The sequence below is a fragment of the Ovis canadensis genome, chromosome 15 (assembly GCF_042477335.2).
Source record: "Ovis canadensis isolate MfBH-ARS-UI-01 breed Bighorn chromosome 15, ARS-UI_OviCan_v2, whole genome shotgun sequence".
Taxonomy (NCBI): domain Eukaryota; kingdom Metazoa; phylum Chordata; class Mammalia; order Artiodactyla; family Bovidae; genus Ovis; species Ovis canadensis.
Window position 1 is genome coordinate 37592717 of NC_091259.1, and position 279736 is coordinate 37872452.

The window sequence follows — 279736 nt, forward strand, 5'->3', positions numbered from 1 at the left end:
AGAGGATCCCCTGTCTGATGGAATGTGTTCAGAAGGACAGCTGGGTGCTGTGGAGAGAGGGTGAAAGATCACATCCCTTCACTGCCTCTGCTAAGGAGGTAGAATGGAGGGAACTGGGCTCCATAGGGGATGGAAGAGAGTGGTGGTGAGTGTTGGCTGGTAGGGATTGGTGTTTCAACCTCACTGAGGCAGGCCTGTAAGCAGGGCAGGCAAGGCCAGCCTCCTTGACTTATCTTTCCTCTCCACCTCCTTGTCTCGGCAGTTGACTCTGTGGAATCTCTGCCCTCTGCTCCCTGGATTGTATTACATATATGTTGTTATATAGCAGCATTTTCCTCCCAAAGCCTGGAGAGCCTGTGCCTTCCTTTTCCATTTTGAAATGCTGCTCATTCTTCAACACTTAGCTCAAATGCCGCCTCTTCCATGAAGCCATTCCTGATTTTCCCCTTGCCCCTCTACCCTCATCAGTTCTATTTTCTAAATTCTCATCGCACAAGACTTATGCTTGTATGATAACCCTTACTTTATCTTTCTTCAGATCTATAGATGATTTCTTTTTTAAAAAATTACTTGTTATTTATGTGACTGTACTGGGTCTCAGTTGCCACACGTACTATCTGCAGTCTCCATTGTGGCATGTGAGATCTTTAGTTGTGGCACGCAAACTGTTGGTTGGGACATGGGGGATCTAGTTCCCTGACCAGGGATTGAAACTGGGCCCCCTGTATTGGGAGTGTGGAATCTTGGCCACAGGATCACCAGGGAAGTCCCCATAGATGTTTTCTTGTCCATCTCTTTTACCTAGACTATCACTGTCTTGAGTGCAGGAACTGTGTCTCCCTCTTTTTATTTTTTTTTTGGTTGAGTGTCTGATACAGAGTTTGGAATGTAGTGTATATCAGTAAGCATTGTCAAATGGAATTAACATTAAAATGTCACCTGCTTTTAATGCACTCTATGTACCAAGCACTGCATCATAGACTTTACATACATACGTATATATATATTAATTTCTTTCTTTGTGGCTGTGCTGTGTCTTGGTTGCCGTGTGGGCTTTTCTCTAGTTGTGATGAGCAGGGGCTGCTCTCCAGCTGCCATGCGAGGGCCTCTCATTGTGGAAGCCTCTCCTGTTGCAGAGCACAGGCTCCAGGGTGTGCAGCTTCAGTAACTGTGGCGCACGGGCTCAGTAGTTGTGGTGCACAGGCTTAGTTGTTCCGTAGCATGTGGGATCCTCCCAGTACAGGCATCGAACCCATTTCTCCTGCACTGGAGGATTCTTTACCACTAAGCCACCAGGGAAGCCCTGCTTTACATATATTATCTCATTGAACCTTTATAGCAACCCAATGAGACAGATACTACCTATCTTACAAGGAGGCGCCTGGAGCTCAGAGAGGTTAAGCAACTTGCCGCAGGTCACACAGCTAGCTGGTGAGTGTGGAGTCAGAATTTGAATACAGATCCAACTGATTCCAAATGTATACTCTTAATGCGTATGCTGCCTCCCAGCGAGTGAAAGGTGAGATTTTACTGGGCCACAGTAGGGGCTGCTGAGATAAGCCTGGTGGGCTTATCAGACAGAGCACACTGATGAAAGACTTTTAGACGGAGGCCAAGGCTCTGAGAACACACATTCAGAACAAACACTTATTGAGCATCTAGTACATGTCAGCCAATCTGCTAAGGTTACACACACAGACCCTGTCCCCAAGGAGCTCACTGACTAAGAGGCTGGGGGAGGGGGCTGAGGGGCAGGTACCTCAAGTAACAAACATGCTGGCGTATGAGAAGTGCTGTAGGAATAGAGGACAGTTGGCTAGCTCAGCCTGGAAACTGGAAAAGCCTTCCTGGAGCGGGTAAGAGAGTGACCGCCGGGTTTGTAGAAGAGAAGTAGGGTCCTCTGTTGGGTCCCCTTTCCATGCCCATCCATCAGATGCGGGGGTTTTCCCGTGGCTTTCAGAAGAGCGCTGTCACCTCGGGCACACTGACATTAGTGGTGGTTGCTTCTGGGGGGACAGAATGAGAGGGCACAGGTCATCACTGGGGCTCTGAGGGTCACTCTGCCATCCTAACCAAGTCACGGTGAGTAGAGCCTGCCTAGTTCACTGATAGCCATGGCTCCTAAGAGTTTGAGGTGTCTCTGTTCACTGAAGCGCTGATCAAAAGTTCCTCCCTCCCTCCCGCATTGCAGGCTATAAGACCCTCCTTAAGTGCCTATCAGGTAAATTCTGCTGCCGGGAGATGATTGGCATCATGGGCCCTTCAGGGTCTGGCAAGTCCACGCTCATGAACCTCTTGGCAGGATACAGGTAAGGACAAGGCTGGGGTAGAGTGGGGGCAGGGCCCAGGAAGAGAGGTGCCCTGGGGAGCACGGTAGAGGTTCCCTGACCTCCACCCCTAACTGACGGCGTTCCTGCAGGGGGTCTGGAATGAAGGGGCAGATCCTGGTCAACGGGAAGCCGCGGGAACTGAGGACCTTCCGCAAGATGTCCTGTTACATCATGCAGGAAGACATCCTGCTGCCACACCTCACGGTGCTGGAAGCCATGATGGTGAGAGCTGGGCAGCCCTTGCCTCCTCCCAGTCCCCCAGGCGCCTGCTGTCCCCACCCTTTCCATTGGCCAAGGGGTCAAGGCCCTGCTGCCCCCACGCATATCTGATCCGCCCTCTCTCTGGGCTCCAGGTCTCTGCTAACCTGAAACTGAATGAGAAGCAGGAGGTGAAGAAGGAGCTGGTGAGTCAGGGCGGGGTGGGGGGAGCGGAACAAGGCGGCTGCCCTTTCCAGGCCCTGAGATCTGGGGTGCCAGATGGAGGGATTTGGGTGGGAGAAGAGGGGTGGCCAAGGCTGGGATGCTGGATTTAAGGGAGATGCCTATTTAAATTGGGGTGGTGGGGCTTGCCTGGTGGCCAAGTGGTTAAGACTCCACACGTCCCTTGGAGGGGTCCCAGGTTCCATCCCTGGTCAGGGAACTAAGATCCCACATGCTGTGCTGGGTGGCCAAAAAAATAAAACAATTAATAAATATTTTGAATAAATAAATACATCGGGGTGGTGCTGGGGGGAAGCAGAGACTCTGAAGCTGACCTGGGCTGGATCGGGGGCTGGGCCAGGTGACAGAGATCCTGACGGCGCTCGGCCTGCTATCCTGCTCCCACACGAGAACAGCCCTGCTCTCCGGCGGGCAGAAGAAGCGCCTGGCCATTGCCCTGGAGCTGGTCAACAACCCACCTGTCATGTTCTTTGACGAGCCCACCAGGTAGTTCTCCCCTCCTCTCCTACTGGGCTGCCCCCTCCCCTCTGGCCCAGAGCCAGAACTGGAGGCTGCATCTGCTACACTGCTGGAGACCAGAGCACGAATTTGCAGCCTCCTGGGGCCAGAGAAGGGCTCCACCCCTGCCAAGCCTGTTGCCTAGCAGCCCTATCCTTCACCCTCGCAGAAATCCCCATGTCCTCCCCTGGCTGATGCCACCCGCTCCTTCTCTCCCCCACAGCCAATCAATCACAGAGTCCTGCTGAGTCTACCCTCTTTCTCCATCTCTCAGATTCACCCCACCCCCATTCTTAGTGCCAGTGCTTAAATTCAGGACATCATCAACTCTTGCCTGCATTTCTGCAACAGACTCCTCTCTCCTTGTCTCCAGTCTCTCCCAGCCCATCCTTCCTCCAAACTGCAACCAGAGTGAACTTTCTAAAAGACAAGTCTGGCAATACTTACTCCTCTGCTTAAAACCATGCAACGATTCACATTTGCCCTCAAAATAAAGGCAGAGGACTTACAAGGTCTGGGGCTGAACCTACTTCTCTGGCCTCACATCTTGCTTCACGCTGTCTTGTATTTTATGCTCTAATAAGATTGAATCGCTTATTATTCTCTTCGTCAAGCCATGTGTTCCATGCCTTTGAGCCTTGCACATGCTGTGTCTTCTGCCTGGAATGCCCTTCACCACTGCACCTGCCCTTGCCCCCTCACTTGACTTAGCTCTTTCTTCTGCCAGACTCACTCAGGAACCTCCTCTGACTCCTCTCCCAAACCTTTGTACAGTGGAGGTGAATTCTCCCCTACTTTTCACCCCCTGTTTCTACAGCATGGTCCACATTGTCTCAAATGATCTGTGCATTTCTCTCTCTCTCTCCCTTCCAACCAGAGTCTATGTCTTATTTATTTGCCCTTGTAATCCCAGTGGCTGGCATTCAACGAGTGCTTAATAGTTGCTTGTTGCACCTAACCGTAGTCTGGGCTTCTTGGTACCTCTAAACACCTGAATCATACAATGTGGATGGGATATAGGGGTGGCCAGAGTGACCCCCTTCCTGCCATCTCCCTCGCCCTCATAGCAGCTGCCCCATCCAGACACTCCCTTGGCCATACACACCTCACCCTGCCCCCTGGTGGCCTCTCTCTGGACAGTGGCCTGGACAGTGCTTCCTCTTTCCAAGTGGCGTCCCTCATGAAGTCCCTGGCCCAGGGGGGCCGAACCATCATCTGCACCATCCACCAGCCCAGTGCTAGGCTCTTTGAGATGTTTGACAAGGTGAGGGTCTCTGGGACTCAAAGGTGACTGACCAGCGATGGGGAGGGGGCCGGGGGTCCGTCAGGGTGTGGTGGGACCTGCCTGACCCACTTGTGCTGTTTTCTTGGCCTTCTTTTTCCACCTCAGCTCTACATCCTGAGCCAGGGTCAGTGCATCTTCAAGGGCATGGTCACCAACCTGATCCCCTATCTGAAGGGGCTCGGTTTGCACTGCCCCACCTACCACAACCCGGCTGACTTCAGTGAGTAGGGGCCTGGTGGTCCAGGCTGGGATATGGTGGCAGGCCAAATCCAGGGGTCCAGATCATGTACTTGAACCTCCTGGGGGCAGAGATCTCACTGTCGCCTGCCTTCCACACACACTCAAGGAACAGCTGGCTTGCCCTTGGGAAGCAAGGAGATACCTTAGCTGAGTACACCCCCTCTGTGTCCCCCAGTCATCGAGGTGGCCTCTGGCGAGTATGGAGACCTGAACCCCCTGCTGTTCAGGGCTGTGCAGAATGGGCTCTGTGCCATGGCAGAGAAGAACAGCGGCCCTGAGAAGAATGAGGTGCCCACTCTCTGTCCCCCTTGCCCTCTGGTGAGTAGGGGTGGAGGGAGCAGGATGCAGAGTTGGGGAGGGGAGACAGGACCGTGGACATGGCCCAGCCAGAGAGGCTGTGCCCCAGAGGCATGCCAACCACTGGGTACTTGGAATAGACCTACTATTAGCTGTGTGACCTTGGGCACATTACTTAACCTCTCTGAGCTTCGGCTTTCTCGTTCATTTATTTGTTCAACAAATTCTTACCAAGCAGCTGTAGTGCCACCTGGTAAGCAAGGTTGAATCTGTCTCTGGCCTTGTGGCCAGTGTGGTTTACTGTAATCTTTAACTTGGGGGTGATGATACTTATTTCACAGGCTTATTGGGAGGACTAATTAGATTAGTCACACAAAGCTCTTCCTACTCTAGCTGGCTCTTTTCCTTAAATGAGAACCTGTGACCCCAGGGGACCAGGAGGGTTATTGTTGCTGTTGTCATCATTACCACTGTTAAAAATAGTATCATGAAACTGGTTGCATAAAGGTATTATGCCCTTAGGATAAACGTATTCAATGGATTAAAATTTCCCCAGAATGACTGGGAATTCCCTGGCAGTTCAGTGGTTAGGACTCTGTGCTTTCGCTGCCTAGGATGTGGGTTCAATCCCTGGTCAGGGAACTAAGATCCCGCAAGCCATGCAGCTCAGTCAAATAAAGTTTAAGAATAAACAACTGATCTATTTGTAGCCACCACAGGTGTCCTTGACTCCCCTTCTGGCTCCTCCCTCCCCACTTCTGTTTACTTCCTCTTTGTGTCTCTCTGAATCTCACTCTGATTCATACCTCTAAGGCCAGCTTCCAGGTACCCAGCTCAATGGTGGAGAATTGTGGAGGACCCTTGTCCCTGGGGACAGGCTCAGGGGTTTTCCTACCGACTGAGCTGGCTGCGTGGTGGGTGCGTGGGGCAGCCCCTCACCTGATCCAGTTTCCTCTCCCCAGGAAGTGGATGCCATTGAAAGCCACACCTTTGCCACCAGCACTCTCACGCAGTTCTGCATCCTCTTCAAAAGGAACTTCCTGTCCATCCTCAGGGACATGGTGAGACATCAAGTTGGAGGAGGGGGAGGCTGGTGTTGGCCTGGCCTTGTGTGGTGTAGGATCCCAACAGGGAGATGGTGATGGGTCGCCCTCCCAGCAGCCTCCCAGTGCTCCCGTGGGTCTCTGTGCCCGTGAGGGCACACCCACATTCCTATGCAAGTGTGACTCACCCATCCCTAGCCTGTGATCCATCCTCTTTCCCCATGATCACCCCTCACACAGGTCCTGACCCACCTGCGGCTCATATCCCATGTGGTGATTGGCGTGCTTATTGGTCTCCTCTACCTGCAAACTGGCAACGATGCCAACAAGGTCTTAAACAACACCGGCTGCCTCTTCTTCTCCATTCTTTTCCTCATGTTTGCCGCCATGATGCCAACTGTGCTCACCTGTGAGCTGAGATGCCCTGGGTATGGGAGGGCATGGGGAGCATGGGGTAGGGTCAGGGTGCTATGCCTCATCAGCCTGTGTCTTCAGTCCCCTTAGAGATGGCAGTCTTCCTGAGGGAGCATCTCAACTACTGGTACAGCCTCAAAATGTATTTCCTGGCCAAGACCATGGCTGATGTGCCCTTCCAAGTGAGCCTCTTTCTCCTACCTCCCTGCTGCCTCTCTCCTGTCTTGCTCCTTCCATCCTTGCTTCCTGCCCCCGCTTCAACCTTGTTACGTGCCATCCTTCCCTTCACTTCTGCTTACTTAGCAAGAGGTGGTGAGTACCAACCATGCACCAGGCTCTTTGTCAGGCCCTGGGGGTGCAACAACGATAATGACGGAAGTAGTCTTGACCTCATGGAATTTGTGTTCCAGTGGGAATAAGAGAGGGCAAACAACACATGATGAAAATAATAGCCCTACACATGACTCTTACTCAAGGCAACAGAGAGCAGCATGGGCTCTGGAGCCTTGCTCTCCTTGTTAGCTGCGAGACACTGGGCAAGTCACCTAATCTCTCTTGGCTTCAGTGTCTCCATTTGTAACATAGAATGATGATAATATCTACCTTGGATTGTTTATGAGAATGAGATGAGTTAATACAGGTAAAGTACTTAGAATAGTGCTTGGCACATACTGAAGTGCCCAATAATGTTTGCTGGGTTTGATTGTTATGGCCACCATCACCCCCTTCCAAGCACCAGGGTCACCCTGTGAGCAAATTAGAAGAGGTGTTCCTTCCCCAGGGCCAGGGTGCATTGTGCCAGGGTGAGAAGAGTACAAGCGGGGGCTTGGCCTCTGGTTGCCTCTTGGTTGAGGGCCTCGTACAGGGAACAACCCTCACTCCTCCACTTGATAGTCTCGGTCCCTGTTGCCCAGGAACTGATGGGGACAAAGGGCTCCCCAGGTGGCGCTAGTGGTAAAGAACCCACTTGCCAATGCAGGAGACGTGAAAGACACAGGTTCAGTCCCTGGGTTGGGAAGAGCTCCTGAAGGAGGGTATGGCAACCCACCCTGATATTCTTGCCTGGAGAATCCCAAGGACAGGGGAGCCTGGTGGGCTATGGTCCATAGGGTTGCAAAGAGTTGGACACGACTGAAGTGACTTAGCACGTACACTGGGACAAAAGGCTCTCATATGTAAAGGAATTAACAATATAAAGAATACACTGGTCCAGATGGGATGGATCTTCAAAGAAGTCACCAGGCCTGCATGGGTCTGAGTGGGCCTGATGGAAGATGAATGAGGTTCTTAGAGCCGGGGAAGGGGACCCTTGTCAGGCTCATGTGGCAGCATGAGCAGGAGTACAGAGGACCAGGCGTGGACACTCTAGCAATCGCTGTCCTAAAGGCTCCTGCCTGGGTGGAGTGGAGGGTCTTGGCCGCTGCCCAGCCCGGTGCCTGCTCCCCAGGTGATATGCCCAGCTGTGTACTGCAGTATCGTGTACTGGATGACAAGCCAGCCGGCTGAGACCAGCCGCTTCCTGCTCTTCTTAGCCTTGGGTGCCTCCATGGCCTTGGTGGCCCAGTCTTTGGGGATGCTGATTGGAGGTGCCTCCAGCTCCCTACAGGTGAGCGGCTGGCACGTGGGGACCCCCAAGAGAGGGGTCGGAGTCTTGTGGGAGGAAGCAGAGGCTGTTCTAAGGAATGGGATGGATCTCTGGGAAGCCTGGGCAACCCCCCAACCCCGATCCTGAGTCTGTCCTGGTCACCCCTGTGATGGCCCGGTCCCCCTCCCTCCCCTGCAGGTGGCCACCTTTATGGGTCCTGTCACCGCTGTCCCCGTCCTCTTGTTCTCCGGTTTTTTCGTCAGCTTCAAAACCATCCCCAGTTACCTGCAGTGGAGCTCCTACCTGTCCTATGTCAGGTCAGTACCCCTTCCCTTACCATCCGCCCCTGCTCCTCCTTGCAGGAAGTGAGAGATTGCACCTGGCCTCTGGCAGTTTGCCCAGGTGGCAGGGGCCCTGTGCTCTGCGTCCTGCTCTGATGCCTATGATTGCCTAGGTATGGCTTCGAGGGTGTGTTACTGAGCATATATGGCATGGGGCGAGAAGACCTGAGCTGCCTGACGGAACACTGCCCTTTCCAGAAGCCAGAGAACATTCTCCGAGCCATGGACGTCGAAGATGGCAAGCTCTATATGGACTTCCTGGCCTTGGGCATCTTCTTCCTGTTCCTGCGGCTGCTGGCGTACCTTGTGCTCCGCTATCGAATCAAGTCTGAGAGATAGAGCTCTGCTCCGGCCTGGGCCCCAGCCCTTCGGGACTGTTTTAACCTTGTAGACTTGGGCCCTCCCTTCTCTCAGCTCCTTTGCAGGCTGGCTGGCAGACTGTGCTCCCAGCCTTGGCCCTAGGGGTGGGGGTGACAGGCCTCTCTGCCATGCCCAGAAATCTTTCCAAGTTGATGCAGTCTGTAGCTTCCTCCCTCCTCTCTCCAACACCTGCATGCGAAGACCACTAGCAGGCTGTCACCCTCCTTCCTGCCCCGCCCCCAACACCCTCCTCTGTTGTCTGCCTGGGGGCCCCTGGCTCTCCAGGGCCCCTCTTACAATTGACCAAAGTGGCCCCCCTTTTGGGTCCCACCACACAAGTGTTTGTAAACTGGCTGTTATAAGGTTGGGCTTCTAGGGCTGGGTCCCAGTGAAGTCCCCTGGATGTTCTGTTGGAATGGGGCAGGGACAGGCTCTGGAAGTCTCTTCTTCCTTCTCCTCACCTCTCTCCACCCCTAGACCCTGGCTGGTCTGGACAATCTGTTGGGACAGGTGTCTGGATCTGTCTGGGCCATCCCTCGCAGTCCTAGGGGTTGGAGAGGCCTGGTGCCTTGGGCTGTCCCCCGGACCCCTTTGGTGGGGGCTGGGCCTGTGGCTCCACTGCAATAATGTCTCTGTTTCTTTCCCATCTGTTGCTGGAAGTGGAGAATGCACTTTATTCCAGGGTGGCGGTGAGGGTGGGGTGGAGGCGGTGGTGGTGAGTGGGCGAAGACCCAAGCCTCCTTTCTTGCTGTTCACGTGGTCCCGCAGTGGTCCTGAGTTACAGGCACATATACACTACACAAACAGGCAATCTCAACCCTACACACACTCGCCGTCCCCCCGATGGCTCAGAGGAAGGGTGATGGTGGCATGGTGGTGGCAGGTGCTGTGGGGAGGGCAATGCCAACCTCTTCCTGGGGCTCCCACTTTGACTCTAAGGATGAGGCTGATGCTGCCCAGGCCGTCTCCAGGAGCTGCAGGTGTCTACCCCCCGTCTTCCCTCCTTCCCAAGCCTGGGGTGGCCCAGGGCACCAGCTCCCTGGCATCAGGACCCCACACAAGCACAAAGCGCGAGCATAAGTTGGACATGGTCGCTGCCACCCCACGGCTCTTCTTTTGTGTGTCAAGCTGGCAATGTCACTCCTCCACCCCTTCCACGGCCACTTGCTGCTCATTCAAACTCCTGTCCCTGTCCTGCTACCTGCTTCCTATCAGCCAAGGTGGGCCCTGGGGGTCAGAGCGGCATGGCCGGGGCACCGGAGTGACAGATGCACCTAGAACATGTCTGAGTTTCCTGGGATGGCTGGGGTCCAGGCTCATTCTACTGCTGATTCCCTCTTCCCTTAGGGCGCTTGTCAGCCCTTCATCCTGTGCACATACCTCTCTATCTTCCTTACCCTGCAACGGATTCTCCCCATCACACAGAGATGCCCATTGTATTTGTGGGATTTCACTCATTATTAATAAAACCTATATTTATACAGTATGCTGTGTGGAAATGTGTGTGGCTCTGGCACTCGGTACCATGGGCTATGAGGTGGTCTTCAAAGCTCTTGGCAAGAAGTCTATGCGCTTTAGGGAGCTGTGGCAACAATGGACGGGAAGTCCTAGATGGAAATCAAGCTGGTGAGTGTGTAACTTATGAGATATCTGTATTATGCTCCACATCTTACAAATGCTTATGTTCACTGTCTCAAGGGAGTCTCAGATCAAACCCGTATTACCCCTCGTGACAACCCATTTTGCAGATAAGAGAGCTGAGACTTGGGTTAAGTAACTTGCCAAAGGGCCCTGAGTTAATGGAAGTGGGAATCAGCTCTGGCAACCAGGTCTTCTGCCTCCTGCCTCATCCTTGGCATCAGCTGATGATGCTTATTTATGGTGGATCTGCAAGCTGTGAGCTTCAGGTGGCACTAGTGGTAAAGAATCTGCCTGCCAGTGTAGGAGACTCCAGAGACATGGGTTCGATTCCTGGGTGGGAAAGATCCCTTGGAGGAGAAAAGGCAACCCACTCCAGTATTGTTGCCTGGAAAATTCCATGGGCAGAGGAGCCTGGAGGGCTACAGTCCAAGGGGCTGCAGAGTCAGACACAGCAAGCATACACATACATACACACACATGCAAGCTCTGTGCATGGGTTCTGTATCTGTTGCATGGGTGTGTTCGTGCCTGACTGATAGCTGGCTCTCTTTTCAGAACTCACTGAACCCTGGTTCCCCGATTGTGCCTATGGGAGAGAGGGGCCTAAGCCCCAGGATAAGAAGTGGCAGGGACCCCACTGAGCTCAGCACAGCTTTCCCCATTTCTTTTTCACTTCTTTCCTACTGAGCCACACTTCCAGGGCCAACCCATCAGCCATGAGGACTGCTCTGGTTGAAACCATTTGGTGTTGTCTGGGGGCTCCGAAGACCTCTGGTACCATAATTTTTTATGTCTCAGCACAGAGAAGATAGAGAGAAATGATTCATTAGAATAGGAGGCTCGTGAGACTTACAAGCAGGCAGGCAAGGGATGCTTCACCCAGAACTTACTGGGCTACAGTTTTATAATCAAAAGAAAAATGAGGAAGCGGAGAACTTCTTTGTCTTTGACATCGTGCTTCTATCATCAGCTCCTTCTCCAGGTTGAGCAGGGGAGTTTTCTTGTCCCTATATGGTCAAGCTAGGTCCACAAATTATGGACCAGATTTTGTTTATGTGTACAGAGGGCATGTCCTAGGAATCATTAACCATTGTTTTCTTGTTTTGGAGCATGTCTTGTGCTTCTGTTGCATGGTTTCACTGCTAAATAAGCCTGTGTGGTTTTGTGGTTAAGCAAACCTGCTTTCTTGAGTACCCATTAACTTACAGGGGTCTCCCATATTTCTTTACTTACAATTGCCTAGTGGGATTATCTATTTAATCACCTACTTTGTCACCGTACTCTGTCTCTGTCACTGTGGCCTGAGATTTGAAGTAGGCAATTGTCTGGAAGGCCTTAAGGGCTGGTAGCAGGATTACCCAAGAAGGAATACATTGTCTCACCCTCTTCTCTCCTCATCCTGAGCTTGGGGACTGAAGGAAAGGGCAGCATCAGTCCTGCTGGTTGCCCAGAGTACCCTAGTAGTGCCACGGGCAGAGCTAAGTGCCCTGGGCTAGAGCAGGGCCCAATCTATGACTGGCTGGATTCTTGGCTGGAGATGGACAGAGTTTCTTATGGGGGTGGGCATGGGGGTTGGGAAGCAGGAAGTCTGAGTCCTAGCTCCAGGCATTGTAGTTAGCTTTAAGGGCCACTCTGGGTGCCACCTTCTCCCTGGTATAATGCCTATAGATGGCTCCCGTAAGTCAGAAGGCACAAAATCCCACCACTGCATAGTCTTAAGATACTTCATTTTTACTTTCTCTCTCTCTTAATATTTATTTATCTGGCTGTACTGAGTCTTAGTTGCAGCATGTGGGATCTAGCTCCCTGACCAGGAATTGAACCCAGGGGCCCTGCATTGGGAGCGCAGAATCTTAGCCACTGGACAATCAGGGAAGTCCCTTCTTTCTCTTTTAAGATGAAATTTAAAATACTTTCAAAAGAGTAACACTTATAAGTTCACATATTTGTACATTCCCTTAGGAGCTAAAGGAAATGAATAGCCATTCCAGAGCCAGCAAGGGCCCTTCAGGCACAGAGAACATTCGTAGAGTGGCTCACCTAATTGGGAAGAAAGCACTTTTGTTTCTTGCAGCAACCCCCTGTGGCTGAGAGAAGGAGTATGATCATTTCCTCCATTTACAGAGAAGGAAACCAAGGCGTGGAGAAATGCTTTGAGCAAGCTCTCAAGTTGCAATGCTCTGGTCACCGAGAGCCTTCTCAATTTCTACTCCCAGGCCCAGTACCCTGCGGAGGTGCGGGGCGGCTTTCAAACATGTTTTGAAATGGACCCACTCTCCCTGAATGCCAACCTTCCTGGACCCAGAGATCGTTTCCTTCAACACGGCGCCACCTTCTGCATCAGGGTCCGTGCAAGGGGCAGGAGGACAGCGGTGACCAAGTCTCGTCTCCGTACCGTGGCTCCGTGGCACCTGCCGCCTCATCCTGAGGTCAGACGACAGAGCACGTGCCCGCAGCATGACTCACAGTGCTTCTGTCTGCAAGAGGCCAGTGAAATTATATGTCATTAATAGAGCCTGCGTGGCTGCCGTCCCCGCTGAGGGGGCGGGGGAGAGAAATGGTTTGTTCCGTACTGGGTCCAGTAACGCAGCCAGAGGCCTGTCTGCCCCGCGTGGCTAGGGAAGTGGAGGGAAGCTAGAGGGGCCTCCCAGGCCCTACAGCCACGTTCCCAGGGTCACTCTGCCTCCTCTCCCCTCACCCCTTTCCCCTCCCACTCCCTGTTCAGAACTCTGTTGGAATCAAATGTGTTGTTTTCCTGCTGTCTGGAATGCCCTTTCATTCCTTGTTTTTTTAAGAAAAAATTTAATTGACGTATTATTGATTTACAATGTCTCAGGTGTATAGCGATGTGATTCAGTTTTTTATATATATATTAAATTATATATATATTCTTTTTCAGATTCTTTTCCATTATAGGTTATTACAAGATACTGAATATAATTCCCTGTGCTATTTGCTGTTTATCTATTTTATTTTTACTTTTTATTTAAAAAAAAAAGTATTTATTTTTTTGGCTGTGCTGGGTCTTAGTTGTGGCAAGTGGGATCTTCCATCTTCATTGAAGCATGTGGCACCTTTTTAGTTGTGGCATGTTGGATCTAGTTCCCTGACCAGGGATTGAACCCAGGCCCCCTGCAGTGGGAGCGTGGAGTCTTAGCCACTGGACCTCCAGGGAAGTCCCTGCAGATTAGTCCCTGTTTTATATGTAGTAATGTATATCTGTTAATACCAAAGTCCAAATGTATCCCTCCCTTCCCTTTCCCCTTTGGTAACCAAAGTTTGCTTTTTATGTCTGTTTATTTCTGTTTTGTAAATAAGTTCATTTTTAAAATTAATTTATTTTCAATTGGAGGGTAATTGCCTTACAATATTGTGTTGGTTCCTGCCATACATCAGCATGAATCAGCCATAGATATATATATGTCCCCTCCCTCTTGAACCTCCCTCCTTATATCTTTTTTTTTTTTTAGATTCTGCATATAAGTGATATCGTATATTTGTCTTTCTCTGTCTGACTTACTTCACCTAGTATGATCATCTCTAGTTCTATCCATGTTGCTGCAAAGATCATTATTTCCTTGTTTTTTTGGGCTGAGTACCATCTTATTTTTTAAGATCCAGTTTAAATGTCACTTCCAGGTCACAGTCAGTTAGTAACTTCCTCTCCCAGACTTTCCTAAGGCTTCTATCTGCCTCTGAAGCAAGGTCCTTTGGGTCCCCTAGAGGGGAGCTGCTCTGGTCTGGTCCTTGTTCTGAAGAAGGAATTCATAGGGCCTGGACTCCATCTTAGGCCTGTTCATGCTGATCATGCTCAGCCACCTTTCCAATGGGCTCTGAACTCTGTGTTTAGTGCCTATGAAAACAGTAACAGAAAAATAAAACCCCCTCCAGACAGGGGAACCTTGAAGATCATATCTAGGTGACTCATCACCTAAGAGAAAACCTACACTAATCACCCTTCCTCCAGACAGGCCGTAAGTTTTTCTGTGTCTGTCGGAGTGTAACCTCGGGTTTATTGATTATTGGCTAACTGTTTGACTGTTTGAGCACATGAGCACATAGCACATGAATGATGGGTTACTGGGATTGTATTTTCCTGGGTTTGTGTAAGTCTCAAGGAATTTGGAGTGGTGGGTTCAGACACGTATACATGGGGTATAAAAGATTTTCACAAATGCTGGTCAGGGTCCTCGGCTAAGAGGAGACTCTGCCTTGGGCCCACCGGTGTAATAAACTGTACTCCACTATCTGCATTGTCCTTCAGAGTGAGTTTGTTTCCTGGAACGCGTGGCTACAACAGTTCTTCTTGTTCTTGATGTTCAGTCTTAGCCCAATACACATGTTTGGTGAAAGAACAGATGTTTACATGTATAAGTAAACAAGGGAAAAAAATAGTAAACAAGGATGGAGAGTAGAGATTGAGTCAGGAGATAGATGGGCTCCAGCCTAGACATTTACAACTGGGCTCCTGTTTGCATTTCATGGGGCTGGAAGAAGCGGGCTTCAGCCTGGATAGTTAACAACTGTTTGCAATTCCTGATATGAGACAGGTAGGCTCCAGTTGAGGAATTTATAATCAGCCTCCCCCCAGTCTTTGTTAAGGTAATAGTCATGGCAAGGACAAAGATATGCAAAACGCTGTTCGAGTAAAGGATTAAGGGATCTCCATTCCCCCCTTTTTTGGAAAAAGGAGACACTACACATGCGCAGAAAGGCTCCTTGAGGGTCAAAATTCAGGGGATAATTCCAGGCAATAATGAATGAGTCTTGTGCCTCCCAGAAGCCTTCACTTTGAGATAAATCTTGACTGAGGGATGCCTGTGCAACCAGGGGAGGGTCACAGGGTAGGTCAGGTGCAGAAAAAGAAACCAGGTAATTGGCTGAAGGAAGACAAAGACCCAGAAGAACTGACCTATATAAATGACTTCACTGCTATTTTACTGCGCTCTTCCTCTCTAAGGGGTACGCCCCTTCTTTCCGGGTGTACATCTCTGCCTTGCTTCTGCCTTGACTAAACAAACCATTTCTCTATATGCTCTCCCACCTGTTGTGCTATGTCTCTAATGATACTTTGTACCAACATTTACAATTTCTGCCTCTGTGATACATGTATTTTTCACTGGGGGCAAAGATCCAGGGAAAAATGTTTTCTAGCCTCTAGCGCTTGTTGGTCTGGTGGCTAGGATTTCTGTTTATCATCCAGGCTACCCAGGTTCAGTCCCTGGAGAGGGAATTAAGATCTTGCTTCAAGCCACTGCTCACTGCTGCCTCGCTGAAATCAAGATCACAAAGCCCTCTCTTCCCAGCCCTGCCCGGCTGCCTCTCTACCAGTTCCCTACTGCACGCCTCTGTTCAGTGCACACCTGTGTTTGCTTGCGGAGGCATGCCCTGGCTGTGGGTGGCGGGTGACGCCTCCCTCAGCTTCAAGGGTCCTGAGCATGCCAGGTATGGAAGCACAGGGACGAGAGTGAGGGTTTTGAGGACCAGGAAGCCCCAGGGCTAGGCTATGACTGGGTGCCAGACAAGAAGGGCAGTTAGAGGTGGGAGCAGTCCGTCGCCCCATTCTTCTCTCTTCCTTGAGGCAAGTGACCAGAAGCCACAGACAGAGGTTCTGGGCAGAGGTGAAGAGAGCCAGGTACAGAGAGAAGACCCAAGATCCCAAGATCTCTGCCAGGAGGTAGGCTGAAGCAGTGAAGAGGCACAGAGGGAAGAATGTTCTGGGGATGAGGGAGTGAGATCGCCTTGGGAAGGTCCAGGGGTCCGAGGTAGGAAGATCCAGGCCCCAGATTCTTGATCTGGTTCTTCCAAGTTGCGTCAACCGGGGGTGCAAGTCATTTCACCTTTCTGAGCGGCAGTGCCTTCATCTGTACAATGGGCGTTGCAAGAAGCCCTGCCTGAGAGATGGTGACTAATGGGATGAGATCGTCGCTCGGTGACCTGCAGAAGACAGCTCCAGCCGGATGGAGGGGTGTAGCATGGGAGGCGCGGGGAGATGGCCGGACGAATGCGGAAGAAGTCCCCGCCCCGGGCCTGCTCTCCGGGCCCCCAGGCTGTCTCGCTATCTCCCTCGTCCCAGGACCCGGAGGCCCGGAACGCTGAGGCGCGTTCTCGCGCGTGCCCGCTGCCGGGCGGGTAGCCAGAAAGGGCAGGGCTCCGCGCAGGCGGGCGGGGCGGGCAGGAAGCGCGGCGCCGCGCCGAGGCCTCTGCGAGTAAGCGAGAGACTCCGGCGGCGACCGCTCCTGGCCTGGACCGCGGCGGGTAAAGGTCTAAGCAGCGGGGACGGGGCGGGGCTGGGCTGGAGCCGCAAGGAGCTGGCTGCCGGGGTTGCGTAGGACGCAGCGGTGCGCTGAATGGTGACCGTTGTGGCGGGCTCTCCTCTTGGGTCTGAAACCAACTTGAACAAGGAAAGCTGGGGTCCCGGATTAAGGCTCTGGATTTGTGCGAGCACAGACCTGGTACCTTTCCTGCGGTGCCCTCTTCTTTTCTCATTGCTCTGGAGACCAGGGGTGATCCTCCGAAAGTTACCGTCCCCACCCCCGCCCGCACCACGAGTCCCATCTTGAATCAGAGGCCCTGCGTCTGATTTTTTCCCACTGAGCTAGTTTCCCCGAGCTTTTCCAGCTTGCCAGGGCCGCCTCTTAACCCTTCTTCTGCAGCCGGGACTCCAGATCTGAGCCCCAGCCTGCACCTCCACTGGTTGGCCCTGCTGGCAATAGGGCCCAGTGCACCCACTTCTCCCTAAGTGTGTCCTGCCCTTGAAGAGCCACATCCCAGTGGAGACCGGCTGCCAAATAGCTGTGTGCTTCATTTAAGGGAACTCAGGGATGGAGAAAGACTGCCCAGGAGAGAGGGACTTTAAGCAGTTTTTAAAAGCTTGGGTAGGATTCTGGAGAAAGGTCTTTCCAAGCTGATGGAAGAGTATGAACAAAATTAGTAAAGTGCAAGCAAGATTCGGAAAGCCTGGTGGATAAGGCACCGGTCAGGGGCATTATCAGAAAAATAGCAGTTGTAGGTCAGGTGTTTGGACTCCATACAATCAAGGATTTTAGGGAGGTGATTGGTGGCTGGGATGAGAGATGGGAATGGAATGGCACTGAAGGCAGAGAGAAGGTAAAGAGAAGAGGGGTCCCCGGAAGTCTGGGGAGGGTCTGAGTTAGCGCAGGGGTGGGAGGGATGATGCAACAGGAACAGGCTGGCAAAGAATGGGGAGGAGGAATGGCCGGGCTGTTTCCAGTGGCTGAAGGAGGAGGGAAGAATTTGAAGACAAAGTGGTCAGATTTCAAGAAGAAATCATGTGATTGGGAAGATGTGCGGTAAAGTAACTGAACAGGGACGAGGGATGCTGAGTTCAGTTCTGCGAGCATGCATCTTTGAAGCACAGGCAGGATGTCCATATGGAGACACCAAGTAGGAAGTCCTTAATTCATTTATCTATTATTTATGCCAGCCTGAAAAGCAGGTTAGATAAAAGTCACAGAGAAGATAAAACGGTCAAACTATTAAAACCCAGCTAAAAGGACCCGATAGCTACGGAAAAACTTTAGAGGAGAGTGGATGATTGTTTACTGGGAATTGTTGGCTCAGAAAAGCTTCTGAACATGAACACAGAACTCCTATGAGTTTGCTGGAAGCCAAGCAAAAGAAGAAAAGGACAACAAGGGGGACTTCCCTGGTAGTCCAGTGGTTAAGACTCCGTGCTTGCATTGCAGGGGGTACAGGTTCCATCCCTAGTCAAGGAACTAAGATCCCACCCACATGCTTTGCAGTGCAGCCAAAATAAATAACTTTTTTTTTTTTTAAGGACAACTAAATAGTTCATTAGGCTGGAACTCAGGAGAAAGGCGATCATGAAGCCATAGGGTAGAGGCCGTGGGTAGTAGGAGATAAAATGAGATCACTCAGGTGGGGGATGTGGAGGAGGCAGGTCTGAAGGCCAGGCCAGGGCTTTGGTGACACTGACACTTAAGGCAAAGCTAATGTTCTCTTGAGGAGGAAGGCCACCCTTTGGCCTGCTCGGGGAGGTAGGGTGGGAAAGTTGGGGTGTGTGAGGTCCATTCATACCATTTTTCCTGCAGGGAAACAGGCTAGAAGGCGGTGTGCTCAGTCCCGCAGGCTCTGACCTTTTCTCCTGCCATGAGGTGGGGCTGCCATTTGCCCAGGGCCTCTTGGAGCCCTGGTCTAGGAAGAGTACTCCAGCCAGCAGGTGAGCAGGAAGCAGGGGTTTCTCTTTCCAACTCTCCCTTCATCTTCAGAGCCCAGACGGCACCCCCAGGAGGACAGGGATCCAGACACCAGGCGTGCTAGTTCCAGCTCTGTGATTCACTAGCTGTTGACCTTGAACAAGTCACTGCACCTCCCCAGCTTCCTTTCTCCCATCCTAAACTAAGGGAGTTGAACTGGAAGGTCTTTGAGGGTCCCTGTAGCTACATAAGCCCAGGAACACTTGTCTGACTTCATTTTGTGTTAAATAGATATTTATTGAGTGCCTGCTGTGTACCAGACAGACCCTGTGCTTAGTTCTAAGTAGATAATTATGAACAAAACAGATGTAATCCCTGCTCTCATGGAAGAATGGGTGTGTGAATGAATGTTAATGAAATAATTACATAATGAAATATAATAACTGCTGCAAAGGGGCAGTTCGTGATGCTGTGAGAGCAAATGATGACGGGGGTTGACGTAGATGTGGGGGTCTATATATTGTTGAGCTGATGTGGGTGAGTTCTTGATGCTATTTCTTCCTTCTTCTTTCTCTCTGTAGACGAACGTATCCCCTTCTTGATTCACTGGAGTTGGCCTCTTAAAGGGGAGCGCCCTCTTGGGTCCCCGAGGTGAGGCCTTGGTGTCATACTTTAGGACACATCTGGACACAGAAGAGTAGCCTGGGAAGGGTCAGGACTTGCAGAGAGCTTGATGCCCTGGGGAGAGGTTGGTCTTCGGTGGGTAGAGAGCGTGGGGAGTCAGCTACTAGACCTAAAGAGGAAGTTGGCTTATATCATCCATGGTGCAAGTCACAGTGGTCAGCCAGAGGAAGAACTGGTGGGAGGTGGGCGGAGTCCGGCAGAAGCCAGCCTGAGTTTCAGGCAGGCAGGGAGCAGTGGGGAGCTGGAGGGCTAGGGGCGAGACCTCAGGCCCTGGGAAGGGTGTGAGAGAGTCAGACAAGGCTCTGGACTTGGATGTCCATGGTCAGGGCTGGATCTCAGGAAGCCAGAAGTCTATCAGCTGAGGCAGGACTGGACTCTGAGCCTCTGTGGAGCCTGAGCCCAACAGCCAAGCCCCAGCTCACTCCCTCTCTTTGCTCACAGGGCCTTTATACGCCACAACGGAAGCTCAGTGGGCAATGGTCCTTCATGCGGGAGGCACGGACAGTTGTTCCGGGGCATTGCTGCATCTGGTAAAGGGACTGGCTCCTCAGGCAGCCTGAGGAGAGGGGCTGCTGGGATCCCAGGGGGTGTGATGGGGTCGGGGAGGGTGGGCAGAGAAGCAAGCAAGAAGGTGGTATAGAGCACCCGTTACCTTCGGCCATCTGTGGACCCACTCTCCCTGGCCTTATTATCCATCTATCTGTGTACCCTTTCCTGTGACACTCGTGCAGTGCACACTCACGATGTACAAAGCACTGGGAGGGACACATCGTCCCTCTCTTTAACACACTGCCTCTAGCTGTCAGGGTGATCATGCACAGATAATCGTGCAACCGGTCAGCCCAGACTCACCGTCACTCATCCCATGGCTCCCCACTTCCTGTCACAGGGGTCTGAACTTCCTGGACATTCTGAGCAAGTCTTGTATGTCCAGCACCATTTTGGACTCCAGCATCTCTTGACTTGGCAGCTTGACCCTACCATCTCCCTAAGCTCTTGTGTTTCCCTGCCCCTCTTCCTAACACCCCTCTCTCCTCTTGCCTTCCCATTCAGAAGCTCTCCAGCGGCACCGCCACAATCTGGCCGAGTGGTTCAGTCGGCTGCCCAGGGAAGAGCGCCAGTTTGGCCCGACCTTTGCACTAGACACAGTCCATGTAGACCCTGTGATCCGTGAGAGCACCCCTGATGAGCTGCTGCGCCCACTGGCTGAACTGGCCCTGGAGCGTCAGCCACCCTCTGCTGGGCTCCCCCCACTAGCCCTGTCTCAGCTCTTTGACCCAGATGCCTGTGGGCGCCGGGTGCAGACGGTGGTGCTTTACGGGACCGTGGGCACAGGCAAGAGCACGCTGGTGCGCAAGATGGTCTTGGACTGGTGTTATGGACGGCTGCCAGCCTTCGAGCTGCTCATCCCCTTCTCCTGTGAGGACCTGTCATCCCTGGGCCCTGCTCCTGCCTCCTTGTGCCAACTTGTAGCCCAGCGCTACACTGCCCTGAAGGAGGTTCTGCCTCTGATGGCTGCTGCCGGCTCCCGCCTGCTGTTTGTGCTCCACGGCTTGGAGCATCTCAACCTCAATTTCTCATTAGCCAGCACAGGGCTTTGCAGTGACCCTGAGAAGCCAGAGGCGCCAGCTGCCATCATCACCAACCTGCTGCGCAAATACATGTTGCCTGAGGTGAGTGTGCCCTGCCCCGATTTGGTGTCCCTAACTTGCCTCCTAAGGATTTTTGCGTTCGAGGTCCACATATTTAATACATAGGAGCGTAGGCTTTGGGTTAGTTCAAATCCTTCCCCTCCGCTTCTGAGCTGTGGGACTGAGCTGGTCAGTAGCTTCTCCAGGCTTCCACTTCTTTCTCTTCTTGAGTTGCGTTGATCAAATGAGATGCTGCATATGAAGTGCTTAGCACGGTGCCCTGGATCATAGTGGGTCCACAGTAAGTCTGAGTTATTATTACTGAGGTCATCATCATCTTCACCCTTGGACTCTCCTCCCTGGCAAGTGAGGCAGTGAGGACACCAGGGTCTTTCTTAACCCTCCACCATGCCCTTCCCAGGCCAGCATTCTGGTGACCACCCGGCCCTCTGCCATCGGCCGCATCCCTAGCAAGTACGTGGGCCGCTATGGCGAGATCTGTGGCTTCTCCGATACCAACCTCCAGAAGCTCTACTTCCAGCTCCGCTTCAACCAGCCAGACTGCGGGCCCGGAGCCGGGGGTGTGTCGGTCACGCCGGCTCAGCGCGACCACCTGGTGCAGATGCTGACCCGGAACCTGGAAGGGCACCATCAGATCGCCGCTGCCTGCTTCCTGCCCTCCTACTGCTGGCTCGTCTGTGCCACCCTGCACTTCCTGCATGCTCCCACGCCAGCCGGCCAGACCCTCACGAGCATCTACACCAGCTTCCTGCGTCTTAACTTCAGTGGGGAGATGCTGGACAGCACTGACCCCTCCAAGTTGTCCCTGATGGCCTATGCGGCCCGAACTATGGGCAAGCTGGCCTATGAGGGTGTGTCCTCCCGCAAGACCTACTTCTCTGAAGAGGACGTGCGCGGCTGCCTGGAAGCCGGCGTCCAGACAGAAGAGGAGTTTCAGCTGCTGCGCGTTTTCCGCCGAGACGCCCTGCGTTTTTTTCTGGCCCCATGTGTGGAGCCAGGACACGCGGGTACCTTCGTGTTCACCGTGCCCGCCATGCAGGAATACCTGGCTGCCCTCTACATCGTGCTGGGTTTGCGGAAGACGACTCTACAGCGGGTGGGCAAGGAAGTGGCTGAGCTCGTGGGCCGTGTCGGGGAGGATGTCAGCCTGGTCCTGGGCATCATGGCCAAGCTGCTGCCCTTGCGGGCCCTGCCGCTGCTCTTCAACCTGCTCAAGGTAACAGCCCCAGGACCCCTGGCTGCCAGTCCCCATCCTCCCTGTTTACCCCCTGCTCCTCTCCCAGAAGGAACCTGTTTTCCCTGCATAACTGTGAATCTCCTTCTTGGCTCTGTTTCAGATCTGGGCAGTCTGGGTTTTAATGGGATTGGGGTATAAGGAAGAGGGAGAGAGAAGCCATAGGCTGGGGAACGCTTGGAGAGGGATCTGAGGGTGCAGGGACTTTATTAATAACAATCCCATAACTCTAGTCTTCGTTGCTGGGCAGCAGGGGTCACTACAGTCCAGGGTTTATCCTGTGCTTTGCAGGTCCAGAAACCCAACTGTATCTATTCCTCAGAGGTGATTAGACTCTGGGAGTGACGTCTCATCCTAACTTAATCACCAGAGACAGGTTTATAAAGCAGATGCCATTTTATTCATTTATATCAGGAGGATAAATGGCATTGGTAATTGATTTAGGACAATCCGTCCAGGGTGCAGGTCCGCTCCAGAAACCAAATAACAGGCCTGAGGACTGTGCTGTGAGCAGTGCAGATGCACTAAGTTTTTGATGGGAAGAAATATCCACTCTCAGCTGATGTCTGCCGGATGCCTTGTAAATGAAACACTATTATAATCCTTTTTATAGATGAAGAAACTGGGGCTCGCAGAGGCTAAGTAACTTGACCAAGGTCACTCAGTAAGTAGAATAACTGGGATCTGAGTGCAGGTTTCATAGTTCTGAATCCTGTGCTTTTTCTGCTAAACTTTACTGATGTACTATGGATATTTCTGTGAAGCTGTGGTGCTTTGCTGGTAACTCCGGTCCTCTGTAGAAATGTTTCAGTTACCTATCTTGAAGAAGCAGGGCCTTGGTAAGTGGACAAAATTTTAACAAGTTTTCCTTTTTATAGGCAGCAAAACGTCAGGGTTAAGAATAGGGATTCTATAACACAGCTACCTGGGTTCAAATCCAGGCTCTGCCACTTAACTAGCTGTGTGACTTTGTACAAGTTACTTAATCTCCCTGTGTCTCAAGGTCCTTATCTGTTAAATGGGAATAATGTGTGTGTTCATTCACTCGGTCATATCCAACTCTTTACAACCCCATGGACTGTAGCCTGCTCAGGCTCCCATGTCCATAGAATTTTTCAGTCAAGAATAATGGAGTGGGTTGCCATTTCCTACTCCAAACTGGAAAAATAAAGTATCTGTATCATTGGCCCAATATGAGGATTAAATGTCTTCATCTGCAGATCCTGGCACATAGTAAGTGCTATTTAATTGTTTGTTAGGGACTTCCCTGGTGGTCCAGCGGCTAAGACTCCACCCTCCCAATTCAGGGGGTCCAGGTTTGATCCTTAGTCAGGGAACTAGATCCTACATGATGCAACTAAGGTTTTACATGCCGAGAGTAAGACCCAATGCAGCATAATAAAAATAAATAAACAGCTTAAAAATTTTTTTTGCTGTTAAACATAAACAGGCTCAGGCAGCCCATCCCTTCTCACAGCATCAACCCAGGCAGGAAGGTAATGGCCATTGCTGAGGCTGCTCCACCCCTTTGAGGATGTACTTGCTTCATCTGGATCGCAGTGAGGTTGTGGTCTCCTGACGGGATTCAGAAAGCCGCTCAATTACTTGAGGGGGCACCACACCCCCAGCCCTTCTTGGAGGGAGGGTTGCCTAGCAGAGGTTGGGTCCCATCTGTGTCTATATAAGCCTATTGATTCAGCTTCCCAGAGTGACTGTTTTCGTATCTTGTGTTCAGATGATGGTTGGGGGAGGGACACTCTACCTCCATGGTGAGAACCTTGCCTGTAACAAGTGAAAAAACACAAAAGGCAGGCATTAGAGGTTATTGTTCAGTTGTTCAGTTGTGCCTGACTCTCTGCAACCCCATGGACTGCAGCATATCAGTAGAAGAGGTGCCACACAACAACCTTGTGGCTCTGGCTGGAGGTCTGTCCTTCTCAGAACCATTGCAAACATGGGAGGTGATGTCACCAACCTCCCAAACATTCATTTTTTTTGACAGATATTTGAGTGCCTGCTGTGTGCTAGACAACGTGTTAGATTCCAAGGAAGAAACCTAACAGAACCCCAGGTTTTTGTCTTTTTTGATCATGCAGTCTCAACACAAACATGTCAGCATAGCCATATGATTAAAAATCTTGGGAAGTGCCTGGAAAGCCAAGTTCCAGGTGCTGTGGAAGTGTGTAAGGTGGGGACCTGATTTAAGGGGATAAGGAAAGCAGCTCTGTAGGAAGGGCATTTAATCTGATCCCTGGAGGATTAACCAGGAGAAGCACTGGGGGGAAAACACTCCAGGAAGAGGATGTAGCTTTGAGGGAGAAAAAATCTTAGCACTGTCAAAAAGACAGAAAAGAGAGAGAGAGAGAAGCAGAGAGGACAAGAGCAGAGTGAGTGAGAGGCTGTGATGAAGGCGCTGTGGTTGGCAGGGGCCTGTCAATGAAAAATTAATCAATCGTCCATCTGTTGCAGGAGGGAGGACCCTTTCCAGGGCCTGAGAGTGGGCTCTTGTCTAACTCTTGGAAATGAATTGTCTGGGGAGACACATACTGACAAAGCAAGAGGCTTTATTGGGAACGGAGGTCCAGGCAGAGAGCAGTGGGAAAGGGGGTGGAGAGAAGCAGAACTGCTCTGCACTGTGACGCACAGTCGCAGGTGTTATGGTGATGAGATTAATTTCTGGGCTGTCTTTGGTCAATCATCTTGGCCCATATTTAGTCTGACTCAGGGTCCTTCCAAATGGCGTGTGCATCTCTTAGCCAAGATGGATTCCAGTGTGCAGGATTCTGGGAGGTTAGTAGGACAGTATTATGGGGCTGGCATCTCCTCCCTCCTTTTGGCCCCTCCCAGATTTTCCAGGTTAGTTTTTGGCAGCAGCACCATGTTCCTCTTTGGGACCTCCTACCGTGAGATAACTCATGCAAGTGGTCATCATCGCTCTGGTCAAGGAGGGCCGCTTCAGTCAATGGTTCCGTAACATATCTAAGAAAGAAATGGAAATTTTAATTCAAGCCAATCTGAGGATTATAACCTGGGAGACAGTCTCTCAGAGAGTTCTAAGAACTATTTCAGCGGTAAAGAGGGAGACCAGTACATATACTGTTTTGCTGAAGGGAGTGTGTGTGTCTATGTGTGTTTAGTTGCCTCAGTCGTGTTGTGACCTCATGGACTGTAGCCCATCAGGCTTTTCTGTCCATGGTATTCTCCAGACAAGAATAGTGGAGGGGGTTGCCATTTGCTTCTCCAGGAGATCTTTCTAACCTAGGGATTGAACCCACATCTCCTGCTTGGCAGATGGGTTCTTTACCACTGAGCCACTAGGAAGCCCCATCTAGGCATGAGGAACAGACATCTTAGTTAATGGTTTTAGTGCTTTCCTAAGTATGGAAAGATGCAAGAATCCAGGTTCATAAAAACTCCTGAAAATATCTAACGACCAGTTCTGTCAGTTTCAGTCCAGTTCAGTCACCCAGTAGTGTCTGACTCTTTGCGACCCCATGGACTGCAGTACACTAGGCTTCCCTGTCCATCACCAACTCCTGGAGCTTGCTCAAACTCATGTCCACCGAGTAGGTGATGCCATCCGACCATCTGATCCTCTGTCGTCCCCTTCTCCTCCTGCCTTCAGTGTTACCCAGCATCAGGGTCTGTTCCAGTGAGTCAGTTCTTCGCATCAGGTGGCCAAAGTATTGGAGCTTCAGCTTTAGCATCAGTCCTTCCAATGAATATTCAGGACTGATTTCCTTCAGGATGGACTGGTTGGATCTCCTTGCAGTCCAAGGGACTCTCAAGAGTCTTTTCCAACACCACAGTTCAAAACCATCAATTCTTCCATGCTCAGCTTTCTTTATAGTCCAACTCTCACATCCATAGATGACTACTGGAAAAACCATAGCTTTGACTAGACGAACCTTTGTCAGCAAAGGAATGTCTCTGCTTTTTAATATTCTAAGTTGGTCATAGCTTTTCTTCCAAGGAGCAAGCGAATTTTGATTTCATGGCTGCAGTCACCATCTGCAGTAATTTTGGAGCCCAAGAAAATAAACTCTGTCACTGTTTCCACTGTTTCCCCTTCTATTTGCCCAAAGTGATGGGACTGCATGCTATGATCTTCATTTTTTGAATGCTGAGTTTTAAGTCAGCATTTTCACTCTCCTCTTTCACTTTCGCTGTCAGTTTAACCAGAGCACAAATTGCCTCATCCTGATCTTTGCCCTGAATTCCTTTCAAGGTTATTATAGGCCAGCAACTGCAGTGGCTGATGACTTGATTTTGTAGAACTGTGTGGTGGGCAACATTCTTTATTTTACAATCCCTTTCCTTTCACTCTTAATTTTGATCAAGGTTTGGGAGGCAGTTTGTGACCAGTTTGTTCCAGGGAACTAGGACTGCTCATTCCCAGGTCAGGCAAGGATTTCACTGATAGGTCACTCAGTGTGCTGTTACTGGACTAGGCCTTGTTAACAGTAGCCAAAATCTTCTGACCTGCCTGTCTTACTAGTCTGTTATGATCCAGAAAATGATTCCCTCTTGTTGCTTCATCCCATATCTAGAGTTACAACTTACAGTCATTCATCTTATAGAACTATATATTTGATCAGTATTTCAAGTTGCCTGGCCTTCCCTAGTGGCTCAGTTGGTAATGAATCTGCCTGCAATGCAGGAGACTCGGCCAGGTAGGGAAGATCCCCTGAAGAAGGAAAGAGCAACCCACTCCATCACTCTTGCCTGGAGAGTTCCATGGACAGAGGAACCGGGCAGGCTGCAGTCCATGGGACTGCAAAGAGTCAGATGAGACTGTGTGATTAACTTTCACTTTCAAGTTGCCTAATCATGAATTTTATCTGAAGCTTAGTCACATGGTAATTCAGGGAACAACAGTCTTATAAAATAGGCAAATGCCAGCAAATTTGGAAAACTCAGCAGTGGCCACAGGACTGGAAAAGGTCAATTTTCATCCCAATCCCAAGAAAGTCAATCCCAAAGAATGCTCAAACTACCACACAATTGCACTCATCTCACATTCTAGTAAAGTAATGCTCAAAATTCTCCAAGCCAGTCTTCAGCAATACATGAACCATGAACTTTCAGATGTTCAAGCTGCTTTTAGAAAAGGCAGAGGAACCAGAGATCAAATTGCCAACATCCTCTGGATCATGGAAAAAGCAAGAGAGTTCCAGAAAAAAATCTATTTCTGCTTTATTGACTATGCCAAAGCCTTTGACTCTGTGGATCGCAACAAACTGTGGAAAATTCTTCAAGAGATGGGAATACCAGACCACCTGACCTGCCTCTTGAGAAACCTATATGCAGGTCAGGAAGCAACAGTTAGAACTGGACATGGAACAACAGACTGGTTCCAAATAGGAAAAGGAGTACATCAAGGCTGTATATTGTCACCCTGGTTATTTAACTTATATGCAGAGTACATCATGAGAAACGCTGGACTGGAAGAAACACAAGCTGGAATCAAGATTGCTGGGAGAAATATCAATAACCCCAGATATGCAGATGACACCACCCTTATGGCAGAAAGTGAAGAGGAACTAAAGAGCCTCTTGATGAAAGTGAAAGAGGAGAGTGAAAAAGTTGGCTTAAAGCTCAACATTCAGAAAACGAAGATCATGGCATCCAGTCCCATCACTTCATGGGAAATAGATGGGGAAACAGTGGAAACAGTGGCAGACTTTATTTTGGGGGGGGGCTCCTAAATCACTGCAGATGGTGACTGCAGCCATGAAATTAAAAGACGCTATTCCTTGGAAGAAAAGTTATGACCAACCTAGATAGCATATTCAAAAGCAGAGATATTCCTTTGCCAACAAAGGTCTGTCTAGTCAAGGCTATGGTTTTTCCAGTGGTCATATATGGATGTGAGAGTTGGACTGTGAAGAAAGCTGAGCGCTGAAGAATTGATGCTTTTGAACTGTGATGCTGGAGAAGACTCTTGAGAGTCCTTTGGACTGCAAGGAGATCCAACCAGTCCATCCTAAAGGAGATCAGTCTTGGGTTTTCATTGGAAGGACTGATGCTAAAGCTGAAACTCCAATACTTTGGCCATCTCATGCAAAGAGTTGACTCATTGGAAAAGACTCTGATGCTGGGAGGGATTGGGGGCAGGAGGAGAAGTGGATGACAGAGGATGAGATGGCTGGATGGCATCACCGACTCTATGGACATGAGTTTGAGTGGACTCCGGGAGTTGGTGATGGACAGGGAGGCCTGGTGTGCTGCAATTCATGGCGTCGCAGAGAGTCGGACACGACTGAGTGACTGAACTGAGCTGAACTGAATAAGTAATAGACCTAATAGCACTGATAAGATCATAAGTAAGTATTGAAGCTAAGATCTCCCATGAGGTGAGGCCCAGTATCCTCCCAGGTCATCTGAGAAATCTTGTTTTGCATCTATCAATAGCTTCAAGGAAAATGATATATTGGCATTTTACATAAAGTTCACCTAAGATGTTTGCATATACAAGGTGAAGGGTAGATCATCGTGACCCCTTAGAAGATTGAAAAAGGAATGTTATCTTCAAAGAAGCCACATAACTGACACCAGAAAAAGAAACTGATCTTTGTGGCAGGTATTTTTGCCATTGGGGAAGTCTAGTTAAATGTAGAATGGAGATGCACAGTGCGTACCAGAAGGAAGGGAGGAGGCCCAAATGGGCAGAGAAAAAGTTTCTGTTTAAATTTTTCTCGTCTTACCTTAAAATATGAAATTTATTTCATCAGGTCAAGTCATGAAGGGTCTGAAGTAGTAGGAGTGACATCAGTCATTGCTGCTGTGATGACAGTGATGATGTTGAAGATGGTGATATATTTATACCACCTAGCAACCCACTCCAGTGTTCTTTCCTGGAGAATCCCAGGGACGGGGGAGCCTGGTGGGCTGCCGTCTCTGGGGTCGCACAGAGTCGGACACGACTGAAGTGACTTAGCAGCAGCAGCCTGGGACCAGGCTAGATGAATAGTATACGCTAATTTCTTCAAGCTCAATGCATAATATATGCTAATTCTTTTCCACCAACCTTGAACTTTGAAACAGAAGGGGTGTTAGGGAAAAAGAAAGAATTTCCTTATGTCTGGAGTAAGTGAGACAAGTGCTGAGAGATGACTCTGGAAAGGTCCAGTTGGGGCCAAATTATGCAGTTTTCTATTGCACATGGGCAGCGGGGAGCCATGGAAGGTGCTGCAGGAGGGGCGGGTGGCGTGAGCTGACAAAGCACGCTCCGGTTTAGAGGAGACCGTGAGGCTTAGGCAGGAAGGCTGAAAGGCAAGCAGGAGGCTGCACCCGCCCCCCAGTCCTCCGCACTGCTTCCCTTCCAGGTGGTTCCACGAGTGTTTGGGCGTGTGGTGGGTAAGAGCCGCGAGGCAGTGGCCCAGGCCATGGTGCTGGAGATGTTCCGAGAGGAGGACTACTACAACGACGATGTCCTGGACCAGATAGGTGCTAGTATCCTGGGCGTCGAAGGTCCGCGGCGCCACCCAGACGAGCCTCCAGACGATGAAGTCTTTGAGCTTTTTCCCATGTTCATGGGCGGGCTTCTGTCTGCCCACAACCGGGCAGTGCTGGCTCAGCTTGGCTGCCCCATCAAGACTCTGGATGCCCTGGAGAACGCCCAGGCCATCAAGAAGAAGCTGGGCAAGCTGGGCCGGCAGGTGCTGCCCCCCTCGGAGCTCCTGGACCACCTCTTCTTCCACTATGAGTTCCAGAATCAGCGCTTCTCTGCCGAGGTGCTTGGCTCTCTGCGCCAGCTCAACCTGGCAGGCGTGCGCATGACGCCCCTCAAGTGCACGGTGGTGGCAGCTGTCCTGGGCAGTGGAAGGCATGCCCTGGATGAGGTGAACTTGGCCTCCTGCCAGCTGGATCCTGCTGGGTTGCGCACGCTCACGCCTGTCTTCTTGCGTGCCCGGAAGCTGGGGTGAGGCCCTGCCCTCCTGCATGGGCAGAGGAAAAGGTTCTCTGGAGACCAAAGGGAGTGAGGAAGGACCAGGGGTTGGGGTGAGTCTGGTGTGGGTGGAGGTGACAAGAGCCACGGAAGGGGACGCAGCTGTGGGCTACAAGAGGTGCATGATGAGGGAGGGTCCTGGTGGGTGGGCGGGCTCCAGGCTGAACTCCTTCCTTGGTTTCTTACCTCCCCTCTGGCCACCTTCTGCTCTAGGTTGCAACTCAACAGCCTGGGCCCTGAGGCCTGCAGGGACCTCCGCGACCTGCTGCTACATGACCAGTGCCAAGTGACCACCCTGCGGTGAGTGCCTGTGCAGGGGGCTCCATCCTGCTGGCCAGCTATGGTCAAGGGTGGGCTCTCCACTTCCCAAATGCCTGGTGTAATAAACAAGACCCTGACCTACCCTCCTTACTCCCCCACCCTCCTCTCCCCAATCCTCCCTGTCTAGTACAAGCAGCCAGGCAGGGGGAAAGTACCACGGGTCGTAGCCACCTCTCACGTGGCTAAAATCAGCCTGGGGAGGGCCCAGTGGAATAACACCCAGTCCAGTTGCCTGGTAACAGCACCACTGATTCCCTCCCAGGATTTTCCCTGTTGCCTCACGAGTTTGACCCTGATGCTGGGCACTCAATAGATGCTCCCAAAGTGTTGGCTGGTTGACTAGCAACCGAGATGCCTGGGTTCCTGATTTTAGGTTGGAGTAAGGGGAGATGAATAGGGTGGGAAGAAGGAGGGGCAGTTGGGAACAGAGGGCAAAGCAGGGATTGGAAGGGAGTGAAAAAAGGAGGAAGAAGGGGAGGGGGAGAGGGGAAAGGGAAGGGGGGTGTCACAAGGAGAATGGAAGGCAGGAGGAAGGGAGGGAGAAGCCAGCTTCCATCTCACTCTTCCCCCTCTGCAGTGAGCTTACCCTTATTTCTCATTTCCTGGCCTGCATTTCTCTGCATCCAGGCTGGTCTCTGCCCCAGGCGATGCACCCTTTAGGCCCAAGTCCCGGTGCTCAGCACAGGGCATCTGCTAGGAGCTCTCATAACCTTAGACTGCTCGTGGCCCTAGGCTGTCCAACAACCCGCTGATGGCGGCGGGTGTGGCTCTGCTGCTGGAGGGGCTGGCAGGAAATACCTCCCTGAAACACCTCTCTCTACTGCACACGGGCCTTGGGGATGAGGGCCTGGAGCTGCTGGCTGCCCAGCTGGACCGAAACCAACAACTCCAGGAGCTGAACGTGGCCTACAACGGCGCTGGTGACACGGCTGCCCTGGCCTTAGCCAAGGCTGCCTGGAAGCACCCTTCCTTGGAGCTGCTGCAGTGAGTTTTCCTGCCCCTCCCCCACCCTGTCCCATCTTCCCACCCCCCATCCGTGATGGGCCCTTCCCCTGCCCTGATTCTCCACCACTGTTTCTCTTAGGGTCCTGGTGGCCTGGTTCCTATCGACTGTGGTCCCACTGAATTCTAGTGCCATCCCTGCCTCCCAGTGGCCACCGCCCTCTGTCTCTGGCATATTGCAGACACTTTGCCCATCGCATTCCACAGCTAGGGGATGAGTTATGAGACCCTTCGCTTTCTGTCCACCAGCCCTCCGCCTTCCTTCTCGGAGCCCCACTGAGTGGCATCTACTCTGCTCTCTCCCGCTAGTCTCTACTTCAATGAGCTGAGCTCAGAGTGCCGCCAGGCCCTGCGGGACTTGGGGAGCACTGCAGAGGGCGGTGCCCGGGTCGTGGTGTCGCTGACGGAGGGGACAGCAGTGTCCGAGTACTGGTCGGTGATCCTGGGTGAAGTCCAGCGGAACCTCAACAGCTGGGATCGCAGCCGGGTCCGGCGCCACCTGGAGCTGCTGCTGAGGGATCTGGAAGACAACCGGGGAGCCACCCTTAATCCCTGGCGTAAGGCCCAGCTGCTGCGGGTGGAGGGCGAGGTCAGGGCCCTCCTGGAGCAGCTGGGCGGCCCTGGAAGCTGAGACCGTGGCAGCAGTGTGTGTCCCCTGGCCCCAAGTCCTCTCTGTCTGTGACTCCCTAGCTTCCACTACTACTTCTAGAAAGATCCCTTCCGGGGATGGATGGAATGTGCACACAGGTGTGCCAGTTGCTCTCCTAGGGCATGTCCAACCAGTGTTCCGAGTCTGGAGTTTCCAGGATCGTGGAACATGCCTCACCTCCCTTCGGCTAGAAGGGCTGAAAGATGTGGCATTTGGTGGCCACATTGTCCCTTAGCGTGTGTACCTGCATGCTAAGTCTCTTCAGTTGTGTCTGAGTCCTTGCGACCCTTTGGGCTGTAGCCCACCAGGCTCCTCTGTCCATGGGATTCTCCAGGCAAGAATACTGGAGTAGGTTGCCATGCCCTTCTCCAGGGGATCTTCCCAACCCAGGGATTGGACCCATGTCTCCTGTGTCTCCTGCATTGCAGGCAGATTCTTTACCGCTGAGCTATTCAGGGAATACACCTGTCCTGTAGCAGCACCACCAAGCGCCTCTCTGATCATGCCACCAGGGGGCACTCTTCTCATGTCGGACTTGCTGTCCAGATGTGTTGGAGGGTTTCTGCGTCCTGCCTTTATGTTTTCTGGGGACACCCAGGTTGCCAGCAGCCACTTTCCTCTCTCACTGGTGCTGTCTCCTCACCGTCATCCCCCTTTCACCAATGGTACCCAAGCTCGGTGGCCCCTAGGGACGTGGGCACTGACTTGCTTCTATTAAAGACCTGTGTCTTCCAACTACTGTGGCCTCTATTTTGCCTGGTGCTTTCAAGAAAGGGTGCTGTTCTTGGTCATTCTGGTTAAACCACTGGCCACTTTCTATTGCAGATGTTTCTTGGGCACTGAGTTCAGAGGCAGTGAGGGCTGGGGAGGGGGTGTTACATGAACTAGATGGGGGGGGGTGGCCTTATTGGGCCATAGGGCTTCTGTCACCCATGTCATACACTTATCCCAGGCTTGGAATTACAGTGATCAGCAATTATAGTGACCTTTCTCTGCGCAGAGGGGGACCTGGGACAGCAGCAGAGCCTCCTGAGAAAGTCGGGGCTCAGGAATGGGGCGGGAAGGACACACACACTTCCCCAGAAGACAGGGCTCTCCTCCCCTTAACCATTACCCAGCTGCTTCTAAGGCAGTGTCTTGAAGGAGGCGGGACGTGGGGGCGGGGGTAGATGGGAGGATCAGCTGGTTTCGATGGACCTTGTCCTTACACTGGGCGCTGGGTCGCAGATCCAGCCATGGAGGCAGCTGCAGGTAGGAGGCCGGGAGAAACCCTCTGGAGGGGATTTCAGGGCAGAGCGTGGATTGGAAGGGTTTGGGACTAGGACACACTTGGTATTGGGGCTTGGAGCCCTGAAAACAGACTGGAAGTTAGGAGGTGAGAGGTGAGTGGGTGGATGTGTCTGCCTTTCTGGTCCACGCCCTGAAATCTGATATGCTCAGATTTCTGTGTATATCAGGTCTGGGCCAGGGAGTGGAAGGAAGGGGAAGGGAAGACCCTTTGGGAGCAGAACACAGGGCAAGTCCTGAACTTGGGGTTCCCCTAAGTCCTTTCAGTTAACGATCATGGAAGTGGAGTCTCGGTGGGGAGACTGCCGCTCGTCCCCTCACCCCTTCTTTGCCTGGCAGATCTTCAGGACACAGCCTCCTTGGCCCTGTAAGTGCCGTGCTGTGAAAGACTGGGGCAAGGAGAGGAGGGAACTGAAGCTGGGGAGGCTCATCAGCTGCCTTTGGCACCTCAAGGCGAGCCTGGGACCCAAGTCTGGATGTCAGCTTTCTCCTATCTGCGTGACTTGCCTCCTTGCAGGAAGTTTGAGTTTAACCCAAAGCTGGGCATTGATAATCCTGTCCTCTCCCTGGCTGAAGACTACGACCCTTCTGGTAACCTCCCCCAACCCCTTGGGGCAACCACTTCCTTTCCCCAGAGCCACCAGGGCACCATAAAGCATCCTGTCTCCTTGGAAACCACTCACTGTCTCCCTCTGATGACAGCCTTGGTGGGGAGTGACTACCTGGAGGAGGAAGGGGGCTGGGCTTTTTCCTTCTGTCCTAGCCACTCTGCCTGGGCTGTGTTCAGCCCCACTACCCAACACCTAACTGGGCAGAAGCCTGTTCGCTGTTCAATCACATAGGCAGGGGCTACCAGGCACAAGGTGACTTGGGTCATGTCCCCTTTCCTCCGCATTTTCTGCTGCCCACCTCCCCATCCAGATCTCTGGAGCCTGGAACGGCCTCGCTTCTACCTGCTGAATAAAGAGGAGGGCAGGACTTTTGGCTTCCACCTGCAGCAGCAACCAGGCAGGGCTGGGCATGTGGTGTGCAGGGTGGAGCCAGGCTCTTCCGCCCAGCGCCAGGGTCTTCGAGAAGGAGACTGGATCCTGGGGGTGAACAACCACGTCGTGGAACATGAAGATTATTTGATGGTGAGGTTGGGCTGGAATCCCGGTAGTACGAGGGAACATTCTGTAGCACCCGGGGGAGACAGAAGCCTCTTGGTCACCTCCCTGGGTATGTGGGGGTGACGTATCTCCCACATGGGAGGTGGGAGGGTGGGGGGTCACCTCCCCCATCTCCCAGAATTTAGGGATGTCCCAGGTCAGAATGGCTGGGTGAAGGCCTCCAGAGAGCTGGTTCTCATGGTGAAGAGTGTAGCTTCTAGGGAGGGGACCTTCATAAGAGGGGCCGGCTCAAGCCCACCCCGCGTGCCTGCTGTTCAGGTGATACGCCGGATCCGGGCCAGCGGGCCTCGGGTGCTGCTGACAGTTTTGGCGCAGCATGTGCACGAGGTGGCCCGAGCTCAGCGGGGGAACAACGCCACCCGCCTTTGTCCCCCTCTCGGCCAGAGGGTCCGGCCTCGACTGTGCCACGTAGTGAAAGACGAGGGCGGCTTTGGCTTCAGTGTCGCCCAAGGTGAGCTTAGAGCGTGGGAGGGGTCAGAAGGGGGGCTCTGAGCCCTGTTGTGGGTGGACAGCAGGCAGAAAGTCACTCTTTGGGCTTCCAGGACATCGGGGTCCTTTCTGGTTAGTGCTGAGCTCTGGAGGAGCAGCTGAGCGGGCAGGAGTGCCCCCTGGGGCCCGGCTGCTAGAAGTGAATGGGGTCAGTGTGGAAAAGCTCACACATAACCAACTCAGCAGGAAGGTATGGCTGCTTCCTCTTGTCCTCACCCCTCTGGGCTTGTCCCTGTCTCGGGAAGCAGGCTCTCAGTCTCCCAGTCTGATCTTGTACCTCCATCACCATCCTTCCCTTTCCACTCTGTGCTCGCCACCCCCCCTCCCCTCCCGAGGGCTTCATTCTAGGGCCTGGGAAGAAGGGCTGGGAGGGGGTGCCTGCTTCTGCCCTCCCTCCCCAGTTGGTTGATGCTGATGCCCTGCTGGGTCCCCACAGCTTTGGCAGAGTGGCAAGCAGGTGACCCTGCTGGTGGCAGGGCCAGAGGTGGAGGAACAGTGTCGCCAGCTGGGAATGCCCCTGGCTGCTCCTCTGGCAGAGGGGTGGGCACTGCCCACCAAGCCCCGCTGTCTGCATCTCGAGAAAGGGCCCCAGGGCTTCGGGTTCGTGCTCCGGGAGGAGAAGGGCCTTGACGGTCGCCTCGGTGAGTGGGAGCCCTGGGGATAGCGGTGGGAGGGCGGGCCTTGGGGTGGGCACACCAGTGTCTGCATCCACCGCTCAGTGCACACAAGTGGTGGCCCTGGCTGAACCCCAGCCCAGGGCCTCCTCCTCCTCCTGTGTACCCCGGGGTCAGTCCCCCAATGTGCACACAGTGGCCTGGGCTGGCACTGGGGGACAAGGAGGGGAAGGAGCCATGAGGATGTCTGCGTCCCAGGTCAGTTCCTTTGGGAGGTGGACCCAGGACTGCCAGCGGAGAAGGCCGGGATGCAGGCTGGGGACCGGCTGGTGGCTGTGGCTGGGGAGAGCGTGGAGGGGCTGGGCCACGAGGAGACAGTGTCCAAGATCCGGGCGCAGGGCTCCCGAGTCTCCCTCATTGTCGTCGACCCCAAGGCTGACCGCTTCTTCAGTATGGTGCGAGCTGAGGGGCTGGGGCTAGAGATGGGGCTGGAATGGAGCAGGGCTCAGGTTAGGGAGGAGCACGGACTTGTCCTGTTCCTCTTTTTCCAGGTTCGCTTGTCTCCGCTCCTCTTCTTGGAGAGCACAGAGGCTCCTGACTCTCCCCGGGGTAGTGGCTCAGTCTCTGCTGTTGAGACCAACAGCCCACTTGTCGACACAACAGTGGCTCCTGTCCCGTGCAGCTTCCGCCAGTGCTTCCTGTACCCTGGGCCTGGCGGTGGCTATGGCTTCCGACTCAGCCGTGTGGCCAGCAGGCCTGGTCTCTTCATCTCCCAGGTGACGGATGCCCCGGGCACCTTGGATGTTTTCAATCCTTTGCTTCTTGATGAGCCTTCTTCTGCTTCCCTCCCAGAGCCCCAGAATACCCAGCAAACTTTTCTGTGGTGTTCCAGGCTCCTCTAGACCCCACCTATTCCACCAGGTGACCCTAGGAGGCTCCGCTGCCCAGGCAGGGCTGCAAACAGGAGACGTGATTCTGGAGGTGAATGGGTATCCCATGGGTGGAGAGAATGACCAGGAAAGACTTCAGCAGCTGGCTGAGGCGAAGCCACCCCTATGCCTGAAGTTGGCGGCCAGATCTCAGCAGGGCTTGGAAGCCTGGATTCCCCCAGGGTCCAGAGAGGTGAGGAAGTGGAGATGGATGAACTGTGAGCAGCCAGAAGAGGAGAGGGCGTGGTCAGAGAGGAGGGCAGAGCGGGAGGCTACAAGGTGAAGCAGTTTGGGGGACCCTGGTTGGGACTTTAGGCCAGGGTAGGTGGGAACAGAAAGACCCCAGAGAAGAAGCCCTATTCCTGGGCATTCCAGTGCAGGTGGGGACAGGGAAAAGGAACTCTTCTGTTCCCTGAATGACTTCTTGCCTTCTTTCTTTGCTTAGGATGGGGTTCTGGCCTCAGATCTGCTGTAGCACCCCATGCTTGGCAATGATCTGCCCAAGCTTCCCTGTCTTCACCCTCCAGCCTGAGGTGGTGGGAGCTGAGATGCTCTCTTTAAACCAGGAGCTGCAGCTTTAGGACTCCTGATACCTCCAGTCACAGGATTGTTCAAGGTCTCTCTCCCTTCCCATGGCTCCACCTCCTGGAAGAGGGTGTGGCCAGAGCCCTCAGGTGGGCCCATGAGGGAGCTTCCCATTTGATTCTGGAGGTCATGTGGGGTCTTTGGGAGCTGTGCCCCAGAGATGAAGATCTGCTTGAGATGAACAGTATGATTTTGTGGTTTATAACAAGAAATATATATTAGGTTTTCCTATCCTTTCCTGGCAGAGAGCTTCTAAAATCCTTGGGATTTCCTAAGTAATAAGAGTGATAAAGGTGTCTTCTGTTATTCATAATAAGGCTTGTTCAATTACAGCTATCCTTGTTAATGAAGTACCTTTCCGCAAGCACCTAAGAATGGGGCACTGGTTTCCAGGGGAACAGACCATGTGATTAGCAAGCTGGAACTTTCAGTGCCACCCCCACCCTCAGTCTCCTGGGAGGGGACAGGGGCTGGAGGTTGAATTAATCACCAGTGATCAATGGATTGATTAATCATGCCTACATAATGAAGTCTCCATAGAAACCCAGAAGCACAGGTTCAGAGAGCTTTCTTTGTTGATGAACACATGGAGGGGCAGGGGGTTGGCACACCTGGAGAGGGTATGGAGCTTCCATGCTCATACCCCACCCCGTGTATTTCTTGCATCTGGCTGTTCTTGAGTTGTGTCCTTTGTAATAAAATGGTGATCTAGTAAGTAAACCATTTCCCTGAATTCAATCACTCTAGCAAATGATTGAACCCTAGGGAGGGGGTTGTGGCTATCACTGATTGATAGCCAGTTAGTCAAAAGCACAAGTGACAACCTGGACTTAAGATTGGTATTTGAGGTTGAGGGCGGTCTCGTGGGACTGAACCCTTAACCTCTGGGGTCTGATGCTATGGCCAGGTAGATAGTGCCACAATTGAGTTAGACTGTAACACAAAAGTTAAATAATGTCTACAGAGAATTACTTGTTGTGGGAAATCACCCCCTCCTCCCTTTTAAAATGTGTTATATTCATTTCTCTTGGAGAAAGTTTAAGCACCATGGTGGTGTGGTGGTTTAGCTGCTCCGTCGCGTCCAAATCTCTTGGGACTCCGTGGACTGTAACCTGCCAGTCTCCTCTCTGTCCACGGGATTTTCCAGGCAAGAATACTGGAGTGGGTTGTTATTTCCTTCTCCAGGGGATCTTCTTAATCCAGGGATTGAACTCAGGTCTCCTGCATTGCAGGTGAATTCTTTACTAAGCTACCCAGGAAGCCTTTTAAGCTCCATAGCTAAAAGGTGCACAGTTGTGCATAGTGGAAACAACTGTGTGTAGTGAGTAGAGTCCTGATGCTCATTTCTACCTAAACCTCCACCTGTTCTACCTGAAAGATCAGTCTATAAGGATGAAACACAACTTACTGAAAGGAAGAATCTACAGAGGGTAAAAATGAACTGTTTCTGCTGTTTCTATTATGGTGAATATACATTCTGTTATTCCCAAGAGATGGCAAAACAGAATATATTTGGTTATTCCTACTTTATACAAAATTAATTAGACTAAGTAAACTTTTTAAATGATATTATAAATTCAATACAAGGCAATGCTGGGAATTCTTTTCACAATCTCCCCCTTCCATATTTAACCAGAAATGAAGTAGAACTGAGAACGTTGTAGTAAAATAAAGGAGAAGCAGAGAGTATTCCATTTTCAGGTGGGCTGTGGGGCTGGCTAGGATTGAAGCCATCTGGAACTTTCCCTAAGCATGACTCCAGGATGTTGGGTATATTATAAGAATTTGGAGACTAGCTGCACCTTCCTTCTGTGGGCACCTGAGGATTGTGGGGCCTATTTATAGAAATAGCCTTTATCCACAAATCTGGCTGCCTTTGTTGGTGCTGGTGGGGATAGGGTGACCAAAAGGGCTCAAGGCTCAAGGGGTGGGACCCAGACTCCCTAGGAGAGAAGTTGAGACCTTGTCAAATTTCTCTCTTCTTATTCCATCTTCAGGATAATGGGTCAGTCCAGAACTGAGATATTCCCATGAGAGGCACTCCTCTCTGCCAAAAAAACACAGCTCACAGTCCTGCTGAGGTCTACATCAAGACAGCTTTATTGCTGGGGCCTCAGAGGGCCCCAGAGACTAGAGACTCACAGCTTCAAAGATCCAGGGGGTTGAGTCCAAACTGGCGGAGCTGCTCCTTGAGCCTGGCGTGGAGTCTCAGCACAGCCCCGTCCCACTGAGGCTTCACAGATCTCAGCTTGGCCAGGAGCCGGTCCAGGCTGTCCTGAGGACACCGAGCTTCAATCTCAGGAAGGAAGAGGGTAGGGTAAGGGGTGCCCGCAGCCTGGTCTGTAAGCTTTCCCAGGCAGTGTTTTCTTCAAGCTCTTATTCTTAGTGGGTAGGCATGGTTGTATCCCCTTAAGACACAGCAGAATCCCCTGTGAAGATGCTTCTTTCCCTTCCCCCTGGTCTGTCATTGTCATACTCGCTGGGATTTGTGGGGATGGGGAAGGGCTGGGCCCTGGGATGGCTGGTCTTCAGAGGATAGGGCTTACATGTAAGATTTCCTCATACTTGGCCTCCATGTCTGCCACGTGGGCCCGAAGCTGAGCCAGAGTCTGGTCCCGCTCTCCGAGGGCCTGCTTGGCCTCCCTCTGGGCAGCCTCAGCCTCCCTCTGGCACAATTCTGGGGGAGATGGTGCCAGGGAGGAGGATGAAGGAGGACAGGATTGTGACACTCTGCCTCTGAACAGTCTCCCACCCAAAGAGCACAACATGAGCAGGACTGTTCCAGACTTCCCCAGAGCCGTCAACCTCCCCTAGTTCCTATAAAGAGCTGACATATACCGTTAAGGCACAGGAGAGGGGTGGGGGTGCTTGGGACAAGAGATTTGGCTCCCAAATCAGGTTGCCGTTCACTACTTGTGTAACATCTGACACATCTCTAAGACTCAGTTTCTTCCTCTTTATAGAGAAAATGACACGTGCTTCACAGGTGTGCTCTGAGAGTTAAATGTGATAATGTGAGGACATCCCCAGTGCCAGTGGCTAGGACTCTGCGCTCCCAGTGCAGGGGGCTCAGGTTTGAGCTCTAGTCGGGGAACTAGATCCCCCACGCTGCAACTAAGAGTTCACATGCCCCAGCTAAAGACCCCACATGCTCCCAACTAAGACTGGGGGCAGCCAAACAAACAAATAAATAAAAACACATTAAAAAAAATGTGATAACGTGTGGGAAAGCACCTCGTATGTAGGAGGTGCTTAAAAATGCTGATTGCATTTGAGATAAGGCAAAGATTAGGAAAGGAACTCAGGGTCTTCGTGGGAAGATCAGCAACTCTTGGATATCTAAAGCTAAACTAAAGCTACTTTAAGATAAGAAAACTTTGAGGGCAAAATTGTGGAAAATCTGTGCCATGCTAAAATTTTTCAACTCTGTCCTGTTAACCAAGATGGAAGAGAGCAAAAGCTTCCTGTTTGTTTGTTTGTTTTTTGTTTTGTTTTGCTTTGTTGCTTATTTAGAAGCTCATTTATTTATTAGCAAATAGTTATTCAGGACCTACCACACATTAGGTCTTGAAGATACGGAGGTAAGTAATTCAAACAGTTATATTCAAGCTTGCTTTCATTCTAAACATCAGCCAAACTAAGAGAGACTGTGTTTTGCTCGTGAGAGACATGTGGGCAGTGGGGAGTAAGAACTGTCTTTAGAGAGACCATTGAGAGAGGGAGGTGCAGTGAGAAAGTTAGGTCTTCTTCATTTATAACTAAAAGGTTAAGATTGGGTATTTTTTGCTATCCTGAACCTTCTGTTGCAAGTAGTAGAAGAGTCAGTGGGGGAAGACAGTATGAGAGCTTAAATTGCAGTTTTCTAAAGAAAGACCATTCTAACTCCACCCCTTCAGGCTGGACTACATCAGTGTGATCCTCTGAGAGAAAGTGCTGTGAGGGCAGGGTGTGCTGTGTGTGCGTGCTAACTCGGTTAGTGCTTGACTCTTTGTGACCCCATGGAATGGGGCTATCCAGGCTCCTCTGCCCATGGGATTCTTCAGGCAAGATTACAGAGTGAGTTGCCATGCCCTCCTCCAAGGGATCTTCCCGACCCAGGGATGGAGCCCACATCTTTTAAGTCTCCTGCATTGGCGGGCGGGTTCTTTACCACTAGGGCCACCTGGGAAGCCTACCTAACTGCTCCTGCAGGCCCTTCACTTCTTCCTCCAGCTTCCTGGTGCGACTCTGCATCGCCTCCTGCAGGCTCCGGCACTGACGACTCATCTCTGGCAGAGCCGTGGGTGGCCAGGGACCCAGATGGGGAGAGAGCAGTGGAGAAAGGACAGGAAGTTGTGGGTGGGGAGGGCTCTGCTTGGTCCAGTGGACAAGTGCATAAAGGTCTGTTGAGGGCCTTCCCTGGCAGTCCAGTGGTTAAGACTTCACCTACCAATGCAGGGGACGCGGATTTGATCCCTGATCTGGAAGCTAAGATCCCATATTCCTCAGAGCCAAAAAACCAAAGCATAAAACAGAAGCAATATTGTAACAAATCCAATAAAGACTTTAAAAATGGTCCACATTAAAAAAAAAAATCTTAAAAAAAAAAAGTCTTCTGGATTCTTGTGGTGATCTGAGAAGGTAGGGACAGAGCTAGGAAACAAGACACCCATCCGCTATGGTAGCTCAGTATGTGAATTCAGGCCCTCCTTCCCACCCACTCCCACGGGAGGAGTGAGATAAAGGCTAGGGCTGCGTTTCATAGTCCACGGGACATCAAGCACAAAGCACTGCATGTCACGGAAGGTTCCTGCCCAAGACCACAGAAGGCCCCCTCAGGATTCCTGTGGGTGCAGGGAGGGCTGAGGCTAGGTATGGCGGTTCGAAGTCCTCCTTGTCTCCCTTTCTAGCATCCTTGGGCCCTCCCAGTTGTCCTCTTCTGGGCCCCTGTCTCCCGCCCACCTGCTCGATCAACCTCACACCTGCATATATGGCCTTCCCTTCGCTCCGGGCCCCCTCCAGTTCAGCCTCCAGGTCTTTGATCCTCTGCTTCAGCTGGTCTTCCGAAGCCTTGGCTCGGCGGGCTTCATCCCTCTGCAGAGCTGTGAACAGTCCAGAGCAGCCCTCTGCACTGGTTGGGGGCTCCACTCAATCAATCAGCCCCCATGGCCTTGATGGACTCTGTCCACCTTCAGAAACCTGGCGGCAGCCTGCCAGTCTCTCATCGTCATTCTGTTTCCCTTCCCCGCCTCAGAATCCTACAGACTCTGTTACTAAGAGGGAAAAACTCCCTCTGTGTTCCAGCTATAAAAGTTAGCTTTCTTTATCAACCCTCACGGCCCACCCTGTCCTCATGACCCCAGCTCTTGACAATCTTTTCCCATTAGGGGATGGTTAGAGATCAGCTCAGCCCTCCGCCATTGTTCCAAAACTTTAAGCTCCCAGGGATACACAAATGCCCACTGTCTCTGTTGCCGAACTTCTACCCTTCTTACCCAAGCGGTCTTGGAGCACCTCCTTTTCCAGCAGTGCCAGCCTGTGCATGGATTCAGCCTCCACATCTGCCCTGGCAAGACAGCAGACCCTCAGCTTGTCAGGATCTCAGCCTTCCCTACCCTCCTCCCACCCTCCTCCCATACCCTGGACTTCTCTTTTTTTTGTGGGAGATACAAGGACCATTAAATGAGGGATCTCTGATAGCAAAGCCTAATGAGTTCACTACCCAGCTCACAGTAGGTATTTGAAAGATTGTAATGAATATACAAGGAAGGCACACAGCCAGAAGGGATTCATGGGTGCTGATTTTCCCATGTTCCCAGCTCCATGGCACCCGAATATGGATATAAAGGGGGAAGGCCAAGACAGCTCCATCTTGTCACGCAGAGGGATGAATTCTCTCTGGAGGTCTCTGAGCCAGAACAAGGAGAGGCTGGGAGGCACCCACCTCCACCCAGTCTGACTCACCAGCACCTGCATTTCTTTTCTTCTTCTGGGCCCCAGCTTTTGTCCCTTTTTCTTTGGTCTTAGGTGGCATCTCCTTCCTGTCCTGGAGGGAGGGAGGGGGCTCATATTTAGGTCTGGACATGGAGACACTCTCCTGACTCCCTAGACGGAACCAGGAGTCCCAGGAGAATTAGTGCTCTCATCTCCAAGTCTGTCTCTTACACTTTCCAGAAGCTTCAGTTCTTGGTTTCCTTGGAAACTTAGGCAAGGCTGGGGCCAGGGGGAAGGATGAACCCATTTCTCTCTACCAGTCAAGCTCTAAGTACAGAAATCATTCCTCTCAACCCTCTTTCAGAGAAAATAAAGCTCAGTACCTGGCCCCTTCTCTCTTCCCATCATCCTTACCCTGCCTCTTCCTTCCTCCAAGACCCTCACTTGTCTCTGTTGTATCTCCCTGTGGCGTGACCCACTTTCCAGGAGGGGCAGAGAAAAGGCCCAACCAGCTAGGAGCCGGAGGAGGAGATTGTGTTCTGGGACCCAATCCAGAGTGGCAAATTTCATTTGGGGGTGGGACTGAGAACTGGAAGGTTGGGCTTCTGGAGGCTGCACGTTGTCCAGGCAACTGGGAAACATGGAGCTGTTAGGAAGGTACATGCATGCTTGCTCAGTCGTTATAATTGTGTCTGGTAGAAGGGGCTAAATACAATGCTTAAAATACCAAGGTCTCAGAGGGCCAATACTCTTCTTGTCCCCAGATCCTAAGTGTAGTTTGAGGAGAGAGGGCTTTGGAACTGATTAAATATGATTCACTTCTATGTAGCACTGCCTGCAATTTGGACACTTACAAATTATAGATTTACACATCCAAAATAATGCTATTGCGCTGATACAGAGGAAAAGAACTCATGGTAGCCATTTGGGGTGATTTACATTTCCCAAAGTCTCATCAACAAAATGACATTATTAAATAGGCTTAAAATTGAAGATTTCAGGGAGGTATTCTACGGTGAATGAGGGAAAGAAATTCAGGAGATGGTGGTTGAGAGAGTTTCCTATTTCAGATAAATGAGACACAGAGGAGAGTTCGACCTAGGACCTCAAGGTGCTGTGCTAAGTCACCTCAGTCGTGTTCGACTCTTGCAACCTCTTGTGACCCCATGGACTGTAGCCCTCCAGGCTCCTCTGTCCATTGGATTCTCCAGATAAGAATACTGGAGTGGGTTGCGATGCCCTTCTATCCTGACATAGATGCAAATCAAGAAGAAAGGGTACTGGTTAGAGACAGGAGCTTTTGAGTTCTCATCCTTACCCTTCTCCAGATATGTAAATTTGGGTAAGTCATTTTCCTTGCTCAGCCTCAGTTTCCTAAATCTTTAAATCTTTGATTTTGTAAATCTTGAAAGGCTTGGATTTTCACCAGGTATTTACAGGACTATCTTCTTTTATGGTGACTTAATATATTTCCTCTTTCTCCCTATTCCTGTCTGTGGTTGATTTTCAGACAGGTGCTGAGAAAATAACCAGCTTGGTTCCCTGTGGCATTGAGTTGATTTGGGCTCCCTCTAGTGGATTTTCTTGACCTTCTAGTAAGTCTCCTGAATTTTTCTATTTAAATTATTTATGGAGCAATGTTGGGGGCACCCCTCATTTAGGGGTGCTGCCTAGCATCTTGCTGGAGTCACGAATAGTTGGAAAAATAAATCTGGGGAAGGGAGAACGCTGAGTGGCTTGCCCTGGTTAGCTGTTCCCTCCCCGAAACCCCTCTCTCCAGCCTTTTGCTATTGGGAGCCTTTGCTGTCTGTCTGCCACCCAGATTTGTGAACACTAAAGTGGCTAAAATGAAAACAGCAGAAACTTCAGGGCTTTCCCCCTTGTGGATTTAGGGAACTGCAGACTCTTTCTTTAGATATTTCTCTGTCTTCCTCAACAGTTTTGGTCAATTGCCTGTTATCAAGAACAGATCTGAAGAAACAGCCATGAGATCTTGGGGGCCAGGGGTGCGGTGGGGGTCATAAATCCTTCTTCTAGGTGGTAGCAGATTCAGGCAGAGCCTGAGGATATTTATTTGTCACCTTCACAGGTGCAGGATACCTCTCTGACCCCAGGGACATTTTACAGAGTAAAGGGAAGAGCCAGACTTGTTCTTCGTGATGCTTACTGTTCCTCTATTTCAGTGTCAGAAAATCTTGCCCACATGCCCCAAATCAGAAGAAGAGTTTTCTTCTAACCTTGACGCATGTTTTCATTTACTCCTGCCCTCCCCACACCACCCCACCCCACCGACAAGGAAAGCAGTAGAGGTCTCTGTCTGTCTTTCCCCTCATCCAGAATTCTGTGCTGGGGACTTTTCCATAGAATGATTAATGTCTCTGCTAGGCTGAGGCAGGGAGTCACATACTGAGGAAGAGATTACAGAGAATAAACAACATATCGTGTCTCAGAAGAGCATTTACTTTTCAAATACGTTCAGTCAACTGACTTTCAGGTGCAGAATGAGGATGTGGTTTGGGGTGAAGGTGAAATGGAATAAGAAGAGTGCCACGGATCACATGATGCGATACAAACTGAGCCAGCTCTAGAATCATCCAGGAATGAGAATGACATTGTGCTCCACAATTCAATCTCTAGTGCATTTTGAAAACAAGCCAAGTGAAAATTGGGAAAGAAAGGTCAATCTTTCGTTCTTTTTTTTTTTTTTTCATTAACCTCAGTTCAGAAGTGAAAAGAGGAAAGATCATTTCAGCAGAATTCTGCCTTCCTTTAAATAGGATCCCATTTGGGGGTTTTAAAGAGACACAGAGAGAAGGCCACCCTCTCTACTTTATTCAGATGTGAGACACAGGTCATCATGCATTAAAAGAAATATGGCTTGCTGCAGCAGGAGCAAAGTGCAAATTACACCATCCCATTCTATAATATACAGACCATACTGAACGTAATACAAATTGGAAGCCTTAAACCAAGCCAGAGATGGTGTAGATGAGCCACAAGCTCATATGCAACTCCAAGGGTTAATTTCTCACCCTGAGAAATCTGTATGCAGGTCAAGAAGCAACAGAACTGGACGTGGAACAACAGACCAGTTTCAAATTGGGAAAGGAGTACGTCAAGGTTGTATATTGTCACCCCGCTTATTTAACTTATATGCAGAGAATACCATGCGAAATGCCGGGCTGGATGAAGCACAAGCTGGAATCAAGATTGCCAGGAGAAATATCAATAACCTCAGATATGCAGATGATACCACCCTTATGGCAGAAAGTGAAAAAGAACTAAAGAGCCTCCTGATGAAAGTGAAAGAGGAGGGTGAAAAAGTTGGCTTAAAGATCAACATTCAGAAAACTAAGATCATGGCATCCTATCAGTTCATGGCAAATAGATGGGGAAACAATGGAAACAGTGACAGACTTTATTTTTTGGGGCTCCAAAATCACTGCAGATGGTGACTGCAGCCATGAAATTAAAAGACACTTGCTCCTTGGAAGAAAAGCTATGACCAACGTAGACAGTATTTTAAAAAGCAGAGACATTATTTTGCCAACAAAGGTCCATCTAGTCCAAGCTATGGTTTTTCCAGTAGTCATGAATGGATGTGAGAGTTGGACTACAAAGAAAGCTGAGCACTAAAGAATTGATGCTTCTGAATTGTGGTGTTGGAGAAGACTCGAGAGTCCCTTGGACTGCAAGGATATCCAACCAATCCATCCTAAAGGAAATCAGTCCTGATATTCATTGGAAGGACTGATGCTGCAGCTGAAATTCCAATACGTTGGCCATCTGATGTGAAGAACTGACTCACTAGAAAAGACCCTGATGCTGGGAAAGACTGAAGGCCATAGGAAAAGGGGATGACAGAGGATGAGATGGTTGGATGCCATCACTGACTCAATGGACATGAGTTTGAGTAAGCTCCACAAGTTGGTGATGGACAGGGAAGCCTGGTGTGCAGCAGTCCATGGGGTCGCAAAGAGTCAGACACGGCTGAGTGACTGAACTAAACTGAACTATACTCTATTAAATCTAGGATTTGACTATGAGGGGGAAAACGTCCCCTTGCATGTCTACAGTGTGCTAGGTACTGTGGAAGACCAAAGTTGATAGGACAGTGTAGCATAAGTTCATACCCGCATGTGTGCTCCGCTGCTCCAGTCGTGTCTGACTCTGCGACCCCTTGGACTACAGCCAGCCAAGCTCCTCTGTCTATGGGATTTTCCCAGCAAGAATACTGGAGGGGGTTGCGATTTCCTCCTCCAGGGGATCTTCCGGACCCAGGGATCAAACCTGAGTCTCCTGTGTTGAAAATGGATTCTTTACTGCTAAGCCACTGGAGAAGCCCTCAAATTAATGTGTGATAGGTGAGAAATAGATGGTTATGGAAATTTAGAGGAGAGAAGAATTATTCTAGCTGGAGTGTCTGATGAGGAGGACAACATTTAAGTATAAAAAATGGATTGGACTTCACTGCACTCTTTAGGCAGAGGGAATGCTCTGAGTAACGGTGATGAAAAAAGAATTGTGGTATTTCGTGACTTGGTGAGTCACCCAGCATAGAATATATGTACTAGAATAGTATAAAACTGCAAGGTAGTTTGGAGTTAGATCATAACTATTAACTTCATTAAGGAGGCAGTGGGGAGTGCTGAAAGTTATTGCTTTTTGTTGTCAGAAGTATACTTTAGGAACACTGGTCTGGTGACAGAATGGATTTAAAGTGGCAGGGAAATCAGTAAGGAAAAGGTTTCTATGGACGCAGTGGGAGGAAAGGAGGGCCTACAACTAAGGGTGGACACATCAGGGGTGGGAAGTTTTGACAATTATATAAGAGCTTTGCCTGTATTTTTTCTTTAGCCATTCTAACTCTTTCTAGGTAAGTACTGATTAATGGAGATTCTACCGATAGGAAATGATAATTCTGACTCCACAATCAATTGTAGATACAGGCCACTGAGTTACAAACAAGAATGTCTGGCTGAAGAGTCTTTGAGTTCAGAGATCTTTTTTCACCCCTCTCTTCTAGGATCATTTGATAAGCTTAATTCCCTAATCAGTCAAGAGCTCTGTAGAAGAGCTAGGTGGGGAATCTAAGGCGGAACTGAGTACTTATTGACACACCAGGGGCTGCAAACTCCCAAAGCTGAGGCTCAGAATTAGCAAATTAGGGCAGGGCACTTCCTTCTTCAGGAGGGAAGTTCTGTTTTTTCAAAGTTCTTCCAACGGAACTTTGAGACTAGAAAAGTGGAAGTGACTGGGAACTGCATTGCTGTTCCTGGGAGGGGCATGGCCTCCTCAGGCCAGGGCTCAAAGCTCAAGGTTTCTGTGGTCAGGGCCTGATAACTGGCCTACCCACCTGCAGAACAAGGTGCTAAGCAAGGGAATCTTAAGGCAAAAAAAGGGGGAAGTGTTTTTTTTTTTCAAATAGGTCAAAGGGCCTGGAAGAAGAACTCATGGCCTGATGGCGCTAGCCTTTCTGAGGTCTAATCAGGATGCAATGATCTGCAGCATTCCCATTCCTGGTCCTGACTTAACTAGGAGTTTAAAACATGAGGGAGTGGGGGAAAAAACTTCCCTTTTTCTTCCACAATGTTAGGAGAAGCAAACAAAGTTCAGTTTCCTAATTTGTCAGGTGTGGGGTAAAGACAACATCGAGATTCTTTCCATGGCACGTCTTAATTTTTTTTTTTTTTTAACAATTGGGGATTCCCAGGTGGTGTGAGTGGTAAAGAACCCATCTGCCAATGCAGGAGACATGAGAGATGTGGGTTCAGTCCTCAGTTGGGAAGATCCCCTGGAGGAGGGCATCAGGACTGAAGCGACTTAGCATGCATGCAGATGTTTTCTTAAGGCTTCTCAGGTGGTAGTAGTGGTAAAGAATCTGCCTGCCAATGCAGGAGATGTGGGTTTGATCCCTGGATGGGGAAGATCCCCTGGAGGAGGGCATGGCAACCCAGTCCAGTATTCTTGCTTGGAAAATCCATGGGCAGAGGAGCCTGATGGGCTACAGTCCATGGGGCCACAAAGCGTCAGACACAACTGAATGACTGAGCACGCACACTCCCCCCCTAAAACACACACTCTTTTCATAATGTAGAAAGGAGCTTTCACAAAGCCAGAAGTTTAGAAAAAGTTTAAGCTCAGATGCCATTCTAAATTTGACTCTCATCAAATTCCCAAATCTCCTTTCTTCTAAAATCCTTTCCAAGAATCATTATAGGTAAAATAGTGCAGTAGACTCCCTTTTAAGAAGACTCAGTATAAACTAGACAACCAACAAAGACCTACTCTGTATCACAGGGAACTATACTTAATATTTTGTAATAACTGTAAGTGAAAAGAATCTGAAATATATTAATAGGTACATATAAAACTGAATCACTTTGCTGTACACCTGAAACACAACATTGTAAATCAAATATACTTCAATTAAAAATAGAAATAAAAATAAAAAAAGAATTCAAATGACCCCTCACCACAAGCCTGAAATATACATGAAACTGAAGGTTGACTCACAACTCAGGCATCAATTTCTTCTATTAAAGTAGAGGTTCATGTGGGTAACCCTCTGAAAAAAACCACTCAGAATCAGTAACTCAGAAGAGGTTACAATCACTTTGTGGGAGAACTGGTCGAGGCCTTTGTTCTCATTCTGATTAACCAGTGGAACTTCCTAGCTCTACCCGTCTTAACTTAAATAGCCCAACGACCTCCTCCAGGGCTGACAACCCACAACCCAGAAGGAACATGGAGGGCCGGCTTCTGCCTAGTGCGCAGACTCCACGTTAGCCCCGCCCCTCCCTTTCCCCAACTCTTCCAGCAGGGGGCGAAGGGGGACGGTTCGGCCTGGGCCCGCCCCCCGGGGGCAGGGACGGGGGAGGCGGCGCGGAAACTTGGCGGCGGCTTTCCGGGCGCGGTGACTCGGGAAGGGGGAGGCGCAGGAGAGGCCGCTCCTCAGTCCAGACGCGGCCGCTCGCTTCTCCGAGCCCCGCGCGCTCCCCCCGGGCTCGCGCTCTGTGAGGGGGCGCGCCCGCGCGGACTCGCGCGCCCGGCGCCGCCCACTCCCCTCCCCGCGGCCGCCCCTCCCTCCGCCGGACGGCCGGCGGCGGCTGCGGCGGCGGCGGCGGCGGCGGCCGGGAGAGGCCCCTCCTTCACGCCCTCCTTCCCTCACTCGCAGCCGAGCGGAGCCGGCGGACGCGGCTGGGCCCTGACCCTCTCCCGGGCCATGGCCGGCAACGTGAAAAAGAGCTCTGGGGCCGGGGGCGGCGGCGGCTCCGGGGGCTCCGGCGGCCTGATCGGGCTCATGAAGGACGCCTTCCAGCCGCACCACCACCACCACCACCACCTCAGCCCCCACCCGCCGGGGACCGTGGACAAGAAGATGGTGGAGAAGTGCTGGAAGCTCATGGACAAGGTGAAAGGCCCCGCGGAGCACCCGCGGGAGCAGGGGTGGGCGTGGGCGGAGGGGCTGAGGGAGGGGAAGGAAGGGACGGAGGAAGCTGGGGGAGGGGACGGGTCGTGCAAGGCTGGGGAGGCGAGGAGCCGGGGTGACGGGGCCGAGGGCTGGGGGCTGTGGGGGTAGGGAGGAGATCAGGAGGACGGGGGTCGGCGGAGGGGGAAGGGCTGCGGTTGGGAGTCGGGGGGAACGTTGAGGTGGTGTGTTTGGGGTTGCGAGACAAAGATGGGGTGGGGGCTGGGGGAGGTTAACTGGGGAGCCACCGGGGCGGAAGTCTAGTGGGGCTGCAGAGTTTGGGGCTCTGCGCAGGATGTAGGGATGTGGGTCACGGAATTGGCCCCGGGAGATAGGAGGGAGGGGGCGGTGAGGAAGAGCGCTTGATTTACCGGCTGGGACTGAGCTGGACGGGCTCTAATTAGGGAATTCGGTTTTACGGGCTCTCGTGGAGAGACCTGGGGTCCTGACAACTCCGCGGGCAGACTGCTCTGGGTGAGCGTACAATTTTTTTTTTTCCTTCCCTTCTTCTCATTAAGATGTGACAGAGATAAAAGAAATGGGAATATTTAAATGGGCCGAGGAACGAACTTTCCTCCACATCTAGCGCTGGCTCAAGTTTTTCTCTTCCAAAACATTGGATGGGATCCATTGCTGGTGCTGAGATATGCACTGATTAAACCACAAGTTCTGGTTATAACCTTTATCTTCGGAGAGATACGTTGACCGAGTGGGTTAAGCAGCAGATTCTGACTCCTTTCAGAACTTCCTCCTCATACACAGTGCTTTTTGTTGGGTTCTACTTTTTTTGTTAATTATCCCGACTCCTTATTGCAGAACCTGACTTTAAAATTGTTAGATGAGCTGCTTTACTTTTTTTTTTTTTTTAGCAAGTGTAAAAAATAACTTCACTTTAAGCTTGGCATTTAACAGAATTTTACTTCCTTAGAGTATGTCTGTATAATGAAAGATAGTAGTTAGTCCCAAGCCTAACGGTTTGTTCCAGAGCATTCAGTTTTTCCTTTCTGTTTTTCAACATTTATCAATAACTGATTTTTGCAAAATTCATTCTGTAGATGAAAGATGGTTAGAAGGATCAGGCGTATATTGTAAGAGAATGGTGTTATTTCCTCCACAGTAAAATTGGTTTTCTTTGGTTCCTCTCTGAGCCTAGGTTCCTCTTCTGTAAAGTTTTTCATGGATTGCTTTGGACTAGAAACAGCTAATAAAAGTGATTATGAAGCACTTGGCAGATATAAATGTGCTGTAGAAATACTTAATAAGTCCTGTGTGAATTAGCGCTCCTGTAGTGCATACCAGTGGCTTCAGAAGCTACTTTTTCAGGGCTGGTTTTTCTCATGTTAAGTAATTGGTATTGTAATTACTGTTACAATGCTAATTTCATTCTTAGAAATTGCAGTAAAACCATTACAGAAAGGTAGGCAGTTAAGGGAATTTTAAGTGGATTGATACTTTAAAATATCAATTTAAAAATATCAATTGATACTTTGAATATATTCAAAATCTGAAGATTGTAGGTTTGCATTTTGGGGATTTAGAGTTGACTTAAAAAGTTTCTCCTGAAATTTGCATTTCTAATTAGTTTCTCATTTGAGACACAGGTATCAACCTGCAATGTATCAAGATTGTATTGATTAGAGACCTCTCCTTAAAAATAAAACTTTTTGTCAAACTCGAGAGTCTCTGTAATGTAGTCCTTAAAATGGTTGTCCCCACCCCTTAAGCCTTAACTCCCATCTTTTTAAAGAGTGTGTAGTATGATTTCTTCTGCAGAATGTTTAATTATTTGGGAAGAATAAAGACCTCTGTTTTGAGTCAAAGGCTTTTCAGGTTTTGATAGTTGAAGGAAAGTAGGTTTCTACCTTTTCCATTCTAGTGTAGGAAGAGCGGTGGTTTTATTCTTGTGTTGATTGTTTTGAAAGATGATTTTTAGTAGTCTGTGCCCTGTATCACATGTTACTGGTTGTGCTGAAATGAAAGCTTCGTTCTTCTTTCTAATGTGTTAATCCGGTAGATTTATTCTGCTTTCCAGATTTTCTGAATACTCCTGTAATGTTGTTAGAGTGTGCTTTTTTACTCTTGATGTTTTGAGCATAAATGTTCTCTTTTTTCACTTTATTGTTGACAGTCTTAATGTATCACTAACCCTTCTTGACTTCATGTTGTATAATACAAGTGATGAAGAACTTCGTGTTAAATCCACAAATGTCCCACTCATTTATTGAACTTAGCTCTAAGTCACCATCTCTTACCTGTTTTAACCTTGTCATTAAAGCTAGGTGAATATTATTCCAGCCTATTATTAATCAGCTTATTGATTTAGTACTGGAAACTGTCTCCTCTCCTCCGTATTTGATATACATGGATGGAGAAGTTGGCCTAAGTCATGGGTTCTGGTCAGTGTAGGTTCGATTTACTATTCCATTGCAAAACTTGAACTCATTGTTGGAAAAATGCTTGTGCTAGGATGCTTGTTATTAAACAGAAGATGTGGTTCAGTCTCTATAGTTTTTTTTTCTTTTTTTCCTTGCCATCCCAGTATATTGTAATTGATATTTGTGAAGCTACCCGTATGTGAAGAAAGTGGCTAGTAAGGAAGTAGACAGCTGGCTAGGGGGTAGAGAAAGCAATCATATAATTGCCTTAAATGTAAATGTGGAAATATCAAGTATTGAGTTTAGTGAGAGACTCAAAATTCCATTGGGAGATAGAGTGGGAGTTGACGAACTTTCTGTCATGGAACAGGTAGTAAATACTTTAAGCATTGCTGGCCACCTATGCGGTTCTATATTCTTGGCTGCTGTTGTTTTTACAATTCTTTCAAAATGTAAAAGCCATTCTTATCTTGCAGGTGTACAGAAAAATCCATCACGTTTTAGTTTGTCCACCACTGAAGTAGAGCATCATGCCGGCAGTATTTTAGGTCCCTGCTATGTTTTTATTTTAAATTAGCTTATGTTAGTAAAACCTCGAGGTATTGATTTATTTAATGGAATATGATTTATTGGAAAAATGCTTTCCTTTAAATCATGGATTTGAAAAAGCTTTTTAAAAAGATAATCCTCCTACTACTTACCTTTTCTGGCTTGCTGTAAAAAAAATCACCTTAAGTAACTTCTTGTATTTTGGAAGTAAAATGCACGTAACAGAATTTATGAATCCGTATGTTTCATTGGATTGCTTTCTCCCTTCCTTTTTACCTTTCCCCTATGTTTGCATGCTCACTAAATCCCAAGGATAGCACTACGTGTAAATTCTTGCATTCCAGGAGATTCCATTATAGTGATAAGTGACTAAGTAAGGATGTTCAGTGCGATACGGGATCTCTTAAGTTTAAACATCACGTACAGGGACTTCGCTGGTGGTCCAGTGGTTAAGACTCTGCACTGCAAGTGCAGGGGGCATGAGTTCAGTCCCTCGTTGGGGAGCTAAGATCCCACATGCCACGCAGTTTGGCCAAAAGATTAAAAAAAAAATGCACATATTTCTTCTCTATCCTAACCTCTCAAGATGTAAATATCACGAGGACAACAGCTGTAATCTCTTTATCTCCTGCAGTCTCTAATCACGAGGTCTTACACAATAGTAAGTGCATTTGTAAATATTTGTTAAATGAAATTGCTTTGTGTGTCCCCAAAGGAAAACTGAAAGGAAGAGGTATGCAAGTGGTAATCATTATTAATTACATTAATTTCTTTCACTAGTTCTTTGGCAGTATCATTCCTCTTTTTTGGGTACTTAGCTTTGAAGAGGTTATGTTACTTAGTTAATAGGGAGCTTGACTTAGAATCCAGGATTACCCACCTCCTAAGGCTTAGTTGGGGCTTGTACCTTGGAAGGAAAGCTATGACAAAACTAGACAGCCTGTTAAAAAGCAGAGACATCACTTTGCCAACAAATGTCTGTACAGTCAAAGTTTTTCCAGTAGTCAAAGTATGGATGTGAGAGTTGGACCATAAAGAAGGCTGAGCACCAAAGAATTGATGCTTTTTTGAACTGTGGTGTTGGAGAAGAGTCTGGAGAGTCCCTTGGACAGCATGGAGATCAAACCAGTCAATCCTAAAGGAAATCAACCCTGAATATTCATTGGAAGGACTGTTGCTGATGCTGAAACTCCCAATACTTTGGCCACCTGATATGAAGAGCTGACTCATTGGAAAAAAGACTGTGATCCTGGGAAAGATTGAGGGCAGGAGAGGGGGAAGACAGAGGATGAGATGGTTGGATGGTATCACCGACTCAGTGGACATGAGTTTGAGCAGACTCGGGGAGACAGTGATAGACAGGGAGGTCTGGCATGCTGCAGTTCATGGGGTCACAAAGAGTCAGACACGGCTTAGCAACTGAACAAGGCTTAGTTATTTCCTCCATACAGTAAGTTCTCAGGTATACAACAGTCTTGATAATGAAAGTCATTTTTCAGAAAGTGACCTGTGTAGGTATACAACAGCAATCCTCATGCATACTCTCACACCTCCATTCACACACAAAGTAGATATTTTCTTAAATGATATTAACATGATGTTTAACTAGTACCATTAAAAGAAGTATCTACTTTTAAGTTAAAGATTTGTGTCTTTTCAAATTATGTGTACTGGTTACTTTGCATGGTTATTGTGGCGGCTTCTACATGTTATTTTTCTACGATACTTAATTCATGTTATCTGTGGTAGCATTTATCACTTTTTATTTCATCTGTCTCTTCCTCCACTAGATCTCTTCAAGATCAAGGCTTTGTCTTAACTTCAGTTCCTGTGTCTGATATATAGTATTATACTTGCTGAATGAAGTGCAGACATTTTAATAAAGTAAAATGAGATTGAAACATGCTCCCTTATTTTCTGTGTGATTAATTAGGGGGATAAGGTAGGGAATTTTTTATTTTTTGAGTGTTGAATTAAAATAACGTTTGCTAAAAGTAGTTTTTACCTTCTTTTGGTTATAAAAGTGATACATAGTCATTGTAAAAAAAGATGGTGTTGTTTTCAAACCTGTTAAGAATTCCCCCAATGGATGTAATATTCTCTCTTAATTCTTGTGAAATGTGAGCTCACTGAGCATTTCATGTGATTCATGATAGAAATTTTGAAGGGTTCAGTCTGGGGAAGAAGATAATCTGCTCTGTTTATTTTGTGGCTTTGATTGAAGTTTTTGGTGACTCTTGCTATAATGAAACCTGTTTTTCATACGTTGTTAGCTGTATACACATGGGCAAGTTGGTTCCCCAAGTCTACTTTCAGTGGAGTTCATGTTACAGTGAACCATATGAGAATGTCCACTAATGACTAGCCTAGAGCATTCAAAGAAAAATGAACTAAGTATTAAAAGAAAAATGAAAAAAATAAATAAATAAAAAGAAAAATGGTCTAAGTATTTGTTTGAAAACTGGGCCTAAATTTCATTCACATTTCCCAATGAAGTTATTAATTCTGATCTCCATTAGGTTTGTTGGAAGAGGGGAATTATAACAAGCAAGTCATTGTGAAATATTTTCATGATTAGCACATTTTGTGCTGGAAGGAAATAGGTGGGAGTAGTCAACCAGGAGCACTGGAAGCCAGCCTCAGCTCTGTCCCCACAATGTTCCTTCCTGCAGCAGCTTCCAAAAGGAGGAGGGGAAAGGGGTGATGGCATTCATGGTGCACACCCATGGGGAGTCAAGCCCTAGGAGATGGAATGTCACCACTATAGAAGCTCCTTAATCAGCAGTGACTCGGGGTCTCCCCTCTGCAACTTCTGGGACGGGTGGCATGTCTTACTCAGCAGTGTCCACTACCTCGGGCGCCTCCTCACAGCCACCCCTGACCTTCCCTGTGGCTCTGGGATCAGCCATGAGGAAATCTTAAAATGAGGCCAACCCGCTGCTCCTTCAGTGAGGGGGATGGGATCCTAATTCCTGCCTCCTTGCTTAGCCCTGGGCTTCCCTGGTGGCTCAGTCAGTAAAGAGTCTGCCCACGATACGGGAGACCTGGGTTAGATCTGTGCGTTGGAAAGATCCCCTGGAGAAGGAAATGGCAACCAACTCTAGTATTCTTGCCTGGAGAAATCCATGGACAGAGGAACCTGGAGGGCTACAGTCCATGGGTCACAAAGAGTTGGACACGACTGAGTGACTTTCACTTCTTAGACCTATCTGAATAGCAGTATACAAATACAGCACTCTTTATGAGAAACAATTCATGGATCATAAAATATATAGAACAAAATGTAAGTCTCCCTTTAGTCCCCTACCCCTAAACTACTATTCTCTCTAGAGGTAACCACTGTCTACTATTTGGGGTCCATCCCTCCAGTTCCTTTTTCTAAAGGGCTCTGAACAAGTTGTTGCCTTCTTAGCATTTAGTCGCAAAGACTGACAGCTACTAATTCCTTATATTGTGGAGCAGTTTACAATTTCACATCTGCTGATACGGTAAAAATTTCAAAATAATGTGTCTTATGAGATCGAAACAAGATTCAGAGAAATTAAGTAAGATAAGCCACCCAATTCATAGTTTTGTTTTTTAATGTGGATCTTGAGCTGGTGTTCAGACTCTGTTAAGTGAGTTTTATAAACCAGTGCTTCTCAGACTTTAACATAAATTCAGATCTGTGGATCTTGTCTGAATAGGTCTGAGGTGGGGCCTGAAACTGTATTGCTGACATGGATCATACTTCAAGAAGCAAGGCCCCTTCTACAGTTACTTTTATTTTAGATAAGTTTGACAAATTTTATTAAAAAAAAAGTGGAGTATCTTATTTATGTTTAAGATATTATGTTCTTAAATTTGATAAGTGGTATATATAATGTTTTTAATACATATAAAATACATTGTTAAGCAAAAGTGGGATTTTTAAACAAAAGTGCTTCTAGAATGAAAAGATTATCTACGTTGATACAACATGTAGGTCTCCTTGAATTCTTTTTTTAAGTTTTATTTAAGATTTTTTAATATGGATATGTTATAAATCATAGTCTTCTAGGTTGTTTCTGATTTTTAATATTAGAAACGGTGTTACAGTGACAATCTATTAAGCAGTTTCTAGGTGTTCTTCAGGATAAACTTCTAGAAATGAAATGTACTGGGTCAAGGGAATCATACATTAAACTTTGAAAAGTATGTATTGGCACATTGCCTTCCAAAAAATCTGCTTTTATCCGCAATCCTTGTCTAGTTTGTTGATTTAAATATGGTAGCTGATTCCTAGTTTCTTTAGGTGAAAATTGTGTTGGCACCTTTCCACATCACATTTTCATTGAACTTCTTGCTGGGTGCTAGGGAATTAAGAATGAGCCAGTGCTCACATTTACAAACTAGAGATATAACTGAACTTATACCGGCTGAGGAATCCCAGCCCTGCTCCCTATACCCCACACCATGGGAACCATCAGGCACATCTTTACCTAATCCTTGAGACCAGAAAGGGAATTGGAACTGGGGAGGTGCTTTAGACCAAATTGGAAACTCTGCAATACCCTGATTCACAGTTGTGCTCTCATTAGGGTCTGACATCCAAAAATGATGCTAAAATAATTTAATCTCTAGTTCATGCTAAGTATTTGGTTTTGAAGTTGCATTGATAAGTCTGGGAAGAGAATTATTTTTTCCTTTTAAAGACAGAATCCATATATAAAAACTGCACAGTTAAGCTGTAAGCACATGTCAGTTGTTTAATTTCCTATTGACTGTATTTTTGTCCTGTGATTAATGTGATAAATGAAAATAATGAGATTGGTAATTAGTTGTAAGTGGCAGAGTGTTTTTAATAAATAGTGTTGGGTGGTATTTGAGAAGTTCAGTTCAATCGCTCAATCTTGTCCGACTCTTTGAGACCCCATGAATCGTAGCACGCCAGGCCTCCCTGTCCATCACCAACTCCCGGAGTTCACCCAAACTCATGTGCATTGAGTCAGTGATGCCATCCAGCCATCCCATCCTCTGTCGTCCCCTTCTCCTGCCCCCAAGCCCTCCCAGCATCAGGGTCTTTTCCAATGAGTCAGCTCTTTGTATGGGGTGGCCAAAGTATTGGAGTTTCAGCCTTAGCATCAGTCCTTCCAATGAACACCCAGGACTGGTCTCCTTTAAGATGGACTGGTTGGATCTCCTTGCAGTCCAAGGGACTCTCAAGAGTCTTCTCCAACACCACAGTTCAAAAGTATCAATTCTTTGGCATTCAGCTTTCTTCACAGTCCAACTTTCACATCCATACATGACCACTGGAAAAACCATAGCCTTGACTACACAGACCTTTGTTGGCAAAGGAATATCTCTGCTTTTGAATATGCTGTCTAGGTTGGTCATAAGTTTCCTTCCAAGGAGTAAGAGTCTTTTAATTTCATGGCTACAGTCACCATATGCGGTGATTTTGGAGCTGCCCAAAATAAAGTCTGCCACTGTTTCCACTGTTTCCCCATTTATTTGCCATGAAGTGATGGGACCAGATGCCATGATCTTCGTTTTCTGAATGTTGAGCTTTAAGCCAACTTTTCCACTCTCCTCTTTCACTTTCATCAAGAGGCTCTTTAGTTCTTCTTCACTTTCTGCCATAAGGGTGGTATCATCTGCATATTTGGGTTATTGATATTTCTCCCAGCAATCTTGATTCCAGCTTGTGCTTCATCTAACTGGGCATTTTGCATGATGTACTCTGCACATAAGTTAAATAAGCAGAGTGACAGTATACAGCCTTGACATACTCCTTTTCCTATTTGGAACCAGTCTGTTGTTCCATGTCCAGTTCTAACTGTTGCTGCCTGACCTGCATACAGGTTTCTCAAGAGGCAGGTCAGGTGGTTTGGTATTCCCATCTCTTTCAGAATTTTCCACAGTTTATTGTGATCCACACAGTCAAAGGCTTTGGCATAGTCAATAAAGCAGAAATAGATTTGAGAAGTGTTGGGCAGAAAGTGAAGAGGAACTAAAAAGCCTCTTGATGAAAGTGAAAGAGGAGAGTGAAAAAGTTGGCTTAAAGCTCAACATTCAGAAAACTAAGATCATGGCATCTGGTCCCATCACTTCATGGGAAATAAATGGGGAAACAGTGGAAACAGTGGCAGACTTTATTTTTTGGGGGCTCCAAAATCACTGCAGATGGTGATTGCAGCCATGAAATTAAAAGACTCTTACTCCTTGGAAGGAAACTTATGACCAATCTAGATAGCATATTCAAAAGCAGAGACATTACTTTGCCAACAAAGGTCCATCTAGTCAAGGCTATGGTTTTTCCAGTGGTCATGTATGGATGTGAAAATTGGACTGTGAAGAAAGCTGACTGCTGAAGAATTGATGCTTTTGAACTGTGGTGTTGGAGAAGACTCTTGTGAGTCCCTTGGACTGCAAGGAGATCCAACCAGTCCATTCTGAAGGAGATCAGTCCTGGGTGTTCTTTGGAAGGACTGATGCTAAAGCTGAAACTCCAATACTTTGGCCATCTCATGCAAAGAGTTGACTCATTGGAAAAGACTCTGATGCTGGGAGGGCTTGGGGGCAGGAGGAGAAGGGGACGACAGAGGATGAGATGGCTGGATGGCATCACCGACTCGATGGACATGAGTTTGAGTGAACTCCGGGAGTTGGTGATGGACAGGGAGGCCTGGCGTGCTGCGATTCATGCGGTTGCAAAGAGTCGGACACGACTTAACGACTGAACTGAACTGAACTGAACTGGGTAGTAGTTATAGTTCAGGTCCCTGGATGGGTTTTGATAAATCAATAATGGAGAATAGTAATTTGAGTAAAAGCCTTTTTTTCCTTAGGGCTATTACTAGTGATGATATGTTTCTCTTAAAAAATAGGGGTTTCTGATTACTCTTTGAAAAAAGTCAGGAGTTGTTTTCACTTAAATACTTCACTGTGTAGTTACACTTGTAAAACTTAAAATCTCTTTTAAGTTTCTAAGTTGATTAGTTTCTAAAATTTGAAGCTTTAAGAAGACTTTAAGAAATTAATTGATCTAACTTAATTTGTAGAAGGAGAGAGTCCTAGAAAGATGAGTAACCTGCTCAAGGTCACATAGCCAGTTAATGTCAGTCACCAGACTAGGACCCAGGTCTCTTGGCTCCTAGTCCTTTCTGGTGTACTTCCTGTTCTCTTGAGCAACTGATTCTTTAAAACTGAAATCAAATTTTCTGTGTTTTATGTATAGTTCACCATACTGAATACTTGCTTTTGAAGCATAGTGGTTATTTTAATCATGCTTTTTATCATACGAAAAAGTTTGAAGTGAAAAATGCTTCCATGGATAAGGTTACAGAGATAAAAATACTTAATCATTCATAGTCTATAAGTTATACTAAAACTATAAGCTTATAGTTTTCTGCCTAACTAGAAATTTCATTCCTTAGTGTTGTAGAAGATTCTGTGTTCAGAGTAGAATTAGGCAATTTCCAACCATAATTTATTCCTCTTTATTGTAATCATAGCACTTTCCAAATTTTTTTTTGTTGACTGTTGAGCCCTTGGCAGAAGCAAAGGGAGGTGTTAGGCCAGTGAGGAAGCTATTATGAATGGAGTATATGGCAGCTGTACAAGTATATTGTTGGTTTCCCGGAGCTGAGTGCGTTTCTTTTTGACATTGTTCTGAGTGATGCTGTAAATGTACAGGCAGAAGTAAACAAAAGGAAGCCATTTTTGCTATTCTAGGACTTGTAAAGCAAAATAAAATTAGGCAAATGGAGAATAGACAAGGAAAATATCTTTCAGAAATTTTTTTGGTGAAGTTTTAAAGCTCAGAATGCTCATTTGTACTTTAGAGGTTAATGAAAACTAAGTGTTTAAAATTCTTTGCGACCCCATGGACTGTAGCCTACCAGGCTCCTCCGTCTATCCATGGGATTTTCTAGGCAAGAGTACTGGAGTGGGTTGCCATTTCCTTCTCCAGGGGGATCTTCTTGACCCAGGGATTAAACCCAGGTCTTCCACATTGTAGGCAGACGCCTTTAACGTCTGAGCCACCTTGTATCCCTAAGTAGTAAAGGCAGGTTCTTTTGGCTTTTGATGTTTGTTAACTATTGAGTTGAATTATTCACAAAGGCTTTGGGAAACTTTTCCCCTAGAAGCTCTAAATATTTAGGGAATTTTTTTTTCTGGAGATTTTAATACCAAAAAAGTTACTCAACCTATATACTTTCCTTATGGTCTGTGTTAGTGCTAAAGACTCAGAATTGTCAGTGGAGTGCTGATTTTCCTGGTCATGTGATGATTTATCTTTGAAATATCTTGAGAAAAGCAGATATTTAATCTACAAACAATCTTTATGAGGTCACATTCTAAGGAGGGACTGGTAACATTCATGGGATGTACCATGGGATGGTGGTGGTTCAAAAATGTGAACTAATCAAGTGTTTAGGAGACATTTTAGACCTCATGATATTTTAAATCTGTTTGTTGTGAGGGGTAATATGGTTTTTCAGTTCATTGTCATTAACAGCATTTATTGTTTGCTTACTATAGGTTGGGCAGAACAATTTTAGTTTAGTTTTGTTAGTGGAAGGAAGTATACCTTTTTTCCCAGAGGTATTAGGCAAATACTGCATTTTAGCTTGAATTCTTAATACATTTGCTTTGAAATAGGGAGAATATAGGAGAAGACAATGGCAACCCACTCTGGTACTCTTGCCTGGAGAATCCCATGGACAGAGGAGCCTGGTAGGCTACAGTCCATGGGGTCTTGAAAAGTCCGGCACAACTGAGCGACTTCACTTTCACTTTTCACTTTCATGCATTGGAGAAGGAAATGGCAACCCATTCCAGTGTTCTCGCCTGGAGAATCCCAGGGACAGAGGAGCCTGGTGGGCTGCTGTCTATGGGGTCACACAGAGTCGGACAGGACTGAAGTGACTTAGCAGCAGCAGGGAGAATATATGGGTTAGGGGTGTGTGGCCTTGGATATAATAAATTTGGAGGGACCTCTGCTTGATTTGAACCTTTGAAGGAGTGGATACTGTAGCTTTTGCAGGTTGTTGGTCACCCTGTTCTTGGGAGGCTTGCTGCCTTTTCTCTATCTTTTGGTTACGAAGTAGTCTGAGACCATACACGTTTGGAAGGCTACCTGCAGCATGGCCAGGATGGTAGGAATAATGGGGTCAGTTTCTGGGAGTTATCAAAAGGTTATGTGAGGTCTAACCTGTCTTCAATAGATAATTCCTGTGTAACCTGCAGATAACCCTGGTCAGGTTGTATGGAAATGGGGAGGGGACGAGCCTTAAATGTCTGCTTTTTTTTTTGAAATTGTGCAGTCCCTTCATAAACACTTATTATGAGATGGGTATTATTGTCTTACAGGTAAAAACTGAGACTCAGAGGTTAAGAAATTTACTGAAAGTAAAAGACAGAAATAGGACATTCTGATGCGGCTATTTGGTGTAATCTTGTTGTATTAAAACATTTCAATTCAACACATAAACACGTATATTTTAGGCTTTCTCTTACTGTCTGCTTTTTAATTCCCTCATGCTCCACATCTCTCTCTTAATGACCCTCTTTACCTTGCTCTTTACATTTTAGTCTCACTGACCTTTCTGTTCCTCAGATCCAAACCTGTTCCCGCTCTAGGGCTGTTGGATTAGTTGTTCTCTCTGTTTGACCTACTCTTCTGCTGATTCTACGTGACTGGCTCCTTCCTGCAATTTTAACTGAGCCTAAGTTCATCTTAGAGAAGCCTTCCCTACTCACCATGCTACAGTGTCACTCAGTATTTTCTTATTATTCTATTTTAATTATATGCAAAGAAGTTGATATTTTTCTTATTGATTTCCTTTTGTTGTTTATTGCTTGATTCCACTCAGATTCAGGATTATTGTATTTTCACTTCTATGTCCCAGTGCCTGACATATTTGTTGAATGGGTACATTGAGAAAAATCAAAACCAGGTGCAATCTTCTTAAATATTTGTGTCTGTTTCAACCTGTCCTCACTCCCTTTCTTCCTGTTTTAGGGGAAGAAGGTGTCCCTTCTTTCTGTGGTATTAGGTGTTTAGTGTTCCTAGCTGGGTTGTAGACCCCATTTAATTTATCTTCTCTTTTTGGCTCTTTATCCATGTGAAACACATTCCGTAGTCTCTGAAGATAAAACCTTCAGTCTTGGTCTCTTAGTCTCAATGTCACTCTCCCCTAACTCCTTCCGTGCACCAATTTAAGAACCTACCATTTTAATTTTTATTATAAATGTATATTCTCAGTCATAAATACCTGCCTTACAAATGAGATTTTGGAATGTAATACTTATAAATCAAAGACTACTTTTTAAAAATTAGTATGAGTTCATAACTCTGTTGCATTTCAAGTATATTGTCTTCTGAGGTAGAGTCCTGTTTCTTGGCTGTGTTGTTCCCTTTTGGCTTGAAACCCTTAATAGGATGAGCCGCTTCCTAAAACACTGTTAAAATATTCATAAATCAGATATTTTTGTTGATTCAGCTTGTCTTTATTTGCTAGGCTTATATAGGGCTCTGTTTCAAGAGTATAGGAAATGATGTACAGAGGATAAAACATTTAGTTTAAAATTTTTCATATGCTCTTACATCATTTGAAGAACAATTAGCAACTAAATTGGAATTTTGCAATTGTTCTAGATGGACCTAGTGATTCCAAAGTTGTTCATCACAGTCATATTTGTAATAGCGAAGACTTAAAAACAATATTAATGTTAAAGTGGAGGGGATGGTTTAAGATGCAGTATGTCCATAGAGTACAATCATTTAGATGTCTTTAAAAAGTTTATATAAGCTTTTGGTGACACAAGAAAATAGGCATTTTAAAATATGAATTAAAGCATTGGAAGTCAGATTTCTTCTTCTACCAATGTTAGACTAGGTTGTTTGGAACCAAATAATGCTGCTGGCAACTAGAGAAGCTAGAAGAGGTCAAAGAGCTATAAAGGCAATGAGGAATTAGAGGCCAGGATCTGGAAGATAAGGAAGGCTCTGAAAGGTAAGCCTGATTTTTGAGGCTGCCTTGCCCATGAGGTCATTGTTGATTCTAAAAGCAATAGGTGAAGAGGCCAAATAGAATTTTCAAAATGCTCATGTCATGGAGGACAAAAAACTGGAATTAGGGCCTGCCACAGTGGAGGGAAACACTCTGGATTTGGGGGTTGAGTCCCTGAGGGCCTGAATTATAGGAGTTATTTACTTCTGTCTTTACAGGGAACTGAAGACTGAAACCCAGCTTTTTAATCTCAATTTTGGGTTAGATTAAGACAACCTGGAATTCCTCATGTCCCTAGCTAATCTGTTTGCTAGAAGCAAAAGCAAATCCTTTCTGGATAATATCATCCATAGCCTCAGATTATCGCTATAATTTTTTATATATAGTGTTCAGTCCTCAATAAAAATTAGGAAGGCTTATGAAAAGGTAAACTACAATGAACAGGAAAGATTGATAATAGAAACATACAAGGGATACAGATATTTGAGCTGTCAGTCATGGGTTTATATCTATGATAAATGTCTTAGAAGAATTGAAAGTAAAATTGATAATTTTGTCAGAGATCTGAAATGGTAGATAATGAAATAGAAATTCTAGAACTGAAAAACAGAAGAACTCCAGAAAGAAAAACACCAATACAGTATACTAACACATATATATGGAATTTAGAAAGATGGCAATGACGACCCTGTATGCAAGACAGGAAAAAAGACACAGCTGTGTATAACGGACTTTTGGACTCAGAGGGAGAGGGAGAGGGTGGGATGATTTGGGAGAATGGCATTCTAACATGTATACTATCATGTAAGAATTGAATCGCCAGTCTATGTCTGACGCAGGATACAGCATGCTTGGGGCTGGTGCACGGGGATGACCCACAGAGATGTTATGGGGAGGGAGGTGGGAGGGGGGGTTCATGTTTGGGAACACATGTAAGAATTAAAGATTTTAAAATTAAAAAAATAAACTAAAAAAAAAACCAGAAGAACTGATTGTTAAGAACTGATTGTTAAAGAACTCAGTGGTTGGGTTTAACAGCATAAAGCTGAAGGAAAAACTAGTGAAGTGGAAGATAAGTCGGAAAAAAATCTAGACTGAAGCTTTGAGAGACAAAAGGATGGAGAGTGTGAGAGACGTATGGAATACTGAGTAAAGTTCTCATGAACAAGTACTTGAAATTGAGAAAGAGAATAGAGAGAATGAGGCAGAAGCTGTATTTGATGGGAAATTGGTTGAGAATTTTCCAAAACTGGTGAAAATGAAGTCATAAAGTGTTCTCAACACCAGGAAAAATCCAGAGTAAACTGCACTGAGGCACATTATTAGTAAAGCCCGAAGAAAAGAGAAATCTTATAAGCGACCACAGAATAAAAGACATTTTATATTCAAAGGTGCAGCAGTGAGACCGACAGCAAGACTTTTCAACAGGAGCAGTGGTATCCAGAAGGCATGCCTCATTTTATTGCACCTAACAGATAATACATGTTTTATAAATTGAAGGTTCGTGGCAGCTCTGTGTTGTCAGTTGAAGATTAGCAATTTTTTAGTAATATTTTAAAATTAAGGTATGTATATTATTTTAAAAGACACATTACTGTTGGACACTTAATAGACTGCAGTATAATATAAAGATAGCTTATGTGCACTGGGGAACCAGAAATTTTGTGTGAGTTGCTTTATAGCAGTACTCCCTTCATTGCAGTGGTTTGGTCTGGAAATGGTGGTATCTCCGAGGTATGCCTGTAGCTGAGGAGAATTTACAGCCCATAGCCTATACACTAAAGGGCATAGGGTGTTCTTGAGGCTGAAGGAAAATGATTTGAGATGCAATGAAGAGGATGAAGGGTGGTTATGTGGGTAAATATGAATGAATGTTGTCTGTATAAAATAATAAATAGTAATGACTTATGAACTTGATATGCTATTTGGGGTTAAAATGTATGATAGTAATAGCACATGACTTGAAAAGAGTAAATGGAGCGAGTGCTCCATGTCCCTTGCATTGTCTGGGAAGTGTAAAAGTACTACTTGATACAAGTTTTCATGAATCAGTGCATTTTATAATTGCTAAGGTGTTCATTTAAAGAGTAGCAGAAGAATATATATTTGACAAGCTAATGGTGAAAAATGGGACAATAAACGTGTAAACTAAATAAGGGCTAGAGAAAGGGAAGGTAAAGGAATGTGAAACAAGAGAGACACATTGGAAACAGTAAATTATTTTGTTACTTACTATACTGTCAGAACTTATTAAGTGAACCATATGAAATTGGCAGTATTTGACCTGCAATAATAAGTTTCATAATTGAAGTGTAAACAGGTCAAATTAGTTAAAACCAAAGATTGTCAGGATGGATTAAAAGGAAGCCAGTTATATTCTGCACAACAAAATCATGCCTTAAATGTAAGAATCCTTTTCTTTTTTTTGGTGCACAGCTCGGCTTGCAGGATCTCAGTTCCCTGATCAGGGATTGAACCCAGGCCATGCAGTTGAAAGCCCAGAATCCTAACCACTAGCCCCCTATTTGTAAACTTTTTGATGATGGCTAGGAAATCCCGTGGACGGAGGAGCCTGGTAGGCTATAGTCCATGGGGTCTCGAAGAGTGGGACACGACTGAGCGACTTCACTTTCACTTTTCACTTTCATGCATTGGAGAAGGAAATGGCAACCCACCCTAGTGTTCTTGGAGAATCCCAGGGACGGGGGAGCCTGGTGGGCTGTCATCCATGGGGTCGCACAGAGTCGGACACGACTGATGCGTCTTAGCAGCAGAGCAGTCTGACCGATGTAAGGTGACCCCTAACTGTAGGTTTGATTTGCATTTTTCTACTAATTAATGATGTTGAGCATCTTTTCATGTGTTTGGCCATTTCTGTGTCTCCTTTGAAGATGTGTCTATTGAGATCTTCCTTTTATTTTTTGATTAGGTTGTTTGTTTTTTGAAATTGAACTGAATGAGCTGGTTTGTATATTTTGGAGATTAATCCCTTGTCAGTTGCTTTGTTTGAGAACATTTTCTCCCATTCTGTGGGTTGTCTTTTGTTTTGTTTATGGTTATGATTTGTTTTTGTGTCTTAACTAATACTTCCCTTTTGAGATCATAAAGTTCAACAAATATTTTCCAAATTTTTTTCCGAAAATCTTCAAAGCTTTTTCTCTGCACAAAATCTTTAATTCACCGGAAATTTACTTCTTATGCAATGTGTAAGGGATATATTTTTTCCATATGGATAACCAGTTTTCCAGTAGTTTTTCTCTTTAATTGGTTTGTGGGTTTGCTGTTTTTTTCGCCATGCCTCAGGGCATGCAGGATCTTAGTACCCTGACCAGGGAGAGGACCCGCCCCAGAAGTAGAAGTGCAGAGTCCTAACCACTGGATCACCAGGGAACTCCTCTTGGTCTTATTTGTAATGCCGCTTCTGATACTGAATTTCTATACGTGTGTGTCTCTGTTTGGTCTCTCTTCTTATTCATTTGGTCATTTATATGTCTTTGGCCGATATCACATTATTTTAATTGTAAGATATGAAAGAGTCTTGATAGCCCATTGGGTAAATACCTCCTACTTCAAAATAGGCTTGACTGGTTTTCATTTCTTTTTATTCCATGTGAGTTTGGGATCAACTTGTTAAGTTCTGCGAAAAAGCTCTTTGGGGTTTTGATAGGAAGTGCCCTGCATTTATATACTAACTCGGGGGAGAAGTGACATTTCCTTAAACATGATACAATTCTTCCTTAATTTCTGTTTTTACGGTCTTCAGTAAAGGTTAATAATTTTCTTCATAAAAGTCTTGTAAATTGTTAGATGTATTCCTAGGAGCCTTAAAATTTTATTTAAGCCATTTAAAATGACAACAATTAAAATCATGTTTTAAACTTATTTATAAAATATTTATGAATGCTGTTTTGGTTTATTGGTTTTGAATCCAGTAACCTGTTAGACTGTTTGTTTCTAATGCTTTGTCAGTTCTCCTTTATTTTAATCATGGACAGTTATATCAGCTGCAAATAAGATAAATTTTATTTTTTTCTGTTACTTATATTTTTACCACCCATGTATGCATATCTCAACAATTTAATTAGGGATATCTTTGTAATAGTAGTGTAGTCATATATGAGTAATGGTGTTAAGTATATTTTGTTTTCTGGTTTCTTTAGATCTGTTTTGAGAGGAGCATCCATGTGGTAGTGTGGTGGTGGTGGTGTAGTCACTAAGTCGTGTCCAACTCTTGCGACACCATGGACTGTAGCCTGCCAGGCTCTTCTGTCCTTGTCCGGGCAAGAATACTGGAGTGGGTTGCTATCTCCTTCTCCAATGTCGTAGTGTATTATTGCTAATAAATATACTACAGTTTATCCACTCTACTGCTGATGGACATTTGGGTTGTTGGTAGTTGTTAGTTGTTAAATATTTTTGTATGTGTATCCTAGTATACCTTTCCAGGTGGAGATCTGCAGGTTGGTAGAGCATATGAATCTTTTAGCCTGACAATATAGTGCTGAACTGTTTTTCAGGGTGGTTTTATTAGCTTAGATTCCCACCAGTAGTATTTGAAGGTCCTTGCTCCTTTCCAGTGATTTAACATTACCAGTTTGGTGTGTGTAGTGGTAGTTGTGAGCGTATGATTTTCATTTTAATGAAATTAAAATGATTAATAAGATCAAGGACCATTTCATATGTTTAGTGGTTATTTGGATATCTTCTTTTGTTGTGTTCTTGTTCAAGTCTTTTGTTCATTTTGTATTAGGTTGTATCTGCCTTACTGATTTGTAGATGCTCTTTATATATTCTGGATATATATATATATATATATGTCTTAATATATACATATTATAAATATCTTCTCTGTTTCTGTACATGCGTTTTTACTCTTTCATGGTATCTAGAAATTCTTTGAGAGTATAGTAGAGTTTAATATTTTCCTTTATTGCTAGTGTATTTATGGTCCTGTTTCAGAATATTTTCTCCATCATGAGGTAATGAAAGATAGTTTTCCTATCTTCTAAAGCTGCCTTTCACATTTGGGTCTAGAACCCATCTAGGTTTTTGGTTTTGTTTTGTCCTTTTTTTGAAGAGTGGATTCTTTTTATTTTATTCATCTTAATTTTTGGCCATGCTGTATAGCACATGGGATCTTAGTTCCCTGGCCAGGGATCAAACCTGTGTCCCCTACATTGGGAGTATAGAGTCTTAACCACTGGACCACCAGGGAAGTCCTTGATTTGTTTTGTTTATTATATAGTATAAGGTGAGGGTTTAGTTTGACTTTCTTTTTTTCCTATGTGATTGTACCACTACTGTTTTTGGAAAGATCGTCACTCCATTGTGATAAGTCAAGGGTCTATATATGTGTGGGTCTGTTTCTTTACTGAAATAGACGTTATTGTTCCGCTAATTTATGTTTTTTTCAGACACAGAAAAATCTATGTAAATGGAAAGTGCTAAATAAGAATAAGAATGAATACAAATTATTAACCATTATAACAAATATAAAATATACTAAAGTCACCAGTCAAAAAGACAAAGATTGTTACATTGGATTAAAAAAATCTGACTATATGTTTTTTAAAAGAGACCTACTTAAAGCTAAGAACTCAAAAAAGTTTAAAAGAAGGTAAAATAAATTACCAGGCAAACATTCTGAGAGTCTTGCATTTAAATGGGAAGAAACAGTGTCTTGAAAGAGTTGGTTTCAACTCTGCTGGGTCCAAGAGTCTGTGCTCCTGTCCCCCAGTGGCCGTCAAAGCTCTAGGCTCCTACATTTATTTCCAAGGTCTTCCTCCCAGGGCAGCCATGTTCTTTATTTGTGCCCCTGGAAAATTTCTTTGTTCTGTTGTGGGATGAGCCATGCATTTCAAAGAAACTTGCTGTACTTCGTCTAGCATTTTTTAGGCATGTGTGTGGGTGTCTCCCCCACCCCAATTGTTTAGTCTTCTGTGTGTTATCTGAACTGTTAAATACAGTTTTAAGAACCCACCCTTTCGGGGGACTGCTAAAAGTGATTGGGGGGGGTGTTTATGGATCATTATATTCTCGTGCATTTTTCGTATTTTTGCAAAAGAGCACATATTTTATAACTTTTTTAAATTAAAAAAGGAAGTTGCCCGTAAGATCCTCCAAGTAATAGTCCTTCTTTTCCATTTGTTGCAGGTGGTGCGGTTGTGTCAGAACCCAAAGCTGGCGCTAAAGAATAGCCCACCTTATATCTTAGACCTGCTGCCAGATACCTACCAGCATCTCCGCACTATCTTGTCAAGATATGAGGGGAAGATGGAGACACTTGGAGAAAATGAGTATTTTAGGGTGTTCATGGAGAATTTGATGAAGAAAACTAAGCAGACCATAAGCCTCTTCAAGGAGGGGAAAGAAAGAATGTATGAGGAGAATTCTCAGCCTAGGTAATGGAGAATACTACACAAATATTTATCCAGGTCTGTGACTGCCCAAATGGGTAACACATGGAAATAGTTGAGTTGGTTTTAATTTAATGTCAACAGAAATAGAACGCAAAGATTACATTTTGACTTAAAGCTGTGTTTTGTGTTAAAGGTTGCCTTGGAGGGTAGTGATCCATCCCTAGCTCTGATCATTTATTTACCTCTGAAAAGTGAGTGACTTACAGTCAGGAAGATGAGCTGGAGACAGGCGGTTTTTTAGAGATCCGGAAGTTTGTGGATAGGTGAGAGTTTGAAAGAAAGTAGTTGGAGTTGACAGTAAATAGTAAGGGGTCAGATTTGGACCATGAACTGTGGCCTGCCAGGCTCCTCTGTCCATGGGATTCTCCAGGCAAGAATACTGGAGTGGGTTGCCATGCTCTTCTCCAGGGGATCTTCCCCCACCTAGGGATCAAACCCGTGTCTCTTACATACGTCTCCTGCATTGGAAGGCGTGTTCTTTACCACAAGCTCCATTGCCTGAGCCTCATTTGCCTCATTTGCCTGAGCTGGTAGCATATTAAGTAAAGTTATAAGTTGGGGGTAATAGAAAAAAATTAGCTAGTAGTTTGGATAACTTTAAAAAAAACTAAACCTAAGTGAAATGACATTTCCTTTATAGGTAAAGTAGATTTTCAAATAGAGAAGAGTAGAATACTTTTCAAATAGAATTGGCAAAATGCAGTTAGTGCAATAAATATTTGAGGAACCATTAAATATTCTTCTATAGTTATTATATGCTAAAAACTGTATTGGCGGTTCCGTATGTTATTGGCTTGGTTGTTGTAAATTACGTATGGGGAGAGAAATAGTTTGATTGCATGTATGGTATAGTTGTGTTTTGTCCAATCGGAATTAAATATTAACTTACCTGGAACAAGTAATAAGATATAAATTCTGTTAGAACTTTATAGGGAGTAACTTACTCTTGAGGAGTGACTTGAATTGGGAGGGACAGTAATTTCTGAGGGCATTCAGTCAGTGTGCCAAGGAGTAATTTACTAAATGGTATCCTTGTAGCCTTTGATTCTGTTGGCTTAGATTCTGGGAACTTTCATCTCTCACTTAAAATTTTACCCACATCATTACTCATGTTAACTTTACTGTGACAAATGACTCAGGTTTGGTCCAGAGTATTAGAATTTTCTTCTTAAGAAGATTTCTGGTGACTGAATTCTATTTGTAGGAACTTTTATAACATCTAATTTATATGAAAATGACCTTTGTCTACTCAAATTATTTAAATTTTATGGCTTTTGTTAAAACCATGACTACTTAGACATTGACTAATCAGTCATTTTGTATTGCTAAATTAAAATAAAAGTAATTTTGGACTTTATTAAGTACTGTAACTTAAGAGTAATTTTATTTATCATCCACAGTGTACTAGGTTCTAATTCTAGGAGGTGAAAAGAAGAGTTAAGCATTTAATTCTGATGTGATAAATGCTTTAATAAAAATATATACAAAATGTTGTGTGAACAGTTTTGCCTAGTGGCATCACGGAATGTGGCACAGAGAAAGTATTATTTGAGCTAGATTTTGAAGGATCTTTCGAAGGAATTTTCTAGGCAGAGAAGTGAAGCAAAGGCCTTTAACACAGTGGCGTGAAAATGCAGGCTCTGTTTAAAGAACGTGAGCAGTCTGGTTTGGCTAGAACTAGGGGAGATAGATAAGCTGGAAATACAGGTTGGAGTCAGATTGTAAAGAGCTGTTTTTTGACCTCTAGAATTTCTCCTGTTGATAACATGCTGCTATAGAAAAGGTTTTATTTATTTATTTTTTGAATTGTTGTTCAGTTGCTAAGTCATGTGCAACTATTTGTGACCTCATGGACTGCAGCTTTTTTAAAATGATGAAACAAAAATTGTAGATTTTTCAATCTTTTTGGAGCACACTGAACATTGACATTTTATTTTTTTTAATTTTTATGACTGATAGTTCATCACTGATAGTTCATCACTGAGAGGCAGGATAGTCTACTGGTTAAGAAGAGGATTAACTCTGAAGCCAACTGCCTTAGTTTGCATCTTAACTTTTCCGCTTACTTAGTGAGCGACTTCACTTTCACTTTTCACTTTCATGCATTGGAGAAGAAAATGGCAACCCACTCCAGTGTTCTTGCCTGGAGAATCTCGGACGGGGGAGCCTGGTGGGCTGCCGTCTGTGGGGTCGCACAGAGTTGGACACGACTGAGGTGACAGCAGCAGCAGTGTGATTCCTTGGTTTCCTCATCTGTGAAATGAGATAATATAACTTTTCTTGTGGGGAATTTGATAAGTAAATGTTGGTACTTAGAACAGTGAATTTTCTTGTTGGGAATTTGATAAGTAAATGTTTGATACTTAAAACAGTGATTGGCGTATGGAAAATAATGAGTGGGTTAGCTCTTATTATATTAATCATCTTCATTACTTTTATTACTATAAACATAGATTGTTGTGTCAGGCTGTTTGTTATTAGTAAGCATAACCTAATGGGACTTCCCAAATGGTGCTAGTGATAAAGAACTCACCTGCTAGTGAAGGAGATATAAGAAACAAGTGTTCAATCCCTAGATGGGGAAGATCCCCTGGATAAGGGCATGGCAACCCACTCCAATATTCTTGCCTGGAGAATCCCATGGACAGAGGAGCCTGGCGGGCTATAGTTCGTAGGGGTACAAAGAGTCAGACATGACTGAAGCGACCTAGCAGGCACACATACATGCAGTGAAACGCATAAACCAGTTTTCTCTTACTACATGGCTTCACAAGATGCTTGTAAGTTCTTTTGCTTTTTCAAAAAAATCTTACTGTCAATATGTTTGTTGGTATCAATTTCATTTCCCCTAATATAAAGCTTTTAATCCACTATAGGCTTTGTCCATACAACCAGGCTTGTACAAATTATATATAAAGTGGGAATAAATAAATTTTGAGGTGAGAATACAATTTTTTTTAGTAAAGGAAAATATATGGCTTTATGATCTTTGTGATCTGTATTTTGGTTGTTAAGAGGCTTTTTTCCTATGCAATTTTAAAAATTGAGATAGAATTCATATACCATAAAATTCACCCTTTTAAAGTATATAATTTAGTAGTTTTTAGTGTGTTCACAAAGTTGTGCAACCGTCACTACCACTTAATTCCAGAACATTTTTATCTCCCCAGAAAGCAGCCTCATTTTCATTAGCAGTCACTCCCCATTCCCTTCTCCTGCTTCTCCCCAGCCCTTGATGACCAATAATATTTACTTTCTGTCTCTGTGCATTGCCTGTAATAGACATTTCATTTACATATGGCCTTTTTTGTCTAGCGTCTTTGACTTAGCATGTTTTCCCATTCATCCATCTTATAGCATAGATCATTACTTCATTCCTTTTTATGGCAAAATTATTTTTATATTGTATTTGTGTGTGTGTGTGTGTGTGCGCTAAGTCCTGTCCAACTCTGTGCGACTCCATGGGCCATAGTCCTCCAGGCGCCTCTGTCCGTGGGATTTCCTAGGCAAGGTTACTGGAGTGGGTTGCCATTTTCTTCCCCAAGGGTCTTCCTGACCTGGGGATCGAACCCTTGTTTTCTGTGTCTCCTGCATTGGTAGGCGGATTCTTTTCCACTGTGCTACCAGGGTATTTATATTGTATTGTAATTATATTTTATCGATATTGTATTAACATTTTGATTACAGACATTTGGATGCTTTTATTACTAATAATGCTGCTATGAACATTTATGTGCAATTTTTTGCGAGACTATATGTTTTCAGTTCTATTGGATATATATCTAGGAGTGGAATTGCTGAGTCATATGGTAATTCTGTATTTAACATTTTGAGGAACCACCAAATTGTTTTCCACTGCAGCTGCACCATTTTACATTTCCCAAGCAATGTATAAGGGTTCCAACTTCTCACCGATACTTTTATTTTTTTTGTTATAGCCATCTTACTGGGTATGAAGTAGATACTCATTGTTTTGATTTTCGTTTCCCTAATAAGTAATAAAATGAGCAATCTTTTTATGTTTATTCTCTGCTTGTGTATGTTCTCTGGAAAAATGTCTATTTGAATCCTCTGCTTGTTTTTTTGACCTGGGTTACTTGGCATCCGGTTCTATCACTTCATGTCATGTAGAAGGGGAAAAAGTGGAAGCAGTGACAGATTTTATTTCTTGGGCTTTAAAATCACTGCAGATGGTGACTGCAGCCATGAAATTAAAAGACACTTGCTCCTTGGAAGGAACGCTATGACAAACCTAGACAGAATATTAAAAAGCAGACATCACTTTGCCGACAAAGGTCCATTTACTGCTGCTGCTGCTAAGTCACGTCAGTCGTGTCCGACTCTGTGTGACCCCGTGATGGCTGCCCACCAGGCTCCTGTCCCAGGGATTCTCCAGGCAAGCATACTGGAGTGGTTTGCCATTTCCTTCTCCAGTGCATGAAGTGAAAAGTGAAAGTGAAGTTGCTCAGTCGTGTCCGACTCCTTAGCCTACCAGGCTGTAGCCTACCAGGCTCTTCTGTCCATGAGATTTCCCAGATAAGAGCAGTGGAGTGGGTTGCCATTGCCTTCTCCAAGGGTCCATCTAGTCAAAGCTATAGTTTTCCAGTAGTCAGGTAATGATATGAGAGTTGGATCATAAAGAAGGCTTAGTGCCGAAGAATTGATGCTTTTGAACTGTGTTGCTGGAGAAAACTCTCGAGAGTCCCTTGAACAGCAGGGAGATCAAACTAGTCAATCCTAAAGGAAATCAACCCTGAATATTCATTGGAAGGACTGATGCTGAATCTTCAGTACTTTGGCCACCTGATGCAAAGAGCTTACTGTTTGGAAAAGACCCTGATGCTGGGAAAGATTGAAGGCAAAAGAAGAAGGGGGCATCAGAGGATGAGATGGTTAGCTAGCATCACTGACTCAGTGCACATGAATTTGTGAGCAAACTCTGGGAGATAGTGGAGGATAGGGGAGCCTGGTGTGCTGCAGTCAGTGGGATTGCAAAGAGTCAGACACGGCTTAAGGACTGAAGAACAACTTGTCTTTTTATTGTTGAGTTGTAAGAGTTCTTTACATATTCTGGATACTAGATTCTTATCAGATATATGATTTGTAAAACTTTATTCCTATTCTGTGGATCATCTTTTCACTTTCTTGGTAGTATAATTTGGTAGCCTTTCCCTTCTTCAGGGGATCTTCCCAACTCAGGGATTGAACCCAGGTCTCCTGCATTGCAGGCAGATTCTTTACCAGCTGAGCCACAAGAGAAGCCCAAGAATACTGGAGCGGGTAGCCTTTCCCTTCTCCAGGGGATCTTCCTGACCCAGGAATCAAACTGAGGTCTCCTGCATTGCAGGCAAATTCTTTACCAACTGAGCTCTCAGGGAAGCCCAGATTCTTACCAGATACATGATTTATAAAACTTTATTCCCCTTCTGTGGGTCGTCTTCTCTCTTTCTTGATAGTGTCATTTGAAGCAGAGAAGTGTTTTATTTATTTATTCGGTTGCACCGGGTCTTAGTTGCCACACACAGGCTCTTAGCTGTGGCGTGTGGGATCTAGTACTCTGACCCGGGATTGAACCTGGGCCCCCTGGATTGGGAGTGCAGAGTCTTAGCCATTGGACCACCAGGGATGTCCCTGAAGCATCAAAGTTTTTAATTTTGATGAAGTGCAGTAATTTTTTTCTTTGGTTCCTGTGCTTTTGATTTCATAGCTAACAGCGAAAGTGACAGTGTTAGTTGCCCAATTGTGTCCGACTCTTTGTGACCCCATGGACTATACCTCTGTTCATGGAATTCTTCAGGTAAGAATACTGGAGTGGATTGCCATTCCCTTCTCCAGGGGGTCTTCCTAATGTAGGGATCAAACCCAGATCTCCTGCATTGCAGGCAGATTCTTTACTGTCTGAGCCACCAGGGAAGCTTCATAGCAAAGAAACCAGTACCTAATCCAAGATCATGAAGATTACAGTTATGATCATTTTGTGTTAATTTTTGTTTATGGTGTAAGGTAAGGGTCCAACTTAATTCTTTTGATTGTGGTCATCCAGTTTTTCCAGCACTATTTGTTGAAAAGACTGTCCTTTTCTCACTGAATGAAGTTGGCATCCGTGTTGAAAGTTAATTGACCATGTGTGTGAAGTTGTATTTCTGGGCTCTCTATTTTATTTCATTGGTCTATATGTCTATCATTATGCCTTCCCTGGTGGCTCAGACAGTAAAGAATCTGTCTGCGATGTAGGAGACCTGGGTTCAGTCCCTGGGTTGGGAAGATCCCCTGGAGAAGGGCATGCCAACCAACTCCAGTATTCTTGCCTGGAGAATTCCATGGGTAAAGGAGCCTGGTGGGCTCCAGTCTATGGGGTTGCAAAGAGTCAAACACAACTGAGCAGCTGACTTTAGCTTTCTGTATATATATCTTTATGCCAGTACCACCTCATCTTAATTACTGTACCTTTGTAGTAAAGTTTTAAAATCAGAAAGTGTAAATCTTCCAATTTCGTCCTTTTTCTAAATTGTTTTGGCTTTTTGAAGTCCCTTGAGATTCTTATGAATTTTAGGATTAGCCTGCCAATTTCTACCAAAAGGGCAGCTGGAATTTTAATAGAAATTGCACAGGACCTTTAGATCAGTGCAGGAATTACTGCTATCCCAACAATACTAAGTCTTCGCAATCTATGAATGTGGGATGACTTCCCATTTATTTTGGGGTCTTTAATTTCTTTCAGCAGCATTTTGTTTTCTATGTACAAATCATTTACCTCTTTGGTTAAATTTATTCCTAAGTACTTTACTCTTTCAGATGCTATTATATGAAATTGTTTTTTCTTAGTTTCATCTTTGGATTGTTCGTTGCTGCTGTGTAGAAAGAATATGGTTCAGTTTTGTGAAGTTTTGTGTATGATTTTGAATCCTGTAACTTTGCAGAAATCATTTATTGGTTCTGGTAGTAGTAGGTTTTTTTTTTTTTTAATGGATTCTTTAGGATTTTCTACAAACAAGATCATGTCATGTACAAATAGAGATGGTTTACCTCTTCCTTTTCCATGGGGATGTTTTTAATTTCTTTTTCTTGCCGAATCACTTTAGCTAGAACCTCATGTGTTGGATAGAAATTATGCTGAATAGAAGTAGTGAGAATAGACATCCTTGTCTTGTTCCTGATATTAGGAGGAAAGCTTTCAGCCTTTCATCACTGGGTATGATGTTAACTGTGGAATTTTCATAGATGCCCTTTATCAGGTTGAGAAAGTTTCTATTTCTTTAATGTTTTTATTTTTTAATCACAAAAAAATGTTAATAGGCCTTTTATGATTTGCTCCTGGTTTTTCTTCTTGGGAAAGGAAAATTTCTGGGCTCTTGAAATTCTAGAAAAAGTGAGTATCTTGAGTTGTGTTAAGGACAAGAATGCAGGCAAGCCCAAGGAGTAACTGAAATCAGGGTTGAGAATCCTGCCAGGACACTACCTGCATTCTCTCAATGCAGATTAATATCTGAATTGTGGGGAAATCTGGTCTCTGCCAGAGGCTTCCCCGGTGACTCAGTGGTAAAAGAATCCACTGCCGATGCAGGAGATGTGGGTTTGATCCCTGGGCTGGGAGGTCCCCTGGAGAAGAAAATGACAACCCACTCCAGTATTCTTGCCTGGGAAATCCCATGGACAGAAAGCCTGGCACGCTACAGTCCATGGGGTCACAAAGAATGAGACACAACTCAGTGACTGAGCAACAGCTGGCCTCTGCTAAACCCAAGATTTACATCTTACAGGTTTCCACCATAGCAGAGCATCTGTGTCTTGATCCCCCTTTTGTTTTAGGCTTGGTATAGACCAATTGATTATCTATGGACCAATCAACTCTAAAAGAAAAACTTAGTTCTATGATTAATCAAACATGGGCAAAGTGTCACTTCTAAACAAACCTGCTATGGCTTGGGGAACATATCTGTTGCCTCAACCCCTGTACATGAGGGAATTTGTTCCCAGACTGGATGTTAAGGAGCTTATCCCTTAAATATTCTGTAGAAGAGTGTACATAAGTATCTCAGTATACAATACAGTTACTTCCTGTTTTTATTTTAGAGAGGATATTAGATGAATTAACTTCTCTGAAGACAGATTTGCCCTCATTCTTCTTAGACTTTGTAGAAAATGAATTAAGTGAAAACCATAAGCTGCTTTCTTGCCTTTTATCTTTAATTCTGGTTTTTGCACCTGTTTTCCTTAGTGTGCAGGATGTTATAGTAGAAGCTGAGTGGGATTATATGGTGCAGTTAATTTAAAAATTATCCTACAGTATTGTCATTGTCTTATTGTATTCATTTTGGAAGTTAGATTAAACTTTTCTGTTGCATGTATATTATCTTTTTAGAGGTGGTTAAAGCTGAAATTATCAAAATTTGGTTTTGTTATATTCAGCCAGGAAGAATTCAGAAATAGATAAAAGCTTATGTGCTAACCATTCATTAAAGAAAAAATAGTAATGAGTATTTTCTCTGTGGTAGACACTGCTCTAGGAGCACTGATAGAGCAATAAACAGAAGATAGTCCCTTTTCTCACGATGCTTATTGCGAAGAGTTGTACATGACTTAATGATTGAACAACAAAATTATAACCTTATGTTCTGTCTCTTTACATTTGCTTCAAAAATATAACCACTGAACCAGTATTCGTTTGGTTTCCGGGTTATCCTCCAGTGGAAGAGTGGTGATTCACAAAGAAATGGCAGAATTTGTTACTGCTGTGGTTTTTCCCTAGTAGCCTGAAAATAGGTGTCAACAAGTATGGCAAATCCTATTGGTAGATAATGGTGTCTTAGATCTGTGTTGAGGAGTTTGGGCAGAACTTGAGGTGTTTTAAAGCTTGCATAACATGACTTGTAAATGCATTGGATTAGGTTTCTGGTTTGAGCACGTGGATGATGTAATGGGAAGCCATGGAAAGGTATAAATAACAAGGGAAAGTCATGATCTGATTTTTATTTTACAGTGCTAGTATTAGCTGTTGTGTCGGAAATGGATTAGGCTTGTGGAGGTAGCAGTGATGAAAGTAGAGGGAATAGGTTAAAAGGTTACTGCTATAGACCAGATGAGATAACTTAGATTAAGGATGAGAAAGCTGAAAGGAAGGAAAATAGAGTGGAGCTAGACCCAATAAGAATTGCTAATGGATTGGACAAGAGAATGGTGAGAAGAATGGGCAGGGAAGAATCAAGGATGCTTTGTAGGTTTGTGGTCATTAACTCTGCCAACTGGTGGCAGCATTTACTAAAATGGAGAATTCAGAGTAGAGATGGGAAAAGTAAGTTGAGAGTAAGGGAAATTAAGAGTTCCATTTTGGACAACTTTAAGTTTGAAATATTTTCATGAGCCATCTAAGGTGATACATCAAACAGGCAATTGCGTATATTAGAGTTTGGAGTTTAGAAGGAGAGATCTGGAATAGAGAGAGAATTTTGGTAATATTCAGAATAGTATTTAAAGTCAGGACATCTGGTTGGGGAGAGAAATCATCAAAGGAGACTTAAGAGGGGGCACAACTAAGGAAGAAAGTAGAGAATAGATTAAAATAGCCAATACAGTAAAAATCAAAAACAAAAGAATTCTCTCTAAAATGGAACCCTGCTATGCTGTTGGTAGAACTGTAAATTGGTGCAGCCACTGTGGAAAATAGTATGGATATTCCTCAAACAAAAAAAAAGGCAACTAAAAATAGAATTGCCGTATGATCCAGCAATTCTATTCCTGGGTATTTACCCAGAGAAAACAATAATTCAAAAAAATAAATGCACCACTATGTTCATAACAGCACTGTTCACAATAGCCAAGACATAGAAACAACCTGAATATCTTTGAACAGATAAATGGATAGAGAAGATGTGGAATACACACACACACAGATGTACATACACATCATGGAATAGCACTTGGCCATAAAAGAAGGATGAAATAATGCCATTTGCAGCAACACGGATGGACCCAGAGGTTATCATGTTAAGTGAAGTCAGTCAGATAAAGACAAATGCTGTATGATATCACTTACATGTAGAATCTAAAATACGATGCAAGTGAATTTATCTACGAAACAGACACTCACAGGTATAGAGAACATACTTGTGGTTGCCGAAGGAAGGGAGGTGGGTGAGATTTGGGAGTCAGCAGATGCAAACTAGTATATATAGAATGGATAAATAGCAAGGTCCTACTATGTAGCATGGGGAACTATATTTAATATATTTAATATCCTGTGATAAACTGTAATGGAAGAGAATATAAAAAAGAATGTATATATGTGTATAACTGAATCTCTTTGCTATATGGCAGAAATTAATACATTGTAAATAAACTATACTTCAGTTAAAAAAAAAAAGAAATATCCTTCCTTCCCCTCCTCAAATTCTCTCTAAATACAAAACTAGCCAAGGAAATAAGTAATCCATGAAAGAAGTGGATTGCAGGCAGATTCTTTGCTGCCTGAGCTACGAGGGAAGCCCTTCTATCAATTTGTTAGTCGTAAAAAATTTCCTTTTGGCCTATAAAATTGGCAAAAGACAAAAAAAGGAAAATCTACTTATAACTAATGTTTCAAAGGAGGGGGTACAGGAATGTGAGTACTCCTACCTGGTTGTGGTAGAATGAAACTGGTTTAGCCTTTCTGGAGGGTGATTTATCAGAAAGAACAGAGAAGCAGTTTGGGTTAAAATGCAGTTACGAAGCTATTCATTTAGATGCTGTATATAAAAGGGAAGAACTGGAGACAACCTAAATGTCCAACATAAGATAAATTACATACACAAGAGAAGATAAGGTGTGCTATGTAGACATAAAAGTTTCTGTCAATAAAGATTTTTGATAGGCAATATATTAAAGAAATAGTAAAAATGTCAAAAGGTACATATTTCTAATTATAAGGTGAATAAGTCCTGTGGATATAATGTACAACATGATGACTATAATATTTTTATAAAGGAAAAGAGGCTACAGAATTGTATCTGTAACTAATAAGATCACATTTTTGTAAAATGTATTTAAGAAATATAGAAAAAACATGGAAGGAATGATACCAAAATATCAACAGTAGTTATTTCTAGGTATTGGAATTAGAGGTAATTTTAGTTTTCTGTCTATTTATATCTTTTCTCAATTTTCTCCAACTAATATATAATCAACCAAATTATTTTTTGAAAGAAGAAAAAGACGTGATACTTCTTAGGTGACGACTTGGATTTACAAGGACAATCCTGAACTTCCCATTTCTTGTAGTAAGATGATTGGTAGGTTCAGTTGAGTTCAGTGAACCTAGTCAGAGTCCCAAGTTCTCAGCTCGAGAGGCTAGAGAACTGGGCTCAAATGTACAGGGTGAAGTTTATTGAAGGTGAAGAGTCACATTTAGTTAACACCATCCTGTGCAGCTATAATATGACAGCACTTACAGACCAGTTAATCATAAATTACTGTGGTTAATTGTTAATATTGATAATAAGATCTTAAGAAATTCTAGTGTAGGTGTTTGGCTGAATATTAGTGCCTAAAGTACTGTTTGTTTTAAAACAAATATCTGCATTGTCGTATAGAGCTGTTGTTAATTGATATAGTTTTCTCCTCAAAGAACTTTCATGTATGTGGATTATATATCTATCAATATTTATCATATTCACTATTAAAACCAAGAAAATGAAAATATTTAAAATAACGTTTAATAATAAGCCCATTACATATTAACATAAAATAGTTTTTTAAACCTGAAAACGTTTTAATAGAAAAAAAATTTTTTTTCCCTTTTTTGGCCACATCATGTGGCTCGTGGGATCTTAGTGCCCTGAGCAGCTTACTGAACCTGTGCCACAGCAGGGAAAGCCTGGAATTCTAACCAGTAGGCAACCAAGGAAACTGACCACTAGTTCTAAGGGAACTCCTTGGGAAATATTTAAAAAAATAAGTATCTTTCCATTTTCACAAACCCCTTAAACTGCCTCAGACAACATTTTGTACTTGGTTACATCAAAATTCATTGGTCTGTCTTGCATTTGGAATGAATCTTTTACCCGTGCATGGTTTTATAGTGTCATCCCTTAATCACTTGGAAAATATTGGTTCACTAGGTTATGTAGATTTTCCAAGTGTTGACACATGACTGTATAATCACATTCATTAGTTAAACATCATTAGAAAAGTTTCATTTGGAAGCTGTTAAGCTCATAGTGGAGGATGGGCAATCACTTGTTTTCCTTGAAGTGACAAGTCACTTTGCTTATTTTGGAGAAACTGCTAAATAGCCGAGTCTGAGTAACCATACTTTATCTATTAGTCATTCTTTGAAGCAAAAATGGTGTTCTATGCCATATGTGAAAATCCCACAGCTAACATTATACTCAGTGGTGAAAGACTGAAAGCTTTCCACTGACATCAGAAGGGATTTCCCTGGTGGTGCAGTGGCTAAGACTCCATGTTCCCAATGCAGGGGGCCCAAGTTCAATCCCTGGTCAGGGGACTAGATCCCACATACCACAATTAAGACCTGGCACAGCCAAATAAATAATTATTTTTTTCAAACGAAAAATAAGACAAGGACGTCTGGTTTCACTGCTTCTATTCAACATGATTTCTGTTCAGCATATGAAGTTCTAGCCAGAGTGATTAGGCAAAATAAAAGAAATTAAAAGCACCCACATGGAAAAGGAAGAGGTAACACTATCTCTGTTTGCTCGTGACATGATCTTGTTTGTAGAAAATCTTAAGGAATCCATAAAAAAAAACCCACTACTACCAGAATCAATAAATGATATCTGCAAAGTTACAGGATTCAAGATCAAACACAAAACTGAATTATATTCTTTCTACACAGCAGCAATGAACAATCCAAAGATGAAACTAAGAAAAAACAATTTCATATAATAGTATCAGAAAGAGTAAAGTACTTAGGAATAAATTTAACCAAAGAGGTGAAAGATTTGTACACTGAAAACAAAAAAAAATGCTGCTGAAAGAAATTAAAGAAGACCCCAATAAATAGACATGTCATGTTCATAGATTAGGAGTGAGTCAGTATTGCTAAGATGGTAGTACTACCCACATTGATCTAAAGGTCCTGTGCAATTCCTGTTAAAATTCCAGCTGCCATTTTGGTAAAAATTGACAGGCTAATCCTAAAATTCATTAAGAATCTTAAGGAACTTTAAAAAGCCAAAACAATTTAGAAAAAGGGCAAAGGTGGAAGATTCACATTTCTTGATTTCAAAACTTTTACTACAAAGCTACAGTAATCAAGATGATGTGGTACTGGCATAGGGATAGACATATAGACAAATGGAATAAAACAGAGAGCCCAGAAATACACCTTCATACATATGGCCAATTAATTTTCAACAAGGATGCCAAGTCTTTTCAACGAATGGTGTTAGCAAAACTGGATAACCACAATTAAAAGGATGAAGTTAGACTTTCACTTTATATTGCATATAAAAATTAGCTTTAAATGATCAAAGACCAAAATTAAAGCGCTAAATACTAAACCCTTAAGACAGGTGAAGATCTTCATGATGTTGGATTGGGCAGTGATTTCTTGAGTTACAACACCAAAAGCACAGACAAAAAAAAAAATTTGATCGGTTGGATTTTATCAAAATATAAAAATTTTATCCATCAAAGGACACTAACAAGAGAATGAAAAGACAACCACCAACTGGGAGAAAATATTTGCAAAGTCTATATTAGATAAGGGATTTAAATCCAGAGTATGTCAAGAACTCCTGCAACTCAATAGAAACACACACGCACAAACCCAGTTCAAAAATGAGTAAAAGATTTGAATAGACACTTCTCCCAAGAAGTTATGTAGTTGGCCAGTAGGTGCATGAAAAGATCCTCCATGTCATTAAGAAAATGTAAATAAAAACCACAATATAACCACTTCACACTCTTTAGAGTGGCTATTATGAGGAAAGCGAAACTAACAAAAGTTGGTGAAGAGACATTGGAATCCTTTTCCATTTCTGGTGGAGATGTAAAATAGTGCAATCACTTTGTAAAGAATTTGGTGGTTCCTCAGAAAGTTGAAGTGGAATTGCCATATGCTTTACTGATTCCGCTAGGTATCTACCCCCAAAGAATCAAAAGCAGGGACTTAGATATTTGTGCACCTGTGTTCATAGCAGCATTCTTCCTGATAGCCAAAAGGTAGAAACAACACAGGTGTCCCTCAGTAGATGAATGGACAAGCAATAAGTGATGTACTCATGTGATGGAATATTATCCAGCTATAAAAAGAAATGAAATTCTGATACATGCTACAACATGGCTGAAACTTAAAAGCATCGTACTAAGTGAAATAGATACAAAGAGACAAATATTGTAAGATTCTGCTTATATGAGGTATCTAGACTAGGCAAATTCTTAGAGACAGAAAGTTAGAAACGAGGTTACCAGGAGGCTGGGCAGAGGGAGAGTAGGTAGTTATTGCTAACATTTCTGTTTGGAATGATGAAAAATTCTGGACATGGGTAATGGTGATAGTTATACAACATTGTGGATGTACTTAATGCTACAGAATTGTACGTTTAAAAATGGCTTGCAAAAGAAGATAGTCCTCAAAAAAAGCAGCTTCTTCAACTAACTAAACATGGCACGAATGCTTTTTGTGAGGACAATTGTCATTACAGCGAGAATGCTTCTGGGGTACTTCTCATTTGGTCAGACATATTTTTAAAAATATTCTCAATATTCAAAATCTAAAGAAGTTAATGGTGTTTCCTGTTTCATCAAGGATATTCTGACGTACAGTTAGCACTTTTTTTTATTTTACTGCAAATCATGGTGATGAATACGGTGCCTCCGTGTGCAGTTCAGGGCTCCTGCCTTGATTCTGCCAGGACACCAGCAAGACACAACTCACCATTGACTGTGTCTTCGGTGCAAGTGTCAACCCAGTGGAAAAGATGAATCATGTCACGTCTTAAGTAGTAGTATGGAAATAGTTTTGATGTTGCAAACTCTCTGAAAGGGTCTCAAAGACCCCTAGGGATTGCATAGCACACTTTGAGAACTACTATATTGATATACAAGTTTTAAAAGTGCTACAGCCACGTTATAGAGAACTGAAAAGTAGTGCAAGGAAAAAGATAGTGATTCATGCTGCTGTTATTTTGATATAGTTTCTTTTAGTCTCTTAGAGTGACTTGATGTTATACTGTTCCAGTACTGTCTCATAATCCTGGAGCAAGGCAGGCTAATCTTAACCCTCTTTTATGTTTGAACCATTATACATTTCAAGGAAACAGAATATCAAGGCTGGTAAATAGGTTTTAATAATTGCTGGTCCTATAGCTAGGGTGTAGCTGCTTAGATTGTTGTTTTGAGGAGTTCAGTGGGTAAAGGTTGGATTAGAAACGTGGAATAGAAGTGTCTTTCTTGGACTTGGGAAAGAGATATGACATTGTCATAATTTGTTCTTTGTACTATTTTAGTCTAAAATTCATAGTTTTAGAAAATCTTTATCTAATTTCTTCAGAAAAAAAATTTTTTTTCCCCCTTAGGGGGCTCCATTTATATGTATATTTGGCTACTTGATGTCATCCCATAGGCCACTGGTACTCTGTTCTTCATTTTTTCCCAGTGTTTTATTTTGAGGATTTTCTATCACTGTGCTTTTGAGTTAATTAATCTTTTCTTCTGCAGTAGTTAATCTGCTGAGAATCCCTTCCATTTTAGTTTACATGTCCAGAAGGTAGGTTTAGATCTTTTTTATGTCCTTTATCTTCAACATGTACAAGAATTTCTCTGCCTTTTTGTACAAATATAGTTTAAATAATTATTTCGATATTCTTGTCTGTTCTGTCATTGGTGTCACTCATGGATTTAATTCTGTTGATTTGTTCTTATCCTTACTTGCTTATTGCTTCATTTCATGTTTGCTGATTTTTGATTGGATGCTAGACATTGTTAATTTTACTATGGTAGGTGCTCTATACTTCTGTATCCTTATAAATATTCTTGAGCTGTATTTTGGGATATAGCTGAATAGTTTGATCCTTTTAAACCTTGTTGCTGCTGCTGCTGCTAAGTCACTTCAGTCGTGTCCGACTCTGTGGGACCCCATAGATAGCAGCCCGTCAGGCTCCCCCGTCCCTGGGATTCTCCAGGCAAGAACACTGGAGTGGGTTGCCATTTCCTTCTCCAATTTTAAACTTTGTTAGGCAAGGCCAGAATAACTTTAGAAAAAAATATTAACCTTTCAAAAATTGAAGTATAGTTAATTTTGTACAATGTTGTATTAATTTAAGGCATATATCAGGTATAATTATATATATATATATATAGAGAGAGATTTCAGATTCTTTTCCATTTTAGATACTGAGTATAGTTCCTTGTGCTATACCGTAAGTCCTTGTCATTTCTTTTATGTATAGCAGTGTGTGTATGTTAATCCCAGCCTTCTAATTTACCTGTGCTCCTCCATTATCTCCTTTGGTAACCATGAGTTTTTTTCCTATGTCTCTGAGTCTATTTTTGTTTTGTAAATAAATTCATTTGTATCATAAGTGATATATGATATTTGCTTGACTTCACTTAATAGTCTCTAGGTCTATCATATTGCTGCAAATGACATTATTTTGTTCTTTTTTTAGCTGAGTAATATTCCATTTTGTGTGTGTGTATATACACAGATATAAATGTGTTGTTCAGTTGTCCAGTTGTGTCCGACTCTTTGCAGCTCCATGGACTGCAGCATGCCAGGCTTCCTTGTCCCTCACCATCTCCTGAAGTTTGCCCAAGTTCACGTCCGTCGTATCGCTGATGCCACCCAGCCATCTCATCCTCTGACAACCTCTTTTTCTTCTGCCCTCAATCTTTCCTAGCATCAGGGACTTTTTCAGTGTGTTAGCTGTTCACATCAGATGACCAGAATACCTGGAGCTTCAGCTTCAACGTCAGTCCTTCCAATGAGTATTCAGGGTTGATTTGCCTTAAGATTGACTGGGTTGACCTCCTTGCTGTCCAGGGGACTTTCAGGAGTCTTCTCTAGCACCACAGTTTGAAGGCATTAATTCTTTGGCACTCTGCTTTCTTTATGGTCCAGCTCTCTTGGCCATATGTGACCACTGGGAAGAACATAGCCTTGACTATATGGTTGGCAGAGTAATGTCTCTGCTTTTCAACATACTGTGTAGGTTTGTCATAGCTTTCTTGCCAAGAAGCAATCATTGATTTCATGGCTGCAGTCACTATCTGCAGTGATTTTAGAGCTCAAGAAGAGGAAATCTGTCACTACTTCTATTTGCCATGAAGTAATAGGGCCTGGTAGCTCAGCTGGTAAAGAATTTGCCTGCAATGCAGGAGATCCCAGTTCAATTACTGGATCGGGAAGGTCCCCTGGAGGAGGGATAGGCTACCCACTCCAGTATTCTTGGGCTTCCCTGGTGACTCAGATGGTCAAGAATCCGCCTGCAATGCGAGAGACTTGTGTTTGATCTCTGGGTTGGAAAGATCTCCTGGAGGAGGGCTTGGCAACCTACTCCAGTATTCTTGCCTGGAGAAACGCAAGTCACAAAGAGTCGGACACAACTGAGAAACTAAGCATAGCACAGTGGGGCCGGATGCCGTGATCTTAGGTTTTTTTAATATTTAGTTTTAAGCTGGCTCTTGCACTCTCCTCCTTCACCCTCATCAAGAAGCTGTTTAGTTCCTCTTCACTTTCTGCCATTAGAATGGTATCATCTGCATATCTGAGGTTGTTGATGTTTCTGCCACCTATCTTGATTGCAGCTTGTAACTCATTCAGCCCAGCTCGGCTCATGGTGTGCTCAGTGTATATATTCAAACAAACAGGGTGACGGAAGATATATAATAGTCTGTAGGTCCATCATGTTGCTACAAAAGGCATTATTTCATTCTTTTTTTTTGCTGAGTAATATTCCGTTTTTTTGTGTGTGTGTATACACGTATACACACATACACATGCATACCACATCTTCTTCATCCATACACCTGTCAGTGGACGTTTAGATTGCTTCCATGTCTTGGTTATTGTTAACAGTGTTGTTATGAACACTGGGGGCATGTATCTTCAAATTTAAGAGTTTTCTCCAGATAGATGAATAGCTTTTAATCTAGCTGCATGCCAGAACTACATGTGCTCTCTGAATTACAAGATTCCTCCTGCCACCTCCTATGTGAGAACTGGGGCATGTTCCTGTACTCCTTTCATATGGGTCGTCCCTAACCTCAGGTTGCCCTTTGCTTATTGGAGCTCAGCTGTGGATTTCCTGAGCTTGTGCTCTCTATGCATGTCTCTCCTTTCTTGTATTCTGTACTGAGAACTTCAGCTGCCGTGGTTTCCCCAGACTCAGTTCTGTTTTCTTAACTAAAGAGACGGTCAGGTTCTGCCTGGGTCCCCCCTCCCAGTACTGAGACCTGGAAACTCTAGGCAGTAAGTGTAATCAATCATAAGGGTTCACCTCCATTTGTTTCCCCTCTCTTAGGGATCACAGTCCTCTGTTGCATGATGTCCACAGTCTGGAAACCATTATTTTATATATTCTGTCCAGTTTTTTAGTTCTTTCAGAGAGGGCATATCCAGTCTCTGCAAATTCCACCTTGGGTGAAAGTAAGTCTCAGTCTAAAATTTAATTTGGAGTTTGAGTTTTCCAGATTCAAGTATCATTAACATTTATCATGTGATTGCTGTATGCCTGAAAAGTTCAAATGTGGTCTAATCTTTACTGACTCCCTATCTCACCACACTTATCAATTGGGCACTCTCTCTTTTATGTTGAACAAAAAGAGCATGACCTTTGCCTTTTCACTTTATAGATGTGGAAACCAAAGCTCAGAAGGTTAGACTACGTCACCCAAGTGTATGAAGTTATTAAGTGCCAGGGCCTTTTAAATTTAAGCTAGTCTCCCAAGTGTTTATTAACAATTACTTTGGTTTTCTTGGTTTGAATTTAAAGGAATAATGATTGTGTGTTTCATTTCATATTACAGAAACGATCCCTTGGAGGCCATATTTCAAGTAGTATATGAAATGGTAAACTACATAAACTTGGGGAAGTTAAAACGTTTTAATAGACCTGTCTTTTGAACAGGCAAATATTCAATATTGTGATTTACTGCAGGATTAGGTATTCACATAGCAAGAGAATTTCACTCAGAATATTTCTAACAGAACATAGGCTTGATTATGCAGATAGAGAGGGAATATGAAGGTACCCTGGCCTTTGCCTCCCCTCAAAGAATCAGTGATGACTTTATAAGACCAGAGCAGTATAGAGAAGTAGGCAGTGAATGTTGAGTAGAATGTGCGAAAGCCTTTTGTAATCACTTTGCTCTAATAGTGCCAACCAAGACTTGCTCTAAAACCATAATACTTGTGAAGTCTACAACTGCATTTAAATTAGGACATCTTAAAGAACAAGCTCAAAGGCTGGCTGCGAGAATGTCTTTTTCCGGACTATAGTATACAAAGCAGCAAATGCTTGCTAGAGATACCTAGTAGTGTGAAAATGTTAGAAACAGTAAACTTGAATCCTGGGAACATATATATATATATATATATATATATATATATATATATATATATATATAGTTTTACTTGCTGTTTATTGAACCTGAAGTGTATGTTTTGTTCAGAAAGCTTAAAACCCTATATATTAAATTTGTTAAAGAAATGGAATAAAAAACTCCCATTAGCATTTTTCTTTTCTCTTTGTTTAAACCCTTCCCCTACTCCTTTTACATGCAAAACACTCATCCTGCTTAGCATCTAATAAAATATATCTAAATGATTTAAGGGAAATAGATGGGGAAACAGTGGAAACAGGAAACAGTGGCAGACTTTATTTTGGGGGGCTCCAAAATCACTGCAGATGGTGATTGCAGCCATGAAATTAAAAGATGCCTACTCCTTGGAAGAAAAGTTATGACCAACCTAGATAGCATATTCAAAAGCAGAGACATTACTTTGCCGACTAAGGTCCGTCTAGTCAAGGCTATGGTTTTTCCTGTGGTCATATATGGATGTGAGAGTTGCACTGTGAAGAAGGCTGAGCGCTGAAGAATTGATGCTTTTGAACTGTGGTGTTGGAGAAGACTCTTGAGAGTCCCTTGACTGCAAGGAGATCCAACCAGTCCATTCTGAAGATCAGCCCTGGGATTTCTTTGGAAGGAATGATGCTAAAGCTGAAACTCCAGTACTTTGGTCACCTCATGCGAAGAGTTGACTCATTGGCAAAGACTCTGATGCTGGGAGGGATTAGGGGCAGGAGGAGAAGGGGATGACAGAGGATGAGATGGCTGGATGGCATCACCGACTTGATGGACGCGAGTCTGAGTGAACTCCAGGAGTTGGTGATGGACAAGGAGGCCTGGCGTGCTGCGATTCATGGGGTTGCAAAGAGTCGGACACGACTGAGCGATTGAATTGAACTGAAGTATTCAGAGTTACTATTTCTTAACTTGTTTCATTCTTATTCTTATGATATTTTTCTTATTTACATTTAAAATAATTAGTTGAATGTTTTATGTACCCTGTAACATTGAGCCAGATTGTAGCGATCCCTTTTCTTCTATTCTTCTGATCTAGCTTAAAAGGGCATGACTAAAAAGCCGCTTTTTAGTGGCTTTTTAGGAAAGGAAATCTTTCATCATTATTTCTGTTAACAGTGAGTTTGAACTGAGTTCTCTGTTTTCTGAAAAATAATTTTATTTATGTATGTGTTTACGGCTGTGCTGGGTCTTCGTTGCTCCGCGGGCTTTTCTCTAGTTGCAATGAGCGGACGCTGCTCTTAGTTGCAGTGTGTGTGGACTTAATGCAGTGGCTTCACTTATTGCAGAACTCAGGCTCTAGGGCACTCGGGCTTCAGTAGTTATGGCACCCGGTCTCTGAGCATAGGTTCGGTAGTTGTGGCACATGGACTTATTTGTTGCTCTGTGGTGTGTGGGGTCTTGCCAGACCAGGGATTGAACCTGTCTCTCCTGTATTGGCAGGTGGATTCGTTACCACTGAGCCACCAGGGAAGCCCCAAGCTAAGTTCCCTTGACATGAAACATTGTGAAGGGCTCTTTAGGCCTGTATATGACTGAATATTACCTATTTTATTTTTTATTACTAGATTAAGGTTGCATAGATTTGATGAGTGATTAAGGCACTGCTTAATACCACAGGACCTAGGTATTTGGTTTTTTAAAACTTAGAGATATACGCTCATTGAAAAATTATGGGAGGGGGAAAATGTTGAGAGAAATGTCGTACATATACACTTCAAAATAGTAATAATAAATTTTATGTCATGTATAGTATATTTGTCATTACTTTTAAAAAAAGAAATGGCATGATTCAAAGGCTACTAAAATTTTCTTTATGCAAGTATTCATTCAGCAAGTATTTTTTAAAATTAATTTACTTTAATTGGAGGCTAACTACTTTACAGTATTGTGTGGTTTTTGCCATACATCGACATGCATCAGCCACTGGTGCACATGTGTCCCCCAGTCCTGAACCCACCTCCCTCCCCACCCCATTCCTCTGGGTTGTCCCAGAGCACCAGCTTTGGGTGCCCTGCTTCACGCATCAAATTTGCACTGGTCATCTGTTTTACATATGGTAATATACATGTTTCAGTGCTATTCTCTCAAATCTTCCCTCCCACGCCTTCTCCCACATAATCCAAAAGTCTGTTCTTTACATCTGTGTCTCTTTTGCTGTCTTCAGCAAGTATTTTTTTTTTTAATTTAACTTTTGCTTTTTGGCCATGCAGTATGGCATGTGAGATCTTGGTTCCCCAACCAAGGATTGAAACAGTCCCCCCTGCATTGGTGCATAGAGTCTTAACCACTGGGCTGCCCCAGAAGTCCCAGCAAGCATTTTTGAAATCTTGCTCTCAGTGCATTCTAGGTGAACATCAGGCTTGAATTCATAAATGGAAGGATGAGCCTGTATAGAGACATCTATTTTCTTGGTGTCTTGTGGAGAGAAGTGCTCAAGTACAGTTGGCTGTGTCTTGGGAGTGAGCTCCAGGAAAGGGGCTCAACTTCCTGCATTGTATCCCTGCACTCTGTTTATGGGGGTCAATGTGATATGTGAGGTAAAAAGTATGTTTGGTGCCACCTCTTTATAGGAGTTGCTGAGAACCAGTTGCCTGGTAACTAGAGACTTTGGAGGTGGCGGTTCCTTGGGAAGATGTTAGGAGGAGCCCCTGGTCCTAGTTAAGCTCGTTGCCAAGCAATGCAGAAAGAGCAAGATGACCAGTCAGGGGTCAGATGCAGTAATCTGGGAGTGATGGTCGTTGTTTGTACTAAGATAGTAACTGAACTGTGGTGGAAATAAAAAGTCACTGGATCGATAAAATAATTACATATATATACACACATGCACACGTTGCATATGAGTAGCTTATTCCTCTGTTTGCTAAGTAGAATTCTGTTATATGGGTTTACCACAATTTGTTATCTATTGATGTACATTTTAGTTGTCTCCAGTTTTTGGCTACTATAAATGCAGCTAACAGGAACATTCATGTCCAAGTCTTTGTGTGGATATGTATTTTAATTTCTTTGGAGCAAGTATTTAGGGTGATATGTGTGTGTGTGTGTGTGTGTGTATACACACACATACATATATTTTTTTTAATAAGAGAAGCCTGCCACCTCTGTCCTTTTCTGACTCCATCCTACATACCCCCATACTTCCAAAGGGAGAAATTCCAAATCTTTTCAAAACGGTGTTTCAGTTTCTTTTAAACTTTTAGAAGTTTATTGAGATGTGACTGACATACAGCGTTATGTAAGTTTAAGGTGTGCAGTATGTTGATTTGATAAAAGCTCCATTTCATTTTGATTATCCCATGTGAGTGAATTAGCAGATAGGTCATTCTCAACAGCGTCCACAGCCTTATAGAGATATTCACAGATCTATTTCTCTACTTGCTACCTCCTTCCCAAATTACCTGCTAGACAGGCCATAGTAATATCTTTCAGCCATCTCACACTCAACATGTCTGAATACTGAATGTTTCCTCTTCATTAGCAAACCAGCTTCCTCTTCTAAGTTCCCTCGGTTAGGACTATATAGTGTGGTGACAGGCATTAGTTACGAGACTGACTCTTGGATTAATTTCTTTCAACCAAGGTTTCTTTCATCTATAAAATGGGGGTAAGAGCAGAATCTGTCTTAGAGGATTGTGTGTGAAAATTAATTAAGTAATAAAAAATATAAAATGCCTGACACACAGTAAACCCTTTAAAAATATTAGCTTTATTGTATATGTATGGCTGAGGCCCTTTGCAGTTCACATGAATCTACCACAACATTGTTCACTGGCTATGAAAGAAAGTGAAGGTCGCTCAGTCCTCTGACTCTTTGCAACCCAATGGACTTCTCCAGAAGTCCATGGACTTCTCCAGACCTGAATACTGGAATGGGTAGCCGTTCCCTTCTCCAGGAGATCTTTCCAACCCAGGGATCGAACCCAGGTCTCCCGCATTGCAGGGGGATTCTTTACCAGCTGAGCCACAAGGGAAGCCTGTTCATCGGCTATACCCCAATAAAAAAACAAAAAGTTTTTTAAAAAAGTATTAGCTTTATTAACATTATTTTTAAGACCCTACTCTCAGCTGCGCAGGCTCAGTTTCATCATTTCTTCCCTCCTACTAATCATCTCATTTTCTTGATTTTACTTTTGCAGTCTCTCTCAAATCTGTCTTATTTTACTGCCCATTTTTTTGGGCTCCCATTACCTTTCTGCTGCAGTACTATCCTGATTGAGCTTGCTGCTTTTGTCATTTCCTCTCTGTTTCATCTTGCATACTGCTGTCATTTATGGCCTTGAAACAGATTCGATGTCACCCCTCAGTTCCAAACCCTTAATGACTTCCTGCTGCATCTGTAATCTCTCTCATCCTGGTAATTAAATCTCTACATTTTGAGTCCTGCCTGTGTTACTCAGTTTTATCACATGCTGCCATGATTCTACATTCTAGCCCATGCTCAGTCGCTCAGTGGTGTCTTGACTCTTTGCGACCCCATGGACTGTAGCCTACCAGGCTCCTTAGTCCATGGAATTTTCCAGGCAAGATTATGGTGTGGGTTGCCATTTCCTTCTCCAGGGGATCTTCCTGGCCCAGGGATCGAACCTGTGTCTCCTGCCCTGCAGATGGATTCTTTACCCCTGAGCTACTGGGAAGCCCATGTCCATCTATTTGCTGGTCCCTGAACTTTTTTCTGCTGAGCCTTTGCCTTGGTCATTACCTTGACGTGGAATCCCTTGCCCTCCCACATTGTCTTTTGGAATCCCATCTATTCTTTAAGAAGCCTCCTAAAACATACTAGTTTTAATTAATGGTTCTCCCACCCATGCTCTTTTGACACTTCAGTCTACTTTACTTTACTCTAGTCCTCAGCAAAGTCTGCCTAAATGTGTGAGTTTGCTTTGATAACTGGTCAGGGCCAGGAGGACCTTCTTTGCTGTGTTATCTGACATTGTCTTTAACTATAGCTTTTTAATAAAACCATATTAAATTTTGTTTAAAATTTAAACAAAACATATTAAAATGCTGCTAATTAAATACTACTAACTAAAATACTAACACCAGAGTTGTACAGACATAGATTCTTGAACTTGAGGAGAATTATTTTTCATGGAAAATACATTGCAGAAAATGGCAGTGATAAAGATTCTCTGATTTTGATGCCTCCACATAGAGGAGATTCAGTTAGATATAGAAAATTTCTTCTTTCCCAACTTTTGAGCAAAGTTGCTCTGTGTTTGTTCTGGGAAGCCATGTATTTGAAATGGAAATGGATGTCTGATAAATCATATACTCAGGAGTTAAATAATTAATGACAATTTGATATGCTTTTTACGTATTTGATTAGATTCTATTAGAGCTGTCTCTTCCTCAGTATATAATTTGTCTGTGTATTTGTATATTTTAAAGTTTTTTTTTTTTAAGTTCACGGGATAAAACTTCTGAAGGTGCTTGGTAGTTTTTGTCACTTGTTGAGGGGTGTGAGAAGTTTTGGAGATTTCGGTATTATGTTACTGATGTATTTGTATATTCTTTTAAGTCATTGATGTAGAGAAATAGTGGGCTTCCCTGGTGGCTCAGACCGTAAAGAATCCGCCTGCAGTGCAAGAGATGAAAGTTCAATCCTTCGAGGGCATCTTCTCCAGAAAGAGCCCTTGGAGAAGGGAATGGCTCCCCGCTCTAGTATTCTTTCCTAAGAAATCCCATGGATGGGGGACCTGATGGGCTGCAGTCCACGGGATCACAAAAAGTCAGACACAGCTGAGCGACTAAGCATGCACACAGAGAAACAGTAATCAGTTCTCAGGGTTAATTTGCTTTTAGCTGCAGACAGATGCTCCAGTGTATGTAACTTACATAGTTATCTTTCAGAATGTGGGTTGAGTAAATTCAGAGGTTATTTTGAAAGATAGGGAAGTCTGATTATATTCTTGACCTCTTTAGGAAATAATGATGATAGTACCTTAAGTTAATGTAACTTAGTGAACATTTGCTAAATGTTTCAATGAGTTTTAAGCTGTTTTTGTCTTTTCCAAATGCACTAAAAACCAAAGATATTAACTTATAAATACTATGTTTTTATAGTGTGTGCTTTAATGAGAATATCACATTAGTCATTTAAAAATAGTGATGAGTATAAGTGACCTGCTTTACATGAGTTAGGAAAGAAGGAATGTATCTGTGGGAAAAAATAGTAAATCTTTTCCAGTAGTGAGTGGAGAAGCATGGCAAATCCTTAGTGCCTTAACTCAGGTGATCAAAGTTAATATCACCAGTGATGTCCTGGGACTTCATGTACCCTCCAGTATTAGGTGATGAGATAGGCACCTCTGTGGTATTGTGACCATAAGGCTGATAACCCCAGTCAAAGCATGAGAAAAACATCGGCTAAATAGAAACTGAGACACATTCTACAAAATACGTAACTGGTAACTCCTCAAAACAGTTTAAGATCGTGAAAAATAAGGAATGACTGAAGAGCTATTACAGACCAGGGGAGACTAAGGAGATGTGTGGATAAATATAAGGTAGTACCCTAGACTAGATCCCTGGATAGATAAGAACATTAATGGGAAAAGTAACTGGTAAACCCTGGATAAAGTCTAGGGTTTAGTTAATAGCACTGTACTGATAGTTTCTTAGTTTTGACAGATGTACCACAGGAATATAAGATGGTACTATTAAGGGAAACCATTGAATGAGGGGTATATGGGGGAATGCCTTGTACCATCTTTTCTGCTTTTCTGTAAATCTAAAATCCCACAATAAAATGTTTATTTAAAAAATAAGGAATATTTTTCAATCCTATAAATTTATGGACTGTCTAAGTGCAAGGCAGTGTGCTCACCACTGCAGGGGATAGAGTGTATAAGACACCTTCACTGCGCCTGCCCTTAAGGAGTTGTCATCCTGTTGGGGAATAAGACACCTGATACACAGCGGAACATGATGAAGCCAGTGCAAAGTATGAACAAGACGCTGTGAGGCACGGCAGGCGTGTGTCTGAGTTTGAAAGTAGACACTAAATGAAGACTGGGAATACATTTCTGAGAAGATAGCATTTAAAATGAATTTTGAATGGGCAAGATTTCTGTAACCATAGTCCTTGGAAAGGAAATGATACATATCACACCAGCAAGCCTGAGCTCTTGAATCACAGACTTGCTCTGTCACTGGCTCTGTGACCTGGACAGCTTATTTGATGTTACTAAAGTCTTTGTTTCTCCTTGTAAAATAGGATTAGTAATTTCTGTTTCAAAACATTATTATGAGAATTAAATGAGGTATACATATAGCTTAACAAAGTACCTGATGCATGAAAAAAGTGCAAGTGTTGGTTGCTCAGTCGTGTCTGACTCTCCGAGACCCTATAGACTGTAGCCTGCCAGGCTCCTCTGTCCGTGGAATTCTCCAGGCAAAAATACTGGAGTGGGTAGCCATTCCCTTCTCCAGCGGATCTTCCCAACCCAGGGATCGAACATAGGTCCCCCGTGTTGCTGGCAGATTGTTTACTGCCTGAGCCGCCGCAAGAGCGTATCTGATCCATAGTAAACTCTTAATGTTACTATGAGAAAGAGAGACATTGATTATTGATATAACACCATCACCATAGGCCTGGGGCCTGGAAAATATAGAATGTTTTGGGAAATACTGAGTAGTGTATGTCTGGAAAAGTGAATCAGGACCATACTGTGCATGCTTAGACTTATAAGCAGAGTAGCTTGAACATTTTTAGTAGTTACTGGTAAATCATTGAGGATTTTGGTGTAGGGAGATTCAGGAGATTGAGTCTGTGATTTAAGGTTGTAATAGAATTAGAGGGTCATGTTGGAGATTGTTTTGCAGGCTGCTGCCTTCCCCTTTACCTGGTGAATGAGATTAGTGTTTCTTCAGGTTTAAAATTCTATGAAATGGCTCCAAATGCTCTGAATAATACTGTTCTAATATGTTACCATGTAACTTGGGGGGTCTCAAAAGCATGACCATTAGTATATTATCAAATACACTTAATATGTGTTAAGTAAAAAAGGTCATTGATATTTTTAGATATATTGGCTTAGTACTTTCTTCTCAATAGGTGATGGTTTTTGCTTCACCTCCCTCCTTTTTTTTTTTAGCAGCTTAAGCCGATAAGAGTTAAACAGTACTTCATTGACTTCCTGTGAAGCTTTGCTGAAAGAAGTTCCGTTGTATCTATTTTTAAAGCTGATTACTGTGAGCAGAGGATGCTGCTGTTGAGTTATAAATGTCATCTCAGTATGTTCTCACTCAGCGTTCTTTGGATGACACTGGTGTTTGCATATAAAGTTTTGGAGTTTAATGAATAGAAAAAGCAACACAGTTATGCCTGAAATGGTACCAGTAAATGAAATACTTAAAAGCATTGATCATGTCACTGTTGAGCAGTATGATTATTTCTCATCATCTGTGGAGGTTTTACAGCTCACACCATGACTGAGTGGCAGAGGGAGTTATATTGTGACCGTATTTGGGAAATACTTGACTGCTCCAAAACGGTATTGTATAATGGTGTGCAGCTTGTTTGTCAATCATTGTATTAAGTGTTAATCATTCTGAAATTTACTCCCTGGGAAGTACAGGATCATTGGGTTTACAGATACTATTAAAATAGATTATTGGGGTTTTCCCCACCAATGTTTTATTATAAAATTTTTCAGTCATACAGAAAAATTGGGAAAAATTTTTACAATAATTATATACCTATCACCTAGATGCTACAGTTACCTAAATTATTGTTTTCAAGAGGAAAGTTGCACTTCCTTTGCTTTTTACAAATAAAAGTTTTGAGCTTTGAACCATTTTCACATGTGACAATATTTTCACTTAACTGGGATGATTTTTGATGTTATTTTTTCAGAAATGATAAAATTCTTTGAGTAAAATAATTCAGTACATATTCTAGAATTTAGTAGACCCCTAGTACTAGAGTAGACAACAATATTTTAATTTATCTCCATATACGGTTAACTTTTTAAATTCCATAAGATGTAAGTTTATTAAATTTTTGCAGGCAGAAATAAAATGTACTTTTAAAAATTCTTGTTTCTTGACATTATTTCTAGCCCTCTGTCATATAAGGGTAAAGTGCTGCCTTTCTCTCATGACTTCTTCAATCTTATGCAGTTAAACTGCTGAAGTTAAGGTTTCTTTTCCAGTTTCAAATCAATGATAATAACTAACATACATTTATACATTTTTATAAGTGGAAAGATACCTTTGGGAGTAATTGGTTCCAGTTTCCTTATATTACATTTGAGTCAGTGGAGGCTCAGAAAGTTTAAATAACTGTTGCAGGACACAGTAAGTTAATGGGAGACCAGGAAGTGCATTTTAGATTTCGAGTTGTCTTTTCCCCCTGTGTTTTGGCCATGCTACGCAGCATGTGGGATCTTAGCTCCCTGGCCAGAGGCTGAACCTGTGCCTCCTGTAGCGAAACATGGCGTCCTAGCCACTTGACTGCCAGCGAAGTGCCTAGTCGTCTTGACTGTTATCATATATATTTTCAAGTACTCTTTTGCAGAAAGAATAAACAGAGCATGCTTGTCAGTTACACAGTTTAGCCACTGAATGACAGCAGCTGACTATCAAAATGTAGTTTCAGAAAAAGGAACTATGGGAATATCTTTATGAATACATTGGACTGATTGTTTTGTAAGTCATCATTAAACTTTTTTTCTAGAAGATCTCAATCTCTTAATAGTAATTTCTCAAAAGTCTTTTTCTTGAAACTTTTTGGGATGGAACATTCTCATTATAACAAAAAAGAATGTACTGTTCTCTGTGCTTAACTTAAACATTAATAGATACACTTTAATATAGAGGGTTAATACATCTCCCCATACTATGTTCTTTTTTCCATTTCCTTTTTGCAAAGTACTTTGTGGCCAAGAGTAACATGGCAGCTTGTGTTTTAGTATTTTGTGTAATAGAAAATTCATTGGTTGGCCTCCTTTAAGGAGTTTTCTGTTTGTTTCATGTTAATATAAAGGCTACTTTCCAACACTGTCTTGCTTTGATCTATAGAAATGGTGATTGTGGTTTCTGTCAGGTTGTATTTATCTTTTTACTTTTGAAGCTAAAACAGGAACAGTGGTTATTTAATTTTCAATATCCTTATGTATTGGTGACACGTACATCTTAGTCCCTTTTAGCTGAAAGTATACATGGGAAAATGTATACCATTACATTAGGCCTGAGGTACAAAGGTACTTTGGCTTTTAGAGTAGGACCTGAGGTTGGGGAGGAGAACTCACACCAGTTCTGAACCGTTTTAAAAACTGACACTGCATACTGAATCAGCATTGATTCTGGGGAAGTTGTGAGACGACAAGAGAAAAGAAAGATGGAAGCTATAGAGTAGAATTTGCAGTTACTTAGATGTGAAGGTTAGTGTTAAGGGTAGTAAGAATAACTGCCTTCAAATATTGAATTAAAGAAAAGCTTTTGCTACCACTCAAAAGTTAAGAAAGACAGGTTTTGTCTTCAGTGCATTTACAAGAAAAATTGAATAGTTGTATTCCTCTGTGGATCTTTGGAGAAATGTTAGAACACATTGTATAATTGAAGTAACTGCTGACAGAATTTTGAAATGTAATTTCTTACTTGTAATAAGCCCAAATATCCATCTTGCTTCATTGCTCTAAGTTTACAAGTTTAGACAGATTTTGCTGGTTAAATTCTGCCCTGAAGGCACTGAACCATAAGCCTACTGCCTTAAAATGTTTTTGAATAGAATTGCAACTCAGACCACTTATCAAATACTCTGATCCATGCATGGGCTTTTATAGTTTCTTTTTTTTCCTTTTAAGAAGTGTGATGCTTATGGTGCACATCTCTGGTGGTTTTAAGAAATATAAGCTGGCTTTTTGGGGGATGCATCCTTGAATAGGAAAATGTTTTAAATTGATTTTCAGTAACTGTGTCAGCCAGCACTTCAGATTGTTCTTATGCACCTAGTGCCGTTATATCCTTGTGGTCAATAACTTTGTTCTTGTTGTGGCGTACTCCACAAATTAAAATAACTTTTTGGCCCATTATATTTTGGTTCGTGTATTTTATCTCTGATCCAGCATAGTACTGGATACCTGGTAGATTCTTAGTGGAAAATTATTTGAAAACTCAAAGATATCGACATGGCCCAGTCACCCAAACACTGGCTTCCTACCTTCACTTCAGAATTGGCTTGAAAAATCACCACTCAGAGAGGACTGTATACGACCATCCTCTCTAAAGACGGCAACCATACAGGCCTCTCTTCGCATGCCCTGCTTTGTTTTTCTTCAAAACCTTTTTCTCATACAACCCTGATACCAAGGAAATGGGAGTGCTGTAAAACCAGTGCTCTAAAACTGCCTTCAAATACTGAATTAAAGAAAAGCTTTTGCTACCACTCAAATTTTGTCTTGTTCATTGTTGTATCCATCCCTTGTCCCTAGCAAATAGTATGCAGTCACATATTTTCTGGAGGTGTATTAAAGGTTAGAAATGATGCCAGAAGGATATAAATATACATCAGAAATGAATTCAGCCCTCATGTACACAGATAACTGTAGTACAGGATGGGTTCAGATGACATGAAGAACTGCAGTGAAAATCCTCAGGGTATTTTAGAGGTTTGTTACTTCTAGCTAGCCTCCTAGGAAAGTGACATTTAAACTGAGTCTTTTTCAAATTAAGGAACAAATACATAGTGATTCAGAGATGAAAAAGTGAATCAGGGTAGTATGTATAAGAAAAGGTAAAATGAGAAAGAAATGCAGAAAGGCAAAATGGTTGTCTGAGGAAGCCTTACAAATAGCTGAGAAAAGAAGAGAAGCTAAAGGCAAAGGAGAAAAGGAAAGATATACTCATTTGAATGCAGAGTTCCAAAGAATAGCAAGGAGAGATAAGAAAGCCTTCCTCAGTGATCAGTGCAAAGAAATAGAGGAAAACAATAGAATAGGAAAGACTAGAGATCTCTTCAAGAAAGTTAGAGATACCAAGGGAACATTTCAGGCAAAGATGGGCACAGTAGAGGATAGAAATGGTATGGTCCATTTCTGGTCCAGAACAGAAGCAGAAGATATTAAGAAGAGGTGGCAACGATATACAGAAGAACTGTATAAAAAAGATCTTCACGGCCCAGGTAACCACGATGGTGTGATCACTCCCCTAGAGCCAGACATATTGGAATGTAAAGTCAAGTGGGCCTTCGGAAGCATCACTATGAACAAAGCTAGTGGAGGTGATGGAATTCCAGTTGAGCTATTTCAAATCCTAAAAGATGATGCTGTGAAAGTGCTGCACTCAATGTGCCAGCAAATTTGGAAAACTCAGCAGTGGCCACAGGACTGGAAAAGTTCAGTTTTCATTCTAGTTCCAAAGAAAGGCAATGTCAAAGAATGCTCAAACTACTGCACAATCGCACTCATCTCACACGCTAGCGAAGTAATGCTCAAAATTCTTCAAGCCAGGCTTCAACAGAATGTGAACTGTGAACTTCCAGATGTTCAAGCTGGATTTAGAAAAGGCAGAGGAACCAGAGATCCAATTGCCAACATCTGTTGAATCATCGAAAAAGCAAGAGAGTTCCAGAAAAACATCTACTTCTGCTTTATTGACTATGCCAAAGCCTTTGACTCTGTGGATCGCAACAAACTGTGGAAAATTCTTCAAGAGATGAGAATAGCAGACCTCCTGAGAAATCTGTATGCAGGTCAAGAAGCAACAGGTAGAACTGGGACAACAGATTGGTTCAAAATCGGGAAAGGAGTACATTGTATATTGTCACCCTGCTTATATAACTTATATGCAGAGTACATCATGCGAAATGTCGGGCTGGATGAAGCACAGGCTGGAATCAAGATTGCTGGGAGAAATACCAGTAACCTTAGATATGCAGATGATACCACCCTTATGGCTGAAAGCAAAGAAGAACTAAAGAGCCTCTTGATGAAAGTGAAAGAGGAGAGTGAAAAAGCTGGCTTAAAACTCAACATTCAGAAAACTTAAGATAATGGCATCTGGTCCTATCACTTCACGGGAAATGGATGGGGAAACAATGGAAACAGTGACAGACTTTATTTTGGGGGGCTCCAAAATCACTGCAGATGGTGACTACAGCCATGAAATCAAAAGATGCTTGCTCCTTGGAAGTAAAGCTATGACCAACCTAGATAGCATATTAAAAAGCAGAGACGTTACTTTGCCAGCAAGGGTTCGTTTAGTCAAAGCTATGGTTTTTCCAGTAGTCATGTATGGATGTGAGAGTTGGAGTATAAAGAAAGCTGAGCGCTGAAGAATTGATGCTTTTGAACTGTGGTGTTGGAGAAGACTCTTGAGAGTCCCTTGGACTGCAAGGAGATCCAACCAGTCCATCCTAAAGGAGAAAGTCTGAGAATGTTGCTTTGAGTTGCTAGCGTTTGATTGGAGAAATACAGTAGGCAGTTGGAAAGCTACCAAGGCCTAAGATTTGGGAATCTTTTGCAAACTAGTTTTTGAATCCTTGAGTTAGCAAAGGAAGATTCAAGAGAGTGCATGGAGAGAGAAAGGAAATGGAGAGCAGATTCTTCAGTTCCGAGCAGATTCTTGGGAAATAGCTATTTTAGGATAGACAGGAAAACCAAAGGAAGAACAAAAGCAAGTAGGAGAACCAAGAGAGGATGACACCGGAGAAACTAAGGAAAGACATTTTCAGGAAGAAGTAGGATTCAGACTGTTTCTTCCAAAAGGATCTCTGTTGTAACTTTGTAATATGCATATTTTCTGTCATGTATGTTACTCTGCAGTGCTGTTTAGCATAGTTCTTTACAACACATAGTTCTCAGCAATTTAGCATATCTTAAGGGAATCAGGACTCTCTCTTGCTTATCTTTAAGGATTAACATTTGGGAAAATGTTATGTAAATATTAGGGTTTAGTGCATTGTGCAGTCTGGTGTCCTGCTGAAGACTTTGGGAAGTCATTGGGAATAATTTGTGCTTTGCAGATTTTCTATATTATTATCTGTGATATATATATATATATATATATATATATCAATAGTCTCTGTTTTTGTTTCCTGTTTATTAAAACAGTAACTGTCCTAACCAGCAACAATTGAAGGCTCTTAAAATACCAAGAGGAAAACAATTAATGGAGTTTAGGGATTGGATAAGTGATTGTGTTTTTCAACTTACTTACTTGAGCTTTACAACTTACTTGAGCTATTTGGCATATGAATTATTTTAGACTGACTTCAATGAATATTGATTTTATCACTTTTTTGGTGCTTTCAGAAATAGGAAAATTAGAAAGAGTAAAACTTGATTCAAGTGCAAAAGACAGATACCAGAAAACTTAAGCTGATTTGTTGAGAAAAGCTGATTAGAAAGATTTCAGAAATATTTTGCAGAAAAGTTAGGGCTATAGGGACTTGGTGCAGCATTTTATCTAGGAAGGACAAAGATGGGACTAATGGTGAAAAGAAAAATCTGTGTTAAAGAGAATTTTGAGGCAATAAAATTAATCATGGATTGACTTGAAATTTTATTGTCTGCTTGTATGACAAGAATTGACTTTTGAATACATAAATACTAATTGTTGAGGCAAGGGAAACTAAGCAACTGCACAAGTAGCTGGTTTGGTGAATAGCAATATCTAAGACATCTGTATCTTGTTCTGTAGCAGTACCGTTAAAGATTACCGAGATAATCTGATTTAAGTACACACCTGAAAGCAGAGACATCATCTGGTGTATTGAATTGGTACTTTATAACCACAACCATTAAACAGAGGTGGTCAGGCTAAAGTTAACTTGTTAAAATACAGTAGTAGCATGTGCACTTATTTAGAAGTTTTTACATGGTTTGGGTGTTAGCTTATTTATTTTTAATTTAGATGAGTTGCGATAATTTAAACATCCAGATTAGTTTATGCAAAGCAGGAAATAATATATTTTGCTTTTCTAACATCTCTTTTGTGAGTGAATGGTTATAGCAGTGTACAACTTCTTACACTTTTTGGTTGAGTCCTCTTTTATCTATCAGCCTAAAAAAGGTAGATTTGTTCATAGAAGTTTACGCTCAGTTATTAGGCCTGATTAATTTAAGATTAAAAGTCTTGAAATAGATTACTGCTAAAATTTTTTTTTTCTTATTTACCTGTTAATGCCTATTTGCACGGAGGGACAGGAGTGGACTTTAGTGAATGCAGCAGTCTTTCTTGCATTATAATCACACACCTGGTGTAGTGGATTCAGCACATTTAAAGTAAAAGTAATTTTATGTGCTCATTTAACCATTGCACTTCTGATCATTTTTAGGCGAAACCTGACCAAACTGTCCCTGATCTTCAGCCACATGCTGGCAGAACTAAAAGGAATCTTCCCAAGTGGACTCTTTCAAGGAGACACGTTTCGGATTACTAAAGCAGATGCTGCAGAATTTTGGAGAAAAGCTTTTGGGGAAAAGTAAGTGTCAAAATAATGAATTTGAACTGTGAAGAACTGAAGCTTGTGTTTTGGGTTTTTGTTTAGTTTGAAACAGAAAAATAATGAATATATGCATAACTACTTCCCAACTGTGGTATTAGCCTAGTTTTTTTTGTTGTTGTTGTTCTGATCATGTTTGTGTTTTTTTCCTTAGAGAAGTAGATAGACCTTTGCAGTTCTCTTGAAACCCATGCTGTTCTCTTTTTCCTCATCCATTATGCTGTTAATGAACACATACATTTCAAAGTATTTGCTATTGCAAGCAGTGCTACAGAAAAGAAAATTGTTATTTCCCTTCATATGCAGGGGAGAAAACAAAACTGTATTTGCTTTCATATGCAGGAGTTTCTCAATACTTACATACTTAGGAATGGAATTGCTGAGTCAGGGGGTTTCACATCTTCTGCTTTGCCAAACATTGCCTAACTGCTTTCCAGAGTGGTTGTACCAGTTTCTGTTCCTGTGAGTAGCATGCACGTGTTCCAGTAGCTCTGCAATTCGGCTAACTCTGGTAATATGAATTGGTATCATATTTTGCTTTATATTCTTAATGACAAGGGAGCTTGAGCACCTTTTCACATTTGTCACCTGTCTAGATTCTTTTTCTGACTTGGCGGTTTCTATTCCTGACTTGTCTGTTTTCCTATAGACTTGTCTTTTTCCTATTGTAAGATACTAATTCTTTGTTAGTCACTAACATTAGAGATGTCTGTGGCTTGTGTTAGTCACTAACATTAGAGATGTCTGTGGCTTGTGTTTCCACTTTGTTATATTGTCCTTTTTATTTAAAAAAAAATGTCTTTGGCTGTGCTGTGTCTTTGCTGTTGCACAGGCTCTTCTTTAGTTGCTGCAAGCAGGGGCTGCTCTCTGATTGTGGTGCATGGGCTTCTCATCGCAGTGGCTTCCCTTGTGGAGCACAGGCTCTAGGACATGAGGGCTTCAGTAGTTCAGATTCCCGGGTGCAGAGCACAGGCTCAGTAGTTGTGGCACAGGGACTCACTCAGCCGCTCCATGGCATGTGGGATCCTCCTGGAATAGGAACAAGGATTGAACCCATGTCTCCGGCATTAGCAGGCGGATTCCTTACCACTGAGCCACCAGGGAAGCCCATGATTTAAGTATTAACATGAATGTTCTTGAATATACTCTGAAATTTTAAATTAAAGAACTGAAAAAGTAGAAAACAATAAAATTTTTCAGTTGAGTATACAGATCCTAATGTAAGTCTCTCTTTGAATGCTTTTTTTTTTTAATTGCAATATAGTTGATGTACACTGTTAAGTTAGTCTCAGGTATATACTGCATATTGATTTGATGTATGTTAAATGCTTGCTTTATTTTAAAAAGTTGTGTTTAAGCATCAGATATAGAATAATTAGTGATTTAAAAAAACCTAGTTGAAGAGGATAGGCATGAGTTTAACTTTGTTACTTTAACTTAGTAACTATCTACTTTCTAGAGTTTGAATTGCCACTTGATCTCTTACTTTCAGGCAGGTGAATACATAAAGGCAATGAGATTTTACTTTATTTTTTTAATCTTGAGAAGTAGAAATCCCGAAGTACCCTTTGCTAGCCACATCTGGAGTTTAATCATTCTTTTGTTAAATAATTTCTTCTTCATTTGTATCAGAACTCTTTTCTTCCTATACCTTAAGCTTTATATTCCTCAAGTCTAGTCCTTGATAGTGTGGGTTCCTCAAAAGAATCAGAGTGTTTTATGTGCTTTAAAAGGTTAGTTTAAACACAGTGAGTGAAGATCTGGCCGCAGGTTACATCTCTAATACAAAAAGGATAATGTCATCTCTCTTCCTGCTTCTCTAATACAACAAATATCTGAAGGTGAGAAAGGGGATTAACATGTGGCACTCTGCCGAAGAAAAGTGGGAAAAGATGTCTCTATTATTAATTTACTCATCAGGAAGTTAAGACACGTATCATTTATGCCCTTTCTGTTATCAATGCAAAATATAATTCAGTTTCTCTAGGAAAATTAAAGTAGATTTTGAGAATTTAAAGAGACTGTTTTCCTTGACTGTAGTAATGCCTGGAATTATCTGCTATCTTCTTCTGTGCCTTCTCTCTCACCCCCACCCCAATCCTAGGACAATAGTCCCTTGGAAGAGCTTCAGACAGGCCCTTCATGAAGTACATCCCATCAGTTCTGGGCTGGAGGCCATGGCTCTGAAATCCACTATTGATCTGACCTGCAATGATTATATTTCAGTTTTTGAATTCGACATCTTTACAAGACTCTTTCAGGTAGGATGCTAAAATGTTGGCTGAACTAATTATTGCCACTTTTCTGAAGGGGAAGCTTTTAAAAAAATAACATCTGGACATTTGGGAGTTTGCCTATTATAAAAGTATTTATTCTAGAAACTGTAGTTTAAAAAAAGGTTAAAACTACTCTGTATTTTATATTTATATATATATATGTAAAAAGAGTAACTATATAATCTGCTTATTCTCCTCATATTTATAATATTTCTCTGTTGTTAAATATTCTTCTTTACATCATTTTTTTTTCTTTGCATCATTTTAATGGTTGTATTTTACCCTGAAAATGGGTATAATATACTTCCTGAGTTCAGTTACTGGACATTTATGTATGTTTCCAGCTTTTTCTCCTGTGGTATTAAAATTCTTGACTAATACTGAGATGCATTGATGGTTCACAGCTCCTTTCCTTTTCTAAAAATAATGTGTGTATATGCTACCTTGCATAAACCTTTATTTGGAACTTGTTACTTGCACATCAGGCCTTGCCCTGTTTTCTCTGTTTTTGTCTGTTGTTTAACCTCATCATTACTCTAATAGCTCCAGCAGGTTAGAGCTGCCTGAAAATTTTCTGTATTTTGCACAGTTAGGCTTCTCTCTGTGTGTTACTTTCTTCTTAGCTTTTCAAAGTTTTTGTTTCCCAAACATGTTTATCTTCCCTTAAAGTAACAATATGGTTGAAAATTTGTGACACTAAATGGAGAATTTATATTTGAGTGTTGAGATGGTTTTTCCTTTTGTTCTTCATTGCTCTGAGGCTGGTTGTATGTTTGGAGCTGGATGGTCTGATTGGTCTCTTGTTTCCTTAGCCCTGGTCCTCTTTGCTCAGGAACTGGAATAGCCTTGCTGTAACTCATCCTGGTTACATGGCTTTCCTGACATATGATGAAGTGAAAGCACGACTCCAGAAATTCATTCACAAACCTGGCAGGTCAGTGGAATGAAGCAAAGAGGCTTATTCACCTGAATTTTATTCTGTGACCTTTGCTGAAAAGGAGGAAACATGATCTTTCACTAGTTCCCCAGTGGCTACATTTCTGTGGTAGGGTTGATGTCTGTTTATCAGAGGAATTGACTTATTCAGATACTATGATTTGATAAATGCTTTCAAGCCACTTAAGAATTAAGCTTTTGTGCCTTTTCCTTTTGGTGTGGAGTCACTGAAGAATCTATTATTGATGGTCTTTTTGATTTTTGTCTCTGTCTCATCTTCCACCCTAATGCAAACCTATGTAATCAAGGTTTTGTTTCTCTCTGTTTTCAGTTACATTTTCCGGCTGAGCTGTACCCGTCTGGGTCAGTGGGCTATTGGGTATGTCACTGCTGATGGGAACATTCTCCAGACAATCCCTCACAATAAACCTCTCTTCCAAGCGCTGATTGATGGCTTCAGGGAAGGCTTGTGAGTACCTACTGTTGATCCTCTGTTAGAGTCTAGGAACTTAGGGCTGTGAAACTGCATCATTAATGACTTTATTCCAGGTTTTCTCTACAGGTTAAGATTCAGGAAACATATTAACAGCTTATATTGTTTGAATTTTCAACTTCTGTAGGACTTCTGTTTTTATTTAAAAAGGATTCCTTGAGTGAAATTTTTTTTTCCTCTACTATTTCCCTTGTTACCCTGAGTAGATTTTATCTTTCTTTTTTTTCCACACGTTAACTTATTTTCAGGTCTCTATTAGATTTTAAAATATATAGTACTGTCCAAACACAGGGGCCTCCCCTAGAGCTCAACAGGTAGAGAATCTGCTTGCAGTGCAGAAGACACAGGAGACACGAGTTTGATCCTTGGGTTGGGAAGATCCCCTGGAGAAGGAAATGGCAACCCACTTGCCTGGAGAATCCCACGGACTGAGGTGCCTGGTGGGCTAAAGTCCAAAGGGTCACAAAGAGTGACACAAAGACAGGAGTGAGCTACTACAACACTGACAACATGAGCATTGTCCTCCAGACACTGATATTCTTTCTCCAGGGCACAATGCCACAGGCTGTATTTTAATCAAGGGGTTGATAAGCTTTTTTTGTGAAGGGCCAGATAGTAAATATTTCACCAGTCTTTGCAAACCACATAAGTCTGTGTCACTTGGTGGTGCAGTGGTTAAGAATTCACTTTGCAGTGCAAGGGACATAGGTTCGATCCCTAGTTGGGGAACTAAGATCCCACATGCTGCAGAGCTTCTAAGTCCACATGCTGCAGCTAGAGATTTCAGGGCCACAGTGAAAGATCCCTCATGACACAGTGAAGATCTCCCGTGCTGCAATTAAGACCTGACTCAGCCAAATAAATAAATAGATAAATATTTTTTAAATGTATTTCTGTACCAGTTAGCAGAAAATGTTACCAGTTATTTGACTAGGCAAAATTAGGATGACTTAAATGTTCCTGATGGCAGCAGGCTCAGGCCTTCATCCTATGTTCATTTTAATTCAGCAGAATTTCTTCAGGCTATGGGTTTTTGTAATCTCTGCTAATATTTATGACTTAAGTTCCTGTTTATTCTAGAATTCCTATTTCTTTGGGAATTCAAATTGATTATCAGTTGGTAACCACTAAGAATACTAACAGTTGACCAGGTATGAGAAAACTACTTGTGTTTTAAAGTGATTAGGAAAATCCATTTTCCACTACACATCATTTCTACAGTAATGTTAGAACTGAAAGGGGTATTTCACTAGATGTCAGAGCAATTTGATGCTAGAAGCTTCCTGGTGGTTGATCTCAGTGGCTTAATTTGCTTCTTGTTACTTTTCTTTCAAATTGGTGTCTCTTAGTGTTAAATCTGTAAACAAGGGTGTTTTAAGGTCTTTGGTTGAAGCAAATGTCGTTTTTTTAAATTGAGAATTCACACTTATTTTGTGGTCATCCACAGATAAAAATAGGAGTTGGTAAGTTATGGCGCACAGACTAGGTCTTCTAGTCTGTGTCTAAGATAGTTTTTCCTTTTCAGAATGTTGTTTAAAAAAGAAAAAGACTATGTGACACAGACTTATGTGGCTTGCAGAGCCTGAAACATTTACTAACTGGCCCTTTACAGGAAACGCTTGTCAACCCCTTAATTAAAATAGAGCCTGTGACACCCTGGAGAAAGAATGTCAGTGTTTGAAGAGTATCTTCTTAGAACTGATCTGTGTTATTTAATTTTTTTGAAGTACTAATAAAATTTCTGTTTGCACTTCTCCTAAATTGCCCTTTTAGAGTGAGAGAATTCCTAGATAACATTTGTCTGTATTAGTAAGCAGTGATAAATTGGCTTCAGTAGACCCCCAAGATTGGTTACTCTTTTTACAGCTATTTGTTTCCTGATGGACGGAATCAGAATCCCGACCTGACAGGCTTATGTGAACCAACTCCTCAAGACCACATCAAAGTGACCCAGGTGAGTTTTGTTTTCCATTTTAATCATATTTCTAGACCCAACCTTCTGTATATTACTCTGTAGAACTGACAGAATTATACTAAGTGATTGGAACACTTAAAATTTTAAACCATCGACTAGATTAGTGAATTTACATGTGTGTGGTCTCTTTTTAAACCCTGTTTCTTAAAATAGAACCAAGACTAGGTGCTTTCTGTTTTACCTGTTCACTGTTGTGACACTCCGTTTCCAGGCAAAAGATTAGTGTTACAAGTAACCATCTTCAGTTTTCCTATTTTTAGCATTTATAGTTGCAGTCATTCATTCATTCATTCAACAAATATTTGTAGCAGACCGAATAATCTCCTTTTTCTTTTTTAATCAAAGGAGCAATATGAATTATACTGTGAGATGGGCTCCACATTCCAACTGTGTAAAATATGTGCTGAGAATGATAAAGATGTGAAGATTGAGCCCTGTGGCCACCTCATGTGCACATCCTGTCTAACATCCTGGCAGGTATGGATCCAAACCATGCTTTTTCTCAGCTAAATAATCACAGTGAAGAATTGGGGATTGTATATCCTTTATGGATATAAAGAATGGTTTTTGGGTAGGTTCTAAACTTTTGGTGCTTTTTTCATTTTTAAGTACTGTATTTTTAGTGGATGAATATTTTAAGAACTTTCAGATGTGTCTGTTTCCTTTGTAGGAATCAGAAGGCCAGGGCTGTCCTTTCTGCCGATGTGAAATTAAAGGTACTGAGCCCATTGTGGTTGATCCCTTTGATCCTAGAGGAAGTGGCAGCCTGTTGAGGCAAGGAGCAGAGGGAGCTCCTTCCCCAAACTATGATGATGATGATGATGAACGAGCTGATGATTCTCTCTTCATGATGAAGGAATTGGCTGGTGCCAAGGTAAGTCTGCAGTTTAATAGATTGTGGCAAAATCTATCATCAGCTGTGCCCTAAAGCAGTAGATCACTTAACAACATCTAAAATACAAGGAGTAATAATAGCTAATATTTACTGAACATTTACCATGTGAAAGAGAACCATGCTAAATACTTGACTACTTTAACTCATAATCCTATATTTATCCATATTCATGTAACCCTATGAGTAGAAGCTATTATTATTCTCATCCAGCAATTGAAGAAATCAAGGAACAATGCGGTTAAGGAATTTGCTGAAGGTCACACTACTAGTAAGTTGAGCCAGAATCTGTGGCCAGGCATCCCGCCTTCCAGGCCCATGCTCTTACTGTCTGTATCTTAGAACTGGATTCTACTCGGATAGCTTGGTGGAGAAAATGAAGGAGGAGTAAAAGAATTGGACCGTGTCTTGCTACTGTGACTAGAATATTTTCTCCTTGTTTTTCTCTCTAGTGGAGTCTTGGCAATGGAAAGTAAGGTTTAGGCAGGAGAAACAAGGCCTTGTTAACAACTAAATAAATGGCAACTAAAGTGATTAGAGGGTGGTAGGAGGTACCGTACAGAGACTAAACTAACTAGAAAGGCCCTAGTAAAGATAGGAAAGATAAAGGCCAAGAAAGAATGTGACCAGATTCTGTTACATCAGTGGTAGGATAAAACAGATTTATTTGCTAATTCAAAGTAAGGCAGTCACCGAAGATTTTAATAAATATAGGGCAGACAAAGGTTCTAATATGCTATCAGTTCTCTAGTTTAGGCTGTTACAGCTTTCATAGGAGGCAATTTTTGGTGCAGAAGAATCTTTCTTTTGTGTCAGCACCTGGCTACCTGGTGCATGGTTGGTGCTCAGTAAATCCTGAGAAGGTGGGTGGGATTCTCTTCAGTGATTGTGTACCGTTTGTTTCTTCCTCTGTCCTCAATGCCACTTCCTTATTTCAGGCTCTCAGAAGCATAGGTTCTCCCTGTTTCCAGAGTCATTGATCTACAACACACACCTTGATCATCTCATTCCTTTGCCTCGTGCTCTTTAATGACTTCTCATTACTTAATGGGTTAGTCAGTACATTCTCTGTTCTAGGCACTTTGCCCTGATAATCCTTTCCACTTTGTGTTTTATGGAAGCTGAATCATCAAAGATTTCTCCATGCTTTTGTCTTGATAGTTTGTATGTAATTTAGCTCAGTTTTCATATCCTGAGAAATCTTTCCAGACTATACCCTGCTTCTCCTACCCCTAACTCACACATATTTACCCAAATATAATCTAGGTCTGGCTAAGTATTTCTGGGATACTGTGAAATGTCTGCCATAGAATTTACCACCTGGCAATAAAAAGTATTTCTTGGAAATTGCATGGCAGTGGTTACAGTTCCTTGCTTCCACTGCTGGGTTTGATCCCTTGTTGGGTAACTGAGATTCCACACACCATGTTGTGTGACCAAAAAATAATCATTTCCCATTGTAAGTTCCTAGAAGGCTAGAGTCACCTCTCATTTGTAACTGGCTACTCACAAGTGAGCACATAGTAATTGCTTTGGATGTTTGGGAATTAAAAACACATTGAAACAGAAATTCATGAATGTGTCTATGCTATGTGGATAGTTGAGGAAATCTGGACTATTTGAGTACTGCATTTTAAATTTTTTGAAGTTGACCCTTATGGGCGTTCTTTTGCAAGTCTGTCTATAGGGTGAATTTCTAACAGTAGGATTGCTAGATGAGAGTATGTCCATTTAAACTCTTTGAGAGAGGAGAGGGGATATAATTAGTGCTGGGGCATATGGGAATTTCAGAAAGCAATGGTATTTTGTTTTTTTAGCTGAAAGGTAGGTTCTATGTGGGTGTTTCATCTTATTCTTTGTACCTTATAGTTCATTATCTACTTTGTATGGATAAAATATTAGAGTAAAAATATCTCTTAACTCTTTTTGGATAGACATTAAAATTTGTTCCCTGTATTTTTTGTCCTAAGGTCACTCCTAAAGTATATGCGACTATGAGAGGACCAGCTTCGTCACATCCCAGTAGCTTGTTGTTTTGTTGCTTAATTTTGATTTGTTTTTAAAATAGTGAATCTACTTTAAAAAATATCCTTGTGATAAATACACATGGTTTTTTTTTTGTTGTTTAAAGTTGAAAAGAATTGCTAAAAATGTCGGTTATCTGCTTCCATCTCCTCGAGCTCCTATGTCCCATTCAGATTTTTCCATTCCTAAAGCTGTTCCCTAGCCATAGGCTATACTGCTTTCTCCTGATTTTTTGATATTGGTTTTATGTTTAGAAAAGGATTGAAATCTCTTATCTTCCTCCTTCCTACTCCCTAACTTCCGACTGTAGTTAATTGGAATGTTTTTTGGTTCAATCAGTATTCAGTGTTTAAATGATTTTTGCTCCCTGTTGTTTCAAGTATATACTATAATGTGATTACTTTTGCTTTGTTTTACAACCTTCCATTTTTCTGAAATAATTGATTTGTTTTTATTTCCTTAGTTTTCAGTTTGTACCTGTCACTACCAAACATCCTCTTGATATAATTTTCTATGGAGTAAATTCTATGCATGTATTAATAAAGTAGATACTGTATAATGTGGTATACTGATGTATGGGAGCCTGTCATGTTCTGGCTCCAGTGTGGACTGGTTTTCCACTGGGTGTGCTGCCTTCTGTCACCCTGAAGTCTCTCTTCGCCATCATCATGGGACGTCATTGCCTCTCATCTGTGTTGGATTTCGTAACTCCCATGTTTTTCTGTTTCTTGCTTTAACTTCCTTGTTTGAGTAGAGTATTCTCTCAAAATAGCATGCTGTGAAAAGGTGAGAGGTGAAATTTTTGAGACATCTGATATCTTAAAAATGTCTTTATTCAGCCCTCAGACTGTCTAAATATAGACTTACTGGGTTGAAAAAAATTTTCACCTCTGTGAATTGTTACAGCCTCAGTGACTTCTAGTTTCTAGCAAATTTTTACTCTTTGGTGCCTCCTTTCTCTCTGTCCTCAGAAGCCGTAGAATATTTTCTTTATCCTTGATTCCCTGAAAAGGGTGTTGTTGTTTGGCTGGTTATGGGTTTCTTTTCTTTCTTTGGGCTACCTATGTAATGAACACTTTCTATATGGATATTTATATCCCTTAGGTCTTGCAAATACTTTTTTTTTTTTTTTGTAATTTCTTCCTCAGATGCACTTTTATCCTTTTCTAGAGCTTTATGATATGTTGAGATAAAAGAACATTTTAAGGATTGGTTATGATATTGAGGCATGAATTGAAGAATATGATTGATTAGCTCAACCCTCTGCCCTTTAGGGATGAGAAGGAGTGATGATTGAGGAGGGGGATCAAAATAGGCAAAGAGGACTTTCCAAACTGAGAAACAACTTGAAGAAAGTTAAGGAGGTAGGAATTCCAAAATAGAAAATTACAGAAAACGCTATTGGTTAGGGAGACCAAATTAGACTCATGAAAGCCAGGTAGGAAAGTGACATTTTATGACATGGGAAAGTAGGAGTTACTGGTGGATGGTTTTTGAACTAGTGAGGGTTTAAGGATGGTTAAGCTGGTAATGGTGAGCAAAATGATTTGGCGAGATAAGAAACTAGAAAGTTGGGAGAATCGTTAGAAGGTGGTTTTGATAAATTAGGTCTGAGGTTGGTGAGTAGAAAGAAAAGGAAAATACAGATATGCCATTCTTTTGTGGAAAAATAACAAGATACAGTGAAAGAAAGAAAGTGAAGTCACTCAGTCTGATTCTTTGCGGCCCCATGGGCTGTAGCCCGCCAGGCTCCTCTGGAAAACCATGGGGTTTTCCAGGCAAGAATACTGGAGTGGGGTGCCATTTCCTTCTCCAGGGAGTCTTCCTGACCCAGGGATTGCACCCGGGTCTGCCCGCATCGTAGGCAGACGTTTTACCGTCTGAGCCACCGGGAAGGTGCAGTGACTGACTAGATATTGGTGATGGAGGGAGAGTGAGTGTGGCTTTCCACTTTCTTAACCCTTGAGGTGCGGCGCTGCTCATGCTCCGTTGGTGTGGAGGCTGTGTTCTTGTGTGAGTCAGAGCAAGCAGCCTGTAATGCAGGCTTTTCCCCTCATTCCCCGCTTGGCATTAATGATAGGACTTAATATGGAGATGGCTGTTTTTCTGTCATTTTACATAGTGCTTGTAATACATATTTGCCTATTTTCCATCTGTTTTGCTTTCAGGAAATGCAAATGCAAAGTAGTATTTTGTATAAATTCTCGTATATCTCTTGACAGCCTACTTGGACAAGCTTATCAGCTATTCATCACCCTGCTGTGGGCAGGGAAATGGAAAAGGTTATACATTTATTTGTTTCTTTTGATTTGACACAATTTTTGGAATACAAATTGACAAAAAAATCAACCTTTTTAATTACTGAATCAAAATAACATTTCTTTGGAAGATCACAAGATGCTTTTTAATAATACCATCGATCACTTTATCTTATAAATCTCTTTTTTTCTTTGAATCATAATAACCTCTGGAGAGTTTATTTACTTTGATTTTTTTCTTCATTCTGCTCCTTAAGCATTATTTTCTTAGATGATTTGTTGAGAGATTAATGTGTATCCCTTTCTTTTAATACGACTTTCTTTTTTTAATCTTGAAAAGGTTTTTCTTCTTCTGAAGATTAAGAGATGTGAAATCGTAGTTTTTTTTTAAATTGTCAGCTTGGAAGCGTCTTACAGCACAGCAGTTTCTAGATAGAAGCTTTGTAGCTTGTATCCTTATGGTGCTTTTGTGATTGAGAGCGCCCTCTTATGGTAACATATAAATAATTCAGAAAGCACTTCTGTAAGCCAAAGTCAAGCTCATTGGTATATTCACTGTTCATATTATACTTCTTTACATATTTAGGAGTTGAGAGTTACCCCTCCTCCAAACAAGAATAACCTATTAGGAAATTTTCACTTGTATTAGGTGGAACGACCTCCTTCTCCATTCTCCATGGCCCCACAAGCTTCCCTTCCCCCAGTGCCACCACGACTTGACCTTCTACAGCAGCGAATATCTATCCCTTCAAGTGCTTCTGGTCTTGGAACTGCTTCTAAGGTAAAGCGTTATCCATTTCTGCAGTTTTTTCTGATTCTTTTTTGTGGATTAGTGGAATTTGATTACTTCCATCATGCTTCCATAGGCTCCTTCTGGCTCTCTTCATAAGGACAAACCATTACCAATACCTCCCACTCTTCGAGATCTTCCACCACCACCCCCTCCAGACCGGCCGTATTCTGGTGGAGCAGAAACCCGGCCTCAGAGACGCCCCTTGCCTTGTACACCGGGCGACTGTCCTTCCAGAGACAAACTGCCCCCTGTCCCCTCTGGCCGCATTGGAGAAACGTCATGGCTGCATCGGCCAGTCCCCAAAGTACCAGTAGTTGCCCCAAATCCTAGTGACCCCTGGACAGGGAGAGAATTAACCAACCGGCATTCACTTCCGTTTTCATTGCCCTCACAAATGGAACCCAGAACCGATACGCCTAGGCTCGGAAGCACATTCAATCTGGATACCTCCATGGTGAGTCCTGATTATTATTGAAATTATTTATCTTAGTAACAAATATTTGTGGATGACATTGATGGGGAATGTTCTATGGTGTGTTTTATACTGGATTCAGAGATAATATAATTCCTGTTTTCAAGAAATATATCTGTTAATATGTTTGTGAATGCAAGAAGCATATTTCTGCCATGAGTTATATAAATAGAAAACATTTTAATTTTAGAGAAAGAAAAGATTATTTCCAGATAGAGCAATCATGAGGGCTTTACGAGAAGAGTGGCATCTGAATTTTAAGTATCCTTTCCAAAGTAGATACTGTTTTAAGATAGACCTACAATGACAGAAATGCTTAAGATGTATTGTGGAATAAGAAGTGTTTAATTTGAGAGAAGGAGAAGTTTTGTGTATCAGAGTAGGAAAGGGGGCTAGAAAGGAACACTGTTGCTAGACTAGAGGGCACTCTCCCAGAAGAACTGGAATTATTTGGTGTACATGAAGATTAAATTAGTGCAGTAATGTGACCAAAATGATGGCTTAAAGAGCGGAATCTAGGAATAGAATGCAGAATGGATTAGAAAGAGAATGGATTGAAAGAAGACAGGTTAGCAGTCCATTGGATAAGCAGGAGATAAGGGATAGAACTAGGGGTGGGAGCGGGGTATTCCTTCTTTTGTTGGTTCTTTATGCACTCAGCAAAAAATCTTGCCCTTAAAAAATTTACATTCTACTGGAGGAAGGATAGAAAATAAACAGGAAAAACGATAAAATAGAAAAGATACTGGATGCTGATGAATGCTGTGGAGAAAAATAGGGTGAAAATGGTATAGAGAAAGCTGGAGTTGGGACAGGGAGGGACACGAAGGGGCGACATACATTTCTGAGCAAAGACTTGGAGCAACAGGGGATGGAGGGAAAGCAGATGAGTTTGGGAGAGTCTGTGGTTGTAATCACAGAGAGGTTCCACATAGCTGGTACAGGGTAAACGAGAGGGAGACTCCTAGTCCAGGAGCAGAAGGGGGAGCCTGATTATAGGTAGAGACTTTAGGGAGCATGAAACAAAGACCCAGTGAGTCTTGAAAGCAGTTGGTCAGTGGAAAAAAGGATGAGAGGTCGCATATACATATATGCACATATGCACACACCCCAGAGGTTTAAAACCTGGCTAACTAGGGATAGACATGTTGAATTTGACACGAGCCATTAAAGGAAGAATTGGCCAGTGGATAGTTAGAAACCCAAGAAGAAGATCGAATTGAAGGGTAAAGTTGAGAAATGCTGTGGTCCTTAAATGAACTATGTATTTCTTGGTTGAAAGGGAAGGGGGAAGGTAACTTAGCATTTAAGTGGCATTTATGGGATAGGCAGTCTTAATTAGTGAGAATGGATTAGGTTTGACTTTCAGTGGCATCAACATAGAAAAATACGTAGATTTTTAAAGCTAGAGTGCTATTTGTGCAGACAGCCAGTTTCCTCAAATCTTTCTAGAATTAAAACAAACAATTCCCATTTCCTTGCCTCATTTTTAGATCTATCCTCCCTAACCCTTATGTTTGAACCTTCAGCTATACTTTCGTCACATATAGTAAGCCCAAAGCATGGCACTGAGGATGAGGTCTCTGTCTCTATGACTGTTCTTGTTATTTTGAATAGGTTAAATAAGAGGAGATGCTTAGCTATATTAAGAACATTGTTTTTTTTTTTTTTAACTCTTTTCTTTCTAGAATATGAATAGCAGCCCATTAGCAGGTGCAGAGTGTGAGCATCCCAAAATCAAACCCTCCGCATCTGCCAATGCCATTTATTCTCTGGCTGCCAGGTAAGTTTCCTAAAACTGTATTTCATACAATGGAGTTGATACTTTCAAACAACTTGTTTATAGGAAATTTAGAAAACCCAGAGGGTTGTAAAGAAGAAAATAAAAATTGACCTGTATTATTTAAAAATTATCACGTATTGGACTGTTTCTTTCCATTATTTTCTCTGTGTATATGTACATAGTAGAAATGGAAAAGTAGGAAGTCAAGATATATCTGGAGTAACAGGCAAGTTTGGCCTTGGAGTAAATAAAAATGAAGCAGGGCAAAGGCTAAGCGAGTTTTGTCAAGAGAACACACTGGTCATAACAAACATCCTCTTCCAACAACAAAAAATGAGAAGGAACTTTGAGACCAAAAAAGCAAAATAAGGTACAACGTGGAGTGTATTGTGGAAAACTTTCATATAGGCAGGATATTGGGCAGACAGCCATCCAGAGGCATTGTAGCTGCACTGCACGCCACTGAAAGGGGAACAAGGGAGTATAAAGGGGCTAAAGCTAAAGATAGAATCTGACTCCTAAAGGAGAAGTGTGTCTGCAGCAATAGGAACCCGGTGGGGCGAGCTGTGGGGAGAATCTCTTGCCATTATTCCTCACAGACCATTAATCATCTGTGTCAGCCGAAGCTGCTGTTCAGTTTTCATATCAGATGAAACAAAGGTAAAGGTTGATAGGGAACTTACCTGGCTTGGTCATATTCCTTGTGAGCAGGCTAAACCCAGTCACAGAGCAGGGGAGGGCATGGGACTGCAGGTGTAGATGGAGCTCACAGAATGGAGCCAGTATGGTTTCAGCTACACAGTTATTCAGGAGTGTGTCATTTAATTTCCACAGTTTTGTGACTTTTCAGTATTACTTTTTTTTTAAATTGATTTATAACTATCTGCTGTGATTAGAGAAAATGTTTTGTATGATATTTTAAAAAATCTGTTGAGACTTAGTTGTGGCCTAACATGTTGTCCATCTGTAAGGTGTCCTGTTTGTGCATGAGAAGAGCGTGTGTGCTGTTATTGTTGAGTAGAGTTTTTCTGTGTTTGTCTGTTAACGTCTAATTGGTTTATTGTACTACGTCCTTTGTTTCTTTACTTATTTTGCATTTGATTGTTCTGTCCATGATTATGAGTGGGGTGTTGAAATCCCCAGTTGTTGTGGTAGAGCTGTCTGTTTCTCCCTTCAGTTCTGTCAGGTTTTGCTTCACATATTGATATTTGGATGGCCTGTCATTAGGTGTATCAGTTCAGTTCAGTCGCTCAGTCACGTCCCACTCTTTGCAACCCCATGAACCGCAGCACGCCAGGCCTCCCTGTCCATCACCAACTCCCGGGGTCCACCCAAACCCATGTCCATTGAGTCGGTGATGCCATCCAGCCATCTCATCCTCTGTCTCCCCTTCTCCTCTCTTTCCCATCATCGGGGTCTTTTCCAGTGAGTCACCTCTTCGCATCAGGTGGCCAAAGTATTGGAGTTTCAACTTCAACATCAGTCCTTCCAGTGAACACCCAGGACTGATCTCAGGTGTATAAATGTTTATAATTGTTAAAATTTTCAGTTTATATAATTTTCTTTGTCTCTTGTAACCTTTTTTGACTGAAAGTCTATTGTGTCTGAATATTAGCATAGCTCCCTCCTCCCGGCACCCCTTTGGCTACTATTTGCACAGAATAACTTAATCCATCCTTTGGCTTTCAGCCTGTTTGTGTCATGGAGTCTCAAATGAGCCTCTTATGAGCCTCTTATAGATAGCGTATCATTGGATTGTGTGTTTTAATCCAATTTGCCAGTCTCTGACTTTTGATTGGAGAGTTTAGCTCATTTATATTTAAAGCAGTTACTGATATGGAGGGACTTCTATCATTGTGCTGTTTGTTTTTTGTATTCCCTGTAGTTTCTTTGTCCCTCATTTCCTGCATTACTTTCTTTTGTGTTTAGTTTTTCTGTGTGTGTGGTGAAATGTTTTAAGTTCCTTTCTCATTTCCTTTTGTGTATATTCTATAGATTCTTTCTTGATGGTTACCATAGGGATTATACATAACATCCCAAAGCTGTAACAGTATAATTTGAATTTATACCAGCTTAACTTCAGTAGCATGTAAAAAACTCTGCTCCTTTACTGCTCCACCACACCCCTTTGGTTGTTGAGTCAGTAAATTACATCTTGATATATTGTGTGCCCCTAGTTCTTTTAAACTAGATTATGATCTAGTTCTTGTAAGTGCATTAGTTTCCTAAAATTTATACAGAAAGAGATTTAGAGGTACCAACCAAAGTTACAGTAATACTGGCTTTTACACTATTTAATTATGTATTTTTTTCCCTTCAAATGCATTGGTCTGTTAATCATGTAGAAAAAAAAAGGTACTGTTACAAACCATTCTTACAACAATACTAGCTTTTATAACTGTCCGTGTATTTACTTTTATGCACGTCTTTATTTCTCCATACAGCCTGAAATTACTGTCTAATGTTTTCATTTCACCCTGCAGGACTAACTTGGGCATTTCTTGCAGGGCAGGTCTAGTGGTCATGTACTCCCTCAGCTTTTGTTTATTTGGAAATATCTTGATTTCTCCCTCAATTTTGGAAGCAGTTTTACCAGATACAGGCATACCTCAAGAGACATTGTGGTTTGGTTCCAGACCACTGTGTTAAGGTGAATAGTGCAGTAAAGTGAGACACCTGACTTCTCTGGTTTTGGTTTCCCAGTATACATAAATGTTCTGTTTACACTAGGCTGTAGTCTATTAAGTGTGCATTGCATTATGTCCTACACACACACACACACACACACACCCATATCTTAATGTAAAATGTTTCATCGCTAAAAAACTCTAACCATCACTGGAGCCTTCAGCAAGTCATAATCTTTTTACAATAGTAATATCAGAGATCACTGATTACAGATCACTATAACAAACATAATAATGAATAACCTTGAAATATCTTGAGAATTACCAAAATGTGGCACACAGACGTGAAGTGGAAAAATGCTGTTAGAAAAACGGTGCTAGTAGACTTGCTCAATACAGTTGCCACAGGTCTTCAATTTATTAAAAAACCCAACAAAGTGCCGTCTGTGAAGTGCAGTAAAATAAGGTATGCCTGTGTAGGATTCTTGGTTGAGAGCTTCTTTTCTTTTAGCATTTCAAATATATAAGCCGACTGTCTTCTGGCCTTTGAAGTTTCATAATCTCATTGAGGATCCCTCATGTCTGCTGATTTGCTTCTTTGTCTTTGTCTTTTAAGAATGTGAGTCTTTTTGAGTTCCTTTTACTTGGAGTTTGTTGGACTTGCCAGATGTTTGTGTTCATTGAGTTGGGAAGTTTGGGGCCCTTATTTCTTCATCTATTCTCTCTGCCCCTTTTCTCTCTCTCTTCTAGGACCCCCACAGTGTGTCTGTTGGTCCTTTGATGGTGGTATGTCCCGCAGCTCCCTTAGACTCTGGTGTTCTTCAGTCTTTTTTTCTTTCTGTTTATTCCTCAGCCTTGATAATTTCCATTGTTCTCTCAAGGTCACTGATTCTTTCTCCTCGCTGCTCAAGTCTACCTTTGAATGCCTCTAGAGATTTTTTTTTTTTCATTTCACTTGTACTTTTCAGTCTAAAATTTCTTTTTTGTTTCTTAGGTGTTTCTGTTTCTATTGATGCTTTCATTTTGTTCCACAGGGTTTTCTTGATTTTTCTCCATATCTTCCTTTAAGTCTCACGGAAGTCACTTCAGCCAGTGTGGGAGGGACTTAGAACAGTGCAGGGAGGCGCAGCAGCAGTGGCCTTTGTCAGCACCTCTGTGAACAGGAGCAGCAATCCGTGATTAGAACACAGATTCCCAATACTTGAGGGGCTGAGTCCTTTTTGTCCACCTTAACTCCTGAATATTATGTGTGGGCTGCTCCAGGAACGTTTGTAGAGCTGCCTGTCCTGTGACAAGGGCTGGGAATGGATAGCTGCTACTATGCTCAGAACTGAAATTAATAGCAATTTAGCATCCTGACCTTTACCTGGCAGTTACAAGCCTTCAGCAGACTCTGGAGTTCCAAAAGGGTTACATCAGACGACAACTACCATCTTCCCAGAATCCTCATTGGGTATCTGCTTTTTGTTTCATTGCTTTCTCCTCTTATATTTTTTTCTTCCAACTTTCTTTAGGCTTTATTTGTTAGTTTTCTAGCTCCATGAGCTGGGTGCTGTGTTAATAGGCTCAGGCTGCCATAACAAAATACTGCATGCGGACTGGGCAGTTTAAGCAGCAGAATCTAATTTTCTCATAGTTCTGGCGACTGGAAGTCCAAGATCTATCAGGATGTCAGCTATTTGGTTTCTGGTGAGGAATCTCTTACTGGTTTACGTGCTCGCATAACCTTCTCACTATGTTCTCATATGGCTTTTCCTTCATCCATGTGTCGAGGGAGGGGTATAGAGAGCAACAGCAGGCTCTCCGGTGTCTCTTCATATCAGGACACCATCCTGTTGGGTTGGGGCCCATCCTCATGACCTCATCCAACCTTAGTTACTGCCTCAGATGCCCCATGTTCACGTATAGCCACACTGGGGATTCGGGCCTCAGCACAGTAGTTTTGGGAAGGATACACAGTCAGGCCATAGCAGATGCTATAGCTGTAAACTGCAGATTTTGATAAGTCATGTTTTCTTTATCATTCACTTCAAATTATATGATGATTTTCCCTTTGTGATTTCTTCTTTGACTCATCAGTTGTTTATATGTTCCCTGATTTTCAAATATTGAAGATTTTCTAGTTATTTTTCTGTTCCTGCCTTCTAGCTTCCTTCCAGTGTGGTCAGAAACCATACCCTGTGATTTAAAATTATGCTACTTGTGGGACCTTCCTTATTGACTAGTTTATGGTAAATTCCATATGTGTTATGACCACCTTCATTTTATAAAAATGAATATTCTGCAGTTGTTGGACACAACATTCTGTATATGTCAAGTTTGTTAATAATATTCAAATGTACTATTTCCTTGCTGATTTTTTTTAAAAATTTACATGTTCTGCCAAATACTAAGAGGCATTATGTTAATAACTCCACCTATAATTGTGGGTCTCTGTTTTTTCTGCTTATTTCTGTGTACTTGTATGTGTCTTAGTCTATGTAATTAGGGTACATAGAAATTGAGAATTATTGACTAAATAGTCATTGCTCTTGTTAGTCCATTCACTCTCTGATTGTCCTTCTAACTAGCTTTAGTTTGCTTTATTGTTATTGTTCATTTGCTTAAGTCCTGTCCGACTCTTTGTGACCCCATGGAGTTTGACTTATATTAAAATGTCTGTATCATAGTCCTAACCCCTGGACTCAGCTCTGTTTCAGTGTTTGCTTGAACTTTTTCCATCCTTTTACTTTCAACTTTCCTGCTGAGGGGATGTTTGAAGGTATGTTTCTCGTAAGCAGTATATATAGATATACTTTTTGGCCTTTTTCCCCCTTAAATCCTGTCTAGCATTTTTGTTTTAAAATATGTGTTCCCTACTCTTTGCCCCATTTTTCCTGTCTTTGCTCATTTTTTCCCCCTAGTTTCTTTCTTTGGGAGTAAAATAGTTTTTATTATACCATTTCACTCCGTATATTCTTTTAACAGTTATCTTCGGGATTCCAACATATACCCTTGACTCGTGATCATTAGAGTCCACTTGGAATCAGGGCCTCTTAACACTTTAAGGACATTTAAATTTCCACGTATTTATCCTCTAGTATTTTAATTTCTTCCTGCTTTGCCACCATTCCATCCGAAATCTTCTTTCTGCCTAAATAACTTCCTTTAGAGCAACAGAGGGAGAGAAAGAGGAGGCTGCGTTAGTATATCTTCTATTAATGGATTCACTTAAATTTTCTTCGACCTAAAATATCTTTTATCTTTCATTTTTTAAAGATATTTTTTCTAAATATAGTACATTCAACCCTTGAACAATTCAGGAGTTAGGGGCACCAACCCACTATGTATTGGAATATCCAGATATGACTACAATACACCCTCTGTATCCACAGTTATACATCCAAATTCAACCAACTGTATGGATTATGTACTACTATAGTATGCATTTATGGGGAAAATGTGTATAAAAGTGGACCAATACAATTTAAACCCATGTCTTTCAGCACTTTAAAAATATCATCACACCGCCTTTTGATTTTTATTGTTTCTGTTGGAAAATGAGCGTAATGTTGCTCCTTTAAGGGTAATGTTTCTTTTTCTGACTACTTATAACACCTTTTTGTCTTTGGATCCCAGCAGTTTTACTATAATGTGCCCATGTAGTTTTCTTTATATTTATGCTTAAGGTTTTTGAGTTTATGGGTTTTGTCATTTGATGTTTTTAATCAGTTTTAGGAAATCTCAGTCACTGGGAATTCCCTGGTGGCCCAGTGGTTAGGATTCTGTTCTCTCACTGCCAAGTGTCTGGGTTCAGTCCCTGGTTGGGAAACTGAAATCCTATAAGCCGTGCAGTGCAGCCCCCTTCTCTCCAACCCCCCCCCGCCCCCCCCACCAAAAATCAGCATGGGAAATCTCAGCCACTATTTCCTTTTTCTTTTTTAACATTTTTATTGGAGTATAGTTGATTTACAGTGTTGTGTTAGTTTCCAGTGTGTACTGTTTCTTCAGAAGGCTGAAACAGTGCACTCTCTCTTCTGTGACTCCAGTTACCTGAAAAGTCAGTCTTCTCGTCATACCTCGTATAGCTCTTTTGCTCATTTCCATGTTTTCCATTCTTTTTCCTCTCTTTACTTGAATTGGAATAGTTCTTACTCTATTTCACTTGCCTAATCTTTTTCTTTCTTTCTTTTTTTTTTCAGTTTCTAATCTGCCCTGGAATCCATCTAACAAATACTGTGTTTTTAGGTTCTAGACTTTTCATGTATAGCTTTCTTATAAAATTCTTTTTTCTTGCACATATAAACTATAACTATTTTAAAGGCCATATTTCAACTTTGTCTCTCTAGTTTGGCAAGACAGCCAAAGTACTGCTGCTTTTTGCTTGGTTTCTCAGGATCTTGTCCCATGCATATATGGTTTAAGGATTCACAGTAGCTCTAGGGAAAATTGCAGGCAGCATTTCAAACCTGTGTCTGATTTTTGACTCCTTGTGTCTTGGCCATCGGGGTATTCCCAGATTCCAGTCCCTGTCTCCGCAGTCTGTTGAAAACTACACCGAAAGCCCAAGTTCAGAGCTCCTAATGCAGGGCTTATTGCAGCATATTCTCCTTGCCTCTGGAAAGAGAATATGCCTCTGCTTCTTTCTTCTGTGTAGTCTCCTGCTTTTATAGCTGCCTGTTACAGACAGACAGTCAGACGATACTTCCTACTTGGCCATGGCTGCAGGGATGTAAAATGCATTTATGTTTGAGATCAATATAGTGTTATGTTTTCCCTTTTTTTTTTTTTCAAACTTAGCATTATATATTGGGCACTTCTTCCTTCCAGTTAAAAAGTTCTTCAAAATCCTCACTTTTAACAGTTGCATATTATTACGTACCATGACTGTTTTGTTGTCGCTCAGTCCTGTCCGACTCTCGGCGACCCCATGGGCTGCAGCACACCAGGCTTCCCTGTCCTTCACTATCTTCCGCAAGTTTATGACATCGTATATTTAATCATTCCTGTTGTTGGATATTTATTTTGTGTGAAAGCTTTTAATGTAGTGACTTGACTTCAGTGTGTCTTTCTACATAGCCAGAGATGGAGCCAAGGTAGAATTACTGTGACAGAAGAATGTGAATATTTCAACGTATGTATTGCCAAAATGCTTAATGAGTAAATGATGCAATTTTATATTTTATTAACACCAACAAAAAGAATTGTAATTAAAATTTTCCTTTTAATGACCTTTTTCTCTTTATGAAAATAGTATGTTATAAGAATATTTAAAAAACACAGGTGAGCAATGCTAAAGAAAGTTAGCAGAATCTTACCACCTAGAGTCAGACAGTAATTGGCAATAGGTAATATACTCATTGCCATTCTTATGTGTTTAGAATCATGCTTGCTGTTTTTTACTAGGAGTATCTTGAACATCTGAGGATGTTATATATTTCTTCTGCCACAGTGATTTTCGAATTACTTCAGGTAATTGCAAAGCAGTTCATTCTTTCTGTTTTTTTATTCTTCCTCTTCCAGACCTCTTCCTGTGCCAAAGCTGCCCCCTGGGGAGCAGTGTGAAAGTGAAGAGGACACAGAGTATATGACTCCTTCCTCTAGGCCCGTGGGACTTCAAAAGCCAGAAGTGAAGTGGCCTCCGGAGATAGCGCAAAGTTCACGGTAGGTTCACAACAGTCCTGTTTGGGAATTCAGTTGACACCAACTCACTCACCTGCTTGGCTTGCTGCCTGCACATAGCGTTATCCAGCCAGAAATACAGCAGAAAGATGTGTGTAGCCGCTAATGTTTTAAGCTTCTTGCAGCTGCAAGCAGTTCCACTTAATGTTTCTTCAGCATCACAGTTAATTTCAAAAACATTCACAGCTGTTACTCACAATAGGAGTCAATCTTACGATATTTGCTAGTAGTGGCACTGGTGAAGGGAGAGTGTTATCTCGATAGAATCAGGGTCTAGAGCATTTGTGAGTAAGTGACTCCTGCTAAGTCTGCAGATAACAGAGTTCTGTTTCTGAAGATCATTATGCCACTTTCCTTCCGGTCCAGAACGTGTGACTGTGACCAGCAGATGGATAGCTGCACATACGAAGCCATGTATAATATTCAGTCCCAAGTGGCGCCGTCCGTCACAGAGAGTGGTACCTTTGGTGAGTAGTCATTCTGCTACTTTATTTACTTATTTAAATTTATTTACTCATTCGGCTATGCCAGGTCTTAGTTGCAGCACGTGGGATCTTTAGTTGTGGCATGCAGACTCTCAGTTGTGGCATGTGGGATCTTAATTCCCTGACCAGGGATCAGACTTGGGCCCCTTGCATTGGAGACACAGAGTCTTGGCCACTGGACCACCAGGGAAGTCCCCAGTTTTGCTGCTTTAACAATCACTGATGTGCCGGAGGAATGAGCTGGTAATGTCTGGCCAATGAGAGCTTGATCTAAGTGGAATATTCGTAAATAATTTTCTTTGCAAAATATCTTTGATCTATGGCAGTAAAGGCCTTTCTTCTCTTTTACTTCTCATTCACACAGCCAGTTCCATTTGGGTTTTTCATCCTTCCAGGGCCTAGCGGCCCTTGTGTTATATGGCCTGGACCTGCAGTGCTGGCAGCTAGCTCCGTCTTACTCCCATTGCTTTTCAACATTGATGAAATTCTTGTGTGTGTGGGTGGTGAATACTCAATTCCCATATTAACTAGCTTACCAAGTTGAAAGTTCAGGAAGGCAGTACATACAACAGGGCCCTTTGGCTGATCTTCCAAGGTGAAATGCAGATGAAAATGTTGACTGAATGCTGTAAAGTGGTGCTTGAGTCTTGGATTTCAGTGGCTGTTAACCTTGGCCAGGGTAGCTTTTGACATATTTAGAAAAGTAGACCTGCAGGATTGGTGCAGATTTTAGGTTCCTTGTTTCTTTTATTTCTACCCACAGGGCCACACAGTGTTTGGCCCATAATGGATATTCAGTAACTGATGCCATATATGCTCGATGAGTGGATGTCCCTGTCCTGAAATGTTAGAGAAGTACGTTAGAAAAAGAGGATGACTGCACGAACTTTTCTCTAGGTGACGGGAATTTGGCTGCAGCCCATGCCAACACTGGCCCTGAGGAGTCAGAAAATGAAGAGGACGGGTATGATGTCCCCAAGCCACCCGTGCCTGCGGTGCTGGCCCGCCGCACGCTCTCCGACATCTCCAACGCCAGTTCCTCCTTTGGCTGGCTGTCCCTGGAAGGTGATCCCCCAACACGTGAGTCTCCAGGCTCCCTCAGGTTTTCCTAGAAATGCTGTGTGGCTCCCTATTTATATCAAAACAGAGATGGCTGCCAAGTGACAGTAAGTCAGTAGCCGAAAGGAGTGGACCAAAGTGGGAGGAAAGCTGGTCCTGGGGCCCAAATTGGGAAGTTAAAGCTGATTTAGACTCTGGAGAATTTTGCCTGATGTAGAAATAAGGTTATTCCTTACACCCTGGCTCTGCATATGCTGGGGGTAGTAGGCTTTCTGGCTCACCTGAGCATCCGTGATGACAATGGTAATTCAGCTTGATGATTCGGAGCACACATTCCTGACTTTAGGCCCTGTCCCGCTGAAAGGGAGGCGTACTGGCTCTGGAGAGCACACTGAGTGGGCCTGGAGCCAGCCCACATTTGGACCTCGACTGTTAAGGGCTGTCCTTCTTGCACCTGTGGCCGCTTGGGAACGCAGCGGCCAGAGTTTCTGTCACTTTAGTAACGGAAGACAGCCTTTAGGACAGCTGGTGAAAAAAGATACATAGCATCCATTGCCCAAACAGGCAGTGATTCCCTGCCACCCAGCCTTGTTTAATGCTTCTTCACTGTGACCTCGGCTTATTTCTATTCCTTGATTTGTAAAAGGAGAAATCTAGTGTCTGCTCTGGCCCCTCAGAAATGTTTTTTGACTTATTTAGGCAGTAATGCATGTGAAAATTTGGTGCTCAATGTAAAGTGTGTTGCAGATGTGTGTGCAGGGCAGCGTGGTCCCTGTCAGTAGGGCAAGTGCATGGTGTCTTTAGAAAGTTGTCCTGCCATGAGAGGAAGGCTGTACACTAAAACCCTTAAAGCTGTAGAAACCCAGCCTTGTGACTGAAGAACACATGGAGCCGACTGACAGTGGGTCAGTAATATCTCATACTAGCACATCGTTATTAGATGAGGCTTTCTCCCCACCCCCACCCACCTCCAGATTTGCAAATACTCTCTTTCCGATTTCTTCCAGACTTCACTGAGAGTGCCCAGGTTCCTGAGAGGCCACCCAAGCCGTTCCCTCGGAGAATCAACTCTGAACGGAAAGCAGGCAGCTGTCAGCAGAGCAGTGCTGCCGCCTCAGCCGCCGCCTCCCCGCAGCTCTCCAGCGAGATCGAGAGCCTCCTGAGTCAGGGCTACTCCTATCAGGACATTCAGAAAGCCTTGGTCATTGCCCACAACAACATTGAAATGGCCAAAAACATCCTCCGGGAATTCGTTTCTATTTCTTCTCCAGCCCATGTTGCCACCTAGCACACCCCCTCCCTGCTGCAGCTTAGAGGACCGAGGAGCCGGGAGCTCTTGCTCAAGTAGCACCTGAAAGGGCGGCTAGGTTCCTTTGGAAACTTCACAGTGAGATCTTGCCCTGTCTGTGGGGTATCACATCTGTGGTTCCAAGATTTCAAAGCAGTGGACTGAGGACGGAACAGCTAGGAGGCTTGATTCTTTTCTTTGTTTTAAGAGTGCATTTGAAGGTGTCCTTCAGTTCCCACTTGGAAAGAGTGGATTTTTGTGAAATGGTAGCCTACCTGGGGAACAGTCCAGAAAGCAGAAGTACTGTGCTGTAAATCCTAATTGAGGACTTAAGACTTTCTTGGGTTAAGGATATGGTTGTGTGCGTTTTGTCCATCCGTCTGTGGTTGTGTGTGTCCTGTGATTATAAGATTAACCTGCTGTGTGTGTAAATTCCAGGCGGGGAATTAGCACAAGAGGTTTAGGAAGGAATCTTAAAGACTTCCATCTACTGTGGTTTTCTCCCCAACCCCAGCGTGTGTTACAACTCAGACACTCCCCTCTGGCTTAGATTACCATGTGCATAGCTGAAGTCTTGTATTTTTAGAACACCTCCCCTCCACCCCCACCCCGCTCTGTCTTTTCCCTGTCTCCTCTGTCCTCCTTCTCCTTAGTGTCCGTCATTGGCAGTGGGCTTGCTATGATCAGCCTCACTGACGCCAAGCAGCTTATAGGATGTTCTTTATAATGTGTGATGGTGTTGGTTTGTTTGGTAGATAGATGGGGAAAAAGTACTGTTGCTCTGTCATTATGGTCCTGTTTGATACTCGCAGCGAACACTGGTCACTCCGAAGCACTGTTTCTATAGGAACATTGAATCTGTTTTTAAAAAGATGTTTTAATTATCGTAATTACATAATGACTGATATGAGATAGAGGCCTTCAGATACATTCCATGCTCTCCCCAGAAAGTAGTCTGCGGGAGTCAGTTGCCTTGGTGCCAGGTATGTGTTCTAATGTAGGTCATGAGATTTTCTACTTAATGGAAAGGGGAAATCATTTGTTTCCAGCATGGCTTTCTGGCCCAAATACCATGAAGCACTTAGGAAGCTCCGTTCACACGCTCTCTACCTTGTTATACATAAAATGCACACAGCAGACAATAAAGATTTCTCTCTTCAGCTTTTCTTCCCAGTGAATTTCAGCTTATATGGGTGTCTCCCTGTGATAATGAGCCAGGTTATATTTTCAGAGATGAGTTTTTTCTTTCCTCTTTAAGGAGTTGGGGGTATTACTCCAGGGTAGCACAGCATTTTGCTGACAGTTAGCACCAACCCTACACTGGTGCTGCCTGGCGACTCGCTTTTCTCTTTGTGCCTATGGCTTTGGGAATGTAGCATTTCCTTCTTCCTCCCCGTCCCCATTCTTTTTCCCTCTAGCTCTCAGATGCTCTTTAGGGACTGCGTTCCCCGTGGTCTTTAGACATCGCTGGTGTGATCAGTGCCTTTGCTGCACTCAGACAACATGACAAGCCCTGCAGCTTGTGCCCTTGCCAGCTGGTAAAGAAGACTCGGAGTTCGCTCGTCTGTCCTGTGGATGCTGCCAAGGGACCTCTTGATTTCAGTTAGTTCTCCAGCCCGAGCCTTTTAACTGACTTCCCTGGCAGTGGGTGGCCTTCCTCCTGGTCAGAAACAAGCCTGCTCCTTGATAAACCCACCTGCCTCACAATCTAAAACCTGGTTTTGTCTCACAATCCAAACAGAAATGACTTCGCATCTGGTTTCTTTCCCATGTTATCATCTTTGGACTTAAAGCTTTTCCTAACTGTTTTCTTGGCTTTCAGTTACTCTAAGATCTTTTGTTTTTCTCCTCTTGCCTCCGAGCCATTTACATTCCCAGAGTGGATGGTTTGGGGATTCTTGCTGAATTGCCGTGGTTACCCATTGTCTTCTCTTTATGGCAGAAAATGACACAGCCCCCAGCAGGTGCAGGAGGGCCTGAATCTGGGTGGAGGGGCAGAGGAAAGCGCCAGAGAGTAGCAAAGAGGACCGTAGTGTCTCCCACTCGAAGCCAGTGTAGTGTTCCACTTGCGGCAGCATTCATTTTGCACTTTGTTTAGATGTGGAAGGCCTAGGTGAGGAACTAGAAAACCTGGCGGCGGCCTGCCTGCCTCTGCTGCTGGAGTTTTTCCTCGTCTGCAGATACTGCCTGTAGCCTGAAGATCTGTCAGGAGAGCAGAGCAGTGGTCCTGCAAGTCCTTCGTCTTTTCAGAGTGCGTGCAGAATCTTCTTTGAAGATTATGTCCTTACGTATATATGCTAAAGGCAAGCTTATCCTTTTTCTTTCCATAATGGTTCATTGGGTCATTCAGTACTCAACAGTTCATTGAGTACCTGTGTGGTTCATTGGGTCAGCCCTCAAACTTGGTGTTGAACATATGCACCATTGCTTGGCCTGGTTCTTCACTTGTTGGTTGTTTATCTGCAGGCACTCAGGTCTCAGACCTTTCTGTCAGAGGTTCCTTTGGGTGCTCTGAGTTCATGCCTGGGTCTGAGCCTGAGATTGCCAGGTGAGCCTCAGGCAAGTTTTTGCATGGCTCTTGTTTTGAGGATATTTCCAAAACCAAAATTTCTTAAATTTTCCTTTGAGGCACCAGTCACCCATTCTTCATCCTCAGTTTGTGTGGCAATTTTTAATTCTTTGGTTCTGCTATTGCCCTTTCACAAGTGGGCTTTGAATTTTGCCATTTGGAGCAATCACATCCCCTTTCTCCCTCTAAATTACAAATGGTTCCTCCTCTGTTAGCTATCAGGTAAGTAAGGTAAAAACCACTTTGCTGTTTTCCCTTTGCTCAAATGCATTAGGCTCTTCGGTTCAACCCTACTTCCCCGTGTCTCCCTGGACTACTTTCCATAGCCCTCCTTGATGCTGGGTGGCTGTTTCATCCACTGCCTCTGCCATACTCCTTCCATTAAAGTCAGGGGTTCTCAAGGTGGAAAAAACCTGTGGGCTCAGTGATATACCTACCTCCCTTTAGGTAAATAATAGATTTGGCAGTCTGTCGTCTCAGCATTTATCTGTTAATATTTATATCAATATAAATGGCCACCTGCGGGTGGCCATTCGCTCCCCTGACTCTCTGTGCCCCCAGCCCTGCTCTGCGTGTTGTGCCATCCTTCTGTTCTTCTGCTTCTCATGCAGACTCTTAACACCAGGGCCCAGGGCGTGGGATAGTACTGCTAGTATCATTTAGCTGTTTTGTGGATTTAGAAGAAAAATTAGGGGGGTTGCTATTTCTCATACTTAAAATATTTATTTCCTCTATAGAAAAGTAAAATATATTTTATGGTCCAATCAGAAACCTCACACATGAATTTTATATATTTGCTTGCAAAGTAGGGACCAGCTGTATGTTCCCTTTAACAAGATCTAGACCTTTTTTGCATGTGACCAGCAATGGTTTTAGTGCAGAATATTCTCCTACCTCACGTCATGAGAGGCAAAGGGGTACAGGCCCTCTTCCCAAACTGTAAATCTCCTCTCAGGCTGTTGGCCTTTCTGACTCTGCAGTGACCACTGCCCATGGAATAATGATATTCTGACCATTGGCCTGGCTCTCACAGAGTGTGTGTCATTCAGCAGGTGGTTATGAGTGAATACCATGAGCCTGAAGTGCCAGCTCTGTGTTCTCCCCTGCCACCACAGGGCGGTTTACTGATGTTGAGGAACTGTACTTGGACTGTCTAGCATGTCCTTTTGGCCCTAAAATACCCATTCCCGGTTCAGTCGTGCAGTTTATAGTCATAGCTCTGTGCAGACATGCGTTTCCTTATAGCGCTGTCCTGGTTAAGAATCAGTTCAAGATGCTCCCCTTAACCCCTGTTATCTTCCTATAGTTTTGACAGTGTCTGGGAGATTCCTCCATGTAAGTCTCATGGATTACCCACCATTTTTATGTGTTTACAGTCTGTTTGGTGGGTCTGTTCATCGGCTCAGAGTTGCACAGTAGGGCAGTCAAATGTTTAAGGAAAGCATCTGCCTACAGTCCCCTTTCCACTCTAGTGCCTTCCTTGATCTTTTTACTCAGCTGCTTGTATTCCTATTTTCCTTTATTGGGAAGTTTTCTTATGACCCTTTTGGGACCTCTTACCATCTCCCATCCTGTGTGGAATTGGTTTTCAATCATTCCACAACCTTTCTGCTAATCCTGTGTCTCTTTAGAAGGGCCGAAGTTGTGAGAGGAGGATGAGCACCTGTCTCTGGGTCCTGATCGTCCACCAGTTGTTTGGTCTCCCGAGAGCCAGGCAGTGAGGTAGACTGAACTCAGTTCTCAAAAATGTCAGCCTGTATCTCTAGGAGTATGGAGCTGAGAGACCCTGGAACTTAGTGTAAGAGTCAACACGTAATTCTCCTGGATTTTCGTGCCCTAGAAATTCGATCTGAAGTATTCTCAGCATAAAGCATTACTCTTACTTTGATCTCAGTCTACATTAGCAGCCTCATGTTAGAAAGGCATGCTGTCACTTAATGCATGGAGGAGGGCGCATAGTGGAAGAAGGTCAAGGCTGTATGTTTGACCATCCTGTTGAGCAGTCCTTCGGATACAAGAAACAGAAGAATTCAAGCAGAAGGAAGGAGGGAGTCATCAGGATGCAGACTGTCGCCCAGAACCCAGCGAAGCAGTACAGCTGATTCTGCATGGAGCTGAGAAACTTTGCAACTTGACCTTTCTCCTCCAAGGAAATCTGTTTGTCGGTAATATGGGGCCCTGAAATTGGAACCCTAGGCCTCAAGTCCTCATGACCCCCCCAGTTCTAGGGAGCATCACTTTAACAGATACCCAGCTCCTCTTGTTCATATTCTCAAGGAAGACTGTCATCAGCCCAGCATATTGATCAGGTGTGGACACCCAACCAGTCAGCCTTTGCCACACAGGGTGGCAGCCGCATGTTCAGGCGGGAAGAAGGGGCAGTGGGAGGTTCTGACTGGAGGTGAGAGAGACCCTAAATCATTCTGGGTTGTCCAAAAAGTTCAATCAGCTTTTGTGCGTGATGTCATGACGTGAAAACCCAGATGCGCTTCTTGGCCAAACCAATACTTTAGTAGTAAAGTTTACCATACTGCTTTCTCGAGAGGGGAAAGGCAGGCGTGGGACTGTGTCTGGGACATTGAAGAAATGCTTAGGTTAACGTTAACTTGGGTTACTGTCTTCACTGTTTCTTTATGGCCTGTTTTTCTTTCCTTTATGAGTCCTGGCATCCAAGATTTCTTGCCTCTTTCTTCAGGACCCGTTTCTCGTGTTCCAGAGCTAATCTGTTGTTAGGTGACATTTCTTAGCCTTCATTTAATCTCAGGTTTCTGGCTGTCTTTCGGTTTCTTCAGAGAGCAGATCACAAATCCCCTGTCACCCCTGCCCGTGGACTTCTGGGCTCTCTTCAGGTTTTAGTGCTGAGAACATACTCATTCTCCGGGCGCGTGGCCTCAGTCCTTCCATGTCCTCCTCCCCACCCTTTCATCTAGTCTTTCCTCTGCAGTGATGTCCTTAGGCAGGCCTTCTGCGGTACCTCAGAAACTACTTTGCAGTAAGAATTTATGGCATTGGGACAGTTGCCAGGATGTGAATTAGGTATAGATTCCAGTTGAGAGTTGCTACTGAGAGCTCTTTCGACAGGATGCATCTGTCCTCTCTGTCCGGTTGCTTCCTTTGTCGTCCTGTAGTAAAGCCTTTATTTGTTGTTTTTTTAAAGCCATGTTTCTGCTTGCCTGAATCTTCTGATTTTATTTCTCTCATCCCAGAGCCTGTCCCTTGTTATTAATGCATTTCATAATTACTCAAAACTTTTTTAAACTACTGGAGTCATTTGATGTACATCGAAGTCACCTAATAATCCAAAGATACACGCTGAGGCCCGTGGTGAAGGCTGGGGCCTGTGTGTTTGAAATTCCCTTGTAGGCTCCAGAATTCAGGGGCAGAGGGACAGCAGTGCCTCTTGCCTTCACTGAGTCCTAGGAAGTCTGGGTTGGTTTCAGAGAGGGAGCACCAGTGTTTCTTGTTTCCACAAAGTAGCCCAGGAGTGAGTGGGGGAGTCGGGGTGGGGAGAGCCAGGCCTGCCTGGAGGCCCCCTGCCAGTCTTCTGGAGAACACGGTGCCAAAGGGCCAGCTGTTGACTAACAGACTAACAACTGTTTGGACATCTTGCTGCCCCTTCCCTTGTTCATTGCTTGAGAAAAATGTAGCTGACCACTCGCTGTGTGTGTAGAGAGCAGAGGCTGAACGCCAACCTACTGATCTGGCAGTGGAACAAATCAGAGTTCTCATGCCCGGCCCCAGATTCTTATTTGGCCCCCAAAATGTGAGAGGCGCCCTTCACAAATTCTCCTTCTGCTGCTGGATCACTTTGGGAGGCCAGGGGATCCTGCTCGGTACCGGCTGTCTGAGCCTCCCCAGGCCTGGCGCCGCTTTCATGCTGGGTCCCCGCCTGGGGTATGTGTGTGCCTGCACCCAGCGCTCTGACATAGGTGCTAACGTGCCCTGTGTGTCAGTCCCCTCCTCCCCACCTCCCTCTGACCGCGTTTTGTGGCTGAGGAAGCTGCGCTTACGGCTGTCTGGAAGCTGATGAGGCAGGGGACTGCACGCAAGGCTGTAGACCACGTGTATTCTCTTCCTTGGCTTCTTCTGCTGTCGGGGTGAGTGAGCCTGCAGGCGCCAGGCCCACAAGAGTGGATGCCTCCTGACCTGCCTGTCTCAGCCTTGTTTTAGTGTCTTGGCCTTGGCCTCCTGCTGAAATGTGTGGCAGGGGCGTGGCAGCTAGGAGGTACCTCCTCCCTCTGCTTTCTGGCTGTGGTGACTTGGTATTTTTAACCTTATATATCTTTTTCCTTTATTCAAAACAAAACAATTTTTAGCACACTGAAAAAAAAAAAAAACCAAACATTTTGTGCCTTTCTAAGGCAGCACTGTATCCCAGGCTGCATTTTAGGACTTAATATGGAAATACCAGAGTCTTAGCTCCTCTACCTTGAGTGTCATTAGTTCTCCAGTCTAGGGGAGAGGAAGTGTCTCCGTGCGGCCGGGGTGGTGGCACCCAGGTGCAGCGGGTTAGCGGTCCCTTCTCCCAGCCACAGTGCTGAGTTGGAAGAAATGAGCATTGTACCCCAGGATGGTTTGGTTGGCTCCAGTCAGAATCTTAATTGTCAGGTTGGATGTTCTGTACTCAGGAGGAGACAGAACGTTCCATGACTGCCAGGTATCCTCTGGACTGCCTCAAGTGACCCAGCCTCCCAATCCTGTCAATGACCCAACTACATGGAACAGTGTCGGGTGGACTCCCGAGAAGAGGAGGTTGTCTATCTTGTCTTTATGCTGGATCCTGAACTGGCCTAGACCTCCTGCCTCTCTCTTAAGACTCGGCTTTCATTTGACAACTTCAGTCGTAGAGCATTAAGCAGATAGTGCCTCTGCAGGGGTGAGTTTTCCCCTGGGCAGGGTGGCAAGGACCACGTGCCGGAACAGAAGCCTGTCCTCAGTATGGTGGCCACTGTAGATCTCAACAACAAAAGTTTTCTGTATAATGACGTTTTACTTGTCTCTTCCCCTCTTCTCAGTTCTTCCTTGCCTTTAACTTAATAAAGAATTGGGAGATAGAAACAGTTCTTTTCAAAGTCCTTTATTCAGGATTTTGACATTCTTGGCCTGGGTGGGGCTGGAGAGAACTTGATGCTTTCTCCAGAATGAAGAGTCCCATTTGTATATCAGTGTTAAAAATAAAACAAAATGAAACCTTAGATGAGATTTTTGTGGACTATTTTAAAAATGTGTCATTAATATAAAAAAATTATATTAGCAGTATTTAATCATTCTCACCTGTAAAGAATAAAACAGAAGGTAAATATTCTTACAGAGAATAGCAGAGCTTTAAGAGTCATTTTCATTTTAAGTCCATTTTGTTTTGCCAATGTATTAATGTTTAGAGGTTCTGTTATACTAATGTTATTTATTAATTTTTTTCACTTCCATACACAGTTAACTAAAGAGCTTTTTCAGGCACCCATGTCTGTAAAAAATATTTTTAAATAAAGTTTCTTTTGTTGTAGCAGACCAGAGTTCTTGCTCATTCCTGGGTCAAGGAGTAATACCTTGGGAAACTACAGGGTCAGATGTATAACCCCACCAGTTCATCACCAGACGTCTGTTCTGCTACCTGGAGGGCCGTCTAAGCGACAGGAAAGGGGCAAAAACTTGCCGACAGCTCACCAGACTCTGCAAGTTGCCTTGATCAGGGCAGCTCTGTGCTAAGGAGCAAGCTTATCCTCTGTGTTAGAGCTCGAGCCCTCTGCTGAGCAGCAGAGATGACCTCTGGTCCCTGCTCCCAACTGCAAAGGGCTCTGTGTTCCTTTTGGCATGGTTCCAACTGCAGGCCGCAGGCTGCTGTGGTACCCATGATGAATAAAAACAGTGAAGATTAAGGGACAATTAAGCTTTATTTTTCATATATATATATATACACACACACACATATAAAAAGGAAACAATTTGCAAATTTACAACCTAACAAAACTATATATACACACACACGCATACACACATCCACGCAGATACGCATACACACATCCACGCAGATACACATACACGCCCCAAAGCTCTAGCCAGGCCCATTTCTCATCTCCAAGTACCATTCTCCCATTAGAACCCTGGTGCTAATATAACTTTATAGCTTTAACCCTTGTAAAGGACAATCTGGACCTCATCTCCAGCCCCTACCCCCAGCGTTCAGTCATAACGTGATTCCTAGAGAGGGTGGGGGGAGCCAAGTGAATGAGGGTGCTCGGGCCCAACAGCCTTCACTCTGGAAAGCTGTGCCCGGCATCCTTACTGACTATCCTGTAAGGACCACCACCAGGTCCTGGCTTCTGCCCAGGGAAAGAAAGGAGTGTCGCAAAAGGGACTCCAGGAGCAGGCAGGCAGCTGCTTCCATTTACTGTGGTGGGGGGGGTCTCCCCAGAGCTGAAGTGAGCAGCAACCCTCACCCGCGGAGAGAGGCCTGGGCTCACTGCAACCACACTTCAGCGATACAACTGGATTATGAAGCCAGCCCTGGAGCAGGAAGTCAGCTCAAGATGAACAGGCTACCTAATTTGGTTGCTGGTAGAAGACAGGTACTTACATCCATAATGTGTAAAGAGAAAACAAGTTCTGTAAGAAACTCTCCTATGCATTTCTGGGATACTGAGGCCCCTCCTTGGTTTGAACAAATTGAGACCGTGGTGGACAGGTCCCCAAAGAGGGGGCCTCCAGGGCCACATGAGGTCTTTCTCAGGACAGCTCAGGTCCCAGCCCACGTGCCCTCTGAAACAGGGTCTGCAGGTGAGCTGGGGGCGGGTGGGGGGGGGGGTCTTCTCCACTTCAGTAGTCCACTTTAGAGGCTTTGGCGACCATCCTGAGTGCTGGGGAGGAGGCTGAGCAGGGAACAGGGGAGGTTCCAGGCAGGACAGGGAGCGCTGTGTGATTCAGCGGCTAGTGCCTCAGATCGATGTATTTCTCTCCCTAAAGAGGGGTGAAGAGCAGAAGTGAGGCAGGAATTCGGAGACACAGACCAGGGTTTAGGTGTGAGCACTAAAAGAGAGGAGGGACTGAAGCCACAGCTGATGGACTAGGTGCAGCGCCTGGAGGGAAGAAGCCAGGGTGGGGTGGGGGCGGGCGGTGGCAGGGCAGGGAATGAGAGATGAGACCCCAAATCACACTGGGTCGCACGTCACACCTAGTGATGTGAGCCACTAGCGCCGTTCAGGAAGTGGTGACAGACTGGGTCCTGCTCTTGGTCCTGGGGGCTACCTTCTCCGGGGTCCCTCAGCCACCTGCCTGGCCCTACCAGCTGTGAGTAGTGTTAGGGAGACAAGGTGGGAGCTGCTCCCCATTGGAGATGGGGAAGGATGAAGGACAGAGTTAGTGTTCAGCAACCGTCAGCCCCTGCTGCTCCCAATCCCTGAAGACTATCAGGCTCTGGCCACGGGAACTGCCTCCTACCTGGTCTCCTGGAGCCCTCTTGTCACCGCTGCTGCCCTGAAGGAGTCCCATCTCTTCTGGGAGCTTATCTGACTTAACTTCAACTACAAATTCGCTCTTACGAGACGGGGGCAGCGTGCTGGGAGGAGGGAGGGAGGCAAGAGGTTGGCAACTTGAGGGCAAGGGAAGGGGGGCTGTCAGGAGGGATGGGGCACTGGGTGATGACGAGCCCTTGGGTGTTCTGGGCCAGCTGGGGAGGGGCAACAGGGAAGAAGGGAAGCAGTGTGGTGGAAGGAGCTGGGTAGTGGTGGGAAAGCAGGTGTCCCAAGCGAGTGGGCCAGGGGCTGGCGGGGGAACGTCCCTGAGGAGGCAACAAGCTGGCAGCGTGAGATGGGGGGTGGGTGTGCAAGACGCCAGGTACCATGCTTACATCTCTTGTTTGCCTGACCGTCCACATGGCAGCTTGCCCTTCTTGTAGAAGAAATAGAGGACAGCGCCCAGCAAGGCCAGGACCAGGACGCACACGGTCACAGCCACGATGACCACACCCTTGCTTTCCGGCTCTGTCAACTTCTTCTCTGTTCCACAAAGACACTCAGAGTCACTCCCTGCCCCAGGCTGCCACATTACCATCACTGCCCTGCCCAGTCCAGGGCTGATGGAAGGTAGGCAGCTGCCCAGGGCTCCCCTGGGCTGGGCAGGGCAGAATGAGGATGCCCGGTCCAGCCCAGCTCACCTGTTGAGGTGCCGTTGGCTCTGGCAGGGGGGCTGACGGTGGAGGTACTGAGGTTGGTGGTTCTGTTGGAGTCTGGGGTGGAAGACATGAAATGGATTGGGGTCAAGGGTGGGATAGGAATGAGCCCAACCCCGCCCCCTCTGCAGGACCTGGCCCTTACCCAGCTCCAGGAAAATGATGGTGGTGTTTCTGCCCAGGGAGTTGGAGGCCACGCACTCAGCGCCTGTCTCCAACAGCTCTGGGGTCACCAGGACGTTCAGGACACTCAGGACATTCTGTGGCTCCTGGTCTTGCTCACTTGCCTGCAAGGAAAGAGAAGCAGCTCAGGGGTGGGAGGGTGTTGGGCAGTGGCTGCAGAGCCTGCAAGGGGTCGGCCCAGCACCTGGGAGGCTGCCGTGTGCCTGCTCACCATGCCGTGGACACTCCACACGATGCTGGGCCGAGGGTGCCCCGAGGCTTCACAGGACAGATTCAGCACTGAGTTCTCCTTCACCCACATCTTCTTCTCCCTTGATGCCATCCACGGGGGCCCTGCGTGAGGGCAGGGCGGGTTGAGACAGCACACTCTGCCCACCCGCCACCCACTCCCACACCAGAGTGCCCTAGGGCAACAGGTGATTTCTGGCCCCCAAAGAGCTTGAAAACACTGACCAACTCAAGGGCCTCACCAAAGATGGCCACGTTGACCAGCTGGGAGCGGTTCAGGCCGGGAACACTGGGCACAGAGGCCAGGCAGCGGTAGCCTCCCCCTTCCTCCCGTTTCAGGTTGTGTAACTGGAGCACCTGCCCCTTTGCCAGTAACTTGCCTGTCTGGGGTGAAAGATGGGTCAGGGGTCACTCCCAGGCCCACCCATCCCCCCAGAGCCTTGGGCCCACCTGGGTACCTTTTCTCTCAGCCACTGGAACTGAAGGTCCTGGTTGCTCTCGGCCTCACAGTTCAGGGTGAGGCTGCTGCCCTCCTGGCTCTCAGGGGCTGCGGGGCTCACCCGGACATCAGACACATCTGGGGGTGCAGCAGTGGGGTCAGGCAGGACAGGGCGGGTTGGATTCCCTCTTGCCCCAGCCTGGTCCCCCTCTCCTGGGCCCCCAGCCCCTCACAGTTCACCACCAGCTCCTGTTGGTCGCTCTGCAGCGATGTCGTGGTCTCCAAGTCCAGGCCCTGACATTCGTAGCGGCCACTATGCTCCTTCTGTGCAGGATCCAAGACCAGGACCCCGTTGTCATCCGTCCTCTCTTCCTCCATCTCCCTGGTGTTGAGGTTCTGGGGGAGGACGAAGGCGTGATCAGAGCGGACCTCCAGCCACTCCTGCATGCCCGCCTCCACCCAGAACAGAGGGCCCCGCACCTGCTTGATGATGCTGAAGTGGGGCTGGGGGTTGCCATCAGCCAAACACCTGATTTCCACACGGTCCCCCTCCTTCAGCATCCCCTCAGGCTCCACTTCCAACCACACTCTCTCTGCCGGGTCTGCACAGGCAAAGGGGACAGTTCTCAGCCCAAGAGCGGCCTTTGCGCCAGGTGGGCAGATGCTCGCAGGACTCAGCCCCATTGTGAAGAGTCGGTACTCACAGAAAACAGGGACGGTGACCTCCTTAGATTCTTTCATGTGGTTCCCACTGGGCAGCCGGTAGCTGAGCTCACAGTAAAACTGGGCATCTTTGTCCTCCTTGGACACCTGTGCCTGCAGAACACTGCGCAAGGTAAACAGACCACTCGACTCCTCCGTCTGGGATGACTGGATGTGGACCCCTGGGCAGGGAGGAAGGGGAGAACGGTTCGGTGAGTCTCCGCTCCGCCTCCATCCCCACCCTGTGGCATCTTGAGTCGGGGAAGGAATGGCAGGGAGCCCTTGTAGAGGGCCACGGATCATTACGAATGCCACCTGCAACCCTTCAACCCAGCTCTTTACTGCTTGCTACCTACCCCAAACACACGTGGGCACTCATACAAGGGTGTGTGCAAATAATACTGCAGTGATTTAAAAATACAGAGAAAACACTATGGACATCTACTAACCAGAATGAATGGTCAGCTAGATCATATTATAGCTATATTATATATTACATTATAGCTCAGCCCTGTGAAATGCTGGGCAGTAGGTAAACAAACAATCAGGTAGTTCTAAACAGAGCGATCCAGCAAGATTTCCAGGACTTGTTGTCAAAAGGGAAACAAAGTATAGGGCAGGCCGTGCCATTCAGATCGGGGTTTCTCCACCTCAGCACTGAGATCTGGAGTCAGAAGTACTCTGTGCCCTGTGGGATGTTTACAGCATCCTTGGCCTCACTAACCCCCCACCAGATGCCAGTTGCATCTCGCTATTTGCAACAACCAAAAATATTTCCAGACACTGCCAAGTGTCCCAGAGGAGAGCAAGATCAGCCTTAGAAGAGAACCACTGATTTAAGTAATAAAAAACAAAACTCTATATAGTCCTAGATATATTTACATGTGTGAGTAAGGACCTAGAAATAGGCTTGAAAGAATACATACACACTGACAGCAGAGATATTTCTGGGAGGGGGGCCTGGGGCAGGAAGGAAAATTTTCCTTCTAGATTTTCTGTACAGTTTGAACCCTAATGATAATATTTTCATGGATGGCTTGTGTACTTGAAAAAAAAAAATACAATAGTGACTTCCCTGGCAGTCCAGTGATTAAAGACTCCATGCTCCCAACACAGGGGTCATGGGTTTCATTCCTGGTCGGGGAACTAAGATCCGGCATGCCTCACAGTGCAGTCAAAAAAAACAAAGTAAAAGTGCAAAGCGGTCCCCATACAGTGCCACAAGCATGGCTTCTAAGGGCAGAGAGGATGACTTACGGTTCTTCTCCTCCTTCAGGGACTGGCCGTTCTTGTACCAGGTGACTTGAGGAACAGGGTACCCATTCCTTCCGACGCAGGTGGCAACCTAAGGAGGGCAGGGTGTGAGGCTTCCTAACTCTGTGACCTGGCCAAGCTGCCCCCTCTTAGCTCCTGCCTACCCGCCTCCCCCAACCCCGGGCCACCCCAGCAGACCTCACCTCCACAGGCTCCTTACTGTTCACAGAAATGCCCAAGGTATTGACCTGGATGCTTGGCTCCTCCGGAGCTTCTACAAGGGAGAGAGATGGGGAGGCATGTAGGACCACCGCTTCCCATGCCCCTCGCTGCCCACAAGGCACGGACAGGGCACTCACTGTAGACACGGAGCCGGATGCGGTGCTCCTGAGCCCGGCGCTTGCCCTGGCACGTGAAGATGCGGTCATCGTGGGGGGTGATGCCGGTCAGGACCAGAGTAGTCCCTTTGTCCTGGAGGCTGAGCCGGTTTTGGTACTCCCCAGGCTCGCTCTGGCCCTGGCCCTGACGCACACGGAAGATGGGCATCCGCTTCTCCTTGTGGACCTGAGTGGAGGCAGCAGGGCGGGGGTGAGGGTCCTGGGGCTACATGAAGGGCAGGGCCTCCCGCCCCTGCTGCCCTCTTCTGCACTCACAGAAAACCAGTCCACGTGGCTGAGGTTGCCCTGGGCGTGGGAGAGGCCACACTTCAGAAGGGCCGTGTGGCCCACTTCCACCTCCACCAGCTCGGGCTCCGGCTGCTCGGCCTCTCCGGGCACACCTGGGGGGGTCGGGGGGGCACCAGCAGCTGTGTGAGCTCCAGCTGCTCACCATGCCCTTCGCTCACACCCACTTGTAGCAGCTGTTCTCTCTGCCACTTCAGTGAGGGTTCGAAGGGCACGCTGTCCTCTCTAAGCCTCAACCACTCTGTATGACCCCCCAGCCTGGGGACTGGCCCTCTCCTGGCTCAAGGGAGCTGGGGATGGACATTTCTGGTCATTGGAGCAGAGACCCTGAGCACCAGGAACTCCCAGATGAGGCTGGCAGAGGGTGGGCCAAGAGGAAGGCCCCTTTCCTTCCAGGCCCCCTCCTCTCTGGGTGAGCTCAGAGTGAGGGAATGCAAGGCACGTGCCAGGCCCAGGCACACAGGCCCTTTTTGTCCCCACACCCAGGGTAAGACATCACTACTCTACCCTTTGCCCCCCAACGCCCCCCCCCATAAGACCCCAATGGGCAGCCCTGGTCAGGAGACCCCTATCTCCTACTCCATAAGCAGCATCTCTGAATTCCCACACTCTCAGGGGACCCCATCCTGGGAGTCTTGTGAGTACAGGAGGGGTCAGAGTCATGGAGGGGCCAGAACCTCTCCCTGGGGTCAGGGTCAGGGGTCAGGGCAAGGGCCAGGCAGTGGGCAAGAGTGACGTCAGCGGTGCCAGTGTCCTGCCCGCCCCACAAGGAGGTGATGTCACTCCATACCATCTGGTTGGACTTGGGTGCCTGGGTGGTTGCCCTGGGCTGGCTCCCATACAATGAGGGCTGTTGGAGTGGTCTTCAGCCCAGAGCAAAAGCCTCAGCTCCCTGACTCGGTTTCCCCAGCCCTAGAAGAGCCGGGCAGGGGTGGGGCTGGACCTTCTGCAGCACTGGAGCCCCATGCAGCCCTTTCCCCTCCATCCCCCAGAAAGACTTGGAAGGCAGCAACCGAGGGTACCCCAGGGACATTGTTGGCATGGGCACGAAGCCATGGCATTGGGTATTGCCCAGACCTCCCCTTTCCCAGCCAGCCAGCGGCTAGAACCCGGGAAACGGAGCCAAGAGAAACGAGCGACACCACTGCGGCCATACAAGGGTAGGGTGAGCCCGGGAGCGCCCGGCTCCTAGGCAGTTTCAGAGAAAAACTCCGAGGTGCCGGGGCCCTTTTCCCACCTGAATCTGGTCCCATTCCGGGACGTGTAACAAACAAGTCTGGGGCGCTCGCACTCTGGGACTCTGCGATCCCTAGTCCCTGCCACCTGTGACCCCGTCACCCGGGTAGGGGCGAGGGGACCCATACGGCGCTCCAGTCTTTGCCAACGCCCTGGCAGGGCGGGAGCCGCCGTTCCTCCCCCTCGCGCTCACCTCTAGCCTGGCTCGAAGCCCAGGCGGGAGAGGGAGGGGTCGGTGCACCCCTCCAGCTAAGAAAACTGCGTTTTCCAGCAACAGGCGGGCGCGGAATTCAGGATTTGGGGATGCGCTGTAGCTGCCCCTCCCGCCAAGGCTCCAATCACGCTCCCCGCCCCCCGCCCCCGAGAAAGCACCTGAAGAAAAGCTCTCCCCAGAGCCCGAAGGGACTCTGCTCCACCCCTTCCCGCTGCAGGCAGCAGCCCCCTCCCCGTCTCCCGGGTCCTGCTCCCGGGATGGTCTGGAACAGAGGCTGCAAACGGGCCATAAAGAAGAGTTGTACGCGCGCAAGGCGCCGGGTGCCGGGGACCCGGAGAGGAGGAGCGCACGCCGCCGCGCAAAGCCCCGGCCCCCGCCGGGATGCGGGCTCTGCTCCCGGGCACGCTCCGCCGAAGACCGCCCGGCCGGACCGTTCGGGGTGCGAGGCCCCAGCGAGCTCACTCACCCGCGGCGCGGCGAGAGCAGCAGCAGACGGCGAGTAGGAAAGCGCAGATGAGCCCGGACCGTCCCATGCTTCCCGGCCGGAGGGCGAGAGCCAAGTGAGGGAGCTCGCGGCCGCCGGGGGCTGACGTCAGGGGGGCGGGGGAGGGGGCCCGGGCGCCCGGGCCGCCCGCCACGCCCCGCGCAGCCCACCCCCCGCCCGGCGCGCCGTAGCCCTAGGGGGCGGGCCCGGCGCCGAGATGCCCGGAGCTGCAACAGCGCGGCGCGGGGTTAGGCCGGAGCCTTCCTCCCAGCCCCCGGCTAGGGAACGGACAGGGGGCGGTGACAGGTGTCTCCGAGGCGGCTGCAGGGAGAAGCTGGCCCGGATGCTGGAGTCCCGCCGGGTCAGACCCCGCTTAGCCCCAGCCAGCCCTTGTAGCCCTGGGGGACCTCCTGGCCGAGGAGCCACTGGCAGGTCCTTAGTGTCCTTGATGGGGACCTCGCTCCCTTTTAAGCTCTTCTGCCCGCCGCCTCCTCCACTGCCCCGGACCTCTGCCCCAGAGAAATCGGGCTTCCCAGAACGGTTGCACCACTGCGGCGGCCGGCGGCCTGGCACTGCCCCCAAGTCTTGCAGTCCTGGCCGCTGTGAGGGAAGAACCCTGGGCCCAGGGCCCACAGAGCCAGAGGCATCTGTACTGGGGAGTGGAGACGGCGCGCTAAGGGTGGTCCCTTCATCCCCAGCTCCTGAAAGTCTCAGACCAGAGGAAGCAGGGAGGGGCTGAATTCACAGGCCCGAAGTTGTCACACTTGTCCCACTGAGCCTGGATCTTGAGGTTTCTGCTTCTTCTGGCTTCACTCACTGAACCCAACCTGGGACTCAGTTTCCCCTGAATGAAGAAAAGAGGGAGAAAAATGAGTTAATGGGCACAAGCTCTCCAGCTTTCTCCCCCCATACCTGTTGCTGTTGCAGAGGGTTGATGGGACCCCCTGCAGCAGGGCTCTGGCCCCCCAGCAGCTGAGGGTGGGGGGTTTGGAGGAGGAATCAGAACTGACTCCAGGCTGCCCTGCCCAAGTGGAATCTGTCCCAGCGAGGCGAGGGGACCTGCATCTCCCCTTATGTCCAATGCCTGGGTCTTTGGGCCCCTTGAACCTGAACTGAGGCTCTGGAGAGTGAGACTGATTCTTGTCTCATAGAGACAGACCCCCTGCTCCCTAGCCCTGGGAAACGGGTCCACATCAGCTGGGACCCCTCTAACTGGGATGGTCTAAAGGAGGCCTGGATTTGGAATAGAGTCCTGTCCTAGGCAGGGCAGCCTTGCCGCTGGGTGGGGGAGGAGCAGGGTGAGGCAGCAAATGGGCAGGTGACTTAGAGGATGCTCCGGGATGGCGTTTTGATGACGCCGAGATGACTCTTGAGCCACATCAGCCCTCATCTTTCAGATCCTTGCTGCTCCCCTCCTCCGTCTCCATTAATTTTCAGCCAGAGGCCATGCCAGGCAGGCCAAGCCAGGGGCTTGGAGCCCAGGGTGGGGGTGGGGGGTAAGAGAATGATGGTGCTTCCTCCTCCCCCAGAGTGAATGTATGGACTGGCCCAGGGCCCAGAACGGAATGGAAGCGTTTGTTTTTGTCTGCAGGGGCAGGAATGGGAATGGCTGAAGGATGCTGTTTGCCCTGGCAAGCTCAGAGCTGGGCATAGTATTCTGCTTCCCTGCCTCCACCCCCCCTTCCCTTCTCTTAACACCATTAACTAATCATTCTCCTCTCTCCAGCCTGAGAGCAAAGCCAGCTAACCACCAAGGACGGTCAGTTCAGAATCCTTCTTCCGTTGTGAGAAGAGTGAAGCTAGGAGGGGGTGGTGGGGCTGCCTCTGCGGTGAAAGGGAAGTGAGGATAGAGCCCAGGGTGACCTCTGTGTCCCACACGTCCCCACCAAACTAGCAGAGAGACTGTCCTTTAGGGAAGCCAGTAGCTTAGGGTGCTCTGGGCTGCCAGGGAGTGGGTGGTAGAGGTCAGGGGGCAGACAACCTCAAGAAGGCTTCATTGAGTGGGGCCGCACTAGGATTCCAAACCAAAGAGGTCAGGTCCTTGGAGAGGCTTCAGAGGGGACTGGAGGCAGAAGCAAGCAGAACGAGGGCAGCACAGGGTGAAGGAGCGGGAGGTGGACGGTGTCTGAGATGGGCATCTGCAGGAAAGAGAGGAAGCAGACGGGGAAGAACTTTCAGCGAGAGAGGATGGAGGTCCAGCAGAAGGGGAGCGCCAAGGAGGCCACTGTGGGCTTTCCATCTGCAGACCCTGGTGTGCCTGGACTCGGTGGAGGTAGCCTTGCCCAGATGCAGGCCAGGATCAGCAGAGCCCCTGACCAGAGCCCTAACTTCCCTGCCTCATTTCTCTCCAGAAGGAATGGGTAGGAAGGCTGCCTTCTTCACTCCCACGGCAGACCCAGGGGGTGCAGAGGCCCTTGGTGTGTCTCTTGGGCATAAGTCTGACCACAGGTAGAGAAACTGAGGCTGCGAGGGGTGGTGGCCACTGTCTGAGTCCCTCAACTCCTGTCTCTGGTGTGAGTGGGGGCTTTCATTTCATTGTACAATGTGGGACCACCCCCATCCCCCATGTGGAGGTGGAGGTAAAAAGACAAGGCTAGTCCTGCCCCGGGGGGTTAGCCCTGCTGGGGTGAGATTAAACCCAGGAGTCCTCTCTCATACTGGGTACAGTGGTCTCCCACCAGCCCCGTCCGGTGGAGGGGCCTTAACCAGGAGGATATGAGAAGGTCAGGCTGAGCAGAGGAAGGAAGCTGATAAAGACAAGTTTACATCTGCAGTAAGAGAAGGCACTATGGGGTGGAGGGGGTGGACCAGCAATATTGGCGATGACTGAGGCTGGGGAATCCCCCCCTCTCCCTGGCCTGGCCTAAAAATAGGGTTCAGTCTGAGTCTTTGGAGGGGAGGTAAGAGAATTTTTTCCAGTGTCGGGGGCTCTGAGCTGGGAGGAGACTGTGCTAAGGGAGTGAATAAACGGGGTAGGAGGAGGGTGGGGGGCAGTTGCTGCTGAGGCAGCCTCGGGCCAGGAAACCGGATATTGGGGGGCTGGGTGGAAAATGTTGGGGAAGAGATTGAATAGGGGGAAGCGGCCCCTGTCTTGGCCGGACGTGGTCTCACCCATGTCCTTCGCACCTGACTCCAGGCAGGAAGGAGATGTGGCCTGGACTGAGCTGCGCCCCAGAAACACCATGGGAGAGGAGGAGGGTGACTTGTGCTGCTGGTGGTGGGTGGGGCGGGGGGGAGATGGGAGGGGCTATTTTTAAACTTGGAGAAACCGTCAGTGAGTTCATCTCCACCCTGAGTGCTGGAGGAGGCAAAGGCCTCATTGTACAGGGGTCCAGAGAAGGGGCGGGGGAGGGGAGGTGGCACAATGACCGGGATTATATCAGAGCCGGGTGGGGAGAGGAGGGCGCGGGAGGGGGCGTCTCCATCACAGCTGGCCTACTGAACTCCGGGGTCGAGCCAGGCTGGGGCTGGGACAGGGGGGTTTTCCCACTCTCACAGAAGCCCCCTCTTGCGGAGGTGGGATCTGTCTCTGGCATCCGGTGTCGCATCCTGGGGAGGGGGCTGTGGGTGGGATTCCCACAGCCTGGCTTTCCCAGGGACACTGCAGGGTCCGTTCCCAGGCTCCCAGCATTCCAGCGACTCCCCTGGGAGCTGCCGGCCTCTCCTCTCAGCCCCTTCCCTGCTAAGTGGGTGGGGGGAGAGAGGGAAAAGAGGATGTGGCCGCATGGGGACTCTTCCTGGGGATTAGGGACCCATAAACTAGAGGGAGGGTTCGCAGTGAGTGTGGTGTGCAGAGGGGGACCCATCCCTCCCATCCTAGGCCCCAGCCCTGCTGAGCCGTCCCTCGAGCCTGGACTGTCCCCTCTAGTCCTCTCCGACCCCAGGTCCCTCTCCCTCTCCACGTGGGCCGCCCTCCAGCACCCAAGGCCTCAGCCCAGGGGATCCCAGGTCCTGCCCGGGGAGGGCGGGGCATCCGGCTGAGCTTGCCCCAATCCAAACATTACCATAAATGCTCAGGCTGCTGCGGGCCGGGGAGGGGCTCAGGCTGGGGACCTTGGGGGCTCTCCGGAAGCCCCAGATCCGGTCTCCAGGCCTTTCCCAGCGAGGGCCGGTAGAGGTGATTCAGTCTCTGCTTTGGGAAAAGAAGGGGGAGCTGAGTTGAGGGTGGGAGTCGGGTGGAGTTTGGAGAGAGAGCCACATGACATGGGGAGTCCCTGAGCACTGCCTCTGGGGGTTGGGGGGGTGCGCAGAGACCTCTGATGGAGGGGAGGGAAGGATGATCCAGCCAGGATTTCAGCCTCGGACAGGGCTGGGGGCTCCTGTCAGCTGTGATAAAGGATTGTCTTGCTTCTGGTCCTGGGTCTCTGCTCTCTGGCCTCTGAGGACCCAAACGTCTTCCCACTTCTTCCTCCCATCCTAAATTTGGAGAACAGAGCAAGCTGGGGGCAGGGAGGAGGGCAAAGGGCCGGAAGCTGGAGCCTACATCTCTCCCCCTCGGGGAAGTTCACATCCGCTCCCCAAAATACCATCACCCAGGAGGAGGAGTGTCCCCAGAGAGCTGTTTAAATTTTGACTTTGAGTTGTCCCTGAGGAAGGGCCAGCTAGTCTACTGAGAGGAGCCTATAGGAAGCCTAGTGATCCCAGATTCTGCTACACCCCTGGAGACACCTAGAGCTATGAACAACCCAGGGAGAGCCCCGGAGCAGGGGAGCCTTGTTCCACTGCACTCTGGCAGGGCCTGTGACCCCTTCTGTTGTTGCCACAGCTGGCCTTGGAGGTTGCCAGAGAGGTGGGGGGAAGGGAACAGCAAGCTGGGAGGAGAGGGACACTGAACCCTGTCTCCAGGGTCCGCGGCCTCAAGGGAACTTGAAAAGTAGAGAGAACACAGGATTTGGAGTCAGAGAAAATCCCCAGACCAGGTCAGACTGGGCCTGCGTTCTCCCTGGCACCTTCCTTCTATGTCCCAATCACACTGTAAGGAGCTAGTTCAGCTCTGGTCTCCAGTGTGCGAGCACGCACATGTGCCCAGGCCCTTCAGTCGTGTCTGACTCTTTGTGACCCCGTGGGCTGTAGCCCGCCAGGCTCCTCAGTCCGTGGGATTCTCCAGGCAAGAGTACTGGAGTGGGTTGCCATGCCCACCTCCAGGGGATTCCTGACCCAGGGATCGAACCCACATCTCCTGCATTGTAGGTGGATTCTTTTACCAACCGAGCCATCTCAGAAGCGCTTGTCTCCAATACCCGGCTGTAAACTCCATGAAGGAATTGGTGGCTTTGAGATCTCCCTGCCACTTAATTAATCTTGGGTGAGTGGCCAAACCAGTGACTGTTGAGAAGGGACATGGCAGTGCTCAGAATGAGAGAAGCAGCTACTCATAGCTAAGATTTTCACAGGGCTGTACAACTCAGCCCATGACTTAAGGGTCATTTTCATTGCTAATGTTTATCTTGATCTTTGCAACAAAAAATGAGGAAACTGAAGTGAAAAGAGTTACATGACCTAAAGTCGCACAGCCTGTGAGTAATGGAGCTACATTTTCTTCAGTGGGGTAAAATACGCATAACCTAAAACTTACCCTTTTAACCACTTTAAGTGTACAAGTCAGTGGCATCAAACATGCTCACAGTGTTATGCAGTCATCACCTTTGTCTAGCTCCAGAACTTTTTTGATCACTCCAAGGAACTAAAAGTTGAACCAAGATTGATCCAGCTCTCAAATATGGGCCCCCTACCTGTGATAATTTGCAGCTGGATTAAGTAAACACATCATGGAAAAAGAAAGCAACAGATTGAATACCAACAAATTATGTGGTATAAACAGGAAATGCAACAGGGATTCATAAGAGGGAACATCTATGGACGGTGCCTGCACTGGTCAGGAAAGCCTTTCTGAACGTGTGGAGGCTCCAGCGAAAAGTCAGGTTTAGATAGGGGAGGAATGAGGCTAGATCATTCCAAGCAGAGCAAATGGCACAAGGAGAGGAAGGGGGAGACTGAAGAAAGGGACACACACGGTAACAACTGCTTCTTTGGTATTAAAGAGTTTCAGCATCAGCATCTGGCTAGAAGGTCAGGCTGACGCCCGGAGGCCGGCAGACATGAATTGCTGTTTGCACAGCCAGCTCACCGCTTTCACTTTCATTGTATGTTTACTTAGAGTGTCTTGAGGAGCTTCAGCCACCGCTACCACCTATTGGCACCACCCTCATACAAACAGCTGGTGCTAAAATAAAGTGTTACATGGCGAACTAGAGAATCAAGAGGGTAGAGGGTGCATCCACGGGAGAGGTTGGGCACATGAGGTGGGGTAAAGTCATGGGGGGAGGAACTTGGATCTTAAGATAGAAAAGGCAGTGGGGACCCACTGCAAGTTCTTGAGCAATGATGTAACGAAATTGGAATTGAGCTTTATAAGGCTTTCTCCATCCTAAAGGGAATCATCCCAAAGGAAGTCAGTCCAGCCTAAAGGAAATCAGCCCTGAATATTCAGTTGAAGGACTGATGCTGAAGCTAAAACTCCAATACTTTGGCCACCTGATGTGAAGAAATGACTCACTGGGAGAGACCCTGATGCTGGGAAAGATTGAAGGCAGGAGGGCAAAGGGACGACAGAGGGTGAGATAGTTGGATGGCATCATGGACAGGATGGACATGAGTTTGAGTAGGCTCCGGGAGTTGGGATGGGCAGGGAGGCCTGGCGTGCTACAGTCTATGGGGTTGCAGAGTCAGACGACTGAGCCATTGAACTGGAGGGTTTCTCTATTTCTTCTTGCCTGAGAGCGCCCCCTGGTGCCCCTAGTTTAAATTGTTCTCTCATCTCAAGGAAAGCAGGTAGGATGGGAGGATGGAAAAACAGAACTGATCAGTTGGAGAAGCCAGAGTCTTAGGCTTCATTTCAATTCATCCTAAGTGATGCCAACACTGCGGTACAAACAGAGGTGACGTGTGCACAGAGAGGGTTTGCTTTGAAGGAAAAGGGCATTGTGGCAGCTCCTTTCTCTGTCTCATCATTGAATTAGGATGTCGTGTGTCAGATACTAAGCTTGGGGGCGGAGGATGGGATCATAATTTAGACAAGGTTCATGGGCTTAAGAGATTTGTACTCTAGTGAGGCAATGCGTGCTTGGTTGCTTCAGTCGTGTCCGACTCTTTGTGACCCCATGAACTGTAGCCTGCCAAGCTCCTCTGTTCACAGGATTTTACCAAGCAAGAATACTGGAGTGGGTTGCCATGCCCTCCTCCAGGGGATCTTCCTGACCCAGGCGTTAGACCTGCCTCTCTTGCACTGCAGGCAGATTTGTGAACGCTGGGCCACTGAGGAAGTGACGGGGGTAGTGAGGGGGACTGACAAGTAAACAATTAGAATATAATGTGCAAGTACTAGGGTGCACAAATGCAAACAGTTACTTAACTCAGCCTTAAGTGGCCAAGGAAGGCTTCCTGGAAGAGTTGACGCCTACCTTCATTTTAAGGGATAATGGCAGGTAACCGGGTAAATAGGGTATGGTAGCATCCTCTGTGCAGGAGACGGCTAGTGGTTGGTTCATATCCTGCAGGGGAGGAATGAATTTAGTGAGGTATGAGGCCAGATTACACCGGATTTGTAGACCCTGATAAATGGTTTAGCACAGCAGGGTGTGTATAAACGGTTCCAAGCAGGGGATCTCCTGCCTATCAGTTTACCTCCATCTGAGTTCAGGCACAGAGGGACAGAACCAAAGGTCTCATTTTTCTTCTCTTTTTTTAAACTAATGAATTAGGCTGTGCCAGGTCTTAGTTGCCTCATGGGAGATCTTTGTTGCCAAATGCGGGATCTTCTTTTTTAGCTGCAGCATGCAGGATCTTTTTAAAACTGCAGCTTCTGGGATCTAGCTCCTTGACTAGGGATCAGCCCAGGCCTCCTGCATTGGAAGCGTGGATGGAGTCTTAGCCACTGGACCACCAGGAAAGTCCCCCCAAAAGTTCCACTTTCTAAGGTCCTGTCTCCCCTCCCAGATCTGTCCAGTCTCTTGGTGACTGAGGTTGGAAGCATCCAGCCGCTTCTGGGGAGGCTGCTGCTTACCTGGGTTATACCTGCTCTACCTGGGGTATGGCCTTATTTTAACTTTGAACACGCCAATCCATCTGATCATAAAAGCTTCACACTAGAATAAAACATAAGCTTGGGAGGAATCTGGTCCCTTATGTCACCCACCATGACTGAGATTCTCTTGGCAGCTTTCTCCCTGTACCACGTCTGACTTGAGATGGGACACAACACTTCTGAGTCCCCTATCCGCAGTCCTTGAAGTAACTCTACTCAGTGGAGTACTGCACAGCTGTTAAAGGGATAAGGACACTCCCTATATGTTGATATGGAATGATCACTGGAATATAATTTTATTTATTTATTTGAGGCTCATTGACATTTTTATTAAGGTATGGTTGGTGTGGAATATAGTTCTAAATTTAAAAGCTTGATATATAGTGCTATATGTGGAATGCTACCATTTGTATAAAAATAAATAAATATTTTTATATGATCAACATCTATCTGTACTTTCAAATAGAAGTAATTAAAGGAGCAAAACCTCCAATACTTGTGTGGCCAGGTCAGATATAAATGAAGGTTCACATATTGTATGTCAAGCTGTTTGAATTATTTGAAGGATGCTGCTGCTGCTAAGTCACATCAGTTGTGTCTGACTCTGTGTGACCCCACAGACGGCAGCCCACCAGGCTCCTCTGTCCCTGAGATTCTCCAGGCAAGAACAATTTGAAGGCTAGCTAACTCTTAAACATGCTGTACCCTCTTACCTTGACAAATAAGCTTTCTAATGACAAAATTAAAAGATATGTAATGGCACAGTTTTTGTATGACTTAAAGTCAGCAAAATATTCAAGATAATTTAACTTAATTTTCATTATGCATGCCTGGGTGTCCTCAAGAAGGGCCAGCAACGTTGGGATGGATAATAAAGTCACGTGCAACTCATAAGTTATTATATAATATTCCATTAAATAAAATGTTCTTATCTTCATTTTGGCAAAATCCCTAATTACTTGGTGTAATAAAAATCTCATAATGCATATTCTATTGCTAGGAATGCCAAGTTAATTTACTTTTCTTGAGTTATTGTTTTTAGCTGTTTTAAAAAATAAATTTCAATTTAGAGAAGTGTTGCTCCAAACTGAAATTATTACTAACAATTTTAAAGCAATACTTGGATTCATAACTGAATCATAAATTTTGCACCTCACATTTAAACATTATAAAGTAGTCACAGATAATAAATATTTTACCCCTGAAAATATTTTTCATCATGTAAGTCTTTATCATAATAATTTTCAACAGCCTTTGGAGCAATATCTAGATCCATTTGCTGTTTAAATTTTACTACTTGCAAATTATTCAATGCTGAGCTCTTATTTTAAAAAAATACCAGAGTACTGTTTTGTTACGTTTCTTAAAATCTCTCTGCAATTGAAGCTGTAATTTGAACTTGGCCAGAAGTTAGTCTCAAGAGAAATTAGTTTGGGGATTATTTGCATGTAAGTCTTTTCCTTTATGCCCTTGCAAACATTTTTATTTCCTTGTTTTAGCTTCTCTTTTTATATATTTAATTTTATTTTGAAATAATTTCAAACATTCAGAAAGTTTGCAGAGATAGTGCAGACTCCCTGTATACTCTTATTTATTTTTTTTTACGTTTTTATTTTTACTTTATTTTACTTTACAATACTGTATTGGTTTTGCCATACATTGACATGAATCCACCACGGGTGTACATGCGCTCCCAAACATGTACCCCTCTCCCACCTCCCTCCCCATAACATCTCTCTGGGTCATCACGGTGCACCAGCCCCAAGCATGCTGTATCCTGCATCGGACATAGACTGGTGATTCGATTCTTACATGATAGTATACATGTTATAGTGCCATTCTCCCAAATCATCCCACCCTCTCCCTCTCCCTCTGAGTCCAAAAGTCTGTTATACACCTCTGCGTCTTTTTTGCTGTCTTGCATACAGGGTCGTCATTGCCATCTTTCTAAATTCCATATCTGTATACACTTTAGTTAGAATCAAAGATGACTATTAATGTTTTGCACAGATTTTGCTTTTTTCTTTTTTGGCCAAGCTACCTGGCTTGTGGGATCTTAGTCCCTCCACCAAAGATTTGAACCCACACTCTCAGCAGTGAAAACTCAGAGTCCTAACCACTGCACCACCAGGGAGTTCCCCAGATTTTGCTTTTTTATTCTCTCTAAATTAAAATTTATATTAAATTTTAACTAAAATGTTTTATTTGATGTGTGTACATATGTATAATTATTCTAAATCATGAAAGTAGATTGCATACAGTGTGCTCGTAGGTCCCTTTATACTTCAATATTTCCTGAGAAGAAGGATATTGTCCCATATAATCACAATACAGTTATCCAATTTAGAAGATTTAAACTGATACAAAACATTAGTCTATAATCCATATCCAGTTTGACAAGAGTCCCAGACGTCCACTGTGGTGCTGGTCTTTTCCCTCTAGGATAGGATGCAGTCCAGTTTTCTCTACTATCTTTAGTCTTCAGGTCTCGTTATTTCCCTATAATCTGCAACGGTTCCTCAGACGTTGCGTTCATATTTGTCAATCCGGGTTTGTCTGTTGTAATCTTGTGCATGAAGTAGGGTTATGCAACCCAGGCTGAAATATATAAGTAATACATACGTTAGCATCCCGTAATGGTTCTGGTCTGAACCAATTTTTACCATGATGGCTTTATTTATTATGATTTTTAAACTTTTTGGCTACACCCCATAGCATGCAGGACCTTAGTTCCCCAACCAGGGATTGAACCTGCATCCCCTGCATTAGACCTGCAGCATCTTCACCACTGGACCCCTCGGGAAGTCACTCTGATGGTTTGAAATGACAATTTTCGCCCATCAGCCTCCCTCCTTCTGTATCAGTCAGTGTTCCATTGTAAACAAGAGCCCTCCTTTCTAGTTTTTTGTTTATTTATATTCTTTGTAATACATTTGGACTCATGGACTCCTATTTTATTCAGTGGGTTTATTCCATTATGGTCCTTATTCATTTTGATGCTGAAATCAACCCAGATGTGGCCACCTTTGATCTGGCTTCTGCGTTCTCTGACATAGCCACCCCCACCCCCAATCTGCTGGCCCCTGCCCCATAATTTTTGGTGCTACTTAATTTCTGGCAGAATTTTCAACCTTCTACCTTCTCTGTCTATAATCAGCCACTATAATCAACTCTTTTCCCCAGGAACCCTGTTTCTTTTAGTGGGGAATGGTAGAAACCAACATCTGAGTATTAGGTATGCTTCTTGCTTCTAGGGTTTTATTGCTTCTAGGTTCTTTCAATGGACACACATAATTGCATATACTATGTATATAATACACCTAAGCTAATATATAGTATATCTAATATATATATTATTATTATAGAAAGCATGAGTTTATACTGGTAGCTTACAATTTTGATCCAGTTTCATGTGGTTCTCTACCTTCCTGTATTTCATATTCATGTCTCCCTTTATCCAAACGAAGAACTCTGGCTCCCAACAACATTTCAAAATTGTCATACACCATAAAAAGTAAGCCTAGTAAAGTGAGTCCAGGAGGCCTTTACTTCCCCCAGGCTGAGGGTGTGTGGTGTGCTGTTGTCCAGTCATGGCCGACTCTTTGTGACCCCACGGACGGTAGCCCACCAGGCTCTTCAGCCATGGGATTCTCCAGGCAAGAACACCGGCGTGGATTGCCATTCCCTCCTCCAGAGGATCTTCCTGACCCACGGACGGAACCCGGTCTCCTGCATTGCAGGCAGATTCTTTACCGTCTGAGACACAGGGTATACTTCCCTCCTTGCTATGTGGCTATATCACTCATATGAAATTCAGCTGGGTTCATCTGTTTCTGTTTGCATTCAGTTTCTTTTTTTCTCATATTTTGATTTAGTTTAATATTTTAAGTGTGTAGGAGATTAACATGCTTCCAAAAGTCAAAATGACGCAAGAGGATTCCCTGGTGGCCCAGTGGTTAGGACGTGGCGCTCTCACTGCTGTGGTCCAAGAACTAAGACTCTATAATCCATACAGGCGGGACCAAAAACAATTTCCAGTATTTTGCAATTATAAATAATGTGACAATAAATTTTCATTTTGTTGAAAGTGTCTTAACGGTACATTCCTAGAGGTGGATTTCTGGGTCAAAGGGTAAAAGCATAAGTAGAGTTTTTTGTTTGTTTCTTTAATTGTGATTTAAAAAAAAGGTAAAATTTAACTCCTTTGCCATTTTTAAACATACAGTTCAGTAGTGGTGAGTGCTTTGCTGTACCCAGTCTTTTCAGTTGTGTCTGACTCTTTGCGACCCCGTGGACTGTAGCCCACCAGCTCCTCTGTCCAGGGCATTTTCCAGGCAAGAATACTGGAGAGGGTTGCCATGCCCTCCTCTAAGGGATTTTCACGACGCAGGGATCGAACCCGTGTCTCCTATATCTCCTGCATTGCAGGCAGATTCTTTACAGTCTGAGCCACCAGGGAAGCCTGGAGAATTGCAAATTAAAACAGTGAGATGCAATGCACACCTATTGGAATAGCTAAGTTCAAAAACGTGGGCAACACCAAGTGCTGGAGAGCACGTGGAGCGATAGGAACTCTCATTCATTTCTTATGGGAATGCAAAATGGCACAGCCACTTTGGAAAACAGTTTGGAAGTTTATTATAAAGTGAAACATACCTTTACTATAAGATCCATTAATCACGCTCCTTGGTATTCACCCAAATGAATTGAAAACTTAGTTCTACACAAAACCTCCACATGGGTGTTTGTAGCAGATTTATTCATAATTGTCAAAACTTGGAAGCAATCGCGATGTCCTTTAATAGGAGAATGGATAAACAAACTGGTAGCTGCATCCATACAATGGAATTACGCAGGGATTAAAAAGAAGTGGGCTATCAAGTCACAAAAAGACATGGAGGAAGCCCGAATGTTTATTGCTAAGAAGATAATTTGAAAAAACTACATACTGCATGATTCCAGCGATATGACATTCTGGAAAAGGCAAAATGAAGAAGATGGCAGAAAGATCAGTGATGGCCACGAAGTGGGGCTGGAGGGGAGGCAAGAAAGGGTCATCCTTGTGGAGCACAGGGGATTTCTAGGGCAGGGAAAATACTTTGCATGATATTGTAATGGTAGGCCATGGTATAATACATCTGTCAAAACCCATAGGATCTACAGCAGATTTCAGGGTTTTTCAAAATATTTATTTTTATTTATGTATTTGGCTGTGCTGGATCTTCACTGCGGCATGTGGGAATCTTTAGCTGTGGCATTTGGAATCTAGTTCCCTGACCAGGTATAAAACTCCACCCCTCCTGCATTGGGAACTTGGAGTCTTAGCCACTGGACTACCAGGGAAGTCCCTATAGGATGCACCACATTAAAAGTGAGCACTAATGTAAACTATGGACTTCAGTTAGTAATAATAATGTATTAGTATTAGCTCATCAATTGTGAAAAAACAAAGAAACTAAACAATCAAACTTAGGTTTAGATTTGTTAAACTTTTCTCAATATTATTAAGAAACAGTCCCTCTCAAACATCTGTGGGTAGCACACATTCAAGAATAATTTCATTTTCCACTTGGGACCACGTGGAAACTATTTGAGAGCTTTCTGTTGTTTTGCTTAACTCTTCAAGTTCTTTTAGTATCATGTGTTAATTAAATCTACTTGTTTTAATAGCATTTAGCCAATATTCTCATCATGTGTCCTAGAGTGTTGTAAAGTCAAATGTGATATGTGTTTTCCTAAGATATTTCATCTTTGGGAAGATCCAGAAAATTCTGTATATAATCTTTTTAATGTTCCAAAGAAAGCCATGATGACCACAATTGAGGTTAGGTCATAGTAACAAATAACTATGTGCCATACATGGCATACGGCACAAAAAAAGGTTTCTGGATTTTCGTGAAAAAATGACCTTGTTCATTTTATTTTTACTAATTGTGTCCATCTTTATTTTTACTAACCGTGTCAATCGCATTATCAACTTACCTTCAACATTCTTTTAAATCAATGCCTAAAATCGTAAGTTGCTTTTCTTCAGTCCTTCCTGTAAATCAGAATAGGACTAAAGCCAATAAAATCATGAGCATGTTTCATTTAGACTCATATATAGACAAATTTTAAAAAATATGAATTAATATTACAAATGTTCCTCAGCCACTATTGCATATACCACATTAATTTCGGAGTACTTCTGGAACCACAAATTGGAACAGGAGGAAAAGCAAGAGGATTTGACTAGTTAATTAACGTATTTCTTTTCTTCCCTAAGTGCTTCAGTGGCTGAAATCCTCCCGTGGCACAAACCATAGAACTTTGTGTCATTTGGATACAGTCACCTCATGTTTCCAGGACATGGGTTATGAGATGTGAAGTGCTTCTCTGGGCCTGAACAGTGTTATTACTAGAGCCAATGTTTAGGGTTTGGGTTCTCCTGTACCAGTGCCAAGCCTCAGATGCCGATTGAGGAAAACAGTTTTCAGTGTGTTTGCGATTTGTGGGGCTTAGGGTGTTACTCGAAGGGAATGGGGTGGAGGGGCCAGGGTGAGAGCAAACTGTGGAGCCCTATACCCAGGTCACAGGACAGCAATCTCTGCCACTAACGGAGCCCTGTATCTACCACTGCCATAAGCCTTCGGATCTAAACTAGCCAGTTCCCTGACCCCATATTAGGTAAAATACCCACCCAATGCATCCTAAAAAGTGAAGTGTTAGTTGCTCAGTGATGTCTGACTCTTTGTGATCTCATGAACTGTAAGCCCGCTAGGCTCCTCTGTCCCTGGAATTCTCCAGGCAAGAATACCGGAGTGGTTGGGTAGCCATTCCCTTCTCCAGGGGATAGATCAAACCTGCATCTCCTGCAGGTAGATTCTGTACCATCTAAGCCACCAGGGAAATGGCCATAGTATCTTAACCAATCACTAATGCCACGCTAGTAAAGAAATGCTCGAAATTCTCCAAGCCAGGCTTCAGCAGTACATGAACTGTGAACTTCCTGATGTTCAAGCTGGTTTTAGAAAAGGCAGAGGAACCAGAGATCAAATTGCCAACATCTGATGGATCATCGAAAAAACAAGAGAGTTCCAGAAAAACATCTATTTCTGCTTTATTGACTATGCCAAAGCTTTTGACTGTGTGGATCACAATAAACTGTGGTAAATTCTGAAAGAGATGGGAATACCAGACCACTTGACCTGCCCCTTGAGAAACTTATATGCAGGTCAGGAAGCAACAGTTAGAACTGGACATGGAACAACAGACTGGTTCCAAATAGGAAAAGGAGTACGTCAAGGCTGTATATTGTCACCTTGCTTATTTAACTTATATGCATAGTACATCATGAGAAACGTGGGGCTGGAAGAAGCACAAGCTGGAATCAAGATTGCCGGGAGAAATATCAACAACCTTAGATATGCAGATGACACCACCCTTATGGCAGAAAGTGAAGAGGAACTAAAGAGCCTCTTGATGAAAGTGGAAGAGGAGAGTGAAAAAAGTTGGCTTAAAGCTCAACATTCAGAAAACTAAAATCATGACCTCTGGTCCCATCACTTCATGGGAAATAGATGGGGAAACAGTGGCTGACTTTATTTTGGGGGGCTCCTAAATCACTGCAGATGGTGATTGCAGCCATGAAATTAAAAGACGCTTACTCCTTGGAAGAAAAGTTATGACCAACCTAGATAGCATATTGAAAAGCAGAGACATTACTTTGCCAACAAAGGTCCGTCTAGTCAAGGATACGGTTTTTCCAGTGGTCATGTATGGATGTGAGAGTTGGACTGTGAAGAAAGCTGAGCGCTGAAGAATTGATGCTTTTGAACTGTGGTGTTGGAGAAGACTCTTGAGAGTCCCTTGGACTGCAAGGCGATCCAACCAGTCCATTCTGAAGGAGATCAAACCTGGGATTTCTTTAGAAGGACTGATGCTAAAGCTGAAACTCTAGTACTTTGGCCACCTCATGAGAAGAGTTGACTCATTGGCAAAGACTCTGATGCTGGGAGGGATTAGGGGCAGGAGGAGAAGGGGATGACAGAGGATGAGATGGCTGGATGGCATCACCAACTTGATGGACGTGAGTTTGAGTGAACTACGGGAGCTGGTGATGGACAGGGAGGCCTGGCATGCTGCGATTCATGGGGTCGCAAAGAATCGGACATGACTGAGCGACTGAACTGAACTGAACTGAACTGAACTGAATGCCACCCTTCCAGTAGGAATTTTCTCAGTCTTGAGGCTATAAAAATTGCCTACTAGCCCTTGAAAGGGGTTGGATTTCTCTTGAGCCAGCTCTCTGTTCTGTGTCTCCCACTCTAATAAACTTCAGTCTCTTCTCATTCTGCCTCATATCTGGAAACTTTTCCAATCCACACACAGACCAAGACACAAACCTTTTAGGAATATACCGTTTCATATAGTTTGACTTTGGGGATCTGGTAAATGATCTGCATAATTAAAAGGCCAAATTAAATCAAAAAGGAAAAAAAATATCAAACTCTTAAGACCATGGCAGTGATATGGATTTTACTGAACACATGATGGGAAGATAAAAGGGAGGGTTATAGGAGACACAGCGCCACAAAGCAAAACTCCTAAATTAGACAGTCTTTCTGGTTTCACCCCATCTCTTCAAGCCTGAACAACCTCTAAAAACCCCCTCTGTTGTCCCAGCTCGTATCTCTCACCTAGCAGCACAAAAGCCCTGCGCTTGGCACAACAGCAGAAACCAGCTGTTGTTGTAGCAGGCCCCTGGGCAGATGCCTGAGCATTTTAGATCATACCACTGTATCTTCCATGACACAATTCTGCAAGGATAGCGCCTCCAGGCATTAAGTTTTCTCCAGATCTGGTTTCTTTTTTCTCAATCACTACAACTCACACTCATAAGCAATTTGAACTTCCTACCTAAAGTCAGTTGCTGTTGGTTCTTTCTTTTTCAAATTTAATTTTATTCATCGACTTAATTAATTATGTATTTATGTATTTCTGGCTGGGTCTTCGTTACCGCGCAGACTTTTCTCTAGTTTCGGCAAGTGGGAGCTAGTCTCTAGCTGCAGTGCGTGGCCTTCTCGTTGCAGCGACTTCTCATATTGCAGAGCACAGGCTCTAGGGCACATGAGCTTCAGTAGTTGCGGCTCCCAGACTCTACAGCTCAGGCTCGATAGTTGTGGCGCATGGGCTTAGCTGCTCCGTGGCATGTGGGATCTTCCCGGATCAGGGATTGAACCCACGTCTCTTGTATCAGCAGGTAGATTATCACTGGACTACCAGGGGAGCCTGGTGTTAGCTCTTTTGACCAATACTCTCGAGTCTTCCAGCCTCCAAAGAGAAGATGGGGATTTCCCTGGTGGTCCAGTGGCTAAGACTCCATTCTCCCAATGCAGGGGACCTGGGTTTGATCCCTGGTCAGGGAACTAGTTCCCACATGCTGCTACTAAGGCCCAGAGCAGCCAAATAAATAAAAATAAACATTAAAAAATATTTTCAAATAGAGATGACCCCTGCTTTGGCAACAGTGGGTTTGAACTAGCTGTTATCTGAAACACAGTCCTGGAAGAGAAAGAAATATTATCAAGTCAGTAGAGATAGTGCTTAAGTCCAAACCACAACAATCACCTCAAAGGGAATGTTTACAACCTCTCAGAATCAAGAAGTGCCTTGGTTTTCCCAAGCAGTAGGGAGGAGGGGGGTGTCGTCCCAGCACTTCATTTGCTCTGTGGTCACATGGTACTTTATATTTCTAGCATAGGGATGGAGAGCATTTTGCAGTAATTCACCCATAGTAATTTACCCAAAGAATGTTGACCACAGGTAACCTCTGGCTGTCTACTGCTGGAATGCCAACAGAGTCAAAGGCTGTGTCTTGTTTAAGGATGTCTCAGATCACAAAGGTAAGGCCTTGGTCCCAGGCTAATGGAAATACTGTCTTAGAGGATCCTGCCAGCTTCAGGGTCTTTCTCGGTGCAGAAAGCTGGCTGGTTAAGTACACACAGTGTAGGCACAGCAAATTTGCTGAGTTTGATTTTGGACACATTGAGTTTGAAGCACCAGTAGGCTATTCAGCAGCTGTTCAGGAAGCAGCTGGAACCTGAACTTTGAAGGACAAATTCAGGCTGAAGACACAGATTTGGGAATCACTGGTAGAGAGGAGAGGGGGCCATGGTGAGCACAGAAAGAAGACAGGAGAGGGTAATGTCCAGAGGCCAACGGTGGAGGAAGTCACTGGTGTCAAGTGCTTCAGGAAGATAGATTAAAAACACAATAGTATTCATTGGACAAGCAAAATTTTTGAAGAGGACAGGTTATGGGTGGTGGGATCAAGTATCTTGAAGAGGAGATGGGCATTTTCGCTAAGATTTCAGATTAGGGGAAAATGAAAAAAAACACACACACAAAAAAAACCCACCAGCAACAATAACCACAACAGACTGTGATATGGACAGAAGGTTAAACAAATCTTTATATTATTCTCCTTTGTGTAGAGAAATGAGGATTTTGTGGCTACAGTTTAGAGGGAATTGGGGGTAGAAACAGACTATTCTGTATATCAAACAACAATGGAGGACTTCCCTGGGGGTCCAGTGGTTAAGAATCTGCCTACCAATGTAGGGGACATGGGTTCGATCCCTAGTCCCAGAAGATCCACATGACAAGGGGCAACTAACCCTGTGAGCTGCAATTACTAAGCCCGGGCTCCACAACTACTGAAGCCCACATGCCCTAGAGCCCGTAGTGGGCAACAAGAGAAGCTGCCTCAGTGAGAAGACCGAGCACTACAACTAGAGAGAGCCTGCATGTAGGAATGACGATCCAGTGCAGTAGAAATAAACAAACAAATAATAACAGTGGAAAGTTGGAGTCTGGTGGTTCGAGAAAGGGAAATCTCAAAAGGAAGAGGAAGACAAAGGGAAAACATGTCTCAGAGAAAACATGAAGTTGGGGCCTGACAGATGTGAGAGAGAAGCTAGAGAAAAGCGCGGGGAGTTTAGAAACTGCACTATGTTCTAACCTGTACTGGGAGCCACCTGTCTCGAAAAGGTGTGCAGAATATTTCAGCCTTGAATCAGTGGTGCTTTGGGAAAGAAAGGATTCAGGCAGTGTCCAGGGTGGGGTGATGGAGACACTTTAAGAAGAAGTCTTAAAGACAGTTTAAGAAGAGTTTACTGTGCCAACTAAAAACTGTCACTAGCCACCAGTCACTGAACTTTGACATACCCTGAAGGGAATTCAGAACCAAGAGCAGGAATGAGGCACTCTGTGCTCTGGGGAAAACAGGCAGAACAGGCCTTCAGATAGTTATTTTCAGGAGATTTTATGAACACAAATTCTTGCACCTTCTTATATCTAAAAAAGCACTACAATCGTTAATGGAGATATCTGTTTCTCATGACTAGCAGCAAACCTCCTGTGACCAGCAGCAGCCTTCTGTAAAAACATGTGTGAAAAGATTGCACACAATGGAGTATTACTCAGCCGTTAAAAAGAATTCATTTGAATCAGTTCTGATGAGATGGATGAAACTGGAGCCGATTATACAGAGTGAAGTAAGCCAGAAAGAAAAACACCAATACAGTATACTAACACATATATATGGAATTTAGAAAGATGGCAATGACGACCCTGTATGCAAGACAGGAAAAAAGACACAGATGTGTATAACGGACTTTTGGACTCAGAGGGAGAGGGAGAGGGTGGGATGATTTGGGAGAATGGCATTCTAACATGTATACTATCATGTAAGAATTGAATCGCCAGTCTATGTCTGACGCAGGATATAGCATGCTTGGGGCTGGTGCATGGGGATGACCCACAGAGATGTTATGGGGAGGGAGGTGGGAGGGGGGTTCATGTTTGGGAATGCATGTAAGAATTAAAGATTTTAAAATTAAAAAAATAAAAAACTAAAAAAAAAAAAAGACTGCATGTCTGCCCAATTACCTACCAAAATTACGTATATATATTCAGCTCCCCTCTTACCTCTTCTGAGCAGTTCCTCAGAACTATCCGAGAGACTGTCTGCTGGCCTATAGTCCTCGTTTTACCCTAAGTAAAACTTAACTCCCAACTTTCTTGTTGTGCATTGTTTTCAGGGAACAAATGCAAGCAGGAAATTAAAGCAATAGAGGCCAGGGGGAGGCTCAGACCCCCAAGTATCCTTGGCTTTAGTAGAGAAGACCAGGCTCTCAATGTATTTGGGATAGGATCTTAGATATTTTGAATATTATTTGAATATTTTAAAAAGGGATACAATTTTGAGGCCACTACTAAGGCTGCCCAGGTGTTTAAGTAAACAAATGAATAGGGCCTGGGCTAGGAGTGTGAGCTATTTCCACCCTGTGACCTCTTTTTCTTACTGACAATGAGGTAATCTCCTGAGGATGCTGAGAAAACGTGACAGAGCTTGAGGAAACAGTTTGGAAATAGCAGCTTGGGAATCCCCTATCACAATCTGTTTCCCTTTAAACTGCTTGTGGGCAGGCAGGTCTTAAACATTTTTTGCATCCCCAGTGCATGTGTAGCAGCTCAATACACGACGGAGAAAATGGATGAATGGAAGACAAGTGACTGAGTCTGGCTGTGGAGGTGGTGCAATCCTAAAGCCTGGTTCAGAACAGTGACCACCAATCCGGACTTTAAAAAAAATCAAGGCTGGAGGCGAAGAGAAAGAACAGCGCCCGTAACAGCGCCCGTAATAGCGCCCGTAATAGTTCCTTTAGAATCCACCTACCAATGCAGGTGACTCAAGAGACGCGGGTTCGATCCCTGGGTCAGGAAGATCCCTTGGAGTAGGAAACGGCAACCCACTCCAGCATTCTTGCTTAGGAAATCCCATGGACAGAGAAATTTGGCAGACCACAGTCCGTGGGGTCGCAGTCTGACACGACTGAGCCATGGAACACACACACACACACACAAAGTCCTGCTCCTTTACGGGGCGGGGCTGGGGCGATTCGCCTCTGCCCTTCAATTGACCAATCCCCGCCTCAACGGGGAGGGGATTTCAATCTGTTTCCGCCTCACCTCTGTAAAGCACTGAATATGTTTGGGCGCCGTTCAAACGGACCAATGAACGCTCGATGTTTCCTGTGGTTGAGTCTCACCGATTGGCCAGAGTTCGTCGCCCCTCCCTCCTTGACATGCCTCTTGCCCCACCCTTTTTCACACAAGATGGCAGCGCCCAGCGGAGTAGAGGCAGCGCTTGGGGTTTGCTGAGGCTCGCTCCCTTCCCTCCTGCTCCCTTGGGCGCAAAGCGCCGCGAGCCCAGAGAACGGGGGCCGGGAGGGGACAGGGGCACCTGCGTAGCTGGACCGCGAGCCTGCGCCCAGCCTGCGCCGCCCCCACCCGGCCCCGGCCTGGCCCGATCCCTTCCGTTCCCGGTCTTCTCTCGATCTGACCCATTGCCCGGCCGTGGTAGGCCACCAGCAGGCCTCCAAAGCTGAGATTTTTACTCCAGCCCGGGATCACTTCCACTTTAGAGATGTTTGGCTTCTTTCTTCCCAAACAGACCGCCTTCAAAACCGGGAGTCCTGGATCGGCACCTGGCCCTTTTTCCCTCCCCTGAGACTCCACTTCTAATCCAATTCTTCCTCAGTTTCTCTCTGATTGGAGAGACCGTTCACTTCCCTTCCAGATTAATCCTTGAGCCCCCTTCCGCCCAAATATTGACAACCCTGACACCCCTCTCAGCCGGGAGCCAGACTTCCCTGGGACCAACCCCATAGCCCTATCATGGAGGCTGTGTACTTGGTAGTGAATGGGGTGGGCCTGTTGCTGGATGTGCTGACCTTGGTGTTGGACCTCAACTTCCTGCTGGTGTCCTCCCTCCTGGCTTCCTTGGCCTGGCTCCTGGCCTTCATCTACAACCTGCCACACACGGTACTGACTAGTCTTCTGCACTTGGGCCGTGGAGTCTTACTTTCACTGCTGGCCTTGATTGAAGCTATGGTCCGCTTCACCTGTGGGGGCTTGCAGGCCTTGTCTACGGTACTGTACAGCTGCTGTTCTGGCCTGGAGAGCCTAAAGCTCCTGGGGCACTTGGCCTCCCATGGGGCGCTTAGGAGCCGGGAGATCCTCCACCGGGGTGTCCTCAATATGGTCTCCAATGGCCATGCTTTGCTGCGTCAGATCTGTGACGTCTGTGCCATCACCATGAGCCTAGTGGCCTACGTGATCAATAGCCTGGTCAACATCTGCCTCATTGGCACTCAGAACTTCTTCTCCCTTGTGCTGGCCCTGTGGGATGCAGTGATGGGGCCGCTGTGGAGGATGACAGATATAGTGGCTGCCTTCCTAGCCCACATTTCCAGCAGTGCCGTGGCCATGTCCATCCTTCTCTGGACCCCCTGCCAGCTAGTGCTGGAGCTCTTGGCCTCAGCTGCCCGCCTCCTGGCCAGCTCTGTGCTTGTCAATCTCACTGGCCTGGTGCTGCTGGCTTGCGTGCTGGCAGTGACAGTGACTCTGTTACACCCAGACCTCACCCTGAGGCTGGCCACCCAGGCGCTCAGTCAGCTCCGTGCCCGGCCATCCTACCACCGGCTCAGAGAGGATGTTGTGCGGCTCTCTCGGCTAGTTCTGGGCTTGGAGGCCTGGCGCCGAGTCTGGAGCCGTAGCCTGCAGCTGGCGAGCTGGCCAAACCGGGGAGGGGCCCCTGGAGCCCCCCAGGGTGGCCCTAGGAGGCTGCCCTCAGCCAGAACATGGCGACAGGATGCTCTTCCTGAAGCTGGGCCCCGATCAGAGGCAGAAGAAGAGGAGGTCAGGATGGCCAGACTGACGGCTGCCCGGGGCCGGGAGAGGCTCAACGAGGAGGAGTCTGTAGCTGGGCAGGACCCGTGGGAATTGCTGAAGGAGCAGGAGGAGCGGAAGAAGTGTGTCATCTGCCAGGACCAGAGCAAGACGGTGCTGCTGCTGCCTTGCCGGCACCTGTGCCTGTGCCAGGCCTGCACTGAGATCCTGATGCGCCACCCCGTCTACCACCGCAACTGCCCACTGTGCCGTCGGGGCATCCTGCAGACCCTCAACGTCTACCTCTGAAGGTTTCCTCCTCCCTCCTGCCACTCCTCCATGTCCCACGCAGCCAGCTGTGCTCAGGCCGTGTTCACACCTGATCTCTGGGTCCCGGCCTGCATCCCCTGCTGCCCCCACAGTCATCGTGCTGAGTCTCTAAGCTGCATCTCCAGGACACTGAAGTGGGAAACCCTGAAAGACTGTGACTTGGGTAGGGGCAGGGTAACAGCTTTTCCTTACCCTGTGTGTCCCTGTGATGCCAAGGGTGGTGAGGGTGTCACTCTGCAAGGCCCTGGAGACTGTTCACTGTGGACTCCCCTCCAGCCAGGGCCCACCCTGATGCCAGCGTTGGGGACTCCCCCCGCTTCGCTTCTGGTTTTTCTGTTGCAGATTTGTAGGTTCTATCCTTGCATCCTCCCCACTTCCTTCCCAGCTTCTTCAGCCATGCACATCAATGTCATTTGGGTATTTTGGCAATTCAAGGGCCTTAGAATTACCTTGAAAATTTGCTTTCAGCTGGAGCTGCTATGCTCTGGCAGGCTTTGGGGGTAGTATCTCTCAGGTGCCCTTTGAGCTGCTTCTACCTGTTGTGATCTTACAAGGCTCCCTCCTTACCTGACCCGACAGCTGGGGTCAAGAATTACCCCCCAGGTGTGTGTGTATATGTGTATGTTTGCACCTGGCTTTGGGACCATGTACCCTCTGATACCCGGCATCACTGGGAACCTCAGGAGGGATAACCAGATTGTTCCTCTTCCTTTCACTCCCCACATCACAGAGAAAAAAATGACATTCCCCTTCTGTCCATCTCTCCCTGCCACTGGGGAGGGAAGACTGTGCACATTTCACTAGAGTCCAAATACAGAAGGAGCCAGGGCTGAGGGGCATGCAGCTCCCTGAGGGGTCCGTCTGGCCCCAGGATCCAATGAATAAAGTGTTACAGCTCTGATGGCCTCTGTGTGCATCTTCGCAAGGGTGAATGGTTGGTTATGGTAACGGATGCTGCAGCAGGGTCTTTCAGTCCCAAGTGTAGTTGATGGGGGAACTGGCAGGGGAAGAGCTGAGATAGGGTGCTTTGGGGAGAGCCCGTGCCCTGTGTGGCTAGATTTGCTTTTACCTTCTCCAGTTTGTGCCCTCTCATATGCATGACTTTTGGAAAGCTCTCCCTATCTTTTCCAGGCTTCCCTGGTGGCTCAGTCAATCAAGAATCTGCCTGCAGTGTGAGAGACCTGTAGGGTTTGATCCTTGGGTTGGGGAGATCCCCTGGAAAAGGGCATGGCAACCCACTCCAGTATTCTGTCCTGAATCCCCATGGACAGAGGAGCCTGGCGGGCTGCAGTCCATGGGGTTGCAAAGAGTCGGACACGACTGAGGGACTAAGCATAGCCCTATCTTTTCCATTTTGTCAGAATTGAGCCCTCAGAAAGAGGAATGTGAACTTACCCATTGAGCAAGTTTTCCCTCTAGTGCCATTCTTTCCAGGAGAGAACTTGGGGCTTCTGCTGCCTGGAGTCCAATCTATCCTGAGATTGCTGAAGGAGTTGGTGTCTTTGTGTCTCTTGGCAGAGAGGCGCTATGATGGGCTGGAGTATAGCTGCAGGGCCTCCTCTTGGAGAGCTGGGAGGCCTGTCTCTAGCTCCTATAATGGGCCCAGTCCCCATTGGTCATATCAATCCTCACATGACCTGCAAAGGGATGGAGGTGGGGGGCGGGACACTACCCCATAATTGTATGTTATATGTAGGAGCATAATGCCAGAGACAGCCTTCTGGAAGGAGGGGAGGGGGGAAAGGGGTAGTTCAGGAGGAAACGCTGAGGAGAGGCCCCTCCACTTTTGTGTTGAGAGCCTGAGCTGATGTGGGCCTGGCAAGCCTGGGTTTGTTAGTCATTGGGTTAGGGGCGGGACAAGGCAGAGAGATTGAAGGGGCTCTGAGGCTAACCTCAGACTTAGTGGCGCGGCCTAGCACAGTGAGGGAGCGTTCCCCACATCCACCTTGGAGTGGAGAGGCCTGAGGAAGGGCTTTTCTGCCCCCCTTCCCCCAACCCTGGAAGGGGAGATGACCAAGGGGAGGCTTAGTTCCTTCCAGTCTCTGTTTAATGTGAGGATAAACATTTTATGAGAGAAGATAAACTTCCTGAGCTGGGAGCAAATGACCCCATTATCCCCCACCCCATCTGGAATCCTACTGGGAGACCTCAAAACCCTTCCTCTACCTAATCGCCCTAGTAGCCAGGAGCTCAAGCTATCTAGGGTCACTGCTGCATTCTGGAACTAGGGCGCCCCCTTGTGGCCATCTCCAAAATAACATCTCTAGACAGCCAGGGACACTTCACTCCCCTGGCATCAGGGACAGAGAAATAGTGTTCCAGTCATCCAGGAAACAGGCACAGAGCCAGAGCAGCCATGGGTGAAAATCCCAAGTTCCTTTTTGTTGGTCAGGGCAGGAATGTGTGTGTTGAAGCTCCAGCCAGTTCTTATGACATCTTTGAGTTAGAAAAAGGTGTGCCTTCTTGGGTGGCCAGAGTCCCCCACCAGGACACCATCCCTAGCAGGGCGCTCCTGTTCACAACCTGCACCACTTGGGTGGCAGCTCCGCGGACCGGCCTCTTCATCACCTGGGCCTGTTTTCTGTATCTCCTGGCCCAGGCTCCATCTAGCCTAAGAGCCCTCCCTTCTGCCTGAACACCCTCTCCCTCCACCCTGCTCCCTCCTCTCCCCATTCTCAAAATCAAAGCATCTCCATCAGTAAAGAGAGACAGAAGCCAGTAGGAGGGTTTTATTAGATTTATTGAATGATCTCTGAGAAAAAGGGCCCAGGAGCAGGAGGGATAAGGGAAGACCCAGAGAGACAGGGGACCAGAAAGCAAGCACCACACCTAGGGGTCCCGGGCCAGAGCAACTGGGGGGAACTACCAAACTCCTTTGATCTAGGGCAGAAATCCAGCCACTGCCCCATGCTGCCAGCCCTGATCTCAGCCTTGATCCCCATTCCCTGCCGGCAGCAGAACGGAGAGGCCCCCACCCCACCTCTGCAGTCATTCAGGACATTCCAGGGGGGCCAGCCCTCCCGGGTGATGAGGCCTTCGGTGTCACCCCCTCCTCCCCTTGGAGTGAGACAGCATGAGCTCACTTTCCAGTGGGCATCAAGCGAAGACAGGGGAGTTGTGCCAGTCAGAATACACTAGAAATCCAGAGAAGGTGCTGTCTGTCTTGATGCTGGCGTAGATGCCAATATAATCCCCCACGCCCACCTGTACCCACACCTGGTCTTCAGGCTCTAGCCTCACCATGGCGCCCCCGGAGAGCGAGGCTGGCTTGGGCCACCCCCCAAAGAACTGGAAGAAAGAGGCGATAGACTCGCCATTCTTGACCAGATCAAACTGCAGGCTAGCCCGGTAGACAGTAGCGTGGACGGCGAAGTAGTAGACCCCGGGCACCTGGCAGGTGAACTTGCCGGTGACGGCGTCGTAATGTCCCTGCTCGTTCACCAGCACGCGGTCGAAGGGTAGGGGCGAGTCCGACGGCGGGGGCACCCGGCTCTCAGAGCGCTTAGCGCTAAAGGCGGAGCGCGGAGGCACCGAGCACTCACCCGCCGGCCCGGTGGCCCCCATGGGTCCCGCCTCTCCTCGCGGCCCGGGCTCCCCACGCGGCCCCGGGAGGCCTGCGGGTGGAAGGGGGAGGGAAGCAGAGCGGTTAGGGTGCGCCCGCGGGATCCTCCCACACCCTCCCTCAGCCTCCCAGCCGCCCCTGCCCGGCTGGGGCCGCCCTGCGCCCCAGGGCCCGGTCCCCACTTCCTGCAGGGCTCGGGGCGGATCTGAGGGTCCCAGGGGTTCCGGCTCCCGCCGCCGAGTCACTCCTCTGCGGCTCCCCGATGTGACGGGGTCGGGCGGGGACGGGAGCGGCGCCCCCTGGCGTGAACCCCTAGCTCGGGACCCCGCGGGCAAGAGCCGGGCGGCGCTCACTGGAACGTCCCCACCGATTGCCGCCGAGGCGCCGCTTACCTGGCCTCCCGCCCTCGCCTTTCTCTCCCGGAGCCCCGGGCGCGCCATCGCGGCCGTCGCGGCCGTCGCGGCCCGGCAGGCCCTGGCTGCCATGGTGGCCCGGCGTGCCGGGAAGGCCCGGGTGCCCCGGACACAGGCTGGGGATCTTGTTGTCGTCCAGAGGGGCCGAGCCGGTCGCCAGGCCCAGGAGCAGCAGGGCGAGGAGCGGCCTCATGGCGCTGGCACGCGGAGCCCGGACGCCGCGGGCCTCTGGTCGTCTGTGGGCCGGGCAGGACAGGAGTCGGGACCAAGAATCCTGGGACCTGTCTCGGTCCCCACTCCCAGCGCGGCCGGCTCGGTCCCCACCCCACTGCCGTGTCCCTGAGCGAGGCTGAGTGGCCGCGTGGGGAAGAAGAAGTGGGGTCCCTAGACCCGGGAACCTCTAAAGCCCCGCGCCGAGGGAAGGACAGACCGGACCTCCCTCCTCCTCCGGCCGGCGCCCAGTCTTTCCCACAGTCCCCTCCCCCGGCCCCATCTCCCCGCCCCACTCACGCCCCTCCCGGCGCCGGGGGCTGCTCGCTCTCTCCGTGGCCTTCGGGGCTCTGGCTAATTCAGACCCTCCAGGTGACCCCAGCGCTGCGTTCCCTGCGCTTCTCTCCAGCCAGTCTCCCCCTGCTGCCGGTGTCTCCCTGGTCCTGGTTCGTTCCTTGCCGGCTCCGCTGTGCTCCTCCCAGACTCCAAGAGGAAACCAGTTGCTCGGGGGCCAAGAGCCCGGGCCGGGAAATAGCAGGGAAATAACTCGTGGTGTCGCGCGGCGGCCGGCCAAAGTTTGGCGGAGAAAGGAGGGAGAGGTTTGAAGCGGGCACAGAGAGGCAGAACTATTGACAGACGCTCAGGGCATCCATAGCTCCAGGGAGCTGGAAGCAGAGATGATGCCGCTACAGAGACCAAGGATAACAGAGTCCAAGGATAAATCCAGGAGAACAGAAGCTGAGAACTGAGGGTGGAGGGTTCTAGAACAGTAGACAGCTGGATGGCCAGGGCTCAGAACAGGCCCTGCCACACGACTAGACTCTAGATGACATATTCTGTTGAATAAATGAAAATGTCAGAAGGCGGGGTGATAGAGAGCCTGAAAAACTAGATGGGAGATGAGGAAGGCAGAAGACAGGAAGTCAAGATCAGAGACTTGGGTGGGAAGGGGTCCAGATTGTCAGTGGTACAGCGTGGAGTCGGGCCAGCTGTTTGCAGCAGCTGGGGAAAGTAAAGGGATAGGGGAGGATATGGGAAGTTGGGAGGGCCCCACTAGCTCCACTGAGGACTCCTCTTCCCCTCCCTGGGAGGACCCTGAAGTGGGGGGGATGGGCAGAGTTCCATGCTGGGCCCCTTCCCTTGCTCCCCTGCCTGCCCACCCAGATGGGCAAAGGAGGGTGTATAGCAGAGGGCAAGGGCCCCGCCGCAGGGTCAGGGCTGGGCACAAGCCTCCAGGCCAGCTGCCTCAGGCAGCCTGTTGCAGTTGAAGGGCCAGGGGGTGCCCAGTAGCACCAGGCCAGACTGGCACTGGCGCTCTGCCTCCTGGCAGACAGAGCGGCAAGGGGGAAGGACGCTGCCTAGTGGGGTGCAGTGGGGCACCAACAGCCCGCAAAGGAGCCTCCGGAATTTCTGGTAGCAGGGCAGGCTCGTCAGGCTCTGTGGAAGGAAGAGAGGAGCCCTCAGGCACCCGGCTCCCCAGGTTCCCTCCCTTCCTGGGGGCTCCTCCTTATCTTTGCCTGGAGCACCTTGTAACCTCTGAGGACCTCCACCACCTCTTCCTGGGTGGTCATGCCCACCCAGATGTTAGGGAAGGCCGTGGTGTTGTAGCTCAGACCGACGCACATCTCCACCTGGACAGGCTCACAGGCCAGCTCTGCAGGGAGGGGAGGGGAGGGTCACCCTGGGGAGCACTCACTGGCTGTGTGACTGGGGACAAGTCACCTAATTACCCTTTATGAGTCAGATGGGGCTTGTTGTGAGAACCAAAGGAAATAATATGGAAAGAAAGTGAAAGTGTCAGTTGCTCAGTCATGTCCGACTCTGCGACCCCATGGACTGTAGCCTGCCAGCCTCCTATGTCCATGGAATTCTCCAGGCAAGATCCTGGAGTGGGTTGCCATTGTGAGAATCAAAGGAGTTAACACAGAGAGATGCCTTATATACATGTCGAGGGTTCCTGTTCTCAGGACCCTGCTCCAAGCATCTTTCGCCAGCCCCGGGCATCATGCAGGCACCTCTGTGATCTCAGGGAGCAAGGGTCACCGACATTGGCAGAATCACTAGCCATCTGGAAGGAATTCCCCAGGGCTCACCCACATCTCTGAGGTGGGCCCTGGAGAGAGCCTCTGTGTGGCAAAGGCCGGACTGGTTCTTGAAGCCCGAACCATCGTCTCCCAGATTCCCATTTGTCTTGGGGGTAACTCTAAATGTTGTTGCCACGGCTAGGGGAGAATCTCTTCAGGATTTGGTAAAGTGGTCTAGAGTCTGAACAGGGGGCCCTCAGTCCCCATCAGGAAGGATAGGGATAACTGTTAAGATGTGTGCCCATGGGTTTCTCTGGATGGGCACCCAGCCTTCCCAGGCCTGCCAGCCCTGCCCGCAGTGCAGGGCAGGCTCCTTACCTGGGGGTGGGAACAAGGGGCTGCTGCAGTTGTCATTGGCGCAGTCTCGCCACGTGCTGCACATCCACTGCAGACTCTTACACCCTCCATCCTGGCAGGAGAACTCTCCGGGCCTACAGGGGCCTGCAGGCATGGGGGGACATGTCTGAATCCCCATGGCCTTCACTGTGCCTAGACCAGGGTCTAGAACCCTTCCCCATTCTTCTGGAGGCGCCCCTACTGCCCACACCCAAGCGCCCAGGGCCACCTACTCTCTGTGGCGTTGAGGGCCCGGTATGTGGCTGAGAAGCCCCCAACGCTGAAACCATGGTCTGTCCTAAAGAGCACTGCCAGCTGGTGGTGCGAGGAGATGAGACGTGGGGGCGGCTCTGCTCCACAGAACCTGTCCAGAGCAGGCAGGAATCCTGGCATCAGGCCCCCCTGGCTGGGTGAGCATGCATGAGGCCTCTTGCAGGCCTGGCGGGGAGCTGGGTGTTCTGGACAATGCCAGAGGGGATGGGAGGCATAGTAATTGACTCATGGGAGGAAGACACACATGTTCAGTAGACAAAGTACTAGACACACTGCTTGAACTTGAGCCACTTCCACCTAGGGAAAATCAGTGAGGGTTCTGGGGGAACTGGAAATGGACCCAGGAGAACTGGGAGTGGGAGAGGCCTGGGGAGGGCTTCCTGGAGGAGGCAATGCAAGGACTCGAGGCAAGAGGGACAGGCACAAAGGACAGGTGCGGAAGGACAAGCCTCTTTTTAAAAAGTGTGGCAGCGAGGAGACCTTCAGCTTGGTGCAAGAGAGGACAATGAGGCTACTGAATGGGGGTGGTAATTTGTGGGCAGCCTTGACGTCAGGCTGTGGAGGCGGGGTGTATCCTTGGCTCCTCCCGTGGTTCTGCCCTGTACCTGTCCAGGAGGCTGAGGGCCCCAGAGTTGTGGGCCTCGTACACCTCCACGTAGTCAGACTTGCACTCGTCCTGAGCTTCCAGGCTGAAGTTGTGGAAGAGCAGTTCAACGCCATGTCCAGCAGGCACTGAGATATGCCAGGTGCAAAGCTGGGGGAGGGCACAGGTGGGGTAATTTATGGGTTCCTTCTCCTGTTCCAATCGGGGTCCCCAGGCTGAACTCCAGATGGGCTTTCCCTGGTTGCAAGTTGGGTAGGAAGTGGGCGGGCTTGGCCTACACCACTCTCATCACCATTGGTGGAAGGGCCTTTAACTTGTCTGGTCTCAGAGATAAGCTTACCCAGCACAGGAGCTGGGTACCTAGTAAGCACTTAATAATGTCCCCTTCCTATTTGCTTGATTTCTGGTCTTTCCAGGTACAAGGAGTATCTGCCATGCCGTTCTCAATCGCACTAACCCCGCTGCTCAGGTGTGCCCACACGTGCCCCACTGCCCTCCCTGTGGAGCACTGGCTGGCTTACCTGTTGGTGAGGGTACTGCTGCAGGTAGCTGGGAGCAGAGAAAGTGCCCTCAAGCCCAGTCAGGTTCCCCCCACACCCTGTAGAGAGGAGGGGGGGAGGCTCATGAGTTTGCTAGGCTCTGTGCCTTTAGCCAGTAGGCCTGGCAGTGACGGCAGTGAAGAATCTTGTCTGTGCCCATGGGAAACAAGTTCTGGGTCAGAAGGATGACCAGGCAGGTTTGGAGCTGGGCCAGGCCGGGAGGGGTCCAGCCTGCACCTGGATCAGACAGTACCCGTCCCGAGGCTGATCGGACCTGTACCTGAAAACTTGGCACTGCAGTTGGTCTCATCACTGCCATCAGCACAGTTGGCAAAACCGTCACACACTGAGTCACGCAGCAAGCAGACGAACTGGTCACAGGGGAACTCCTCGTGGGCACAGCTCCCTGGGGGTAGGCATCTGGATTCAGAACCCTCTAGAATCTCTGCCGCTTTTTTAGGGCTGGGAGCAGCTGGAGTTGGCCAGTTGATGGGTAGCTGGGCATTTGGTGGGAGAACACTCACCGTGTCCAGGGGCCACAGCCTGGTACCAGGCATGGAAGCCAGATCCTTCCACACTGCTGTCAGAGACGAAGGCCAGCCGGAGGCGGCTGGCGTTGGTATTGAATGTGGGGGGAGGCACCCTCCCACATACTCTGCAAGAAGCCAGATTGGGGGTGATGGCGGCTCAGAGCTCAGGGCAAGCGGGAGTGGAGCCTGCCTGGGCTCTGTGGTCCTCTTTCCTGAAGCCCCATCCTGGGGACAATGTGTCAAAAAAGGTTCTGTTCCTTTCCAGCAGAGCTGTGACCTCCCTGGCACCTGCTTGTCCATCCTTGAACCACTGATTCATGGGAAAGACATGTGGGAGTTCCAGCTTCCAGATTTGGAAGCCAAGGTCAGAGAAGGGAAGTGACCTCCCCAAGGTCATGTAGTAAGATGGTGGCAGAGCTGGGCGCAGAGGCCAAGTCTCTCCGTTTCTTCCTCCCGGTCAAGAGTTTCCCTCTGCACCTCCCTGGTTCTGCCCTCCGGACAGTTGTTCAGGACAGGGATGAGAGAGTGGGGGTTGGGATCTCCGGGGACAGAGGAACCTACCTGAGGAGGGGGCCTTCAGGCTCGGGAGAGATTTCCAAGCGATCGAAAAGACAAGAGGCCACGCTCTCCATGCTGAGAGTTTCGATCTTGAGCTGTATTGCGTGGTCTGTGGCCACCTGGATATGCCACACGCAGTGGGCGTTGGGTGGGTAAGGGTCTGGGTAGTTGGGGCTGCTGAAAAAGCCCCTTGGGCCGGGAAGGAGGCCCCCACAGGCTGCAGAGATGGAGGTGAGCAATCAGAGGTCAAAAGAAGAGAGAGTTTTTTTTTTTTTTTCCTCTCAAGGTGCCTTTTCCTGCATGTCCCCCTCCTGCCATCTTGGGCCCTTCTCCAGGAAGATCAGCCCTGAGTACTCACCGGACTGAGGTGCGAGGCTCACTCCTGCCTCCGGTTGCCTTTTAGGGGTTCCAGTTGCCTGGGAGGTGGTGGTGGAGGTGGCAGGGGTAGTGCCAGTGGTGGCGAGGCCTCGGGAAGGCAGTGGACGGTAGGTGGCCCCCGGTGGGGCTGTAGCCTGCAATTCTGGAGGTGACAAGATGGGGGAGGGGCCTCAGAGGCTCTGGATCCCTCCGGGGCATGGGCAGAAGAGCTCATGGGGTCTCATCCTAAAGCCCTTTTTCCAGCAGGCCCTGGGGACTTACGGGCCAGGATGATGGCCACCAGCAGCCCGAGCAGCAGGAGCAGCAGGCCGGCCAGCAGGAGGACACACAGCCAGGAGAAGTGGCAGTCTGGCTGCAGCCGTCGGGGATGCCGACCTGCGGACAGGCAGGGCGGGGTTTTGAGAGCCCTCTCCCTAGGGCATCCCTCACCTACCACCCTGAGCTGCCAGGCCTTTATTGTCCTACCCCCGGGTCACCCCCTGAGATGGTTACCTTGCCAGGGAGCTCGGGCGCTGCAGTTGGTGTCCTCCCGGAGGGCGGGGAGGGGGCAAGATGGCCCTGATTCAGGCTCGAAAGCAGGATTGCAGAACTCAGTCTGAGGGAGAGATCTGAGGGCTGAGGGCCGGTGGCCGTGCTGCCTGGCAGGTGTGCTCACGGGGCACAGCAGCCCTAGGCAGGCGTCTGGGGCTTGTGGGAGCTGCCCTGGTGGCCCTTACCTTGCTCAGCTCTGTCGTTTCCACACAGACGACGATATCTGAGCAGTCCTTCATGGCTCTAGGCTCTGCATGGCTTTCTGGTGTCCCTGTGACAGCAGCGCAAGGCCCCAAAGAGCCCACTTCCTGCCCCAGTCCCCCTCTCGACGGGCAGCCTCTGCTCCCTGAGGCCGGGGGGCAGTCGGGCTAGAGCAGCTCTCCTGCTGCCCTAGGCAGACTGGCTCAGGTCGCTGGCTATTCAGTCTCCGTGTGGGGGAAGGGACAACAGCCAGAAGGAATTCGCAAAGGCATGGAATGGTCGCTTAATCCAACTCAGCTGAGGATGCTGAAGTCGAGGCCCTGCCACACAGCAGTGGTCCTTAAAGGCACAGGCCATGGCTGAGGACACCCTGCACAGGAAGCTGGGTGCTCTGTGTGGGCTGTGGCGGGGAGCTGGTCACCCCCTTTCTTAATCTCACTGAGGTGTTGAGTGAGTGCTGGGAGGGAAGGGGGGCAGTGGGGCAGTCTTGCAAGCATGAAGGAGCCTTCAAAGCCAGGTGTGAGGACTTGGCAGCTTCAGAGCCCGAGTCCTGAGGGCCCTGGACAAAAACAGCGGCCTTCTGCTCCTTCCAGGCTTCCCAGGTGGCTCAGGGGTAAAGAATCTGCCTGCCAATGCAGGAGACAGGGGTTCAATCCCTGGGTGGGGAAGATACCCTGGTGAAGGAAATGGTAATCCACTCCAGTATTCTTGCCTGGGAAATACCATGGACAGAGGAGCCTGGTGGGCTACAGTCCATGGGGTCGCAAAGAGTCAGACAACAGTTTAGCGGCTAAACAACAACTGCTCCTTGGCATCTGGGTGACTGAGGCATTACCCAAGCTGGGTCTTTGAAAGTCCCCCTAAAGCACCCGGGTGCTCAGGGACAAGAACAGTGTGGGTGGGACATGGTGTGTAGGGGCTGCTTGTGAACTCGAGGGGTTGGCTGCTGCTTCCTGGGTTGCTTCAGGCTGCAGGAGAAAGGACAGAGGAGGAGAAGGTGCCTGAGGCCTTGGGCAGGGTCAGGGCAGGCCCTTCAGATGGGCTGTGAATTCTGGTGGGTGGTGCCATCTGCTGTTGCAGGATAGAAAATCTGCCCTCTGCAAACTACATCACTCTGTGCCTCTCTCTCCAGGAGCGAAGTTCTCCTGGAAAATCCCCGCCTGGCTCAGCTGTCCACAGGGAGACTGGAAAGGGATTGTCATCTGTTTTGACTAGGCCATGCTCCGGCTGAGTTGGGCAGGGCAGGAGGTGGGGAAGCGGCGTATTTTTTTTCTATGGTTTGTAGAATGTCTGTTCCATACTAGCCCTGGGTGAAAGGTCCTAAGTGCAATTTCTCTCCTTGAATCACTGTGAGGCCGCATAATCCTGTTACAAATGATGGCCTACGGCTCCCCGGGAGGTTCAGTAACTTCCTCAGGGTCACACAGCCGGTGAGATACTGAGACAGGAGTTGAACCCGGGACTGGGAAAATCCAAAATGCACATTTTCTCAGACACACCTCTGCGCCTCTACACTGGCCTGAGGCAGGCTGGTGATGGGGCGGGACTAAGTGAGGAGCCTGGCAGGGAGAGAAGCAGGGAGGCTGAGTCTGTGGCCCTGAGGCAGCTCTCCTCACACACACACATCCAGCCCTTCTCTCTCTCTTTATTTATTTATTTTAATTTTTTTAAACACCAAAAACATTTCTGTATTGGAGTATATAGCCAATTAACAGTGTGATAGTTCCCAGTGAACAGCAAAGGGACTCATACACACATATATATGTATCCACTCTCCTCCCAACCCCTCTCCCATGCAGGCTGGCACTTAACGTTGAGCAGAATTCCCTGTGCTATACAGGAGGTCCTCATAGGTTATCCATTTTAAATATAGCAGTGTGCATCAGTCCATCCCAAACTCCCTAACTACCCCTTCCCCCTGGCAAACATAAGTTTGTTTTCTTATGTCTGTGTCTCTCTTTTTATTTTTTAAAAAATATTTATTTGGCTGCGCCAGGTCTTAGTTGTTCTATATCTTTGATCTTTGTTGACACATGCAGTCACTTTAGCCGAGGCATGTAGGATCCCATTCCCTGACCAGGGATCCAACCTGGACCCCTGCACTGGGAGCTCAGAATTTAGCCTCTGGACTACCAGGGAAGTTTCCAGTTCCTCTCCATTCACCCACTGGAGAGCCCTGGGGCACTTTTGTCTAGAGGAGAAAGCTTTCCTGGGTCCTAAGGCTGGACTGTTTTTAGAGGGTTTTAAAGGTCAAAAGTATTGTCCATAAATAACACAGGCATTATTTGTCCTCCCTTTCATTCCTGAGCACCCAGCATGGTTTCATGAGGCTGCCTGATGTGAAGCAGGTGAGAATCCAGCCAGGTGTTAATGAGATTTGCAAAAATGTAAATACTATCCTTCTTCCTCAGTTCTTTTTGTTTTGGAAAATGTAGTTTTATTACTCAGCCATTAAAAAGAATCCATTTGAATCAGTTCTAATGTGGTGGATGAAACTGGAGCCTATTATACAGAGTGAAGTAAGCCAGAAAGAAAAAACACCAATACAGTATACAAACGCATATATATGGAATTTAGAAAGATGGTAATGATAACCCTGTGTGCAAAAGAGACACAGATGTATTGAACAGTCTTTTGGACTCTGGGAGAGGGCGAGGGTGGGATGATATGGGAGAATGGCATTGAAACCTGTATATTATCATATGTGAAACGAATCGCCAGTCCAGGTTCGATGCATGATACAGGGTGCTCGGGGCTGGTGCACTGGGATGATCCAGAGGGATGGGATGGGCAGGGCGGTGGGAGGGGGGTTCAGAATGGGGAACACATGTACACCCATGGAGGATTCATGTCAACGTATGGCAAAACCACTACAATATTGCAATGTAAAAAAATTAAAAAATAAAACAGATTAAAAAATAAATAAAGAATCTAAGCATGACTAAAAAAAAAAAAATTTAAGGGCATTCCCTGGCAGCCCAGAGGTTAGGACTCTGTGCTTCCACTGCAGGGGGTCACTGGTTTGATCAGGTGGTTTAAATCCCTGATCACAGAACTAAGATTCCACAAACTGTGTGGTGCAGCCAAAAAAAGAAAGAAAAGAAAGAAAATGTTACTTATGTTAGCATATAGAAGGTTTACTGTTATTTTAAAATTTTATTTAAAAATTAATAAGTATTTGGATTCCTTTCAAATTTTAACATGGTAAATACTGATAGCTATAACGGGCAGGGAGACTTCTTGGAAGAGGTGGACATGTGGTCTAAAGTTGAGAGTTGAGGGACTTCCCTGGTGGTTCAGTGGATAAGACTCTGTGTTCCCTATGCAGGGGGCCTGGGTTCTATCCCAGGTCAGGGAACTAGATCCCACGTGTTGCAACTAGGACCTGGCATAGCCAAATAAAATTTCTTTTTAATTAAAAAAAAGTGAGAGAATTGAAAAAGATTTTAGTAGGTAAAACTTGGGGGTTGGGTAGGGATTCCAGAAAAGAGGGGCTGCTTAGCACTGTGGGCCTCAGAAGCCTGGGTTGTAACCCATTTAAGCAGGGAGTGGCTTGGTCAGAACCGGGTCTCAGAACAGCCCCTGTTTGTGAGAAAGTGGTAGAAAGGAGGCAAGGGGGAGGCAGGCAGGGCTGGAAGCTTCTCTCTGGTTTTGCCCTTGCCCATGGCCATCCTCCACGACACCCTTTGCAGTTGGTTGCTTCGTGAACGTATTCCTATGAGAGAGCGTAGGCTGAGCGAGGCACCAGGGCAGGGCCGGATGAGGGCTCGGCTAAACGGACAACGAGAGAAACAGAACTTAGACCCTTCACTCATTGGCTCATTTGACCCTCATAACAGTCCTGGGAGGCAAGGACAGGGGGGCGTTTTTGTTCCCATTTTCCAGATGTCACTGAGGCACCAGAGTAGCACAGCTGGCAAGGAGCAGTGCTGGGTTTCAGAGCTGGGTCTATTGGATTCTGATTTTTTAGCTTTTATTCCTTTTCTTCCTTTCCTTTTTTATTTTTTTCTTTCCTTCCAAGTTTTTTTCTGCAAACTGTGTAGAATAGCAGGGGCGAGAAGGCCTATGGGCAAGGACCCTGTAGGCAGCCTTTGCTGGAGCCCAGGTGTGTGGAGGAGGCCTGGGCTTTGAGGCCCTGGAGAGGTTTTCTGCTGGCGGCCATCGGGTCCCAGGTTCTTGCTGCATTCTTGGCTGCCTCTTGGGCTTCCTTTTCTCCTTTGCAGGCCCCAGGCCTTGGCCTTCTTGCCTCTTCCTTCTCAGGGGTGTCCCCACCTCCTCGCTGCCTGCAGGGACTTTGTGTCTCCAGCCCTCCCTTTCCTTGCCCCTACAGGCCTGCATGGGCTTTCCTGCCAGCCACTCTGGATAAAACTAACAAGCTAAGGGAAGTGACCCCTTTTCTTGCTCAGGCGATTTCCAGACTCCCAGAAGCTCCACTGGGCTTTCGCTTTGGTTCCTGCAAAAGCTTGGCCTGCCTGGCTCTCTGTGGCCCCTCCGTAACCAGGAAGGGCAAGGCCAGCTGAAGTTAGCTGTCACCTTCTACACTCTGGCTCACTAGCTCTCCCTCCTACTGGGCCTGTGGCCCCTGACCTCCACTCCCGCCAGATTGGCCTCTCTCTGGTCCCTGGCACACACTGTACCCACCCTGTCTTTGTCTAGGCTTGTCCTCTGATCGGAACACTTTCCTTTTGCTCGCTCCCAGGGCCAGCATTCTAGGCATGCATTTGGACATAATTCTCCTTTACTAAGGAGAAGGCGATGGCATCTCACTCCAGTACTCTTGCCTGGAAAATCCCATGGACAGAGGAGCCTGGTGGGCTGCAGTCCACAGGGTCGGGAAGAGTCGGACACGACTGAGTGACTTCCCTTTCACTTTTCACTTTCATGCATTGGAGAAGGAAATGACAACCCACTCTAGTATTCTTGCCTGGAGAATCCCAGGGACCGGGGAGCCTTGTGGGCTGCCGTTTGTGGGGTCACACAGAGTCGGACACGACTGAAGTGACTTAGCAGCTCCTTTACTAAGTCTGTCAAAAACTCTCTCCTCTCGTTATTCACTGCCATCTGTACCCTTGACTCTCTGGTTCCTGGATCTTTAGTCTCTAGGAGCCAGGACGACTGCAGCTCTATCCCAGCCCACCCTCTGCGGTCTCCAAGAGGAAGGTCACACCAAGTACCAGGAAATCAGAAGAGCTCAGCCCTTGGCTTTGGAATGCCCAGACAGTGCTCTGCGTCACTAACTCTGTGTGGTTTGGGCGATGCTGTACTATACTTATTGCATTCCTGAAAAGTCAGAAACACTCTGAGTGGCCAGGGTATCTTGGCATTTGCCAAGGATCACTCGCTATGAGAATCTTAGCGGAATGTTGATGGCACAATCCTGGAAATGGAGGTGAGGCTGGGGGAAATGGACATCCATTGAGTACCTACTATGTGCCAGACTCTCACAGTCACAATTCTGAGTAGCTCTTGTGCACAGATTACAGAGGTGGAAACAAGCCCAGAGAAATGAAGTACTTTGCTTGGACTATGAATGCTGTTCTCTCTGCTGCCCCGTCTCCTGCCCAGGTGCTCATTTGTGCCTCTAGAGCGGTGAAGGACGGGACCCTCAGAGGTGCGTGGGCCCAGGTATGCAACAGATCATGCTGGTTTGCTCTTGGCTGTATGAACGTGTAAGAATCCCATGGACAGAAGGGCCTGGTAGACTATAGTCCACAGGGTCACAAGTTGGACACGACTGAAGTGACTTAGCACGTACGAATGTGTAAAGTGAGTGAGTGCCCAGGTTACTGTTCCACTCAGCTGAACACAGGGTTGGGTAGTTTGCTGCGGAAAGCTCTGAAAAATGCTGTCAGTTATTTGACCAAAAGAGCACTCAGACGGAAAGAGAGCTGGTGGGGAGTCAAGATCCCCGAGTTGCGTCCTGTCCCTGCCACCGACCAGCTGGTAGACTTGAGGTGTCTCTAGAGCGTGTGTTCTCCCTGGCAAGATGAGAACATGGACAAGGTGACCCCAACGGAAAGCAGGATGCATTTTCTGAGCACTGGCTCCTTTAAAACAGATAGACTCTAGGAAATGGAATCAGGGAACCATTGGACTTGCGTTTAGGGAAAAAATGACTTAGAGTGAGAACATTTGAGTTGAGACCTTGGAGAAACTCTAGTCTAATCTCCTTAATTGAGAGATGAGATACCAAGGCCCAGAAAGAGGGAGGTTCTTGCTCAAGGTCACACAAGAACAGGAGCAAGGGGAGCTTCTCCTCTAGGGAGAGGCCTGCTGGGATGCCAGCAAAGAATGGGGACCACAATCCCAGTTGCTAGGAGGCAAAGCTGACAGGTGAGGAAACATGGCGATAGGCTGTTTGGCGAATTGTGCAGCACTAGGACCTGTTGCCACGGGGATGAGAAAGCACCACAGGTTAAGTATAGAAGGAAGGGCTGGGAGCAAGGATGGGCTGAGCCCTCGTCCTTGAGGGGGCCCTTACCTGTAGTCTGTCTGCTCCCCAGCAGAAGGAAACACACAGGTGACTTCTACATCTTGTGAAAAATTGGTCACAGAAGAGGCAGAGCACCTTACGTGGATTAGGGGCTCAGCCATCCACTTTGCTCAAGCCTAATGTTTCCATTTGGAAGGTCATCCTGTTCACTTGTGGTTTGGGAGAAATTATCTTTCCTAGGTCAGGCCCCTGCCAGCGCATGTTTGGGAGAAATTTCTACCTTGAGTCACTGTTGTTTTTGATCCTACTCAGGAAATGCCCAGGAGGTGTGACAGCAGGTACCACTGTCTCAGAGAGGGAGAGGGAGGGAGGCCTTGATTTCTCAGTGTCTGGATCATGGGTGGCAGTTGTTACTGGGAAAAATCCCACTAAGATACTCTAAGTTCAACTGGTGGAGACTTAAGTTTCCCAAGTTCTAGATCGGTGATAGAAATGGAAAATCTGAACAGAAAAAAGAGAAAACCCAAGGAACCAAGTCCCTAGGGGTGCCAAGGAGGTCCTTCCTCCAAGAAGTTCAATCTGGTGATGTCTTGACAACAGTAGAGAACAATTTTAATGTAAACGCAGCTGTTTCCAGGTATTAGTGGGGCACGTTGAGATGTTTCATATGAGGACCAGGCCTTGATCACTCCACATCCAGGCATAGGCCACTCTGCTCTCAGAGCAAACCATGCTGTCTGTATTCAGCCTCTGCTGGAGACCTGTCTTGGCTCGTCATGGGTCTGTAAAGGGACCCGAGTTGTCAATAGAGAACCACCAGGGTGCCCATACCAGCAGTTAAAAACCAGACAGACCATTTAGAGAGAGGTCTGTTAGAGATTTCCTCGGTGTGAAGCCAGGGTTGTGGTTACATGGGAGAAACACGCTGAGGTGTTCAGAAGTGGTAATAGGATGCCTCATCCCCTAAATGTTTTGCCCCAAAGAATAAAGTGTATATACATAAACAAATGTGGCAAAAAGTTAAAATATCGGTGAATCCAGATGAGGAATATTGTGTTCAAAATATGTACTACTCTGGCTTTTTTAAAAAACAGAATTGAGAAGTTTAAGCTAAAAAGTAGGTAGTTTACTTTTTCTAGAACTTGGAATTTACAACCTGGTTGAAGCAGTAAGATATCTGGCCACTGATAGGCTAGGAGCGCTTCCTGGGTTCGGACCCCTCCCAAATCAAGAGTCCATCACTTACCAGCTTATTTCTCAAAGCTATGATTTATTCTGTACAAGGTTCCACTGTACACCACACATTCATCTCCTCTTGCTTACACGGTAAACAAGTGTATACACCAGCCCTTTGGCTCAGGTTCACAGGTCTTCCCTGGAGAAGGATGTCAGGCCAGTTAGACTCAGGGTGTCTTATTCTGCGGCCTCCTGGAAGCACTGGAGAGTTCTGCCCTCGAGGGGCACAGGCAGGGCCCAGCTGTGTGGGTGTGCAGGGTACGCCACCCACAGAGCTCTGGGCCTTGGTGCTGAACAGCTTTTCTCTCTGGGACAACAGAGTTTTGCCCGATGACTTAAGAGCAAAATCAAGCCCATGGGGAAGAACCATACAACTGAGGCAAGATGTCCCCAGACACCCAGGCTCCAGCTCCCAGGCTGAACTCCAGACTGATGCCAAGGGGAGCTGGGGGTGGCATGGGCATCCCTGAGAAACTCGGTCCAAAGGGCCTATGTCAGGAGGCTCTGAGAAGGGGGGTGGGGCAGGGAGGCTGGGGAGAAGGAGCAAGTTAAGGGGGAATAAATTAAAGGTGAGAGCAGCTCAAGGATCAGGGGCTCATGCTATCCTTCCAACAGCTGGGGAGTAGACCAGGGCTGGGTTAGAGGAAGCTGCGGGAAGAACTTGATACACTATCAGAAGAATTTCCTCTTACCTACTCTCCTCTTCACCTCTGCAGTGCGAAACGAGCCAGGGGCTGTGGATGTGACCCCAAGCTCCCTGGCAGCTCTGGACATGGCACTGGGGAAGAGGGAAGAGGCTGAGGGATATTTCAGGGAGGGGCAGTTACCCCCTGGTCCCCAAACACTATAAGGCACAATTCTTGGAGGCAACTAGATTCCATCCAAAACATTAAAAAAAAAGAAACAACAACCTGTCAGATCCCAGGTCTACTGTGGCTGTGCTTGGGCCTGGCCAACTCCCACCTAGCACCACTGGGGGCTAGCACTAGAAAAGTTGTACTTGTAGAATTAAAAAAAAAAAAAAATGACCATCACAACATCCCAGCTGTGAAGAGGTGTGAAAGAGAGCATCTCCAGTCTGAAAACTTTAGTTACGGTAATTAAAAAAAAAAGTTGGGCTTTTAAAAATCAAAAACAGCTTTTTTCAAAGACGTCCCCTCATCTGTCCCCCTGGAGTTAGCAGCCTTAAGAGGGCTCTTGGCTCATGGGTGTTTTTCTTGCTCCTGGAAGGGTGAAGTGGGGTCCAGGTAAAGACGGGCAGCGTTCCAGGAAGCAATCCTCCCAGCAGGCTCCAGAGGGTGCTGTGTTCTCAGGAGGCCGGGGCTGGGCCAAGGCCAGTGGGCCCGAGGACAAGGATCTTCTCCCCACAGAGGGCTGAGGTTTATCACACATGGGAAAAGAACCACACGCTTACAAATGCAGACATGAGAAGTCGAGGGCACCGTGCTGGCTCGGTCTGCGTCCTGCCAATCTTCCCTACCAGGCGGGGCTCGGGGGCACCGGGCTCCCCGCTCCAGGCTCTGGCCAGGCTGCAGCAACTCCTGCTCTGCAGCTTCACTTTCCTTTATTTTCCTCTTATTTGTCAGGACTTTTTTTTTTTTGCCTTTTTTGGTCTTTTTAAAAAAGCTTAGGTTGTGGGGCCACCACGGGGAAGGGAGGATGGGATGTAGCTCCTCGTTGCTACATGCGGGAGGGCGGACTGGCCAACTCGTAGAAGAGCAGGTAGGCGTCGCTGGTGCGCACTTGGCTGGAGGACATGGGGGAGACGCTGCGGAGAGAGCAGGACAGGTCAGCCTGGCAGCCTGGGGGGCCCGGGACGCGCAGCCGGGGCAGCATGAGGGCCCGTCTTTGACCTATCGGACGCCCGGGGCCATCTCCTTCTGGAGAGCCTTCTGCTGGGCAGTGCCACACCTCTGGGCCCTGGCCGCTACTGCGTGAGGGGCGGGTGCCCGACGGCCGGGAGCCCCGCCCGAGGCCCGTCTCACCTGGAGTCGTTGAACGTGTGCCACTCGCCCGTCACCGGACTCCGGCAGTAGGCTGTGTAATGGCCGCCCATGGTGGTTCCGGAGTGATTGGACACAGCGTACAGGTTGTAAACAGCGTGGTCTAAAGAGGAAGCCTGAGGTGTCAAGCCCCAGGGTGCCCCTTGGGCCCTCTCCTCCTGCCCTCCCAGTCCTGCATCTCCTCCCAGTTTCCACCTCTCTCTCCTCAGCCGCTTCCCGCCACCTTGGGGCCTCCCATCTGCAGCTCAGACACCCGTGCCTTGGTTCTGTGCTTCCAGCTCAGAAACGCTTACTGGTGTTTTCTGAGGCAAATTCCCTCAAGTCCAGGTCTCTTAGTGGGAAATTCACAAATGCTGTGAGCTTGCTGGTTCGTATCCTGGATTCTGAGAACCGCTTCAGATCTGGTGTTGGCGTGAGTCAAGGACAGAGTCAGAACAGGAGACACAGCCCCTGAGGGTGACTACACGTCTCAGGAAGTCAAGGAGGGGAGAGCCCAGCGAGTTTTCCCGTCCTACCCTGCTGGCCCTCAGCCGGCCCCCAGTCCTCACTCTCTAACGTCAGCTCTTGCCCTGACCATCTGAAGGATACGGAGCACCAAGATCTTTGGGAACCTCTGGATGGAGAACTTCTTTATACACCGTTTTCTGGCTCGGCAGTGACAGCACGTCTGAAAGATATAACAGGACAGAGCTGGGAAGGACTCATGTGTGAGGCCAACGGCCAAATGCAGCAATTCCTAGGCTGCTGTACCCCCAAGAGGGCTCCGGGAGATGCGCCCTCACTGCCACAGAGGGTGACGTACCGGCTTTTCATCGCCATCAAGCACGTCCTCTTTGGTGAAGAGCCTCATGCAGTCCATTAACGTCACCTCAGGATAACCTCGCTAGGAGAGAGAAGGGAGGGGTCAGAGGTCAACGAAGTGAAAGCGTAAGAGCAAGAGTTTCAGAACTGGGGCGACAGGGGTGCCTACCTTAGTAATGGGCAGAGAGAGGTCCCAAAAGGGATCAAAGACCGTAGAACAGTAGCCACAATCAGTGCACGTCAGGGAGCTCTTCAGCTGCCCAACAAAGAGATCTGGGGAAGAGACGGACACACGGTGCCTAAAGGCCATGGCTCCTTTCTCACTGCGCCCACCTCAGTCCCCTGGGGGCTGGGCGCTGGGAAGCTGGAGGGGTCCTGGGAGAACGGGCTTCTCACGCTCTGCTCAGGCCAAGCAAGCAGGGAAGGCAGGCAACCCACACCCACCCCCCTTGCTTGCACTCACCCCCGATCCGACTGTCCTCCCGTTCTAGATACTTTCTCCACATCTGGCGCCCCTTCTCATCGTCACTAGGACCCAGAGAGAAGAACGGAATTGGGTCAGACCTCAACCCCTGGTAAGTGTCAAGGCCTAGCCATCTAAATCCTTAATATCCAAAATTCTCCTGAAATCATTATCCCCAAACAAGTTCCCATAGTTCGGGCCCCAGCCCTCTCCTCCTACTTACGGCAGATGGTCGAGGTTTTCAGTGTTGGACTTGGGCCTCGCTGTGACCCGGTTCACCTCATTGTGCAGCCCGTCCAGAAGGAAGCGAAGAAACTCCTGAGCATCCTGCTGACTGAATGTGAAGAAAAGGGAGTTAAGCGACACCTCTGGTCCCTCAAGTCTGCTACTGCTGCCACCCACTCTGGGGGGTGGGGGGGACACGTCCCCAAGGCCCTTACTTATAGCCGACGAAGCGCGGTGCGTATCTCTGGATCTGGGTTTTGAACTCAGAGGGGCTCACCACGTCATTGGGGGATGAGGTCCATATGGTCTGGATTAGTTTTGCAAACTCTATAGGAAGAAGAAAAGGGTAGAGGGGGGCGTGGAGGATAGCTGAGCCATTTTCTCTATTCTGTAGAGTCCCAACAAAAAGAAGCCAGAGGAAGAGAAATGGGAGAGAAGCATGTAACCCTCGACTCCTACAGTAGCGTGGAAAGGTGTCCAGGGCCGGGCCCTCACCTTCCATGAGGGCCGTGTGTGCACGGCTGCTGTGGCTGAGGTCCCGCAGGTAGAGCCGCTGCAGGCAGTAGTCTCTCAGCTCCCGCGTGTTGCTCAGGCACTGTAGAATGGAGTTCATGAAGCACTGTGGGAGACCACTAGACGTCAGCAGTGGAACAAAGACCCCTGGCTGGCATGTCTAGTTACCTAACACTCAGAGCCCTCTGGTATACCTGGCCGACAAGTGAGCCTCAAGCCTCCCATAGCCTCAAGTTCCTCTTTCTGTAAGTCACAGTGTTGAAGTGAGGCAAATCCCCACTGCTGGCATGGGTGAAGTAACTGGTTATTTACTACAGAGGTGTACAAAAGAGTATCGGGCAGCTGGACAGAGTGGGTGGGAAGTGATGGATGTCCTGGGGGAGAAGGATCCAGGAAAGTGACTGAGGTATCAGTTAAAAGGGCGACTGCCCTTTAGCAGTGCTTCCTGCTTGGGTGGGGGTGAGGCAGAGCCCAGCAACTCTGTAAAACATCAGCCAGGAAGGACAGGTACCAACTGGCCTAGGGGGTAGGGAGTTAGCTGTAGCCAGCATCATCTCGTTAGACAGTCCCAGTTGAGATGGGACTGAGTCCCACCTTGGGAAAGAAGTTGGCTGGGGAGAACTCACCGTGTTCCCAAGGTTTCGAAGACCAGCCAGACCCTGGGCGCTCTTAGAATTCTATAAGCAAAGAACATGAGGCATATTCAGGCTGAAGGAAGAGGCCTGGCCTACGTTAGGTTCTCTCTGCAACGTTCTGCCAGTTGTAGCCACTAGCCTCAGGCTGCACACATGACCCTCTCTTCAACTTAAATCTACTTTACATTGTAGGCAAGAGGGGTATGGAATGCCTGTCATTTTCAACACATGACAAAAACATTCCTCAAGATTTTGCTTTCTTTTCTTATGTGGTTTTGCTTTCTTTAACTGACATGTAATTACCCCCCCATCCTTTATGTTAATACTTTTCATTTTCTGCCATATTGGAGACTGGACATTAGAAGCCAGAGACTAGGAATTCATATACCTGATTCTGACAGATTTCAGGTCCCAGATCCAGGCACTCTCTCAAATGACCTACATTTGTATTCTGAGATGTCTGATATCTAAAGCAGCTGTCATAATGAGCACTTCATGGAGCTCTTCAAAAGTTCAATGACAAAACATCTAAACTGAGTTTAGATCTTCAGCTGGGGAAAAGCTCCAGTTGGCCTGCCATTCTGAACTGCCAGAGACAGGTGGAATTCCTTCCAACTGAGCTCAGCTCCTGAGGGCTGTTTAGAGCCTGGGAGAATCCTCCCTGCCTGGTTCAGGTTTCAACATCCTGATCGGCCACTGGCTGGGAATCCTTCTGATGGCAGCTTGCGGCCAAGCAGAGGTCAGCACCTGGCTGAAGGTGCTACTCTTGCTCCTGTACTTCTAGTGGAGGCTGGTGAGGGGGTGGGAGAGTGAACAGGACTCCGAGCATTGTTTGTCCAGGTCTCTTGGCTAATCCTGGCCCAACCTCCAAGAAGTCAAATAACCTTTCGGCTCAAAGGGTTAAAGCATCAGCATACAGATGAGCCTGCTACTCTCTTTCTTGGGGAGGGGACCGGGAGCAGGCAACTCTGGAGCAACACTGGCTGGGGCATGCGTGGGGCCAGCTCAACCCTGATCAGAACAGGAGCCTGAAATAACTCAGCTAAAATTACTCATGCCGTGTGCTGTTAGCAGCTCAAAGCCCATGAGGTTGTCAGCATAAGGGGGTGGGGTGGGGAGAGGAAGGCTGAAGGAGGGCTTTTCTCAGGAATTGCCCTGCTGATCCCCCCTCAAGTAAGACGATCCCTCCTTGCCAGTTATTAGGTCTAACACTCACAGGTAGGGAGGGAAATACCTAAACCAGCAGGCAGACCTGCTGTCCACCTGCAGCTAGAAAGAAAAGCCTATTGGCAGCAGGTGGGGTACAAGCATCACTGAAGATCAGCAGTGTATGGTCCCAAACATGACATTTAAATCTTATTTTTATGACAATCTAAACCCTGATGTTCCAGTCAGTGGGCCACAGCAGAGATAATTCCCTGGACAAAGACCTTATCAGCGTTTGGAAGTAGACCTGGGGCTCAACAGAAACACTGAAGTCTGTGTTGCTCATTTGGAACTAAATATTAAAGCCTGCCCACACCTGCATACCTGCTCTTCCTCTCCCAGAATACCCACTCGAACACCTCTCTCCAGCACTGCTTTATCAGTTCTACCTCGCACCCCTCCCCCACCTGCCCCTCATGCCTCAGACCACATCTGTCTAAACAGACCACAGAAGCAAAGCATTCTACTGCTGGTGACTGTCACTGTCCACCAAGGTGGGCCCTCGACTGAGACAGCAGTCACGCAGCGCCAGTTGGGGGTGCGGCAATGGGAGGCTGGAGGCGTCTTTCTAATGAAGCATTCCTGTGGTGTTGACACTTCTCTCTCTGAACCAGGGGAGGGCAGGTCAGGAAGAACAGGTCATGATCGGGGTTACTATCCTTAAGAATCTAACCCTATGTCTGGCCTGGCTGGTGGAGGGATGCAGGAGGCTCCTTTAAGCCTTCTTCGCCAGGACCCTCTTAATTCTGGGGGTGGGGGCTGTGCCTTTGTCTAAAATTTCCTGAGCTTGAACGTGCCTGCCAATTTCCAAGCACTCTGTGTAGAAGGCGGATGGGTATAAGGAGTCAGGGGGTGGGAGTGGAGGGGAGAGCAGGGTTGTTCTCTGCCCAGCCAGATATTCTTCTGCCATGAATAGGAAATCAGGAGCTCCAGGGAAAGTCAGCAGTTTCCATTCCAGAGGGGAACAAAATGTCCCAGGAGTGACCTTTCTTACGGGGAAAACAATCCTACCTCAGGGCTGACAGGGAGAGGCCCAAACTGGAGAAGCTGGGAGAGACCCTGCACACCAGCCTCTCAGCAGAAGAAGGAAATGACTCCAGCTGGGCTGCTGGAGCTTAAGTTGCAAAGAGCTGAGAAAAGTTCGGGGCAAAAAGTTCCTTAAAATTAGCCATCAGAAAACCTAATTCGACTCAGGAGCAGCCATTGTTCTAGAAGGCAGGTGCCACCTCTATGGCCAGTAAACAGACAGTATTCACTGCCCACTGAAGGAGCGAGAGCCCCACTGCTATGCGAACATGGAGGAAACATCTGGGAACACGGGCCACAGAAGAAAGGCTGATGGAGGTTTGTGTCCTCACACTTGAGACCCCAGGAAAGGGCTTTTCCGGCTTACTTCACCTGTGCCATGAGGGTCAGCCATGAGTCCTGGCTGCAGCCAAGGAGCCTGGTGTGGCCCTGGCACGGGGCAGTGCACGCACTGCCAACACGGGAGCTTGTGCTGTTACGTAAGATCTGTCAAGCTCTGGCCCCTTCTCCCTTCCCCGAGGGGGCAGTGCCCAGCTTTTAGCCCCAGCATCACTCTGGGGCGGCTACATCACTGAAGGGATCCAGTGCCCACCGAGCTGAACTGGGGAGGGGAGGGAAGGGAAGTGAAGGGAAGGGAAGGGACGTTGACCTCTTTCCCTGTCTGCAACTCCTTTGCCCTTCGCGGGGTCAAAGGACCCCTGTTGTCCACCCTCAGGGAGAGGGCGTTTTGCGATGAGTGACGGGGAGGCGGTCCCTTTCCCACCGGCCTTTCTTGCTGGCTTTGGGCCTTGGAGGAGTCACACCCGCAGAGTCCAGCGGGCTGCCCGTTCCCTCACACCCCGAGAACTAGTCAAGGTTACGCTTTTCTGCACCTGTCGGGATAGGTGCCAGGAATTTCGAGCCCAAGAGCCACCTGGTGCTGGGGTCGAGGAGAGGGAGGGGCCAGGGGGACTTGGGGTGGGGGGGCAGGGACCTCAGCAAGGGGGATGGGGCCGCGAGTAAGCGTGAGATCACCTGGGGAGGGGGCATTCCTTGTCGGGAGACCCTGGGAAAGGAGGGGAGGGGGCTGGGAAGAATCTGTGCCTCGGCCGGGCGGGCGCGCGGTGGAAGGGGGCGGGAGGGGAGCACCCCGGTAAGGAGGCAGAACCCCAGCCCTCGGCGTGAGGGTCCCGGAAAAGGGCCCCGCGTACCTTGGCTTTGTTGAGCAGGAGCCCCACGAAGGTGGAGAGCAGCAGGGAAGGGGAGAGCGGGGAGCGCGGCCGCAGCTCCTTGGCGAGGGCGGGAAAGGGGGCGGCGGGGGGCTCCTCGGGCAGGGTTACGGTGTACGAGGTGCGCATGCTGGGGGGCGGGCGGCGGGCTCGGCCCCTCGCCTAACGTTGGCCAATAGGGCGCGGGGGAGTACCGCGAGGTCCCACGGCCCGGACGCCCAGGCCAGCGAGGCCGCCACAGCACGCCGTCCGCGGCGCCCGGCGGTAACCGCTCCGGCGGGCCGACCGCGCGCTCCCGCACCTCAACCTCCCCAGCACGAGCAGCCAACCGACCCGGCGCCGGCTCTCGCGCTCCGGCCGACTGGGGCCCCGCCGCCGCCTCGGGCCGCGCGACGTCATCGCCGGGGCGGGGCGAGGGCCCGGCCCCGCCTCACTCGGCCCCGCCCCCGGGCCCCGGCACGCGGACCGGAGTGAGGCCGCGCCCCCGCGCCTCTACCCCCGGCGCGGCTGACCCCAGCCCCCATCCGGGACCAGGCGGGCCTGCCCGCGATCGAGACTTGCAGTTCCGGGGGCAGGCCAGACCCGGGCGGGCAGGACCGGAGCGCGGAGCCCGGGAACCACCTCGGGGTTGGGACTCGGGAGAAACTGCTTTTGAGGCCCAAAGAGGACACGTCTCCAAGGCCGAGTATCAGCGGGTGAGCTTCCCCGAGGGCAGCGAAAGATTCCTAACTTTTGGAGGGCTGCAGATCATTTTGAGAACCCGATGAAAGCCCTGTACTCATTTTTTTCAGGAAAAAATGCACCCACGCGCAAACTTTTGCACAACATTCTGGGCGTGTGGGTGGGAGAGGACGACTCACGCCTTCTTGAAGCCCAATATCCACCCAGTCCGTGAGGGTAAGAGGACCCAAAGGTAGATTTCCACGGCTTCCGGACGAACTCCCCTCCTCCCTCCAGTCCTAGTTTGGCCCACTATCAAGAAAGGCAATGCCTAGATTTTTTACATGATGACAACAGGTCAGTGTTCCTTTTGGCCTCAGGAAGAAACCTTTTTCTGGCCTCATCTACCCAATTACCCAACTCCATCTCTCTGAGAATCTCAGATTTTGATTTGTTTTTGGGAGGTGGGAAGAAAGTCACAGCACGTGGGGAAACTGGTGCTCAGTTGGTGTGTTGGAGGGAGTGTCCTTCTCTGACCCTAAGGGCAGCCATGCTCGGAGATCAGAGGTCTCTGGGTTTTATTCCTGCTGCTCCACCCGTCTCACCTATCAGGGACCCACACAGAATCTGCCTGGAGAAAGTATCTTGTTTGGAGCTTGACGGCTATTTTTAGCCAGTATTTTTAGCATTTAAAAATACTCTGAGAGGCAGCAGTGTGTGCTGTTACTCATCTGTGGCCTCCTTCTGTTCCTCTTGGCCTGCTCATCCCCACATGTACACGCGCACTGCACACAGAACCACAGCCACATGGGGAATATGTCCAGGACACATGTGTGGCTGTACCCCAGGCCTCCCACAGAACAGCACTTCTGTGCTGTGGAGAGAGGAGCACAGTCGCCCCCGTGTTCCCGCCTCGGTGGTGGGAGGAGTGGGCAGGAGGCAGGGGTTTCAGGGCATCCTACTAGGTGGTAAGTGACATTAGAAGAGCAGATCTCCAGTCACTGTCCTTGCTGGGATCAAAGCTGGGCCCTGGACAAGATGCATGCTTTCCCTCCATGCTTCCTTCTTCCTAACCACACCCCTCTGAGCCAGTCCCACACTGTCTGCAGCAAGGCTTGCATTTCATCACATCACTCCCGTGCCCTGACATACCTGACTCTTCCAGCCAGTCCGGAAGCCTTAGGTAGACTTGTCTCTGAGGCTGTGGTCCATAGGCTGGATAGCACCATGGTTACCACCCTCACTCTTCTCTAATCCCCGCTGCCAATCAACCTGCTTTAGCACATGCCTTCTCTCCTTTAACAAAACTGTCACCAGTGAAGTACTTACTAAATGCCAGGCACTGCTGAGTGCTTTATATACATTATGCCAGTTAACTTGCATAACAACTCAGGGACAGTGACGCAGTAACTGTTACCTCTGTTTTCTAAATGAAGGATCTTAAGCCCTGAGAGGTCAAACAACTTGCCAGGACTGCAAAGCTGGTACATGGCGGTGTAGGGCTTTGAACCCAAATGGGTCCTACAGCAAAACCCATGCTAGTAACAACTACCAGGAGATTCTGGAATGCCCTTCCTGTTCTCTGTCAATTACCTCCTTGTAAATTCTGCTCAAAACTCATGTTTTCCACAAAGCCTTTTCTAATAAACTCCAAGTTCTAAACATTCCATTATTGCGTACTCTCGGTTTTCTAGCATTGTTTCCACCGTACCAGTTTGTCTTGGTATGTTTATGTTTGTCTTATACATATTTCTAAGACTTCTGTAAATGGTCTGAGCTTGGGTGTTGATTGTACCATTACATTGATACCTCAAGGGTAGGACTGTGAGCTCATCACGAAAGGGTGCTGGAAGACCAAGCGGTGCTGGAAGTCCCATTGAGCCTCAGAAGGTGGGGTCAGTCTGGGTTTGCGTGTTGAGTAAGTGATTTGCAGGAAGTGCTGTCAGGCGGCCACCCACTGGTGCGTTCGGCCTGTTTCCCCATGACGTAGGCCAGCTACCCTGGGGACATCATGGCATTCTGCCAGCCTGCTCTCTCCCTCTTTCCTGGGATGTAGGAGGTCAGGGGCATTGCTGGGATCAGGGAGGCCCAGCTGGGGAAGGCTCTTGCATGGGTGCCCTTTGAGAAGTTTGGTTGGAGAGATACAAATGGGGCCCAGTCTCATCAGGCAGGTGTGATGGCTGTTGGACACGGCCATGAAGAACTGTGGTGATTTCTCAACTAACCAGGACCCCGAGAGACCCTTTCTCCTCAGTGCCGTTTCCTGAAGTGGCATGGGCAAAGCAGACAGTCTTTGGGGATCTGAATCTGGCTCTGGCTCTGTGACTTTTTGCCTCAAACACACTGAGCTAATCTGAGCAGAACTCCTTGCTGGAGCCCAAGACTGCCATTTCTCAGACCCCGTGCTTGGCCTGCCTCCCCTGGCGGTATTTTCTCCCCTCAAATCCCCCCTGGCACGGATGGAGTATTTAAATAAAGTCAGGTTTGGTTGTGTGAAGACAAGGCTACAAATATCTTGCTTTCTCAGCTGTTAGTGGGCAGCCCAGTCCTAGGTTTAGAAACACGGCTTAAACCCTGCTCCTGCATGCACCTGCAGTTACCCACGCAAGATGGGACAGACTGGCGGCCTGACTGAACTGGTGGGGGCTCAGGGTCCTTGTTAGGGGTGCGGCTTTCAGCCCTCCAGTGCCCTTGGGGAGGGAGGGCCAGCCAGCTGGACCGAGGAAGGAAGGAAGCTCCTCCTTCCTGCATCACGCAGACCCCAGGAGGCCTAAAGCTCTGTGCTCCCTGGAGCCCCTGGGCAGTCTGGTCTGGACCAGCTGGATTCCAGAGGCCCACACACTTCCCTCTCTCGTTTATGTCTCTGTGTGGGGCGCCAGTTTTACGTCTCCATTGAGGTGAGAAGGTGCAGGGAACCACGTGGGCAGCTCTGGGCCCTGAACATGATGTTCATTTCTGCAGCAGGATGGTCAGTGGAGCGGCTCTCCCACAGGCAGGAACATTTTGCCAGGCTCGGATTAACTCCTGCCTTGCTGAGCCCACCCCCATACCACTTGAACTCACTCGCAGAGACATCCATCCAAGAGTGGGGGTGGAGGAAGAAGCAGGGAGCCTGGTGCTGGGCACCGATTGAGAAAATGAGCCTGGGTAAGGCGGCTCCACGGCCACCAGCCAGGTCGCAGTCCACAGCCGGTCTTCAAGGCCTGGAGACATTAGCGTCTTGCTGATTCTGACCACAAACTACAAACCGACTGCTCTTTCTTTCTCAGCAGCTAGGATCAGTCCTGCCATGGGACCCCTCTGTGTGACCTTCCTAGGCCGTGAGCACAGCTTCAGGCCTTCAGGAAGTTTGCCCTCCTCCAGGTGGCCGTGTGGGTGAGGACAAGCCCCAGGGTCTCAGGCTGCCAAGCTGGACAAACAGGACAGCAGGGATGCAGTTCAGTGTGGCCGAGTAAACAGTGAGAAGGTCAGGGACAGAGGGAAAGGTCACACTTCTCACCCAGGAGTCCTAGGACAGCCGTCGCTGTCCTCCACTTCAGATTAAAACTCCTCCCTTCCCCTCACTGCTTCACAGCAGTCAAGTCCAAAGTCCCACCCAAGAGGAGAATCACATGACCTCATCTTATATAATCTCCCTGTCACTGAACAGCTGGAACCTGAGGCTTTGTGAGATGAGTCAGCAGCCCCCCCAGGGGCAAATAGGATCTAGGTAGTCCAGGTGCCCAGGCCGACTGCTCCTAGCAACAGGTCCCAGGGCAGAGGGCAAGGGTGTGGGAGAGGTCGTGTGAGGGCAAGAGGCTGGGCCGGGCTTCGCATCTGAGTAGTAGGTGCCCAGCCCGTGACTTGTGCTCTGAAGGGCCCTGGGCCAGCTCCCAGCTCTTCTCAGGGAGAGGAGAGGGTGCCCTGGGCAGGGTGAGCGCAGGGCTGAAGCTGGCAGGCAGAACTACCAGGGCTCAGGGGAGAGAGCAGCTGGAGTGGGTGGAGCTGAGGATTAGCATGGATTGTAGGGGTTAAAGCGCAGCCCTGGCAGGGCTCAGTGGGAACAGCTTGTCCTTCCATAGGCCCAGGGGAGCAAGAGAGGTGGGGCGGAGGGGGATGTGAGCAAGTTGGGGGCTTGGACCCCTGGCTCTCTGCAGGGCCAACGCACCTGGCCTGGCTTGAAGCCCCCACTGTGGGTAGTGAAAGTTTTTTTTTTTTTTAAAAAAAAAAAACAACAACAACAATTCCGAACCAACATACAACTCCTCTGCAGTCTATCTGAAGAGGGAGTCTAGGGCACCCTCACTGCCCTAGGCTGACAGCGCACACTCCGTGGACTGGCATCTTGTTGGTGCTTAAGCAAGCCAGCCATGGATGGGAGGTGTTCAGAATTCTTGTCCCCCTCCACCAGTTCTTCACTCATGCTCAGCTGAGTCTGTGATATTCCAAGTTCATGTGGGCTGTTACTATTAACAGGAGGATTGAGTCTGGTTAGATCTGTTCTATTCCCCGTTGGTCCTGCTTCTTTTGACCTGTCAGCTGTCCAGAGAGCCCCGGGCCAGGGCTGCCTAGAGGAGTCAGATCTCACCCGGGGCCCTGCCCTAGGATGCACTCTCTCACCTTTGCTCCTCCCGGTGGTGGTCCCCTCCCCCCACTCCAGTCAGCTGCCAAAGGCCCCTTCTTTTCCCACAGCACCTTTTCCCCCTTGAGTTGAAGGCAGCTCTCCCATTGCATTTTACTGGTTGCAAATTCCTCTGCATCCATGATTTGCTTTGAACCTCATGACATCCCTGGGAAGTGGGCAGGGCAGGCATGACCATTCCCTTTTATGGGTGAGGCAACAGTTCAGATGAGAGGTATCCAAGGTTAAAGAGGCAAAGTGTTCTTCCAGCGGCCAAACTGTTCATCCCAGCCTCGGATGACCTTCTCCCTTTCCCATCACCTATGACACTGAAAAAACACCTAGGGCGGCCTCCTGGTGCAACTATTTTTAGAACTTACTTCCCCAAGCTTCCCAGAGGGCAGGGACCACAGCTCACACCTCTCCTGCACCAACCCCCCCCCCACCCCACCCCCACCACCAAGCACCTAGAAGGCAGAAAGGAGGACTGATATTGACCAAGCACCTACTAAGTGCCAAACCCTTTCACACCACAACCTTTGATTCCACACCAGGATCTCTGAAGTGGGAACTATGATTGCTTTCATTTTACAGAGCAAACAGGTTCAAAAGTTCACGTATTTCTCTAAGGTTACGCTGCTAGTAAGCTGAACACCATAAAATGAATGAATGAGATGGGAAGAGCCGTTGACGGAGGTCAGAAAAGAAACTGGACCTGGTTCTAGAAAGAAGTGGTCCAGGCCCCATGGACAGGGTGGTTCTCACCCCAGCAGATGTGATCAGCACCAGAAGCGAGGGTGAGGGTGGTGAGGGGAGAGGAGTGAGGTTAAATCAAGGTCTTACACCGCTGAGCCCAAGAGAAGTCTTTCCCAGTTGGTAGTATTGAGCTGACCAGGAAATTTGTTTGGGTTTTTCTGTTACAGAAAAACTCAGACGACCTTTTTCTTGAGGAAGAGCTCAGAGTGAAACACTAGCTCAGTTGTAGGGCTGCTGGTTACTCCTGTGTGTTGTGAGTTGTTTCTGGACAGGAAAAAAGGGATGTTACAGTGGCTGAGTTTGCCCTGGGTCAACCTGCCCAGTTCTCTGAGGTCCTCTTGCAAAACTCCCCTCAGGCTGGCCCTAGGGGAGGAGGTTGGGGCCAGGGTGTCTGCTGTGGAGACTCTAGGGAGGTTTGGGATCTGCCTGTGTGGGAAGGAGGCGGGCCTGCTTTCAGGGGATTGGGGCTGAGAATGGCTCTGTGGTTTAGTCTGTGGAGGGGAGGTTTTCACACCTCAGTGTGCTTGAAGATTACCTGAAAAGCTTGTGAAAAAGGGCCGGAGTCTCAGGCCCTATGTCCCTAGAGAGTTTGCCTCCAGGGGGTCTGGATGGGGCCCCCAGACAATTCAGCGCACAGATGATTCTGAAGTAGTCAGTCTCCAGACCCCACTTTTTAGGAACACTGAGCCCCATAAAGAGTCCTTCTGAACAAAGGGAGGGAGCCCCTCAGAAGCCTCGAACACCCAGGCCCCTCCATTGAGAGCCACTTTCTGATTGATTGCCCCTGAGATGAGCAACACCAGACCTGTGCCAGCCAATCACGCTTCAACCCAAGTATGTGTCCCCTGAGAGCGTGTCTCTCTCTGAGGCCGCTCTGTTGTTTGCCATCCCTGGTCCACTCTAGCCCTCCACCGTAGCCAGCCCTGCCTTCTCAGGGTCCGAATGTTCTGGGAGGCACCAGCTTTTGGATCTCCCTTGGCACTTCACAGGGGGTCCAGCAAGGCTGAGATTCTCCAAGCAATGGTATCAATTTGTCCTCTCAGGACCTTTAGTTTTGACAAGCTTCAAGGTCTGTGTCCCAAAGTGCCGCCCCTATCCTGTACCCCTGTTTCGTTTTTCTGGACAAGTCCCCTAAACAGCATTTCTCGCTATGGCACAGCTATTGTTTCTAAAAGACACGTGTCCTAAGAGTAGAAGGGTACATAAAGTAATGAAGATGACAACACCCAGTTCTCCTGCCCAGATGCTTGCCTGTCCTTCTGAATACCCACTCACATCCATCCATCCATCTACCCGCTCACTCCCCCGTCTATCCATTCATCCCCCCATATATCTATTCAACTCCCCCGTCCATCCACCCATTCAACCATCCATGTGATACGCAGGTGAGCCGAATGCTACACTGAGCTAGGTACACAGTGAGGGATCTGGAGATTTGATTTCTTTCTCCTCCTCTGAAAGCTCACCACCTAATGGGTAAACTGATGACTATACAAAAGGAAGATTTGTAGTCAGTGCCCCAGGAGAGGTGTGTCAGGGATCAGATGTGGGTGGGTCATGCCAGCCCTCACTCAGGTCTCCAGCAGAGCCTCTTCCCTTATTTGATCCCAGGCACATTGGAGTAGAAAGAGACTAAAGCCCTAGACAAGAAGTTCTGCACCATTTTCTCCAAAGACACACGAGAACTACTCCTGTCTAGACCCCTGGTCCGCAGCCAGGCAGCATCCGTCAGAGGAGAGATCCTCTTCTCCTGATGTCTTACGTTCCAATGTTAAGCCATGTCTCTGGACTCAGAGATAAAAGCCTGAGCAGGAGGAGAGATGCAGTCAGGGCCAGGGGGTCTCTCTTACCACAGGGCACACTGGTGGTCTGGGGGTCTCAGCATGCAGTCCAGGATGGGGCAGGGCCTGCAGGGGCCCCAGGCATGTTGGGTGGGAAAGCAGAGGATAAGAGTCGCAGTGTATGTGAGGGTAGCTGGGCATTTCCAAGAGCACTGCAGGGCCATCGTCGAGTGCACAGGTCGTGAAGTGCATTTCCTGGGGAGAGTGGGAGAGCCCCTGAGCAAAGACATCAAGCCACGAGGGCACCAGGTGTGCTGAGATGACTTCCCTGGTTCGTCCCCACCTGGGCTATAGGAACAGCCACTGTGAGGCCTGGGAAGGAAAACCTCTGTCTGCGATTGTCAAGGTGGAAGCCCTTTCCTCATCAGTGGCTTCCTCCCCAGCCCATCACCAGGTCCCCAAGGGGCAAACTCACCATGGTGTCTCGCCCTGGGGAGCTGGAGCGGCTGGACACAAGGGCCTGGCCCTTGCCCTTCTCCCACAGACTGTAACGGCCACTGGGTCGGTAGGTGGGGCTGAGGACTTCGGGGGCTCGTGAGGGAGGGGTCGGGGTGGGCACCTGAGGTGCGCTGGCCTTGCGCCCATAATTCTCCAGGTAGTCGGCCAGGTACTCGGAGCGGCTGGCTGCCTGGTACAGGCCCTGCAGGGCGCACAGCTCCTTGCGAGTTCGGGCCAGCATGGGGCTGCGGCCCAGGTTCCCAGAGTCCAGCCGGTAGCTATCTGAGGTCCGGAGGCTGGAGAAATCCCGGGCCAGGTCTGATTGACTGTTTGACTTCTTCTGGGTCAGGGTCACCCCCTGGTCGCGGGCACTGACAGGCAGGTAGCTGAGGGAGCTGGTGGTCACTCCATAAGGGAATCCACTGCCCCCACTGAGTCCACTCCCTGAAGGCCGCTCGCTGCCCCGAGTCTGGCTCTCGGCCCGTTTACCACCCCCGATGACGTCAGGTCTCAGCAGGGGGCGGCCTCTGTCATAGTCCAGGATGGAGGGGGGGCCATAGGTACGGGGACGGGTGAGATAGCTGGTAGGGGGGCTGGGCTTGAAACCCAGCTTCTCCTTCTCCAGGAAGGAGGCAGCCAGGTTGGTTCCATAGGAAGAGGGAGTGTAGGTGCCATAGCTCGGTTTGGTGAAAGGCGCATCTGTATAACGGGCCGATTCTGTGTAGCGCTTCAGAGTGGAGGAGAGCTGGGACATCCTTCAGGGCGGCACTCGGTGGGGACTGGGAGCCTCATGGGCTGAAAGACAAGGAAAGCAGTTGTCAGAAGGCCCTGCCGGGGGTCAGGCTGCTCCCACTGTGCCTGCTCTCCATTCCCCAGTGGCTTGACCTCAACCAGGGGCCACACTTGTCTGTTTCCAGGAAAGCCACTGGCCCACCACTGGGACACACCTCTGCATGTGCGTGTGCACCAGTGTGCAGGTCTCCACGCACCCAGGCATTCACACCTCAGGGAGAGCCCCAGAGCTGAGAGGCTTTCATAAACCACACGGGCAATCAGTCTCAGCACTGCTTGGACTAGACGCTCCCCTCAAAGCCCCCAGCCTGAGAGCGGGGACCGCGCCACTGCAGCCCTTCAAGCAACAAATAGTACTCCAGGGACTTCCCCGGTGGTACAGTGGCTAGGACTCCACACCCCCAATGCAAGGGCCCTGGGCTCGATCTCTGGTCTGGGATCTCCCGTGCCCCAACTAACACCTGATGCAGCTGAATAAACAAAAACAAAAAAGCCCCCAAGAGTATTCCAGCCCAAACCCCATCTGCTTCCTCTCCTTGGCTTCTTTCTGCAGGCACCCCTGAGATGAGGGATGCCACCGCCCTCACCCCCTGGATTAAAAACTGCTGGATATTCCAAGAGTTCAGATTGCTCCCCTCTTTGGGAGCAATCTTTTGGGAATCTTACACTGTTTAGACAGCATGACGTGAGGATCATTTAGTCAGATCCCTGATGAGGAACAGGAGGCCCATGAGACGAGGAAAGGGGCCTAGGTGTGGGTGGTGGTGGTGATGGGTGGCTGAGAGGAACAGTTGATCTCAGTCTCCAGACCCAATCCCAGAGTGCTTCCCTGGACATGGCCACCTGCTGCGGTGGGGGATCCTCGTGTGGTAGAGCCCTCCCTCTGCACTGACCTAAGCCTTCGTTTCTAAGTGGAGTTAGGGCCCTGTGGCCTCCCAGGGCTTCCCCTATTAGTACCCACAGCAAACCGATGGTGATAATGACTTGTGCAAAGGGGGCCCCCTAGAGGCTAAAATCCTGCACTGCAGGCAGCGCTCCTATTTCCACCCGCAGTCCTTGCAGCTGGGGTGGATCTGCTGAAGGAACACAGAACCTCTGAATTGAGTTTTCAAAGGCCGAATGGGTCGACTTTTTTTTTTTTTTAGTTTCACGTCATATATATTTTACCACAAGTGAAAGGGGACATTTCCACATCCATCATCCAATTGAACCTTCCCTCGGGCCTAGGGAGTGGACAGCCATGACCACGCTTTACATAGAGGACACCAAAGTGACCAACGTGAAACAGCTACAGCCAGGCCTCACCAAGGGGACATCAGATTTGGGAATCTAGCCCAGATTTCCCCTCTGCTGAAACAAGGGTGATCATCAGTTAGGTGCACTGCACCTGTCACCAGCCCGCACTGTCAAGCTCGCCTTAATTGTCGCTACAAAGGACTTGTAGCAACATCCTCCAACTGTTACTCAGACTAAATAGTAAGAGGTCTGCCCAAGCTGTTTTTCAGGAACTTGGAGTCAGCTGTGTCCAAGTGCATGCTCTAGCCAATTAAGACTGGTTAGGACATCCACCACCCCCGCCGGGGGCGTATGAGAGTGTCCCCTCGATGAAGGGTCATCCATCTCATGTTCTCCGTTGTACAAGTGGAAAAGTGCCACTGACTCGCCCAGGGCCACATGCTAGCAGAGCGAGGACTCGTGTCCATGTCTCTCAGATTTCCAGCCCAGTGCCCTTCCCGCTTTACCTCAACTCACCACCCCCATCAAGTTTAGGCTCATGTGGTGGCCCCCAGAGTCCCTCCACCACTGTAAACCTGCAGGCTTTATCTCTGAAGGAGCTGGAGGGCAAAGGAGGGGTAGGTAAGATCTCTCATTTTCCTTGAGGGTCAACAGGGGCTCTTGGGTGCTCCTGGGGTGGTGGGGTTGCAGAGCCATGCAGGACTCTCAGAGGAGTCTTGCTCCGTGGCTGACTAGCTTGGTGATTCTGCCCTAGTCACTGAATCTCTCTGAGCCCCAATTTCCTCAGCTGCAAAATCAGTATAGTAATCATCATTATGATTCCTACCTCACAGGGTTGTTGCGAGGAATAAATGAGATAATAACATGTGAAAGCTCTCAACAAAGACAGTGGTTATTATCTCCTCTCCCAGCCCTGCCAGGCAGCCCGGCTCCTCCCTTTGTAGGCCTATAATAATGTCGGGGCTGACTGTCTCCTGGCCGGGCCAGCCTCTGACCGCAGTCCTGGGCATCGGGGTTCTCCCTGCAGCTCCTAGTGAGATGAGTGGGTCGTGGGCAGAATCTAGCTGTTTGGCAGTCAGTGGCTCAGGAAGCCTACGGCCTGCCCTAGGCCGTAGCCCAGCTCATTAGGGCAGATGGGACCTGGTGCCAAGCCCCAAGTGCTGAGTGCCTGGCAGAGAGCTCTAGATACTCAGTCCATGTAAGGTATGGGATAGGTTGCAGAGGTGGGAGGTGAGCAGGTGGCACTTTTCATATAGGCCCCAGGACAGAACTTCCAGACTCTGCCAGAGACCTCCAGCCATTTTCAGTCCAGGCTGATGTCAGAAAGGCCTGGCCTATAAATGACCATCCACCCTTATTCCCATCTGGCCTGGCTGGGGGCTCCCTCAACCAGCCGTGTTCCCACAGCCAGCACAACTTTTACCCCTTTCTAGGAAAAGAGAATGGGAGGAGGGCCTGGTGCAGGGCTGGGGGAACCACAAGCTTCCCTCCCATCTGCTTAGCTTCCTGGGGTCCAGGGGAGGAAGGGGATGAAGGCTGAGGAGGCTAGGGGCGGAGACAGGCAGAGGCTCGGGGTGGGGGTGTGGGACCAGCCCTGCTCTATTTCACTTTGGAGAGCTCCATCAATAATTCAAAGTCACAGAGACTCCAGGTCCCAGGAGCTGGGCTCTGGGACACCGAGCAGCCGATCAGATATGCTCCCCACCCCCACAAGGGCCTGAACTCCTGCCTCCTCCCCACGGGTCTCTCTACCCCTCCCCCCACACGGGGGAATTGGTATTCTGCAGGCAGAGCCCCAAGCTTGCGATATCTCCCAGCCCTGCTGACGCAGAAGTGCTGGGGCCAGACAGGTACGGCGGACAGGGACAGATGGCCCTGGGATGGCCCACAGGTCGCCCTGGGCAGGATCGGGGCCACAAGCGGAGCCGCACCACCCGTGGGAGGGCTCCTAAACCCTGCTCTCTTGTCTGCTTCAACCTGCCAGACAACTGACGGGCCTCCCTACCGCTAACAGCCCCCTGGAAGCTGTCTTGTCAGTGCTGCCAACTGGCAGAGAGTTCCTCTGTCTGGGGAGAGGGTCCTCACTGCGGCTGAGGCCTGGAGCATGCCTGTCTTCTCCCCCAACCCCCAGTTTCGCTCTTGAGGACAGTGCCAGCACCTTGCAGGTGAGCAGACAGCTTGGGTTGGTGACCCTTGAGTTACCTGGCGTGGCTGTCCCTGGAGGCTGTAGGAGGCACCCTGGGCGGGGAAGCAGACCGGGGCCCTGGCTATAGCTCTGCGGCACAAGACAGGGACAGGACGGGCACTCACATGGCCGCGAGTCTCCTCGTTGCCAAAGGAACGGCCTGAACTGAATGGCTCTTTCATGGGGCAGTGGGAGGCCAGCTGATTGGCTGTGATCCCCCGTGCCCCTCCCTGCCCAGCGTGGGGCCCCTGCTGCCCGACTCCTTTCACTGTTTACCCAGAGCTGGCAAGTACAGGCATGCGGTTCCAGGCAGCACCTCCCCAGGTGCCCGCCACCTCGGACAGTGGGGCAGCCTTCCTGCCAGCCTCCTTGTCTGTGCAGGCTCGCCAGGGCTCTTGGCTCTTCCCTGTTCTGCCACGCTTCCCTTTCTTCCCTCTTGCTTTACTCAGTTTTCCCTTCTTGGGAGGTGTGGAGGGACTTCTCCTCCTGAAAGGACGAGGGAACCAGTTGGCCATCGCCCCGCCAGCAGGTACAGAGCACCCCTGGACCAGGCATCCCACTGGGTACTTCTTAGGTAGCTTGTCATTTTTTCAGCAGCCCAAAGTCCAACACTGAGACAGCCTTCCCAACGCCCCTGGCTTACAAACATCATTTGAAGTTTTAATTTTTTTAAACATTAAATTGAAATTCAAAATACTTTCATTCAAATAGACAAGAAATTTAAATAGTGAAACAGTCAAGTGAAGCGTTTAGCATTCATATTTCTGAAGTTATTAAAGCTTAAATCAGCACTAAGACTTCTGGGACACCGCATATTAATCACTCAGTTAATCCTCACGACTGCCCTAAGCAACAGGTGCTATTATTATGCCCGTGTGCAGATGAGGAAGCTAGGGTTTGGAGAGGTGGTGTGGCTCCCCCAGGGTCACACTGGGACTGGGACCTACCTGGGCTCTGTCTGCTAACGCCTACCTTGAAGCCAACCCATCGCCCCCTTCTCTCTTCCCTGGCCTTTCCCTGAGCTGGCACAGGCTGGGGTTCCTGCAGCATGGGGTGAGGGGGTCCAGGTGTCCGTCTAGGCAAAACAGCGTGGCGGGTACAGACTCCCAAAGGAGCTGCCTTTTGAGTTTCCACTGCAGGCAGATGAAAGCGAAGCCAGGCGCAACCTGAGCCCCGGAACAATGCTGATCTGCCGAGAGATGGTCCAGGAGGCCTCCATTTCACCCGTGATGCCAAGCTCCTGCATGTCCCCCGCCTCCTACCCTTGCGGCAGCTTGGCCCACTCCCCAGGGTACCCAGACTAGGTGAGTCAGGGCTTAAAATGAACCCTATCTTCCTGGGGCCACTAGCGCATTACATCAGCCACTGTCATTTCCTGCCGCTCACGTGAAGGGCTCCCTAACCTGCCCAGCCAGGGGAGGGACTTGCTCCCCAGGAATGCCAGGCACTCTTGGCCCCCAGGGTATGGGATGGGTGATGCCCAACATCCCAGGAGCCTTCATGGCCCCTCTCTGCCTAGATCCACTCTGCTGTCTGGGGTGAAGGCACGCCAGCTTCTGTGGCCTTGCCACTGCCTGGATAGAAAGCCCCCAGCTGGGCTTCAGACATAGACCTCAGCGGGGTTCAGTCCCTTTCCTCCTATCTGTGTCTGAGGTAGGTGAGTAGGGAATCCCAGGCAGTCCCACAGGTGCTTGGGAACCGTCATAGGGGTGACCTCAGAGCTTCCCAAAGCTGCTTGCTAACAACATCGGAATGAGGCACTGACTGAGACGGCTGACCTTGAAGGGTAAAGTGGGCTGACAGAGGGGCCCTGTCTCCATCTACACTTTCCCACCCACAAGCCCGGCTGCTGGGACACTGCCTAGACACAAGCGTCATCCCCTAGGTCGCGGGATGTCCTGGCAGGAGTGGAACATGTAGGCGGAGGGGGAGGTTGGGGTGGGGGATATTTGTGCTCTCACAGTTCAGGAGTTCTGTTTACTGCTCTCAGATGCCCAGGAGCCTCAGCCTGGAGCTAGCGGCTCTACCTCTTGGGCTGGCACCCTCTGACCCACCAGTTTAGTGCCTGATAGGCCTTGGCCGGGGGTCATCAAGGGGATTGGGTCCCTCTCAGTTTCTCTAGATCGCAACAGTTACTCAAGGGCTGGGACGGGCAAAAGAGGTAAAATAAAGAGACTGGAGATTAAAACCAGAATTCCGCCTGGAGGAGAAGAGGTGGGTGGGCTTAACGCAGTGTCTCTTCAGGGTTCTCCTTCATTTGGGTTGGGAGGGGGTTGGCATCTCTATACCTCCAAGAAAAGGCAAAGATATGGGGCCCCCAGGCAGTATTGGAATTCTTAAATTCTGTTTTCTAACCACGACTGTCCCAGGCACTCTCCTGGAACCCCTACCCCAGGGGAGAGCCCCAGGCTCCTTCCCTCTCCTCCAGGGCTTCAGCTTCCTCCTCCTGGCCTCCCAGCCCTTGGTTCTGCCCCTGGGTCTTGCCCACAGCACCTCCCAGGCCTGGTGGGGTGGCCTCTCACATGCTCCCCCAAACAGACAGGGATCCCTCAAACAGACAGTCCAGGGCCCTAGGGACAACGGCCCTGTGAATTTCGGATACCAAAGGAGCAGTTACCGACCTGTGTCCGGGGACACTGGGCAGGATCTGGGGGCTTCTTCCCCGGCAGGGCAGGGAGTGCAGTGGCGAGCCCAGAAGCAGGAGTCTGACTTGGGCCGGGTAATCCGGGGCTCAGGTTACTGACTCGATATATATAGTATCTTATCTGACCTCATGGAGATGGCTAGCTCCACTCGCTGGCATTCTGAGCCCAGGGAGAATTAAAGGGGCAGTGGCAGGCCCTCCCTCTCGAGGTGGGTGCCAGGCAAGGAGATCCTGGGAGACTGTTTGCAGGGAGCATTTTGAAATGGAACAGAAGGGGGATTCAAGGGGAAGCAGAACTGGAAAGAGGGTAGAGGGATGGGGGTGGAATTAGGCAAAAATATGGAGAAGGAGGTGTCAGTCACAGAACTAGAGAAGAGAAAGAAGCCCCAGTCCACCTCCTTTAGCTCTGAGATGGAGGAGACCTGGAGGCAGACAGCAGCTCCCTCAAGGACACAGAAGCAGGGAGAGGCAGAAGGGACCTCTCTCAGGTTTCCAGTTCAAGCTCTTTTATAATGGACTTCTAGGCTTGGGCTTGTATTCCAAGTCTTTCCTTTTTATTGCCTCAGAGACATTTAAGCGGTCATTTAAGTGGTCCAAACCTTATTTAGTCTTAAAACAGGAGTAATAATAATGATATACCTCATGGAGGTGAGGATTAAATAATGCTTGTTAATTTCCTGGCACATAGTAAGAGTTCAATAAATGATAATCACTACTAGATCGAATACTTCCACTTCTAATTAGTGGTAGCATTTGTCAGGTGAACCTTGCTAGTGAGAAAAGGTTCCTCCAGGCCACCCCGTGGGAGTGCCCTGTTCTCATGTCAGAAAACTGCCATAGTTTTCCGAGCTGATCCGTGTCCCATAGCTGGCAAGGCAAATGAGGCTTACCCTATTCCCAGATGTGCAGTCCACCCATCAGAGGAGGGCCAGGCCCACTTGGGCTCTTTCCTTCTCTACCTAGAAAAATATATAGCAAGTGTAGCTTCCCCCAGGCTACCAGGAGCAAGCCTGGCTGCTCTGGAGTGGTTCCACTCTACCTGGAGGAGTGTTCAGGATCCCGAGCCTACAGAGCCAGGCTGGCTGGGCAGGGTCACAGGAGGAAGGTGCAGGATTCTGAACCTCTCGGACCTTGGTGCTCTTGTCAGCTCCCAGCTGTTCCTCCTGTTTCTCGATGGCTCTCCCTGAGGACTGGGAGTACCCGGGATGGTGCCTCCACCCTGTCTCAGCAGAGACTACTGACTCAGCTCAGGTCCTGACGATGCACTTCAGAGGACGCCCTCGTCCCTAGCCCTCATTCCAGTCCTCATTCCGACTCCAGTCTGGCATCATCTACAGCATCAAAGGAATGGTGGCTGCTCCAACCCCAGCCCAACCAGCTCTCCTTTCCTCCACTGTACATGTCGGACTCTGGGGACCTATTCCTGCCTGTGCCTGGGGAGATGAGCATGGGCAGGATCTCCAGCTCAGTTCCATTCTAAGAGCGGCCAGGTCAGGAGGTAGATGCTCCTCCTTAGAGGACAGCCAGAATGGGCTTCCTTAGGCTGTTGAGTATAAGTTACTTGCCTTGGAGCATCGCGTGCCTGATTCTGGTTTGGGATTGGTGAGAATTTCAAAGATGCCTCTTTCTTGTTTGGGATTGGTGGAAAATCTACCCCTTTTCCACTTAACTACTACCCTCCCCCCCACCCCTACCCCTCTTTGGCAAACTGATCAGAGACAAGCCCCCAGGAGCTTTGAGAGGAGGGAGTAAGAAGGCTGCCACGCACACGTGGGGAGGGGTTTGCCAGGGCCCAGGCGTCACTCTCCGCCACATCCCACACAGGGCTCGGAGATGCGGTCCTGCCCAAGCAGCGTTTCCTGAGAACACACTGATCAGCACACAGATGGCTCTCCCTGGCACCCTGAGCTGTCGGCTCACACACACAACTGGCACCCACAGCTGGAGATCCTCAGCGCAGCTGGCACTTGCCCTACATTTCTAGTGCCCATTTTGCCCAGGCGGTCGTTGACACCTCACTCTCAGAGCCTCACACGGCACTGCCCTCCGTATCCCCTCTTCCCCAGTCTCCGACAGGTGGCACGTACCTGCCTATTCTCTGAGGATGGATGAGTCGAGCCGGGCACAAGCATGGAGCTACCGATGAGTCCCGGCTGGTACTGGAGCGGCGCAGTAAACAGCCGCTGACGCAGAGGGCTCCCTGGCCTCGGCTCTTGCCCGCCTCTACCCCACCTCCGCCGGGGGCCCAGAGAGGACCTCCCCGGGAAATCGGCGCCACCCAGCGGGCTGCCGCCTCATTGCGCCCGGGGCCGGCAAAGCCACACCTCGCGTCTAGCGTCACTGAGACGCGTCACGGCGATTGGCTTGTTCCTATTATGACGTCATCAGAGCCCCGCCCGACCAGGATCTCCCAGGCGACCGACATATACAGAGAACCACGTGGAGAAAAGGCACGCGAGCTTGGAAGGGGTGGTTGGAGTACCTGAAGTGGACCTGAATATGACACGACGGGACAGCTGGAAGGTATTGGGAAAGAGGAAGGGTCACGGGGAGAAGGCTCAGCGTTGAACCCCAGGGCGTACATATCAGCTTTCAGATTTTAGGGAAGGCTAAATGTTCCAGCTCCTTCCCACCCAACTGGGAGAGGGCCAGTTCTTCTGGCTCTTCCCTTCTCTACTCTTTAAGACACTCTCTGCTTATTTTACTAACATGAGACGAGTGACTGGTGGTGTTTTCTGAAGTGGGTAAAACGGTGGCACTGGGTCAGTAGAAGAGATTCTCTTTTTGTCTTTCAAGAAAAAGCCAAAGGAAACTTGATTTTTTGGGTCACTTCCATTCTTTGTATATAACTTTCCCCCCTTTCCTCTACTGTGAAGAAAACCACACGGCCAGGTAGATTGGTGCCAAGGCAAGTCCAAGGTTTTCAGTTTCACCTGGACCGTCAGTCCTTCCAAGTGTCCTTAGCTGCTTCTCTTGTTCTCTGCAGCTGGCATTTGTCCATTACCACTCTCCTAAGTCCCTCCTTGTCTTCTATTTCCCTGAGGAACTGGAGGCAATCAGGGGGGAAATCCTTAAAGTTCTGCCTACAAACATAGCTGAATTCATTCTTACCTCTGCTCCAGGAGCGGTGAGAGCTGTGTCCCTCTTGTGCAAGACAAATACCTTCCAGATCGCAGCTCTTGTGTTTCCTATTGTTACCCTCAAACCGGGTTCCCCTTTTGGTGGGTGTCAAGCCAAAAGACAACCAAGTCAAAAGATCTGGAGAAGGAAGAATTTATTACTTGCAGCAAGGGAGGAGAGTAGATGGGATCTTTCCCCAAGCAGTGTCTCCCTGAATAGCAAAATTGGGGAAGTTTTAAGCTAAGGGTACATGCATATTCATGAGGGATTGAGCAGTGTATGCATATTCATGAAGGGGCTTAAACGGAATTCCACATAGAATTGGATCAAAGGTTAACAGCCTTCAGTTTGGTTCAGTCCCTCAGTCACTGACTCTGCAACCCCATGGACTGCAGCACACCAGACTTCCCTGTCATTCACCAACTCCTGGAGCTTGCTCAAACTCATGTCCATTGAGTCGGGGATGCCATCCAACCATCTCATCTGTCATCCCTTTCTCCTCCTGCCTTCATTCTTTCCTAGCATCAGGCTCTTTTTCAGTGAGTCAGTTCTTCGCATTAGGTGGACTAAGTATTGGAGTTCCAGCTTCAGCATCAGTCCTTCCAATGAATAGTCAGGACTGATTTCCTTTAGGATTGACTGCTTTGATCTCCTTGCAGTCCAAGGGACTCAAGAGTCTTCTCCAACACCACAGTTCAAAATCATCAATTTGTTGGCCCTCAGCTTTCTTTATAGTCCAACTCTCACATCCATATATGACTACTGGAAAAACCATAGCCTTGACTAGATGGAATTTGTCAGCAAAGTGATGTCTCTGCTTTTTAACAGAGGGCTTTAGTTGATTGAAGGAAATGGCAACCCACTCCAGTACTGTTGCCTGGAGAATCCCACGGACAGAGGAGCTTGGTGGGCTACAGTCCACGGGGTTGCAAAGAGTCAGACACGACTGAGTGACTTCACCTTAGTTGATTGAAGTCAGAGTGTTGGAAAAGGTCAGCATCATTCCCTAGATTCAGACCTGTCTAGGGTCTCAGCAGATAGTTATCATCCTCCACCTTGGTGAGGCTCTTAGATCCAGCTGAACGAAAAGACTGACATCAGATTCTTATGTGTATCCCTTGAGGAAGAACTAGGACTCTTTTTATTAAACTATTGTTTACTATTACTTAACTGAGCAATTGTTTCTTGACTGGTTTTCCTTTATTTCTGCATTCTTTCCCTTCACTTAAGGTCGTTGGTCACTGAGACCTGTTCAAGATCTGCCACTGAGGCCAGGCTTAGATGACAAAACAGCTTCAGCCAAAAATGGCTTCTCCTCTGTCAAGAAAGCAATACCTAGTTCTCTTTCTCCAGGGACCGCCTACTCTGTTTACCTTAGGACCCTCATTCCATTGCATTTTAGGGATAGCTACTGGACATGCTGGGTAATCTTCTTGGAAGTGGGGATACAGCAGTGAACAAAACAGGCGAAGTCTTTGCCTTTAAGGAGCTTACATTTTGTAGAAGTAGAAGACAATAAGGAAATAAGTAAACTATATAGTATTGGATGGCATTCAGAGTGATAGAGGCAAATAAAACAGGGAGGATGATACAGTGTGTCAAGTGATATCAGAGATGGTCCCAATGATAAAGTGACTTTGGATAACCCAAAGGAGCTAAGGGAGTGAGCCATCTGGATGTCTGGGCAGAGAGTATTCGAAACAGAGGGAACAGTAATGCAGATGTCCTGAGGTAGGCCACCTTTGAGGAAGAGAATGAAGATCAGTGCGGTTGGAGTGAAAGAGGACAAGCTAGAGACAGGAAGACAAAGTCAAAGAGATAAGGGAACACCCTTGTTGGATCCTAAGAGCATTTCAGTGACTTTAACTTTTACTGGAAAGATTTCTAGTAGTCATGTATGGATGTGAGAGTTGGACTATAAAGAAAGCTGAGTGCCAAAGATTTGATACTTTTGAACTGTGATGTTGAAAAAGACTCTTGAGAGTCCCTTGGACTGCAAGGAGATCAAAGCAGTCAATCCTAAAGGAAATCAGTCCTGAATATTCATTGGGAGGACTGACGCTGAAGCTGGAACTCCAATACTTTGGCCACCTAATGCGAAGAACTGACTCACTGGAAAAGAGCCTGATGCTGGGAAAGAATGAAGGCAGGAGGAGAAAGGGATGACAGAGGATGAGATGGTTGGATGGCATCCCCGACTTGATAGATATGAGTTTGAGTAAGCGCCGGGAGTTGGTGATGGACAGGGAAGCCTGATGTGCTGCAGTCCATAGTGTCGCAAAGAATCGGACACGAACTGAACTGAACTGAACTTTTACTTTGAGATAGGAGCCACTGAACAGAGGAGGGACGTAGATCTGATTTTTGCTTTAACAGAGTCCCCAAAACCACTGTATGTCATGGCAGTCTGAGCCTGGGTTGGAAAAGAATTTCCAGACACAGAGTATTTCAGAAGGGAGTGAGTTTAGGGTGCTTCAAGTGAAGTGGGCTGACCTTCTGACAGGTCAGGGAGAGTCAACAGTTTTTGTGGGTTAGTAGCCAATTTTTATCGGAGAAAGCAATGGCAACCCACTCCAGTCTCTTTCCTGGAAAATCCCATGGACAGAGGAGCCTGGTAGGCTGCAGTCCATGGGGTCGCTGAGGGTCGGACATGACTGAGTGACTTCACTTTCACTTTTCACTTTCATGTATTGGAGAAGGAAATGGCAACCCACTCCAGTGTTCTTGCCTGGAGAATCCCAGGGACAGGGGAGCCTGGTGGGCTGCCATCTATGGGGTCGCACAGAGTCAGACAGGACTGAAGCGACTTAGCAGCAGCAGCAGCAGCCAATTTTTATAGCCTCAAGAAAAAAAATTCCTGCTGGAAAGGTGGCATTAGGTGATTGGCTAGGGTGAGTATTTTGCCTAATTTGGGGTCAGGAAGCTGTCTGTAAGTACTGGGGGGCTTTTGGCAATGGTTACAGCTGGGTTCAGTTAGTTCCATAGATGGCCTTGGTTCAAGGTCTCGCATCTGTGACCTTGGTATGGGACCCCACAGTGAATGGAGGACAGATCTGAAGAGAGCCTGAGTAGAAGCAGGAGACCAAGTATGTCACTACAGTCATCCTCTGAGAGGTGATGGTGGCTCTGGTTAGTGTGGTAACAGGAGAGGAGGTGAGAGGCAGTTGGATTCTGGATGTTTTGAATGTAGAGCCAGTAGGGTTTCCTGATGGATTGGGTGGCATAAGAAAAAGGGAGGAATTTTTGGCCTGACCATTAACTGAGGATGTATAGGTTGTGAAAGTTTTACCGAGTCCTAGGTCTTTGTGCTTCATGCACAACAGGCCAGTAAATTGGGAGACAAGGTGCTGAGGCGAGGAATAGAGACATTATTCGGAAAGTTGGCAGAGAAGATGGCAGACTAGGGTCTCAAAAAAGCCATCTTATCAGGGTCTGGATGTCTTCTATAGAACAGAGATGGGGAGGAGGTGAGGAAGTAAAGTATTTAAAAAGGCCATGTGTGTATGCTCAGTCATGTCCAACTCTTTTGTGACCCCATGGACAGTAGCCCACCAGTCTCCTCTGTCCATGGGATTTCCTAGACAAGAATACTGGAGTGGATGCCATTTCCTCCTCCAAGAAGTGAAGTGAAGTGCAATTGCTCAGTAGTGTCCGCCTCTTTGTGACCCCATGGACTGTAGCTAGTCCAGGGATCAAACCCAAGTCCCCTGCATTGGCAGCCAGATCCTTTACCACTGAGCCACCTAGAAAGCCCCAAAAGGCCATAAGTCTTGCAAATATCTCCTGGAATGGCCAGTCTTGTGTAATAGAGGGAAGGAAGTGTGTTAATGTCTTTTTTCGTATAGCCATTCACAGGTGGACAAGATCAGGATGTCTCCCTAAACAAAGGCACTTTGGTTTAATCTTCAGGCAGAAGGGAGGGTTCCCTGTGGCAGGCCATTATGTATAGACAGTATCCTGTTAGTGAACAAAAGCAACAGGAAGCAAAGATTAGAGTAAAAGACAGATCCAACATGTAGTCAGATTTTGCTCTAGGTGGCTCAGTGGTAAAGAATCTGCCTACCAATACAGGAGACACGGGTTTTAATTCCTGGATTGGGAAGATCCCTGGAGTAGGAAATGGCAACCCACTCTAGTATTCTTGCACGGAAAGTTCCTTGGACAGAGGAGCCTGGCAGGCTACAGTCCATGGGGTCGCAGAGAGTCGACAAGACTGAGCAGCTGAGTGCGCACGTACGTGCGTGCACACACACATCACAGAAGGAGTAGATTTGGGAGTGAGGGGAAGATCAGGAACTTGATTTAACGTGTATTAAGTTTGAGATGTCTATTAGGCGTGTCAAGACACCAAGAAAGAAGTTGGATTTACATGTTTGGCAAGATCTGGGTTGGAGATTACAATTGAGAGTCGTCAAGCATATGGATGTTATTTAAAGCTATGAGATTAAAAGAAATCACCAAGGGAGCAAATATAAACAGGAAAGAAAAGATGTGCAAGGACTGAACCCTGGCGCTCTCTGTCGACTTAAAAAAGATATACAATGTGAGAGTTACGATTTATTGGGGACAAAATAGTTTTATTTGGGGGCAAAATGAGAACTGCAGCCCGAGATGCTGCACCTCAGATAGCTCTGAGAAACTGCTCCAATGAGGTGAGGTGGTGGGGAGGATATGTGGTTTTGGTGAAGGGGGAGTTCATACAAGCAAGCATTTTCTTTGCAGAAGTTTTCTGCTAGCCATGAGGGGCTGATGTCACCGTGAGGGGATTTAGTGCTTTTCTAGATAGGAGGAGATGCAAGGATTGGGCTCATAAAATCAGTTCCTGAAAATATCTAGCTATCTAAGGACCCATTCTGCCAGTTTTCCTGGAACACAAAGTATCCCGCTCCTGGTTTCCACCCTGAACTTCCTTCGGGGCACGTGGAAGATCAACAGTTGCAACAGCATGGGCTTCAATCCCTGCAGAGGCAGGTGGCAAATGCCTTTGGCAAGTGCCAGTTTGTCCTTGGCATCTCTGACATTAAATGGTTGTAGAGAATTTCTGTTTAGTTGCTAAGTCGTGTCCAACTCTTTTGCGACCCCGTGGACTGTAGCCTGCCAGGCTCCTCTGTCCATGGGATTTCCCAGGCAAGAATGTTGGAGTGGGTTGCCATTTCCTTCTCCAGGGGATCTTCCCAACCCAGGGACTGAACCTATGTCTCCTTCTTTGGCAGGCAGATTCTTTATCACTGAGCCACCATGACAAACTGGTTAGAAACATCTAGGTCCAAGATGGCAGGAGATTAGACTTCCAGTGGACCTTGAGCCTCATTCAGTTCAGCTCAGTTCAGTTGCTCAGTCGTGTACGACACTTTGCGACTTCATGGACTGCAGCGCGCCAGGCTTCCCTGTCCATCACCAACTTCTGGAACTTACTCAAACTCATGTCCATCAAGTCGGTGATGCCATCCAACATCTCATCCTGTGTCACCCCCTCTCCTCCTGCCTTCAATCTTTCCCAGCATCAGGATCTTTTTCAGTGAGTCAGTTCTTCACATTAGGTGGACAAAGTATTAGAGTTTCAGTTTCAGCATCAGTCCTTCCAATGAATATTTAGGACTGATTTTCTTTAGGATGGACTGGTTGGATCTCCTTGCAGTCAAGGGACTCAAGAGCCTTCTCCAACACCATAGGTCAAAAGCATCAAATCTTTGGCACTTAGCTTTCTTTATAGTCCAACTATCACATCCATACATGACTACTGGAAAAGCCATAGTTTTAACTAGACAGACCTTTGTTGGCAAAGTAACGTCTCTGTTTTTTAATATGCTGTCTAGGTTGGTCATAGCTTCCAAGGAGCAAGCATCTTTTAATTTCATGGCTGCAGTCACCATCTGCAGTGATTTTGGAGCCCAAGAAAATAAAGTTTCTCACTGTTTTCATTGTTTCCCCATCTGGTTTGCCATGAAGTGATGGCAAATGAGTTTCATTATATGCTCAGTATAATACCTTAGCATCTAAATGACACACCGTCCAGCACCTTGACCATTCAGAGCTAACCCTAAAGGTCAAAGTGGGTGGTGGCCTAATTCCTGGAAATTCCCACCTCTTCCTCCAGATAGTTAGAACACTTCTCCCACTCATTAGCTTATGAAATTACCCACCCTTGTAAAAACTGACAACTCCATACACTGGGGCCGCTCTCACCTTCTGAGATGGCCTACACTCTGTCTGTGGAGTGTGTTCTAAGTCCACTTTTTAGCTATCACTTTGTCTCTCACTGAATTCTTTTTGTGATGAGACATCAATAAGCTGAGTTTCATTAAGTCCTGAGACCAGGTGTGTGATCCCAGTTAAAAGACTGTGGGTTCAAGTCCCAGTCTGAGTTGCACAGTTTCAGTTCCAACTGTCTGGGGTCTAAGTGTTGGTGGTCAGCATGTAGTTAACTTCTTCCACCTGGTGAGGGTTTCAGTATCTGCAGAATATAGTGCAAAGGATACGGCTCAGAATATTATCCATGGCCCTTGAGGAGGAACTAAAGTTCGTGAGTTGGTTTATTTATTTATTTGTTTTTGAAAAATGTATTTGGCTATGCCAGGTCTTAGTTTTGGCTTGTGGGGGTCTTTGTTGCCATGTGTGGGATCTAGTTCCCTGACCAGGGACCAACCCAGGGCCCCTGCATTGGGAGCACAGAGTCTTAACCGCTGGGCCACCAGGGCAGTCCCCCTTGACTTGGTTTAATAGATAAACTCTTATTGTCTTGCTTGACTGTTTTCCTTTCATTCTGCATTTTCTCACTTCTCTGATTAAATTTGTTCTTTGGGAAGGCCTAGGAGGCTAAAGTCTTTCTACACATAAGAGAAAGGCAGAGGATATAGGCGGCTCTGTGCTTTGAGGGCCCCACAGGGTCCTGTTCAGTTACAAAGACAATTTTTTAAGTGGGAAAAATAGTTGTACGTTTATATGTTGATGGGAAAAAGCCAGAGTCAGATGATGCAGGAGAGAGATTAGTGGAGCAACCTTGTTGACAAGGTAAGAGCGGATGGGATCTCATACAGAATGAGAGCTTGGCCTTGGTCAGGGCACTAAGGTGCATCCAGAGTGAGAAATGAGCACCACAGTATGGGCACCACGGCACAGAGATGGATGGATGTGGTGGAATCTGGTGGAGATTCTCTCGGATGGCCTCTTTCCCTCAGTGAATTAGGCAGCAAGGTCAGCTGAGAGGATAGAGAAAGGGTTGGAAATTAAGAGAGGTCGGGGCGGGGTTGGTGCACTAGTCATCTCGGGGCACTTAACCTTGAGTGTGTATCAGAATCACCTAGAGTCTGTTCAAGCCGCATCCAGAGTGTCTGGCTCTGGAGGGCTGGGTGGGCCTGAGAATCTGAGTTTCTAAGGAGTTTCTGGGTGGTGCTGAAGCTGCTGGTCTGATGACCCTTTGAGAACTAGCTGGTACGGGCCAGTGGCTGGCAGAGCAAATGTATGAACTGGGCACAGACAGGGTTGTCAAGCAGCTTCAAGGACTGGTTCGAGGTTGGAAATCAGGGATTGAACATGTTTCCATTCCGTATTCTTCCTTGCCACATTCACTGCCACTGTCCCCGGGTGGAATCCTGTCTTTTTCTTTTTTTAACTTTTTATTTTGTATTGGGGTATAGCCAGTTAACGATGTGGTAGTTTCAGGAGGACAGCAAAGGGACAGCATACATACACATGTATCCATTTTACCCCCAAATTCCCCTCCCATCCAGGCTGCCGCATGACACTGAGCAGAGTTCCCTGTGCTATATAGTAGGTGCTTGTTGGTTATCCATTTTAAATATAGCAGTGTGTACCTGTCCGTCCCAAATCCCCTAACTTCCCCTTCGCTTCATTCTCCCCCTACCATCCAGCCAGTTCATGTCTGTGAGTCTCTTTCTGTTTTGCAAGTGAGTTCATTTCACATATAAGGGACTTTATATGATATCTGCCGACTTTCCCTTTGACATATAAGTCTCCCAATTCTTTCCCTTAAAAAAGCCCATAAATCTTGAAATCTCTTAGCTCTCTTCTCTTCACAGTTCTCTTGGAAGAGTTGTGCACACTGTCTCCCCACCTCCCCATCTATTCTGCAGAGAGCCGGAAACCGCCCGCACCCACTCAGCATCCTCTCCTGCTTGGTTGCTCCAGTGGGCCTTTTTAGTCATACTCGATTACTTGACCTCTTACAAAATTAATACCTCCCACAGATTGTGTGATTATGCTTTTCTCCTTTACTCCCTGCTGCCTCCTTCTCATTCCCCCTCTCCTCTGGGGTCCCTTCAGTCTCAGTTTTCAGAGAGCTTATAGCACCGTGGCTGTTATACTTGCAGATTGTATGCTGTAGATTTCCTGAGAGAACTTCTGATTCCTCTGGTTACTAGTGGCGAGCCCTGCAACTTTTACATCTGTATCTTCATATGTTAACAAAAAATGGGGGACTTCCCTGGTGGCGTAGCGGATAAGAATCTGCCTGACAATACAGGGGACAGCAAGTTTGATCCCTGGTCTGGGAAGATCCCATATACTGCAGAGCAACTAAGCCCGTAGGCCACAACTACTGAGTCCATGTGCCCTCAAGCCCACAAGTCACAACTGCTGAGCCCATGTCCTGCAGCTGTTGAAGTGCCTGCCCCTGGAGCCTGGACTCCACAACAAGAGAAGCCTCTGCACCACAACTAGGTGTAGCCCCTGCTCACCACAGCTAGAGAAAGCCTGTGTGTAGCCACGAAGACCCGGCGCAGCCAAAAATAAAGAAGGAAACATAGCAGTGTGCATGTAAAAAAGATATCCCCCAAAATGGGGATAGTAGTACCTGCTTTCTCACGGAGTTGATTTGAGGACTAAATGGGTTCGTTTAGGAAATTCTGGGGCAGTCCAGTGGTCAGGACTCCATGCTTTCACTGCCGAGGGTGCAGGTTCAATCCCTCATCGGGGAACTAAGGTCCCGTAAGCCATGTGGCACGGTGAAAAAAGAAAAGTTCATATAAACAAAAGTGCTTGGCATGTAGTGAGTGCCTGAGCTCATCTGATCTCTCGCTCATCCATCAGCTAGCTGTTACTTGTCGGGGCTGATGATGCCCAAATGTGTACTCACTCCTGAGTACCAATCATAGTTATCCAACTGCCTCCTGACATACCCTTGGACATCACATCAGTACCTCAATCTGAGCGTGTCTATATCTTTAAACTTACCATTTTCCATTCCATTTGCTCCCCTTCCTTTAATCCCCACATCTATGAATGGTGGCATCATCTATCTAGTTTACTACCAAAAATTTGCTAGTTTTCAACTTCTCTCCTCCCATAGTTCTCAAACAGAGGTATTCTCTTAGTCTTCCAACTCAGATATACAGGAAACTAACTTTTTTTTTTTTTTGCAATACGCTACATTTCTGTGTGGCTGCTGTTTAGTTGCTTAGTTGTGTCTGACTCTGCGACTCCATGGACTGTAGCCTACCAGGTGGCTCTGTCCATGTGCTTTCCCAGGCAAGAATATAGTGGAGTGGGTTGCCATTTCCTTCTCCAGGAGATTTTCCTGACCCAGGGATTGAACCTGCGTCTCCTCCTTGGCAGGTGAATTCTTTCCTACTGAACTACCTGGGAAACCTTTCTATGTGGAGCCAGCCCCTATTTAACTGGAGTGGTGGACACTGAGTTTTGGTCCGTTGATGGAGTTGCCTTTCCTTTCTGCAAGGATTGCCTGAACTCTGAGGGGTGTCCCATACATATTTACTGAAGCCCTGGAGGAAGTGGCCCTTATTATTGGGTTGGCCAAAAAGTTCATTTGGGTTTTTTCTGTAAGATGTTCTGTAAGAAGAACCCAAATGAACCTTTTGGCCAACCCAATATTAAATGGCCACTGGAATGTATGTTGCCTGGTTCCTGCTTGTGTGACCTCGTTAGGTCTGATGTGTCTCTGCTACCTGTTGGTCACTCCTGGACACGTGGGAATTATTCTGCCTGTTCCAGGCCCCAGAATAGCATGAGGAAGCATGACGCTGTCCAAGGTTTCAGCTGTCTCCAAAATAGGCTGCTCTCTGCAGTCACTTCCTCTATCTGGGGCCCTGTCCTCTATCTTAGGATCTACCCCTGGTTGGGTGGTAGGGCCTTCTTGTAGTCAGATCTCAAAACCTTCTCTGGTTTTTTTTCTGTCTCCTGGCGGCTTCGCCTCTGGCTTGTGTCTGCAGGTGTTGCTGGTGGTTGTGCCAATGGGAGGCCTGGCTTTACCCAAGACATCTTTTCCACAACTTCTCTCCAGCCCGTGAGTCCCTTCTGTCTTGTGAAGGGTCTAGGCTAATGGAGCATAAAGGCCAGAACTGGCTTCCCATTTTTCCCCTTTCTTTTTTTTTAACTGTGCTGGGTCTTTGTTGTCCCATGGGCCTTTTTCTAGTTGCAGAGCCCAGTCTTCCCTTTGCGGTGGCTTCTCTTGTTGCAAAGCACGGGCTCTAGGGCACGTGGGCTTCAGAAGTTGTGTTTCCGGGGCTCTAGAGGACAGGCTCAGTAGCTGTAGCGCACAGACTCAGCTGCTCCGCAGCTTGTGGGATCTTCCGGATTCTCCACCACTGAGCTACAAGGGAAGCCCTGCCCCCTGGTGTTTGCTGTCACATCCTTTTCCTGAGGCACGAGCACAAAACCTTGGCTGGACTCCAGTATTCTTGCCTGGAGAATCCCAGGGACGGGGGAGCCTGGTGGGCTGCCGTCTATGGGGTTGCACAGAGTCGGACACAACTGAAGCTACTTAGCAGCAGCAGCAGCAGCATAGGGGTAAAGGGAAGCCAACAAAAGTAATATTTTAAAACCTCATCGTACTGTATGTAGTGCATCTTGTGGGGACGATTCTCTTCCTTTTGTTCCCCTCAGGTTCCCCTCTTACCACCTCCATTGCGTCTTAGTTCCAAGTTTGTTTTTTTTTTTTTAAGATTTTTTTGGTGTTGACCATTTTTAATGTTTTTATTGAATTTGCTATAGTATTTCTGTTTTCAGTTTTGGTTTTTTGGCTTCGAGGCATGCGGTATTTTGGCATCCCCAACCCTGCATTGGAAGGCAAAGTCTTAACCCCTGGGCTGCCAGGGAAGCTCCCCGAGTTTCTTTCTCATATTTCTCTTGGTTTGGCAAAATTGTCTTCCCAATCCTGAGGGTCAGGTTTCTGGAAAACAGTGTGAGGTTTTTATGGTTGAAAACCTTTAATTAAAAAAAAAAAAAAGTTTAGGAAGACTGAGTGACATACCCAATGCCTGATAACTGTTTTATCTTGACTAAAATCAATGCCGACATTTAACACTCACACTAAAGGAAGTATCAGTAACATTTTACAGACCTGAAGTTAGCAGTAATATGTATATTTTAATTTATGTTTGTCGTCCCTGGGTGACTTCACCTTTTTGGGATTTCCCTGCAGTTTCAACAGTCTAGTTTGGTTCAGTGCAGGCGCCATGTGGTTAGGGGTTTCCTCACGTTAGGTGCCTTCTGCCCGAACTTTAGGATTTCCAGATGGCATGGCCCTGCTGTCTCATTCCCTCATGGTCTCCAAGCTGACTTTGCAGAATCCTTTATAAAGGGTGCCTTTATAAAGGCACCTGAGATCAGATCCTGATTTTTGACACCTTGGTAAGGAGAAGCAGGAAAAACCATCCTTCAAAAGTTGCCAGCACAGGGCCTTTCCAGGCAGTCCAGTGGCTAAGACTCCACGCTCCCAATGCCTCCCAGGGCTTGGGTTTGGTCCCTGGTCAGGGAACTAGATTCCATATGCTCCGACTAAAGACCTGGCGAAGCCAAATAGGAATAATAAATATATTTTTGAAAAAGTTGCAAGCACATTTTCAGTTTATAGCGAGCGAAAGACTTCCCACGGGGGCTGACTGATTCTTGGCTTTGGGAAAATAACCACAAAGAGGTTTTAGTTTCCCAGACGTGGAGCAAGTATCCATCACTGAACTGAGAGGGTAGTTAGATCCGGTGGATGGGAATTGTTTTCTGGCCTTCTAGCTTTTTTAGAAGGCACTAAGGAGAAAGTATGTCCTGGCTCTGAGTTTTGAGTCTCTGCCCAGCGTATGTGTGCAGGATCGGAGGTGTGAGACAGGGACGCGGGCCGGAGGGTGGGGTGGGGCTGGAGGTGATAGAAGGTGAGAGGGAGCTGGTGGGTGGCGGACTTCCTTCAGGCCTACTCAGGGCCCAGATGGCTGGCTAACACAGACATTTTCGAATGAGCTGAGTTGGCGTGTGCCATGAGTCTGGGTGTGAGTGGCCTCTTAGGGTTAGAGGCGTACCCCAGCCCACGCCTCTGAAGGAAGTGGACTTTCGCTGTTAGTTGTGCTGACAGGAAGTAACGAATGGGGGGTGATAGATCTTAGACTCTAAGGGTGAAGAAGCTTTCTCCTTTCTGAGCCTCCTGACACTGTGTTCTGGGCTCTGAGGGGTTGATGTGCTCAGAGCATTGCTGGAGCTGACCCTCACTTGAGGGAGTGAGGCGAGGGGTGTTCCTATTAAAGGTCCTCCTCCTCTTCACAAGTTTGGCTGAGGTGAACAGCTCTGCTTCATAAGGACCGTGGTGCAAACCACCATGGTTCCTGCCCTTGGTCTGGTCCAGCTCTGTCCAATAGAGCTTTCTGTGAGGAGGGAACATCACCAGCCACGTGTGCTGTTGAGCACTTGAAGTGTGGCTGTTGTGGCTGAGGAACTGAAAATTTAATTCACTTAAGTGTTACTTGTTTATGTCTAAATGCCCACATGTGGCCACTGGCTACCATACTGGACAGCTAGGGTCTAGATGGCAGAAAGCCGCGAAGCGTTGAAGCCCGAAGCCTGAACCCAGAGCTGTGATGCCGGCTTCATCAGAAGACACGGAGGCTCCAAGAGGCTGTGTCACCCTGTGTGGGGGATGGAGTTGCCCCAGGAGGCCCCACAGCTGGAGGTGCCAGTGTCCTAAATGTGCCAAGGCTGCAGCTGACACCCCAAGAGCCTGGGACAGTGGGACCAAGTGTCAGGCCATAATTAAACTGACTGCCCACTGTCCCATAGTGACTGCCTCAGGCCCGCTCCTCCCTGTCCAGCTCCGTCACCAGTGGTCCAGAGAATTCAGCATTTCTCTTCTGTAGAATCTCCTTACCTGAGCCAGTTCCCGTCCCCACCTCTCCAAAACCCTCTCACGCCTGGACACTCCTCTGGGATAGACAAGCTCTGCTTTGTTCTCCGCCTCTTCTCCGGAGAGTCTGAGTGCTGGCCTTCAGTGAAACTCATTGTCCCCTGAGGACATTGTTTCCCTTGAAGCCTCTTTCAGTGGAGTCTGCTTTTTTTTAAACTGGAAGATAATTGCTTTGCGATGTTGTGTTGGCCTCTGCCACACAACAGTGTGAATCAGCCATAATTATATATATGTGTGTGTGTGTGTGTGTGTGTGTGTGTGTATGTATCTCCCTTCCTTCCCGAGCTTCCCTCCCCCCTTCCAGTGGAGTCTGCTTTTACTCCATCCCTCACACACCTCAGGGTCGGGAGGTGGGATTTGGGTGTCCTAGGGCTGCCGGGACAAATGACCATCTCTTAAAGCAACAGAAATGTTTTTCTTAGACTTACACTTTTGGCCAGAAGTCCAAAATCAAGGTGTTGCCAGGGCCATGCTCCCTCTGAGGCTTCTGGGGGAGGGTCCTTCCTGGCCTCTTCCAGCTTCTGGTGGTCCCCAGTGATCCTAGGCTGGTGGCAGCACCACTCCAATCTTTCCTCCATCGTCACATGGTGGTCTTCTCTGTGTGTCTCCTGTTTCTCAGTGTTCAAATTGCCCTTTCTCATAAGGACACCAATCTTTGGATTAGGGTCCACTCTAATCCTATGGGCTTCCCTGGTTGCCCAGAAAGTAAAGAATCTGTTTGCAATGCAGGATCCCTGGGTAGGGAAGATCCCCTGGGGAAGGGAATGGCAACCCACTTAGTATCCTTGCCTGGAGAATTCCATGGACAGAGGAACCTGGTGGACTACAGTCCATGGGGTCACAGAGTTGGACATGATTGAGCAACTAACCCTGATCCTATGACTTCATTTTAGCTTGATTACATCTGCAAAGACCCAGTTTCCCAATAAGGCTTCATTCATAGGTCATGAGGATTAGGGCCTGACTGTACGTTTTTTTGGGGAGGCTACACTTCAACCCATAGCAGGTGGGGGGCGTGTCCTTGCCGCCTCCCTCCCTTGTGGAGGAGTCTACAGGCAGCTGGGTACCCTATTGCCGCCCTTCCTCACTGCTGCCACCTGCTGGCTCCAGGTCACTGCTGGCTCCTGGCTCAATGGCTTCCTTTCCACTGTGTCTCTTTTATCCTTCTCCAAGATTTCAATAACCACGTGGATGCTCCCTCCAGCCCTCTGGCCTGTCAACTTTTGGCCCCCTGTACCTCCTCTTTCCATCTATGTGTAATCTGCCCACTGTCTGACCTTTTTACTTCCTGACACAGTTAAGACTCTAAAATGCATTTTACAAATGTAAGTGCTCACATAAACACAGCAAAAATTTCCCCTGTTTCCTTTTTTAATAAAAAAAAACAACATTGTGTTAAAATAGATAAAACCGTTTGGTGCACATTGTTGTGAAACTTCCATCATCCATCTCCAGAATGCTTTTCATCTTGCAGAACTGAAACTCTGTACCCATTAAATAATGACTCCCTATCCCTCCTCCCCTCTCCCCTCAACCTCTGACAACCACCATTTTACTTTCTGTCTCTCTGAATTTGATTTTTGGCTTTTTTTTTTTTTTGGTGGTAAAATATATATATATATAAATAAAATTTACTGTCTTAGCCATTTTTAAGCATATAGTTAAGTTGTGTTAAATAGCAACTTCTTTTTAAAGGTACATTTTGGTTCAGTTGTGAGTGCAGAAATTCCAAGTAACAGTCGTTGTAACGCAGTATTCCATGGCTTCTCTAATAACTCTGCCATCACTAGGAATCCCAGCTGCTGCCTTGTACTTTGTCATGTGTAGCATTCAACTTCTGTCTTATAGCCCAGGATGGCTGCTCCAGCTCCAGCCATCGACTCCACATTCCAGCCAGCATGAAGATGAAAAGGGCTGAAAAGCACATGTTCTCTCTTTAAGAGCACTTCTCTGCTTGCAACACAGGAGACAGAGTGTGATTCCTGGGTCAAGACGATCCCCTGGAGAAGAATATTGGAGCTCACTCCTGTATTCTTGCCTGGAAAATTCCATGGACAAAGGAGTTTGGCAGACTATAGTCCATGGGGTCATAGAGTCAGGCATGACTGAGTGACTGAACACACATACATAGAAATTATACTGATTATTTTGTGTTAATGTTCCATTGGACAGAACTTAGCCGTATGTGCACATCTTGCTACAAGGGAGCTGGGAAATGTAGTCTTTATTCTAGTTCAAATTTGTGGGTTCTACTGAGAAAGAAGAGGAGGATGCATGTTGGGAAACCACTACGCAGTCTGCCACAGTTTTGCTGCCCCCTAGCAACAATCACTGCATTGAAATCAATTCCTGACTTCTTACTGGGCTATAGATTCCTTCAGCCAGGGGCTGTGTCTTTTACCTCTTAGCACAGCTAGGTACTTAACATTTGTTGTACAAATAAACGTTCCAGTGCTACCATCTGATTTTATTTTTTATTTTGTCTTTGGCTGCGCTGCGAAGCTTGCAGGATCTTAGTTCCCTGCAGTGAGGGGTGTGGAGTCCACTGGACCACCAGGGAGTTTCCCCCATCTTATTTTGGAAATCAGAGGAGTGAGGCATTGAAGGGTGACGTGACTAGGATCTTGTAGCCCAGGTTTCCACTAAGTACCAGAAGCTATTTGAATGACCTCCTCTGACTATGCCCACTGCCAGCCACTCCCACCTCTGTGCTGGGCCAGGCCAGCCACCAGTGGCCCTTCCAGGGTGGAGCCACACTTGGCCTCTGCAGAACTCTCCCGTTGGTCCTACTGTGCCCTCTCCAGCATGTGCCCATTTCCATACCTTCCCTGTCCCCAGGTCTTCCCCTTTGTCTGGGCAAAGATGCCTCCCAAGAGTCTTTTTTTTTTTTTTTTGGGCTGTGCTGGGTTTTTGCTGCTGTATGCAGTGGGCTTTTTCTAGTTGCGGTGAGCAAGGGCTACTCTGTAGTTGCTATGGGTGAACTTCTCATCTGGGTGGCCTCTTGTTGCAGAACACGGGCTCTAGGCCGCAGCAGTTGCAGCTCCAGGGCTCTAGAGCACAGGCTTAGTTGCCCCTCGTCATGTGGAATCTTCCCAGACCAGGGATTGAGTCCCAGTCCCCTGCATTGGCAGGCAGATTCTCTTACCACTGAGCCACCAGGGAAATCCTTCTGGGAGTCTTCACAGGACACGATCCTCCTGAGGGGTGGGCAGTCCCACCTTTGTCCTGAATCCTTGCTGGATTAGCAGGAGGGAGGACCTTTGTCACGCTTTGCCAGAACTCAGGACTCCAGCCCCACAGACTCCTTAATGATAGATGAGAAAGCGGTTGACTCCTAACCTGGGACTTGCTCCCTTCACATGTAAAGAGAAACCTGCTCATGACAACATGGGAGTTGCAGACACAGGACAGGAGCATCACGCTGGTGGCGGTGGGCAGAGGGGTGGGGTGGCTGGAGGACGCATGTCACAGGTCCCCTGGATGTCGGGTACATTTGTTGGTTGGCCAGAGAGAGTCCCTGCGTCTCCCCATGGTGATGCCCTTGCCCTTCCCGAGGTAGCCCCTGGGTGTTGGGAAGACCCTCACGCCGGTTGTTCAGGTGTTCCTCTGTCTCAGTGATGGAGGTGTGGAGAGGAGCTTCTCTCTGTTTCCACCGAGCAAGCATTCTGTGCCCTAACGGAGGGAACGAGATGGCCGAGGGGGGTGTGGGGGAGGGGTGAGGAGTGGGAGGGGCTTGGTGGGGTGAGTTCTGGGCATCAGCGCAGGAACCAGGGATGGCTGGGGCCCAGGCCTCTTTTTTTGTTTTCCCAAATTTAAAATTTTTAATTTTGTATTGGGGTATAGCCTGTTAAAAATGTTGTGGTAGTTCCAGGTGAACAGTGAAGGGACTTAGCCGTACATATGCCTGTACCTATTCTCCCCCAAACCCCCCTCCCATCCAGGCTGCCACATAACACTGAGCTGAGTTCCATATAACAGGTCCTAGTGGGTTATCCATTTAAAACACAGCAGTGTGTACACGACCTTCCCAAAGTCCCTAACTACCCCAATTTGTTATTAGCCAAGTCCCTGTGGATGTGTTGCAGTGCTTCAGGCTCTCCTGCCTTGACCGAGAGGAGCTGACTGCCATCGTGGCCTGCCTCTGAGAGCCCGCCGCAGCCCCGGCCCACAGTCTTTCCTGGTCAGCTTGTGCTGTGAGGCCTGACGGCTCTGACTTTTGTCATTGAGCCCCTTCTCAGGCCCAGGCCTGTGCCTCTCTTCTCCGTCTCTGCCTTCCGGGAGTCCCTGGACCTCAGATGGCCTCTGTATCTTCTGAAGCTAACCCCACTCACTGTGGGCCTTGGGCTCGCCTCCTCCCCCTCCACACCACAGCGGTAGGGGGACCCTTGAGGGGGTGGGGCACTAAACTCTTGAGGGGTACAGTGCCAGGGTGACAAAGACCCCACAGGGGGCTCATGCAGGTGCCAGGGTCTCATGGCTTCTCACAGTCGAGGTTGCACGCCTGGCTTCCCAGTTCCTTCCGACTTGAACTCTCACTACCCCGAGTGTAGCATTTTTTTTTTTTCCCCGAGTGTAGCATTTTAATTCCCTTCCCCTGCTAAAGGCTCTTTTTGCTCAGTGGTAAAGACTCTGCTTGCCAAGGCAGGAGACCTGGGTTCGATCCCTGGGTTGAGAAGATCCCCTGGAGAAGGAAATGGCAACCCACTCCAGTATTCTTGCCGGGGGAATCCCATGGATGGAAGAGGCTGGCAGGCTACAGTCCATGGGGTTGTAAGAGTCAGACACGACTTAGGGACGAAACCACCACCAAGCAAACCAAAAGGGAACTGTGCGCAGGCTGGGTGCCCCGTACTGAATGTCTGACAGCCCACGTGGGTGGGCCCCTGTTGTTGGTGACACAGTTTCTTTTCCTTGGGGACTTCTCTTGCTCTCTTCTAGCCTGGCCACCAGGGGCTTGGGAGTCACTGGTGTGACTTTAGATCCTAGGCCTTTAAGCAAAAGCTCAGAAAAATCATCCTACCCAGCACCAAATATCAGATGAGTCAGATTCTGGGTAGTCACCACTCTCCTCCCCCAGATCCCCTGGCAAAGCCTGGAAGGATGTCTGGGAGCTGTGTCACTCCGCCAGCCACTGGGACCCAGAGCCACCCTGTGGTGCTGTTCTAGCCCCTGGTGCCAGGGGGCACTGTTGGCGTTCTGCTCAGTGATTTTAGGAGAGGGAGCCCAGGATGGGCCTGTGTTGTCTCCCCACCCCAATGCTCTCTATGGCCAAGCTGGACTTAAGAGATGCTTGTCCTCACACCTTGATGGATGTGGGCAGCTCCCACGTAGCAGATGTAACCTCATCTGAGAACAACCCCATCTGAGAAGGTAGACTCCACACCTTGATGCTTGTTAGCCTATCCTGGAACCAGCACCATGTGGCTTGGCCCAAACCGTGTTGTGGGCAGGTGAGTCTGGAGAGAGGGAATATTCCTTTATTTGGGCAAACATGTGGTGGTAAAATGGTTGAGAAGCCAGGCGTGTAGTGGTCCACCCATGGAGGCAGAGGGGAGAGGAAGGGCTGCTGAAGGCAGGGAGCAGGGGGACAGGAGGCAGGGGGTTGGACCTCTTGGCTAAGGGAGTGGTGGACAGGCCTGGAGAGAGGAGCAAAGCAGAGAGCCACAGGAGGGCAGATTCCAGAGGCTTGGTTTTATTGTACAGTATTCTTTTTCCTCAACGAGATGCCATAAGCTACGCTGGCACTAGACACGGTCACAAGACTTGGCAGAGCCGCCGGGTGGGGAGCTGGGTGCTGGGAAAAGCCATCGCTCAAGACAGGTCCCACTCGTGGGTCTCAACCCGTGGCCTGCCTCAGCGCCCCCCGGAGGTCCCTGAGAAGGCAGGCCTAAGGGGCAGGGGGCTGCCAGAAGGCTCAGGCACTGCTGGGGGAGAAGGGAAGAGCCTCCCGGAGAAACACTGGGGCCAAACTCCGTGGGTCTCCATCAGGGCCTCTACCAGGCCTGACTTTACTGCCTCCAGGTCCGAGTTCTGGAAGCTCATATTGGGATAAGCCGGGGAGCGGGCTTGTCCTCCTCTGCCGCCTTCCCAGCTGCTGGTTGGCCAGTGAGAGACACTGGACTCCCAGCTGTAACTTCCTCTGTGGTGCCCCCTCCACCTGCCCCCAACCCATCAGCACTGCTTCCCACACAATCGGCATCGTCACTGGACCAGACCCCGGGCCCAGGGCCCCTCGGCAGGGTGAGAAGATGGCATTCTTCTGTGGCAGAGAGTGCTCGTGGCGACGCTCGGCGTTCCCCTCACATGATGGGCCACGCTTGGCGGTGCCCCCACATCCGGGGCCTTCAGACACCACCCCGCCTGCTCGGGCCAGACACACCCTCCTCGTGCAGGGCTCTCCCAGGGCTCAGGTCCCCGTGGGCAAGGATGACGGCCTCTAGAGACTGATACCCCTCCATGCTTCCACCCCTCCCATCCCCTCACTCTCCATCAGGTCTCTAACCCTGGCTTCCCCGTTCACAAACTCCCCAAGAAAAGGAAGGATAAGCCCTAAATATAAACCAGACGGAAGCAGCTCTGGAACAAAGAGTACAAGTAGCCAGTGGCGGGCACAGGGGGTGTGAGGTGGCATTGGCGGAGGGAGGGAATGGCATGCAGCACTGGAATTCCCTAGGAGGGGAGGGGTCCCCATTGCCCCCCAAGGTGTGTGAGGGGTTGTGGGGAAGGGGGTTAGCCGACTCAGAGAAGCAGGCTCTCTGGACTGGGCCTTGTGGCTTCCTGTGTCCTCCGTGGGCCTGACCTGTCACAGGGAGATGAAGTCCATGGCCTGCAGCAGAGGCAGGGAGAGCAGCAGCAGCAGCAGCCACGAGGTGTTCTGGATCAGCAGGCTTATGCCCCCACACCTGACCAGTTTATCTGTGGCGAGAGAATGGGGCAGACAGGAAAGGTGGGAATGGAGAGGGGCCAGGCCCAGGGCAAGGGTGCTTTCCCTTGGGGAGGCTGGTGCTGTGATGTCTTGGCTGCAACCAGGGCCAACCTAGTTGAACCAACCATCTTTCCCATTTGCAGGTTCCTGAGCCCTTGAAGCGCTTCCCTGGTGGCTCAGACGGTAAAGAATCTGCCTGCAATGCAGGAGACCCAGGTTGGATCCCTGGGTCGGGTAGATCCCCTGAAGAAGGGAATGGCAACTCACTCCAGTATTCTTGCCTGGAGAATTTCATGGACAGAGGAGCCCAATGGGCTACAGTCCATGAGGTCACAAAGAGTTGGACACGACTGAGTGACTACACTTTCATCTGTTTTTTCCTTTCCTGAGCCCTTGAACACGTATCCTCACAAGAAAACTGTGGGTGAGGTAGCTAGAGCCATCCTGTTTTCCAAGTGGGGAGAAGGAGGTTTGGGGAGGCCTAGTGATTTGCCCACAGTCATAGGGGAAGCATCTACCACACTACTCCACCTGTCTGACTGTCCCCTTAGCCCTTCCCCCATTCAGGCTGGGGGTAGTGATTCCTCTGGGCACAGGGGGCAGTAGGGGACAAGGGGAGAGAGGTTACGGGGCCACTCTCCTCTGTGGCCCAGCCAAGAGGCTTGCCTGGTGTCCCAGCTGGCCCGTTCCTCCCCAGCTTGCCTCTGCCCGCTTACTTGATCTTGCAGGGGGCTTGCCTCACCTCTGAACACAGAGACATCCTTGTTGGAGACGGTGGGATTCGGGCCAGAGAGGCGGAGTTCACATGTGTAGGTCCCCTCATCCTTGGTGGTGAAATTGGACAGGTAGAGGACCTTGAGGTTGTACTTGCTGAAGAATTTGGTTCGGGAGCTGTATTCTGGCCTAGTGACCCCATTGGAGCCAGAGAGCACCCACTTCTTTGTATCACGGGTCAGGCTGAACTCATACTGCATGGGCGTGGTGGTGGTATTCTCATGATGGCAGTCTAGACGAAGGCTCTGGTTCACCAGGCAGGCTGTCAGGCTGGTCACCTTCTGCCCACGGGCCACCTGTAAGACTGGCACCAGCAGTGCCCCCCTCCAAGTTGGGGAAGGACCTCTAGAGCAGGGGGCTTCCCACCCACATTCACAGCAGAGGAAGGCCTGACCAGGGAGGGCACAAGGGTCTGCTGTCGAGCACCTCTCCCTGCCCACATGGTCCCTGAGAGCCAGTGTACCTTCCCTTCTGCAGACTCCAGCCCATTTCCCTCTGTTCTAGTCCTGGGGTCCTGCCAGTGTGTTTCGGGGCAGGAGATCTTGGGGGAGTTGATGCTATATCTTGGTCCGCATTTGCAGATTCCAACTCAGTATGGGACAAGCTTAGTGAACTGTGTTTCCAGAAATGGTCCCAGGTAGTCAGAAAACCAACTAGGTTGCTCAGCTGTCTTAGGGATAAAAGAAGCCCTCTCTCCCTTAGTCACCTCCACCTTCTGAGTTCTTGAGGAAGAAGCTAGCTTTTCTGAAAAGAAAGCAGCCAGGGAGCTTGGAATCCCAGCCCTACCCCTTGCCGCATACCTGTCAGCAGGAGGGCGATGCCGATGGTAGGGTTCATGGTGCCGAGAGCTCAGTCCTGGATCTGGGGTGGAACAAGATGGGAATCAGCCAGGAGGTAGGGCAGGTGTCCCCAGACTTATTGCCAGGGTTGGGGGCCCTCAGGAGACCTCCCATAATGGCCATCCAAGCCCCTCTCTACAGCCCTCTCCCCTCCCCTCCTCTCAGTGAATGTGACACTGCCACTCAGCTCTTCCCCGTCAGGGAAGCAAGGGGGTGGGAGAAAACAGCTTTCTGTGGTGTGTGTGTATATGTGACCATTTACTAGATGGATGGCTTTGAATAAGTGGCTTTAACTTGATCATTTCCAAGGCAGGGCCCTCCTACTTTTTTTGTCGGAAAATTTGCAAAAACACAATTTATCTTAACCATATATATTAAAAAAAAATTGGCTGCATCAGGCAGCATGGAGTCTTAACTGCTGGACCACCAGGGAAGTCCCTGCTAATCATTTTTAAGTGTACAATTCAGAAATGTTAAGTTCATCCACACTGTAGTGCAGCCAATCTCTGGAACCCTTTTGTTGAGGAAATTAAAATGGAGGAGGTCTTGTTCAGGCTTCAGAAGCAGGCAAGCAGGCCTCTGACCTGCCTGGACACTGCCCGGATTCTGTGCCTGCCTGCAAGCACAGCTAGTCAGGTGGCGCTTTAGTCAAGAAAAAAGAAAAAAGAGCGGGTCTTGGAATTCTTGAACTCCTGAAGGTCTGGCCAATCTCCCAGGGTCTAATGAAATCCTATGACTCATAAGGTGAAACAAACAGCATTGTCAAAGGGTTAAATAAGTAAAAAATGCAGAAGAGCATTTCTGCATGCAAACAAATGATGCTATCACTGTAAGGCCTGGGATTATCAGCAGGAACCCCCAAAACTGCAATCTGAAGTCTCACCCGCTAAGTGGACGCACAGCCTGGGACATTTTTCCAGCTGGGACTCCAGACTGCTGTTATTTGGGACTTCCCAGTGCTGTTTAAGTCTGGATGTTGGTCAGCCCAATTTGGTGATGTATATGCTGTTACTTTACTTTTCCTATTTCTCTTGTCTTTTAATGATTATATATAAATAAGCCTCTATTAAATATTGAAATTGTATATTTATTTGTGGTTTCTTTTGTTAAGGATCCTTCCAACCTGAAATGAAAGTTCAGCAAAACACCTTTTCATCTTGCAAAAACCACAACTCTCTACCCATGAAACAAAACCTTCTCATTCAGGGACTTCCTATTTCTTGTTCTGAAGAAACTCCCCAATACCTAAACAGCTATAACAGATGGCATATAACAGATGTCTGAAAGATACTGAATGAACCTGGCTTTAGATACGCACCGGGTTGTGATGGGCTTAAGGAAAATGACAAACATCTGGCACTGTTCAAGAGTAAGTGATCCACAAGCGTCCATCTCTGACCGACTGTGTGGCTGGGGATGATGGCTGGGTGGTCGGTCATGTGTGTGTGGGGCCCCACGTGGCACACATCTAAACGTGTCTCTGGTTGTGTGTGAGGAAGGTGACAGTGGCCTCCTATTGCATGTGTTCTCAGCGTCGGAACCAAGACGTTTTCTATTGCTCAGCTCTCTGGGCGGGGTTCCTGGACCTGCAATTTTCCAGTCCGGCTGCTGGTAGCCTCTCTGACTCGGCTCTCTGCCCCATCTTTTTTTGCAGCCTGGGCTCAATCAGTATCCTGGCGAGGCAACAGAGCGGGTAGCCTAGCCTGTCCGCAGCAGCGCTCGCCTGGGAGAGGCCACAGGAGGGCCGTGCCCCGGTGCTAGCGCTCCCGCGCGCAGGGCGCGCCGCTAGCGGCGTCCAGGTCCCCGGCGCTCTGCCCAGTGCGGGGAGGGAGGGGCGAGGCTGGGGTCCCCGGGCGCCTGCGCTGCAGTCAGTTCCCTTTCAGACCCCCGCCGAAAGGGACCCGGAGGTGCTGTTGGGGAAGAAAGGGGGGTGGCAACATCTGGTTTTGATTAGCAGACACCGAGTTACAGAGGCGGGTGGCGAGCTTGGGATCTAGAGAGGAAGCGGGGAGGCGGCTAGAACTAGAAAGGAAGAAATGGGGCTGGAGCTGGAAGGGGATGCAGAGCGGAAGGGTGGGGTGGACGCTATAGGGGAGGCACCGTCTGTTAGCGTTTCCCTGGCCTTGTTTCCCCGCAGCTCAGAACCCGGAGAAGCTTCGCGCTCCCGCCCACTCTAGCCCGCATTCGACTAACCCCATCCTTATTCCGTTTCCCTATTTCAAGCCTCTCCTTTTCCAATTGAGGTCCCCCTTCCCCCTCGCTGATCCTTCTCCGGTTCTCGCCTCCGCCGTCTGCAGGCCTTTCTCCCGGTGGCCCGCCCCCCCCGCACTCCTCCCCCCGGCCTCGCGGCACTGCGGTTTCCCGTTCCTTGGAGGCCCCGCACCAAGCCCGCCGCGAGGTCGCAGGGCAGAGACTGCCTTCGGTTTTCGGTCCTCCGTTCCCTTAGTCTCACCCAGTCTCACCGCCCCGCCCCCGCGCCTTTACGATCTGGGTTTGGGTACTTCTGGGTGGAGAGCAGAACCCAAGCCTGTCCTTGCCGCTCTCCTCCCGGTTCTCCTCCAGCACTCCAGTCCCAGGTAAACGTCTCCCAGCGGGCGAAAGGTGCGCCGCTGCTCCCGCCCCTGCCTTGCAAGCAGGCCCCTCCCCAAGCACTGCGCAGCTCCTTCCCAGGGCGCCCTCGGTCCGTTTTCCAAAGCCTCGGGTTGGGAGGGCTTGCTTGGGCACCGGAGACCTATCTATCCCTGCGCCCCGGGTCCCGCCCTGGCTCCAGCTCCCACCTGGCCTCGGTCCTCCGCCGCTGCAGCCGCCCGCAGACGCGCCGCCGCCTCCAGTTGCTGCACCGTACCCCGCGCCCGCAGTTTTCACCAGGGGTGGGAGAGGGGGAGCGGGGAGGGCCCGGGGGCTCGGCCAATCAGAGGCTGAGCGGCAGAGAAAAAGGGTGGTGGAGGGAGGAGGCGGCGGCCCGAGATAGAAAGAGGGGACTTCTGCAGCAAAAGGGGGCCGCCATCCTGTGGCCGGCTGGCCTGGCCTGGGAGGCCAGGGTTCTGGACCCTGGAGATCGGGCTGGGGTCGCTCAGGGAACGCTAGCCGCCTCCCAGAGCCCCGCCAAGACCGCTCCCCTTTTAAGCTTTAACCCTTTCCTTTGACCTAGGTTTTGGAAGCCTGCGCGAAAACCGAGGGGGTAAGGAATGGTGGATGGAAGCCAGTTGCTGGGCCCCCGTAGGCAACGCCCACGCCTCGTTTCCGTTTCACCTAGAACTCATCTCCGCGGGAGCAGTCAGTGAGAGGTTTTTGGTGTTGGAATATTCCAGGTTTTCTCCAAAGGAGGATAGCGGGGTGTATTTCCACATGGCAACAGCCCTTAAGGGCAGCACTTGGTCTTTCCTGGTCCCCAGCCCTGCCCCAACTCCTCACCCAGCCTAGAACACCCATCTCTTAAGAGGCTTTCTGCTCTTGGGCACTGTGTCCCTCAGCTCCGGGGCTGGCACTTCCTGTTGAAGACAGCTAGAAGGTTCTTCTCGATTTCATGTTCTCCTCTTACCCCTCACAGCCACCCAAGTCCCTGAGCGCTGTGTGCTTGGTCTTCAGACAAGAGGCAGGGTGCTGCTGCCCTCTAGAAAACACTCTGCTTGGCCTGTTCCATCCATGGCCACAGTCTGCTGGGATCATCTCATCCCATTTCATGGCTAAGAGGTGGAGAGATGGCCAGTTGACCTGGGCTATGGAGCCCCAAGTCTTTGGAGTCCCAAGTCTTTGGTGCTGAGCTATATTCCACTGCTGCATTTCAGTCCAGGGGAAAGGGAAATTCTGCAACTGTGGGAAGGGAGAGGAGGCAGGACCACTAGCAAGAATAGCAGATACCACGCTTTGATCTTCTGGGGCATCTGTCCTTGCTCCGTTAATTTGAAGTCACCAGAAGCCCTTGGAACGTTTTTTTTTTTTTAATAGCCAGTGCTGATGACTTGTGCCTCCAATTTTTTTTTTTTTGAACAAAGGTTTATTTGATTAATTTGCCTCCTTGTGGCCTCTTTGTGAATTCTGGTTGAGACATCCTGTGGGCTGACCCTGCCCCACCCCCCGCACCCCCAGCCATTCTCCTATTTCTTTGCAGAGATGGTGTTGGCACCTTCTCTGCAGTTTCCATTACTGTAATGGTACTGTTGGAAGCCATCCCTGGGCTAGCAAATGGGGGATTCTCCCTCCCACTCCTTCTCCCTCCTTTGGAGGTTAGGTGGCCTCCCAGCACTTAGAGTGATGGAACTTTCTAACTGGAACAAGCCTCACAGATGGTCCAATCCACAGAGCCTTGGCTCTGGTAAACAGCAGGAGCTCCTTGAGCACTTTATGAGAAATGTAGCTGCTCTTGCCCACCTGGGATTTTCCTAGCCTAGTAGTAGGGCTCCCGGAGTCTACATTTCACAGGCTCCCAGGACCTGGGAACTGCAGACCATCCCTTTTCATAGATGAGGTGACCTGGCTTCTTATTGTCTGGAGGGTAATTTTTAAAAAAAGTATTTATGGATTTAATTTTGGCTGCTCTTTGTTGCTGGGCATAGGCTTTCTCTGGTTGTGGTATGTGGGCTTCTCATTGCGATGGCCTCTTGTTTTGGAGCACTGGCTCTAGAGACTGAGAGCTTCAGTAGTTCCAGCACACGAGCTCAGAAGTTGCAGCTTGTGGGCTTCGGAGTGCAGGCTCAGTATTTGTGGCGCGTAGGGTTAGTTGCTCCGTGGCATGTGGAACCTGGAATCTTCCCGGACCAGGGGTTGAGCCAGTGTCCTCTGCATTGCAAGGCAAATTCTTAACCGTTGGACCACCAGGAGGGTAATTTTTAAGTGCCTGGATGTCCTGCCCCTGGTGGCTGACCTCCACCACCGCCTCATCTTTCCCATTCTTCTTCCTGCTGCATTCTGGACACGCTAGCCTCCTCCTTGGCACTCCACTCTGTCTTCTTTCCTGCTCACCAGCTTTCTGGTTCTCAATCCAAGGATCTTTCCTATCAAAACACAGTTGCTTTAGTTGCTTTTGCTTCAGCCTAATCCTGCCTCCTACCCCCATGGGGTTGGAGATGGTTTTTTTTTTTCCTTTGGGCAAGACATGAGGATACCCACAGGCCCCTTAACAACAGAAAATATCTGAGCTCTGTCTGGATAAGACTCTGGATGCTCTGTTTCCCACTCTATGGCCCAGTCGCTGAGTGTTGCTGGCTGGAAGGCCAGGCTGTGCTATTTTGATAAGGTTTCAAGGACCTGGCCTATTTTTTGGGTCCCCAAGCACTTTGCTTCAGGAAGGGGAGGGGAGTGTGGCAACAGTGTGTCTGCTAAACCAAGGTGTCTGACTGGATGGAGTGAATGGCTCAAATGATCAATTTAGGGGCTGGGATGGAACACAGGGTCCTGAGGGGGAGGAGATTTAAAAACTCCCATTTTCTAATGGCACAGGATAGGAGTGCTGAAAGCAGGAAGAAAGGGTTTATCCACCCAAGGCAAGATTTCCCGACTTACTGTGGCTGCCCTGCGGGTCCCTTAGGTCTTTCCCATCACCTCTGGGCGCCCCATCTGGAGATGCATGGAGTAATGCTCCTCTCAAAATGCACCTTCCTTTAGGCTAACAAAGGGTCTACCAGCCATTCACTCTATTTCCTGATTTCATCTGATTGTCTTTATAAAATCACAGAGGTGGCAGAAGCCATCTCATCATTTTGTAGCTGAAAAATGAGGCCCCCAAAGGATAATGATCTGTCAAAGGTCAGACAAATATTATGAAACACAGCCAAGACAAGCTAGACTGCAGATCTTCTGATTCCAGGTACAGCGTGCTCCACTCCTTCCAGGGCGGGTCTTCAGCCTTCTGCTGGACTGACTTCACTGGTCTGGATGAAATGGGAAAAACAAGGACGTTGTGGAGTACTCTGAACATACCTGTCAGGCTGCTACACGGTTTTGATCGCCTCCCCTTCACTCTGTTGATAAGGGAGAATTCCCAGATTCCCATCCTAGGGTTTTGGAGATGGTCAAACACATAAAACCTGTTGACTTAACAAAATAGTCACAACCTAAAAGTTAAGAGTTCTGTTTTATTTGGTGGGAATTTTTAGGACTTCAAGCACGGGAGACTGCATCACAAGTGACCCTGAGAGAACTGCTCAGAGGAGGCGAGGGGAGGAGCCAGGTTATAGAGAAGTTTGGCAGGCAGTCTGAACATCAAAAGATTATTGTTAATTAAAGAAAATCAGAATCCCCAAGTTAAGGAATTTAGCGCTTTTCTGTGTATGGGAAGGCGCAAGAGTCTGGGCTCACTCATTGAAATTATTGCTTTCAGGTGCATCTCAGCTATCTGGGGCCAGCAGCCTGTGTTTTCACGTCCTGAGCGTCAGGGCCCACCATAGGGAGTGGCTGTAGTCTGACGGCTGCTAGATGGCAGGTATTCTTTTCCTTCCTGAGTGCCCTTAGGGCTCACTAGCTCACCTTGGAGGGCTGTGATGGCTGATGACTGAGGGGCTTCCCGGGTAAAGAAGTGGTAGTGGAAAAGAAGCCACCTGCCAGTGCAGGAGCTGCAGGAGATGCAGGAGACTCAGCCCCTGGTTGGGAAGATCCCCTGGAGGAGGAAATGGCAACCCACTCCAGTATTCTGGACTGGATAATCCCATGAACCGAGAAATATAATTCATGGGGTGGTAAAGAGTCAGACGTGACTGAGCATGTATGAACTTGATATCCTTGTTTAACTGATATGGCAAAAAGTAGTCCCTGTCTGACCCTGACACTGTACAGATGTGATTGACTAATAAACAGCAGTTTATTAGTCACCTGTACTTAGAGCCCAGAGAAAGACACCACATGCCAGGCCCTGCCACTCAGGAGCTGCACTCGAATAGTAAACAAACAGGAGCTCTGGGAGGCTTTGTGGTATCCAAAGGGTGGAATGCTCATTTCCCGCAGGAGGATATGATTGGCTGGTTTGAATAATTCTGTGGACTGGTAGGGAACTGAAGGCTGATTCTCAGGGATAAGAAGGAAAAAAGAAGGTTAATTGACTAGAGGAACTTATCAACAGAAGCTAATAACTGGGAAATAGAATTTGTGGTTAAGCCACTTGAGCCCCCCACAATTTGATCAGATATCAAGACAATACATACTGTTGAGTCCTAATTTTGGTCTAATTGAGGCTACACACTGGCCCTTCCTTGGGATGGTCTGTACTCTTGTTCTAAGCTTATACCTTTCTACTTTTTTGAACCAATGGTGGTAGATGGTATGTTTTTTTAATGTCCCTTCTAGGCACAAAAATAAAAGTGGTAATTTTCTGTTGCTCCTCAAACTTCTTTGGAAATATGACTAGTCTATGAAATTAAAAAGTCTTGAAACTGCTTGACACTCTTCTGCCTCTCCTAATCTCTAGTTGAGGTCAACTCCCAGAGTGAGGTCACGCCCTGAAAAACTGCATGTTTGGTTGAAGTTTCTCTTAGAATGCAGGGCAGAGGTCCAAGCACCAATGAAGATCACATTCTCAACATTTAAGAACCTTTATTCATGAATGTTTTATCAAATAATTAATAGTAATGTGTATCTTTTTGCCAGTTTTTCTAAATGTCCTTTGGACATCTAATAACAATGTATAAGATACAAAATTTTAAATATATTTGAGTAGGATATAAAATAATATAAATTAATATAAATATAAATCTATTATATCTAAATTATTAATGACATCATTCAGGATGCTCCTATTCTTATTTTTTCTGCACTTGATAAAATATTCTCAGAGAAATGTTAATATGTCTCACTATGATTATATATTTTTTCTTTTCCCTTCTGTTTCTTCTGATTTTTACTTTATGTATCTTTGTTTCTTTGTTGTTAGGTATCCAATAGTGTATGATATCTATCTTCTTTGTGAATTGTACCCTTTATCATTAAAAATACTCATATTTATTTCATTAAAAAAAACGTATTCAAATGTTAATAGCAATATTCATAGTTTCCAAAAAGTGGAAACAACAGAAAAGTCCATGAACTGATGAATGAATAAACAAAATGTGTGAAATTAATCAAATAATTAAAAGACGTTATTGCTCTAAGCACAATGTTTAAGGCACAGGGCTGGACACTGGGAACACAAAGATCAATAGAGCACAGTCTCTGCCTTGGAAGGGCTGTCCAAGTGGGGATATGGAAATGGTTAATAGATAATTAGAAAGCAATAGGGGAAAAGCATGGTAGATTCTTACATCACTGACCTTCAATGAATCATCCATCCTGATTTCCATGCCTCCTTGTGATCCCCTTCTGCATTGACTCTGGACTTGGCCATATGTCTTGCTTTGGCCAATGGGCTATCAGCAAATGTGATACAAGCAGAAGCTTCATAAGTGTTTGTATGTTGGGACTTGCCTTCTTGGAATTCAGTTGCCACAAGAGAAAGTTTGAGCAAACACGTGGAGAACCGAGGTGCCTCAGTTTATATCAACAACCGTTTGGGATAAGCTAGCCCCAAGTTGACCTGCCACATGCTCACAAACACATGTGTAATCCTAACTGGTGCCACCTAGAACATCATTCGTAGTAGAGGACAGACTGTGGTACATTGCTCAGTTGATGGCTCCCCAGGGAGTCATACCTCTTCCATATTGATTCTGAGCTTAGCCACATGACAGGTTTTGGCCAATGGGGTCTGAACAGATGTGATTCAGGCAGAGACTTCATGAGGGCTTGCCTCTTGGAAGTTAGCTGCCATGTGAAGAAGCCCAGGCTAGCCACATGGAGAGACCTGAACTCAAATGCTCTAGCTAACAGCTCCCCTGAATTGCTGGGCACTGAGTGGGTCATTCTAGATCATCCAACTCCTAGGCCACCTGTAAACCGGCTGCAAATGCATGTGTGAGCCCTGCAAGTCTGTATGGAGCACAGATGAGCTGCCCTGCTGACCCCTGACCAAGCCGCTGATGCCCAGAATTGTTATTGCCTTTAGTTCCTGCTCTGAGTGGTTTGTTACACAGCCACATATAACAAATACACCGGGTGAAGAGAAGAAAGGGCATTTAAGATCAAGGAGAGAGGATAAACAAAGGCAGAGACTCAAAGCAAAGTGGATGTGGGAAGATACAGATAGTGTGGGGTTGCTTGTGCCAGGCAACTGGAGGAAAGGTGGCAGTCAACATGGATTGCTCTAAAAATGGCTAAACTAAAAAAAATAGTCACAACCTGAAAGTTGAGAGTTGTGTTTAAGCGGTGGGAAGTTTTAGGACTTCAAGCCCTGGAGGCAGCATCTCAGGTAGCCCTGAGAAACTGCTTCAAGGACGTGGGGAAGGAGTCAGGTTTTAAAGAAGTTTACAGCAAAGGGGACAGATAGTCTGAACATCAAAGATTACTGTAAATTAAGGAAAACCAGATATCTCCAGGAATTAGCACTCTTCTCTCCAGTAGTCATGTATGGATGTGAGAATTGGACCATAAAGAAGGCTGAGCACCAAAGAATTGATGCTTTCGACTTGTGGTGCTGGAGAAGACACTTGAGAGTCCCTTGGACAGCAAGGAGATCAAACCAGTCAATCCTAAAAGAAATCCACACTGAGTATTCATTGGAAGGACTGATACTGAAGCTCTAATATTTTAGCCACCTGATGTGAAGAGCCGACTCATTGGAAAAGACCCTGATGCTGGAAAAGATTGAGCGGAGGAGGAGAAGGGAGTGACAGAGGGTGAGATGGTCGGATGGTATCACTGACTCAATGGACATGAGTTTGAGCAAACTCTGGGAGACAGTGAAGGACAGGGAAGCCTGGCGTGCTGCAGTCCATGGGGTCACAAAGAGTCAGACATGACTTAGCAACTGAACAACAAGGAAAATCAGTTATCTCTAGGAATTTAGTGCTCGTCTGTGTATGGGAAGATGCAAGTGTCTGAGCTCACTAAACTCATTTGTTTCACATGGATCTCAGATGGCTCTGACATTTTTGTTTATAGATATGGCAGGAGATATTCCATCTCACCAGAAGGTGGGATGGGTGTTTAGAGAAGTAGAAGGGATCTTACTGCTGGTGCAGGTGATGAGGGAAATGGTCTGTAAAAAGAAAGAATTTCCCTGTCTGGGTTGCTTTGGGCCACGTTCAGGTCTTGCATGAAACATAAAAAGGCAGTGAAATGGCTATGCTTGTGCATATCCAACAGCACGCCTGGGGAAAACCAGCCACTACTGTGGTGCCAGAGCTCTTTGAAGCCCTGAAACGGCACCAGATGGTTTTAGTGTGATAGACACTTCCTTGAGGGCCCATCTGTGTCGTATTTACTGCTGTATCTCGAGGGCCCCCAGGTCCTAGCACAAAATAGATCTCAGTACATATTTTTGAGTGAATATGAAAAGAAATAAAAGGGACTTCCCTGGTGGTCCAGTGGTTTAAGATCCAGCCCACCAGCGCAGTGTACATGAGTTTGATCGCTGATCTGGGAAGATCCCACATGCCATGGGGCAGCTAAGCCTACTAGTCACAGCTGCTGAAGCCCGCGTGCCTAGAACTCATGCTGTGAAACAAGAGAAACCACCACAATGAGAAGCCTGGTCACTGCAACCAGGGAATAGCCCCAGCTCTTCGCAGCTACTGAAAAGCCCACATGCAGCAGCAAAGACCCAGCACAGCCAGCCAAAAATTAAATACAGTTAAAAGAAAAAGAAATAAGAGCAATCAAGTATTGTTGGTGCTGTTTATCGGACAAAAAAGGAGGAAAGTCCCAGGAGGGTATGGGAGAAAGTAGTGGTTGTTTCTCTGGAAAGGAGGGTGTTTCTGACAGAAATAAAGGCACGGAGGCCTTAACAGTGTCTGGGAAACTGCACATTGTGAAGTTCCGTGGAGTTGGAGCATGGAGTGGGCGGAGTGATGGTGCCTGAGTTGTGGCGGGGGAGAGAGAAGAAGCCAGATGACAGAGACTGGATTTATAAGGCTAAAGGTTTTAGCCTTTATCCTGTTAGCAGTGGCAGGCTCTGAGGCCAGGGAGAAGTTTGATGAGACTTGCATTCTGGAGAGAGGAGTGGAAACTGAAGTGATGGTGTGGGCCTGGAAGGATGCATGCTAATGGATGCAGCTCACATGGGAGCATAGGAGTCGGGCTGAGGGGGACGAGGGCAGGAGCTGTGGGGATGGACGGGCAAGGTAGGGCAGATGAAGGAGACGTGCTTGGGAGAAGTCACAGGACCTGGGCACTTCGTAGATGTGTTTGAGGTCTGACAAGAACTACCAGTGCTGTGGTTGCTCTGAAAGAAGAGATGAAGCAACTTTGGGGCAAAAGGTCCTTTAAAAAATGATTTATTTTTAATTGGAGGATAATTGCTTTACAGCACTGTGTTGGTTTGTGCCATACATCAACATGAATCAGCCACGAGGTGTGCCTATGTCCCCTCCTTCTCAAACCTCTCTCCCACCTCCCACCCCTCTAGATTTTTATAGAGTACCAGGTTGGGCTGCCTGCATCAGACAGCATATCCCCACTGGCTATTTATTTGACATAGTTTGAGTGAACTCCGGGAGTTGGTGATGGACAGGGAGGCCTGGCGTGCTGCAGTTCATGGGGTCGCAAAGAGTCGGGCACGACTGAGCGACTGAACTGAGCTGAATGTGTATGTTTCACTGTTACTCCGTCAATTCATCCTTCCTTCTCCTTCCCCAGTTGCGTGCAGAAGTCTGTTCTCCCTGTCTGCGTCTCTGTTGCTGCCCTGCAAATAGTTTCATTGGTACCATTTTTTTTTTTAAGCTTCCATATGTATGTGTTAATATGTGATATTTGTTTTTCTCTTTTGAGGCAAAAGATCCTGAGTTCAGTGTCAGCCCTGCTGGGTCTGAGATCCTGTGGATAAGCAGCGGAGAGGTCCAGGCTAGGGCTGAGGAGCACGGTCTGAGTAGAGGGCAGATATTTGGTAGGTGTTGGCAAATAGGGGGTGATGAGTGCCCAGGGGGCATTGCAGGCCTAGCAGAATACAGAACTCAGGATAGGACCTGAAGGAGCACTGGTGTTTAAGTCACAGAGCAATGTGAGAAGGAGTGTCAGAAGGATGGGAGAGCCACAAGAGGGCCATACCCCAGAAATGGGGAAGTGGTCAGTGGTGCATGTAAAGACTGAAAGGTATTCAAGAGATTTAGCAACAGGAAGGTCGCCTGGGGAGGACAGTTCTAAAAGCTGGTGGGAGCTGACGTCTGAGGTCGTTGTTTAAAAATATAGGTTTTATTGTTAGGTGTGGAAGGCCAGCCGTGAGGGAATGACTACCACTGAAAAGGCAGTTGGCTATAGTTATAGATTGCAAGAGGACTACACACCACTCACAGAGGCAGCGGTGGTGGGGAGCCCACTGGGAAATACTGGCACTAGTCAGGAAGCAGAGGAAAAGGGGAAACTGTGGGCAAGAGTTTTTCTTGTGATTTCTGTGGGAAGGACTAGATGAGGCAAGATTAACAGGTTTAAAGTTGGCTAGTTTGAATCATCTCAGTGGGCACTCTGGGGCATGAGGGTGTTTCTAGTTGGCTCGTACCTGGCTATGAGATGATGAAGCCAGGTGGAGTGTGAGAGCCTGATATAGCAGATAGTTGAGGGTGTGGGCACCCTCAAATCTGATTGGTTAATTGAATTAGCTTGGTTGATTGAAGTGGTTGTTTTATATTTGAAAGGTGCACTGGTGCGTAAATAGTTTACCACCTCCAGGAATTGGCAGACCATGGGAGGAGCGGTCACCCCAGATATCTAAGCATCAGAAGACAGAAAGTAAAATACATGGTTAATATAGTCATGGGTTGGGCAGTGAATCAGAAAGACTGACGATGTAAACCTTGTATGTGAGGGGCTACCGGGGGCTCCCTCTTCTCTCAACAGTGGTTGGGAGTGGTGAGGTGGGTTGCTGGTTTCCAAAGCAGAGGGCTGGAGTTCCCCAGGAAGGTCAGGACCTGCCCACTGGTGGGATCCTGCTCATGCCCATCTCCTGGGCAGCAGCGCCTGGCAGAGATGTTTGAGAGCATGGGATGTGGGGTTACCTGGACTTTCAGGCTGAGTCTGGGGGTTTTGTCTTGGCTGAGCTCAGTTTACTCAAAGTTGGGGCAGGCCCAGAAGGGGCTGAGAGGTGAGAATAGCCCCTGCTGAGTCCTGACTCAGTCTCTCCAGTAAAGGGAAATCGAATTAGCAGTTTTTTGGCAGGTACTGCTGTGCCTAGGGATAAACAAGACTCATCTTTGTGGAATGTGAGCAGTTAGCATTTTTCTTTTTTTTATTGGCTTTTGGGGAAAACAAATAAAAAGAATACAGTCATAGGTCCCATAGCTCTCTGAGGTCGCCTCCATGTTAACTTTCCGCAGCCAGGACACATCTTGGGCAAAGCTGCCTCGTAAGCAAACTGTTGTTTCCTGCTTTGCAAGCTCACTCCTTCTGAAGAAGCTGACAATTATCCAACATCCCATTGCCAGCTGGCTTCAGCCAATAGAATTGCGGCATGCAAATAGAGCATCTGCTGCTGCTCTGGGTCAGGCTATACTGCAAAGTAGGAGGGGTTTCCTCTAAGAGGGGGAAATTCAGCTCTTAGATGGGGGAAAATGAAAAAAAAATCAGAAATATATATATATATTTTATGTTGGAGGCATTTCTGCTGCTCCTTGGCAGGAAAGAAAGAAGGAGAATGTTGACGGGTATTCTTTCTTGCAAAGTGCACTGTGTATAGGAAGGTATGTATTAATATTTCAGCTTCTCTGATGAGAGTATGAGGTGCAGTCCTGGAGTCCATGTAATGGTGAGAGTGTGTATGTGTGTGTAGGGGGGTGGTGGGGAGGCGGTGGTGGTAGCTGGAGCTCAGTTCACCTAGGCATGCCCTGAGCCTCTCTCTTCAGCTTGCCTAGGAAGATCTCTGTCCATCCACCCTTCCAGGAGCTATTGGAGGAATAGATAGACCTGAGTGGAGTAACTCTGGGTACAAAATCCTTCTTAGCCCAGATCCTGGGAGTTATTCTTTCTTGTTTTCACCCCCATAACCAGACTTTGAATTATACCTGTAAAATGTTCTTGGAGCCAACTCTTCCTTCCCATCCTCATTGACACAGCTCTAGTCTTGGGACTCATCTTCTCTCGCTTGGATTATTCCAGTAGCCAGTTAATGGGTCTCTTGCTTCCAGTTGTTGCTCCGTACTGCTACCCGAGTGATTTTTTCCCCCCAAACCACATTTTAAAAAATTTACATACTTAAAATGTTTGTGATGCCTGTTGTTGTTGTTTAGTTGCTAAGTTGTGTCTGACTCTTTTGTGACTCCATGAACTGTAGCCCTCCAGGCTTCTCTGTCCATGGGATTTCCCAGGCAAGAATACTGGCATGGGTTGCTATTTTCTTCTCCAGGGGATCTTCCTGACCCAGAGATCGAACCACATCTCCTGCGTTTTAGGTGGATTCTTTATCACTGAGACACCAGGGAAGCCCTATTGCAATGCATGTATATTGTTCTAAATTCAGTTATATGGAAGAACATGGAGTAGAAAGTAAATCTTTTTCAACTTCTGTCCCCTAGTCATTGCTACCAGTTGTTATCAATAGTGTGATGTATGTGTGCTAAGTTGCTTTAGTTGTGTCTGACTCTTTGTGACCCTATGGACTGTAGCCTGCCAGGCTCCTCTGTCCCTGGGATTCTCCAGGCAAGATACTGCAGTGGGTTGCCATGCCCTTCTCCAGCAGATCCTTCTGATCCAGGGATCAAACCTAGGTCTCTTGCAGCTCCTGCAGTGCTGGTGGATTCTTTACCACTGAGCCAGTGGGCAGGCCCCAGCAGTTATGTATCTTTTCAGAAATAACCCATGAATATAACATAGCAAACCTGTTTTTTGAAGAAGCATGGAGAACACACAAATGTAGCCTTCTATATACATTTTGCTGTGGATCTTAACTTTTTAACTGAATGATATCTCTTGAAGGTCATCCTATATTAGGACATATAAAGTTGACTTATTCTCTTATCAATTATTTTGTAGTTCATTTTTGGTCATATTACAGTCTATTTAACCAGCTCTGTGTGTGTGTGTGTGTGTGTGCGCGCGCACGCGCATGTCCAACTCTTTGTGACCTCGTGGACTGTAGCCCACTATGCTCCCCTGTCCATGGGATTTCCCAGGCAAGAATATTGGAGTGGGTTGTCATTTCTTCCTCCGGGGGACCTTCCAGACCCAGGGATCAAACCTGCATCTCTTGCATTTTCAGGTGGATTCTTTACCACTAGTCCCAAAATGGCAACCCACTCCAGTGTTCTTGCCTGGAGAATCCCAGGGACGGGGGAGCCTGGTGGGCTGCCATCTATGGGGTCGCACAGAGTTGGACACGACTGAAGCGACTTAGCAGCAGCAGCAGCAGTGCCACCTGGGAAGCCAACCAGTCCCATATCAGTGACTGTTTAGGTGATTTACAAACAATGCTTCAATGAGTGATTTATACAAATGTCATTTTACATGTGTTTGATCAATCAAATTTCTTAGGATTTGAGTGCCTTTAAATATTATTACTAAATGTCTAATTCAAATTATATTGTTAAATGTTTCCCTCTTGCAAAAATGAAAAACATGTTTGTAACTTCAGTCAAGACTGTTTCCTGAGCTCCAACCCACTGATCAACTATTACTTTGTGTAGCCACTTGGAGATCTCAAATCTGATATATTCTAAATTGACCTCTAGTCTTTCCCATTGGATAAATGGGACCCCCATCAGCACAATCACTTAAGCCAAAATTCCTGAAGTCGTCCATGATTACTTCATTTCCCATACTGCTACCCTGGATCATCAGGGAAGTCCCAGTACCACTCTGTTTTGATTACTGTTGCTTTGCGTATGATTTGAAATTGGGAAATGTGAGTCTCCTAGCCTGACTTTTATTACATGGATTTTTTTTTTTTTGCAATGTATATAGGTGGAATCATATGAAATGTATTCTGTTGTGTTTGTTTTCTTCTACTTAATATTATCTTTGGGAGCTACCTTTTAAAATTAACTTAAAAATATAAAACTTTAGGGCTTCCCTGGTGGCTCAGTGGTAAAGAATCCACCTGCCATTGCAAGGGACACAGGTTCAATCCCTGGTCTGGGAAGATCCCACGTGCTGTGGAAAAACTAAGCCCGTGCACAACTACTGAGCCTGTTCTCTACAGCGCTTGTGCTGCAACTACGGAAGCCTGTGTGCCCTAGGGCCCATGCTCTGCAACAAGAGAGGACACCACAATGAGAAGCCCATGCATTACAACTAGAGCATAGCCCCCTACTCGCTGCAACTAGAGAAAGCCAGGGCAGCAACAAAGAGCCAGCGCAGCCAAAAATAAGCAAATAAATAAGATGATTAAACAAATAACATACTTAAATCATTTTAAAAACTCAAGTAGGATGAAAAGGTTATAGTGAAAAACATGCTGTCTCCAAATCCAATTCTCCACCTCCCTCCTCCAGAGAGAACCAATGTTATCAGTTTCTTGAGCATTTCTGCAGAGAAAATTTAGGCATAAACAGGTCTCTAATTGTGTACCTTTCTCTCGCACCCCCGCAGAGGTCATAGTGAACGCTACATACAGTAGAGAACACTCTGTTAGTTTTATTTTCTAATTATTTTGTGAACTGGCCTACTTTTCCTCCATCCCTACTGGTATTATTCAATTCATTTTTTAAAGAGTACAGGGGCTATTACTTTGTCGCTGTCATATAATCTGGTGTTTCTTCATAATTAGATTCAATTTGTGCACTTCAGGCAGTAACACTACAGACTGGTGTTTTGTCCCTCTCAGTCCATCGCTTCAGGATGCACCTTATGTCAGGTTGTGCCATTACCGGGGAGCTGAATTTCATTCACTTGGTTAGGATAGAATCTGTCAGCTTTCTCCACTGCAACAATATCAATTTTTCTTTTCAATTTTTTATTTATTTTATTGAAGTGTCGTTGATTTACAATGTTGTGTTAATTTTTGCTGCATAGCAAAGGGATTCAGTTATACATACACATACCTTCTTTTTCATATTCTTTTCCATTATGGTTTATCATAGGATATTGAATATATGTACTGTACTGTAGGATTTGTTGTTTATCCATTCGATATATTACAGTTTGCTTCTGCTGATTCCAAACCCAAACTCCTAATCCATCCCCCAACCCTTGGCAACCTCCATTCTCTATGTCTGTGAACCTGTTTCTGTTTTGTAGGTAAGCTCATTTGTGTCATATTTTATATTCCACATATAATTGATATCATATGATACTTGTCTTTCTCTTCCTGACTTACTTCACTCAGTATGATGATTTCTAGGTCCATCCCTGTTGCTGAAAATGGCATTATTTCATTCTTTTGTATGCCTGAGTATTATACCATTGCATATATGTACCCCGTCTTCTTTATCCATTCATCGATTGATGGGCATTTAGGTTGTTCCCAAGTCTTGACTACTGAGAATAGTGCTGCCATGAACACAGGGCTGCGTGTATCGTTCTGAATTATAGTTTTGTCTGGATATACGGCCGGGAGTAAGACTCCTGGATTATGGTAACTCTAGTTTTAGAGTTTTGAGGAACCTCCAAACTCTTGTCATAGTGACTGCACCAATTTACATTCCCACCAACAGGGTAGGAGGGTTCCCTTTTCTCCACACCTCCTTCAGGGTTTATTATTTGTAGACTTTCTAAAGATGGCTATTCTGACCAGGGGGCTTCCCTGGTGGCTCAGTGGTAAAGAATCCACCTTCCAATGCAGGAGACATGGGTTCAATCCCTGGATTGGAAAGATACCCTGCAGAAAGAAATGGCAACCCACTCTAGTCGTCTTGCCTGAAAAATCCCATGGACAGAGGAGCCTGGAGGGCTATCGTCCGTGAGGTGGCAAAAGAGTCAGATACCACTTAGTGACTAAACAACAGTTCTGACCAGTGTGAGGTGGTATCTCATTGTAGTTTGGATCGGCATTTCTATAATAATTAAGACGTTGAGCATCTTTTCATGCCATTTTCAGATCCGGTTGTTTGTTTTTTTGTTGTTGTGTTGTATGAGCTGTTTGTATATTTTGGAAATTAGGCCCTTGTTGGTTGTATCATTTGCATCTTCTCTCAGTCCGAGGTAGTCTTTTCATTTTGTTGATGGTTTCCTTTGCTGTACAAAAGCTCGTAAGTTTGATTAGGTCTCATTTGTTTATTTTTGCTTTTATTTCTATTGCCTTGGGAGGCTGACCTAAGAAAACATTGCTACAATTTATGTCAGAGAATGTTTTTGCCTATGTCCTCTTCTAGGAGTTTTCTGGCGTCATATCTTGTATTTAAGTCTTTAATCCATTTTGAGTTTATTTTTGTGTATGGTGTGAGGGAGGTTCTAACTTCACTGATTTACACGTGGCTGTCCACCTTACCCAACATCCCTTACTGAAGAGACCATCTTTTATCCATAGTATATTTTTGCCTTTGTCAAAGATTACTTGACTGTAGGTGTGTGGTCCCCTCTTTTTACGAAGCCTTTATAAGAAAACACATGAGCTTACTTCCTCTCTCAACTCTCTCTGCCAGGTGATGATACAGTGAGAAGACAGCTATCTGTGAATCAGGAAGAGGATTCTTGCCAGACAGGGGATCTGTCAGTGTTGTGATCTCGAACTTCCAGCCTCCAGAAATGTGAGAGATAAATGTCTATTGTTTAAGCACCTTCCCCTACTCTATGTTAGTTCTTCACAGCAGCCTGAGTTGAATGAAGTGGCGGTGCTGGGCGGGTAGCGAGTAGCCATGGATTAGGACGGGAAGGTCCGCATGGCTTGACGTGAGGCAAGGGTGAAGGTCCCCAAACTCCAAAAGCCCAGAACGCTCACATCTGTGTCCTGCTCTGTTTCCCAGGCAACATCACATTTGGTCCTTCCAGCAGCCCTTTTAGTAGATAAGATGTTTCCATTTTACAGATGAGGAAACCGAGCCTCCAGTAGTTCCACAGCCTTTGCCCAAGTCACGTAGGGTGAGGCAGGGATTCAAACCTAGGTCTTCTGATCTCTTCTGACCCCCAGACCAGGATATCATCTTGACTGTGGAGCAGAAACACAGCTGAGCTATTATCGCCTTGCCTTAAGAGATGGGGGCACGGAAGCACAGATGGTCAAGCTTTGCTTCCTGGCTCTGGAGTGTAAGGACAGAACCTCAGAGGTCTGGCTCCTGCATGACTTTCTTCTGTTTCATCCAACTGCTTCCTTCTAGCCAGGCCCGGATTTCCTTACCTAGCGGTTGGCATGCCCTCAGGTGGGGGCTTAAACCATGGCAACACACACGCCCCACTCAGACTGGGGACAAACGCGGTCGTTCCTTTTGGGCCATGTTGTCTCCTTCTTTTGTCCCCCAGCAGCTCTCGGCCCTGGGAAATCCTGGGCAAAGTGTATCATCTCTCTGGCCTCAGTGCGGTCCTCTGTGAAATGGGCTGATGGCTGACCCTCATGCCCCCATCCTAGCATCCTGTGTAGCTCAGGTCTGTATCCAAAGGCTGTGCTCAGGCTCCATCCACACGCTACGTCCTCAGAGAGGAAACCAGCTGCCTGGAATATTGTCAGTCACAGCTGCAGTTGAATAAATCCTGACCAGGAGGAGGCCAGCACTCCTGATGTCGCGCTCCTGAGAGGGCAGGGGTGCTGCTTGTCTCCTGGGCCTTCCCCATCACTCCTACCACTCTGCTCCAAACCACATCTTCCTCCTCTCCCTGGAGCCAGCCCAGCGCCCGCCTTCAGGAAGCTTCCTCCAGGTGATTCCACTCTGAGCGACTGTGTGTTTCTTGTTTTTGTGTCTTGACCCAGGGCCCATTTCATTCAGTTAGAAAAACACCAAAAATGTATAAAAAGGACAAAAACAAAAAGAAAAAAGTAAACAAAAAGGAAGAAAGAGAGAAAGGAAAATGTCAGCGGAGTCCCTGTCTGGGCTGCAGGATGTTGTTGGGCTTTTTCAGGCAAGAGCACAAGCATGCCAAGGAAACCAGTGTTCTTCTGAGGGGATGAATGCCCGCTGGAGTTCAGGAGCAGGGACGCATCCAGGGCCCATCCAGGTGGGAAGGCTGCGGGGGGTAAAGACGGAAGAGGGGCTGTGTGTGCGCGTGCTTTTGGTCCCATTCCAAATCCCCCACGGATCCTCGGGTATGCTTTTCTGTATGGATTCTTTGTCAGGCCCCAGTACATACGATGCACTGATTTTATTTAATTAATTAGAGATAACAAGAGATAAAATCCATGGCATTTTCCAGGCCAGAATACTGGAGTGGGTTGCCAGGCCCTCTTCCAGGGGATCTTCCCAACCCAGGGACTGAACCCACATCTGTTATATCTGCTGCATTGCAGGTGGATTCTTTACCATTTGAGCCACCAGGGAAACTCACACACAAGAGATAATGCATTTCTTTATTTTCTCTAAAACAACTTCAATTAGACTCCAAACCCGGTTTCTGCCTGGTTGGTGGGAGCTGAAACTTTGTCATCTTGGTGTCTTGAGACCCAAGGCAGTACAAAGATTCCAGGTCACATATGGAGCCCAGGCACCAGGAGGCAGGCCTCCTGGCAGCCATGTTTGCCCTCCACACTGCCGAGGCTCCCTTGAGCTGCTCTGCTGCCGGCCTCCCCCCTGGAGCTCAGGTTTGAGGTACAGGAATCCTGTACCTGGCCATTGGCTGGGGAGCTAGTAGGGGGCAGGACATGTTCCCCACTGCTGGCAGTTCCTCCTCTGTACCTCTCTGGCTAAGGAAAATCTCTTTTTAGTCCAGGAGACGCTCTTTCTATGCTCCCCAGCATCTCTCTTCTCCATCAAGGACACCTAGCATATCCACTTGGGAAAACAGAAGCCAGGAATACAGGAAGAGTACTGTATTCATTGGTGTTATGGACTGAATTGTATCCCCACAGAATTCCTATGTTAAAGTCCTCAGGCCTGGTATCTCACAATGTAACAGATAAGGACCTCAAAGAGATAATTATGTTAAAAATAAGGTCTTCCCGATGAGCTGTAACCCAATAGGACTGGTGTCCTCATGACAAGAGATTTTGAACACAGACATGCACAGGAGGGAAACCATGTGAAAATTCCAGAAGAAAGAGGCCATCTGCAAGTCAAAGGAGAGAGACCTTAGAGGAAACCAACCATGCTGACGCCTTGACCACAGACTTCCAGCCCCTAGAACTGCGAGAAAGTAAATCTCTGTTGTCTGAGCCACTTGGTCTCTGGCATTTTGTTATGGCAATCCTAAAAAGTTAATATTGTTAAGAATTTGTGTTTGGTTTCTCTAAAATACGGGTTTTCCAGGTGGCACTCGTGGTAAAGAATCCACCTGCCAATGCAGGAGATATAAGAGACGAAGATTCCATCCCTGGGTTGGGAAGGTCCCCGGAGGAGGAAATGTCAACCCACTCCAGTATTCTTACCTGGAGAGTCCCCATGGACAGAGGGGCCTGGAGGGCTACAATCCATAGGGTTGCAAAGAGTTGGACACGACTGAAGCGACTGAGCAAGCATGCACGTTATAACAGTTCAGTCAGTTCAGTCGCTCAGTTGTGTCCGACTTTTGCCACCCCATGGACTGCAGCACGCCAGGCCTTCCTGTCCATCACCAACTCCCGGAGTTTACTCAGACTCTTGCTCATTGAGTCGGTGATGCCATCCAACTATCTCATCCTCTGTTGTCCCCTTCTCCTCCTGTCTTCAATCTTTCCCAGCATCAGGGTTTTTTCAAATGAGTCAGCTCTTCACATCAGGTGGCCAAAGTATTGGAGTTTCAACTTCAACATCAGTCCTTCCAATGAATATTCAGGACTGATTTCCTTTAGGATGGACTTTTTGGATCTCCTTGCAGTCCAAGGGACTCTCAAGGGTGGAACCCAAAATACAGTGGCTTAAATATGATGGAAGTTAATTTTTATCTCATGAATGAACGTGAACATGGGCATCAGGGCTGATGTGGGGCTGGGGACTCACCTTTTGATGGTCTGCTCTGTCACTCCCAGGAATGTTGCTCTTATTTTTATGGTCCCTGAGAGCTCCCAGTCATGTCCCTGGGCCCACACAGAGGAAGAAGGGAGAGGGAAGGAAACGCCCCTTCCTTTGAAGTGCGCTCCACTTCTGCTCATACATAATGGACCAAATTTGGTCACATGGCCATATCTAACAATGAGTAAGGCTGGCAAATGTCATGATTCTGGATGTCTATGAGCACAGCCCGAAAGTGCGGGTTGAGATACTACCAGAGTAAGAATAAAATGACATCTAGCAGTCTTTGCCCTCCCAGAAGCAAGGAAGAACAGGAATTATTGATTGGCTGGATGAAAGGGAGAAGGGGAATGGCAAGGAGGAAATCGTAAATATCTTCAAAATTATCCACTAAACAAAGAACAGGAAAACCTGTGCTGATCCTGTCCTCTAGCTGCTCCCGAATGCTCACCATTTCTAGAGAACAGTGTTTAAAAATGAGCAATTATAACAAACATGACCACAGGCAATGGAGTGAAAATGACTACAGTTACAACCTACATTGCAGTTGCTCTTTGAAAGAGGCTACATCCATTAGAAAAATTTTCCCATGAGCCACTTGGAGATGGGAAGGGAGAACCTGAGAGCCAGGACCAGCTGGATGCTGAGAAAGAAGAGCAATACCAAAACGAATCTGTGTAAGAACGCTATAGGAATCGGGCATCACAGAGGGCAGAAGTGAGGGCCAAGTAAGAGGCAGAGAGGTGAAGGGGACTTCCCTGGTGGTCCAGTGGCGAAGACTCTGTGCTTCTAATTCAAGGGGCTGGGGTTGGATCTTTGATCAGGGAACCAGTCAGTTTGTTCAGTGGCTCAGTCGTGTCCGACTCTTTGCAACCCCATGGACTGCAGCACGCCAGGCTTCCCTGTCCATTATCAACTCCGGAGTTTACTCAAACTCATGCCCATTGAGTCGGTGATGCCATCCAACCATCTCATCCTCTGTCATCCCCTTCTCCTCCTGCCCTCAATCTTTCCAAGCATCAAGGTCTTTTCAAATGAGTCAGTTCTTTGCACCAGGTGACCAAAGTATTGGAGTTTCAGCTTCAGCATCAGTCCTTCCAATGAATATTCAGGACTGATTTCCCTTAGGATGGACTGGTTGGATCTCCTTGCAATCCAAGGGACGTTCAAGAGTCTTCTTCAACACCACAGTTCAAAAGCATCAATTCTTTGGTGCTCAGACTTTCTTTATAGTCCAACTCTCACATCCATACATGACTACTGGAAAAACCATAGCTTTGACTAGATGGACATTTGCTGGCAAAGTAATGTCTCTGCTTTTTAATATGCTGTCTAGGTTGGTCATAACTTTTCTTCCAAGGAGCAAGCGTCTTTTAATTTCATGGCTGCAGTCACCATCTGCAGTGATTTTGGAGCCCAAGAAAATAAAGTCTCTCACTGTTTCCACTGTTTCCACATCTATTTGCCATGAAGTGATGGGACCGGATGCCATAATCTTAGTTTTCTGAATGTTGAGTTTCAAAGCCAACGTTTTCACTCTCCTCTTTCATTTTCATCAAGAGGCTCTTTAGTTCTTCTCGCTTTCTGCCATAAGGGTGGTGTCATCTGCATATCTGAGGTTATTGAGATTTCTCCAGGCAATCTTGATTCCAACTTGTGCTTCATCCAGTCCAGCATTTCTCATGATGTACTCTGCATATAAGTTAAATAAGCAGGGTGACAATATACAGCCTTGTTCCATGTCCAGTTCTAACTGTTGCTTCTTGCATTGCATACAGATTTCTCAGGAGGCAGGTCAGGTGGTCTGGTATTCCATCTCTTTCAGAATTTTCCACAGTTTGTTGTGATCCACACAGTCAAAGGCTTTGACATAGTCAATAAAGCAGAAATAGATGTTTTTCTGGAACTCTCTTGCTTTTTCGATGATCCAGTGGATGTTGGCAATTTGATCTCTGGTTCCTCTGCCTTTTCTAAAACCAGCTTGAACATCTGAAAGTTCCCGGTTCGCGTATTGCTGAGGCCTGGCTTGGAGAATTTTGAGCATGACTTTACTAGCATGTGAGATGAGTGCAATTGTGCGGTAGTTTGAGCATTCTTTGTCATTGCCTTTCTTTGGGATTGGAATGAAAATTGACCTTTTCTAGTCCTGTGGCCACTGCTGAGTTTTCCAAACTTGCTGGCATGTTGAGTGCAGCACTTTCACAGCATCATCTTTCAGGATTTGAAATAGCTCAACTGGAATTCCATCACCTCCACTAGCTTTGTTCATGGTGATGCCTCCTAAGGCCCACTTGACTTCACATTCCAGGATGTCTGGCTCTAGGTGAGTGTGAGTGATCACACCATCGTGATTATCTGGGTAGTGAAGGTCTTTTTTGTACAGTTCTTCTATGTATTCTTGCCACCTCTTCTTAACATCGTCTGCTTCTGTTAGGTCCATACCATTTCTGTCCTTTATTGAGCCCATTTTTGCATGAAATGTTCCCTTGGTATCTCTAATTTTCTTGAAGAGATCTCTAGTCTTTCCCATTCTATTGTTTTCCTCTATTGTTTTGCATTGATCGCTGAGGAAGGCTTTCTTATCTCTCCTTGCTGTTCTTTGGAATTCTGCATTCAAATGGGTATATCTTTCCTTTTCTCCTTTGCCTGTCACTTCTTTTTTTTTTTTTCACAGCTATTTGTAAGGCCTCCTCAGACAACCATTTGGCCTTTTTGCATTTCTTTTTCTTGGGGATGGTCTTTTTCACTGCCTCCTGTGCAACATCATGAATCTCCATCCATAGTTCTTCAGGCACTCTGTCTATCAGATCTAATCCCTTGAATCTATTTGTCACTTCCACTGTATAATCGTCAGGGATTTGATTTATGTCATACCTGAATGGTCTAGTGGTTTTCCCTACTTTCTTCAATTTAAGTATGCATTTGGCAATTAAGAAGTTCATGAGCTGAGCCACAGTCAGCTCCCAATCTTGTTTTTGCTGACTGTATAGAACTTCTCCATCTTTGGCGGCAAAGAATCTAATCAATCTGATTTGTGTATTGACCATCTGATGATGTCCATGTATAGAGTTTTCTCTTGTGTTTTTGGAAGAGGGTGTTTGCTATGATCAGTGTGTTCTCTTGGCAAAACTCTATTAGCTTGCCCTGCTTCATTCTGTACTCCAAGGCCAAATTTGCCTGTTATTCCAGGTATTTCTTGACTTCCTTCTTTTGCATTCCAGTCCCCTATAACGAAAAGGACATCTTTTTTGGGTGTTAGTTCTAGAAGGTCTTGTAGATCTTCATAGAACCAGTCAGCTTCAGTTTCTTCAGCATTACTGGTCAGGGCATAGACTTGGATTACTATGATATTGAATGTGGTTTGCCTTGGAAACAAACAGAGATCATTCTGTCATTTTTGAGATTGCTCCAAGTACTGCATTTTGGACTCTTTTGTTGACTATGATGGCTACTCCATTTCTTCTAAGGGATTCTTGCCCACAGTAGTAGATATAATGGGTAAATTCACCCATTCCAGTCCATTTTAGTTCTCAAATAAATAAGATAAATATTAAAAAAAAAAAGTGGAGAGGTGGAAAATGACTTGATAGAACCCTTAGAACAGGATGCCTAGTATTTCATTTTAAATCACTTGAGTTCTGTAATGTAACTCTATCCTGCAAACCTTTAGTCAAATCTACTAAATATATAAAGGCCTGTGTGTGTGTGAATTTCACATCTGGGTCATTAGTACAGAACAGGGGCAGCTTTATGAGAGGACAATGCACTTGTTTATTGAACAAATTAGGCAAAATAGGGCTGAAGCAGTGGTGACCAGAGACTGCATTAGCAGTATATCCCCTTCAGAATTCTAGAGGGACAGGGATGGAGGTGAGAATGGAATTCTAGCCAATTTCATTGAATCTCAAATATCAAAGCACATCAGCAGTATTTGCATTAAAGCACTATGACACAAAAACTGGTTAAATGTTGCTTCCCAGGCTCACGTCCCTCTGCCCAGGGGAGTCAGAGAAAGTATTGCGAGACCCCATGGACTGGGGCCTCTGTCCATGGGATTTTCCAGGCAAGAATGCTGGAGCGGGTAGCCTATCCCTTTTCCAGGGGCTCTTCCCAACCCAGGGATGGAACCGGAGTCTCCTGTACTGCAGGTGGATTCTTTACTGGCTGTGCCACCAGTGAAGCCTCAGTTAAATATGCTTCCTTGGCTCATGTCCCTCTGCCCAGGGGAGTCACAGAAAGTGCTACAGAGGAGAGGACACAGTATTGCCTTAAAGGAGATGAGGACTAGCTTTCATAGTGGAAGGAAGAGGTTTTTTAAAATAACGCATTAGAAGGTTATAAGCAGGGTTAATGCCATTGAATCTGGGCTTGAAGAATGAGATGGGGTTTGGATCTGTGGATGTGTTACAGCCTCTTTCCCCCTGCTACTCACTAAAGACATGTATCTTTTTTGGAGGAGTTTCTCCTGTATCTGCCTGCAATGGAGATGGCTATCTGTGGGGCCCTAAATGGGAAACCTTAAAGAAGATGGGTTAGCTTTGTGGTCGGAAGCTAAGATGGCGCCTGGCGGAAGAGATAGGGGCGTGGTCTATGTTAGCTTTTGATTGGCTCTCTTGATTTCCATGCACGTGGACAGCTCCTGATCACCATAGACTCCTGTTACAATGAAGGTGCATGATGATTTGACCTTTAACGTGATTGGTGCAACTATGGCATATTATGATTTGACCTTTAATGTGATTGGTGCAACTATGGAAAGTCCCTCGCAAAACCCCCTTGCTTGCCTATATAAACCAAGAGTTTGCGGCAGTAAAGTGGAACTGCTTAGACGGAGCCCCTGTCGCATCTGATTGTCTCTCGCTCCTGAGGGGCTGGGTTGGCGGACAGCAGGCTCACCTCTCCTCGGGACCCCTTGGCTTTGCTGAGGGATGTTCCACTGCCTCTCTCTTTCTGCGGCGCGCCCCCGGCAGCTATCTTTGCCAACTTGGTTCCTGGGTTTTTGTGAAGCAAAACAGTGGTGAGAGGGGTAGAAAGAGACAGCAAGAAGCCCAGATGGGGATGTGCATTGGGAAGGGCTGAGAATCACGTGTGGGAGATGGTGGGTGTGCAAGGAGGCCCTCTAAACAGCACCCCTCTTCCTGCTTAAATCCTGAAACAATGAAGATGAAGACAGGGTGACAAGGTGTCAGGCAGTTGGAGATGAGCTATCACGATATGAAGTAGCTGTTGTTGGTGAGTGTGACTTCTAAAAACATTGAATAAATTGGACATATACCATCGTATAAATAAAAAGTGTACAACTGCAGGCAGGCATTGCCTCAGAGAAAAGAGGAATTAGACCTCACCCTGGTCATCCCTGCTTCTCCGTTAAACTGTTCTGACTCTCTAACACTTACTGAGAGTTGCAGTGGAAAACCCCATGTCTTCAGGATCTTAAGAGGCAGACATACGGGGGGGTTGTATATCTAATCAAGAGAAGAGGTAAAAAGAGGGTTCTGTAGGCCAAAAATAAAAAGCTCATTAGTCGACACCTTGAGAATTATGGCTCAAGAACTTTATCTGGGTGGCATTTTTGCAGAACTATGCATCCAAGGGCATGAAATAAAATAACTGCAGTTGAGCAACTGGCTGTCATTCTGTCTCCACACCATTGCCAAGAGCCTCCTGAAGATTTTCCATCTTTCCTGTCTGTGGAGCTGAAACACTGGTGCTGGTGATTATGGTTCATTTTAGCAGTAATAATGATGCTTGCAGTACTAACAATCCTTTAAATTTATTGAATTATTTCAGCTTTCAAAGATCCTCTCTCCTTGTCTTTCCACTTAATTGTACAATGACCCTGGGACTAGTCAGCCTAGGTAGGACTATACTCATTGTATTTTAGGGGAAACAGGCTCAGAGAGGGAGTCCATGCTCACACCACCCCCTTCTCTGTTTCCCAACTCTTTCTGACTGTGCTCTTTTGATATTTGATAGGGGCTAATAAATAATTCCCCTTTCCATGCCTGAATTCACAGCCAATTGAGAGACAGAGGCACAGGGTGGAGATAGAAATATCAGCTTAATTGCTGGAGTGGACCAGAATCATGACTACAGGGGGCTCAGAGAACACCATCATGTGTTCACTGACATTGGAAGGAGAGCTGGAGATGCTGATCCTGGATTTCTTTTCTGAGCCAAATTCTCAATTGAGTTAGAGGTTGTTTTGTTTGGAGATGCCTTCCATCGAGCAGAGTACTAGAGGCAAACTCTCTCTGGAAGAAAACTTTCTCAACTTAGGCTCAAAGGACCCTAACAGATTACTATTATGAGCTCTTGAATAAAGATGACCAAATTCATTAGAAGCCAAGTCACCATGCCTGAGAGTCACAGAAACAATGGACAGCGGATTTCAAGGACAGCAGATGATGGAGTGTCTGATACTTAATACAGACTAATTATATAGGAAATGTTTAAAGAATTAAATGCATAAAAATGCGATGCTTCAAAGAATATAATTACAAAGAGAAGCATACAATAAGAAATTGTTAGGGACAAGCAGATTTGAAATTAAAAAAGAAAACCAAATCCAGTCATTTTATTTAATACAACATTGTGAATGTCCTAAATCCCACTGAATTGTTCCTTTTAAAATGACTAATTTTATGTTCTATGAATACAAACTCAAAAGGGCCACCTCAAAGTGAAAAATGTAGTTGTTGAAATGGGAACTCAATGGATAGGTTTAAAAAGCACAATTTCAACAGAGTTGAAGAAAAAAGTAGTGAACAGAAAGATGTATTTGAAGAAGGTATCCAGAACATCTGAAAGAGGAAAAAGGAGTTGGAGAATCTGAGACGTTAAGAGAGACGAGCTGGTATGAGATGGTCTAATAAACATCCAGTTAAGTCAGAAGGAGAGAAGAGAAAGAAATAAGGACAGGCAACATCCAAAGAGATTCAAGTCATGTCTATCATTAATAGCACAATAAGGAAACATGAATCTTGCATTATAGTGGAAGATTCAATGAAACCTTTTGATCTGCTCAATAGACACAGAATTTTTTTTTTTTTTTGGTAAAATTAAACACCTTTTGCTAGGAATACAGTGAATAGACCAGAATTCCTAAACATGGAAAAAAGAATTGACAAAAAACCTGCAATAAGCGCCATTCAAAGAATAGCAAAACCCAGAGTAAAACCACAAGTGCTGACAAGAATGCCAAGCAAGTGAAACTCACATATTGCTGATGGGAATGCAAAAATGGTACAGTTACTTCTGACAAGAAATTTGGCAATTTAATAAAGTTCAGTATATACTTACTCTAGGACTTAGTAATTCACTCCTAGGTATTTACCTATATGAAGTAAAAAACTTATGTTTGGAACTTCCCTGGTGACCCAGTGGCTAAGACTCTGTGCTCCCAAAGCCGGGGACCTGGGTCCCATCCCTGCTTAGGGAGCTAGATCCCACATGCTACAATTAAGAGTTTGCATGCTGAAAGTAGAACATCCCGCGCATTGCAACTAAAACCCCTAGCAGCCAAATAAATAAATAAATATTTTTTAAGAAAGAAAAAAAAATTATGTTTACCTAATGTTTTTCCGGTAGTCATGTATGGATGTGAGAATTGGACTGTGAAGAAAGCTGAGTGCTGGAGAATTGATGCTTTTGAACTGTTTTGTTGGAGAAGACTCTTGAGAGTCCCTTGGACTGCAAGGAGATCCAACCAGTCCATCCTAAATGAGACCAGTTCTGGGTGTTCATTGGAAGGACTGATGCTGAGGTTGAAACTCCAGTTCCTTGGCCACCTTATGCAAAGTGTTGACTCATTGGAAAAGACTCTGATGCTGGGAGGGATTGGGGGCAGGAGGAGAAGGGGACGACAGAGGATGAGATGGCTGGATGGCATCACCGACTCGATGGACATGAGTTTGAGTGAACTCTGGGAGTTGGTGATGGACAGGGAGGCCTGGCGTGCTGCAGTTCATGGGGTCGCAAAGAGTCGGACACGACTGAGCGACTGAACTGAACTGAACTGCACTTACCTAATGTAAACTATGGGCTCTGGGCGATTATGGTGTCAGCGTAGGTTCATCACTTGTAACAAAGGCACCATGCTGATGGGTGGTGTTGATAATGGAGGAGGCTGTGTATGTGTGTGGGCAGACGGTATATGGGAAATCTCTGCATTTTCTGTTCAGTTTTGCTGTGAACCTAAAACTGCTCTTTAAAAAAGTTCTGAAAAAATATATTCACATGAAAACGTGTATGTGAATATTGATAGTGGCTTTATTTGTAAACAACCCAAAAGTTCCTCAATTGAGAAAACAGTGTTGACAATGAATGTCATTGTGTGACAGCTGTGGGCACATCCATACAATGGAACACTCCTTGGTAATAAAAAGGAAAGAACTGCTAATGTAGGCAACACGATGGGTTAATCTCAAATGCTTTATGCTAAACGAAACCTCTCTCCTCAGATAGCCATGATTCCATTTACATGACATTTTGGAAAAGGCAAAACTCTGCACAGAGAACAGATGCTGATTGCCAGGGGTTTTCCAGGGAGGATGTTTGGGAGTGATAAAAATGCTCTGTCTTGGGACTTCCCTGGTGGTCCAGTGGCTAAGACTTGGATCTCCCAATGCAGGGGCCTGGGGTTCAATCCCCAGTCAAGGAACTAGATCCCACATGCTGCAACTAAGACCTGATGCAACCAAATAAATAAAAATAAATATTAAAAGATGGTCTTTCTTGATTGTGGTATGACTGCATGTATTTTCAGAATTTATAGACTGTTGTACTTAAAAAGAGTCAATGTAAATTATACCTCAATAAATCTGACTTAAAAAATTGGAATATTTCTTCACCAAACACAAGGCAGGGGGTTCCCTGGTGGCTCAGTGATAAAGAATCCACCTGTCAATGCAGGAGACACAGGTTTGACCCCTGGTTTGGGAAGATCCCACATGCCGTGAAACAACTAATCTCATGTGCCACAACTATCGAGCCTGGGCTCCAGAGGCCGAGAGCTGCACCACAGAGAACATGTGCTGCAACTGCTGAAAACCACGCCTCCCAGAGCCCGTGCTCTGCAAGAGAGGCCACTGCAACGAGAAGCCTGTGCACCGCAACTAGGGAGCAGCCCCAGCTCGCCACAGCCAGAGAAAAGCCTTTACAGTCCAAACAATAATAAAAAAGACAAGGCAATATACCCATATTCATAGCAGCTCATTATTCACACCAGACAAAGGGTGGGAATAGAATCCATCAGCGGATGAAGAGATAAGTAAAATGTGGTCTATCCATACAATGGAATATTATCCAGTTTTAAAGGGGAAGGGAATTCTAACACATGCTACAACATGGATGAATCTTGAAGACATTCTGCTAAGCGAAATGAGCCAGTCACAAAAGGACAAATATATGATTCTAATTTATATGAGATGAGCTCTCCTGGTGGGTCAGTGGTAAAGAATCTGCCTGCAATGCAGGAGATGTGCTAGGAGCTACAGGTTCAATCCCTGGGTCGGGAAGATCCCGTGGAGAAAGAAATGGCAACCTACTCCAGTATTCTTGCCTGAAGAATCCCATGGACAGAGGAGCCTGGCAGGCTACAGTCCACGGGGGTCACAAAGAGTTGGACTTGACTGAGCATGCAGGCACAAGAAATGTCCTGTCCGAGATTTTGGGACCCCATGGACTGTGTACACCGGGCTTCTCTGTCCTTCACCATCTCCCTCAGTTTGCTCAAACTCAAGTCTGTTGAGTTGGTGATGCCGTCCAACCATCTCATCCTCTGTCGTCCCCTTCTCCTCCTTCCCTCAATCTTTCCCAGCATCAGGGTCTTTTCCAGTGAGTTGGCTCTTTGCATCAGATGGCCAAAGTATTGGAGCTTAAGCTTTAGCATCAGTCCTTCCAACGATTATTCAGGGTTGGTTTCCTTTAGGATCAACTGGTTTGATCTGTTTGCAGTCCAAGGGACTCTAAACAGTCTTCTCCAGCACCACAATTTGAAAGCATCAATTTTTCAGCGCTCAGCCTTCTTTATGGGCCAACTCTCACATCCGTACATAACTATCTTCTCAGATATATTTGTTGCAAATATCTTCTCCCTTTCAATAAACTGCCTTTTTTGTTTGGTTGATAATTTCCTTCGTTGTGCAAAATCTTTTTGGTTTGATTAGCTGCATTTATTTTTGCTTTGATTTCCCTTGCCTGAGGTGTCATATCCAAAATGTATCACTAAGATTGACGTCAAAACATGTACTACCTTAGTTTTCTTCTAGGAGTTTTATGGTTTCAGGCCTTATATTTAAGTCCTTAATCCATTCTGAGAATGGTGTAAGAAAGTAATGTAGTTTGATTATTTTGCATGTAGCTGTTCAGTTTTCTCAACACTGGAGGCTGTCTTTTCCTCATTGTATTAATACATTCTTACCTCCTTTGTCATAAATTAATTGACCATATAAGTGTGGGCTTATTTCTGGGCTTTCTATTCTGTTCCATTGATCTGTGTGTCTGTTTTTGTAACATGTATTTTGGCATATCTTTGTAACACATGTAATTTTAAATAAGGATGTGTGATACTTCCAACTTCATTCTTTCTCAAGGTGGTTTTGGGGTCTTTTGTGTTTCCATACAAATTTTATAATTATTTGTTCTAGTTATGTAAAAAAAATATCATTGATTTTTGACAGGAATTCCGTTGAATCTGTAGATTGTCTTTCTCTGTCTGGTTTATTTCATTTGGCATAATACCCTCCAGGTCCATCCATGTTGTTGCGTATGGCAAGAGTTTGTTCATTTCTATGGGTGAGTCTTGGTTTTAAAGTCAGTTTTTTTCTGATACAGTATCGCTGTATCAGATTTCTCTTTGTTTTCATTTACATGGAATAACTTTCCCTGTCTCTTTCCTTTCAGTCTGTGTGTGCTATTAGATTTGAGGTGAGGCTCTCCTGACAGCATGCATATGGGTCTTCCCTTCTGCTTTTGCTCTCTTCCTCTTTGTTTCATTCCTTTGTTTTCGTGTGTACGCATCAATGATAGATTTATGGTTTGTGGTTTCCATGAGGATATAACTATTTTAAAGTGATGATCTCTTAAATTTGAACACATTATAACAAGCCTGCCTTTTATCCCCCCACATTCAATATTTTAACATTATATTTCACATCTTTTTGCATCTTTTTACTACTTATGAATATAGATCATTTTGTTACTTTTTCCTATCTTCCTACTAGCTTTATAAGTGGTTGACCTACTACCTTTACTGCATGTTTGCCTTTACCAATGATATTTCCTTTCGTAACTTTCATATCTCCAGTTGTAATCTTTTCTTTCCCACTTTGAAAAGCCTCTTTTACATTTCTTGTGAAGCCTGTTTAGCTGTGCTGAACTGTTTTAGCTTTCGCTTGTCTGTAAAACTTCTTTACCTCTCCTTGAGATCTGAATTATAGCCTTGCTGGGGAGAATATTCTTGGTGTTTTCCTTTCATCACTTTAAATTTATCATTCCGCTCCCTTCTGGCCTGCAAAGTTTCTGCTGAAAAGCCATCTGATAGTCTTACAGGAATTCCCCTCTTCGTACCTAGTTGCTTTTCCCTTTGCGGCTTTTAAGATTCTCTCTTTAACTTTTGCCATTTTAATTATGATGTGTCTTGGTATTTATTTCTTTGGGTTTTCTTATTTGGAACTCTCTGTACTTCCTGGACCTGGATATCCATTTCCATTCTAGGTTAGGAAAATTTTCAGCTATTATTTTTTCAAGTAAAAAAGAAAGTTTCAAGTAAGTTTTCTCTCTTCTTCTTCTGGGACCCCTCCAATGCAAATGTTAGTACTCGTGATGTTGTCCCAGAGGTCTCTTAAACTATCCTTTTTTAAAAAAAGAAAAAAACTCTTTGGACTAACTTGGCAATTCAGTGGTTAAGACTCCATGCTTCCACCGCAGGGGGTTCGTGTTCAATCCCAGGTTGGGGCACTAGGATCCTGCATGCCACTTGGTGTAGCCAAAGGGGAAAAAAAAAGCCCTCTCCTTTCTGTTCGGTTTGGGTGATTGGAAGACACTTCTCTGTCTCTCAGTTCGCTGATCTGTTCCTCTGTATCGTCTAATCTGCTGTCGATTCCTCTCGTGTATTTTTTTCTTTTAGTTATTGCATCCTTTGCTCTGTTTGGCTCTTCTTTATATCCTCTAACTCTTTTAGAAGCTTCTGCCTTCTCACTGTCTTCATCCATTCTTCGCCCGAGTTCTCTGAGAATCTTTGTGATCATTACCTTGAACTCTTTATTAGGTAGATCACGTATCTCCACCTTGCTTAGTTCTTCTCTGGGGATTTTATCTTGCTTCTTTATCTGGAACATCTTTCTCTGTCATTTTATTTTGCCCGATTCTCTGTTTTTATTTCTGTGTATTAGGTGGGTTGGTTATGTTTCCTGATCTGGAAGTGGCCTTATGTAGAAGGTGTCCCATAGGGGCTGGCAACACACTCCTGCTCTGGTCACCTGTATGCTCTAGGAGTGGTCTGTACATGGGTTCCATGGGCCTTTCTGTCATTTGGGAGGTGACTGCTGTGGGTTCACTGATGGCTAGGACTGGCCCTGGCCCAGCTGGCTGCCAGGCTCTGCCTTCTGTGAAGGCTGCTTGCTGGCAGGCAGGTCTGGTCCTGGTGTGGCTGACAGGGGAGCCTGGGGCTTTCCAGAGCTGGTGCAGGCTCACTGGTTGGGTGGGACTGGGTCACTGCGGATCTGGCTTCTTGGCCTGGGGCAGGGGGTCCTGAGGCTGGTGCTAACCAGTTAGTGGGAAGGCAAGCCTCTGGTGTTAATAGGCTAGAATAGCTAATAGCTTGCCAGCACGCTATTAGCGTGTCCTCATGCTAGAATGAGCTTCCCAAATGATACTGCCAGCATATGATCCAGGCCTCTGCACTGGGTCTCAGAGCATGTGAGATTTTGTGTGCTTCCTCTCTGTTGGTAAAGAATCCACCTGAAGTGCAGGAGACGTAAGAGACACAGGTTTGATCCCTGGGTTGGGAAGATTTCCTGGAGGAGGAAATGGCAACCCACTCCAGTATTCTTGCCTGGAAAATCCCATGGATAGGAGTCTGGCAGGCTACACTCCATGAGGTCGTAAAAGACTCACGACTGAACAACTGAGCATGCACACATGCACCTTTAAGAACAGAGTCTACAGTCCTCCAGCTTCCCTGTGTACAAGCCCTTCTCGCCTTCAGAGCCAGATATCCTGGGAGTTCATCTACTTAGGGCAGGACTTCCAGGGCTGGGGAGCCCAAAATGGATCTCAGACCCCTTGTTTCTTGGGGAGAAGCTCTGCAATTATCATTGTCCTCCTGTCTGTGGGTCAGATACATGTCAATTTTTTTAAAAAAATTAATTATTAAAAAAATTTTGTTGTTGTTGTGCTGGGTCTTTGTTGCTGTGCGCAGGCTGTCTCTAGTTGCGGTGAGCAGGGGTTTCTCTTGTTGTGGAGCACAGGCTGTAGGCGTGCAGGCTTCAGTAGCTGAGGCTCGTGGGGTCTAGAGTGTGGGCTCAGTAGTTATGCACAGGCTTAGTTGTTTTAAGGCATGTGGAATCTTTTCGGGTCAGGGATCGAACCCATGTCCCCTGCATTGGCAGGTGGATTCTTATCCACTGTGCTACCAGGAAAGTCCTCTGCTGAGTCTTATCCACTTTTCCAGGAGGAGATGTCCCCCTGTTACTGGGCTATGATTGCTAATATGGCTTAGTCATCTTTGCAACCTCAGTTCCTAGTACAGAGCAGAGAGACCTGTGCATGTTGGCTGAGAGCATGCTCAGTCACGTGGCACTTGCATACATCGCTTGCAATCCAGAGAGCTGAGACTAGCGCAGCCTCTGTTCTGTAGAGGAAAATATTTGGGAAAGTGCCCTGCCCCCCAGGAGTTCTCTTTATGCTGCAAATGACAGGAAACCCGCCCCAAATTGGCTTAGGCAAGAGAGAGAATTAGTTGTTAACTGAATAGTGCAGGGGTTATGTCAACTTCAAGTGAGGCTGTACCCAGGGTTCTATTTAATAGGCACCTGGTTTCTCTTTCTCTAACTCTGCCTCTTCTTTGTTGGCTCCATTCTCAGATAAAGATTCTCATCATGACCCCCAAATGGTGGTTAGCAACTTCCAGGGAATTTCTTTTCTAGAGGACCAGTGACTGCCTGCTCCAGACTCATTGATTTTGAATGGAGTAGAGCCAGACCCGAGGGACTTCCTAGGGTCCGTGGCTTGGTTTAAGCCAACCAGCCTCTTCCCTCGCCTCTCACCTCTGGGAACAGAAAGACCATCAACTCCAGGGAAAAGCCCACAGATGGACAATGGGGGAAAGGAACACTGAGAGATGATTACCAAAGCAGGGGAGAAAGGTGCTGGGCAGCCAAAAAGTAGAAAATCCCTTACACGTGGACTTGATGGTAGAAAATAGGGCTGTTGGAACTGCAAGCACAGTTACCCCGTCTCAGTGGGACCAGGGTGAAGAGATTGGCAGGCAAGTTCTGGTCCGTGGAGAGCAGCCCAGGATGATGCTTTGAGTGGGGATGGAGGGTAGAGCTCATATGACTCTACAGCACAGTGGAACCAACTTCAAGGTAGTTGGGAAAATGAAAGTTTAATTAATTCACATCTTTATGCATTCAATAATACTTAAAAGACCCACCAAGCTACATACTAACACACAAACCAGTAGTACTGGGGTTCCTGTCCTGGCTCTGCTGATAACTTGTTGTGAACTTAGATCATTTCCACTCTGGGCCTTAGCTTCCTCATCAGTAGAGTAAGGGTACTGGATTTGTGAAAATGGTTCACATACACTGGGGACCAAATAGACAGAAACTGTTAAATGGGCAAGGCAGGCAGAACGTAACTGGACAGTATACTTATGGCTGACATTCACCGCCACCCATCCACTCACCCAGCCACGCACCATCCATTGTGCAACCATTAATCTACAGATTTATTGACTGTTAATTTATGTTTCATACTCTGCTAGGTACCAGGGGCCCTTTATTCAGTTGATGGCCCTGGTTAAACCCTGGGGAGAAACATAATTTTTTTCTTGATGGCCTTGTTGTGTGGCATGTGAGATCTTAGTTCCTTACCAGGGATCAAACCTGCATTGGGAAACCTAGCCACTCAACTTCCAGGAAAGTCCCAAAGATACTTTTTTTCTATGGTACATTATCAGAACTCTTTCTTTCTTTTTTTTAAAAAAATTAACTAATTTATTTTTAGCTGCCCTTGGTCTTTATTATTGCATGTGGGCTTCTCATTGCAGTGGCTTCTGTCGCTGCAGGAGCTCTAGGACACGTGGGGTTCAGTAGTTGCAGCATGCGGGCTCCGGAGTTGTGGCACACAGGATTTGCTGCCCCGCACCATGTGGAATCTTCCTGGACCAGGGATCAAGCCTGTGTCCCCTGCACTGGCAGGCAGATTCTTAACCCTGGACTACCAGGAAGTCCCATCAGAGCTCTTTTGTTAATGCCCTCGATGCATCTCTCAATCAGGAGCTAAGCATACAGGGCATCAACTCCTTTAAGGACCCTCCAGCTTGCAACTCCTCAATACACTATAAAAGCAAATTCTCTACACTTCTTTGCCCTTCCAGAAAGGTTCACAAATGGGTGTGGGGCCCACAGAGAATATGCTCTATTGGCAAATAGGGTGTTTTGAAGGCTGATTTCAGAGCTGCAGGCACCCAGTTGATATAGCAACTCCTCCTTCAATTTATCCTATTAAATAATTCACTGACTAAGGAGATCCTGAAAGCACATGGTCACAGACTGCTTTTTCTCTGTTTCTCGATTTGTGGTTTTCTTTCCCCTGACTGTCTCTGGAGACCGAGCCAGGGTCTCTACGTTACAAGTACATCTTGTATTTTTAATCTCGAGCCCTTAATAAACTGGGGGGGTGGGGTAGAGGCATAAAGAGAAGAATGGAATTAAAACCACATCCTGGGGTAATGAGAACTAAGCCTTGCTTACTTCTTTTCCCACTCCCAGAACTGCTCCTTTGCCCTCCTTTTTTGGAAAGAGACAGATCTCTGTTTGCCTAGTGGGGGTCTGTGGAAAGTCCAGTTCACATACACAGTAACCTTGTTGATAGACACGGTCCCGCCATGGGAGAGCTGCCTGGAGGGAATGTGTTCACTCACCATCACATTAGGGTGTCTGCAGGCTTGCTCTTCAGGCAGAGTGGAGCTGGGCTGAAGGAAAGATGGGAGGATTTTCCTACTAATGGAGAACCTGGAGGGGGCAGGGTGTCTGCCTGTACCTCCAGAAGTGTGGAGTGCAAGAAGGCTCTGTGTGACGTGGCCCCTGGGGAGATCTCCTGGTGGGGAAGGCCAGGGAGCAGATCTGAAAGCCGGTCGATTCTCTGTATAGGGTGTGGCTGACTCAGGACAAAGTCAAGGCCCAGTTCTCCAAGGTTAGCCATGTAGAGCGAAACTTCCACTTCTAGATCAAGAATGGCTTCTGAAGTCTCAGTGTCCCCCTGGGATTCTGTTCCCTTTGGCTCTGTCACTGGACAGCCAAAGGCCACTCCCCATTGGCTCTAGGTGGCTGACCCCGATCATTGCCTCAATTTCCCAAAACACGGCTGAGTCAAGATTGCGGCATTTAACAAAGCATTGCACAAAGTTCAGGGATGATGAAGGGAAAAGACAAAACAAAAAACAAAGTAACATGAAACCAATCCCAGTGCCAGCTTGAGGACCCCACCCTGCCCAGAGCTCTATCCTGACCCTTCACACCTGACAGGGGTCACCTGTTTCCACCTTCTCTGTCCTCAAATATCACCTTACCTTGGGGGATGCAAGGGATAACTTCATCAGACAAGAGCAAATAAACTCCTATGAGACTGAACTGTGGTGTTGGAGAAGACTCTTGAGAGGCCCTTGAACTGCAAGGAGATCCAACCAGTCCATTCTAAAGGAGATCAATCCTGGGTGTTCTTTGTTTTAGAAAAGGCAGAGGAACCAGAGATCAAATTGCCAACATCCGATGGATCATTGAAAAAGCAGGAGAGTCCCAGAAAAACATCTATTTCTGCTTTATTGACTATGCCAAAGCCTTTGACTGTGTGGATCACAATAAACTGTGGAAAATTCTGAAAGAGATGGGAATACCAGACCACCTGACCTGCCTCTTGAGAAGCCTGTATGCAGGTCAGGAAGCAACAGTTAGAAATGGACATGGAACAACAGACTGGTTCCAAATAGGAAAAGGAGGACGTCAAGGCTGTATATTGTCACCCTGCTTATTTAACTTATATGCAGACTACATCATGAGAAATGCTGGACTGGAAGAAGCACAAGCTGGAATCAAGATTGCCGGGAGAAATATCAATAACCTCAGATATGCAGATGACACCACCTTTATGGCAGAAAGTGAAGAGGAGCTAAAAAGCCTCTTGATGAAAGTGAAAGAGGAGAGTGGAAAAGTTGGCTTAAAGCTCAACATTCAGAAATGAAGATCATGGCATCTGGTCCCATCACTTCATGGGAAATAGATGGGGAAACAGTGGAAACAGTGGCTGACTTTATTTTGGGGGGCTCCTAAATCACTGCAGATGGTGATTGCAGCCGTGAAGTTAAAAGACGCTTACTCCTTGGAAGGAAAGTTATGACCAACCTAGATAGCATATTCAAAAGCAGAGACGTTACTTTGCCAACAAAGGTCCATCTAGTCAAGGCTATGGTTTTTCCTGTGGTCATGTATGGATGTGAGAGTTGGACTGTGAAAAAAGCTGAGTGCCAAAGAATTGATACTTTTGAAGTGTGGTGTTGGAGAAGACTCTTGAGAGTCCCTTGGACTGCAAGGAGATCCAACAAATCCATTCTAGAGGAGTTCAGTCCTGGGTGTTCTTTGGAAGGAATGATGCTAAAGCTGAAACTCCAGTACTTTGGGCACCTCATGCGAAGAGCTGACTCATTGAAAAAGACTCTGATGCTGGGAGGGATTGGGGGCAGGAGGAGAAGGGGACGACAGAGGATGAGATGGCTGGATGGCATCACCAACTCGATGGATGTGAGTTTGAGTGAACTCCGGGAGTTGGTGATGGACAGGGAGGCCTGGCGTGCTGCGATTCATGGGGTCGCAAAGAGTCAGACATGACTGAGTGACTGAACTGAACTAAAGACATAAACACAGATGGTAACAGGAAGCTTGATTTGTGATCCTCCTTGCAGCTCTTTTCCTTTGGAGTGTTCTCTCTGGCAGCAGCCTAAGGTCATGAGGTCCTCCATGAGGACAAGGTCTCCACTGTCACATTCTGTTAGGTTCTTTTTGAATTATTATTATTCTAATTTATTTCTCAAATTATTCAGAAACCAGACTATTCATCCCTTCACCTCACCACTAGAGACACCTATTTATTGAGGCTTCCATCAAAGACATACTATTGGAATCAAGATACAAATGTGATGGAGAAAACCCTGAAACCATCATCCAAATAGAGTTTAATGCATTAAATGATTATTTTTCTTGGCTGGTCCTTGATTGAAACTTCCTTCCTGGGTTTGTTTTCTCCATAAATCATGGTAAGGATGGTGTGGGGCTGAGGAAGCCTGGCCCATCCCCAGTGCTCCTGGTGAGGATAGAGCAGTGCTCCCAGCAGTTCATCTGTAGAGCCAGCTTCCCCAGGGAGTAAGAGAGGTCATGGTCTTTCTCTTTGGGCTTCCTGAAATCCTGTGATCACAGGAGAGGGCTGGCGTCCACCATGATTACTTCATTTCACATACCAACCACTCACCTCTCCCATCCACCTCCTAACTGGCACTCTTGCCTGCTTCTCTCCAAGCTTTTGCGTCTTCAGTAAAACCTTTTAACTCTGCAGCTTCTTACAGCTGCAGTCTTCCACAGAAATAATTTCACTGCTACCTTTCAAAGCTTACATCATCTCTCCTCTGGACTAATGCAGTCATAATAAGAGGAAATGGCTTATAAAGCATTTGCTATGTGCTAGGCATGGTCTGTGACAACCTAGAGGGGTGGGGTGGGGTAGAGGGTGGGAGGAAGCCCAACTTGAGAAAATGAATAAGACCTTCACAGAAGCAGAGACTCCCAAACCTCTCTTGACCCAATTCCCCTTCCAGTTACCTTCCCATCTCTCTCTTAACCTTTTCCAAAAAGAGTTCACAAAAGAATGATCTCTCCTCTACTCCTTGGGGCGGGGGGTGGGGGGTGGGGGGGGTGGGGGGTGGGAGAAGAAAAGGAGGGCTTAGATAGTCACTGTCCTAAAAGAAGTTCTGTGTAAAATAATTTTTAAAATGTAGTGCTGTGCCGTGCTCAGTCATGTCTAACTCTGTGCGGCCCCATGGTCTATAGCCCACCAGGCTCCTCTGTCCATGGGATTCTCCAGGCAAGAATACTGGAGTGGGTTGCCATGCCCTCCTCCAGGGGATCTTCCCTACCCAGGGGTTGAACCCACTTCTTTTTTGTCTCCTGCATTGCAGGCAATTCTTTACTGCTAAGCCACCGGGGAAACCCTAAAATGTAGTATCCACGCTTATAAAAAATTCTGAGCCGTGGCACTGCTCTCAGCTGGGTAGCCCAATGCAGAGCTTTAATAGATGTTCTGTATGAACTAATTTAAAAAGACATATTAAATGACTTTCAAAGTAAATGAATACAAAGGAAAGGAAATGTCATTTTTAGTCTGGAGACGTCATTTTTGTTTTGCAAGTGGAAATAAAGCCAACATTGAATTTTAAAGGCGGATGGGCTTCCCTGGTGGTCCAGTGGTTAACAGTCTGCCTGCCAATGCAGGGGACTCGGGATTGACCCCTAGTTTGGGAAGATCCCACCTGCCATGGAACAGCTAAGCCCATCACCACAACTACCGAGCCTGCGAGCACAGCTACTGAAGCCCGGACACCTAGAGCCTGTACTCCTCAACAAAAGAAACCACAACAATAAGCTTGGGCACCACGACAAAGAGTAGTCCCCACTTGCCACAGCCAGAGAAAGCACAAGAGCAGCAGCCAAGACCCAGTGCAGCCAAAAATAGATAAATAAGTAATTGGGGGAAAAAAGAAAAAACAACTTCATGATCTGGCCTGATTCGACTAGACATAGGGTGCTCAACCCAGGGCTCTGTGACAACCTAGAGAGCTGGACTGGGGTGGGAGATGGGAGGGAGGTTCAAGAGGGAGGGGCACGTGTATACCTGTAGGTGATTCACGCTGATGTATGGCAGAAACCAACGCAATATTGTAAAGCAATTTTCTTCCAGTAAAAAGTTTTTTAAAAAATGGATCCTTTTCCTATCTCAAAAAGTAAAATAGTACAACTTACTGTATGCATAACTGAACTGGCGCTGAAGTGAGAAAGTCCCGAATCGTCACAGGCTGTGCTTCCTGGACGTGGTTCCCAAGGAGGTAAGCTTGATTGCCTTGTTCGCCAGGAGTGGTTGTTAACGCGAAGCTGGGAGGCAACAGGAAACTCCCAACTGCGCTATGTCTGAATGAACATTACGGCAGGATTTTCCTGTGATTAAATGCTCCGAGGGTCTGAGACAGAATTATCAGAGGGACCCAGGTGAGGAGGACCTTTAGGGTAGCCTCTCCCAGGAGGTGATGTTTGTGCAGAAGCGTGAATGATGTATGGCAGGAGATCGAGGTCAGAAGGAGTTCGAGGTAGGAAGGAGGGGTAGGTGGGCTGCAGGGCTGAGAGCGGAGGGATCCCAGAGCAGGTTGGAGGCAGCGATCCTGAGACCCGGGCTGGGACAGCCCAGCTCCTGGGCTAGGCACGCTCTTCTCCAGCGAAACCCAAACCCAGCATCTGCAACCGGCTGCTTCTCTTCGGGTTCATCGTCTGTCTGCTGCCTTCTCCTGACTCCGGCATCTTCTGTCCTCTTCTAACTCCCTCTCAACCCTAGGAAGTGGTTCTGCTCTCATCCCCAGTTTACTTTGAGAAGACCGAGACACAGCTTAGGGTGGCTGCCTGAGGTCACACAGAGGGTCGAATCCATACAGTCTGGCTCAGAGCTGTGCTCTTAACCAATGCCACCTTAAACTGTTCCTCACCGGGGCGCCGGCTGACAGCTCTTGATCCCACCACCAGCCTTGCCTGGGCCGGCCTTGTGGGCGGGTCTCCACCTCCCCCACCTCTATGACCACTGCGGAGGCATCTCCATGTGCTCTGGCTTGGCTGGGGTGGTGCTGAGAGGAGCAGGATGGGGAGGCTTAGTGAGTGCAGCCTTTCACTACCCTGGCCCTGCACCCCAAGGGAGCCCAAGGCATGGGATGCACAGGGAGGGGCCTGTCTGAGACTTCTTACACCTGTGCTGCGTTCTGATCACCACCATCATCACCACCACCGAGCACCGACTCTGTGCCGGGCCCTGGGCTAACGCTTTCATTTCCAGACGACCCTGTGAGCAGGATACAATTTTCAGGTATGGTTTTCTGATCTTAGGGTGACAAAGGGTATTTGTTGCTTGGGTGCCCACAGATTGGGGTTTGGGGTATTGCAGAGATGTCAAGGCTACTCCATTTCTTCTAAGGGATTCCTGCCCACAGTAGTAGATACAATGGTCATCTGAGTTAAATTCACCCATTCCAGTCCATTTTAGTTTGCTAATTCCTAGAATGTCGACGTTCACTCTTGTCATCTCCTGTTTGACCACTCCCAATTTGCCTTGATTC

General features: G+C 47.1%; 11 protein-coding genes, 2 long non-coding RNA genes and 1 other non-coding gene across 33 annotated transcripts in view; 6 read left to right on the plus strand and 8 right to left on the minus strand.

The window, feature by feature from the left end:
* The window catches only part of ABCG4 (ATP binding cassette subfamily G member 4), a 13380-nt gene extending 3060 nt beyond the window's left edge, over positions 1–10320 (plus strand). Inside the window, exons 2-14 of the mRNA XM_069555699.1 lie at positions 2192–2309; positions 2420–2552; positions 2684–2734; positions 3112–3257; positions 4410–4533; positions 4660–4774; positions 4970–5112; positions 6054–6152; positions 6375–6543; positions 6630–6730; positions 7996–8154; positions 8332–8450; positions 8588–10320. Of these exons, the coding sequence (XP_069411800.1) occupies positions 2192–2309; positions 2420–2552; positions 2684–2734; positions 3112–3257; positions 4410–4533; positions 4660–4774; positions 4970–5112; positions 6054–6152; positions 6375–6543; positions 6630–6730; positions 7996–8154; positions 8332–8450; positions 8588–8813 (1703 nt within the window). The 3' untranslated portion in view covers positions 8814–10320. The remainder of the gene's footprint in view (positions 1–2191; positions 2310–2419; positions 2553–2683; positions 2735–3111; positions 3258–4409; positions 4534–4659; positions 4775–4969; positions 5113–6053; positions 6153–6374; positions 6544–6629; positions 6731–7995; positions 8155–8331; positions 8451–8587) is intronic.
* Positions 10321–16514: 6194 nt separating this feature from the next.
* NLRX1 (NLR family member X1) lies at positions 16515–32886 on the plus strand. Of its 2 annotated transcripts, XM_069555390.1 has the most exons (10): positions 16515–16733; positions 18551–18678; positions 19237–19306; positions 19781–19869; positions 20393–21012; positions 21392–22207; positions 29554–30149; positions 30390–30476; positions 31230–31481; positions 31809–32886. In XM_069555390.1, exons 2-10 carry the CDS (start codon positions 18609–18611, stop codon positions 32128–32130), a joined length of 2922 nt encoding a protein of 973 aa, XP_069411491.1. In that variant the 5' UTR covers positions 16515–16733; positions 18551–18608; the 3' UTR covers positions 32131–32886. The 2 variants fall into 2 exon arrangements, with proteins under 2 accessions (XP_069411491.1, XP_069411492.1); XM_069555391.1 differs by lacking the exons at positions 19237–19306; positions 19781–19869 and having other exon boundaries at positions 16651–16733.
* Positions 32887–33337: 451 nt separating this feature from the next.
* Positions 33338–37941, plus strand: NHERF4 (NHERF family PDZ scaffold protein 4). Its single transcript, XM_069555392.1, has 11 exons — positions 33338–33399; positions 33775–33802; positions 33953–34026; positions 34357–34568; positions 34863–35055; positions 35147–35283; positions 35530–35734; positions 35966–36162; positions 36259–36483; positions 36629–36829; positions 37082–37941. The coding sequence occupies exons 1-11, from the start codon at positions 33384–33386 to the stop codon at positions 37109–37111; spliced, it is 1518 nt and encodes a 505-aa protein (XP_069411493.1). The 5' UTR covers positions 33338–33383; the 3' UTR covers positions 37112–37941.
* Positions 37942–39298: 1357 nt separating this feature from the next.
* Positions 39299–43630, minus strand: DRC12 (dynein regulatory complex subunit 12 homolog). 9 transcript variants are annotated; one of them, XM_069555397.1, is made up of 7 exons: positions 43549–43630; positions 43165–43246; positions 42696–42761; positions 42183–42302; positions 41397–41489; positions 39768–39898; positions 39299–39496 (listed from the first exon to the last, which is right to left on the minus strand). In XM_069555397.1, exons 2-7 carry the CDS (start codon positions 43232–43234, stop codon positions 39368–39370), a joined length of 609 nt encoding a protein of 202 aa, XP_069411498.1. In that variant the 5' UTR covers positions 43235–43246; positions 43549–43630; the 3' UTR covers positions 39299–39367. The 9 variants fall into 9 exon arrangements, with proteins under 9 accessions (XP_069411498.1, XP_069411494.1, XP_069411503.1 ...); XM_069555393.1 differs by having other exon boundaries at positions 39299–39517; XM_069555402.1 differs by having other exon boundaries at positions 42696–42766; positions 43549–43606.
* A 6377-nt stretch (positions 43631–50007) lies between these two features.
* CBL (Cbl proto-oncogene) lies at positions 50008–137809 on the plus strand. 4 transcript variants are annotated; one of them, XM_069554179.1, is made up of 17 exons: positions 50008–50548; positions 70665–70912; positions 105744–105890; positions 108016–108172; positions 109000–109121; positions 109455–109592; positions 111483–111570; positions 111937–112068; positions 112262–112465; positions 116731–116790; positions 117416–117547; positions 117633–118013; positions 119720–119814; positions 127944–128084; positions 128469–128569; positions 129485–129667; positions 130654–137809. In XM_069554179.1, exons 1-17 carry the CDS (start codon positions 50360–50362, stop codon positions 130932–130934), a joined length of 2799 nt encoding a protein of 932 aa, XP_069410280.1. In that variant the 5' UTR covers positions 50008–50359; the 3' UTR covers positions 130935–137809. The 4 variants fall into 4 exon arrangements, with proteins under 4 accessions (XP_069410280.1, XP_069410281.1, XP_069410282.1 ...); XM_069554180.1 differs by lacking the exon at positions 116731–116790; XM_069554181.1 differs by lacking the exon at positions 70665–70912 and having other exon boundaries at positions 50020–50548.
* TRNAG-CCC (transfer RNA glycine (anticodon CCC)) lies at positions 69654–69726 on the minus strand. The gene has a single exon. It is a non-coding gene; the product is annotated as a tRNA-Gly (tRNA).
* Positions 137810–139375: 1566 nt separating the features above from the next.
* On the minus strand, positions 139376–147694 carry MCAM (melanoma cell adhesion molecule). Of its 2 annotated transcripts, XM_069554183.1 has the most exons (16): positions 147073–147366; positions 145127–145251; positions 144833–145037; positions 144677–144747; positions 144477–144564; positions 143222–143401; positions 142998–143119; positions 142751–142913; positions 142537–142655; positions 142321–142462; positions 142062–142183; positions 141813–141954; positions 141653–141724; positions 141347–141494; positions 140938–141055; positions 139376–140457 (listed from the first exon to the last, which is right to left on the minus strand). In XM_069554183.1, exons 1-16 carry the CDS (start codon positions 147137–147139, stop codon positions 140428–140430), a joined length of 1914 nt encoding a protein of 637 aa, XP_069410284.1. In that variant the 5' UTR covers positions 147140–147366; the 3' UTR covers positions 139376–140427. The 2 variants fall into 2 exon arrangements, with proteins under 2 accessions (XP_069410284.1, XP_069410285.1); XM_069554184.1 differs by lacking the exon at positions 140938–141055 and having other exon boundaries at positions 147073–147694.
* A 15981-nt stretch (positions 147695–163675) lies between these two features.
* Positions 163676–168114, minus strand: LOC138420396 (uncharacterized). Its single transcript, XR_011249230.1, has 2 exons — positions 167895–168114; positions 163676–164716 (listed from the first exon to the last, which is right to left on the minus strand). It is a non-coding gene; the product is annotated as an uncharacterized lncRNA (long non-coding RNA).
* Positions 168115–168313: 199 nt separating this feature from the next.
* On the plus strand, positions 168314–171119 carry RNF26 (ring finger protein 26). Its single transcript, XM_069555474.1, has one exon. The coding sequence runs from the start codon at positions 168896–168898 to the stop codon at positions 170195–170197; it is 1302 nt and encodes a 433-aa protein (XP_069411575.1). The 5' UTR covers positions 168314–168895; the 3' UTR covers positions 170198–171119.
* Positions 171120–172940: 1821 nt separating this feature from the next.
* C1QTNF5 (C1q and TNF related 5) lies at positions 172941–175334 on the minus strand. 2 transcript variants are annotated; one of them, XM_069555471.1, is made up of 3 exons: positions 174704–175334; positions 174173–174429; positions 172941–173832 (listed from the first exon to the last, which is right to left on the minus strand). In XM_069555471.1, exons 2-3 carry the CDS (start codon positions 174384–174386, stop codon positions 173315–173317), a joined length of 732 nt encoding a protein of 243 aa, XP_069411572.1. In that variant the 5' UTR covers positions 174387–174429; positions 174704–175334; the 3' UTR covers positions 172941–173314. The 2 variants fall into 2 exon arrangements, with proteins under 2 accessions (XP_069411572.1, XP_069411573.1); XM_069555472.1 differs by lacking the exon at positions 174704–175334 and having other exon boundaries at positions 174173–174675.
* Positions 175335–175615: 281 nt separating this feature from the next.
* MFRP (membrane frizzled-related protein) lies at positions 175616–180475 on the minus strand. The gene is made up of 13 exons (XM_069554159.1): positions 180422–180475; positions 180198–180300; positions 179967–180080; positions 179686–179847; positions 179331–179544; positions 178764–178894; positions 178520–178645; positions 178222–178298; positions 177702–177850; positions 177057–177187; positions 176806–176928; positions 175930–176057; positions 175616–175840 (listed from the first exon to the last, which is right to left on the minus strand). The coding sequence occupies exons 1-13, from the start codon at positions 180473–180475 to the stop codon at positions 175616–175618; spliced, it is 1737 nt and encodes a 578-aa protein (XP_069410260.1).
* A 7645-nt stretch (positions 180476–188120) lies between these two features.
* Positions 188121–213671, minus strand: USP2 (ubiquitin specific peptidase 2). Of its 5 annotated transcripts, none has more exons than XM_069554621.1 (14): positions 213426–213670; positions 204459–205276; positions 204053–204238; positions 192738–192788; positions 192094–192217; positions 191814–191925; positions 191597–191707; positions 191374–191438; positions 191080–191183; positions 190912–190992; positions 190698–190776; positions 190403–190510; positions 190092–190212; positions 188121–189874 (listed from the first exon to the last, which is right to left on the minus strand). In XM_069554621.1, exons 2-14 carry the CDS (start codon positions 205233–205235, stop codon positions 189787–189789), a joined length of 2007 nt encoding a protein of 668 aa, XP_069410722.1. In that variant the 5' UTR covers positions 205236–205276; positions 213426–213670; the 3' UTR covers positions 188121–189786. The 5 variants fall into 5 exon arrangements, with proteins under 5 accessions (XP_069410722.1, XP_069410721.1, XP_069410724.1 ...); XM_069554620.1 differs by lacking the exon at positions 213426–213670 and adding an exon at positions 211316–211420; XM_069554623.1 differs by lacking the exon at positions 204053–204238 and having other exon boundaries at positions 213426–213671.
* An 87-nt stretch (positions 213672–213758) lies between these two features.
* The window catches only part of LOC138420927 (uncharacterized), a 69091-nt gene continuing 3113 nt past the window's right edge, over positions 213759–279736 (plus strand). Inside the window, exons 1-3 of the long non-coding RNA XR_011249363.1 lie at positions 213759–213861; positions 254662–254766; positions 255921–256165. This is a non-coding gene — a long non-coding RNA (uncharacterized lncRNA). The remainder of the gene's footprint in view (positions 213862–254661; positions 254767–255920; positions 256166–279736) is intronic.
* THY1 (Thy-1 cell surface antigen) lies at positions 233276–239327 on the minus strand. Of its 2 annotated transcripts, none has more exons than XM_069554626.1 (4): positions 238915–239327; positions 236099–236159; positions 235267–235602; positions 233276–234514 (listed from the first exon to the last, which is right to left on the minus strand). In XM_069554626.1, the coding sequence occupies exons 2-4, from the start codon at positions 236133–236135 to the stop codon at positions 234402–234404; spliced, it is 486 nt and encodes a 161-aa protein (XP_069410727.1). In that variant the 5' UTR covers positions 236136–236159; positions 238915–239327; the 3' UTR covers positions 233276–234401. The 2 variants fall into 2 exon arrangements, with proteins under 2 accessions (XP_069410727.1, XP_069410728.1); XM_069554627.1 differs by lacking the exon at positions 238915–239327 and adding an exon at positions 237456–238047.

What these genes read in the sequence shown, in the direction of transcription:
- NHERF4 (XM_069555392.1), top strand. An exon ending in CTGGTCTCTTCATCTCCCAG is followed by an intron (nt 36,484 to 36,628) that starts GTGACGGATGCC and finishes CTATTCCACCAG; the next exon opens with GTGACCCTAGGAGGCTCCGC. An exon ending in TTCCCCCAGGGTCCAGAGAG is followed by an intron (nt 36,830 to 37,081) that starts GTGAGGAAGTGG and finishes TTCTTTGCTTAG; the next exon opens with GATGGGGTTCTGGCCTCAGA.
- THY1 (XM_069554626.1), bottom strand. Translation starts at nt 236,135, where the DNA reads ATGAACCCTACCATCGGCATCGCCCTCCTGCTGACAG. An exon ending in CATCGCCCTCCTGCTGACAG is followed by an intron (nt 235,603 to 236,098) that starts GTATGCGGCAAG and finishes TGCTGGTGCCAG; the next exon opens with TCTTACAGGTGGCCCGTGGG. An exon ending in GGATGTCTCTGTGTTCAGAG is followed by an intron (nt 234,515 to 235,266) that starts GTGAGGCAAGCC and finishes CTCTCGCCACAG; the next exon opens with ATAAACTGGTCAGGTGTGGG.
- MFRP (XM_069554159.1), bottom strand. Translation starts at nt 180,475, where the DNA reads ATGAAGGACTGCTCAGATATCGTCGTCTGTGTGGAAACGACAGAGCTG. An exon ending in GGCTGTGGCCCCTGGACACG is followed by an intron (nt 178,646 to 178,763) that starts GTGAGTGTTCTC and finishes GCCTACCCCCAG; the next exon opens with GGAGCTGTGCCCACGAGGAG. An exon ending in CTGCAGTGCCAAGTTTTCAG is followed by an intron (nt 178,299 to 178,519) that starts GTACAGGTCCGA and finishes TCCTCTCTACAG; the next exon opens with GGTGTGGGGGGAACCTGACT.
- CBL (XM_069554179.1), top strand. Translation starts at nt 50,360, where the DNA reads ATGGCCGGCAACGTGAAAAAGAGCTCTGGGGCCGGGGGCGGCGGCGGC. An exon ending in TTCATTCACAAACCTGGCAG is followed by an intron (nt 109,122 to 109,454) that starts GTCAGTGGAATG and finishes CTCTGTTTTCAG; the next exon opens with TTACATTTTCCGGCTGAGCT. An exon ending in ATTTATTCTCTGGCTGCCAG is followed by an intron (nt 119,815 to 127,943) that starts GTAAGTTTCCTA and finishes TTCCTCTTCCAG; the next exon opens with ACCTCTTCCTGTGCCAAAGC.
- C1QTNF5 (XM_069555471.1), bottom strand. Translation starts at nt 174,386, where the DNA reads ATGAGGCCGCTCCTCGCCCTGCTGCTCCTGGGCCTGGCGACCGGCTCG. An exon ending in AGGCGAGGGCGGGAGGCCAG is followed by an intron (nt 173,833 to 174,172) that starts GTAAGCGGCGCC and finishes TTCCACCCGCAG; the next exon opens with GCCTCCCGGGGCCGCGTGGG.
- NLRX1 (XM_069555390.1), top strand. Translation starts at nt 18,609, where the DNA reads ATGAGGTGGGGCTGCCATTTGCCCAGGGCCTCTTGGAGCCCTGGTCTA. An exon ending in GCAAATACATGTTGCCTGAG is followed by an intron (nt 21,013 to 21,391) that starts GTGAGTGTGCCC and finishes TGCCCTTCCCAG; the next exon opens with GCCAGCATTCTGGTGACCAC. An exon ending in CCTTCCTTGGAGCTGCTGCA is followed by an intron (nt 31,482 to 31,808) that starts GTGAGTTTTCCT and finishes CTCTCCCGCTAG; the next exon opens with TCTCTACTTCAATGAGCTGA.
- RNF26 (XM_069555474.1), top strand. Translation starts at nt 168,896, where the DNA reads ATGGAGGCTGTGTACTTGGTAGTGAATGGGGTGGGCCTGTTGCTGGAT.
- DRC12 (XM_069555393.1), bottom strand. Translation starts at nt 43,234, where the DNA reads ATGCCACCTAAGACCAAAGAAAAAGGGACAAAAGCTGGGGCCCAGAAG. An exon ending in AGGGAAGGCCATATATGCAG is followed by an intron (nt 41,490 to 42,182) that starts GTGTGAGGTTGA and finishes CGGCTCTGCCAG; the next exon opens with AGATGAGTCGTCAGTGCCGG. An exon ending in AGTATGAGGAAATCTTACAT is followed by an intron (nt 39,518 to 39,767) that starts GTAAGCCCTATC and finishes TTCCTTCCTGAG; the next exon opens with ATTGAAGCTCGGTGTCCTCA.
- USP2 (XM_069554621.1), bottom strand. Translation starts at nt 205,235, where the DNA reads ATGTCCCAGCTCTCCTCCACTCTGAAGCGCTACACAGAATCGGCCCGT. An exon ending in CCGCGCTTCGTCGGCTATAA is followed by an intron (nt 191,708 to 191,813) that starts GTAAGGGCCTTG and finishes CTTCACATTCAG; the next exon opens with TCAGCAGGATGCTCAGGAGT. An exon ending in TCTCTCTGCCCATTACTAAG is followed by an intron (nt 190,993 to 191,079) that starts GTAGGCACCCCT and finishes TCTCTCTCCTAG; the next exon opens with CGAGGTTATCCTGAGGTGAC.
- MCAM (XM_069554183.1), bottom strand. Translation starts at nt 147,139, where the DNA reads ATGGGACGGTCCGGGCTCATCTGCGCTTTCCTACTCGCCGTCTGCTGC. An exon ending in TCCAGTGGCTGAGAGAAAAG is followed by an intron (nt 142,463 to 142,536) that starts GTACCCAGGTGG and finishes CTTTCACCCCAG; the next exon opens with ACAGGCAAGTTACTGGCAAA. An exon ending in AGAGGGCTCCAGGAGACCAG is followed by an intron (nt 140,458 to 140,937) that starts GTAGGAGGCAGT and finishes ACCCCTCTTTAG; the next exon opens with GGAGAGAAATACATCGATCT.